Source organism: Anabas testudineus, chromosome 24 (genome assembly GCF_900324465.2).
Source record: "Anabas testudineus chromosome 24, fAnaTes1.2, whole genome shotgun sequence".
Taxonomy (NCBI): domain Eukaryota; kingdom Metazoa; phylum Chordata; class Actinopteri; order Anabantiformes; family Anabantidae; genus Anabas; species Anabas testudineus.
Genome location: NC_046632.1, coordinates 6,844,259 through 7,132,616, shown reverse-complemented (window position 1 = coordinate 7,132,616; position 288,358 = coordinate 6,844,259). Strand labels below are relative to the sequence as shown.

The 288,358-nt window shown below is 40.7% G+C and overlaps 6 protein-coding genes across 10 annotated transcripts; 4 read left to right on the top strand and 2 right to left on the bottom strand.

Moving 5' to 3' along the window:
• Positions 1–57,788: 57,788 nt before the first annotated feature.
• LOC113149481 (MAM domain-containing glycosylphosphatidylinositol anchor protein 2) lies at positions 57,789–199,821 on the top strand. Of its 5 annotated transcripts, none has more exons than XM_026341628.1 (19): positions 57,789–58,218; positions 59,998–61,078; positions 106,158–106,297; positions 113,181–113,355; positions 125,666–125,862; positions 128,847–128,979; positions 129,065–129,334; positions 139,618–139,709; positions 139,813–140,050; positions 149,627–149,920; positions 158,869–159,141; positions 166,466–166,614; positions 172,561–172,738; positions 180,747–180,767; positions 183,024–183,179; positions 185,429–185,590; positions 191,693–191,823; positions 192,352–192,448; positions 193,403–199,821. In XM_026341628.1, exons 2-19 carry the CDS (start codon positions 61,006–61,008, stop codon positions 193,489–193,491), a joined length of 2,868 nt encoding a protein of 955 aa, XP_026197413.1. In that variant the 5' UTR covers positions 57,789–58,218; positions 59,998–61,005; the 3' UTR covers positions 193,492–199,821. The 5 variants fall into 5 exon arrangements, with proteins under 5 accessions (XP_026197413.1, XP_026197411.1, XP_026197416.1 ...); XM_026341626.1 differs by having other exon boundaries at positions 128,844–128,979; XM_026341627.1 differs by lacking the exon at positions 57,789–58,218 and adding an exon at positions 58,536–58,724 and having other exon boundaries at positions 128,844–128,979.
• Positions 199,822–248,900: 49,079 nt separating this feature from the next.
• On the top strand, positions 248,901–250,788 carry fkbp3 (FKBP prolyl isomerase 3). Its single transcript, XM_026342169.1, has 7 exons — positions 248,901–249,015; positions 249,356–249,457; positions 249,562–249,663; positions 249,760–249,895; positions 250,022–250,089; positions 250,173–250,270; positions 250,417–250,788. The coding sequence occupies exons 1-7, from the start codon at positions 248,911–248,913 to the stop codon at positions 250,469–250,471; spliced, it is 666 nt and encodes a 221-aa protein (XP_026197954.1). The 5' UTR covers positions 248,901–248,910; the 3' UTR covers positions 250,472–250,788.
• Positions 250,789–250,996: 208 nt separating this feature from the next.
• Positions 250,997–252,869, bottom strand: faua (FAU ubiquitin like and ribosomal protein S30 fusion a). The gene is made up of 5 exons (XM_026342170.1): positions 252,776–252,869; positions 252,253–252,334; positions 251,970–252,114; positions 251,419–251,474; positions 250,997–251,222 (listed from the first exon to the last, which is right to left on the bottom strand). The coding sequence occupies exons 2-5, from the start codon at positions 252,325–252,327 to the stop codon at positions 251,097–251,099; spliced, it is 402 nt and encodes a 133-aa protein (XP_026197955.1). The 5' UTR covers positions 252,328–252,334; positions 252,776–252,869; the 3' UTR covers positions 250,997–251,096.
• Positions 252,870–253,279: 410 nt separating this feature from the next.
• On the bottom strand, positions 253,280–260,762 carry prpf39 (PRP39 pre-mRNA processing factor 39 homolog (yeast)). The gene is made up of 15 exons (XM_026342175.1): positions 260,617–260,762; positions 259,185–259,610; positions 258,541–258,728; positions 258,309–258,434; positions 257,540–257,658; positions 257,166–257,333; positions 256,875–257,055; positions 256,340–256,447; positions 256,078–256,242; positions 255,514–255,640; positions 255,084–255,352; positions 254,802–254,986; positions 254,609–254,692; positions 254,247–254,361; positions 253,280–253,934 (listed from the first exon to the last, which is right to left on the bottom strand). The coding sequence occupies exons 1-15, from the start codon at positions 260,627–260,629 to the stop codon at positions 253,845–253,847; spliced, it is 2,364 nt and encodes a 787-aa protein (XP_026197960.1). The 5' UTR covers positions 260,630–260,762; the 3' UTR covers positions 253,280–253,844.
• A 2,994-nt stretch (positions 260,763–263,756) lies between these two features.
• On the top strand, positions 263,757–265,732 carry arf6a (ADP-ribosylation factor 6a). Its single transcript, XM_026342176.1, has 2 exons — positions 263,757–263,919; positions 264,051–265,732. Exon 2 carries the CDS (start codon positions 264,783–264,785, stop codon positions 265,308–265,310), a length of 528 nt encoding a protein of 175 aa, XP_026197961.1. The 5' UTR covers positions 263,757–263,919; positions 264,051–264,782; the 3' UTR covers positions 265,311–265,732.
• A 9,999-nt stretch (positions 265,733–275,731) lies between these two features.
• LOC113149674 (E3 ubiquitin-protein ligase pellino homolog 2) lies at positions 275,732–285,776 on the top strand. Its single transcript, XM_026341897.1, has 7 exons — positions 275,732–276,064; positions 279,617–279,746; positions 280,058–280,159; positions 280,593–280,790; positions 281,279–281,464; positions 281,758–281,963; positions 282,151–285,776. Exons 1-7 carry the CDS (start codon positions 275,985–275,987, stop codon positions 282,533–282,535), a joined length of 1,287 nt encoding a protein of 428 aa, XP_026197682.1. The 5' UTR covers positions 275,732–275,984; the 3' UTR covers positions 282,536–285,776.
• Positions 285,777–288,358: the final 2,582 nt, after the last annotated feature.

Genomic DNA, 288,358 nt, shown 5'->3' with positions numbered 1-288,358 from the left:
CTCTTGATTTAGTTCATGCAAACAGAGGCATGCATGAAGCATTTTAGATTCTTCACTGAGTTATGGAAAAATCCAAAAAGATAGTTGCTTGACAGTTAAAAGAAATGTTTAGTTTTGCCTGTGTGTATGTGTTTTAGTAGGAACAAAATGCATCCTGGGTTATATTATGTCCTGATTTTACATGAATCTATTCTTTTTAAAATGACCAGAAGTGGGGAAAGTCCTGATACGTGATCATTAGGCAACCACAGACCATATTAATTATATTAGAGCTCTGAACTGGCGAGAATGTGGTGATCACGATACAGGGGGTTCCTGTTAATTAAAACACAGATGTCATGGTGAAACCAGCCTGCCTTTGACACCACCTCTCGAGGCGACTTAAACGAGTGCTTTGAATGGGCGATATAAAAGGGGGCTAGAAGTAAAAATGGGAAACTTTTCCTCTGTTCTATCTGCAGCCTGCACTGGATAAGTTGTAGGATTCATACTGAGCTTCTCACCTTCGCCCACATCACCAAGCCCTGCTGCTGCTGCTGCTGCTTCCTTTACAGAAGCACATCGATTGCTCTGATATCCCTCTGCACCCAGCGTTCAGCTGAAACTGTTTTTTTTTTTTTCATGGAAGATTAATAAGGGGCACAGCGGAGGGTCACTGGAAACAGCACATGAAAAGAAATATGGTTCAGAGAGAAGGCCATCTGTAGACGCTGTGCACCTTTTTAAAAGTGCGTGATGATTGCATCACATGGGGAGACAGTGAAGCTCAGTGTGGGCACATACATTAACACGTTGTTTTTTTCTTACTCTTGAAATACACAAATGTGCACTTGACTGTTTTTGTTTGGTGTAAGATGCTTTTTTCTTGCTCTCACTATGAAGCATGTTCTCTCATTCCCCAGGTAACTCTGGCAAGACGAGATTAATCCTGGACACAGCACTCTCAGTTCTTTCCATTGCCCCACACACCTCCCATTCCTCATGTCTGTTGGTGACCTTTCCTTCAGTGACTGCACAACAGTTATTTCACTAATAACTAGGCATCATTCAAGGCTGCACTCTCCACAAACAACACTGCCAACAGATTTTTTTCTGAATTGCTGGTGTGGTGTGGTTCAGGCAGTCTGCTGTACTGCCTTTGCCATTGTTTTTTTTTTTTTTTTTTTGCTGAAATACAAGAAAATGTTGAGATTTAAAGTCTGCAAGGTTGTTAGCAGGAAGTAACAGATGGATAAGGGCTGTCTCTTAAGTGGCTCCAGGAAATTAAAACTGTCTTTATTACCTCTCATTCTCATCCTCTTGCACCCATGCCCCATCCAGAGACAGACACACACAAAGACACACACGGCAGTTCACCATTACCATTACAATACAGCCAAGTGTGGCATCTCCAAAAGCTCCGAGAGAGGGAGAGAGAGAGAGAGAGAGGAAATGTCAGGATTATATGAAAGTGTGAGCCGTAATGAGATGATAATGGCGTCTCCCACGCCGATGAGTTGACAGAAGGATGAACAGGCTTCTGGGATGTTGCTGTCAATAACCTGCTGAAGCTGATAAAATGACATTATAGTCAATTAGCTCTCGAGCTTGCATGGATGCATCCTGTAGGGCAGCATTTGGTAAGACACTTGAACCCCCCCCCCCCCCCACCCGCAGATCATGATGACACTTGATGCTTTGCTGTCGTAAATGTGGCTTAACATGTTTTACATCCTGTAAACAAATTATTATGGTTCATTTAGAGGCACATTAATGCACAGGCTCTCCTGAATTACAAAGGGCCTCTGATTGAATGGGAATAAGAAAAGCACTTAAAATAACTTATTTAGAGTAATGGGGGGGGGGGGGTCATAAAACTTTTGTTTTACAGTTTATTGTCCTGTGACTACAAAGCAGCAGTCACTGGACAATAAACTGTGGTGGCTAGTGCTAATGTTAGCATGGTTCTTCAAGAACACTCCAACAGGCAGATGTTCTTATTGCATATTGCAGCAGCGAAGTGGACCAAATGCTAAATAGTGGAACTGGGGCTGACACACCTAGCCAAGCCCAGGGGCCCATAACAGGATTACTTTAGCCCTCTGTGTATTATGTAACACATTTTAAGGATTAGGGGAAAATGATGTTTCGATGATGGTTAAAAGATGAATGGCTGCAAGCTCTTTAATTGTCCCTGATGTACAACATATTCTTTCTGTCTGTCAAAAACCTAATAAGCAGCAAGACTGAAAATAACAGAGTGCATCGACGGCGTAGGGTGAAATATTTGATTATACCAGCTCAGTGAATATACAATATCTTGCCCTTCACTTGCGCTGCTTTGGTGCTAACTTTCTTTAATGAAACACTACAAGCGCCGCCCGCCTTACTTTAAATGAGCTCTCAAAGTGCTCATCACAAAAAAACGACAACAACAGAAAAAAGGAGTGGAGGACTAGAAAAAAAAGAAAAAAAAAAAAAAGAAAAAGATTTTTATACCCCAGCTGTAGAAGTGTGTTTTATCTCCGTAAACTCACCTCCACTCCTTTCCACTCCCCTTTTCCCTTTCAGTGCTCCTCTTGCTCCCTCCATGCTCTCAAATCACCATCTGGGAAAGCGTGATAAGCTCAGACACCAGCATTTGGGCGTCAAGTTGAAGAGCTGCCTTGAGACAGCCAGGAGGTTAACCCGACCAACGTGCAACCTTTTGAAGCATGGAGGTTAGGAAGTGGCACACGGTTCTTTCTCTACATGTTTGTTTCTGTCTGTCTGGTTTATGCGTCTCTTTGTCGGCGTATTTTAGTCTCCCACTTTTTATTCCTCCTCCATTTCCACTCAGGGAAACTGTATGACTGCACCCCATTCAAAGAGAAGTGAAGAGATTTAGGTTGGACATATTTGTTAAAAGGACTTAGGAGTATGTGTCATCCTGCAGGTGTGAGAGATTATCCTCCTTTTGACAGCTTATGTCCTCCAATCTAAGGCATTTTCCCTACTGAAGGCCATAATTAAACAAAGCTCATGTTTATTCATTTGCTCCTTAAACCCAGACATGATTAGCACAGGAGCTCACTTGTCACAAGTTGGAGTACATGTGTCCAAACTATTAGTCACAACCTTCTTTGCATGGAATGGATTTCGCTGTGTTTTGCTAAAGGTCTCTTAAAAAGCTGTGTGAGTGACGCGAATAAATACACTTTGCAAATGATACTTTGCAAGACCCCAGTGTGCTGTCACCAGCACTTGGGTGCATTTAATTTGGACGTGATTTCCTTCGTAAGGGTCTGGATTATGCTCTTGATTTAAGTTTGGCTGGAACGGCTAGGTGGTGCTGTCCATGGTCCTGACTAGCAAATACTTCCTTTAAAATCCCATTAAGTCTGGTGTCTCTTTCGTTTACTTGCCGATGTTTTGTCCTTTTTGGTCAGTCCCTTTCCCCCTCACACACACACACACACACACACACATGTACGCATATTCACACACGTAGAACACCTTTCAACTAATTAATGAAATTCTAGTTATTTCTAAATATAATCCAAAAGCCACCATGTGAATGTGGCATGTGGGAAAAAGTCAGGAGGAGGAATGGTCCTGGTGTGATTTTTTTTTTTTTTTTTTGTTCCACTGATCTTGGTTTTATCAGAAATGAAAGTAAAAACTAAGTTAAAGTATGTCTGTGTGAATTTTAGAGGAATAAATTACCTATTTTCAACTTTAAAATGAACTTTACTTTACTAATTAATACAACTACTTCAGCGACTTCATAGTAGTCAGTGCTTCAAACATACTGGGCTTTACGGAGTAAGATTTATTGTCCCATAATTATTTTTGAACACTGTTTTTACAATAGTTTTTTTTACTACTGTCTCAAACTGAGCAACCTGATCCTGCAACTAATCGTTATTTTCATTATCAATTAATCTGCATATATATATTTTTTCTTCATGATTTGTTCTAGAAAATGTCATAAAAATTAAAAATATATTCATAGTTTTAAAGTAGAAGAAGACGTCTTCAAATGTCCTTTTGTCTGAACAGTCAGAGTTAGATTTAACAGTGATATCAAATAGAAAAGGAACATGTCAGTGCTGAACGATCAATCTAATCGCGACGTCAGCCTGTGTGGTAAGGCCGCGCAAAAGGCTGTGATTTAGCTAAATAAATATGTGATATATGTAAATATGCGTATACATGTGTGAACATGACAACACCGTCTCTGTTTGTGGGTAGCTTGCTTGTTACCTACGCTCTTAATAAGAGACATCCAGTCAGCCCCTGTCTCTGCCTCTGCCCCTGTTTAGACAGCTTAGAAAGAATAACAACACATAAGGATAATTTCATGCTAATATGTCTGTATGTTTGTGTTGAGGAATGAGCATATTCTCATCAATCATTTCCTTTAAAAATTAAGCCAATAGACTCATGATGCCATTTGCTTATTATCTACTACTGTTTTTGCTAAAAGAAAACCCTGAAGTCCAGTAGGTCAAGCTTCTAATTTGAATGTTTTCAGCTTTTCAAATGCAGAATTGTAATAAACAAAACAAATCATACAGAACATATTAAAAGGTTTTTCAGCGATTACAATAATTGATAGTTGCAGCCGTAGTGAATTTTCTGTTGATTTAATATTTCATATGTAGAACATATTGTATCAAATGTCCTTTATTTATATTCACTTAAAACATCATGAATTAAACGGTCAACAATATTTTTAACATGAAACTTATAATAACATTTGTGTTCAAGATGTGTTTTCTTATGTCCTTCTTTCGTCTTCTTCTTTATTATTTCATGTCCTCGTGCTCCTTTTGCTGCCCTCTGGCGTTGTGCTACTAACTGCTCAGTAATGGCAGCTTTGAATGCGTCCTGCCTTTTCACATTGTTGCTGCTACACTATGCGTTTGCTGACTTATTTATGTGTAGCAGCACTCCCTCTCATTGAAAGTATTGTATAAATATTCATATCAAGTGGTCCATAAAATCATTGATTCGGGCTTCGGCCTTAAATGACAAGAATGAGAATGTTTGAGGCATCTTAATATCACAGATGGATCTTTTTACTCAACCCTTTCATGGATCTCTTTGAAACCTCTGCCTTTGTTGTGCCAGCTGCATCAATGCAGATATTAATAGACATTTCCTTTGAGGACTCTTTGAGCCTTTATATCTGCTCATCTATCTATACATCTATGTATCTATACGTCAGTATCAATAAATAGTAACTGTACACATTCTAACACCAGTTGATGTGTTTCAGTATCTTGGCAAATATCCTGAGCCAAAAAAGTAGTCAAATCCACATGAACTTTTTCATACCAGCACACCGCAGTGCGAATTCTGCCTTTGCTAGCTCCCATAAAATGGACTGTATTCCACAAGGCAAGACTGGGCATCCCAAAGGAAATCTAAAGAGATCTAGACAACCCTTCCTGGACTCTCACTTATTCATGTGGGGAAGGCTACACGCCAGCCCAGTAAGCCGAAGGCTATACGGTCTAATGCAATGCAGGGTGAGCGTGCTGAAAGGCTTGCAGGACAGATATCAGATAAGGTCAGGGGAAGAGGGATTTGCCATCCATTCCTAGGGATTTGATAAGTAGACCATTGCCAACATGTCCCCTGCAACACTGACACCTTGGGCTTAGTATAAAGATATCAAAAGTCCAGTGGGCAGTGGAAATGAGTTGACTGCTGTGGGTGATAATGTCCAGATTGGTGATTTGAAGATTGAACTTATGGCAGACACATGACTTCACTGATGGGTTTTTTTTTTTAGAAGATTTCATTCTGATACTGTTCAAATACTAAAAGGAACAAATTGCTCTTTGTGTACACACACTCACCCACTGGTCACTTTATTAGGTCCACGTGTACAAGCCAATGCAATCCCATAAAGATCTGCTATGAATTCATCTTTGTTACTGTGTCAACCACATGAAAAAAAGGAAGGATATTAAAAATGAAAATCAGAACAGTATGTTCTCACATTTTAAACCAAGTTTCATTTGGACTCTTAACAGGGACTCTGGCAGCTGTTTCTGAAGTCCTATAACCTCTGATGATAATTATAACCCCCATATCATGGAGAGGGGATTTATTCAAATTAGTCATGTCATTATCCCCAGGATCACTCCACTAAATATTACTTACTGGTGTCTACTCAGTGGCAAAATGTCCTACTCCGCACAGTCTGACCGTGTCACTGCAAACCCAAGAGAAAGTTAAGTTAAATATACACTAGGCAAGCAGGAGCAAAATGCATTAAGCACTTGGCAGACATATCGCCGCCATGTATTCAGGGTTTTGCGTGTTTTTGGAACGTGTCCACATTTGTGGAGAAAATGGGCGAAAAAGGTGAATTTGGTGGCTCTTATGCTGCAAGTCAAAGAGACTCGGCTGAGGAATAGTCATGTGTCACACTGGTGCAACGTGTAATGTCATATGTGTCATATCACAGTAGGAAGCACTACAACGCCCTTGCGTTATCTGACTGGCTGCAGTGTGAAACTGGGGTCAAAGTGTGAATAAAGAATAATGACCGTGGACAAAAGGAAGATGGATCACATTAATCTGAGCAGCAGAACTCCTCCACCCCGCAACCCCCAACACTTCTTTTACTCTGAATGCTGCACTCGTGTAGCTGACATCGCAGCCTTCCCGTTTGATGAGCAATTTGCGCGCTCTCGCTTGAGTTTGTATTGTGATGATCCATTCATTTCCTTGGTGTAATTATGTGTGTAAGGCTGCTCATTTGGAAAACATTGAACTCATCAATCTTTTTGCACCCATTTTCTAATTCGGTCCATTGAGAGAACCCTGGGGGACACCAAAACCACACTTAATTGTCCTCATTCCACACGGCGTCTAATTACACCCAGTGCTTTAGATCTCGTTAGAAAAAGTTCAAGATCCTCCTTGCCTTGTTTTTTTTTTTTTTTTTCCAGCAGGGCTGTTCTCAATGTGCAGGCTGAGGGAAACAGGGGTGAGAGAGAGAGAAATTCCCTCGTCACCTTGCCTTCTGGCAGCTGCGCCCTGGATAAACAAATATGCGTCGCTGCACATCACTCAGCTGGTTGGGAGCCGGGGCTTGATTAAAAAAAGCTGCCTTTACTGTATCTTCATGGACCCGCTCCTGTGAGTGCCCAGATAAATAAATTAATGAATAGCTCTTGTCGAACTAATGGAGGGATGGAGTGGTTGTCCTAACAGCTGCTGTACTGTACTGTATTGTGTTGGGTTCATGTGATTGAGCAGCAAACAGAGCACATTGAGCCGCAGTGTAAATCAACAGCGTCCTGATTAGCACTTAGGCAGATGCTTACAACCACAAACACAATTTGTCCTTACCTACACTCTGCTGCTCTTGTCTCCAGATTCAGTTAGTGCATTCCTGTACAGTACAGTCTGGGTGGGTGGTGACCTAGGCCAGCGTAGAAGTACTGATACTTTTTACTGTTTAAATCATCTTATGTATTATCATGTGAGGGAGAGGAATTCTGCATGTCACGATTTATGAGGTGAAAGAACACACTCTGAACCTATAATATAATTAATTTATAATGTCAACACAAAAATCCTGAGGCTTTGATAACAACTCATTTTTGTTCATATTTTATTTTACAGTACGAGCAGTACTCCAACCTGCACACTGTAAATTAAAATAGCTGCGGAGTAAACATTTGATGTTATGTAAATGCAGGTTATCAGATGTGGAGTTACTGCCAAATAATAAAACAGATACATAGTTAAAGCAACAAAATTAATAAATAACAATTACTCTAAAATAAGCAACTACTCAGTTTCTGATCATTGATTAGATGGGCTACTGTTTCAGATTACAATTCTGCATATTCATGCTGAATTCTGATCAGTCTTTCTGCAACAACACTTGCATTAACTTAACTGAGCTGAAGATGAAACATGACAAGAGTCTTCTGTGTGCTCACTCTTGTCACTCTATTGTTTGCTTGCTTTCGTCCCTGCTGTTTCTCCTCTTGTGCAGTGATTTTCTAACCGCCAGCCAGAGTGGCCACGCTCACAGACTGGGACATCCATCTATGAATCAATGGCTGAAAACCCACTTACAAGGGTCCAACTAGTGCCGGCGGTGTGGGATACACTGCAAAAACTAGCCTGACAGAGGACATTGGAGATGTTGACAGGTGGGAAACATAACATAAGCCTTTATGTAAGACATAATGCTCAGCAGGGAGTCCTTTAGTTGAGCCTTCAGTGATTTCAGGTTCAGTGTGCAGCACAGTTACAGATGATATGAAACAATCCCTCTGACAAGTGATCAACAGCTCGTATATTTTATTGTGACAATGAAAGGAGAACACACAATATGTGTTACAGTAGAGAAAAGTGCTAACAAAAGGCTGCATTCAGTAGATTTCAGGTTTTCTCTGGTTAAGGTTTAGAAAGTAACACTTGTGTTTTTCCTTTGAGAAGTCAAAGTGTCTGTGAGCTCCTCCTGTGTGTGCAAGTAAATCCTGCTTTATGGTTACAATGCATAAAAACTGAACTTAAAACAAAAGTAAGTTCATAAATAATATACATTTTTGAAATAGTTTTATCTGCTGTTGCCAGTGTGTGCGTTATCTCGCCACTTCTGTCACTGAGCTAAAGAGCTGAGGAGCTGTGATAGGCGGCACAAGCAGTGATGAGCTCCTGGATTTTAAGGTGAAACCAGAATAAATGAGGATTCACACATGGGATTGAGAATTCGCTACGTCATTTTTTCCCTCCTACCAGACCTTTAAAGACATTTATTTTAGGCCTTCGACACTGTGTTGTGTGCAATTCTAGAAACATTTCTTATTTAGTGATGATTAGATCGTTGATATACACAGTCTCAGTCTGTTGGAAATGTAAGACACACACGTACATCCGTCTGCTGCACATCAAGGTCAAACCCGATCTATGTTTACCTGAGCCAGATCACACAGCTGGACCACTGTGAAGCTAATGACCTTTGTGTAGCCCCCTCTAACCCCAAAACACACACACACACACACACACACACACTGTAAACTGTCACAATAACACACAGCAAATGCAAATGAATTATTCAGACAGCTGCACACTGCAAGGTAAACATCTTCTCAGTATTTTAATTGAATGGCATTTCTGACCTGTTCGCGTTGGCCTAGCAGCCAGAATAAATCCCCATGCAAACAAAAGTTCTTCTGTTACTATTCATGTTTTTAACACGATCATATTAAGAGATCAAAGCACAAGGAAAAACACTTCTACTTGTGCACTGTAACATGTGCACAAGTCACAAACCTGCTGAGTGCATGTAAACACTTGCTTTGAAGTTGCCTATAGTGGTTAAAAAAGAATTGTGAACTATGGCTTGATCGCCTAAAGCCTGAGCTGAACTGAATGTGAACTGTAGACAGCAGCATTACAGTATTTTCTGTCACCTCCATACTTGTCTTCTTTCAGTAGTTTTCTTTTTAAGCGGCTGCAGTCTCCAGAGAGGAGACTAAACAGTAAGGTGTGCCTGTGGGACAAGCTGCTCCACAACTGCATTGATTTGTACTAGTGCTTACCTGACTAGATCGCAGCATTGAGTTTCATGATTGATAATTGACATTTGAGCGTGTCATCAGCCCAAAGCCTCAATGAAGCTTCTTCTGGCAGCGACTGTCTACAAAATACAACATTTGAATATGAAACAAAATGAAAGCGAGGACGGTCTGCACGCGTCTTTCTGACTATTCTGCACAAAGAGTGCATTTATGAAATCAAAAACGTAATGCTTGTTTTGCTGTTTAACTTTCACTTCCAGGTTTGGTTGGTCTTTCTTTAAATTGGCAAACAGAATGATTCCCTAGACTTCTGAGTTCATTTTGCTGCTGACATCATGTGTCACATCATCACTGATGCCATCATGCAGCCCAAGCAATGAAATTACCTTCTTGCTAATGAGAGGTTTTCATCTTTTAGTGTCATCTGTTCTTTTGTTCTTTAGGTCTACTGTGAGCAGCAGATTGTGATCTCTCCTGCCCTGTACAACCAGATGGTAGCAAAGGCGGGATTATATTAAAAAAACAAGGTCTAGAGGGTTCAGTATTACAGCAACACATCATTTTCACTGAACAAAAATTGAATAGTACATAAATTGAAAACTACATTTTCTGGATTTCACAAGTCATGTGGTGAGTAAGTAGGCACAGAAAAGTCCTTAGAAAGCGTCTGCCACAAATCTCATCACCTTACTGGAGAGGCTGAAGTTATCACAGTGGGAAGAAAAGTTTTCAGTCCCTCTACAAAGCACGTCATCTGGACTTGTAGCAGTGGGCAGTGCGACAGCTGGCATAAGGTGTAAACACATCCGTTAGCCTTTGTTGTGCAGCCTTTTTTAGTCATAATTATAGAGAAATGCAGGAACCCGCTCTCTGAATTCACAAAACCAATTTAAAGAATTACCTTTGGTTACCACCTAATGCCATAATGGATAAGCAAATCACAGTGCTCGGTTGAAATGCCAGAGAATAGCTGGTGGAAAAGTAAAGGGTGCTAAACTCAAAGTTGAACAAATGAAGTTTCTAAGTGCCAAAACAGTGTCCGTGGTCTTTTTTTAAACGTACCACTTAATTTGGCTGCACAAGAGTGTCATCCATTAACAATCTGTGGACAGAAAGTGATTTCTGCAATTCTGTGTCCTTGAAGAGGAATGAAGTCCAAGTAATCTTCAGTTCTACTGAAAGCCTTTAGTGTCACAGCATAAACCCACAGATGTGACGCCACAAAATTGGTCTGCTATTACAGACTCTTTTTGATCTACCACCATTCTTATTGTTTTTTCTCCTTACTTTTGAAGTAGGAAATCACTTTTTTCGTTATTGTTGTTGGGACAAAACCGTCAGTAAGTTGCATTTGTGATTGCAGCAGTGACTGATGATAACCACGAGCGATTTTCATCTATTACTTTTGGCTGCAGGGCATAATGTGGTGAATAAAATGTGTAAGGACCTTGTAAGTTTGTTTTCCCTCATGTAATAAGTCCCGAAAGCAGGGACACATATCACGAGTAGCAGAAACCTACACAGTCTGACCTTGTATGGATTTTTAGTCTTTGCTGTCAGGAAGGCGCATACACCTTAAGACTGTATAAACACTGTGGGCAACTCACTGGATGACTGTCTGGCAATGACAACAAGTTCTGGCCAACACCAGAGTGTTTCTCTAATATGATGAACTTCTTCAGCAAATAATACCGCTTCAATACTTTTCAGTTACATTAGCTGGATGAATGCATGATGGTGAACCTTTTATTCCACCAACCTTTTAATTGAAAACCAGCTGGTGATTGGACGACGATGATCTGGAGCCGCATCACAACATCTGTTTTACGCTGAAGTACACTGAAAGCATTAACAGAGAACCAATGTAACACTGTCAACTGTTTATTTCTTTTAAGTTGCATCATCTTGATAGTGAAACTTTTGGACTTACTGACAAGGTGCCATGAACATCTTTCTTTATACACTACATATAATTATATTTAAATCCATGTTCAGACTTTATTGATATTATTCATAATAGGAAATTACAGATATTTAGGAGAACTGGTTTTTGTCCAGTGTTTAAAGAAAGTTATTCACGGCTCTTTGCTGCTGAGCCCAGCAGATCCATGATGCAGATGATGCAGAAACAGGCATTGTGGCGGATGACGTTTCAGTGGAAAGGACGTCTCAAAGCCCATCTCCTTGGTTCTTCTCTCCTTGCATTCACTTTGGTTTGGTGCATTACACTATCAGGTGTTAGTTTTTTCTCAGTTAGTGTGTTGGTTGTTTGGGTTTGCGGCAGGATGTTTTCACAGCAAGTCTGTCTTAGATCAAATGTCCAAACAGTGTGTGTATCTTTTTAAGCATACTTAAACTAATCATAACTCATAATGGAACTGTCACTTACTGTTTGTCCTTGCAGGGTTTGTTTTGGTTGATGATGTTTGGGTTGTTTCCTGAGCAGTGAACATTTTCCAGTGGCTTGATCAACAGTATAGGGGTATTGTTGTATTTGAGTCGTAAGCAAAACACCAAGTTTCTTTTATCATCCTAAAGAGGTTTCTTTGAAAATGTATTTGTGTTTGATCTACAAGAGGATCATTGAAAATGTTGTTAACTCTGTCATCGTTTATTTAAATTAGTAGAGAGGTGTAAGTTTCTTTGGTTGAAGTAAACTTTTACAGTAGTTATTGTACAACTATGCTATAGGAATATCAATGTCATGTAAATGATTTCCTCAAGGACAACACAGCTGTACTCAAACCCAGCGGCTACAGTAGCAGTGGCTTATTTCTCTGTAATATACATTAATATGCTGTTGTCGTATAAATTAGATTATTGTGTCATTTTTTTCATTTGATACACAATCACCATACTAATGGAACAGCGATTAAATACAGAAGTCCCTGTGCTGACAGTTTCCCTATTAATAAAATGTCAAAATCAGGTTATAATGCATATTAAAAGTCAGACGGCTGCATCCTGGCTCACTGGCTCAAAGCTCATCTCAGGTGGTAATTTGCGGCCTATTTTCCATATAAAAGAGTCTGATTCCAGTTAATTCAGCCAGCTGGAAAACCAGGACTGTCTAGCTCTCTGATATAGTAATTTGCCACTGTACCCTGTCATTTCTCAACTAGTTTTTACTTAGAAGTATATCTATTTCAGCATGACCTTACCACACACACACACACACACGCACACCTGTCGTCCTTCTTGTTTATACTGTGGGCACTTAACTTCCACTTTCCCTGCAGATGAAGGAAAGGGAAGCCAGTGGGGATCTAGCACGATAACGTATAAATATTTATGATCTGATTTAAAACTGTATCTCCATTCATCTCCAAATGCATCATACCTTCTCTATCTATCCAAAAGTAGGCCTATACATGTACCGCACTGTTCTGAGACACTGTCGGCACTGTACTGTATATAGCACTATAGAAAGCTCCATACCTTCTTGTTTTTCTCCAGTGACACAAATGCATATTAGCTTTGCTTGCCCCTCTATAGAGTAGTAGTCATAGAGTTCGCAGGGTTTCACAAAGGAAACATGGGCTTCAGCCTGTAGAGGAGTGTGCCTGGGGGCAGACAGTGTGTCTGCTCCGGGCCCGCCGCTCCAAAGGCGCCAAGTTCAGCCCAGTGTGTCTGACTGAGCATGCATTGTTGTTGTTTAAGTGAATGTGTCGAATAGAGTTTATTTGTGTCTTGATCCGGACAGGGACGAGCCCCGACTGCTGCCAAGAGGTTCTCATCTTACGCAGCAAACAGCACCAAAGGGAGGGGGAACTTTGGCTTGTTTGTTGCTGGTTCCACCCCCCTCGGAGCGTCGTCAGCCCTGTTAAGCTGCACTGAGCAGCTCTGGCAGCCAGTGTCCTGCTAACCAATCGGGTTTTGTCTGTTTCTCTCACTTTTTTCTGATTAGTTTAAGGAAAAAAGTAAAATAAAAAGTCCCGATCAGAATGTCTCTGAAATGAGTTTCAAATCAAGAAGTAACCCGAATCTGTTTACCTGTTTCTCTCTAACTGTGCATCATTTACTTGTGTTGTGGACCACCTTGTCTGCTTGTTTACTGTAGTAAACACGTCACACGTTGCTTTTACACTTGTTGTGTGTGGCTGGATGTGTCTTGACTGTGTAGGGAATTGGGCATCCAGCATAAATGTCAAACAGTTCATTAGCCTTCCTTGGTGTCCTGCCCCACTAGTTTAGTCTGCTTCATTTCTTTTTCCTTTATCTATCAAATTAATGGTAAAATCTATGGCACTGACGATGATTCTGTAATAATGTATTAGCGGTTGCCTAAATATCAACAGGTCGCAGTTAATGAGAAATCCACATGCCACAATAAGCACACCACACTGTCACTATGCATCTGTTTCCGTTTCTTCCCTCCAGCCTCTTTACGTTTTTCTCTATATAGTATATTTGCAAGCTCACACTAACTTTTTTTTAATATAATTCTACATTCATATCATTTCTTGTTCTCTGGTAATGTGAGACCGGCAATGCCTCTTTTCGCTCTCTCCCTCCTTAAAGTCTTTCAGTCCACCAGCATTAATTTAATGCTTCGTCTATCTAATATTGTAATCCTATAAAATGTTCTGCTATTGTAATTTTGCCATCACCTCCTCTGAGTCACGGAGCACAGACCCGTGAGTGAATTCCTACACACCCAAACTCCATCAGACTCTAGTCTCTCTTTTACTTTATACAGCTGCAAAGCCTGTGTCAGTGCATTTAGTTGTGGTGGTTAGGGTTAGGGTAAGTGGCTGGGGAGTGTGTGTGTGTGTGTGTGTGTGTGTGTGTGTGTGTGTGTGTGTGTGTGTGTGTGGTCCAGAGCGTCTCTGGGCTAAACACTGTTTTCTTCTTTAGAAGCAAAGAGCATGAAAAAAAGCAAATGTACCTGTCTCCATTCTTCAGTCTGACGTGTATATGTTGGTTTTGGGAGTAATTTAAAATATTAAGTTAAGTCAATGTTCCACAGTTAATATGTTTATTTGTCAACATATTACAATGCGACAATTCCTGCACTTACAAGGCAACATGACACTGTTGTATATTGTGGGATGATGTGATCTCTGGTTGTCTCAGTTACATGTGGACATTGAAACACTGGGAGGTGATATACTGTAATGGTAAAATGCGATCAGCAGTGCCATACATTGCAGATAAAATGTATTATTTTTATCATAGGCTGAGCCATTGCAATTTAGCTACAATGGCTGTGTGATAATTATTAGCTGCAAGTAATACTCAGTGGTAAATTAAGTAAATACTATAGATATAGCTGTTTTCACAAATGAAGTCCAGACAGATACTTTCAGGTGTTAAAACAACTTAAAAAAATGTTAATGTCCAGGAAACTGATCGTTTATTAGTATATATTTGTCTCTTCCACTATAGGCTCAGTGATCTGACATGTTCTGTGTAAATTAGAACTAATCGGCATAGATACCACTCTAAACAGAAAAAGACATGTTATTCCCTTATGACTCTGAGTGATTGGAGATAATTTCACTTGGAGCAATGACCCCAAGCATTTCTTCTGGGTTGTGTAGGAATTATTTGAAGAAGAAAGTAGCTGCTGGAATATTCTATGTGATGGCTTGGCCAGCTCAATCATCAGATCTGAACTCCATCGAGCTGGTGTGGGAGAAGCTGGACCAAAGGGTGTGGGAACACTGCCCAACCAGTGCAGCAGGCCTTTGGGGAGCGCTGCAGAAGGCCTGGGAGGAAGTCACGCATGAATATCCAGTAGAATGCCCCACATTTATCAGGAAGTTATTGCTGCAAAGGGTGTTTTATTGTATAAATTGCTTACTTTTCTTTTGTCGTCTCCTTAAAACCATTTTACTAAAATCAATAAAACTAAACATAGGAATACATCAGCGTGTGTTTCCAAACCTTTTCTTGCCAGTGTATATTGAGGGTTTCAGAGCATGTATGAAAGCACCTTATGAATAATTAGTGACTTGTTACATATAACACAGAGAAACGTATCCAATCAAGTAACTGCTGAATCAGTGATTAAATGAAGGCAGTTGTTGTTACACAGCTTCCCTTCATTGATGAACATAAAGCAGATCTTTTAACAGTACAAACAGGACAAATCAAACAGCCCATGACAGTCTAATACCAGTTAGAAAGTCTGAACAGAAGAGGAAATAGGAATTGACTGGACCAGCTAAGGTCAGTCTAAAATATTGATATTCATGTGATGGTCCAACAATCTAATGCCTCTCATTTGTACCTAGGGCACATCATAAGTGGCAGCCTTTACCCTGATGATCTGGCTTTTGACTTCAAAGGGTTTACATGAAGAAAGATTCTATTATTCTGCTTCAACAGAAATCACATTTCAATTCTCTGATGTGGTTCTTGAGAGAAGTTAAGTGCTGAATTTATACTTAGATACTGTACAGTAGTCATGTGTGAGCTCAAATATAAAATGTACGTGCACAGCAGATTGCAGAGTATGGAGTTGAGATGTGAAAGATCTGATCTGATGGAAGGACTGTATCTGAGTGTTATCTCTGACCAAGACTAAGATCTTGAACTTTCTTCACCCTGCTGTTTTCTCCAGGGGTTTGCTGGTTCATTAGAGCTGGGCTATCACATTTGTTAATACTCTTGACTTAGATGAAGATCAGATCATGTTTTATGACAAATTAATGCAGAAAACAATTAAATTCCAAAATATTCATATACTATTTCTTTCTACTATAGACGTTGTAAACCACAGAAGGATCAACATTTCAAAATGGCAACAATAACCAAATACAGAATCAGTGTTGTGCAGTAACACTGTTGATGCTCTTTCAGGAACAGGTTGTGTAATGTTGTGTAGTGCAGTCTGTTATCTAGTACATCAGCAGAATATCCTCACAGAAAGTTATGTAAGTTGTGAGAAGTGGCCTTAATTTGCATTCACTGGACAAACTAGTTTTAGACAGGGCTGGAAAGTAACATGGTGGGGCATGGCGAGCAACACCCAACAAGGAAGAGCACTGTCAACTTGAAATAACCCGAAATCCCAGATGTAGTATCATCTAAGAGGGCCAGCTGGACACACCAACAACTAGTGTGATTATTTGTGGATAGATAGTATTTAATGGTTTCATGTATTTTTGTCATTTCCCTGTTCTATATCATTTTACTTTTGTTTATATTGTATTTGTTTTATTCAGTATGTGTAGCCAGATCCTCAAAGTGATGATGTGATGTTTTGTTTTTTATTTTTTATTTTTTTTGTTTGCTCACTGTAAAATGCCACAGTACAAATCAGGTTAGTGCCACAGTCATTTCAGTTCAGTGACGACGCCTCTGACAAGATGCTGACATGTGCCTGAAAGCAGGCTTTTGTCAGCGCATATAGATGTTCCTACATCTGCAAAGCAAAATAATCCTTCATGCTGTAGATAAATGTTTGATGCCACACACACACAAACACACACACACACACACACACTTGGTCCACTTTAATAGGTACACCTGTACAAGCTAATGCAATCCAATGGAGCCATACATTTGTTTTGTGCCAGAGCTATGTACTGTATACTGACTATCAACACCTACACCCTGCCAGTCATCAGATACCTGCTGGTATAAAAGGTGGCCAAACGAAAAGGTACGATCACTGACATCAAGACAAGGAATACAGCACCCTAAGACTGTACACTTAATGAAGGGAAAAGGCAGAGGACTAGTGAGCGACAGAGCCACTATCCAAGATGAATCAACAAATCAGGAACAAGGTCCCAAGTGATGGTGTGTTAGTGAATATCTCAGGCAGCAGAAACCTGTGCAGGAACTATAGTTGAAGGACAAACCCCTGCACAGTATGTAACACCAGCAGATAGAAGAAGTGGCTGGTACTGAAAAAAAACCTAACAGTGTCTGGACAAAACTGGACTGAAAGATAGCACAGTGGCACTAATCATGAATGCACAGCAAAAGGGTCTAAGCCGGAGTCTACCACCCCAGGCAGGACTCCAGATGCAGGCTGTGCAAAGATGTCTCTCAGTCTATCCATCCATCTGTCCAGCTGACCATGCAGAAAATACCCAGTGTTTGTGATGGGATGACACCACATCACATCAGTTCACTGTACTTAATTATGACTGACTTTATTATTGTGTCTGACATGCATCACTATTAATATCAAATATTCAACACATAAAATTGTAATTCTAAACTATTTTTTGTAATTGTTTTTACATGGACATTCGTCCTGTGTGTAGTAGTTTTTAATTCTAAGTGAATTATTTAACAGTCATGTTCACTCACAAAGGCCAACCACGTACAGAACATCTTGTTCAAAGGAGTGTGCTGAATTATTAGTTTCAGATTACACAGACCTTGTGTGTTTTCAAAGTGAATAATTCCATAATCCTTCCAGTCATACGCAGTGGAGCCAAAATGATTGGGAGCTTATCATGTTAAACTATGTCTAGTTTTGCATATATTTTAATGAATAACACTGGTCATACTTTTACTTATTTTCAACAATTCTGTGTATGCAAGATCTCATTTAGCTCATTCTTCAGTGCTACAGGCCATTGTTGTCCATAAACTACTGAATAATTTATTGTTGCACTGAATGACATGTTGCTTCACTGAGGTGAACATTTTCTTTGCAGCAGTCACTAGTGCAGTGCAGAGTATAGTATGAATAGACAAATGTGCTTTTTGCAGTTTGAGTAAAGAATGAACCTTCAATGGTCACAAGTTTTCAATTAAGGCCTGGTAAAATGTATTTTATGTGCTTTTAAACAGCATGGTAGTGTCACAAGAATAGTTTCTGTCCTTAAAATGACACATTGAAACATTCACCTGATGTGCAGAGCAAAAAAGAGGATAAATTAAAAGCAACATGATATTCAGCATCCAACTTTAGTGCACCATATGTAGTCCATTTGTGAGCAATCGGGAATTTGGTTTGAAACTAATTGTGTTGATTAACGGTGGAGAACCAGTCAGTCACTCACTAAAACAGGCATTAGGAAACAAACTGCAGCGCTCAGGTCAAATGGACTTGATCTCTCTTTTTTTTTTAATTGACAACGAGTCATTTGACAAAACCAGAAAATAGCTAAAAAGAGAGGATGCAGAGCCATGTGCCATTAAATGTAGCCAGCCACTGTGTAAGAGCATGTAGCATACTGAGTGAATGTGCTTGTCTTCCAGGTGACAAGCAGCAGTGTGTCAGCATCTCATCCATATTTCACACCATGCTTCTAATTTTAGCCTACCTGGTATTCAACACCAAACCTTTGCTGGTATATATATATATAATATATACATATAGCATCAAAAACGCAACATAATAATAAATATGTAGTAATAGTCAGCAACATGGTGTTGAAAACAAGTAAATAATACATATACCTCCTTTCTGGTACTATAGCAGCAGCAGGTATGCCAGATGCACATTATGGATTACAAGAATAGCAAGCAACTCTTAAACTGACCAGCAGGTGTGTGTGTGTGTGTGTGTGTGATTTCATTTTAAACCATCAGATGATAGAGGATGCAATGATAAACCAGTTTCCTGCCTGAACTAGCTGAACGCTTTATGTTATTCGTTTTCAGTAGTCAACAACATTTTTTACATTACTAAAATATTGAACATGATTCCGATTCAAAATGCCCACATTCTTGCTCTGAGTGCTTCACACTGGAATAATACTATTGGCTGCACTTGTTTACTTTACAAGAATGCTCTTTTACTGTTTTTTCCCTACAGCTGGAAAGGTGTTGATATTCTTTCCAGGCAACAGTAAACCACCAAACACCTCCAAAACCTTTGAAAAATGTATAAGTGAATCATCATTCACATTGATTCTCAATTCTAGGCCCACACTACATACCTCCTTTCTGGTAAGTGCCCACATACATTGTATGTGTGCATAAAACAGTCAAAGACTAAATAATGCAGCAGGGCACATTCTCAGTGCTGCAGTCTATCTGCTTTTGTTCACTAAATCCACCATGTGTCTCAAACCATTTGTCATGAACGCCACTCTAATGTATGCACAAATACAGATGTGGACAAAATTGTCCACCTTGTGTTGAAGAAAGTAAAACCCACAATGGTCACTGAGTAAATTGAAACTGAGTGCAAGTGCAGAAGTGTCTTTGAGAGTGACAGAAATTGTTTGGCTGCAGGGATTGCCTCAAACGTTTGTGCAACAAAATATTAAGTTAGGGGTGCCATCATTTTTGTCCACATCTGTATTAGTCATAATGAAGCAACACACTGTTTCTAAATTTGGAGACTTGAGTGTTATTGATACTCAGACCATGTACAGTATGTATCATCATTTGCAGGAGCACGAACATTGAGCTGAGTTTTATGGTATAATAGAGTAACCTGCATGTTTGATTGAAGCTTCAGCTTGCTTTGCTTTCCACGGATGAAGTGTTCAAAAATTAAATTTGGCTGAATTTCAATTTTCAAATCAATCAGGCTTTTTTTTTTTTTATCAGAGCAAGCTGACTGGAAGCTATTGTGCAAGATTCATTAGTGGAATGAAGACGGAGCAATTCTGCCGCAGTCTTTTCAATAGAGTACATATTGGCTGTGGACATCCGAGAGCGTGTTGGTAAATTGTTTTGCAGATGAAATGGGCAGATGAAAGGTGACAGGAAGCAAAAGATCATATCACCAGCAAACATCATCCTCTTAGAGCACTATGGTATTGGTCTGCTATCTGATATGAACTCTCTCCTTCCACTTCACTGACTGTCCCCACAAGAGGAGGGCTCTCAGCTCCAACTCCAACCACTTTCCCATTATGCAGATGATTTCCCTGCAGAAAAGCTCCACGCCTGGTGCCCATCAATTCAGCGAGGCCTCCAGTTTGAATACATGTTTTTTTTCTCTCCTCTACCCCCCACTTCCTCTCTTCATACTTCTGAAAAGAAGGTCTATTTCTGATGCATAGCACTGGTCTTCATATTGCCGTGGTGGGGGAATAGAGAGAGAGCTCTTACCCAATCAATTTATACAACTCCTTTGAAGAGTACGCCTTTTTCCTTTGGTGAGGAGTGAAATTGTACAAATGTATGGGGAATACCAGCTGTAAAAAGTAAGTTGCTCTCATACAGCCATGGGTTGTTTAGAGTGACGACATTGCCATTCCAAATGCATACATCAGGCCAGGGCATATAAATAAACTTCCCCAACACGTTTGATTAACTTCTTAGAGGCCCTTGAGGTATGTGGCCTTAAAACCTCACCAACATTTAATCCTCTCTTCTGCAGAAAATTCCTGGAGTAAGGCCATCCAAAATATCTAATTCTCTGCATTGCCACTGGCGCAACTGCAAACTGAATACAGAGTGAGCCACATTATTTTTGAATGTTTACTCAATCTAAACTGAATATCTAAACTGACTATCCATTTTTGTTTTAATCAGATTTAACATATGTACCACCTCTTAGCTGAAACGAAGTCAATTCCAGCTTATAATAGATACAGATAATTGTTATGGTTGTATTTAAGATAGAGCTGGATATCAGTACTGGCCAAATGGTGATGACCTTCCATTCAGCTTTAAACCAAAAAATCCAGAATTCATTCATTTTGATTTGTTATATGGCCCGGTTACATAAATGGATGCATTCTGTGTTGCAGACAGCATTTCTAACAATTGATGCTGCAAAGTCAGTATTTTGAAACTGACTGTGTGTTTTGACTGTGCAGCTTTGTTACCACAATGGATTTGAAGTGCAATTAAAATGTGCTTACAGAGACTGTCTTTACCTTGTATGAATTGGAATAGACCATGTGGGAATTAAACATTTTCTTACATATTCCTGCCTCATCCTGTTGATTTGGTTTCTGTCTCCTTCCTGTTCTCACCTGTTCTCAAGCTCTGCTCTCGAGCCACTTCCTGCTGTGCCCATATTTTCACTTCCTTACCCTCCGCTCTCCTGCGCCCTAATTATGGATCAGTTTCACCTGTGTTCACCTTTCCTTTAAAAGCAGGCGGGAATCGTAACACAGACACTTATTTGTAGGGTAGATTTGTTATTAACATTTGAACTAGGTTGTTGTTAACTGATATAAAGTTTACAGAAAATGAAAATCAAACACATTAGCAGCAAAAATATTAGGTATGGAGCACAGACTGGTGCGGTTAGGAACACAAACACACATCAACCCTAAGTGACCAAAGAAAAAAAAAACTGGTGGGTGACAGGAGAATTATTTCTCTGGGAAATCCTGTTGACATCAGCTGGCAAGATCAACTTCCTGGAGGTAGGTGTGCTGTAACTGTTTCAAAGTCAATAATCTAGTAGTTGTAGTAATTATAATATGAATGATGAGAGTTTGGAAAAGGGAATTACTCATGAGCCAAACCATACCTCCCCATGTGTGGAGGTGGTGTTGGTGTTATGGTGTGGGTGTGTACTGTGTGGCTACCTAAGAAGCTAGATGCCTTACGTTTATTGATTATCTGACAAAAGCATCCAGATGAACTCTGAAGTACTTAGCGGTCTATTATGTGCACAGATTTCTCCATACATCCAAATTGTCCATGCATTTTACTTGCTGAAGGCAAAACGGAAAGCAAACTACTCCAGCTACAAGCAAAAACTGTAGACAGCTGCAGTAAAGGCTCCCTCTCAGATAGTCTGAGACATCTAGATTAAAAGTATTAAAACTGGACATTTTCGTTAAGTTTGTTTGTCCAATTACTTCCCAGTCCCCAGAATTAGGTACTGTTTTATAAAGATGTTTTTCAATTCCTTGAAGACTGAGTCACTATTCAATTACTTACGGGCCTGACTGTAAATTGCTTCAACATTTAAAAGGTGAGCAATCCTTGAATATAAAACTGTGTGCACATTTCCTGGTTGTACAACTGTGGTCCAAGCATTTATTTTTTCTTTAGCAAATAAAAAAAAAAACAAATAAAACATGATACATCTATAGGTTTTTACAACTAGGTTTGTAAGCAAGAATAATAAAAGGCCTGCAGCACTTACAAAGGCATTATCGTTCTTCATATTAACTGTACTGTAAATGCTGTAGCTACACATGGACTGTCATTAGTAGATACTAAGTAAAGGCATCCACTTTAACCAATGAGAACACACAGTAACACAGGTGCCACCAATACTCCTTTTCCTTTCAGTAGAAATAGATTCGGTTTCTTGTGGGTTAATTATGAATTTGAATTCAGAAGCAAGTCTGCTCACTCATTCAGCAGCTCTGTTTGTGTTGACAAAACATCAACCTCGTATCGGCAGATGAATGATTTTCTTGAAATGAAGCTGCACAGCAACATTCTGGGTGTGTCCACAGACCTGGATGGTCTACCTCAGTACTGAGCTGTCAGTTCTTCCCAGTACGACTCATGGAGGAGGTCTGTGTGTTTATCAATGAAGAATAGTCCACAAATGCTGCAGTAATGTCCAAGGGCTGTTCTCTGATTAGGTGAACTTCTGGTCATAATACCCACTGAGGGAGTTCACTGCTGTTGTACAAGCAGTAATTATAGTTCTAATTTACATTTAATTTAGTTTTAATCTACTTATTGTTATTATTTTGGAGCTATGTGCCTTTGTATTGTTTTCCACTTGTCTTTATAGTCAGTTTTGTGTCACCCCAGGTTCTATGAGTGGGCTAATGTGGGTCACATACATCCAAAAACTGTGGCATTTTCATGTAAATCAGGATTTACTAACATTAGAAAACAAAAAAGGTGACAAGACATGAAAACTGGTTAAGAATGCTCTGCGCTAATATTGGCTCAGTAATGATTTAGACAAAGTTGTGGCACTGCCATTATTAACTCCTTTGTACAAAAAGTCAGGTCTCCTTGAGTTTTATCTCTTCCAGTGAGGCTCACATTAAGATGATAGTTGGATTTGATCTTTTGACACTAGTGGAAATTGTATCAGGTTTATTCTTCACCTGTTTTCTGTGACTCTGTTTGTCATGTAATCCATTGGCATTTTAATAGGAGGTTATCATTTGTATCTGTTTTTATAAGGTATATGCTGTATCATCAGCAGTGGGTTTATGCATTAAACACTGCTGCAATTGGCACATGAACGCATCTTACATCATCTTATGTCAGTGTTTGTGTGACAGCACAGTAAATGCTGGGAACCATGCTGATGTCTGCTGTTCATTTTTATATTATGTATGTAAACGCGGGCCTGGATGACAACAAAACCACTCTTTTGTTGTACAGTAGTTATGACTTTGTTGGCTTCTGATAGTGGACACATGCTGTTTTAGTTATGAAAATGCAGTTTCAGCATTTAGCCATTATAATGCATAATATACTTACTTTAGGTGTGAGGGGTCAGTTAAAGATCGTCCAAATCAACACAGATGTTGGCATTTGTTGATTAGAACACTGTTCAGGTTGGCTATAAGTTACGTGCTGGGATGTACAGAATATACACAACATATTTCTCAAAAGTTGAAAATGCTTCAAACTGATAATTAAGCATGTGCACACATATTTCTATGAAGCTGTCTCACTGCGCACAATGACTGAAAACACCTGCGTGGGTGACCATGAGTGTGTAACTTTAAAGCTTTTGTAACATTTAGCTTATTCTGGGTGGGTGGAGATGCTAGAATCTCCCTGTGAGTTGTCATTTTATACTGATGATATGACAGCAAACTCTCATTTTAATGCCCCCTTTTGAACTTGTCACATCAGCTGGCATTTAATCAATGCAACTTGACAGCTCTTTTTTTCAACTCTCCAAGTCTCTCAACCATCAAAAAGTGGACTCAGTTTGACCACAGGTTAATTCATAATATTAACTATCTAGTAGCAGTTTTTTATAGAATTGCCCCCCTCCCCCCCTCTACATTTGTTGTAGGGCTTTTTGTTTTTTATTTGTTGAACATAAATCTCTCCCAAACTGCCACTGGCATCGATTGTGTTCACATTTCCTTCTTTATCTGAATGCCATCAACGCTTTTTATCCCATCGCAGACAAGGAGATTTTCTTTCCAGATTTCTGAAACAAACACATGACAGATGACGAGCAGGCATGACTCTTAATGAGCGAGTGGCCCGCGCTATTTCCTTGTGACTCAGCAGAGATTAGTGTGATTACAGTGTGACAGCTGTGTAATTACACAGGAAGCCCCCAACAAGAGAGTAGGTGACATGTTTGAACAGCTGCAAACAGTGACATTGTCCCTCTGTCACTTAACTGTGTATCATTCCCAGAGTGTGCACATGATTTGGCATTTATTTGTGTAGTGGCCAGCACAGACAGATAGGCAACGTCTTAACAAGGTCTTGCAAAGTTAGGTACAAAAAGCCTTCAAAAAACCTGAACAGCTGACATTTGTTCAGCTTACAAACCAGTGGCTAATTTTTACAACTGTATGAAACGACTTGTGGTCATTCTGCTTACTGCAAAATCTAAATCTGTCACAAGCTAGAGGGTTTGATATAGATTATAAATACAGCTGCACAAAACTCAAGCAAAGAAGTGATGAAATTTAAAGCAACACAAGCTGAAAGCAGACTGTTATCTTCAGCACTGCCAGTGAAGTAACACAGGTCCTCCCTCAATCGACCTCACTCCTGTAGTTATGAATATGATTATTTCTGTTTTTGGTTATTTTTGCGATTATTTTCACATGAAAGAAGGTGTCTAAATAAAAATGAATTGAAATGGAAAGTAGTCTTGACTGCAATATGATATATTAATGATTCACTGGATTTGTGATCGAGGATTGCTTCGGCTAAATTTCCCCAGTTTCTTGCCTTCATTCGTCTTCTGCATGTCAAGCAGAAGATTCTGCAAACAGCCCACCTCTGTGGGCACGGCGCTCAGATTTTTATTTAACACAGTCACATTATGAGGACATCCCTTTAGAATTACAGCCAATGTGGATTGTAACAAACAATAGCAATAAACAAGAAAATTAAAATATGTGACTTGTTTTCAGAGAAGAAAATGAAATGTGTGAACTTTATAGTCCTCTCCGTGAACGAATTTTCAGGATCACTGTTTCCCCACCGTCTAGAAATACAGACCTATTTCAGATACAGATTCTCAAAGTAGAAATTAGATTTTTTTCTTCTTAATCATACCTTAATATGGGTTAAAAATGATCTCATTTCCAGAGTCATAACAATTTAGGAAGAGTTGTTCAATTAATGTTTAGCTTCTTTAATTAAAGAGTTCTTCCTGAAGATGAAAATGATGTAGGCCAATACCTGCAACAGCTCGTAGGAAGCTACAGTGGGTGCATCTGGAGAAGCAGAACTCATTGTTAACTTTTTATCATAGTTGTTTAGTTGGTTACTACGTAATTTAGTCTGGTATTGACACTGAGCTGAAGTGGGGATTTTTTGTGGCACAGCGAGGTTTCTCCCTGCCTTTAACTGTTTGGCATTTTGGTGGCTCACAATGTGCTGAAGAGGAGTGGTGCAGCAGGGGGGCTGAATCACAGGTGGTAAAAAACAATTTTAATGTCAGTTATTTACAATGTTTTGCAGCTTGTGCAGCCAATCTGCCCGATCCAGCTCAACAGGTCAACATGCATGCTGTATCTGTACTTTGAATTATTTTCTTCACTTTAGTTGTTGGAACATACTGACGCAGAACCCTCCAATATCAAATGATTTCTATTTCTATTTAACTTGTTGGTATCTTTTTCAGCGCACGTTTCTTAGCAATTAGGCAAGAATTCCAGGAAGAGAGAGTCATGACTTATCATAATTTATCTCTTATCCACTTGCATGCTGAGCTGATCAACAGCCATGTGAAGGTGACAGTTATGTTTTCCATCTGCAGTTTTTAATATGAGGGACACACACTGTGCCAGATCTACATAATTTGGTTAAATCTGCAACAAGCTGTTGGTGCACAGACACAAACGTCTGTGCTCTCATGCACATCAAAATGGTCACTTACATCTACACAGCCCGCCAGTTTATGTATTCAAAGTCAACAGACGTGTTAGGGATGCTGGAAATATCCTTAATACACACTGGACTCTCTTTTCCATGACATCAATTTACTGGATTTCAGGAGGTTACACACCAACAACCACAGGCATCGTTACCTGACAGGTAGTCGAGATTTTCTAAGACCTGTCATTGTTCTGAAGCCTTCTCTCTTGTAAGGTTACAAGTTAAAATACCAAACAGTTTGAGCTTCGTTACAATGAAATACTGTGTAATTGATCAACAAAAACACTAAACTGATGTCAGTTTAGTTGAAGCCTTTTAGCACAGCACAGTATTTTGCGTGTATCCGTTCAGTGCTTATTTAACACCCATTCAAAATGAGTCCGCTGAAAATGATGAAGTCAGCACCTCTTACAATTTAACATAGCTTAGCTTATTGAGCTTGTTTGCTACAGCGGATACAATGTGCTATAAAAAAACCATCATTCTAGCCAGCAAACGTGGCATTTACTGGCTATAGAGTGTTTATTAGAAATGAGAATGAAAAATCAGGAGTAATCTGCTCAGCTGGCTGAGACCTTTTTAATAAAAATGAATACTTTATTGATCCCCTGGGGAAATTGAGGTTGGGTCTGTGTGTGCACAGGCTTCCTCAAAGACATGGAAAGTTACTGTATGATAATTATTGACTATTAGTGTGAATGTTGTCTGTCTTTATAGCTACATTTACATCAAATACTGAAGTGGCCAAAAATCAGATTTTTTGAAATTGGAATTGAAAGTAGCCAAAGTATCAGACTGCTGAACTGTCCAGGATTTACCCTGCCTCTCATCCAGGGACATCTGGAATTGGCACCCCCTCGACCGCTAACAGTATTAGTGGTATTATCACGGTTCCTGGCTCGTCCCCGTTCAGTTGGTTTCGTTTCTGTCTCCTTCCTGTTTTTCACCTGGTCGCACTCCTGTGGCTCAGCCACTTCCTGATGCCCATATTTGGACCACCTCACTCCCCACTGTCGTGCACCCTAATCATGGATCAGTTTCACCTGTATTCACCTTTAGAGCTCCTCTCAGCCTTTTTTGTTGCCTGATTGTTGCACATGGTTAGTTTTTGTACATTGATTGTCACGCTTGGGTAGTTTGTACATGGACTATTACACAGATTCACCACTTTGTTACACCCTGGACCTTGCCCTTAATTTACTGGACTTTGTTCCCCAGGTTGAGTCATTTGCCTTTTGCAGTGATTTTCAGTTGTTACTTTGCATTTCTGTTCTGTGAGTTAGTTTGTATTTTACCTGCGTCGGTGCAGTGTTTTTTTTGTTGTCACTTTGTTTTCCTGGTTTGCGTTGTCACTTTATTTGTTCGTACTCGTTTGTTACTTTGTTCGTCACCTTGTTTCAGGTCTTTTTAAGTTGTCACTTTGTCTCCACATCTAGTCTATATTCTTGTAGTGCGCACTTGTTTTCCCATCTAGTTAGTTCCCCGTGTTCTCTGTTTTGAGACCGGGTAGAAATAAAATTCTTTTTTTTCTTCGTTATACTCATGTCCCCGTTTGTTAGTTCGTCACAGAATCCCTTTTGTTTGTCATACCAGTATCACGTTTGTTAGTTTGTCACAGGTATAGAGGGAAAAAGCCAACACTATCATTGCAAACAGTTCACATGCAAACGCAGTGAAGGGTGTGGGGGAAATGTTCAATTAAAGCTTCTCTCTTGTCTTTCTGTTACTAATCTCCTTCAAGACATGTTACCACCAATCATCTCTCTGAACCACCAGGTTACTGGGGCATGTGGCCAGAGTCTCTTCATGTGGACATAGATCTATGGTTAACTATCACAACTAATCATCGTAATGTGTAAGAGTGGAGTCACAACGTTTTGGTTGAATTAAATGAGTGGAGGTGAATATAGGAGATATTTAGACAAAGGTACTAGTTTAGTTTTCACAGTATAAACAACCTTAAACATAGAGCTTTCTTTCTTTTTTATGTGGAACCATTTGGTTTCTCATAAACATGGTGACTCTCAGCCTTTCACTGGTATATTTCCCCTAGCGACTCTGTGTCCTCACAGGAGATGCCGGTCGGGACTTTGTGTTCCAATAAGTAATAGTATGCTATTTTTGCCGCCGTTTGTCCAAAGTTAACGTTTCTCTCACTTGTTTGAACCATCTGTCTTTATTTATCACACAAATTGAGACTGACTTCCCAGTCTGGATTTGGCACATTAAAGACTGTGATCACTTCATGGCCCACAATCTGTCTGGCAAAGTTGTGACAAGCGTGGTGTCTAATGTCTGCTGTCTGTTTGGTTGTGGCTTTCTGTGTATTTGTGTATATGATAAACGCTGGGACATTTCTTCTTATTGGCTTCTCTAATGGAGAAGCGTGGTCGGATATGAAAGTGTGTCAAGACAACAGCAGAGACAGATCCCTCTTCTCTGTTGCACACTGTCTTTGCCAATCCTCTTCTGCCACATCAATGCTAAGCTGTCTCCTGTGAACCCACTTGCACAGCACACAACCCCCGCTATCAGTTCTCTTTGGCAATCATTTCTTCTTTTGAGCAGGAGATGGGCAATTGCCATGATGGACCTGTTGTCATCTGGAGCAGACAAAAGTGTTTGCTAGCTGTGGGATTTTCTTAAAAAAGAAAAACCTGCTGTTGTCTTCACACGGTCTTGGGTCAAAGAAAGCAAACAGATTATCATTTCACAACTGTAAAAGGTATTGATGTAAAACAGATGCTGTCTTACCCTGCTGCCTCTTGTGCTGCTTTTGTTATGCAAACTTTGGAAGGAAATGTTCACTCTCGGTTTTCTAGGTGTGCAAGTCACAATCTGCAGTCATGTGTGTCGGTACCATGCCAATACAGGCGGCCGATCGCTTGTTTACTGATCAGAGTCCCTTTTACAGTTAAATTGTGTCTAAAATATCAATATCCAGACCAGAAAATGTAAAAAGCAGGTACAAAAGGAAACATATTTTCCACATAGATGGATAGAAAGATAAGGTCTCCTAAAGAATGCTGTATTTACTTAGGTGGTACTGTATGGGAGGCTGATATATGATGCAACTCTAGTTCAATTCAGTGTTTTTGCTGAGGCAATGGGTGGAACCAGAGCTGCGAGAGGTAGATGAGAAGTCATCACTAGTCACCAGAGCGGGGCAAAAAACTTGATAACACCAGTATGCCTTTCTAACAAGAAGCCTCAGATGAGTTTCAGAATCACACACAAAAAAAATTGTGTTTTTATGGCGGTTGTCCTCAAAGAATCTCAGACTATTCAACTACATTGAAAATGTGTTTTGATGTTTTCTGAAACTCGTAATTCCTTTTGTTCAGATTCACCGCACAACATCTTTGACTCTCAGCATGAAATATATATGTTTTGTGTGTGTTTGTAGGTGTTTGATGTCTACATTGTGAAGAAGTATGTGTGCTTTAGATCTTTTTTTTTTTTTTTTTTTTTTTAAGTGCCTGTTTGTGTCTGAGCACATTTATTCTAGATTTAATGCTCCAGAAATCAAAGGGCAATAGTGTGCTCAGTTACATAAACGTGTTATGTGCAGTTTTCCCAATGTGCTGCATGTAGCAGATGCTTAAATGTGTATTTGTGTAGCAAAAGTAGGTTTAATTGTATGGATGTTGTACACGTGTGTGTGTGTGTGTGTGTGTGTGTGTGTGTGCATAGATACAATATTTGCAGAGTGTCTGTGTGTGTCTGCCTGCTCCTGTGTGTGTGGTGCTGCAGAGAGCAGACCACTGTGCCGCCACAGTAGTAATGAGCTGCCTGGTGCCTCAGCATTTCTGATGAAGTCTTCCCTGTGATCACTTCTCTATCTAATCCCTGTCGGTCAGATTCCTAGCACCCTGCCTCCCATTAGTACAGCCGCTATCTAAAGCATGCCAAAGAACTCTTACATTAACTCTCTCCTGACTGGATTAATAAAAGCTCGTGTCCCAGTGTGGGGCTTTGCATGCATTTCCATGCTAACAAATCTCTTGTAAAACATGATGCACATTTTGCACTGCTTAATGAGGTCTACATACAATGCAGAGTGCAAGAATAGAGGTAAGAAGCTTAATGGCCTTTTTCCCCACAATGCATCAGTTCACGCTACTTCCGATTTCATGGGTGTGTAAGGTGAGATCTTCTAGCGATGCAGATTAACTTGTGCACTTTCCCGCTGCATTCTGTCTCATGGGGCCTTCACAAGGGCCCGTCCGTATGCCACTGGATCCTTGGATCTGTGTGTCCTTCTTGCCAGCTGAATTATTCATGGACCTGAGCCACAGCTTATATCTGTGGAAGCAGCAGCTTCCCTGCATTATGAGCCTGCTGTAATGTGACTTTATAGGGACCAAAGCTCGCTTTACCCAACCATTCCCACATTCTTTACTCTCTGCCTCAGAGTCTGTGGCGTCCCCGCCCCCGCTACCTCTCTGGTCCATTTTTCAATCTATTCCTCTATCCCTTCGCTCTCCCTCTCACTGTCTCTCTCTTCTATGTCCTGTCTGACTTTTGACTCTAATATTGCTCTCCACTTTTCCCTCCAAACCTGGCAACACAACTTTCACTCGTTCTTTCCTCCTCAATTTTCCCAATACATTCCTCTTTTCACCCTTTTGTCATGTCTTTCACTTTCTTGTCCCACAGCAGTGACTATTCACCCTGTACCTCAGAAATCCAGCACATTTGTCATTATTGCCATTAAATTGTACAGATCAGTGCAACGTGAGATCTGCAAGATGTGATGTGTCTCTGGGAGTTTTGTGTTTCTGTATTTGTTTTGTCATGTTCAAATGTACATGTTCAAATGCAAAATGAAGTTTGACACTTCCAAAGAGATTCTCCTGAGAGGAGCAGGACTGTTTAGATACTGGCTATCACTTCTTGGATGCTGAATTCTTTCCAGCTGTCCCAGTTATTGAGCAGTGTACTTGTCTTCAAAAAACTATAAAGAGCTTCAAAGACATTTTGTGTCTACTGTATTTGACAGTATTTGACAAAATACCACATGAAACACTGAAACTCTTTTTTGAAATTCCTGTCATCACATATGTTCCTGATTAATCTTAATCTCTAATATTAGTATACAGTATACACCAACTACTTTAGCTCTAGTATCACACAATGACTCATGCAGTTGTTGTGGTCCATTCTTGTGAAAGCAATATGTGAAGAACACTTTACAGAAATGTCTTCAAATTCGGTGAGATTTCTTTTCTTGTATTTTCTTTTTAACTTATAGTCCTCAGCTCCATCCAACATATCACTTAAAGCAACGTATTGATTAGCAAAGAAATTCTTTCTGCAGCCACAAAAGGATTTATACACCATATTTCAAATATTATTCCCCAAGTTCTGTAAATGGACTCAGAGGTGTAAGATAATGATTTGTGAAGACGTTTCTATTATCAACTAGTTTTATGACAGTTTACTTTCTGTCTGTATCTCTGGTACTTTTCTTGAATGAATGCCTTCTGAGATCATTTTAACACAATCTTTCACCAAAAGACCACTTGGCAGATTGTACCACTTGCTGCAGTGTTACAATCTGTTTGCATGACATTTTTTTATGTAATGTGTGAATGCTTGTGTGTTTGTTTTCTGAATTAGATATTTTTCTCATTAACGCAGCGCTTTTCAGTAGCTGACCATCTGATCTTGGATGTCAGAACCTCTTTGAAAACTGTACTTGCAACTGCATGGACTTACAACCATATTATAATGTTGACAACAAAATTAAGGCAATAAAACTTTTCACTGTGATGAATTACCAATCTCAAACTATGTTACAAAGCTCCAGTTTCTAGTGATAAACACACGCACAATACACAACTTATACTTAATGGGCTGACACATGTAAAGGTGTACATTTGACACTGATTGGCCCAGACAGGCATGTCATTATTCATGGGGAACAACATGTTAACCAGTGCTCTGGTATCTTTTTTTTTTTTTTTTTCTCTTTTTCAATTTCACAAGCCCACACTTTAGCTCCTGATTCAGGCCATTACCTTACCCCAAATGACATTTCAGCAACTGTCATTTTCTATATGTCATTTTCCATATTCATCTTTCATCAACATCAACAAAAGCACGCAGGCATGACCTCTGAAACACCCTGGATGTATGGCATAGTACGACTCAAAATGCAATGTGGCAGAAAAATCAAGTCATGCAAGGAATGTCCATTAAAGCATATTAGAAATAAAAATCCTCTGAAATCATCTGGTGGGTTTATTAAAACATGAAAGGAAATAAAAATACAAAATTTTATTTTATATCCCATTTTAAGTCTAGGATGATGTGTCATAATGTAGAAGTCTTTGTTTCAGTATTGGTGAGTTCCAGGCTTCCAGTGTAAGCAGTGTATGTCTACTCGCTGCTTGGTTTTAATGTGACTGTCATTGTTTTTGATTTCTGCATATTAGTTCCTTGGGGATTCACAAGTCACAGAAAATGTCTCCACTCCATTTCCCAAATTGTCACACACAAAGCGATGAGGTCCTTCAGAAATAATTAGTTTGTTACATCCTGTCACGGCCAGTAATGCAAATCAAGGTCCAACATGTTGTTATGAGATAATTTATTGATCCAGTCGGAGAAGATAACGCCCAATTTGCTAATGGAGGTTGATTGAACAGTACACCTCAGAGGAGAGAGAAAGCACAGAAGATACAGGATCTCTTCTCAGCCAGCTGGATGAATTTTTTTTTTCTGCCATGTTATCTGTACAGCTTGCTAATAGAAATTCTCTCTTCCCTCACATATTGGAAAGATATTCATCACGCTGCTTTCAGTAAGATGATGCAGTAATGCATTTTGGACAGACCAATTTCCCCGGAAGCTTAGCAAGAATAATATGTCCCACTGCTTTTTTTTTTTTTTTTTCTTCATTTTTTGATATAAGGTGTTGGAGTTTGCACTGTCTGCGCTAACTCCTTATGTTTTGAGGTCAAAATTCAAAGTGAGGGCAATGCTAATGTTGTTCTATACCAGTGCTACAAATGTTGAGGAGTCACTGTGTTTTCTAATAGTGGAGATACCTGCCAGAGCCAAGTTTTAATCCCAATCCCAGAGGTAGTTTCACCTCAATTTGAGGAATCTGCCAAAGTGTGACAAATACTGGATACTGATTAATTTTTCTGTCTGCTGACTTGAAAGTCGGAGACTACACTTTTTTAACGGAGATGCCTTAAGAAGCATTTTATTGCTTGTTAAACCAGTCAAGATCTGTGTTTTTGTCAGTGGTTATTTTTCTTTTTGAGAACTTAAAAGACACGTCTTCCTCAATGAAGACTACAGTATAATGGTCTGTGTTTGTTGTTTGTTGACTGGTTTTATTATATCAGTACAATACGCAATTAAGTCCAGTCCTGTCTTCACTCAGAAGGGACTGTTTCGTTACATTTGAATATATCCCCATTTTTTTACCTGATGGGAGTGATGCACATAACAAGCAACATAACCCATCAGCCATTATGGCAGTTGAAATATAAATACAGGTTTCAGTGAGAAAGATGATGGTGTGTTTGCATCAGGGTAAGATCAAGAGGCGATATCTTACAGGAGCAGCTAATTAGGCTTATTATAAAAACTGTGTGTATGACAGAGAAAAGTGGTAGTTTGTGCATACATGATAAGAAAGGTGAACCAGGAGGGAGTTGCCTATTCGCTTCTAGACTTTAGGATCATAGTGGGAAATGGGTAAAATATAGAAAGGTCAAAATCCACTCTACACTCCACACCAAATTTAGCTTAAATAAAAGGACTGGGCTGTATGTACTTGCAGAAATGTCACATGTTGTTTTATATTGTATTTTTACATATTTGGATTTTTGTTGCTTTAATGTTTTAGTTGATGTAAAGATGCATTTCAATATACTTTACTATGACTTTTAATGTTGATGACTTGTAACATAGTAAGAATGAGCTACTGTATATTCTGTTTCTACACTTCTGTACAGTAGCCAGCAGGTGGTTTGTCAAACGTAGTGATTATCATAGTAGAACAAGGCTAGCTGTTTCAAATCAGCTGCTGATCATAGCTTCATATTAAACAGTCATGTTTACACTGTAAATTCTAAGTGTATAACTTTACAAAAAGCATACGAATCTCTAATGAGGGGAAAGATGTATAGGCTTATTTGAAATGTCTAGCCTCACCAAACCTGAACTATGTCAGTTTAACACTGTTGTCCCATCTGGACCATCAGCTAAGAAAATGCTCATGTATGACACTGGCATTGAAATGGCGTGTCACTTAGTTTAGGAAACTTTGTTGAGACACAATGCAAGTGAATTTTTAATTATTACAGTATATGCAACTCATACCTCATTTTAACTGCATTACAAAGGGCTGGGTGACTGTGGTTCAATTAGTACAGCCGTTTCTCATCAACTGCAGGCTCAGTGGTTTGATTCTTATCTCATCCTGGCTACATGTGAAGGGGCATTTGAGCAAGCCACTGAACCTCAAGTTGCCCCTGCATGTGTGTCCCTTCCTCGTAAGCTGCTTTGAATAAAAGTATCTGACAAATGACTAAATGTAAATGTAACAAAACTCTTTCCTTTTAAGTCCCCCAGAGCTCTGGAGGCAGCTTCATCTGCTCATTCTTCAATTTTATTCTTCATCGCTGCTGAATCTAGAGTATTTAGAGAGGTTTGCAGTCTTGTCCCCGCTTTATCCTGACATCCTGACCCTCCTTACTACAGTTTACAAACCTCTCCTCATTGCCTTGTCTGCAAATGCCAGAGCTGCTTTGTGCCTTGGGGAATATGCAGAGATCAAATGGTCACCACTCAGTGTTGTGAACCACAGAAGAGGAAGAATGTCACCAGAGGTTTCCCCAGAGCATGCTGTGTGCCAGGATGAAGAGGCTTGCTGATCACTGACTGATAGAGGTCTCAAGGATAACATCTGTGTATTTTTCTGTGGATATTGGCTGTCCCGCTGACAGATAAAGTAGACTTTGGTGCTGCCGTGATTTCCCCATGCTGTTGTGGTTTCTGTAAACATAAGAAATCGTTCAAATTGTTGGTGTGAGATACAAGACCTTATATTAGCTTACTTGATATCCTTTGAAATTATGTCTGGCCTGTTAGGGAATAACATTTGACAAGAGCCTTAGCTGAGAACTACAGTAGTTTCTCATAGTTTAAAGTTTAAACACCAAATACATGTGAGAGTGGCTTTTACAGAGCCGCACAACTCCAAAACAGATAATGCAAGATGAGTCACCTTTTATTGTGGAGTGTGCATGCATCCAGGATGTAACTAAAAGCAGTTATTTGCATTTGATCATCATGAATGCACATGAGCCAAAGAAGAACAAAGAACAGCTACATGAATTTTGGAATCTATCCCCCGATGGGCCTGCGCCTGTATGAAACTGAAAATTGTATGCATGCATAATAACACTTACAGCACCACATTCGTGGGGATAAATATAACCTCTCACTTTCAAATAATTTGTGTTGCCATGGGAATTAACACTGTTTGCACACTTTACACACAGTAAGAATGGCTATACTAAATGCTTACACAAGATACTGTTGTTATTACATAAGAAACATAAACACTTTGCAAGGCAAGCTGGTTTTAGGTGTTGATATGCCATCGTCTCTTGAGTGCATCTGTACGTGGGCGGTGTGCAAACCAGTCCTGTGCAGGAGCTGATCGAATCTGCACTGTCAGCACTGATGGGACTTCCTGGACAGGCAGGGCTGCCTTCCTGATTGGCTGTCACTCAGCGTCAGTCACTCAGAGGCCAACTATCAGTCATACAGAATGCACACACACATAGAAAGAAATGAATTGGTCTTTGGAGAAGCCAAATTATTTGCAAGTAAATTGCAAAACTTTCATTCAGAGAGAATTACCCCTGAGAATGGATTGGAAACGGTTTTCTGAGCCCACAACTGTTCCGCAGCAGCAGTTTACTTGTTGAAATGTGAGAGGCTCATTAGGCCTAGGGTTCCCCGATGAGACAGTTTAATTACATGCCACTGGGACTTGTGCAAGTGGTAGAGCTGCCATTACAACTTTTATTAGCACTGAGAACCAGCAAAATGCAACGTAAGTTCTGTATATTGTCATTGTTTCCACAAGCTCGCAGTCGTCTGCACAACAAGGTTTACCACACAAGTAACACACATGTATCTTTGTGTTTTGTAAAGGAAAGGCTTTTACTTTGTTAAATTGAAACAATACATTACAATGCTGTGAACCACGCATCTGTAAAGCAGGGCAAACGGCTTCAATTCAACACTACAGGGCAGAGAGCAGGTGTGACTCCAGCTGAAGCTGTGAATTCTGCGTTGTGTGTGTACATACGTGGTTTTCTAATGGAGTTAATGCTATTGACAGAAACACCTGACAAGTATTTATAAGCTGATCTCGAGCACACAGCAGGCATCATGACAGGGAAGAGCAGCCACCCAGAGAGCACTGTGCTGCTTGTAACAGATTTACCTCTTACCTTGCTCTTGCCCATGCTTTGTGCAGTCCGTCTTCAGTTGAACCCTGAGCTGCCCCTCTTAGGGAAGAATCCCTGATGCTTCTCCCTGCAGACCACTTCTTGGAGAAAAATAATTCCAATTTCCTACCTCTGTGGAGCCTTTTGGTTTCTCAGTGGCCCAGCGGTCTCTTTAGCATGCAGATGTGATTAGCTAATGTCACCATGCAGCAGGGCTGATTCAGACGGTTCCTCTCTGCTGGAGTCGCTTAGACGTTGCAATCCCGGGAAAATCAAATTATAGAGCCATTAATTTGTCTAGGTAATCCAGCCTGTCAGCTGCTCTGGAGAAGTAATCTCCCAGGACTGCGTTCATCAAGTGTGTGATGCCAGCAGAAGTGAAGCATTATCTAATTAACAAGAGAGGACAGAGTGGCTAGGAATTACATCTGGCCTGATTCACCTGCCTTCACACTTAAACTGTGGTGACATGTATGCGATGCTCGACGAACAGTACCAGTCAAAAGTTTGGTCAAACCTTCTTGTTTTTTCTTTTTCTATTCATTTAAATAAGGTGATTGTGGAGAGAATGTTATCTTGGTCAGGTAGCCCTTACTTAGCCTAGGGATGTGTTTTGGGTCATTCATCAGTCTTATGTGAGCCTCTCTGTTTCTCCACTCTGCTCAAACAAAGCCCAATGCATGAGAATGGTACTTGAGTTCAGATCATGTTGTTCACCTGTTTCAGCTCCAATATACATGGGGGAGTCTTTCAAATTAAAGCAACCCAGCAGCTGGTCTCACAATAAAACCACCAAAATCAGCATCATTTTCCTCCGATGACTCAACAGCCAACGCTGCATTAGGTTTTTTTTTTTTTTTACACATACACCAGGGTGAATCCACTCCGCCTCCAACACTACCCCTCAAGGCATCTTAAACGAGGGTCGGCAATGCCCGTATCTTTCATATCGAATGGTGAGGCGGTATATTGGTGCTGAAGACCTGCCTTGAAAGGGGCTACAGTTCTTCAGTAGTGTTGAGCTGGCAAAGTAAAAAAGTGTTCTGTATATTCGAGACCTGCACGTACAGTATGTATTGCCAAGCGAGCAAATCCACACGGCCGCCTGTGTAACTTATTTGTATTGTGCCACAGAGAGCAGTAGGTTGCATTTTGTTGTTGTGCACATAAATAAACAAGGACTTTCTCTGAGAGGCTGAGCTGATGAATTTGTTTGAGAGAGATTTTTAACAATTCAATCCTAACTTAAACAGTAGAAAGCAAGAAAATTGCATTGTTTACAGGTTAAAGGACGTCTAATGAAGGCAGTTTCCTGTTATTTTGAGTACTTTTATTCAACCTTGTTGAAATTATAATCACATGACTCACCTGAGCAGCATGCAGTTGTCACTTCTGTCAGTAATAATATAACATGCCCCGTTAACTGCTGAGATCTAAGGACGCATCTGACTTGCTAAAATGGAGTTGGGACGAGAAATGAGCAGTCTGGAGATCAAATAAACCTCTGAAATAAACCCCAGGACATCTAAACCTAAAGAGCAAAGTCAAAATTTTAAACGACACCATAAACTCTCTATTTTAAACCAACTTAGTCTTCTAAAAAATGTGTTTCTGTACAGCTAATCTGCAATTACAAGTCAGACACATCTTTATTATTAACCCAGTCTCAGACAGGACTCTGGACTCAGTCCTGCTAATTATACTCCCTCCATCCACTCCAACCATCTTCTTGTGAGTCACTTTCCCTTGATAAATGTACTGCTTCAATGTAATTTTCAGGAGACAGGATTGATATCAACGTCAATCACGGTCACATCCATCAAGTTCTTGCTCGACTTAGTAAGTTTTCCTTTTGTGCATTTTTTCTTTTTACCAATATTTTGTAAATGTAACAAGTTTTCAGTAATTACCTTGTAGAGATGAACCGATCCAACTGTCTCACTGCCGATATGATCCTGTGCAAACTGTCTAAATCTAATACCAGTGTTTTGTGATCAGAATACAAAAGTCTGACTTATTGTGATCAGTGATTGCTGTGATACTAAAGAATGTAACTGCTTTTTGTGAACACATTGACACATTGCCGTTGATGAAGAAATTATAGATTGTGACTGACTGTGTACCTAGTCTGTCTAATAAGCTCAGTATTGGCCCCAACTTCAATTACTGTCACTCGTACAAGAAAGAGTAAGTGAAATAGTGGAATATCTTTTAACTTCATTGGTGTTTCAATACTTTTACACCACAGCAAACACGGGCTCTTGAACCAGCATAGCTTTAATTGTTCTGCTCATGCTCAATCTGCTCCCGCTGCCCTTTTATAGATGTTCATAGTTTGAACGTCACTGTTTCTTTACCCTCATGCACCCACTCTAAAGGTTAGTATCATTAAAGGATGATCAGATGTTGCCTTAAGCACATGATGCTGCAGGTCGTCTCTGTTTTTAATTCAAAAAGTCAACAATTACATGCTAACTCTTGAGCCATCCTTCATATCTTTGTCAATTTAATTAAGCTGATTCCAGCTGTATTTAGCCAAAAATAACATGGCCAAGGACAGATACACACTGACATTGAATGTTTGTCACTTAGAAGTTCCCTTGTTTCCCATGAAATGCAGTTATTTAGCTGTACTAGCCTTAAAAAGTCCAGTGACAACACACTGTGCCACTAGAACATAGGTTGCATTTTCCTTCTACAACAAGGACATTTCTAAGTGACCCCAAACTTTAAGATATGTTCTCAACTTAAGGAAGTAGTGCAAATGAACTGAGCTCCATGCTGTGGTCAAAGGGAAGCGGTCAGTGAAGTGATCCTGTGAAATGTGGAGAGAAGGCAAGAAGGGGATAATTAAAGCGTACATCAGCCCGTCTAAAGTATCTACGCCTCTCTCATTAGCAGACACGAATAGAGTTGAAAATTACTCAGAAAACACGATTGTGAAATATTAATTTTCTACTTGATTAGATTGGAAACTGATGAGAAACTTAAAGCCTAATTAGGCATTGATAATGTCAGCCTTTACAGTAGGATCACAGTAAGAACGAGAGAATGGAGGGTGAGGTACAGGAGCATGTCCTTCCTATGATCATTTTCATTTTGCCAGTGTTTTATAAAGCAACTAATGATGTTAGCAAATCACTCGGTGCTGAAAGACATTGGTTCTCACCCTGCTTTTTTTTTTGTTTTTGTTTTTTTTGTTTTTTTGCTATGCCAAAGCTTTTTGCCAAACATCATCTCACTTTAAAAAAAAAAAAAAAAAAAATCTCCTCCCCTTTGCCTATTTCATTGCAACTCACGTTCAGCGCTCAGGGGTATTACTCTGTAATCACATTAGCAGATCATTTGTGACAGTGCTTTCACAACATGGTCTCTGTTTACCTCCAAAAAGATCTTTTCTGTTTCAGTGATGTGCCAGGAGGAGTCTTGAAGCAGACGTTTCCCTCTTCCTTTCTTCTTCCTTTTTTTCACCAAAATAAAGACGCGGAAGATACAAATAGAGTGCACTTTTGTAATAGTAAATGTAATCATCGGCAGTGTTTGTTTGCATGCAGCCGAATGTGTCTGCGTATGTGAGAGTGAATAAATGATAACGAGACATCATTATCACCAATCCGCTTCCTTTTGTGTGAAACTTGGCCTCAATCCTGTGAGTTTTCCAGAATTTTTTTTTTTTTTTTTAAGGTACAAAAGAGAGCTGGCGGAGCAGAGTGTTTAATAAAAACAGCTCCTTGCACACAGAGGACGTAACCCAAACCTTTGCAAATGTCATCTTCCCTGTGACTAAGTTTACTGGTGCTATTTGTGTCACAACAAACAACCCCTGGGTGTGGATGATTGACAAGTTGTGAGTGATAATTTGTCACATTCTGTCATTACTCCTTTATGCCGACTCACTGTTTCTTCTGCAGCGCATAGCAACACTGTCAGCCACAACTGTGATGACACCTGACAGCGACACATGAGAGAAGACGGCATTCTTTTTTGTACGAGTGAAAAGGTTTCATTGTGTCTTGCACGCAGGGGAAAATGCATGTTTGTTTATCCTGTTGGGCCTATGTGACTTTAATTTGTTCTATCAACTTATTTCAGCATTTCTTTTTCTGTTTTAGATGTCTTCATTAAGGCAGAGTTTCATTTTAAAAGGCTGCTGTCATGTGTGCTTTTTGCCTAAAAGCACACTCTAGCTAAAGATGATACCCGCTATGTGATGCATGTGCAAAAACACCTCCGAAATGCATAAACAACAGACTGTGAAAGTGCACTGCATCGACCACAGCCGCCATCCCGGCAGCGGGCTCTGCGCGGAGCTGTTTAGCAAGTCGTGCCATTGATTGCTTTAAGTGAGTACCCTCCACAATCGGCATCCTATCACACAAGGGGGAAGCGGGGGAGTGCAAGAGGTGCAATTAGCTGCTCCCAGGAGCATCGAGGGAGTGACAGACAATCAACTTAGAGAGAGGGAGAGAAAGGAGCGAGGAGGAGAGGAGACAGAAATGCGAACAAGGGGATGAGATCAAGGAAGTGGTGTATATTTAAAAAAAAAAAAAAAAAAAAAAGAGGGAGAGGGGAAGTGAGGAAGAGGGAGAAGATGGTCATTACTCAAATGGGTTGTTATGCCCCATCTATCCATCCCATGCAGCCATTCCCACTCGCCCACGCCACAGGAGTTTTAATTGGCCCAGTACACAGTGTTTGCTCAAGCACTCGGCGAAGTTTAGAGAAGGGCTCTGTAGGGGAATGCGGTAAGCTCAGTCATGCTGGAAATATATAAGATGGAAAAGAGTGGGCAGAAGAGTGAGGTCTATTTGTGTGCAAGTGTGTGTGTGTGTGTGTGTGTGCACGCACGTGTGTGTATGTGTGCACATGTTTTCTGTGTATATTCGAACACACCTAAAACTCACATCGACGCTGAAGTTTTATATGCAGCCACGTGGATAATGAGCAGCTAGAGTTTTGGTGATTTCCTGTGAGGGGCACATAAAGGAGAATCAGCAATCTTCAGGACTCATTATATTGCTGCTGTCACTGCATTAAAAGTAGTGGTCACTAAACCTAAACTCTTGCTTAGAGAGAGATGAAGCCTTGGTTGGGGCGGAGGCTCGTGTGACTGGAACGTGTACGGCACAAAAATTAAAATTTCACCTGACTTCAGCTCGAATCCAAAGCTTCTGTGCTCATCGCAGGGATGTTATAGTCCCCGGCTTCAGGGTACATCTTTGCTTGTGGTTGTAACACTATTATACAAACATTTCTTTTAGTTCTACTTATAAAAGATGCTTTTAACTCCAACAAGGTTGCAGTCTCTTTCAAACTGTCCACTGTCACTGCGGAAGCCTGAACACGTACTGCACATTGCACAGTTACAGACCATACAGGATGCTAGAGATGGTTTCTACTAAGTGGATTTTGATCTTATGTGATCACTATTTTTAGTTTCAACAGGAGAGGAGACACAGTTATGTCACTTCCGTGTTCATTCTAAATGTTAAGACCAGAGTTTTTAGAACAAAAAAGTCAAACAACTTCTCAGAACAGATTTTTTTCTACATCAACTGACCCTGAATTCAACATTTTAAAATAATTGGAAATTTTTGTTTGCTGACTGAACAGACTCATTTAAGTTTTAATAAAAGTTAAATAATCTATGAACAGATGCAGCACAAATAACCAAACACACAGATGTGGCAATAATACCATACAGATATTGAATCTGTGCTTCCCAGCATTTAATTAACATTACTAAGTTAGAGCTCTTAACATTTTTCAATACCTCACTGACAAAACAGGACTTTCATTAAAATGCTAAATCTGCTTGGTGGAGGCAAATGTGTATTGAGTTCTTAGGGTTTTACATTTGAGAGTCATAAGGTTTGTGTTAAGATGAGTCACATTTAAAAAGACTAATTTAAAATGCAGTTCAATTTGAGTTTGTACTGTACTCACATGCACTGAACTACGACTACATAAGATCAAAATCTCTCATTTGGCCTTTAAAGATACAACGAATGTAAAACAAGCCTGCAACTGAAATGGACCCATGCTGGTTGATAAGTCTCAGAATCACGACTTACTGGCAAATAAATCTTTTTGACTAAGTTGGAGTTTCGTTTTAACTCTGCGTGTTCACTCCCTGGTGCATTAGAGGATCTGACCAGCACAACACGCTACATCACAGCAAACATGTTGACATCCAAGTCAAAAGTTGGAAAAAATCTGAAGCGTTTGACAATAGATGTTTGGTTCTGATATATAAATATTACTAAACATGGTAATATTTGGCAGGCTGAGCGCAACATCACATCCACACGACACGGCTCACTCCAGGTGATGTAATAGCTGACCTCAATGACTCACTGCTGGAAAACCGCTCGACATGAATATAGTATTCATCACTCGATCAAGTCTGCAGTATTCACTCACTGAAGAATTCACTCACTGTCCGTTGCCCATTTGTTATCACAGAGCAAACTAAATATTGGCCTTTGGATCTCATCTCCAGACAAAGAGAATTTAGCTGAATCGGTGCTGTATTTCTTGCACTGATGCTATTTTTTTCACCCAAGCATGAATAGCTGGAGATGAAATGCACGACATGTTGTAAAAATGAAACATATTTTAAAAAAACGGATAAAATTGTGGGCAATTCAAATCAATTCAAAACACTTTGTGCGCTCTGTATTTCTTCCACCTTCCATGTTGAGTGTCATCCAAGTGTCTTTGCAAAGATGTTCAATACAGAGAACTGGATTCTTACCTGTCTCTCAGCTATTGCTGCTTTAACTCGAGGGCTGGCTCTTCCTTTGATATCTCTCCTCTTTTTTCAGTCTTAACATGTGAGATATTTCTCATGAGATATTTGGGACACTGTGGTACAGGTACACGAATGTCTGGCCGTTAGTAGTGGGATACGCTTTATGTACGTAGCCTTTACTCATGTCAAAAACATTTTCTTTTTTCTTTTTTTTTAGACATTAGGACATTAAAGCGGGCACCACATGCTGTATTGATAGAGAAAAGTATATTCATTTCAGTTAAATAAGATGTTTGGGATTTATTGAAAATAGATGTGGATTGCCTTCAATTGTAGGAGGAATAAAAATGTTGATTATACATTTGAAAATGTAAACTTATACAAAAATACTTTGTATGGTAGGAAAAACCCTGCATTGTGCTCCAGATACCTGCAGTCTATTTATCAAACAGCTGTAGTTTGTATTCGGTATTCATAACTTTCAAAGTAAAGACTGCACTGCTGTATAGAAAATGTGTAGGCACATGTACTTTGAGGATATTTTCATGCACCTTTTAACTTAACTTTTTACTCTTATTGGCATTATATCATTAGTGATATAAATAACATTACATTATAATTCCTTCCTGAGTTCAGTGATCTTACAGAAATCCCAACACTGGACTGCACCTATGAGCGTTTCTACACTTGCACATTATGTCTGGAGGTCAGACTCACTTTAGGGGTGGACTGCACAATGATCTGCTGCCTTACTAAATTAGGAGCTGAATACATGCAGATTGTGGCTGCATATGTGTTCACACATTTGAGCTACACTGCTTTCTAAACCTGGCACCGAATGGATGAGTGGATTAGAGTAAAGGGCAAACCTTTAAATGACAAAATCTGACTGAACTCTAGAGTTTTCAGAAACCAGGGAAATAACCAACTCCCTGAAAAGGGGGAAAGAAAACTTGAGTTATCCCTGAAATTGGGAGCTATTCATCTTGAAGCCGTCAGTTCAACCCTATGTGACTGTGAGAATCCAAGTCAGTCATCCTGAGTTTGAAAACTCATCTGCTGCTGCACAGTACATTGCCTTTGAACGCTATGACACATTTGTCTGGCAATACATTTTCATTGTATGAGTGCAACTTAAATGGTCTATCCAGGTTTTTCAGTTGCTTCAAAAATACCATCAATTTCACTAATGTACCTTACAAGGGCAAAACGACATTGTGCTAAGAACAACTATGAAGTTAAATTATGTGAGTGGAATCTCACCTCCTGGACACGCTGAGCTTCAAAGTCTGAAATGAAACACTGTGATGGTTGTGACCCTGAGTGGGAGAATAGACGTTCAAGGTACTAATGTTAACAATAAAGAGAAATCAAAGCTGAACAGACATGGCTTTTACTAAGAAACTCTCCTACCAGTCCTACTACAGTAAGTGGTTCAGATGTACTGCAGAACCATGTGCGAAGACTCATGTTTCATGCTCCAACTGTTTCTCTGTCGCTTCCTCTCTTCTCCCTCACCTCTTCTATCACTTTCTCCCTTTCAGTCCCCTTTCTTTGCCTGTCTCTCCCTAAATCTGTTCTGCTCCAGCGGACTCTCTTCTTTAATCCTATCTGATGAGGACCCCAGTCGCTCCACCTCCCTCCACTACTGCATGGAGAAATGTATGCTAATGTGGCCCGACTGCAAATGGAAATTAGACTCCTCGCACTCTCGCAGCAGCCGGAGACAATGCAGCCGTGAAAGACGCAGCATTGTTCCACAACAAACCCCAAACAGGAAGATAAGAACTTGTCAAATTTGATCAGTGATGAATTATGCATCACTGGCCACTGTGTATAAGCATAGTGCTTTTTGATGAATCCTCTGTATCTCTTCATCTGTTTGAGCAATCACATGGTGCTGTCGGGAAGTCTGTCTGTAAGTCTTTATCTACATAAACGCGGTAAATGACAAAACCGAGTGCACCTCTGTGCAATATCACTACCATGTTAAATAATTAAAAATTTTACAATGTCTGATCGAGATTTTATTTTATTGTTTAAAGTTGAAATGTAATTAGCTGTAACCAAAAACAGCATTGAGCCAAACCAATGTAAAACACCTGTGGTTTCTGTTAAGTTAATTGCAGCAATGTTCGAAAATATTCTGTTACTACCAACATGCAGCACTAGTATTGTTGGTGATTGGCTTATTGATCACACTTTGACCCAACCACCTCCTTCTCTACCACCTTCCAACATGCTGTACACTGTAGCTTTTGGTTTCTGACCAGTAGCTCTTTGTATTTTTTACACTGTTTAGACTGAGGCAGCGGAAACAGGCCGTTAGTTATTCGCTTTACATCAGAAGCAAAGTTCAAAAACATAAAAGCTTCAATATAGTTGTGCTGTAACTCTGCAGACAACAGAGAGGAGCAGAGCTGCTCCCATGACACACCAGTCAAGAATAAGCGCAGTGCAGAAGACAACACAAAGTCACTGTAGTCTAAGTTTAATAATGTTGCATAGCTGCATCAAATAAGAAATTCTAATGGGCTTATTAAAATAATCAAAGTCTGTGTGATTAACTTGGAACTGCTGTACAGAATGATAGTACAGTAAGATCCCCTGAAGGATATGCTGCATTGTCAACCCACTGGATTTGGTTGGTTGCTGATGGCGGGGGACAGATGACCAGCAGTAGCCCTGCTTTTTTGCTACACCTGAGTTCTTCTTCTACAGCCACCTCCTGTATGCTGATGTAGACTAGTCCGACGCCAGGTACAGTGTCAGAGATTAATGATGCAAACAAGAGCTGGGCTCGCACGGCTATGAACAGATTGTTGCGGATGGCGTGCACTCCCTCACAGAGGAAAATATCACAGTGTTTTAAAGCAGAAAGTAGAGCAACAAAACCCCTCCTGCAGAGAAGAGTTGAAAAGATTCCCATCCTGTTTTTCCACATAATGTTTTATTCTTATTGTGCTTAAATAATATGTGCATTTTGCAGAGTGCATACTTATGTCTTTGTAATCTAGCTGTGAATAGATAAGATACAGTTTCTAAACTTACAGTATTTTTTGCATTCTGATCTTGAGAGTGGAAAAAAAAAATTGGATCCAGGTTGAATAAGGTGAACTTGTAAACAGCTCTTCTAGGGAAGCCTTAGATATAAATAGATAGAGCCCCTTATCATAGATACCTCTCCATCTGGATGAGTGATTGAGGAAAGAGCTGCTAACAGGATTATGTCTCGTGTGTTCACCTTTACCTTGCAGACAGAGGGGCGAGATCAATATGTGACTAATGTGATCAGGAAGGGCTATCACCTCCCGTCATCTGCTTTCAATGAAACCCCATTAACCATGTGACGGTGCAGCTCCAGCACAAGACCGCAATAGCTCTCCAGCACCAACACTGAGACAGCTGTATGTTCCTAAAATGAGATATGTCTGATCTCATCCCATGTCTCTCAACATGAAATTTTGAATCCGTACTTGGGTGGACAGGGAAATTAGCCATGTTGCGAACAGATTGAGGTTCCTGTCGGTAACAATTCAGCATGTGATGCTGGTGCATTTTCACGACTAGAGGTAGCATGAGCTGAGCATATCTCATTAGAATAGTGGAGAATGGATCTGCTGTGTCTATTGTGCTCAGTAATTCCTTGCTGATGTATTCTCCCCCATCTTGCTAATGTAACAGCTCAGATCCTGAACCCCCTTTACCTCTCCATTTTCTCCTTCTGTGGGAAAGAGTCTGATTTCCCCCAAGTTAATGAAATTGTCACAGCACCTTATGAAATCACCACCGTGTAAGCAATAACATCTGGCAAATAGATGGCGCATGTAATGTCCGCTGAGCCTCACTACACACAGCCCAGTTAGTGAGCAGAGAGACAGACTGGCAGTAAGAAGCAGACCGACAGACAGAAAACACGACAGACAGACAGACGGCCGGACAGATTGGCCAGTCAGGAGGATCAGTGCTTCAGCATGTGAACAAAAAGACTGAACATAAAAAGGAGTAAAAAGACTTAAGCCATAGCACGTTGTGTAATTAGCCGACGTTTGATGAAACGTAACCTTCGATCTCAAACGACAGATTTCAGATTTAATCGAAAGTAAAATGCGGTGTTGTCGTGTGGCCCCTGTACACAGAAAGGCCAACTTAAACCCTGTGATGAAATTCTCCCATCAAAGTTTCTTTGACTTTTTTTAATTATTGAAACTTTGTGTTTACCTGTGTGTGTGTGTGTGTGTGTGTGATAAAATAGAGAAAAGATGAAAAGGAACACCACGAGTTATTGAACACTTTTAGCCAGATGAGTCAGTTTGTAACTTTCATGGTTTGCCAGGAATTTCCATTTTCATATTCTCTTTGGTATGAATTAGAATAACTTTAGTGACTATGGTTTTCCTCTAACAGCATTACCATGCCAAAAATGTCATTTGTCTGACACTTACCTACAAAACTAATGATATTCACATCAGCCTCAGGTGTGTTTTGCGTTAATTAGCAGTTTTAGCATGCTAAGACACTAAACTTCAATATTGAACATGGTAAACATGTTGTCAAGCACCTTGTTGTTATGAGTGTGCCTGTAATGTTGCAGCAGTACTATGCCAGTAAATATGTGTGGAGTAAGTGGAGATGTTGTAAATATTTATATAATTAGGCTGCAATCTTTTTTTTAGGGTTTTTGGATGATAGGCTTAAGATCAGAATTAGAAAAACAAATGACAAAGTTGGCGCCGGAAACTTGCATTGCTAATTATTTGACCCGAGTGCTGATAAATTGTGATGGTTCGTCGGTGCTAGAGCAGCTTGAAAAAGGTTGCACAAAGTTGTACTTGTAGTTGTGAAACTTTGCCTACTGTAATTTACCTTGTATTTGAATCCGTGTGACTCCTGTGGTAAAGGGCCTTGAACCTGAGGTTTTGAGATTGGGAACTGGGAAACGAACTGTAATGCAATTACTGAAGATGAGTGTTTGTGTTATGATACAGATCTGTTGTATGTGTTCCCTGTTACCGCATCATGCTGAGCAGATTGGGGAGAACCCTGCTTCTCAGCAGCCCTGGCAGGCCTCTGACAGTTCGTGTTGGCTGCCCTCCCAACCTGCCCTTCCAATGGGACGCCAGCTGGCCCTCTGCTGCCGCCACCGCCGCCACCGCCACCGCCACTCCACCACAACCACCATCATCACCAGGGAGGCTGGCTGAGTGAAGACAGGCTGTGGATGGGGGGAGAGAGAGAAGATGGGAGCTGCCAGCTTGCACCAGCCTCACCCGCTCACTGAGATGTTAAATCTGTTGTCGGCCTCTCTGCCTCTCGTCGCTGGCTTTCCGATTTGTATGCAGATGGTGAGTGCAATTCATTGCAGACTTCTTCTGTACCCAGTCTCTCAACTAGGGGCATACTTACATCCCTGAGCATAACCAGCGCCACACTGTTTTGAGAATCACTAATGATAACAAGAGAACAACCAGTGAAATGTTAAAGGAGTAAAAAGCATTCAGGTGTCAATGTGGTCAGCTGCCTATAGTGAGAGTACTTCTGCTTTTTAATGAAGCCCTGCCTACACTTCCTTTAATCAGGCATAGAAGAAGGGAGGGAAACTGATGTGATTATCTATTTATTAAGCAGCCCTCCTTGCGTTTTTGTGATGTTCTTCGCCACCTGCATGTCCCATTAGAAGTGTGCGCTCAGCAGTGCTAAGGGCAGCACATTGAACTTGCGTCAAGCCGTACCAAGAGCCTCCCCCCTCCACATATCACAGTTCTGCTTTGCTGTGCTCTCCAGAGACATGCTCATCATGTCGATACACATATCCCAGGCACCTAACCCCTGACCCTTCTGACACACACACACACACACACACAAAAGAAAAATACATTCACACTCACACAAACACAAACAAGCTGCACAACACATTCATGTTATTGTATATGTCAGTATGAGCAAATAGAAAATAGGGGTGGCGGGGGATTACATGCTGCTCATATGCACCATAAAGCCATGATGCACTGCTATTGTTCATTCATTTTCGTGGCCCCCTACTTAGCTTTTAGAGTGTTGTTTTAGCTGGAGTATACATCATCCCATAAGTAATGAATGTCAAATTAAATCAAAGAATCAAAGAAATCAACTTTTGAATATTCTCACTTTATCTTAACACAGGCACTAAAACTGACAACTCCTCTACTGTAACAGCTTTTGCATTTCTATCCCCTTTCTCCAGCCATTGGTGTCTGTTCTCATTTCACATCTCTTAGCAACATACAAGGTTATGATGCTGGATGCCTAGCAATGAAATGACAGTCTGGAAATGTGATGAGTGATGATAAGTACATACTTAAAGAGAAAAGAAAGGCATGACTGAAGGTTTTTATCCCCTCTGATCCACCCACATTTTAGTTAATGTCCTTACAGCATCTATGTTATGCAGAACGTTTGCATACATGCTAGTGGCACACATCCAAATGAAGTGATGTGAAAAACAACGCTCGCTGTGTCTTCACAGGCAATTTGCATTAGCGTCTCAGAAAAGATTAAATCTAATTTGATAATGAGCTCTGCAGGAAGATGTACAATTTGAGTGCTCAGAAAGTCTACAGGGAAGTGAGAATTCACCTACTGCTCACATTCATCTGTGAGCCTTAATTATGATGAAAATGACGTCTCAGTTGCTTGGACACAGTGGTGAGAGCCACAGCCACAAAATACAGGGAAAACAAGCTGAATGTGCAAGAGTTTCTTGCTGAATTAAATGTTGCTATCTTTTTTTTTTGTTGTTGTTGTTGTTGTTGTTGTTGGCTGTGCCTAAGAGCCGATCACATTCAGGGAATTGCTTTGGGTTAAGTTTTGGATTTTCAGAGATGATACAGTGTAATGGTAAACCAGTTCTCTGCTAGTGTGGAGCTAAAAAAACATGATGAATATTTGAAATGTTGGAAGAGAGCGTCAGAGGCAGGTCATATAACTTCCCAAAAGCGCACTTAAACTGAAGGTTGAGCAAAATAGATTTTGAAAGACTAACAACGTCATTGTCAGGCGTTCAGACATGGTATGAAAAAGCATGAAAGGAAGAATATCCCTCATTGTTATTTACAGCACTAGTTTGAATGCACTTTAGCAGCTCTGTATATGGTATTAATGACTACATGTTATTATTATTCAACTGTGGTAAGTGACCCTGGTTAAAATTGATTTAACAAGACTTTGACCAGAAGCATCACTGTGCTTCTGACTCCTGCAATATTAATGTGACAGCGTGTGCAGTGAACAAAGGTTTGACTTCATAGTAAATGTCCACAGACAGCAAAGCTTTTCATGTTACAAAAAAAAAAAAAATCTCGCGAGTGGCAAATCCATCACCTGCCATAAAGTAAGCAGTAACTTACTTCTAAAATTTCATGACGCATTGCAAAGAACTCATTCCCCCAGGCTCTGTCTTCCTGGATATATTTTAGCTGCTGCTGTCATGCCATACCTGCAGCAATGTTTGACTGATGTGAAGTTCAGACAAGCTAAGTATAGTGTTAGTGTCTATCAGTTCTTATTGATCCCAAAATCAATCTCTCATTGTTCACATGGGTAGAAGGGAAAAATAGCAGTTTTTATAGCCTTTTACTTTGTATCGCAACATTTTAAAGATTAAAGCTGCACCTACTGTATGTGTTTGTTAACAATGGAGGGCTTTGCTTGTAGTGATGGTAAAGACTAATGCATTTCTAGGTAACAGATTTGGTTTAGAAATAAAAAGAATATCCTTCAGTTCCTTTTGAAAAGGAACAAGGATCAGCAATACCTCCAGCAAGCAGCAGAACCTGACATACTGAAAAGACAGAGTTGATGACCACATCCAATGAAGAAAACATCAAATGCAATCCATTGATCAGTTTATTGAGATGTACATACAGTATGTCAGCCACATAATGACACACAACACTGTCCAAGAATTTCACGCTCTTTCACATTTAAAAAAAAAAAAAAAGTGAATCTGAACTGGTCTTGGCCAGCTGGAGTCTGTTTGTGTGGAGTAGTCCTGTCTGCACTCAGTTCTCCTACCACAGTCCAGACACATTCAGGTTAGATGAAGTGGAAACTCTAAATTGCCTGTAGGTGTGAATGTGGTTCTGTCTGTATGTGTTAGCACTCTGATAGACTAGTGACCTGTTCAGAGTGGCCCCTGCCTTTTGTCAAATGCACTCTGGGATAGGCTGCTGCCCTCCATGACCCTGAACAGGTACAGGAGACGGAGGGATGAATGGAAGTATAGTAGCTTTATTTGAAATGGCAAAGCAGGGAAAAGAAGCATGGTACAATCCGGATAAAAGCACAAGAACAGGAGAATATGTCATTTGAAGACAGAAAAAAATATGCTGGTTGGTATTTGTATTGATGCTGAGTATTATTTGTGTACATGACTGACTATCGTCTGGTGAAAAGAATCTCAGCAGCATCAGTGTTCACTCATATTTTAAAAATGATTATTAGCCACAGTGAAGGCAACAGTGTGCAACCGTGTGTTTACTTGAAGCCAATGGCAAAACAAGACAATTTAAAGGACAAGCAGGTGAGCAGATGGCAGAGCCATTATTACCTCACATCTTACCACAGTGCAAAATAGAAAAGCCAATGGTTACGCAGCGGCTGTTTCGAGCTTTGTTTGACCACTCGATTACTTTTTAAAGTGGGCACATCAGAAGGCAATGTCGGGTAAAAATAAGGGACACAACATGATGTGATGCTGCCGTGGAAACATTGTTTATCAGCCACAGAGGATGAAAACATAAGTATGACTGAGCTCAAGACGCAAACACCTTTTTGATTTCCTCTGAAGAGACCACAAAACGCAATGCAAATGATTAAATTATTACAGATATATTCATTTATTTATTCACTCTGTGTCACAAACACTAACTGCATGTTGGTTTGCTTTTTTCTGCTCAATGTACTGTTGTAGGAAGTAATTAGAATTTAGCTTCCACGGAAGTGAATATCCAACTGTGTGTAAATCAAATCTTCCAGCTTATGAAGGAGAGGCAACAACAATTTTGAGAGCAATATGCAATATTCATCGTTCATAAATAATGAATTTGTTTGCTGGCAACTCAGCCCAAAGTGATTGTGGCCCTTTTTCATTTGGGTGTATATGTATTGCAAGCTCAGTTCTGCTGAATGGAGTGGCATTTGTATTTCATTCACACACTTTACCCATACTTCACTGCTTCCTGCTCTTGCCCCTAGCACTACTATGGTTTCAGAAAAAAGCCTCTGATTTACAGTGAGGCTTTCCCAGAGAATCTGGCACAGGATCTGCTGTGCATAAAGAAAATAATTATGCTGTAACCGTATTTTTCCTATGAAACACCCAATTATCTGCATCTGTTTGTAAACTCGCCCAGGTACAAACTGTCATTACTAATGGCCTTTCGAGTGGCAGAGGCTGGACTAGTGTGTAATTTATTTCTAATCCAAGGCCAGCTGAGATAGAAACCAGTAGCAGAAGTTTACTTTTGAATGAGGATTTCCTTTGTCACTCTTTTCCTCCAATTTTAAGTGGAGTTCGTAATGTAATTTACCGTCTGTCAAATGCAGTGTGTAGTGTAATGAATGTACCCAGAATGAGATCTGTTCTCAAGATTTATTTTCCTGCCCTGGTGCAGCCAAGGACACGAAAGCTAACATGGGCTTCACTTTACCTTCTTTACAGAGATAATTACATTCTCAGACACTGAGCCAAATAGTGCTGCATACTAAACCGGGAATCACATTTACTATGCAGTTGAACGGATTGAAATTGGGAAACTGATTGTACTTGCTTAGATCACGGTATTTGTGATAAGCACAGGAGTGGAAGTGCACAGCAGTGCATTACTACCACCATGAGAAAAACAAATCTGCTCAGGCTTTTTTTTTTGTTAAAGTCAAGGTGATCCTGGTCACTAACGTGATGTGTGTTTCTGTGATTGGATAATAGTGGGTGGCTCTTGGTGTATAGGTGGAATGATGTAATGCTTCAGACATCAAAATGAAGTATGACGTCTGTCTTGCACTTACAGCGTGTTTAAGATCTGCCTACAGATTTTCAATCATTAGTGGACTGCGAGGGCCGCCTCGTGAAGTATTCATGGTGGATTTGAGGTTTGCTTTGGGCCATCGTCCTGCTGTAGAAGCAGCATTGTGTGTGTGTGTGTGTGTGTGTGTGTGTGTCTTGACTGCTATGACACTTGCATTCAGAATTTGCAGATGGATTTATCGTAAGACATTTGTCATTTGTCATGGTAAAAAATACATTCTTGTCTTTTGTTTATTCATTCTGTTATCACATAATTACATGACAACTGCTTCTAAAGGCTGAAATGCTGCTGGAAGCTCCAGAGGACAAGACCTTGACTTAGTCTTTCTTTTAAACTAAAGTGGATGTTTAAGCACCCCTTGTCTTTGTACACATGCGCTTAATAGTTGTACCTGTGAATGATCACACTATATGTATGCATACTTAATAAACACTGTGGTCACATCAAAACAGCAAAATGTATTTGCATAGTGTGACCAATGCCACACAATAGAATGACCTAGAGGAGCTATTGTGGCTAGTGAGCTAGCAGTGTGTGCAGCCTCACTTACAAATAAATGGTGAGTAACCCTGGCCCCATAGGCTTTTGATAATGCTTTTAATCAAGTATCATATAATTACCATGTTATACAGGGGCAGTAGTTTAAAGATCAGAGAAGTATGCTTAGCAACAAGGGAAAAAGCACTGAACAAGAAAGGTGGCCTTTCAGCGAATCTACCCATAATAAGCAAAGGTTAAAAAATACTGGGTTGTCAATCATTTATTATTTGCTTTTAAACAAGACACAGACTTTCAGAAGAAGGCAAATAGATTTCAATAAACATTTCAAAACGTATTATCATAAAAAGAAATAGCTTCATTACCATTCACCAGAAGTGAGTCAATTCTGAGGAACACGTCACCTTCATGAAAATCGGCTGCAGTGTTTTGTCCAGTTTCAGACCATCAGGTTGTTTGATGTATCACTTTATGACCATCCAACAGGAAACAAATCTCAGCTGCCTGTGTATGATGTCAGGTACTGGGTCATTTATTTGGTAAAGAAGGTTCATACACCTTAATTCGCATGCCACGTTAACTCTGTGCTGTCTCACCAAAACAGCCATGACAGAATCAATGTGGTGAGTTGGAATGAATCACTTGGGAGCGCAGCTGATCAATAGGCCAATAGGAAGTTCTCCTGTGTTATAATGGATAGCTGCAGTATAGCTAAATTAAGGCAGACATAAAAGGTTTTCTTAATCACCACATAGACAGATGGACGCATTGATTTGTGGAGATTTGAATCCGATTGTATTGTTGAAGGGGTCATAGAAATTATGTCCTTGTGAATTACAAAAATGAAGCTAGTAAATCTGTCAACGTGTCCAGGGTACAAAGCTCAAATGGACACGTAACTTTATACCACTTCAGTGAATTCAGTGACAGTTCGCCCTCTGCGGAGACCAGTCCTGATATCGCACCCTGGACTGTCAACAAAGGGCCGCACTTTCTGGATTCTGACGGCAGCTTGATACCAGCTGCCATGAACCGCTGCACCTCATTGTGAAATCTACCTCTCTTCACCCCAGTTATGTGTGTAAATAGTGCCGACAGGCTTCCTGCTGCCGTGAATACTGAGCGTGTCGGTGCTGCTACCCAGGGAAAACGAGGGTGTCTGAGAGAACATTTGTAGAATAGAAACACACGTCATGCCTGTCAGAACTGCCTTTTGTTTTTATAGTCATGTTAAGGCCTGCCCCTCAGTATGAGATCCTACACTAGACCATGTTAAAAGACTGTGCTGAGGATGATTCTTTCCTCAACAGAAAACAACTAGCACTGAATTTAAACAGTCAGCTCTTTTTATATGGAAGGACATGCAAGAGCAATGTGAACAGTTGTGGTGTGGATCCTATTAACACGAAAGAGCCGGTTTGTTGCCTTCGTAGAGGATGAACAACGCGAGTGTGCGACACCTTATCAGAACTAAAGCTGGAATTCAAATGGAGATTGCGTTTAGCTCGTGCATCTCGTTAAACTGCGAGCAGGAAACGAGCAGTGAGTGTTCGTGTTTTCATGAATTTTCAAATTACCTCCAGCTAGTGATGGATAATCCACACGCAGAGTCTCACTGTAAACGAGTCATGACGGGGAGAAACCACATCGTCTGCCCACTTTTAAATTTCATCACTTCTAGAGTCTTTGTGCCAGCTTGGAGGTGACCTATTTTCTAAGTGAAACATTTGTCAACAGTGGCACATTCAAGGGATGCTTGTTTGTGTTCTGTGAGTGTGTATATATACAGTGTATATACAGTGTATATATATATATATATATATATATATATATATATATATATATATGTACTGCAGCTAAAATGCATTTGGCAGGAAGTTATACATGCAGTAATTGAGAGATGACCAAAAATTTGCTCATGTATTCTATACCCCCGAGGGTGCTTTTACCCTGGATGATGCAGATTTTGACAGTGTGCCTAATGAATCTTTAGATTGTTCTAAGATGGTAGTAAAAGGAACCATTAGAAGTCCTTTGAATCTAAATGCTTGAACATATGTCATTTCTGTCTCACAGTTCCCTGGGGGTACGTCGAACAATGTCTCTCTTTTTATCGGATGGAAGTTTAAAGTAATCATTTGTTTGAAATGCCACATTCACACAGTGACGCTGACAATTTAAACGAAGCAACAGCGACCGGACAACTGGCTTGAAAGGCTCTGGGCTACTGTAGTCTGTGGAACGGTTTCTGGCTGTTATATGAATTTTGAAGCAGTGAGACGGAAAAATACATGTTGTGCAATTGGAGATTTGCTCATGTGTGATGCCAACCAGAGCAGAATCTTGTCAGAGTACAAAAGCCATAACCCTCTAACGCTAATGTTCTTTCTCATGTAATCACAGATACACAAACACAGACACACTCCTGTCTGGCTGACCCTCGCCCTCTATCTAACAGTGACGTCATTTCGGTCTGGGTGGGCTTCAAACTGAATGCGAAGTTCACAGAGGCTTCCCCAAATGCCAGATTGTCTTGCTTCATTCAGTATCCAACACCTCATGCACTGTATGACTGAATAAATTTAGTGAAATGTCAAACAGCTCCAAACTACAATACGAGTGAGGCCATATTATATTTATGAAGCCCCTCCTGATGCTGCATGGAGACTCTGTACTCACAGTGGGCTTCATAATTGCATGCCTTCCAATGTCAGCGCACTGTAGTAGTATTAGACATCTTGGATATAAAAGGTTGCATTATATTCCACAAGGGAAGAAGACAGAGGGAGGGGAAAAAGCTGAGAGCAGACTTATTCACAGACAGATGGGGAGTTAAAGTCTAAGCTTCCTCTGTGGTCTCCCACTCCAGTCCATATTGGATGGGTGATGCAGAAGTATAGTAATAAAAAGAATGATTAGCAGCAAGCAGATGGGGGGTGAACAACAACATACACACCTCACCATATGACAAATCATGCTTGTCAGGACGTTCAGCCGGCTTATAATCCTGTCCTGGCTGTTTCAAGTCTTCACCTATACGTTTGGACTGGAGTTAGGTTCACGTTTGATCACATGAAAAGAAAATCAAATAAATCCTACCACTGCACCTACTTCAACCAGCACGTTGGATGAAGGAGATCTGAGTTGAAGTGAACTCTAAATACCCAATGACCTGCTGGAGATTTTTATATATCTGTGTCAATGAAAGAACCGCTTTGCTTACGCTTGCAAAAAGAGGTGCCAGCGTCCTCTCACAGGCAGGGAATTGGAAGATAGACCACAGCAGATAGTTAAACATCTTCAATTAATTATTGAGCTCGCCGTCTCACATACCTTGAGATAAAACAAAGCCACGACTGGTTGAAAATAAGATCTGCAATGCTTTAAATAATCACACTTACTATCTTCATTTCACTCTTGCATTCATGGGCACCAAACTCATGCCAGTATAAATAGATGGATTAATCATTTACTTTAGTTAATTTTTAACAACCTGTATCATATATTAACTTCACTACATTCATTTTATTCCACTTGTTGCACTGTGGGTTACATATTGACAGCTAACAGCGATGGTAATCTACAGCAGTAAGGCAGTGAAAGAATCGCTATGTTGTCTTTATTTCTTTTTATACAGTGAGCATGTGCAATCAAAGTTATAGTCTGGTCACAAACTGACTGCATGGTGATGGATTCATTTAACTGAGTCCTGTAGAGGGCACCAAACCACCCACTGGCGCCTCAGCAGTCACCTTCCCAGCTGATCCCTCAGCTGACTAAACAGATGAGACCCGCTTAAGACTGTCTCTGTGCTGGAAATAGTAACCCCTCAACAGAACAAAGTTACATTTTTTTTTTGTTTTACTTTCAGGAAAACATTTACTCTTTTTTACCTGGATCACCTGAGGATAAAGACAGAGTATTGAAGATGGGATGATGCTGTACTCTAAGCCTCCTATTTCAACTTGAGTGAAGACACCAGAAATCAATCAGTATGTATCACTGCTAACATTTGTGTGTGCTTTTTTTTAAGTCACAGTACATTAGTCTAGTTAAAAATGTTATTTTTTTATATTATATTAATTGAAATGAATGACTGTGGAGCTGATTCATAGCCACGCTGTTACAGTTCCTCCCTCTGCCCCTGTTTTTTGGTTTGGTTTTGTTTGTTCTGTGTCTCACCCTCCTGCCACACACCACATATGGACTTCCTCCTCTTCCCCCACTCTCCACACTCTGGACTAATTGCCTCATTCAATTGACCTGTGCATCCCTCTGTTTCAAAAGCACCCCTCAGTCCTCAGTTCATTGCTGGTTTGTCGCTCATTCATGACACATCTTTCACGTTCGTTCATGCTACTCCCTGTTCAAGGAATCCACGCCACTGCTTCGTTAGTTTGTTGGTTTGTCAGTTAGTCATTCAGTCATTTTGGATAACCCTGGACTCTGTTTGTTTCAACCTGGACTGCACTTCGTTCGTTTGACCCTGGTTTCTTTTGTGAGTTTGTTTGTGAGTTTCCTGCCTGTTTGCAGTGTGTGTTTTGTTGTTACTTTGTCCTGTTAGCTTTGTTTGTTTGTTCCCGTCTGGCCTGCCTTCTGCAGTGAATTAAGTTTGTTACTTTGTTCATCTATTTTTGTCAGTTTTGTCCATGTTAATGCATAGGTTTTAAGTTGTTACTTTGTATGTCAGGTTGTGGTTTTGTTTGTGTTTACTAACCGTGTTTTCGGGTCTCTTTCATTTGATACTTTGTCTGTTAGTTTGTGTTAGTTCCCTGTGTCCCCTGCCTTTTGTTAAATAAACCTTATTTTTGTTCCCACCTGTTTGTTCGTCGCCGTCCGTCAGTCCAGATCGTAACACACGCGTCTGCACTGAATATTTAATCAGGCATCACACTGTGGCTCCTGACATTCATCCCCCCATTTATCTCTAAAGTTTACCGTGTGCTTCTCCATTGTGGATGACATACCATTTAAAATCATTTTATAGAAATTGTGTTGCTAGGAAACAACATTTGGATACTGCCAGCTATTACCAACAGGAAGTATAGTAAAGCGAATCCATTTGGTCTATAATAACATACTTTATTGATCCCCTTTGGCAAATTGTTGTTGGACAGCTGCACATAGATAATGGCCCTACGATGGGGTTTCAGTGTCTTGTCCAAGGACACCTCGACACGTGGCCAGGAGGAACTGGGAGTCAAACCAATAACACTGAGGTTCATAGATGCTGATGCTCTGCTCTACCAACCAAGCTGCTCCACATCACCAAATGACTATTAGTCAGTATTGTGCGAGTGAAACCTGCGGTCACTAAATATGACAACACTGAATATAATGAAATGGAGCCTCTGAAGGTGCCATCAGGACCCCTGAGGGCCTAGTGGCATCTTATTTGGGAACGGCTTCATTGAACCTTTTCAAAACTTCAAAAAGTTTGGTATTTTACCAAAATATACGTGGGCAGGTGTGTGTCGATGTATGAAACACACTGCTGCAGATGCTGCAACCTTAGTGTTTCCATCAAAAAAAAAAAAAAAAAAAGGACTGGCTTATGTAGCAGATGGATGCTACATGACTGACAACATCTCTTGCTCCCTGTTTAATAAAGAAGGCATGGTGAAACATGAGGGGAGGCAGTAGAGACTGTGTGTTTAGTGTTGATTGTGAAGGTCTGTCGAAGCTAGATCTCTTGAATTCCAATATAGTCTCATCCCTCTCCCCCCCACTCTCTCTCTCTCTCTCTCTCTCTCTCTCTCTCTCTCTCTCAGCATCCAGCAGCTGCACCTCTCATGCCTTTCCTGACGCTGAGCGAAGCCTCCCATACAGATGAGCGCTGGAAGCCACGCACCTCTTGACGTAGCCACAGACCAGTTGCGGTGCCACTCGGTCTCCGTAGCACGTATTGCGCAGCGTGACTGATGCTCATCTGGCTCCACGGCGGGCACATCCGGCTCCCACTGTCGCATGAATTCATTAGAAAAGTGGTCTGATAACAGCGAGACAACGACAGGCATCACGGAGGAGCTGTAGAGAGACGGTGAACCGCTCCTCGCCGAACCGGACCCTCCCCTTGTCATTGCCACCGGGAGAGATGAGTGGAGCGCGCGGCGTCTGGCTGCAGTCGTGATATGACTGTGTGAGCGCACGGGAACAGCAGCCGAGAAGGTGAAAGCGGTGACAATTGGACTGTGAGTGCTTTTGCAAAGCGAGGGGGGGGGGGGGGATGATGGCTTCGTCTGACAGCATGCAGTCAGCGTAGCAGCAGCAGCATCCGCGGAGAGTGCCGCGACCACAGCTGGAACACAGGAGCTATGTCCGTGGGTACCGAGCCTCCGTCCGCCTGTAGACGACAGCCTGCGTGTTCCCCTTCGGTTTCTAAAGTCCAGGGACAAACAGTTTCACAGGAGCGCGCCTACCTGCAGTCGATGAGAGGCTGCTGTTCGGTCTAAGGCCGGGCTCTCTGCAGCCCACTCCCCGCGCCTGCCCGACTCCCCGCATCCAACGCCGCGAGCACTCCGCATCTTGACTTACGAGGCAGTGGACATCACAACCATCACTACCTGTGTGTGTGCGTGCGTGTGCGTGTGCGTGCCTGTGTGAGTGTGTGTGTGTGTGTGTGTGTTTGCCTGCTGCGCCCATAAATACCTTTAGAGCGACCACTGAGACTAAATTAATCGACGCGTGGATCAGTGCTGTGTCTATGCACCTCAGTTACACCACCCCGGAAAGGACTTCTTGCCATTGAGGGCTGGATATGCAGAGCTTAACGTGAAAGGATGGATCTAATTATCAGTGTTGTGGGGCTTCTGGCTCTGATCGTGGAGGGCATCCGTTGCCAAGGAGTGTACGGTGAGTGTGTGCGATGTGCTTGTGCTCAAACCAAATTTGATGATGACCTTAACACTGAAAAACGCTCAGAAATCACCACAAGGTCTCCTAATATAAAAACCAAAACAAAATGCGGCATCAACTCATGTAAGGGTGACGACTCAGGTATGAATGTCATGTCTGAGTGAGAGGCTCCAAATGTTCTCAGCAACCCAGAGGTTATACAGCAAATGGCTTGTGTAGCCAATCATGCACAGACCCCTTTTTCCATCCAACCCATCGCCCAGGATAGTCAGCGAGCAGGCTAAATTTAGGCACAGTCATAGATTATTTCACAGGAATATGCTGGATTTGACTTAAAGCCTGTAGCTTCTGTAAACTGGTCACCTGCATACATGTCATTCTTCCACTGAAAAGCTCGACGTGGCACTTGTTCTACATCAGGCCATATTTGGGAACGTCATTAGAAGGACAGTAATCTGTTGAGCAGCAGCAAATTATTATGCAAATGATTTTCATTTGTGGCGGATCCATCAGCCCAGCTCTTCCTTGTGCCTGCATGCCTCGAATATGTCAGTCCCTCCCTCTCATAAGACACACTCACACATCTCTGTCTCTTACCGTGTCTGCTCCTGCAACCAGTGGCACAGATAATGCCTCACATGACTCGTCATTCTCGCAGGAGCAGGAGCAGCAACAGCAACATCAGCACGGCGAGGAAATAATGATTCATGTGCACTAACATTGGGACGGGGAAGAAACCTTGAGGTGCACAGCCCTGACCTGTCAGCGGTGACAGTGGCTCTTACCAAAGCGGAGGTCTTGCAGGGAGAATGTGAGGTCAAGTAGAAACGTTGGATGCTGTGTTTCAGAAACTGTTGCCAAGCACTAAAAAGATCTTCGTTGCCACAGTGTGCGTGTGCATGTGCGTGTGCCTGCGTGCGCAGGGATGATGTAGAAATGAAAGGCTACTGTGAGCATGACAGAAACAGTCATGGTGCTGCACCTGCCCAATGATGCTCTGGGATTTTATCTATCCTTTTGCTTTGGAGGGAGACGGTGAAGATAATAAATCACAGCACGTCAAGGTAGCTGTAGCGTTGCTGCTCAAACAGTATGTGCACGATTATTCAGATTACTGCATTTCTCCAGCTCGAACACCTGTTGCAGATATTTCACACTAACATATCTACCAATGCGTAGCCTATACTTCTAGTTTTTACGTCATCGTCAGTCCCCTAGGCACTCATTAGGCAGTGCAAGATTTTTACGTAGGTGTTGTTGTTTGGCGTGAGTGAATTCCTTCTGTTACGCGTTAAGCCCGAGGCCATAGCCTCCCATCAAACATTGATGTCTCAAGAAATCACTGCCTTTGCTTGACTCGAGATCCACATCTACTAAATCAGCCTCTACAAGAATATCTTACAGTCAGTGGAGACGGGCATGACGCTAACAATCAGAACTCATCCCGTAAATGCCAGATCAAAGCTGCGGATTCTTGGTGTGAGCAAGCTGTCCATGCTATAGAGCGGTGCGTGTAGATGAAGCTCATTAGAAAGGATGATATCCCATAATGCTCTGTGTGGTATCGTCAAAGTGGTGTGTTTGGACTGCTAGGCTTATAGCAGCAGCAGAAGAAGAAGAGACACAATCATGGAACAGATGGAATTGTTTGAGCATTGTGTTTGTATGTATGCTTGGACAGGATGTGTGCCTTAGTAAGGATTTATATCAGTCCCGCTTTCTAGATATAGAATATAGATCTATAGGCCCTCAAACTTGTTTATTGCATTCTGGCAAGGTCCTGCATATAACTCATATTTACAATTTATATTTTGCAAAGCGTACATCACAACATCTTGGGACGTGGCCTGAAAGAAAATGTATTGGCAAGATTCATCATTTATTATTGCTACTTGCAAAACATTAGCATGCGTGTTGTGTCGCCTCCCACCGTATTCACTGAAGGTTTTGACACATGAAGGAGGGTCAGTGAAGTAGAGTATTGTGCAGCCGAGGTGAAAAGCTGTGGGTATGTGACTGAATAAAATGAAGGTTGCAAGAGCGTAACACATGATGCTGCCTGTAATGGTGGTAGAGTTTTACATTCGATTTTATTAAGGGCAAGCCCTAAAAGCTTTGCATTAGTAATGTGTTTGAAAGTGGAGCATAATATAGTGCTGGATGGTTTTATTTTTTCCTCAGTGAAATGCATTTCAACGATTACCATTCACGCCACCAGATCCCATCATCTTTTTTATGATCGCCTTTAAAACTTCACGTCATCATTTCCTTCAGATTTCCAAATGAACCCAACATTGGATGAATGGGACGGTTTGAGAAAATGAGACTTTCCATGCTAATTTTTGTCCCAGAGCGTCGGCATACGTCATTGCTGCCGACAAAATGGTGGAATCATGATGTAGTAATGAAGAAATTGCATAGTAGTGCGTTAAGTAGTATTGCCAGAGTCATTAAAGAGGATTGATGGAGGCTAGTTATGCCTCCATGACTCCAGGCCACAGAGGGGAAAAAGAGAGGGAGACACCTCTAAAGTACAACATCTGCTCTGCTCTTTCTCTGTGCAGGGTTCCTTATCTTTACTTCTTTTTTTTTTTTTTTTTTTCCTACTCTCCTCCGAGTGTGTGTCTCTCTTTCTTCCAGCACACACCCCTTCTCCAGGAGATTGCTATATTATCTCAATCTCTGCTCATCTCTGTGTTACTCTCCAGAGCCCCAATAGGCCAGTAGTTGCTCCTCTTTCATAGCTAGTGGAACTCTTCCAAGACGTATCAAATCATCATACAAACCTTCTAACCGTTCGCTAATTTCATTTATATGTAATATCGCTGTCAACCAAAATGTAGTCAATGCAAATATCAAACGGCTACAATGGAACATGACTTTTATATTAGCACGGAAATGATTTTCGGCTTGTTGCTTTATCTGGAGATGTACCGCCTTCAGTATGTTCTCTTTGCATCAAAGTCATTCGGCGACAACCTCCATGGGATGTGCAGATGTTCCTGATCTCGTTTTGTGTTATGCTACTGAAGAGAAAAAGTTCCTACTGCTTTTTCTCCCTCCCCACTTCTCTCTCTTTCTCTCTCTCTCTCTCTCTCTCTCTCTCTCTCCCACTCTAGCTCCCTCTCGTTTGCATTGAAGTCCAAGCAATTGCTGGGGTTTCTTTTCATGAGCCCCGGTTCAGACGCTTTGGCTTCTAAGCTATGCAAATGCATTCTGCCAGTGAAACTAAAGGCGGCTTTGTTGGTTCTCAGAGGCCTCCTCCACAGAGTCCTTCATCATTCCCTTGGATCGGGACCCTCACATTTCCCACCGTAATGAGACCACAGATAACTCTATCTCTTCTCCTCCCTCCTACTCTCAGTCTCTATCTCCGAGCTTGTCCCTGTGCTCTGCCTGTCTCTCCCTCTCCATCTCTGAGGTAAAAGCCAATAGATGTCCAAAGTATATACCCTTCAATCATAAGCAAATGAGCATATACAGCTAGGTAAGGCACAGAAGAAGTGATTTATTGCAATGGAATTGTGTGCATTGCACATTGGGGAATGCTACGTACCCTTGGGTGGGGCTTTATTTAGAACCAACTTAATCATACCGAATGTCAGTTCTCTTTGGACCCACTCCTCTGAGACTGTCACTAAACATACACTGCAGAGACAGTGTTTGAGCTTTAAGACTGAAGTGCCTCCTGCTGTGCTCAGTATTCGCTGGATAATGTTTGACAGTTTTACTTTTAACACTCCAATACCATGTGATCATGGTGAAACAACTTTTTTTTAGTGTGGTAAATTTAGGAAACCAGTTCATCTAATCTCTAAGTTCAACCATATCTTATGGTTAAGGGACTTGTGAGAGGAAGATTTAAAAAAACATGGGTAACGTTGGAAATGCTGGTGTTTCAGTCTCTACTGGTGCATTTCCCATAATGCAATTTAATAACATGATTTAATTTGACGTCTTCCAAACCCCACATGCTCAGTTTGTAATGCCGGCTTTCTGTCACACATTAGTCTCTGATGATACAGGTAAATCTGGATAATCCTGATAACCCCAGTGATCATCAGGGTTATTTTGACAGACTTTATAAGTTGGAACAGTTGTCATTTTTGCTTGAAATTGCAATAGTTGCTAACATCCTAATTACTGGAACTCTACTCCTCCACAGAAAGTCACAGAAGGCACAAAAAAAGTGATTTCACAATCTGAGCAACACACTAGTACTTTAACTTGGCTTAACTTGTTAAAATCGTTGAAGTGCTCCTTTAATTACATCTATGTCACTTGCTGCTTCGCTGTGAAGCCAAGAGGTCACGTTACCTGTATGTTTATGTGAGTTGTGACTGAGTGGTTAAGGGATGCTCTTCACTAAAAAGGGATTTGTCCTCTCTCTGCCCCCCTTAGCTTCAGGGTGACAATAACAGTATAACAACACCTGTGCAGAAAAAATGTATTCCATTCTCTCCTTTCTTTGCATTGTTAAAAGCAAAGAACTTTGCACATCAATGATGAATGGGATAAAAATGTATGATAATGTTTTTAGGTCTGAAACTAAAATAAAACACATACAATGTAGCTTTACACACATCATGGGCAACTGTAATGCTTTCCCACCCCTACTGTGAGGATTTGGATGAGTTTAGGAACACCATTTACCTCAGGATCATTCAACGCCAAATCCCCACTGTGGACCAAAGAAGCTTATTGTAACCTGGCTGGCTGCTTCAACTGTTAAGCCCACATCCCCAAACCCTGAGCTACTTGTGCTGCTATGTACAGTGCTGAGGACAGAAAGCTGTTGCTAATGATCTTGTAGGCATTCATTCATTAAGTACTGCAGTGGTGCATGACTAGACCAGCCTTGTATCCGGGTTTATTTAGACTCAAAAGTAATTCTGTACTTTTAATGAAGTCTAGCATGGCCTCTGACCTGCAGAGAAGGCTGATATTTTTCCCTTGTCTCCTGATATTCTAATACAACGGCCATTTATCATCTGGATCATTAAAAAACAAGATTTAAATCTTAAATGCCAACCTTGGTCCTGCTAATATTACTTTGTAGAGCAACACAGCTTTTATCTGCAGTGATTTCATTTCTTGTAATAGTGTTAATTTCCTCATGTTGACAGATACACGGTTCGACTCCAGTAAATTAAAGCTACAATATCTAGCTTTAAGAAGCCAAACTGGTCAATAGCACTGCTGCAGCTATTACTCGTGGCACATGTAGATCCCTATGATAAGGATTCCCCTTGGCATTGCATTGTGCCTCCTTTACACTCCCCCTTTGCTTCTGTTGCAGTTTTCATGAGGAAATCTTTTATCTTGAAGGGGCTTTTATCAAGTCGCTAGATATTACTTGTATGCAGTAACTTGGTTACACATTAGATAACTGCTGCAATGCTGAGGTTAAGTAGTGACGGGTCTTAAGAAATAACCATTCTTCTCTTATTTCAGTGAAGGAATTAAGGTTGTGATTGTGTTGTTGACAGGCCAAGCTAGACCAGGAGCTGTAGTCATGTTACTGTTGTTTGTTCATAGTATGCCTTCATAATTTGCAATGGCATTAGTCATTAACAGTAGTGTTTTAGTGTTTTTCCTGAGGATGATAAAATGTTTGATTGTCCGTAACAAATGTTTTCTGTTGGCCTGACCATGTGGCTGCAACATCATTGGTTCATGTCACACTGCCTCTATTTATAGTTTTCATGTGACATCTATATACTGTAGGACCTCCCACCTGGAGGGAAAAGCATGGTTTCGCTCTTACTGTTGTTCCAAATACAGGCATCATCAGCCGCTGCAGTTGGTTTACAGCGGCTACGCAAAGTGTGGCACAAATGTCTTCGAACCGTGCTATAAAAATGCACTGGCCAGTCTCTCCTTCTCCTTCGCCTGTTGAATTTGTAAGAATTCTACATCTGTGTCATCTCTACTGCACTAGAACACTGACTAAAGTGACCCTGAAAGTATCTATGGGTCAAGGTTAGGTGCCTAACCAATGTTAGCCAATTAGCACTCACCTTGGATAATTATTTCTTGTCCTTAACTTTTCAAACGGCAGCATTATTGAGTCATACACATCAAAACTATATATACTGTAGCTGTCTGTACTTCTAGAAATGTAAAAAGTACAGCTCTGGCAGGTCTCCAGAAAGTCATGTGACTGAAAACTATAAATATTGAATACATAAAATATTGTAAAATATGTCAGCACTGACAGCTGCTTGTGAAAGACTCAAGACACAAAATGAAAAATTCAACATCAACCGAACATGTATTTACATTTACATCAGCTGAACATGTATCCTTACTCTGGACCCTCATCTTTAGATTTTGGAACTGACAAAATTTATTTTCTTAAACACATTTTTTTTTCATTCTATCAAACTTGACAGACTATCAAATCATAAAGCCTCTGCACGCAGATAGTCCACCCACGCAGGTGTTTACTTACAGTTTTCCCCATTGTCTATCATGAATGAGCGTGATTGACATCTCTTCACCCTTTAATTAATGACTTTAAGATTATAGAATTCCCTTCAGTGCAAATGGCAAGAAGAATGCCAACAGGAGTAATTGTTGAAATGTGTGGGTGTGCAGAGGCTTGAATTTACTAGTAAATAACTGATACATATAGAAGTTAATTACTATAAAGGAGTTAAAAAATACTGAATAGTATTGTTTGAGTACAAACACGTATACATACTGTTGGAAAGTTTTAAAGGAATTTCCATGTTTTCCATGAAAAACATACACGCTTTCAGCTGTGCTAACATAATTACAAAAGGCTTTTCTAATGAACAATTAGCCATTTAAATTGATAAACTTGCATTAGCAAACACAACGTGCCATTGCAACACACGACTAATATTTGATGATAATGGGCCTCGGTACGCCTTTGTGGGTATTTCATTAAGAAAACATGTCCAGCTATGATTGTGATTTACAACATCAACAATCTGCACTGTATTTCTGCTCTGGTTGATATTAATTATATAATATAAAATCTGAAAGTGCATTTCTAAGCGACCTTAAACTTTTGAATGATGTTGGTACATTTCTGTCCCACAGTTGCAGAGAGCCTCAGTCAGAGCCACTGTAGCTGATGTCTCTCGCCAGCTTCACCTGGATGTGGCTTTGGCTGTGCAGTTGGTTGTCTAGTTGTCTAGCATTGTTTTGTTGTAACATGCTGTTAAATTTAAAAACTAAAATGTTGTCATAGTTTGCCTAATGGTGCTGCTCTAGTACACCACTGGTTCAATTCATGCATGTGCAGTATACTGTAAGTGGTATGTAGACTTCAGCGTGATCCCCTCATGTGGGCCAGACTCCGCAGTTTCTAACCATCAAATCACAGCTAAGTCATATTTTCATTAACATCTCCTCATGCTATACTTGTGTTTGCTGATATGCCGTTTACTGAATGTTTTTGGTTTATCTCTCTCCCCTGATTCTTTATTTTTCCCAAGGACATTCAAGCCCTCATTATACTGTCATGGCTATTAGATGCATTATACTTTGGCTTGCTCGTAAATACTGTACTGTATGTGAATGGATAAATGCCAGATGCAGAGAGCGAGGCATTCAGGTTTGCATGCTCAATACTGATAAGAGCAGACTAAACCAAACCCTTTTAGCCAGGCTTATAATTTGTGTAAGAAACAAGTAGGCTATATTTATGCATTTAAAGGGGCTTATCGAATGTAGCATGTTGCTAAGTTTCTTTACCTGCTCCACATATGGTTTAAGAATTTATTGTATAAATAGATATCCCTGTGTGAAATAATTGCACAAACTATTATTTATTTACATTGAGTTAGTGTTATAATATACTGTTTATAACATATCATATATATATATTAAATAATATAATCCTTATAAAGAGTTACAGATATTTCTTAATGAACAGGATTAGCTGATAAGACAGATCCTTTTTAGTGCCTGTGGTGTGTTTCCATATCTCAAGTTCATCATTTCCATGACTGGCATCAATTCAAATCACAGAGAATTATACATGCTCCAAATCTAGCTTCAAAGTGACGCAAATGATGAAAGGGGCACATTGAATATGAATGTCTCTTCCTGTATTTCCTTACACATTTTAATCAGTTGAATTGTCTTTGTTAAGCCAAACTGGCAGGACCAACATTTACATGCATAAAGTGCAAATCATTCATTAATCCCAATACGTAGGTAGGGCACCTCTTAGCAGCATTGTGGAGAAAATTTAGCAAAAAGCAAGCTAGGAGAGAATTGGTACGTTGTGGCACCCACAAGAGGCTAATGCCAACCTTCACCTATGTCACTTCAGCCCACACAGGCATCCTAAGTGCTGCTACTGTGAAGTGATGTCTGTTGTCATGGTGACAGTTTGTGAGCCTGGCATTGCACATCCTCCGACTTCCCTGTTGCCTCCCTCGCTTGCTCCTTCCCTCCCTCGCTTGCTGCCTACCCACTCGCTCATTCTCTCCTTCCCCTCACATGCCAGGAAATCAATCGCTGAAACAAATGTGAAGTGATTGCAGAAACGAAAGCTCCTCGCAGCAGCCTTACAATTGTGCACGAGTGCAGATGAGATTGCTGAGATGGGAGGGGTGGGGAGGTGGGCAGCGTGCGTAGAAGGTTTGGGGGAGAGGCTGAATGCGTCTCTTCAAAAATCACCACCATTTCGTTTCTGTGAGGCAACTTCAGGAAGGGGCCTACTTATCTCTTTAGAGAATAATGCTTAAGCTCCTCTGACGAGCAGGAACAGTGGCGAAGTAAATGTGTTGACAATGACACCTTTAGTAGTCTCCGCCTTCAAAACCAAGGCCAAATAGGCACACAGAAGGGGAATCGCACAGTTAGACACCCCTGCATACAACTGGCATCATACCAGTACTTCCACACCAAATATCGTCGCTGTATTATTCTTTCATTTCCCTACTGGCAAAAGGAGAGCGAGCCCGTGGAGTTTGCTGTGGCTCTGCAGTGGCACTGTGAAATTTTAACACAGATGAACAGGCAGTTTGTGTGGGAGCATGTGTACCCATTTTCGGCGTGTGTGCCTTTTCACGTATCTAGGGCAACACTTTGCTGAGATGTTAATTTCGCTATGTGAATTATCACCGCATCAGCCCATCTGAGCAAGACTCATCATGGATGCCGAACGTGCCTCACAGTGATGCAGTCATTACGTGTGTTTTTACACTAGCTTTTACACTTACTAAACCGCCTACCTTCTTAAACAGGATATCCAACCGTCTGCTGAGCTCTTTTTTGTATTATTTGCCTTTCTGTGTAAACCTTATTCTTCTAACTGAAAATTCACAATGTAATAGCTAATCTCTTTAGTGTCATGCTCTCTTCATCTCGCCGCCAGACGCAGTATATCCCAGAGGCTGTTACACCCATGGGGATAACCTCAAGCCGTGTACTGTCAGTTAATGGTTTCCTGTGGCAAAGCAAGCTGAGTTATCTGGAGTAGTCAAAGCACATCTCCACTGAGATTTCACTCAGTGCAGAAAGAAGTCTCAGAGCGAGATTTAATGCAGATGTTGGAGTTCTTGCCCACTTCGTATTTTCTGCCTTTTTGTCATTATTCAGGCTGCTGCAGCAAAAGCTTTGCAGTTCATAATCATTTTACCTGAAGATTTCTTTGCACAATGTCAATGTGTAGAATACCACTAGCCATACATTAGCTGCCGAGAACAACGCATCAGCAACGGTCCGGAATCTGCGATAAACAGTTTAACTCTTCTGTTTTGTCCCGAGTCTCGTCACAGTCTGGTGCATCCACCAAGAAATTCACGCTTTGACATTCAGTGATTAGCAATCCAATTTGGCTCATGACCCAGACTGTACATGTCTGCACAGCGTGAGGTGTACTTCCTTTTTGAGAGCTTCTCACTCACCACGAACAGCAGAAGAATCAGCCCACGCTTTTTGCCTTCAGTGAAATTCTCACTTGAGCTTTGAGTTCATTGTTCCCTGGCCTCAACAAAGTTTCGCATCAACACTAGCGCAGATTTCTTCTGCTTTGAAGGAATTACCTTTTGTTTGTCGTGTGCAGATGCTTTTTAGTTGATAGGCACGAGCTTTACCAAAATAAGAATTTGAACACACCTGTAGCACAAATGTTGTATTATAACATTTTATTACATGCAGCATAAGTTCTGGTTGGAAATCTGATGCTTTTTGCTAAAACAATAGGAATAAAGTCAAACAACAAACAAAAAAACTCACATGTCTGTACATGTGCACACAGAGAAACACACACTTGGCAGTCCAGTCATTTTAACTCATCTTTCATGTCAGTTAGATGTGTTTCATCTGACGAAGCCTGAAGGGGGCCTCCGCAAATGCCACGTTCACAGCTCTGACCCCCTGCCCCTTTTTCATCATTTCTCCTTCTCCGCATTCCCTTACATTTTATTCTCCTGTGCCCTTCCATTGCCTTTTCTCTTGCATGCAGTATTATTGCACCTTTTGTTTCAGGGTGTGCATCAAATGCATCATCCCTGAGCAGTTAAGACATCTTAATAATAAGGAATGGATTGGGTAGACCTCTCCAGTGACCCTTCATCGGTGTGATTACTATGAGAAAGTTCCTAAAGTATATGGTGGAGCAGAGTTTATGTCCGCCTGCTGTTGGGCTGTAATCAGAGGTCTCTGTGCTACTCAGAAAGCTTTCACTGAATTGCAACTTTTTCTTTAGTTAGCACCGTTTGATTCTTCACGTTCAACTGGATATAAGGTTGATGATGTGAAATTGCGGCTCAATAGTTGATCAATCGCTGTTTGTTTAGCGCCGATCCTTAGGATCTCAAATAGAGCATGGTGTTTACATGCTGACTGCATATATATGGTACTTTATTTTAAGGCAGCTTTGTGAGTTAGATCAAAAATATGTATAAAATATCTGCAAAAGTATTTTTGAGGATGAGAAGTTTTGACCAAAATTCATTCAAATAACCACCTCTAGGGTTTAATTTCTCATATTGTAGGTGTATTTACCAAATGTAGAGTAATTTCCTCTTTAATAGCACAGGGGATTTAAAACAACACTGATTTCAGAGATTTATCAGCTGCAATAAAATAGAAGAAGTGCTCCAGGCGGTTTCATGACGCTTTAAAAAAAATGACGAATCTTGTATAATTAAAAATGTACCACAAAATCGATTTCATAGTAACATCTGGTGAAGTATGATTTCCCATTGGCCTTCGGGTCCCCCGTTTTAAGGAAAGAGGAAATATTAAAGTTATTAACCTGTGTAGGTAGAAGTAGAAAAAAAAGTCATGAATGCATTAATTCCAGGTTGTAGTGTTTTAAATTAAAATTTGGTTTGGTGGTTCGACGTGTTTGGTCTGCTGATGTGGGGCCATGCAGTTATTAAAGTTTGTGGGTGGGGGTATTAAACAGCTAGACATCCCCGCATTTTCCACAGAACAGAGAACTTCTAAACAGCTTTGAAATGCACCAATAAACCTCAACATTTTAGTGGCTCCGCAGGCCCTCTTGGCTCATCAGAGGAACTCATGCAAATCCAGTAATGGCTTATCTGAATGCATTAATAATGCTCTCCAAAGAGGTGGAAACTTAGCGGTGCCTCCATATTGCTGTCCATATTTATATCATAAGCCACATATAAACACATTCTGATAATATTCATGAATTCCGCAGCAACTGATCCAGCAGAAGCACAATAGCGAAATTTGGCGGCGCCCTCTCTGCGGTGAGAGCCTCCTGCAGTGGGTGTTTTTAACATGTTGGCGTGTGGGTGGGTGCAGGCGTGCACGCCTGCGAATGTGTGCATCTGTCTGTGTGTTTGTGTGTGTGTGTGTGTGCATTCCCTGTGGATTTCTGTGATGCTACCGAGGTAATTGGATGTGTGACGCCCACCAAAAATCCCCTTTAGCCCTGGGCAAGCGCTCTTTCAATCCCAGCATGCCTCTGTGGAAAGCACAACCCAAAAGAAGGCTTATTCTTTCAACTGGCAAACATCAAATGGTTCCCTGTTCTCTCCATCACAGCCTCCGTCTCTCTGCTGCGCCGTAGCATCAGAGGAAAGCCCATTAACATGTAATGACATGACCGTACACATGCGTGACAGACATAGAGAAACATACAGCTGAGGATACACACCCTGCTCACCGCAGTTTTCCCATTGAACTGTTGATTCTGCAGTGAAAATTGTTTTCAGAGGATCGGGGGAAGTGATTGTTCTCTCGTGGAGCTGATACAGCTCTGTGGCAGGTGCTGCAAAGTATCACGAGAGTGTTAAATTATTCCTGATGGATAAAGATGCACCTAAACCCTGGCATTATGTTTGCTGCTTTTTTTTGTAACAATATTAACAAGGTGACACGTATATGATCAGTATCATGTCTCTATTTCTTATGACAATAATTTAAATTTGTATTAATTCATTTAGATTTATATCGCTAAGCATTACCTGGTAAAAACATCAGCTCTGTTTTTTGCCGTTTCTGCCCTCATGAAGACCTGGTAAGGTCTAAACTTGTCAGCATTTTAACTAATATATCTAACCAAATAAACAAACCTAACTCATTGCTCTGCCAGAAGAATGTTTTCTTTTCCTCAATTCCTTAATTCTTAATTTGAGGCCCTGTACAACCTACGTTGTACAACATTTAATGCTCATTAGGGCTCTGCTGTGCAGCTGGTCAGTAGTGGTTGCACATTGCAACCAACTAACCGGCATCAGGTCTTACACATATGCTGTACAGTATACAATGCTGTGCAAAAGACTTAACCACCATTAGATTTTTTTTCACTTATTTGGATTTGTTAGACTTATTTCTCAGTTTTTACATTTTACCAATTAGAAACAATAAGTGTTTTCTTGCTTTACTTCCACAAAGACCATTGCTGATCAACCTGTAGAGGAATTTCAACTTTAAGCATCTGGCAGCTTCATCTGGATGCAGTCTTCCACTTCTTCTTCTACTTCTTCTGGTCTCTCAAAGAAGAAACTCTGAGAAACTTACGAGAGCATCTGTCTTTTATGACTGATCACTTTGAGATAACATAAAATAGAGAAAGCCAGAAAATTGTCATATTTTTCAAGCTTTATTGAGCAGATGCTGAATATTTTTGTACTTTCTTCTGCTTTGTAGCAGCTTGTATTGCTAATCCCCTGTGCAGAGCATACGCTGCGTGTAATGCATCTTTAGCTCACCAATGCTACTTTTTTAACTACAAGCCTTGTTAATAATGCATAACAAAGACAGGGTCAGAATAAGGATTCTTATGCTCAAGAGGATGCCTTGTTTAGGAGATTTGATCTTAACTGCGGGTGAGTATTAGTCTTCACAGCAAAACACCTCTCTGCATGCAGCCTGAATACCCACGCGCGCACGCACGTGCACAAACACAACACCAGGACGGACCATGTCTTGTTAAAAGTATCATGGTCTCTCCAGCTGCCAGTGTCTGACATGTCTATGTGTCAGTGTTGTGTTTGTGCATGTGTTTCTGTGCGTGTAAATGTGTGTCTGCAGGCATTTGTATGCGTTAGACGCCGCAGGCTCTCTTATTCCAGTGGTCTGACCTCCCGCTGAATCACACTCTGCAATGGGTGCGGGCAGAAAGAGAGGGAGGAGGATAAGGATCTTCCCTTGCTTTCCTTCGCCCTCTATTCTATCTACTTTGATTCCTCTCTGGATATTTATGTGACCTTGTTTTTGAAGTTGCGTAATACGTTGCTGGCGGTTTGGGTGGAGGGCAAGGAGTGTGTATGCAGCGAGAGTAGTGGCAGGACACTGATCTAAACAGTGATGACAGCTGAGGCTTTCTCCCTCTCACCTCCCCCTCGCTGCTGGGCGGAGGTGAGAGTTTGGCGACAGAAAAGACACCTTAAAGACAGCAGGGGATTTCATCATTGCCACAAACATGGTTTACAGGGAGGGATGCGAGTGAATAAAAGAGCACTCTGTGAACCGTGCAGTTCATTCACACATAGAACGGATCCCACTTGTACGGGTTCGCTTTCTGTTCCTGTAGGTTTTACTCCTCTGCTCCCTCTCTCTCTCTCTCTGACTCACACACAAAGAGTCACGCAGGGGGAAACAAGAGGGAGACGGCCTCTGACTCATTTATTTCACCATTAAGTGCCTTGTTGTATATGTTATGAGGTTATTTTTTGCAGCGGAAGTGAAATTCGGCCATGATGATAACGTCATTAAAACACAGGGAGGAGAACAGCTGTGGAAACTGCTCACAACTCTGTCTGCTGGCATAATGTGCTCACACTCATTAAGTTGTATATAAAGTTACATGATCACACATAGGTACTTCTGCTGCAGCACCTCAAGCTAAAAGAGATGTGTTTCTGACAGGAAAGCTATTAGGAGTGATTGTAGTTTGGATCTTCTTCCACTACATAACTTACTTACTGTGCGATGTGGAAACTTGAAGTGTACATTTCACAAACACTGAGAATGGACAGCTTGTGCTAAGAAGTCTAACTTGTGAAAAGAAAAAAGATTTGCATATTCATGGGTTCAGATTTTTTTCAATCCAGGAGAAGGAACATATATAATTTTAAGAAACTTTGATGAGATAAATTCACTTTTAGACACAAATGTCTGAAGAGATCATTTGAGAATTCTCGTATTTTACATCACATGGTGATGGTGATGATGTTTTGCTTCATTTACACATGAAAACGTTTTTATATTCTCATTTGCAGTTGCTGGATGGCTAATCACAACTATATTTAGAGTTTTTACTACCTTTGAATGAAAGACAAATTAAGCAAGTCTTAAATTGAATGGTTGCGGCCCTGTACTATTACTACTAATTCATACTGTATGGTATTTTTCAAAAACAAGTTACAAATTACCGCACTCTCATTTGATCTTGGATCTGTTTAGTAATGCACAGAGAACCAGCCTCTTTTGCCTTCTGACCATTGCATTTAGCTCCTCATTGATTTATTCCACACATGTAAACAAAATGGTGTGAGTGGGTGAATATTCAGGGGGACTAGATCAAGTAGGAAGTAGCTGACGGTGCATATAGCACAGCATCTATTCTAATATCTGTGTTTACTTGAAGTCAAAGAAGTGTTTGAAATGATTCATGCAGAACTCATGTGCATTTTCTCTGGTTACTCTGGCTTCCTCCTACAGTCCAAAGACATGGAATTAGGTTACCTGCTGACTCGAAATTTCCCATTGACGTGAATGTGAGTGTGTTTGGTTGTCTGTCTCTGTATGTAAGCGCTGGTATAGTCTGGTCCAAGGTGTACGCTGCCTCTTGCCCAATGACAGCTGGAACTGGCTCCAGGACCAGGACGGATGGATAAATGGCTGGATGGATGGTAGCCAATGTAATTATGCTTAAATTGGGCTTCTTGTGGCATTTGGAAGCAACTGATTCTTGGATAGGTATTAGATAACAGACTTACATTGAATTACAGTGGACGATTTATGTGTTTACCCATATACAATACAGACCAAGAAACCAAATACAACTGTGCCTTATTCATGCCAGGCCGTAATGATGTAACTGTACGCCCTTGATACATATTGGCTTAACTATAGCTCTGTCTGTGACAAAAACTGACTCACAGAAGTCTCCACAGTTGCCTCTGAAGAAGAGAGAGAAAAAAAAAAGGTGGTGTGTCAAAAAAGATTAATCACTGAACTTGTGTAACATTCTGCTTTTGCTGATCCTTTATTGTACTGTAGTGACACCTCTGGCTGACGAAGGGCATGAGACACTGGATCTACCACACACCCCATTAGCCAGCCGGCTCTCATTGAGGGTTAAGATAAATCAGATTTACTACAGTATATTCTCTTTTTCAGGCCTCATTGAATATATGTAGATTACTGCCTCTGCTCATTGTAATAGCACAGTTTTGTGGGAGGCTGCGTGTAAGTCTTTGTCTAATATTTGCAAAGCTTTCTTCAGATTTTCTCAGCTTGTTTTTGGCCTTGTAATCCAGACTGCCAAATTGCAATGCAGACGCTTTTGCCAGAAATCCTTAACATATAATAGTCTCTATTTTGTTTGTCGCATTAGTTTTAAGTGCTGCTCTCCTCAGATATGGGGTGCCCCCCAGATATATTGGCACCCTCAATAAAAGCTCCAAATGTTTTAAAAAGATAAAGAAGAAAATTAATGGACCGCGTTCTCAACTCGAAAAAATAAATGGCTAGTTAGTAATCACTGGTATTCAGAAAAACACAAAAGGCAGTGGTTGTACAGATTGTACTGCAGAGCTTTTTTAAACGTATTGAAGTCAAACCAACACCCGTCAAGATCAAGAGACCAAACCTTTGTGTACTGTCATGTATGTAAGTGTTTTTAAAAGAAAGCTTTGGCCCAGATTTGCATTCATTTGCAACTCTATGCCAAGCCATATTTTATATTTGATGCTGACTTTGCTTTCTTCTGACTACTGGATGGCCTATTAGTGTTTTTCTTAATGCATAGACATCATCAGCTGATGTTACCCTTTTGTTAAGAGCACTATAGCATCATGTTTGGTAACATTTGGCCGCAGTATGCTGGGAATGTTTTATTGGTATACAGGGAATATTTTGGTGGATATATTTACGTAATGAATGGGTCTTTTATGGTGGATTTCCCCTTGGACAGAGGTTAATTGGTTCTTTGTCTCCAACAAGACGACATTTAAAGTTGTAACATATCAACTTTGATTTTACATGCAATTAAAGATCATGTAGCATTATATATTACAACTGAAGCGCTCTGGCTGAGTTGAACCCCGCTTTTTGTAAGCTGTGCAGTCATTGAAAAATGAGCATCAGCTCTTGCTTTGACAGTGCTCTCCATGGTGTCCCATAAACAAGTCCAGGATCCAACAATGCTCTCCTCATTTGTTGGTTTCACCGCAGGGCTCCGGCTCTTTAAAGAGAATGAAATCTTTCTTTGAGATAAAGGGCACATGTAGCTCACTTAAGAGCACCCTGCCTTGTTCTGTTGCTTGTTTGCTCGCTCGTGGTGCAAGAATTGGGACAGAAGGAAAAGAAAAAAAAAAGAGCACAGCAGGATGGTAATTTTTAATGAGGGATTTTTTTAGCAGCCGTGCATGATTCTCAGCAATGATAAGACAGAAAGGTAAAAAGTCAACTGTACCCTCGGTAACACTGCATGGCCGCACAATTTACATACGTATAGTGAAGAAAAGAGAATTTCCATTTCTCTGTTTATCTTGCTCAGTGGTGTTCAGAATCTGGGGCTTATTTCCTCCTCCTGGTGGGCTCTACTTCCTCTGTCATTTCCTCATTCTTTTTTTTTTTTTTTCATTATTATCCTGAAGCCAAGGTGCACAATGTAAGCAATGGCTTCTCTGACTGGTATTCTTCGGAAAAGTATTAGCAAGCGCAGAGAAGAGAGAGGAGGGAGAAGATTAAATTATCCCCTTTGAAGGTGCGCTGCCTCTTTCATGAGACAGAGGCCATTATTAATATGCAGTGACACATGCATACATCCAAAATGATCCTGGACGCTTCGTCATGGATCATAAAATTCCCCAAGGTGCCTTTCGCTCATCGCATACTGAGAGCCGCCACTACAGCTCTTATGAATCATTGTGGTTTCATCAGGATACATGGAAGGAGGGCAGAAGAGACAGAAAAGAGAGAAAATGGCTCTTGTGTTTTATTAGATTGCCCAGACAAAATCATATTAGTTTTGAGCAGTTTGACTCCATGGCAGGCTGCTGTGGCGCTCAGTCCACGGGTGACAGGAAGGCCAATGAACAGATTGTAGGGTTTGCATGGCTTGCAAGAAGGTTAAACGGGTCATGCAAGCTGATGTCAGTCTGGGGCATGGTGATCTCATCTTTTGATTTGTTACTGGTGTTTAAAGTTGAACTGTTGTCTAAAGCGCTCTTTAGAATGGGCTCTATACGCTACAGTATATTGCTTTACACATAAAGCATCAGATAAGCATTTGGCAACATACCATGCCATACCAATAGGGGTTAGCATCTCACAATGTCACAGCAAGATAATATGCATCTTTAAAGGACCTGGATCGTCTTTATAATGCAGTAATGCAATATTCACTTTATTTGTCTCATATTTAAGTCTGTTGATTAATGTAAACCCATATGATGCTCATCATACACCTGGATGCAGGTGCCACCAACATCAGCTAGCAGTTCTACATATATAAATGCAGCAAAAGGATATCAAATATCAAATGTGTAATTGGAATTTCTACCTTTTTATTCTTTCTCTGCTTCCCCCTGGTTGATGGCCTAAATGAGCTGTCATCCATGATTGATTTTCACATTTAAGGTATGCCTAATTTGAAAAGGCGCAGACTATTAGAGAATCTCTGTCATGCCTGCGGCATGGAGCGGGTCTTAAAGTACCTCACATGTCATCATTTGGCTTGGGTGACTCAAGCTGAACATACCATGTACATACAGTACTTATAGGCACACATTTAGTTCTGTGCATGAAGGCGGTAATGCAGGCAATAAAAGCATTTATGATCTGCAAACTACTGTGACTCTTGGAAACGTTTAAGATTACAGCTATGAATAGTTCACAGTAGCAAGGCAGAGTTTAAGTACGTGGTTGCACTTTATGCACTTGCATGTCGCAGCGTATTTCTATGAATAATGGCTCACTGCAGAAATGAAACGATGTTAAACCTGCCGATGAAGTCATTGGACGTCTCTCATTATGAAGAAGAGTTATAATTTCTCTGTTTTAGCGTTTAGTTTAGTAAACACTAAATATGCATGAGCATTAAATAAAATGCAATTTATTTCACAATTTATTTTAGCTATTTATCCAGGAACTATTCTAAGTTATCCATTTGGTTACCTAGTTGGACATTCACTTACAAAAATGTTGGGGTAGTTTCTGGTGGATCAGTTTGCTTGTGAACTGGCAGCAAGCTCCTGTCACAATGATTACTGTCTCTCATGGGAAGCTTATTGGTGGATGTAGTGTTTTGCTTCAGATGCACTAGTCCAGTGTGACTTTCAGAGCGCTAATCCTGAATTAGTCAATGTAATGCAAAGCTGGTTAGAGCTAATTATGTTTTTATTTCTTCATAAATTACTAGAGTCTTGGCAAATATGGTTGGGTGATAATCATCCGCACTAGTGGTTGGTTCATGCAAATCTGGAGTGAAAGCCATGTTTCATCATGACATATTCTGTGTCCACGTGCTATCCAAAAACAGTAAACCATTTTAAAGATGTATCACTACAACTGTCCAGCTGCTGTAGATTCTCAGCCAGTGAAACAACAGTGAAAAACATCAGACCACCCCTTTGACCCTTTAGGCTTCACGACTGGGCATCGACTTACTCCCTATGTGTTTTCTGGATGGATGATCGGGGAAAAGGCAGTTATCGCTCTTACAGTGTGAAATGAAGTGTCTGCACGAATGAGATTCTGTACGGACAGACTATGAGTGCACTTGCATGGGCGTCTACGACATGTATTTAGAACAACAGGACAACATGATATAATGAAACACACACACGCACACACAATGCAAATTGATTTATGCAAATTAACAGTTCTTGATTGCAAGTCAGCAGAAGCTCCTTGTAAAGTGTTTCAAGAGTGTTTTCTTTAATAGGTTAAAGTAGGTCTAACCCACACCTATAATCTTGTTTCATTGATTGGACTCCACAATTGTAAACTCCCAACAAATTTATACATAAATGCAGATCATTCCAAATCATTCATTTATTTTCTCTCATCACTGTATGTGTGAGTACAATGCTCTTAGTGAATGACCTTTAACCCGAGGAGATGTGAAATATTCATATCTTTCCTGCTCTGGGCTACTTGCTTCCTGAAGCACTGTGCCTGTCATGCCCTCCAGGTCGTGCATTATGAATGCAGGAGTGGAGGTCACAGACAACGAATCACAATCGGCTTGCCAGTAGGGACCCCGAGGGTCTGCTTTAATGATAATGCAGTGATAGTTCGAGGCCACAAGACAAAAGTCCTGTTTATTAAAGGCGGGCGGTCTAGGGTAGTGCAGCGATTAGTGGGCGAAGGAATGTGAAACTTTTTCAAACCACATCTGGCTGAAAAAAGAAATTCATTTTAAGATAACTCTGATCTGCATTGTACATGTTTTGCAAGATACAGTAAATGACATCCTCTGATAAATAGAGGGATTTAATTTGGCGCACAAGTAATTCAGCATCACTTCCTTGGTCGTATTTCATTGATTTAGAGGGTCCATAAGGACTTTGGCAGAAATAAAATGTAATTGGTGAAGGATATGAATCATTTCAAGGGTGTGATCTTATGTCCCTGCGAGGCCTGCCGTCATTTGTAATATGAAACGTTGCAGACTTGCCAGGTGCATTTACACTCACCTAATTTTTCATCTGTAATATTCTGTTGTGTCTTTCTGCCTCTCCTCTTGATATTTACTGTAGATAAGTAAAAATAACAATAAAGTATTTGGATCATAGCTGGCTTCGAGAGAGACAAAGAAGAAAGAGAATGTAAGCTCTGTTTTAGCATGGGAAGGCCAAGGGAAAGCTAATTCAGACTGCTAAATCATATAATGTAACTATAAATGTCCGATCTTGGATAACAAATCTGATTTCTTTCAATTAATTATTAATGACATTGTATTCAGCCAGCATTAACCACATCTGCTGCAATCCATCTTTGGCTCCAATCACCAGCGAACACCTTACACTTTCTGTCACAGCTGCTGGAAATAAAACAGCTGGATGACTGATTACTGCGCTCGCTCTCTTTCTCTTCCTTTTGTTCCTTGGACTGATCCGGCTTTTGCAGCTCTGCTTTGTGTTTGGCGGCTCCTCAGTGGAAGAACTGGGGGTCCCGGCCTGTGAGGAGACATTATAGGTTTGCTCGGCTCTGACAGGTATCTATAGATGCCATTGACTTTAAATTAAAGCGAAGTGTGAGATGATCAATCATAAGAGTGCACTTCGGACACAGCTGCAATGTGATGCATGGGCTTCCCTCTCTGGGCTTCACAGCAGTGTGCTGTGATGAGAGCTAAATTACCCCCTGCGACCTGCACTCCTTCTCCTCTCCCTGCTGTCCTCCCTTTCTATACACTGCCAAACCCTCCCATTTTACACTCCATGGAGCAACACAGTGTTCTGTTTTTTCTACCATCGTACTACACCCTCACACAGCCACTTCCCAAATGTTGGAGGTGCACTACATATAGGTAAGTTTATTACTCTGCACAGTTTACTGTACGTCCAGCCACCACATGGGCATGTTACAGTTTCCTTCATGTTTAGATTGAGAAGCCTGTCAGGCGTGTGTGACACAGGCCGTATTCAAGCCCTGGATACAGTTGCTATGCTTTTGCATGCAGCTTTTAGTCCAGTAGAGTGCAGGTTACGAAGCTCTCTTTGATGGTTTTGATCGTTTAACACATCACATCAGACCTGTTTAGCATGACTGCGAGCTGGTTTTAACAGTTAGTACAACACACTGAACCATTTAACATACAGTAGCAAGAGTTAGGGGGAGACTGTATTTAAAACTTGAAATGAAATGGTTTCAACATAAACCATGGTAAAATTTCCAGCTAGTATCACCATTTCACATTTCAATTATTGTTAAAACCATGGTTGATTACCGCTGTCTGCACACTCTTTCTGCTTAAAATACTAAAATATGGACTACACACCTGCTCTCCTTTGTCACCTTTTTTATGTGCATGTATGTAATGGCTGCAGACTCTGCATGCTAACTTTTATTGTCTTATTATATGTTCTTACATTTCTGTTTCACCTCTATGTACGACACATACATGCGTCCTGGAAACGTTACATTATTTTCAAGTGGTAATCTTTTGTGTGTTCAAGGACATCTGTGACTTAATAGTCTTTCATTTCTTTCAGTCAAGGAGCTGTCAAATTGTTCTTCTCACTGCATTGATTCTCTCTTATTGTCTGTCTTTAATTTACAACATGTTCTAGTTGTGAATGCGAGACACGCTTATTCTAACTTTGAGGAATTTGTAACTCTGTGTCATTACAAATTGATTATTAATCAATTATTTTACTAGACTGGATTCGTTTATGCGGCACTAAATTGTTATTCACAGATATGATCACATCTATTTTACCAGTTTTACACTGATTAAGTATATTTGGCTGATTATACTTATGTTTTTTAGCTAATATTTGAATGTGTTTACTTCCATTGCTTTTCTTATTCAGTATATTGCAAACACTACACTGACTGATGAACACTGACTGATCTCTTAGCTAAGACTAAAGAAGCTATGTGGGTGTGTTCAGTGTTTAATAATGATTATTAGTCAAGGTTAAGGTATTAGTTTATCTTCATAACAAAGAAACAAACCTACAAACAACACAGTCTTTCTACCTCTCATCCTTTCTCTCCCTGTTGCTTTATTTTTCCTGCTTCCCCTCCCTTGAAATTTTTATAGACAAAGTAACATTGCTCAATTTCATGGTCTAATGAGCCACTCATTGCATAAGGCATTATACTGGCACACAACATGTCAAGTTAGTTATAGGATGGAGAAAAAAAAAACCTTCATTTCAATTAATTTGTTATACTAACTGGTGTGGAAGACTGCTCACTCCAAACAACTACCTGAGAAAAATCAACCCTGAAGCTACTCAAAAAATATAATGATATTTATTCCGCAAACTGGGACTGAAACATATGCTCAAGAGAGTCAGATCTAAGGGCTCTGAACCAGTTTTATCGCTATGACACTGGAAGAAATTTGAGGAGTGGAAGCAATAGAGGACAATATGGGAACATCTGCTTGGTTTTAGCAAATCCTTACCTGATGAGGCTCATCTTGGGTCATCGTCACATGCGCACATGTAAGAAAAAAACCTAAATGATGAAGGGATTCATAATTATAACTGGTGAACTGAAGAAAGGCTAATTATGGTTGTAACACCAGCAAAATATTTACTATTTTTCAGAGCATGCCACACTGGAAAATGATGAACTGTATCCTTATGTCTTAAGACTATCTATAGATGCCATGGCCTCCATTAACTCCATATTTAGAATAAACTTTCTAAACCCTGATGGTAAACATTGCTGAAAGAACTGCACAGTCCTTTGTTCCTTTCTTCTCCAGTTTATGTCAGACGCGGTGAACCGAGAGCACGAGGGCGTACCCACAACACTGCACGCTGTTGTCATTTCCTTTGCCGGAGCGGAGAGGTTTCTTATTTTGGATTTATTTGTGGTTTGTGCGCAACTAGGTGCCTTTGTGGCAACTGCTGGAAAACGACCCATTTGGAGTTTCAAATTCATTTTTTTTTCTCTTTTCAGAAGCAGAAAGTTTTTACCGTTGCTATTCAAGTACAATGAGGAAGAGATGGGACAGGAGGCCACTACTTAGGTTATATTTTTAAGTGGAGGGACAAAGCAATTCACGTTTGCCTTGAAAGGCTGGAGTCATTTGTGCAATATGAACTGAAAAGGAACGTGCTGTTCGCATAAAAAGAACAAACGTTATTTCTACTGTCTGTGAAAATGCAGCTTCAATTTACCCTAGTACCCAGCAACATTGAATGAACGATCGCAAACAAACCCACAAAACGTTCCTACAAAGGCCTCCCTCTGGACTGCACACTTTTTGACCTTTCTGCTGATTTAGCATGTCTTAGTGGACAGTGTGCTTTGCTCCAACAGTGACAGTGACATACATCGCCTGAGTGGACGTTGATGTGCTCTCTCTCCAACCCATTCATTCAACAAGAAGAAATTACATTTTTCCAATTGTCTGTGGTAAGATGATGGAAGCACACTGGGGGCACGAGGATCAGCACAGAGTAGAGTCCACAAACACGTCATCAAAGTGAATTTCAGAGAAACCAGAGATGTTTGACCTTTGAGCTTTGTTTTTTGGTGCTTTAGCTGCTTCAGCTTAATCCTGGCTGTTTATTCATCATATGTGTTAAGTTTCACATTATCCTGGAAGCACATTGCTGCTGCATTAATTACAGCTTTAATTGGGTGATATACAAGTATACTAAGTTAAAAATATCTTAAATGTGCAACACATCTCTGCAGGGACAATATGTCCTCCCAGGAACATTATGTTGTAAACAAAGAAAAAGGAAACATTTAGATTAAAAAGGAACATAATTTCCCCTCTTTAGCTGTATCTGGGAGCACTATCATTCTAAAAGCGCATTTGTTGTTGGAGTAAACGTCCTACCTTTGGGGATCACTCTCTAACGCTGATGGGGATTGCTTCATCACTTTGTCATCTCGTCATTGTCCATTTGATTCAACTTTTCATCTCTGCTAGCGATGCAACTGTGCTATGATTGAACCAAAGTTTGATTGCCAATGACGATCCAATTTATCAGCTTAAAAGTAATTTGGGAGCCATCATCAAAACCTTAATTAAGCACATTCACACACAAAAAAAAAAAAAGTAGAATTAAATGAAAATATAGAAACAGCTGTTGGACAATTACAAGCCACCTGGGTTTATAGCTAAGTTCACCAAGGACAAAAAGAGTGAAGTACAGTGAACAGCCTAATGCCACGATAATTAGCTGGAAACAGTAGACCAGACAGACCAGAATAGATTAATGGCCCTGGAAGACTTTGTGGGGATCAGAAGCTGTCATCCACACCGCTGCTTGTGGAAGTCAGACTCACACAACCTGTGTAATTGCCATACATGTATAGCCTAATTGCTACATTTCAGGGTGGCAATTATACATTTCTATAGCAGTAATTACGCAATCCCACCTTTGGTGTGGACGCTCAAATTCACTGGTGCACTGCTCACGTATAGAAAAAGCTCCCAGCCACTAAATAGAAAGCACCGCCTGAGCGCTGCTTAGCATTTGTGCACAAGCACGCTGCATTTTTTTTCTTCTTGTGGTAAATGTCACATTTTTGTGATGTACAGCGGCACGACTGGAACGCACGCTGCGTGCTCTGCTGAGGTAATTTAACTGTAATCAGAGCGTCTTCATTGTGTATATTCTGTGTGGACTGTATGGATGTGTTCATGCAGGGCTTATTGGCTCAAGTCCTCAAATTAAATGGCATTAAGCGGTATAGCAGAATGTGGATGATTGCCTTGAGTTGGCAGCATGATGTTGTTCTTCACAGCAGCATTATGTGTGGATTATTCATGGGCCCAGTTTGCTTCTTGTCTATTATTTCTTATCAACAGACAAATATAGTGGTCAAGAGAATCTCAAGAAAATCCAGTCCCATCCTGTTTGTATATGTGAGGTATCATTCTAGTACTTTATCATAGAAAAAACATGTCACAGGACTGTTTGGAAACAATCACCATGAAATTGAAATGATAAGAACCCAAGATAACTAGTCCATATTCTATTTAGTAGACCTGTAGGGTATTTGATATTAATATGAATAATTAATACAAAAAACTGCAGATAAAATTGTGTTTAATCAGATTATCTAAATTATTTCAGTTTTGCTGCTCGTTGTGTTGCTAGTTTATCTGACTTTCAGTGTTTTTAAACAACAAATGAATCCGCCGGCCTTGTAACTGTGGCTTGATGCATTGTTAAGTCAAACTGTCGCCTGCTCCACTCACATTTGTTGCAGTTGGAGAATTTATATCTGCATCTTTATCCTGCTGTGATGCATGCGGCTCAGCTCGGAGGTGAAATGATCTGCAGGATGAGAGATCAGTAACTCCCTGTGAATAAACCTGCCAGTCTCTCAGGCCACAGAGTATTGGGCCCCTGTGTCTCGCTCTCCCTCTGTCTCTGGTCAACTCACTCGCTTCAGTCCCTGCTTTGATCCCTGTTTCTCTGTCGCCTTGCACTGATTACTGTCGTAGTCACTCCTCTCTGCTCTACAGTCTCATTGTTCCCTTCTCTATTTGTCTCATCTTATCTCCCCCATCCTTTTTCCTCCCTTAACCATTTCTCTCTCGTTCTCATTCTCCACGCCTTCTCTCTCCCCCCTCACTTTATCTTAACCCCTCTATCTCCTCCTTGGCCTCGTTCTCATCAGACTCACACAGAGAGTGATGAACAAACACCATCCCTCACATCTCCAATGAGTACCTTGTTATCATCTTGTCCCCACAGCGGCTTTCTGTCTGGCTCCGTCTCAGCTTGGATTCCGTCACTAATGGGACCACATCATTTTCGACAGCTGCAATTCCTCAGAGCTGACAAACAGAGATGCGGTGCAGCTCTGCGAACACAGCTCAGAGGGATTGTAGACTAATGCTTCAGTCTGATTTACACATTTACAAAGGCCTTTTAAAACACCATTTCTCTTTGACACAGATATGCTCGCATAGAGAAGCCACATGACCTGTGATACACAACATATGTTTATAGAGCCCAGTCACCCACTCTATCTATCGTTTCGCCTCGTCTCACTGTCTCCTGAAATGTCCTTTTTTATTTAAAGTAATACCAGCCACAATCTCGGTTTCAGGGAGCAGAGCGTGTGAAATATTTATGAGATTTGAGAATGCAGTGACAACAGACAGTAACTTGTCAGCATGCTATTCTAAGTTCAGACATTTTAGAAGTTCATATATGGCTCCTGAGTCTCCTCAGATCTGCAGAAGAGAAGCTACATGAAACTTCATGAAAAGCTTCAGCAATAGCACATGTTAGGAGTTGGCGCACCTTCGATCTCTCAGCCAGCTAATCGTTTCTGCTGGGTCCTGCAGGGCAACAACAAAGACTCCCAGAATGTGTATGCCAATCTGTTCTTTCTTTTGATTGCGTCCTTAACTAAATTTACTTGTTTTTGCAAGCGCCGCTTTCATCTCTCTCAAAAGGGGCACTTAACAGCTGACATGCTCGTGACCCAGCGCTGGCTTTGAAAGCAGCCGCACAGCGCAGATTGTAAAATCAAATGGTCCCACACAAACAACTGTCTCTGCTGCTTTTTTTTTTTTTTTTTTTTTTTTTTCTCAATTGCTTTTTTGTTATTAGGCTATTTAATTATGTTCAAGAGGAAGCTACTGTGTGTGTTTTAGTTAGCTTATTACCCATTCTGTTCACAAGCCTGTAGTCAAGCAGTACTCACATGCACATACATAAAACATTTAGGGGCACTGGTGACTATAAATAATAAGCTATAAGGGCACTGTTATTCATTTTTTAAAGAAATAAATTAAAAAGTATTCAAAGAATTAGTAATGCATCTCTGTACTGTACAAGCATAAATGCACAAGGAACAGGGGCAAACTATCTCAGTGAATTTTTAAACATCGCTTGGCCTCAGACAAAGGACCAGGATTTTTCACTCATGCATCCTTTTACAAAAGATCTACAGTGGCTGTAAAGGATAACAGCATCATGTACACTGAGCTGTGTGCTCCACTGCTCTTATCAGCTCAGCACTTTATCGATACTGTTATCAATTTATTCTATTAGTTGGATTCACATTTATTTAGAGTTTAAATATGATAATTAGTTATAATCAGTTATTGTCAGACTACTTTTATTGCACAGTAATAGCTGCAACAACACACTTGCTATATACACTTAACTGTGCATTTATCCTCCATCGCTGTCTCTCTTGCTGCTGATGGGATTTGCTGCAGGCCTGGTAGGTGAGGGCCTGGTTTGGGAGTGTGTGGAGCTGCTGTCTCAGAGGTCAAGTTTTCAAGAACTCTCTCAGTTTTACCATATGTGGCAAATTAGCCTACATGCTGTCAGCTGTTATTTTAGCACATGATAGTGGAAACCAAACAAATAAATGACAATAGCACCTTTATGCTTTTTCCTTGTTTAACTGATGTTTTAATGAATGACCCTATGTCATGTTCAAACACTGACAAAGACAGGTGAGACAGAGAAGATCCAAATGAGAACATCATTATTCATTTTTCATTCATATTTTATTCTGATCTATGGGAAATAGACCATGTATAAGGGTGACAACTTGAGCACCATTTGTTGTATTTTGTTGTTGTTTACACTGACATTTGGGCACAATTAAAAGTATAAAAAAAATAAAAGATATAAGCAGTTCCTGTTTGCAGAATAGCTATGATGGTATAGACAGCTGTCTTCGAAACTAAAGAACTACATTCTCAGGATTCTCCAGCTGCGGAGTTATAGAGTCTTTCTTCTATGTTTTCATCAAAGGTCAAAAGCCTAACCCGTTAACAGAAACCCTTAAAACTGCCTCCAAGGTTGCACTGGTCATGGTTGTAGCAGCACTCAGCGAGAATGTTTTAATTTCCTACTGGTGAGTATTAGGCGGCTTGCGCAGTGAACTGAGGAGAGCTGTGTGTTGAAGCTTATCGTGTTTGAAGAGAGTCAGGTACACTGAGCTGTGTTAATAACGTGGTGGTAAGAGCAGCTCAGTCAGTCAGCGGTTATGACCTACCGGCGTACTGCCAGTGATAACACAGATCAGACGGCAAGCATTAGTGCTTGGCTTGTTTTTTTTTTTTAAAACACGCATCCTACATGAGCCGCTTTTGGTCAATGTACAGTACACGCTAAAAAACTGTACAGTCAAAGAGCATCTATAAGAGCTTTTCAGACGATTCCTTAACACCGTCATCCAGTAACAGTCAGTGATACTAAATGCTGGGTAATGTGCAGTAGTGTAGGCTTGAATTTATGTTTTATAAAGCTTCACTAGCTCTAAAACTAAGCAGGGCACACTTGTGAATAATGAAAAGAAGGATACAGTATTCAAGGTGCTTCAGTTTACATCAGCCTCACAGTTCAGAGAGATTACTCTCATTAGACTCCGGCTTCAGTCACTGTTCAGTGATTTTTACTCATAGTATGTTGTGGTGGTGACATGTTTGCGCTCGTGCTCATTGGTAACTAGATTTGCAGAAATTCTTTAATTTAGCGCTGGCCAGCAGTTTCCCGGCACTTCTTGGCGCATATACAGAGCTGGAGCATTAAATATTTCAATAAACAAGTAGATTTTAAATATTTCAACAGCAGAGCAATTGATATGAACTGAAACTACTCTATGAAACATTAACGGTGCTGCATCCGTTCTCAGAGAACTGCTTGTGTCATGATATCTTTAGCCGCATTGAAGCCACGAGAACACAGGAGAAATACTTGTAATGGTGTCATGAATGTTGGTGCATCCATACGTTGTGGGGTGGGGAGGGAAATAAGCTTAATTTCCCTCAGTCCTCTCTCCCCGGCATTCTCCTCCCGTATCTCACCCCGAAACTCCCCTGTTACTCCTTTGCTCACCCAGCTCTGCTCCATCTCACTGGGGTGGATGCAGAAGAATAACACTGCGTAGGATTTCAAAGGGTGGAAAAAAAAAAATCACTTCCAACAGTGTGGGTTGTGGCTAAGGGGGGGAGAAGCTAATTCTGCAGGGTTGGGGAGTGAGAGGAGAAGGGTTTATCTTGCATCCCTACACATCTATTTCTTTCCACAGAGACGCAGCGCTGCAAAGTTTGGCTTGATGATAAAACACTGTACTCTTCACTAGTGTACAAATCCCAAACTTAATTACTATAAGCAGAAATGGAAATGAACTCAATTATGAAGATATTGCTGAATGTTTGCCCTCCAGTTGTTTTTGAATGTAATTAAATTATTATTTTTTTGTCTTTGCCAATATTTTCCAACCGTTTTCCTATTCCAAGTAATATGGAGGAGTAAGAGATAATACAGTAACATTACATTAAATAGTAGCAGAGTTACTTGTAGCGCCTATTAGCTGCACATTTTAATGGAAGACGACTGCAGGATGCCTTTTCTTACTGTATCCTTCCAGCCTTGTACAGGCCTTCTTTCTGTAGTCTGCAAACTAGATTTTAAGAACATCAATATCAGACGCTCCCCTTCAATAGCAGCTGAGGGGTCAAAGGTGGGAGCTATGATTTCCAATCCTTAATTTCCAAATCCAGTTCTACAGGTTTGGACAAATAGCCATTCATAATCTTGTTTCCAGAATAAAATTACATTAAGTGTCACATTTCTGTACTATCGTAACTTCCATAGTCACTTCCAGGAGATTTTCGTGGTTGGTGCAAAACCTACCAATGTTAATATCATTTTATTACAGTGTAAGTTCACCAGACTGAGTTTACAAACACATATGAAAACGTGGGGTTAAAGAACACCACGTGTGACCTACTGTACCTGTAGTCCCGAGAGTATTACGGTGAGATTATTACTGTTTTACATGTTTTTTAAACTAGTCGAGGTGTGTTTGTGATAGAATCCCAGCATGTGCAGCAGCTGGTACTGGATGATGCTGTGGCTCAACATTAAAAATAGATATTTTTAGCATTATAGAAATATTTGATAGCTTGACAGTGAAGACGTAGACAGGAAATATAGGGAGAGAGGATGTGACATAAAGGTCTCCAGCCAGCCTTGAAACAGGGATGTTGCACTTACTGTGAATGGTATTCACAATAACCACCTGGCTGCCATTGCACTACTCCAATACAAGCCATTTAGGAGGAACAGCTGATTGCAGAGACAGTGAGAGACAGACGGGTAATTAATATGCAACATGCAACTTGACATTTAATTAATAAATTAGTGTACATGACATTTTTAGCACCTGTGTGTACATGCATATATACTGTAATTAGCTTTGTGACAATGTTGTGGGAGCAGAGTTTTTTTTTTTTTCCTATAATATAATCCATCCTTGCCAGCGTGTAGCATTGGATGGGTGAGCCTGCAGCAAGACAGCTCATAAACAACAGGTGGAGACTCTTTTATTTAAACTCAGTGTGTTGACCTGAGAAGAAATCCTGATTCACCAGGTGTATAGATGGATAGGTTCAAGTGCAGTGAAATAATAGTAACAAACATGATGTTGTGTCGCAGTTTCTGTTTTCCAGAAATGCAGCTCCCTGACACCCACAAATGTGATAGAATATCCTAGAAATGTGTTATTTCTTGTTGGGACAACACAAAGAGTAGGTCATCTTTGTTTGAAAGCTCCCAACCCCTGCTAAAGAACAAATATCTCCCCATAGTAAACAAGAGAAAGAAGAAATCTCTGTTTTATTACAGCCACTGTTTTGTTTACTGTGAGAAACATTCCCTTTACCTTGTAATATTGTGAGTCCATACTTACCATAGTTCATTGTCAGAATAGTTGGTGGTAATATTGTCTGTTACAGATTCATTGAGGAAAAGCAGATGTATGTCATACTGTTTTGTCAATGACACAGTGTAATGCATGATGATGGGCACCAATGTCAGGTCACTTACCAATACAGTATATACCAAAAAATAAAACAACTTCCTATATTCAAATTTTCAACTGGCTTCCTGTAATTCTAGTTTCGGGAGCACGTGTGTATAAAATGTATTAAAACTTCTTTCTCCCTTGAGAGAAAAGCAGGGATAGCATCCGGAGAAGTTCTGGAGGAGCAGGTTGAGCAGCTAACCCAAGTTTACAACATCCATAGTAAGAACAACAACATTCATAGAGATGTACTCCCAAAACGGTAACTAAGAAGGTACAGTGTGAGTCTTACAGAAGTCCACAAGAAGCATCAGATAAGGGAAGTAACTAAGTTTTGAGAGCCATTATTGCCTGATGGTGATCGAGGAACTGATGCTGAAGCCCAGTCAGTCAGGTTTATATGCAGTTTCTCAAGGTGTGTCCGTGTACAGAGATTAATGATGGGGGTTAAGTGTGCCCCGTCTTGGTATCACAGCTGATGGGAGTGTCCTGCCCACCCCGGCCCACGGTCTCCACACAGAAATAATCTCATTCTCAGGGGATTACAGTGGCCACAGGCTGCTGTCTGCTTTTTTAGCGTCAGATTTCAGATGGCCTTTTTAACCAGCAGGGGCCCGCCTATGAGATCTGAGCCTGTCCCAAAGTTTTATTCCAAAAACAACAGATATACCATTTGAAACAAACAATGCCATGTTTCCATTTCATATTTACAGGCACTGGGCTGAAGTAGCTTTTAAATCCTGTTCTAGATCAGAGCGTGAAGTTGAGTAATGAATAAACAACTCATCATAATCAAATAATCAATGGAATCATTAACAATTCAATACCAAAATATTATGTTAGCGCCAACCTTTCAAAAATGAGGATTAGCTTTTTTTCTTCAAAACCTACCACAGTGCAAGAAAGGAAGGGGAATATGGAAATAATATGCAAGGAAATATTTTATTTTGAAGTCAAATTAAGGCTGATGACTTGCTGTAACTTGTTTAATGCTTATTTTTCTATTGGCATCAGAACAAACTGCACATACTACCAGTGAATCTCTTAACAAACCTCATTTTAAATTGGACCCTTTAGAGTTACAAACTTTTTAGATTACTCTGTGTTTGCAGCTATTATTTTGTGGCTCCATCTAAAATGTGGTCATATTATTTAGTGGCAGGTTGTTAAGTCCTGTATTTATTAGTGAAGGTGTGCTGCTAAAACAGTGATGATCTTTGGTATTAAAGGCTGTGTCCCGGCCACTAGGCACAACAACAGACCTCCAAAAGCCCGAAAACTCACAAGTGCATCATTTCAGGATATGAGAATTCAGATTTATTGGAGGCCTCCCTAATAAATCATTAGCTTCCAGTGGATTGTTTACAGGAGAAGAGGGGTGCTGTGTAGCTTCACAGAGCCATAAAGTGTTTTAGGATCTGATCTCACATGTCAAGGCTGACAGCTTCGAACACAGATCCCTTCACGGCAATCTTTATGTGATATGGTCGTCTGCTGTACATCACAGTAATGTGTCATTTATTGTCAGGGAACAAAAATTGCACTCTGTTTGAGTGTGTGTGTGTGTTGGTGCTTTATATGAACTCTTGTTACTACAATCAAATGTTTTCACTGTACATTTTGCATATGCATGGGTGTATGTATTTGGGATATGTACGTGTGTGTGTGTGTGTGTGTGTCTGTGTTTGCATATGTGCTGGCTGTATGTCTGTGCCTGTCCAATTCGGGTGATCCGCGTGGGTGCACAGGTAATCCAATTTGTGTTTTAGAGTCACAGCACAGCACGAGTAATGCTCAATGATGTATGACCCATCCATTCAGTTGAGCTTTATTCCTAATGCCTCTCCAACTGCAGGGGGAAGTACATCGTATTCAATTGGATGTCACTCCAGGACTACACACACACACACACACACACACACACACACACACGCACGCACAAACACACGCACACCACAGATTTTTCATTCCTCTCCAAACATCTGCACTTTGTTGAGTGGAGGAGAGACTTTAGAAAACTATCAGCTGTCACAGTGAATGTGTTCATTGCTTGCTCTTTGTCCTCTTGACATATATAAATATAAATATATAAAATATCTCTCAAGTCATTTTTGATGCAGAAACTGTGTATAACCTTCTCAAATGTGTGCTGGTTATGACATTTTCATCAGAAAATAACCCAAGGATAAATTGCTGATTAAAATAATCCTTAGTTGCCGCTCTACGGAAATAGGTTAAATATATTTCACGTATCAGTGTTACTTTAACAGCATTAGTAGCTGGATTTGGTTGGTGGGAGGAAGTGGAGCAGATGGGAAATTTTGGCACAGTGTTCCTGAACACCACCAACAGCAGTGATGGCATACCCTATTAGCCCTCCACTGCGCTAGAGTACATCTCTGTCTTTTTCTCTGACACTACGTGGGCAGCCAAGGACAACAGTCAATGAGCAATATCAATTTACGTAATGGACTATTAAACAATGTGCTTAACATTTCAAATCACTGCACTGGTGTTCAGTGGGAGTGTGTGCCAGGAAGTCCATTGCTGCCATGATAACCGCCTTGTGAAATGAAACATTAGCCTGCTCTGCTGCCTCTTACTCACTCTACTGTAACTCCTTCTCCTCCTACAGTTGGTTGCCTGACCTGACACAGATGCCCTACTTATTCCACCTCCCTTTTGTTCTGCATATGACTGCATGTCAAAATAACAATATAATAACAGTTTAGCAGACTGCATTGATGTCGAGCATCCCCCATGATGCTGTATTTTGACATGCAGCGCTTTGAATAAATCCGATATTTCTACTGGTACTTCCTCACCGTCTGACGAATTTCTCATCAGTTTGAATGTCTGTGGGCAACACTTTTTAGTTTTATTGCAGTAGTTATGCACAGTAGTGGATTTGTTTTCTTTTCCTCAGACAAAATCTTCGTAAAAGTAATTCTCAGCCTGTCTCCTGCTGTCTCTGTTTTCTCTCTGCTTCTCTACGCTGGAGTCAATCTGAGATGGTAAACATCTTGTTCAAACTAATTGACATTCAGACAAAAAGGAACAAATATATTAAATATGAACAGCGTCTTAATTGGCGTGAATTAACCGGCTTGTAAGAGCCGTGCGAATGGTAAATTAAATCAAGTGTATTGTTGCAGTAATGCAATTGATTAGGCCTCGATCCAGTTGCACAGACCATTCAGGGAATAATTGTGTTTGATGGATGAAGTGTCAAGGGCTTTATGAGGTAAATTTGAAAATGATACTATGAAAGGTCTTCATGGTGAGAGAAGTGGGCGTAAGGGTATAAAGTGACGTTATGTTTTGACAAAGCAGAAATGTATCACTGTCCGTTGCAGGTCACGTGTGAAACATATGTTGGAACCAGTTGTACATAAACTGTCTAAAATGTTGATTCTATCTGTTGAAACTTTACTTATAATTGAGTTGTGGACTCAACTTACTCTGCATTCACAGATTTCTCATATTTCCTACATCCCACACATTACAGTGTTTTCTGGTGCCAACTGACCAAATATAATAAAGCGGTTGCAGTATGTGCCTTGCTCAAGGGTATGTCATAACTGATTTTGAGGGAGGGAAGAGTGTGACCCATTCATTCACCCATCCATGATTCTCCATCCCGTCTAGAACTGATGATGTTAGAGAAGCCCAGTTCCCTTCCTTCGAGCTATAGCCGCTGATATAACGCTATTCTGTTACCGAATCTGTGTAAATATTATGCAGTTTTGAAGTTTTATGAAACTAAAAATATCAGCAGTGAAAACATACAATGATATTATTTAATATTCATACTAAAAATTATACATTACATTTATATCAGTATCCTACAGCTGAAGTCTGCAGACTGATGTATGCATATATGTATATATGTATATGTACATATATGTATATATAGTGCAGTATACATACATATATATACCACACTGTAGGTTGCATATTATACATTAGTTTATATATTACACTGTAAATTAATATATAACATGTCTTCTTTATCTGTTTCCTTCTTCCCTTATGCCTTTTTTTAATGCCCTAGTCTGTGCTTATAATCTAGCTAACTAAGGTTTTTCCTCCACATGTAGAAAATCCCCTAATGAGGCTTTAGGCGTTGCTATTTTTCATCTTCATCATTTTGCTGAGCTGTATTTAACATCACATGGAACAAGCTGCTATGTGCTGAGTTAACAAGTCTCACTTAGAAAACTTCAAATTCATTATATCTCAAAAACAAACAAAAAAAAAAAAAACAGAAAAAACCCCGCTCTGATCCAAATTAATTAACAAGGGTGTAGCAGTTTGTGTTTGGTGATATTACAGCAGTATCAGGTCTGTGCCGCTGACATTGGAAGACCTGTGGCCCTCGTTTCCAGAAGCACAGCTCAGTGAGAGATCTCTAAAACCCATTTCCTGCTTGGCTTTGAATAATGAGGTGTTGGAGCCTGCTGGCAGGGCTTAGCTGCACACCTCCCCTTTGGAAAAGTTATGGATAGTATACAGTCACACACTCAGTCACTCACAGGCATACACACACACACACACACACACACATCCACACTCAAAGACATGGACATATGCCCCCTGGAGGTGTTATGGATAGCTGCATATTGCAAAGCCAGCCAGCAGGCAGCACTGTCAGCCAGCCTGTGCTGTGGGCATTGATAGGACAATCAGTTCACTCTGTACTCACCACAGCCAATCACCAGACAGCTTCTTGGCTTACAGCACCCAATCTTCAGAGGGTTGCCAGATACTCTGTCCTCAGTGAGCTGTTGCTGGCTTGCCACTAGCCAACCATAAAGAAAGCTGCTGCCTTGCATCAGCCAGTCGTGTGAGTTTTGGCCAGAGTTAGGCCTATCGACAGAGAACTGCTGCATGGCTACAGCCAATCTGGGCTTTATCCTTCCCTACAGATGTCCGATTAGTGTTGTTTAGGGAAATCAAACTGCCACAACAGGCCCACTTTGCCAATGTGGCACCATGAATGGAGAGACTGGTAGAATGGAATAGGAGAAAACTGAACCACAAAGGCTAACTTAACTGCAACACATGTGATACTCTGGCTGTCATTCTGTGATACTGTCAGTCAGTAGTGAGCTTGATGATCTTTCTTAATAATAGCAGAGCCTAGAGTAGCAGGTTTTTTAAACTGCCGAGGTATCCTGCATTTAATAGCATGCACTCGTAAAGGCCGGGACGTTTATTCCTCATAAACTCCTCCTGGCTTACACGAGCCAAGGACATGTTCAATGAACTCTGGTCATGTTCAGTTTAATAGCCCTATAATGCATGCCTCGCTTTAACTTGACATAGGCATTAGATCAGATGATAGTGCAGAGGTTTTATTCCTGCTCGAGCTTTCAGTTTCCACAGAAACCTTTTAGTGATGTGAGTGTATGTATGTGCATGTTTGTGTAGAGTTGTTCACAAAGACCATTCAGCACTTGTTAAGCATTGAGGTTTTCAATTAACCAGATAAGGTTATCTTAAGGATAAGGCTGCAGTTTTTTATTTTCAAAACTTGGACACAGAGACTAAGAAAAATCCTAATCATGATAAAATAAGCTCCATAAAGAATATTTAGCCATCTGCGTTTATGTTTTCTAATGTTCTTACTTGTGGTCTTTGAAAACACGTTTGTAATTAAATTCAGTATATTAGTTCTTGCAGAAGCCTGATAAAGTTATAAGCTATGGTTACAGAAAGATGTTGACATTATTCTAATTGTGACAACATCCTACTGTATTATGGCGGAAAAGGTTTATGATTAAGGCTTCTATTTTGAAATGTCGAAGTAGCAAAAACATGTGTAATTAAAAACAATAATGACTCCACATAATTTAATGGAGCAACTTCTAGAGCCTTGGTGTTACACATGCTGACTCAATGACTTGCTGGGAAACTTGGTACCAAGCCGTTGTTAATGATATTAGTTGCACCTTTGCTTTTCATGCTATGACAAGTCAAAATGTCAGCCGTGTAAATGCTCTGTAACTCCAGCTCAATGCAAAAAGGTCAAAAGAGTGTAAAATATCTTCTCCCTTTCACTGCAGTGCTATTGGTTGAACTGAGTAATAGTCATTAAAACTGTGGTTATTTCTTTAGAAAGTCTGTTCAACATACTGTTCATACTGTTGTTACCTTGCAATGCTTTGTTTTACACGTGTGAACATGTGAAGCAGTTATATATATGAATAATAAACAGGCAAATAAATACAGTTTGTCATCAACATGCTCAAACAGGTTTTAATAAACATATTCCAAGTTCATGTCTGCAGGCTGCTCAAAGAGCAGAATGGTTCTAGGCAGAACAAAATGTGCTACATTAGCTAAGTTCTCCCTGTTTGGTTTGTCTGCTTGCATTTTGTGTGGGTAGCAGGCATAGCTGTGTTTTTGCAGTGAGCACCCTCTGTATGGCTGAAGTAACAATGGCTGAATGTTTCAGCACCATGGACAGAGACATCACCATCACAGCACCTTCTTCAAGCCGAACAGTGCAGAGGATAAACCTCAAATGTTTGATTTGGAGTGAAAACCAAGTAACTTCTAATGGGTTTTAAGTAACACATCAGATGAAATCAGGCTCGTTTTGTGTCACTTCCTCAAGATGACTTGACATAAAGCCTGCATGAACATAATAGATGCAGCTGTATGCAGTCAGGCTCCATAACCCCTGCTGTGGAGTGCCGTAATGTGGTAGCAAAGATGAATATGTCCTCTGAATCTCCCCACCTTCACCCTCCACAGTCATCGCTCCTTCCTCTCTTTCTATCTCAGCAGGGCTGTGGCACGTTCATGCTGGCCTAAGCTTAGATTAACGAGGTGTGTGTGTTTGTGTGTGTGTGCGTGTGTGCACGCGCATGGCTATCACTATATTTGTATGAACAAATATAGTGATAGTGGAAAAAATATGTGAACCCTTAGAATTAATAATAGGTTGTTTTACCTACTGCACACTCATGAACACAGATGCCAATGATGCGTTCAAATCTTTGACTGGGTTTCTTCTTTACCTCATTGATGAGTGTTCGTTTTGCTCTTGGGGTCATTTTGACTGGCCTCCCACTTCTTGGCAGAGTAGCCACGGTCCCAAAGTGTCTCCATTTGTAGATTGTTTGTCTAACAGTAGACTGGTGAATTTCTAAAGTCTTTGACATCACTTTGTAACCCTTTGCAGCTTTTTGTAAATCATATATTCTCTGAAAGCTCCTTTAGGTGAGGCCCACATAAAATTATATTTGTGAATACTCTTGACTTAGATAAATATCAAATCACATTTATGCCAAAATAATGTGGAAAATCATAGTCCAACATACTTTTTCTTCCCACTGTACATGTTTGTGTGTTTATTTGTGCTGTGTTTGTGCTCTGTGCTGTTTTAATGAGCTATGCCAACTTAGATACCCATATCATAATAGTAAGCTACAGTTTGTCCCCTAATGCCAAAAAAATGATGCCCTGGCATTTTGATTTTAATAATCATGTTGTTTTCTTTCTGGTGAGATGGACAAACATGTCGTGTTTTCTGTGACGCCGCAGCCCCCCATATGAGCATCTGTGCTTTTCCACCCTGCAGTACACTCTGTGTGATAGATGATCTGTGCTGATAGTGTGAAGCCAGATCTATACAGAGTCTCATTTACAATAACAGTGTAGGCCTAGAAGTATATATGAGTGCGTTACAGTGTGTAATCAATATGCTCTGGCAGCCCCTGATGTAATAATATGCATGTGCTGCCGGCAAACCATTTTAAGGCCTTACACACATGGTTGACCCCATGTATGAGCTGCTTCTCAATTATATTGTAGAAATGGTTGGGTGTGGTGTAAGCTTACACTTTCTAAAGGGTAAGGAGGGAGAAGGGGACGCACGAAAAATAATAGAATTTGTTGTGTGATACTTTGGCAATGGACTGTTTTTACCATTTAAATTTAGACTAGAAATCCAACTAATTTCAATTGGTATTACTAGTGGCAATGTTCTGCATCAGCTAAAAGCAACTGACGTCATTTTAGTTTTACAAAAACGAATACACAGCCACTTACTTATATCTTTGGAAGGAATCCACACGAAATTATCACTTCTACATTTAACACCCTCAGCTCTCCTGAGGCAGACGTTTCGTTTTGCTGTTTTGGTACAGTCTCACACCCTGACATCCACCTGTTCTGCAGCAGCACCAGACTCCCTGTAAATGCTTAGGGTGCTCCATGTATACTGGATGCGTAAACAGGCAACTTCTTGTTGCCCTCAGGCAGACGAGAAAATCAGTTATTGCACAAGTAAAACATAATCAGAGAGGGTTTGCTGTATATTCAATTTTGAAATAAGAAATAACACAACAGTTCTTTTACAGACAAGCTTTTAAACTGATAAACAGACCTTTACTCACTTTAATAGTCTAAAAGGTTTTGCTACTTGCCTATTTTGTCCAGTATGAACAGTAGCTCGTAGTGATTACTGAAAATCTTTGGTCTTTCAGTGATGTGTGTATTTAACTGTGTTAAGTAACATTATGTTTTCAACAGACCAATGGCCTTATTACTTATTTCTGTAGTATCACGTGATGCAGTTTTAACATACAGCTTAAACTTTTCCCTCTACAGTCTCAACTAGAAATGTATTTGCATTGGTTCTCTCTATCTGACTGGCCCATTCTGAAAAGGTGGTTACAGAGCCAGAAAACTAGCAGGATATATGGTTACTGGTCCACAGGGGTCGGTCTGAGGACATTAAACCCACAGCGACAAGTTTTTTTTTCACATTCATTTGTTTGTCAAATTTAGACCCTTGCCAAGAACCCCCTCTGCCACTCAGGCACTCCAGAACTGTGGTGACAAGGCTGCTTTTAGCCAAATCCAATTTAATCTCCATTGGCGGTAGTGGATAAAGCTGTCTCCATCTCTCCCAGCTGAGGCCAAGGAAGGCTAGGCACTCCACTGGGAGCTGCTCATTCAACACACAAGGACATGATGCACACTCAAACACAACTTAGCACGCACACACACATGCGCACACATACAGACTAGATGAACACTAAACTAACAGGCTAACATGCACAACTGTATGTTCAGAGGCGCTCTCTTCTCCTACCTTTTCTCTCCCTGTTGTGTCTTTCTGCAGAGGGGAAAATGATGTCACTGTCATGGAAATGAGATGTGAAAAAACAGAGAGACACATCTGAGACTCCTGACTTTCGCCTAAAGTGCTACTTCCTTTAAAAAAAAAAATGCTTATAGCTATCAGGAGGCTGTGTGTACATGAGCGTGTGTTTGAGTGTGTCACTGTGTGTAGACGTGCGGGGGAGTGAGAGCCAGAGACGCACATTTATGGAGATTTAATGCCTTAACCCACAGGTTCAACAGCTGTTTAATCACAAATGCTTGTAAAGCAAATAAACAAGTTATTTCATAACACTTCTGCATTAGTTGGACTGTAAGGATCCAGTCAATATTAAGCATTGATTTTTTTTTCCCTGCACAGTTTGGCATTTCTCACATCATCAGTGTGAGTGGCAGATGTGCTTCTTATGCCAATGCCAATTTGCCAACCAAACAAGATCAGAAAAAAAGATTCTAATTAACATCCAAATGTGACTCCAGCTAAAGAGTTTTCTTTTTTTTTTTCAGTTCATTGCTCCCAGATGACCTCTGCTCTGCTGCTTAACATACACTACATGGCCACTCAGTCATTTAACATCTTGTAATTTTGCTCTAGAGGGATGTAACCTTGTAATGACAGTATTAGAAGAAGGTAGCAAAGCCGATCATTGCTGTTTTGACCTTAAACATGCACGCGCAAGTTTTTGCCAGAAGTTTAAAGCACGTTGAAGGTATTGTCTGATAAAACAAACACAAGTTTTAGAGGACTGCTCAGGGGTTGAAATCTGTATTTACTTCGTCAAGACTTCATCAGGTGGTGGTAATGTACCTGCAAAAAGCGATGCACTACAAAGTAGTGAAAAAGACCAGTGATGTAAATGATGCATTATTTATTTATTTTCATTTCTTTTATTTATATGTTGTTTATTTATTTATTTAATGCCTCAAGGACAGACGTTTTGATGGGAACATCTCAATGGAAACGTAACTATTGTTGATTGTTAAAACCTTAAGCATCTTTTAAGACTCTTTTTATCTAGCAGAGCATTTTGCACATTGTTTTTCTACTTTCACTGATACATAGCATCTGAATACGTATTCAACCACACAGGTTTGAAATCCATGATAGAGTAGTGCAGAGTATGCAAAGTAAAACATGGTACAAATGTAGCAACGCTACAAATGTAGCTGTGTAGTGTCTAGAAATAGAACACAATTGTTACAATTATATCTATATACAACACAATTTCAAAAGGGTTTTCTCAAAATCAATTAGCGTTATAAATGTTTTAACTTGAAGTAGCAACAATACCAGGAGATTGATGCAGAGGACTGACAACTGCTAATAATAGGCCTCTAACAAAAAACAATTAATTTTAATTGTTTGTGAATAATTGCCTGAAAATGTGTTTGTTTTTGTTTTTTTAAAACAAATTAAACAAAAAAATTCCAAACATTTGAACAATAGTGTGTGTGTATATATATATATGTATATATATGAAATTAAATCAAATCACTGACAGAAATAAAGATCTATAAAGAGATCTGATCATGCAGGGCACAAAATAAGAGCTTAAATGTCATTTCTACCACACCATCACATTTGTGGTGGATGTATAAGACGGATAAGTCCACATAATGAACTTGGCTGGCTTTAGTTAAGATGTCAGGGGCTAAAGCCAGTTAGCTGTCATGTATTCAAAGTCTATCACCCGTATCCCTTCTACCAGGACATCTTTTATCTCAAACCTGTCAGCGCACTGACATCTCACTTTACGCAACCCAAACCCTAAATCCCACAGTATTAATGTCCCATTTCCCATTCCTCTTGTCTTTCCTGAACATACTATGGGTAGTTACTGTGTGAGGAGTGTCAAGCAGTCTAATGAAAACTAAACACTTAGGAAATGATGTAGTAACGACAGCGATTTCAGTTCATGCTTTGGGCCAAATGATCTGAGCTGGTCTTGCTGTAGCTACATGAGGATATGTGTGACTGCCAGAACATTACTGTGCTCATTATGTATGCTTAAAAGAGGGTTATTTGCTTTTGTCACTACTTAATGTTGTCTCGGTAAAAAGCAAGTGTGTTTTTGTGCGTGTGTCTGTGTGTGTGTGTGTGTGTGTGTGTGAGTGTGTAGAAGTTGCAGTAGCAGCTACAGCAGTTGAAGATCATTAATTACGAGTGTTTCCCTATTTTCCTCCAGGACTGATAGCATGCTGCAGAGATACTGGCTCATTGGAGTAAATGGCATTAGCACTTTGTTCGGCTAGTGCCCTGGGGTCTTGTTTCCAAGTCTTTTTTGTTTTAAGTGGCAGCCTTGCGTGAAGCTCCCTTACACTGAGTCTATTCCTCTAGCTCTTATCCCCCCCCCCCTATGGAATTCAGCACCACATTCACCGCCATTCATCCCCAAACGTAGAGAAGGAGACAAGGAAGCACCAGGACTTTATGAGTCGCCAGGCAGATTGGACATCGCTGTTCATCAATCCGCATTGCACTTCGACAGGCAGCAAGAGCGCAATGGGGCATTGAGCTAACAAGCTGAATGACAAACAGCACGGTTGGTTACTGGGAGGGACAAGTGGTTAGTGCCTGGCTAAAGATACACTCTGGCGGAGACTCCCAGTGCAGCGTTGGGGAGGAGTGTCGCCACGCTCATTAGCATCCCAGCCTGGGTAGAGGTAGAGCTGAGCGTGCTGCCGGGGCTGAGTCTGCCGAGACAGGCCCACACAGGAAGCTCCTCCAGCATGAAAGGCGCTCTACACTCCTTGTGATTTCTGCCTGTCTCCCCACCCCCCCACACCCCACCCCCCACCCCTCGATTTGTACACCTCCTCCTAATCATATCTCGTATCCGCTCTCCAAATCATCTCATCCCAAACCTCTTCACTAATCATGTAAGTTGGAGAGGAGCAAATGCTTAACAGATGCTGGTATTGTCAGGGGTCGGTTACATGTAACTGCGCTTTCACAGCTCAGTGCAACTCCGCAGCTTAGGCAGTTTACGTAAGATGACTTCCTCCTCCTTTCAATTTAGCCCCCTCCACTTCTGTTTTTGAAACTGGTGGCGTGTGCACATGCTCAGATGTCCTTTCTGTCTGCCCAAGTAGATAGAAACACTCCTGTAGTGATTAGCCACAAGGAGTTTTGAGCGTATCTCCGTTGAACCTGCAGTGTAGTGTGCATTTGCTGCAAAATTGTTAATTAGATTTTCCCATATCACAGTTTTGGGTGTTTTACATCCCTAATGGGATCACATTTGTTGTGCTGAAAGGGCACGATGAGTGATAATATCCACCAGTTTAAATCTGAACACCCACTCGTCATTCAGTCTAACAACAGCTGGAAATAATTTAGGTTAATAATAAAATTTAGCAAAATTAGGTTTACTAAATTAAATTAAGTATATTTGGGATGTTTACTTATGAAATGATGTTTTCGTGTCAGTGTTTTTTTATTTTCTCTGTTTGTGAAATGACTTGTCCCTTCTGGGATGTAATTACAGTAAGTAGTAAAGTCTTTCTGATATTCTTACACTGCAAGGAGGGGATGATGATAAGGAGCAGTACTGTACTGAAAGTAATTACTTGTCTTCTGGCCTGCATTAATTATTTACAGTTGGTCATCTACTTTAGACTGCATTTGAATTGTTGCTGTGTGCACTGGCTAACTTGGTGAAGACATAAACTGGGTGCCAGGTTCAAAGTAGAGTGATATTGATTGGTAATTGCTTCTGCTACAAACACTGCACCAGATCCACTTTCCTCCATTTTTCAGTGAGGCTTAGCGCAGCATCGTGTTACATTCTTCCTCAGCCCGAGGGGGCATCAGGGAAGGTCTGCAAGTATTGTAGAGTGTCACTAGAGGTCAAAATGAAAATGAAAAATCAAAACAATGCTTGGCCTCTTGACACCTCTCTTGATAGTAATTCTTCGGTGCTACCATCAGTCAACTTATAAGTAATTTGCTTTGGGTGAATTAAAGGCACGGGTTGCGTTTTCTTGAGCACATGAATCACACAATTTTGATTTACATTTTATACAGTATGCAGTGAAAAAAAAACAACAATTATAATATAGACCCATTTTACTACTGTGTTTACAAACATAATAGTTTACCAGGACCATAATTTAATTTAGAAGTGCAAAAGACCATACTTAATGTGTTAATGTGTGTGCAGTATCGAGTCCATTTGTTTTGTTTTGATGTTTGTTGGGTGTTTTTGCTATATTAGTGCTGGCATCAATAGTTTAATACTATGAAAGAATGTTGTTTCTAAGTTAGAAAAACACTGAACACATTGATTAATTCTTGTCTAATATCTTGTACATACCAAATGCTTTTAACTGAAACACACATATATATTGTGGCAAGAAAAAGTGAGGTGTGAAGCATCTAAGTCAAGAGTGTTAACAATTATAATGTGCAGAAAATAATATCTGCATTCTGATCTTTCATGTCTTTATTGAGAACAACCATAAAACCTTGAAGTGCCAGTGGTTATTATTTTAGGAACATTATATTTGTTAATACTCTTGACTTGAAGATCAGATCACAGACCATGTATTTTACTTACCCCTTTATTTGCCATACACATGGTTAGCTCACTATAAAAAATAGATTAAAAAATATTTTTAAACAGTCCTTGACAGCACAAACTGTATTGGTCTAATATAAGGTGGCCACAAAGTCTGCGGGGGGCTTGTTTGTAAGTGAGACAACCTCTTAATCAATACACCATCTGTTGTGGTAAACTACTCATTCCTCTAGAAATGATCAGAATGCTAACACACTTTGTGCTATTTTTCTCCGCAGCACCTCCGACTGTCCGCATTATACACTCAGGACATGCCTGTAATGTTGAGGAGGAACGGCACACGGAGAGGGTGTACACAATCAGAGAGGGAGAGACTCTGGAGCTCACCTGTCTAGTGACGGGGCATCCTCGACCACAGGTAAGGAACTCATTACTTATTTGTCCGCCCTTGACTGACGGCATGAAAAAATAATAGCTAAGCAAAGTGTATAACGAGACACGGTGCAGATTTTGCAGCATGTCTTTCATTTGCCATGCTCTCTTTTAGAGCTCTATCATGTGGGCACAGCACACCCCTACACTCAACCAGCTTAAAAGTTGAATCTTTTAATTATTGCTTGCATTGTGCGCACCTGCATGTTGATAATGGACGCTTCCAAGACTAATGAGGATGTGGGAACAAAACAGCTGCAAACATCTGCCAAAACAAAATGTAATGAGTGAGAAACAGGCCACAGTGGCAAATATAGACAAGACTCAGGGTCGTGTCAATACACGTGGTTCTTCTGCATCGGCATCATTTTACTCCAACTCTTTTATTTACTGTGTTAATGTGAACTAGTTTCAAACCTTAGAAATAAGTATGTAGAAAAAGAAATTAAACAACAGAAACAAAACCCATTTACTCGTTTAGACAAGTACCAATACCAAAGTGATCTATGCAAGTAAATGTCAGCTCTGCCACAAATTACCTTACCTTCACATTTTGTTCTGGTATTAATCTGGGCAGGATTTGCACACGCTAACCTTTTGAACAGTTATTGGATATTGTTTCAGATTTGCTTCATAACACAAATTACACAGAATTCAGCACTATCTGCGGCCAGGACTGAGCTCATTTACATTCGTTAATATAATTCCCCCTTTCATCGATAGACAGGACCATTAGTTTGTACACTTCCCCTCTGGTTGCCAAAGCAAAAGAGCATATTGATTTTTTTGTTTCAATTGAAAAGGTGAGGCCTCTTAAATTAGCGCGAGGTTCATGCGCACCGTTCATCTCCTTCCGTCGTCGGGGGGGATGGCGTTGCACTCATCATCTCTGTCTTTCCTCTTAATTAGAATTTCTGAAAAACAGAGTGGAGCAAGGGGAGGGACAGGGAGAGACGAGAGTGGGAGATCAAAAGCCCCGCACGACTGTGGCAGGATCTCCTTTGAAACAGAGTCATTATGAGACTCACGCAGATCCCCTGGCACAGGGGGTCTCGGCTGTGTCTCTCCAGACTCCAGATGTGTCAGCTTTGTCCCCCTCTGGTAGTGGCATGGTACCGAAGGGCAGCACACACTCAAACTGAGTGGTTTCAAAAGCTGCATAGGTTATCTGGGGTGGCACCCTGGGGCTGGTTTTGTGATGTTTGTGGGAAAACACGAGGGTTTGTGACCAGACTTGCAAGTTAATACGGCAATAATAGCTCATCTTCTCATTGGAATTAAATATTAATCCTCAGAACATGTTCCGAGTCTTTCTTTACCCGGCAGTTCCACATTTTAATTGAGCTGAGCTTCATCTTTCACCAGCACATGTGAGGGAAAAGTAATCAGTACTTGCAAAGGTTGTAGTGCACTTTCATTATGTCCCGTTTTGATTAAAGATGTGGACATAATCATAATCATCACGTTTTATCTATTTGTGAAATATGAGCAGTTGTCTATACTCACATCTTACAGGCACTGCTGCTATCTGTATATATGCAGTACAGCCCAATGGAGGTTATTGGGTTAAAAAATGTCACTTTCCATCAAAATAGGCCACACAGAAACATATACCTGGAGCTTAACCCCATATGAGGCCAAGATAGTCCAGTTGACTCATTTTTACTGTCTTGAACAACACCCGTAGCAGCAGGAACTGAAACCTTTACCATTCACCATCTGGATGGCAGTATCACAGGAGGGCAAGTCGCTGTGCTTGATCACTGTAAATGGCTTCAATTAGTTCTGCATTAGCAAATCACCAAATAGCTTTTTTCATCCTCACTGTCCAGACTTTTATTTCTTTTTCCCTGAGTTTGAGATACTGCAACCCCCCCCTTGTAATACATACACTGAAGGGCGTAGTCCCAAGGATAACGTCAGCACCACAAAGGACCAACTGCAGTGGAAATGGGGCCTCGGTTGGCAATTTTGCCACGGCTTAATTCTTTACGTCTATCAATATGCACCCTCCTCAAATTACATAGACGCCCCTCAGGCCTTCTTAGTGATGGAGTCTCTGGATTGTATCCAACCAGGCAGCAGCTTCCTCACAACGGGCCACTCTGTCAGCGCCGTGCACATCCATCCACCCACCAGCCTTGGAGGATATAATGAAATCGTACATGCATTCAACCACACACACAAACACACACACGCACTCGTTGCAGTGGCAACACTTGTCTGCCTTCCCATTTAATTGTCAAATAAATATATGTTACTGTCAGTCACCGGTACACCGTATAATATGTGCTTTTTCGCTGCCGCCTTGTGGGTTTGGCATTTCAAGGTGTTACTAGAGGCCATACAGGAAGACTGGATCTGGCAGACCCGCGGGACAATCAAGTCAAATTCTCATAGATGTGTAGAGCAAAGGTCACTAAAAGGATTTGTGGAACTTGGCTTTCTGAGGAGAAGGATTAGACATAGTTTTTGCTAGTGCAACAACTAAGATTTCCCTCACTGTGTTCTCTCTATGTCTTACTTGAATGTGTTAGAAATGTTGTCTTATCCTCCTGCATCAAACTACTATATAAACTTGCTTATATTTTTAAAAAAAAATGCAATTAGGTTGGTCAATGAAAGCAAACATTGAAAATATTTTCTTTTTTACTTTTGTCAGATCAATAAAAGATCAAGTGATTTGACAAATCACATATTTAAATTTTTATTGCATTTTACATTTCTGGAAATTGGATTTGTAATAGAAAATTATTGCATGTGTACTTTAAACAACTATTAGCTTCAGTCCTGTATCCAAGAAATATAAAGAATCATAAACTCTTTCCTTTTGTCTGTATCGCTGTCTCACTCCCTCTTTGTCTCTGTGTCTGAACACCACATATATACAGCTTCATCTGTTCTTACTTTCATGGTCACTGTTCTCCAGTGTCATTCATTGTGTTTGATGCTATGAACATACTTCAAAGAGTCCCTGATGATGAAGCCATCTGCCCCCATCTCCCGTGCCCTGGCCTCCATCCATTATGTCCACACTGCTTTGTTTGAGTACCAGGCTCCAATAGCCAGCAACACCACATTGCAAACACCTTTTTTTTTTTTTTTTTCTTTCAGTTATTGGCCGGCCAGATTCAACTCACAGCACCATGGGTCAGCGAGTACAAATAAACTGACCTCGGGCCTTGGGACCTTTCGCTTTATACAAACCAATTGGAGTATGTGATCTGTTTTGGATGCTCCCATGACAGTTAGCCCACAGTGCTGGTGTCTTTAGCAGATGGTGCTTTTTTGAAAAATGATTTAACCTTCTATTTTTTTTTTTTCTACTTTTGCTAGTGCAGTATCAGGAGAGGCACCATCTCCCAGAGTTTCCCCTTCATCCACACCTTGTCTAATACACACGCTTTCATTTAGACAGAGTTGTCTTAAAATGAATTCAAACATTCTGTGCATGGATCAACTACAGCAAGTCAAAGAGATGCAGATTGGTGTGTTTTTATTATTTGATTCTGACTTCTGCTTTTAATTTCAGTATCAAATCACCGCGGCTTGTTTCGTGTGATCATCCAGTTTTTACGAGGTTCAGCGCTTTCTAGTAAAAACCTGTAGAGCCTGTGCACTCGCTGTTTGTGATTTGGACCCCCGGTTGATTCTTCTGATCACTTGATTGTCATGCTCAGCCACACTTGGCTGCACCACTGAGCGGCACAGACCACCACTAGTGCCTAAAAGAAAAGATGGCAAGCAATTAGAAACCAGTCTGTATTTAGAGAGAGGGAAACGTCACAGCAGGCATTATGGGAGATTCACAGAAGACGCGTGCTCCGGCATATGATTCCTGCACAACAACAGACACTGGGCGCATTTTAATTAGGTCTTGCCGTGACATCTCAGCATGTGTGGTCTCAAACACTGCTGTGATTTTCAGTAGGATACTAATCTAGACAAGTTTCTACAATCCGTGTAAGCAAATGTTGATCTTTCTATTGGGATATCTAATTTTATTTTTGTGTTTACTTTTTGGTGGTGGTGAGTATTTGATGCTTTTTTGTCAGAACTGAACGTACATAATGTGAATGCGTAACTATGTGAGGTGAAAGATGAAAACCAGACACCATTTACATTTCATGGTAATAATATATGCACACAACTGTAAGGCACGGGCAGTAATAATGAATTTCTGCCATAAAACAGCAGCTGGATGGTTCATCTTAGGCAGTTTGACTTATTCCCCAGTGTATACTTGCAGACACCTTATAAGTTTCAGCTGAGGAATAAGAAAGCAGCAGCAAAAATAGCCAAAAACCTCAGCCAGGCTGTCAGTGGGCGAGGAGGGGCAATTATCATATTGCTCAAATCCGCCAGCTCCTCTCAGATCAAGAGTATTTGCATTGCACTAAGGAGAGTGAAGAGGGTCAAATTGTTCTCACCAGGCATACTTCAGGACTCCCCCTGTGGGTGCTGGTGCTCAGATGTAAAAAAAAAAAAAAAAGTCCAAGTAGTGGAGGAATGAAAATAGCTCCAGGGCACAGGGAAAGTTGAAAGCTCACCAATACTGTGGTGTTATGCCCTCGTGAAACAAACAGGAGCAGTTTCCTTTTGAAAACATGAAGAGTTATTTGAATATCCACTTCTTAGTGTCACTCTAACAATACACGTATTGATATTGTACTTTCCTAAAACTCAAAGCTCTTTGCACAAAAGGCAGAGGAAATAACTGGGGGTATAAGCCGGGAGAATATTGAATTCTGCTGAGGTCGCCATAAGCCAGCTTGCTTTGTATTTGCATGAGGGGATCCAGAGTACTGCAGAAGAGTGACACAGAATTCAAAAACTTTGCTCCATCTAATTTATGCTCATAACTTATTTAACTTTAGGGCTTGTTTTGCTGAACACATGATGTCCCTAACTGTTATAATAGGGCCCCAGATTTCCCAGCACTGGGGCTTTAGCATCAATTGCTGAGTTTAGGCTTTTTCATGGAGTGCTTTCTTTTAGCGTTTCTTGATGCGTTTGAAACAGGGCAACTGAAGCCTTTTTCGGTGCAGTGTATTCATTTAGAAGCATTTTTTTTATGCTAATATATCCACTTAACGGCAGCACCGTCTGGCTGCAGACTTTGTCTTTTTCAGGGAAAGAGTGTGGTGAAAATGAGAAACATAGAGCACACACGGCCTTTGAGTTTTAGGATAAGCTAATTTCTTTTTGCTGCTGTGAACAGTAAGACCCCAAGCCAGACAGAAAATCTGAAACACCTCTGATAAACTTCAACTTTTGCTGCCTATGAATTCCTCTCCTTGTCACCCCCCAGCCCCGGAGCTCTGCAAAAAGCCACTGGAAAACTGCGCCATTATCAGGTTTTGGGCCACCCACCCTTTCTTTTCCTTGCTCCCTTCTGTTTGCAAACTTCAAGCTGTTGTTACCTCAGGCTGGAGTCATCATGGTTAAAGCCCCACAGCTAGAGCAGCACAGCAGCAATCTCCCAAGATGGCACCCAATCCCCATCCCTGCATACTGTAATATCCCTTTTCTATCTGATGGTATCTCTGTAAAATGGGATGTTATCAGTATCCAAGATGATGCTATCACCATACAGTGAGAAGATATTAGTTTCTAATTCATAGCCTCCCCCAGCTAGACAGAGATATGCGAGACTCTGCAGGCAAAGCCAGTCGATCTGGCTTACTTAGGATGAAGGATTGAATTGAGCTTTATGCTCCATGGTTATGCCGGCGTGGCCCCCCAGGTCAGAGTTGTCACAATACCTGCTCTTGCTGTATGCATTAATGAGGACAGGAGAGGGAGATGATGGAGAGTCAATTACAACCTCATGTGGGGGAGTAACACTATTTCACCTTTCATTACACCTCAATGCCATGGGCTAACTAGGTCTCATCAGTTACTGCAAGGCACTCATGCTGAGAAGGCCACGCTCAGGTCAGTCTTGTGTGGAACAGAGGAAGTCAGAAGATTTTTAGCTGTCACATCCTCCTCTACATGGTGACATTTTAGACAAGAACATTACGACCATTAAGATTAAAACAAAGTGTTCCTCATCAGTAAATGTGCGTCGTAGAAAACAAGATTACATTTTTAAAAATGAAGAAAGTTAGAGCCTTTTAGTCAGTGTTTCAAAGTGTTTCTTTGCACGGTGCAGTAGAATCTCAGCAGGTTGCCTTACAACCCCGGGGTCACAAATCCCTTTGCAAAATCACAAATTGTTGTTTTTACACGTAGGGTTTTTTTAAGGATTACACAAACAAGATATAACGATTTAATTAGGGAGCTTTAGAGGTGCTGGTAGGCAGATCTTTACCCCCTTAGGACACGGTAAATGTTTTCAGTCTTTATGTTAAGCCAAACTATTCAGCTGCGGGCTGTCATCTCATTATCATTCAGATATTAGACTGGTATTGTTATTTTAATTTAACTCTCAACAAAAAGGCAGATAACTCAGCTCTTTCATCATATTTACCCAGTAAGCTTACTTCCCCATGATTACGTAAGTTGCCCATGGTTTCTTTATCTAACATAAACTGCTACACCTTCACATCACATGTAAATTCAGTGGATCCAAGGGCATAATTCCTATATTTTCTAGTAGAGTTTGTGCATTAGCTTTAGCGATAACTCCCTCCATATGTTTGACCAGGTACCTAATAACACTTGTGCTGCTCATGTCTATGCCATTGTATTGAAAGATTGCTTTTTATTTGAGAATGTTTGGCATCACCTTGGTTTATTTTAGAAATCTACTTCCCAAATAAAGCTGTATTTGTTGCCTCAGTCCACCCCCTGCATACTTGAACAAGATCAGCACATGAAATCAGACGTTGAAATAACTGCTTATCTCTGCCCTTTATTTCTAGATTAGATGGACCAAGACAGCCGGCAGTGTGTCGGATCGCTTCCAGGACTCCAGTGTGTTCAATGAAACGTTGCACATTGCGAAGATCCTGAGGACCCAGGGAGGTCGCTACTACTGCAAGGCTGAAAACGGCCTTGGCTCGCCTGCCATCAAATCCATCAGGGTGGACGTCTACTGTAAGTGTGACACACGGGTAAAATTTGGACACGGCTGTGCTTTAAATGCAAACATTTAGCAAACATTATTGACATTGACAAGGTACGATAGTCCTTGGAGGTGATTTTGAATTCCTCACCTTTGTTATTAGTTGTTTCCTGCAGTTGTTTCCAAAGAAATCCTAGCAAATAAATGATGACAATGATAGCTTGCCAAGAGGTGTTCGTATCTGTGTCTGTTTGTCAAAAGTTATAACCACTTAAAATTGGATCAATTGCCCACTATTCTCCCACAAGAAATATAAATATAACTCTGCAATATTATTTTATTTTTGGCCCAAATGTTTTACATTTGATAAATGCAGTCGTAAAAATGTGGTTATTCAGTGCAGTGCCAGTGCCAGTGCTGTCCTAAGAATGCTAATTAAACTGAAATGATTTTATTATCCTCACAGCACCATCGACTGCAAGAGCAATCTCTCTATTTTCAAAGTATCTGTGCAGCAAATGAGGAACATTCATTAGTATTCATCCAAGAAAATGGTGATTTAGTGTTATTGTTTTTATTGACTTGGCATCGACTGTCCTAATTCACCTTGTGAATGGTCAAGGAGTGGTGAGGCGGTCTTCGTCACAGTTGGACCTTCAGACCCCTTGCATACCAAACCATGTGTGCAGACACTGTCAAATGTGGATTTCATCTCAGAGTAATAGTTGTATCATAATCAGCTGCAGCTTTTATTTTTTCCTAATATTAATATTCTAACTTCAAGAAAATATCCCAAGCTACATTTAAACCCATGTTTTGTGCATTTCAAAGCTCTCTAAGCTACTGCTTTTGCTTCACTCTTGGCTCCCTCACGAGCGCTAAATCCCTGCTTTTCTTTATTTGCCAAGCTGTAAAGTAAAAAATGCTACATCTTTGAAAATTTATGACCCCCTACCCTTAAATTTTTGCCAAACATCCAATGTTCAGTCACAAAGGAATGAAAGAGGTAGTAGAGCAGAACAGTTTTGCGCTAAATAAGATGCCCTTTCCAGTCCACAACACCTTCTCAGTAAAACATATTTTCATTTGATGTACTTTTGAGTGTTAGAACTGGCCCCTCTCCACTCGTCCTCTCCTGTCTTTCCCGACTCGGTATTATTCTTGGCCCTCGGTGTGTGAGCCTCATCCTTGTACCTGTTTATTTGGACTGACACCGGCAGTGGTTGTGGAATTGAAACTTGTTTAGAAAGCTTGTGGAAGGCCTTAGTGGAGCAGCAGAGCAGGGGCTGAACGCGTCTCAGCAGCTGACAGTCAGAGCCTCCTTCCCTCTGTGCACCATATCACCTTGGCTGCACTAAGGAGCTCGAGAAGCAGACGTGGAAATGAAGCCAAGTAAAACACCAGAGACAGAACCTGAGGATAATCAGAGAGCGTGGTTCCTCAGTGAGCTTCATCGTCTGACATTTTGAGGTCAGAGTTGCTGTCAGAGTCGGTTTAATGTGTAACTTCTAATTACAGTTGAGCACAGACTTACACATCTATTTACACTGCACAGAAATAAAGTGACAACAATATGTGGTTATTAGTAATTAAATACAGTATTTAACAATTATATTAAGAAAAACTGTAATGTAATCTATCAACATGTAACTTTTAGTTAGTTTCCCCTGTGAAATTGCATCAACAAAACTGAATGTAGAAAAAAATAACAAATCTAGATTAGCAGAGTTTTGTTACACGGTATCATTTGAAATGGTTATCCTGATGCTGTCCTTGCATCTGGCCTCGTACCACAGTGTGTGTGTACTTCATTAACTAGCATTGTGTTACGTTGCACATTCAGCAAAATCACATCATTCCTCCAGAGCAATGTTAAGACTGTCCCCTGAGGGTGAATTTAATTGATGGGCCTCTGCAGTACATGCTATTTTTAGTGGTTTGCAACTACAGTTTTAATTAGTGTTAAAATTGGTGTTTTGGAACTGGACCTCCCAACAACAGCACCTTGATTTATGTTTGCTGACTCCTTCTGGTCTTTTTGTCTGTACTTCTGTATTATTATGCACAATGTCTTAGCATGTTTTACATGAAAAGGCTTAAAACCTCGCTTAGTTTTCTCTTATCAGTCAGTTTCTGCTTCTGCTTTTATAAATGAAAAGTTTTTTTAAATAAACACTAGAGATGGTATTCATAAGATATGCATCTTTGTTATATCAAAGTGTGTTTTCTAAAAATGAAACACTCTGACATAAAGGCAGCCTTCACCTCACTCAGTTTTAAGGGAGAAAATGAAGTGGGTAAATGTAGGTAGATAAACATATAAACAGACACGTAGAGAGAGTCAAAGTTTTCTGTAGCGTTGTCTCTGAGCAGCAGATGAAAACAGGAAGAGATAATTAATGGTAATAACTGACCTATGTTGCCCACAGGAGCTGATATTAGCTATAAAGCCAGCTCAAAGATAACATATTTACAAAGCTCAGAAGTCCATCTAAGCACATTTTATACCTGCTGACACCTCAGTTGTGTTTGTCCGCAGTTAGGTCTGTGGGGAAGGTCCTCTGTAAAGTTAATAAAGAACCTTTCCCAACTCCTGCACTGATCGATTTTAAGCTTAAGCTGCTTGCTTCTTTTTCCTACAGGGGAGTCTTTTCAGTGTTTTCATTTAATTTTAGCAGCATTAATTTTGCTGCAGCATCTAATGTTTCATTGAGTGACTGATCAAGAAAGGCTTAAGGCCTCTGCAGGGGTGGCTTATTGCAGGCTCAGAGAGTTCATTGACCATTGGAGCAGAATATATTGGAAAGAGATTAAGAAGGAGACGAACAAGGGACACTGTCCGCCAAAGTTACTAACTTGAAAACAAACTGTTGGGGAGCTTTGGGTGTAAGAAAGAAAATCTACTTTTAAAGTGCCAAATGTTCAGGGTTCAGGTTTCATTGTCTTGTTCAAGGATCCAACATGTAGTTCTTAAAAAGAAATCGGGAGCCAGACACTAGTCCTGGGCTTTGTGGCCGACTGCTTTGCCATCTGATCCACGATCATCCCCAACATAACAAAAGCCATGCTAATAATGTGATTGTGTTAACTAGTGCTCAGACAATAACTTCATTACAAGTAATTAAATTATCGAGTAAGTAACGCAGCATGCAGAAACAAATATTTACAGTTTTAACCTTCACAAGTGTGAGAATTTATGTTATTTGAGACAAAACAGACCATTTTACTACATCACCTTGGTCTCTGGGAAACTGGCACAGGCATTAAACTTTCAATTCATTAAAATCGTTTGATTGGAAAAGTAGTTGACACATTAATCAATGGTAAAACATAATAGCCAGCTGCACTTCACTTCTTACTGATAATCAGTCCAATACAATACAGTTCAAGTCAATTACTGGTACCCAAACATACAGGCTGTCAAATTAACTCTGTGAGAATGAAACAGAACGATTTCAGCTGATGGAAAAATGGAAAACAAATTGGTTTGCCTTAAACCTGCTCAGTCCAGGTCAGCATTTACCGTGCAGGTTGTGATAAAGGAGCACTTTCAAACTCATTTTGAAATTGTAGGAACAAATTGCAAATACAGGGCCACATAGAAAAGAAAAGATAAAAAAAACACAGCCAGGTTTTTGTAGATTTAGTTAGTGATGTGCTACCATGAATGAGTTACAGTCGTAAGAAAAAGCAGCTTATACTGTCCGTGCTAATGTTGGCTAGACAGGCAGTCAGTTCTGTCAGTGGTTGTGAAAAATATCAGGTGGTGCATATTGTGAGAAAAGACACACTGTACTTTAAATGTCACTTTACCACACAGCTTTCACGCACATCTTCACTGTTATATTTCTACGTGTCTTCAAAAGAAGGATTAGAATAAGACAATAGTCTGCTTTCTCTGTGTTATCTGTGGAGAAACTTACACAGCCCTAACTCCACACTGCTGCTGCACCAGACAGAGCATTTTAATGAGGATACTGTGTGTTTGTGTGTGTGTTTGTCTGCACATGGACTGAAGTCTAAGCTTGAATCGGTTTTTTTTTTTTTGGCAATAGCAGCATTCTAGATTTGAGACGTGTGAATGTGTGTGTCTTTGTGTGCTCATGCGTGCGAGAGGAAACAAAAATAGAGGCTGCCCATTGGGTTTAAGCACATGCTTATGCATGAACACACTCTCCACCAGTGAGGTCCTAACTCAAACACACATGTCACAGGCTTAACTTGTCTTGGCATATGCCTCCTCAGCAGTGCGGCTCTGTGCAGCAGTGTGCAGCGCGAGGCCAACATGGGGAAGTGTGTCTGCTTTATGTTTGCTTTCCATTGATGGAGTTCATAAAGGAGCTCAGAGTCCAAACAGCAGCTGATGGGGTTTGTTTAGCGACCGTACTTGCTTTGCCTTATTCGGTCAGTATAAGTAGCCCTTCCTATCTCATTAGGTGTCCAATTCGTGCCGCCCTGCTGCAAGGTGCCTGAGTAAATGTGTGTGCAGTGCGAGAGAAGGCAGAGGGTTCTGGAGAAAACACCGACTCGCACAAGCAGCAGATCGTGGTGATAAAAGCTGAGTCTTATGAAGTTTCTATTAACTTCAGATATCCTTTCATTACTTGTATTTGCACTCTGTGCTTGTATTTCTATACCCCGGAGAAAGTGACTAGGGTAATATATTTGGGTATATGTGCAGGGCAGTGTGTGGGATGGTGATCTCAAGGGAGCCAATCCATTAGTGAGTTCAGTTGGGGGAAGCAGGTGCTAGAGGCAGGTTCACTAGGTTGAGTTATGACTTAGACTGAGAAGATGTAATTATTAACTGGTGGACTTTCTTTTGGTCTCATAAGGCTTTTATTTTGACAGTTTTTTTTTTTTTTTTAGAATATTGCTCGCAGGTGCAAGCCAAGCAACAGCCTGTTACTGATGCTCTCCCGCTTGTTATGCTTTTCCCTTAATTTACCGCTTTTTGTTGTTGTTGTTGTTGTTTGTTTGTTTTTTTCTGTAGTCAAGTGTCTGGTTTAGGGAATTAAGTTCCACCCTCTCAAATCAAGAGTGTGTTGTTGCTGCGTTTGCATCGGTGCAACACTACTTTCCTTCCCCTCTGTGAGCAGTATGCAGCAGCACCATGGTGCTGGCCTGTTTACACTTAGCTGTCCGAACCAGTGAGTGTGTCACTTGTCACAGAACCATGCATGAGAGTCACATGTTTGAAAGGCCTAGTGTGTCTAGTTACTGTTGCTAAGCTATGATTAAGCAGCCGTTATTTGGGACTGTTGAAGTCACCCAACGTGCGTAACTCGCGTCACATTTTCACTTCGGGACGATGTTAACAAAATGGCAGAAGAATGCAGTCTGGTATTTCAGTATGATGTGATATCCTATAATAGGAGGTGATGTATTTTGCAATCTTCTGAAAAGATCTCGTAATGTATGTAGACAAAGATATATGTACAGCGCCTCTAAAGTGCTTTTGGATGTAAATGACCTGGTGTGATGAATGGTGTGATACAGGAGCTGTGAGTTATCTGAGCCTTGTTTGAATCGGGACAGAATGAATCAGCACATTATGTGTACATTATGTAAATGTTTGCTGGTGTGGTTAATGGAGGTAAAGCCAGTTCACGACTGCCCATTACTCTTTCAAGGACTTACTTTGAGGGAGGGGCTCTTAATCAGGGTGCTGGAGTCAACGTCATCTCTCACCTCTGTTTTTATCACCAAGAGGAGCGTGAAACATTTTAGAGTGGGTTTGTGTTGTATATGCTAATGTGATTATCTCCTGCAGAATTTCAGTCTTATCTCCTTTTGGATTTTTATTATTTTCCCTATGGATGAGGAAAGGCCACAGATAACGTGCTGACAGCTAGTAACTTATCTTTTCGCCAGTATTTTTGGATGTGGACAACCATATCCTCATTAAAAGATCCAAATATACTGTATAAAATAATGAAAATATTGATCTCGGGTTCTACTCATCTGCGAAACTCTGAATTCTTGGGCAAAATAAACATTTATTGCCTGTGAATAAAATGATGCTTAAAGAAGTCTCGTGGGGATAGACGTCCTGAAATGTTCTAAGGCAAAATAATCATTTGAAGAATATTGTTTAAACAAATATCATGCACAGCTTTAGTGTGTCTGTGTGTGTGTGTGTAAGTGTGTCTTGGCAAAGAAGACCAACAAGACAAGAAGTGGAGTGGTTGTTTACTGATGTTATTAAATTTATTTATTTATTTGCTTGATTAAGGATGATTTTGGAGCACTGGAGACACACAACTATAAAAAAGTCATTACTACTTAATGACTTCATAATTTGATGTAATGGACAGACTATAAATACGTGATATAACCAATGCTTACATTTAATCTTCACTCCTGCTGATACAGTATGAGGTCATGGTTGGCAAGTCAATATTTGGCAGGATGTTTAAGTGCACATTCAAAGAAATACAGTGTGTGCTTGTAGATCAGACATTACGTCAGTGCTGAAATAAGCATCAGCCAACTGGATGCTTGCCTGCCATAAAGACTACAACAACAACAACAGGTGGAGGTCAAGGTGTGTATTGACACATTTACCCCTACCAGCATATTCCTCTCCAGTCACAGCAATACACTTTATTAATTTTAGATGCCACTAATACTATTATTATTGGGTCTAGAATTAAAACATAGGCTATTTGGCGTCAGCAGAGATGTGTATATATATATGTGTGTGTATATATATATATATAAATCTTATAATCATCATTCGGAAAAGGTCTTTCATCCTCGGATAGTCTTTCTTAAGGCCAAACAAAGGAGAATGTCATTAGGCTGAAACCAGAAAAGAGCTCCATCATGTCACCGGTGCTTTGCCTCCAGCTTTAATGGCGGGTTTCTAGGTGGTTGTGTTGTTTAGATCGGTGGTCTGTGGCCTGCTTGTTTTCTAGGGAGATGAATTAGAGAGGCGATGGGTTGAGGCAGAAGCTGCTGTCTAAGGGAGAGGATGAAGAGGAGCTTCATTACAACTCGCCCTCTCACACACAAACCTACACACAGACACACACACAGCAGAACTGGGCCTCATTATTTCCTCATCTCCATCACCAGGAGGAAGTGAGAGGTTGCAGGCTCTTCTGTGAGGCTGCTGACGTCTGCCCCTCTCTCCCATTTATCACACACAGTTGTCTGTGTGTACACGCTCATTCGCACATTGGCCTTCGACACACACCTACACGCATGCAGTATTCCTCCGAAGACAGCATAATTGGAAAAGCAGTGTTACTGAAGATGGAGCTGCAGCAGTTTTACTGTAAGCGGGCTGCAGCTTCAGGAGTGCAGGAACAGGCTGATGGGAACCATCATCCACTCTGTGAGATTAAGCATTATGTTTCCTGTGTTTTGACTTAAAAGAAAAAAGAGCAATGAAAATGAAAATGATATTGAAGCTCTGTAAGTTGGTTTATAGAATAAATCTAATGCTGTGTGCGTAATGCAGCACAAATTAAGTACCTTTTTACTGTAGAACCATTATGCATATTATCTCTTTTTTTTACTTACTGTACTAGCAGTGTGTAGTTCAAATGGACAAGCCCACTTTACTATACAGTACATTAAAGGATCCTTTTTGTCAAACTAAAAAGAACATTGTCCTGTATTTCTCTCTATTGCCAACCTGCTATTTACAGTGTGGCATGCTGTATTGTTCACTATCACTCCATTGACTGCTTTCTATTGCTTCTTTAATTGGAAGTAATTACACATAATCTGGCCTGATGTCTGTGGCCTTGGTTACCACTACATTAATGCTCTGTGCATATCTTATGATGGCCCGAGAGCGAGAAAGTGTGTGTGTGTGTGTGTGTGTGTGTGTGTGTGGGTAAAAGGGCTGAGGAAGTCAAGTAAAGGAGATTTTATAGAGACAGAGAGAGAGCAAAGCAGCTTTCTTCCCGCTCCCCCAGTAGAAGTTTAACTTAACTCAGGGATGTGGAAATGCCTAATGAATAATTCAGCACTTGTTACACAGTACTACAGAAGCATGCCGAGCAGCAGCTATGGCAGGGGTGGGATGTTGCCCTTTACAAACCTTAACCCAACTTGTCCACCGTCCACTCCACACCCCACTGTGTGTTCCTGGCAGAGACAGAAGAGTAGCCTTTACAAACCCCCTGTCTCAAAGGTCTGCGCCTGTACAGTGTATTAAAACCCCCGGCAACTGACCCACTGATTAAACTTCAATTTCAAGCTTCAAATATTAAAGCTGTATGAGTAGTTCTGTAATGAATTGTACCCAAGACACATACGGACACAAAAAGCCACCTAACCCAATATTCCTGCAATGTTTTATTAGAAAAGAGATTATGGCACAACCACTCTGATATTCATTATTAATGCAACCAGAACATTATCCTTTTATTTATGTGGCGAAATGCATTTAGTTGCCCAATTTTCAGGTGTGTCTGGTCCCTGTTTGTATGAATGTGTTTCAGTGAATACCACAGTCACATTAACACACTAACTGCAGTGGCCCCATTCTGGATTGTCCCTCCTTTTATTCCCCCTAACAGCACCGAGTTGCATCTCACATCTCAGAGAATGATTTTCAGTTTCCTGCGATATCTCTGTTACGCAGGTGCCATCGTCAGAGTGGACTGCAGAAATAGATGCACCGTACCCTCACCCACCCTCCAAACACATCCATCCTCCACCACAATCACACTTTAGTGTGAAGCAACAGCTGACACTGAATGGATGCAGCTAGCAGCAGCAGCTAGTTATTGTGGAGTGTAGCCATGAGATAGAGGTCACTGTTGCCAAGGGGTTGTGAGATAGAGGGAGAAGAAATGTTCTGACAGTAAATTACATGCCGGATTCACATATTGCATGAGAGGCCTCAGTGTGAGATGGATATTATACATCACCAATCTGGCTTATTAACCTTTTGACCCACATAAATGAAATGCATTATAGCCTGCCATTCAGCAAACTGAAATCATACACCATCTATATCATGTTTTATTTGTGCTGTCTTATTTGATGTAGTGTGTTTACACGTGGTATACTGATGCTACATAATGCTTGTAATATTAAGTCTTTTTCCAGAACATTAATCCCATGCAATATGCATCAGCATAGAAATCTCACACAGTGAATTCAATTGGCATTGTCTATTATCTCAGGTTTATTTTAGGCTTTATATAAAAACAGCTACCAATGATACTATTTTTACCCACAAGCTGCACTATTAGCATGACCAGTCCCCTCTGATGGACTTTATTAGATGTCAGTCTTAATGTCTAAATACCTACATACTCTTCTCTTTTACCTGTTTTATGTCACATTTTCTTTTTGACGTTTCCTCTTGTGTCTCTCACTGTCCCTTGGAACAAAATAAAAGCAAATCTTTGACATGATAGGGCTGTTTTGACTCGTGAAAGACTTTAAACAAATGTCATTCAGGTCAGCTGCTCCCGCTGGTAATCAAGCTGGAACAGTGATTAGGTGAAATTAATCGCAGGCCTCTGTCGCTCATGGCTCACAGCCTGGGAGCCTGATGAGGTGCTCTCTTTTCAGGTGATGAGGTAGATCAGGCGGAGAGAGTGAAAGACATCAAAGCCGGGTAAAAAAAAAGAAAAACTTGCATTAGATTAACACCCGAGAGACACCCCCAAAAAAGGGGCGTGTAGATCTGGAAAAGGTGTCTGCGTGGGTGGCTTGGTATAAAGTGGAATGAAATAATGTGTGTGAGTTTTCAAGCAGGTGTCTACTTTTTTTTTTGAGGGGAGGGGTGGGAGACATGAAAAGAAGAGAGTACGGTTTGATGTGATAATGAAGCAGCTTCTTTAGTCGTCATCTACGCTTTCATCCAAACCACTCGCTCGTGCCTATTTGTCCAACAAATGTTTTTGTAGGCCTATAAAGAAGAAATCAGCTTTTTGCTATTCAAAAGGGAATACCAAGATGGTCAGGTTTTATTTGAGGGTTTTTTTTTTTCTCACTTGAGAGAAAAAGAAGATTGGTGATAAACTGAATGTTATACCTTCTGCCAGTCTTGGGAGACCTCCTTCCTCTGACTCACACGCGCGATGCATCTATCATTTCCACATCCGTATGTCTTGCCGCCCCGCCTGCTGTGTCTTAATATCAGAGAAACCCAGAGCTTTGAGACTTGTCATGCTTGGTGGGAGTGAGCAGGAGTGATGCTAAGGTTAGTTCGCTGGAGCGTTTAGCTGTACATGGGCAGATTTACCGGCCTGTGAACCCATAAACCTGCAATTACAAACCCTAACAACTCTGGCGCAGGCGGCCTGTACACCGTGGTTTTCCTCAGGGCTCTGGGATTTAAGCTTCACAATCAGTCAAGCGTGACTTCGGAAGCTAATTGCACAAGAGTGACACACACACACACACACACACACACACACACATCCTTATGGGAGAAACACTGATGGTGGAGGTGGAATTTTGTTTAAAATTCATCAAATTTTAATCCAGTGCGTACATTTCCATATTTCCATATTTATCTCTATGTGCTCCAAGCATCCACTTCCTCTGTGCATATCATTTTGGCCCTATTAATAGCTCAAACTGCTCCTTACCTAATACACAAACATACAGAAACACACGCTCTCACTCTTGTCACTACAAGTTAAATGAAAAAAAAAAGCCTCCTCCTATCAGGTCTGGCACTTAAAGGCATGACTATCCCTAGGTAGATAGGGTTGTCAATGAATAACTCCATGTCTGTGGCACCTGGCAGTAAATTGTCTGTTTAAGGCGTGAAACAGATGAGGAGGAAGCTGGGTAGCGTTGGCGATAAGATGTAGGATTCATACTATGCTCTTCCTCTCTGTAATGAATTGGTGTATTTACTTAGTGCAATCTGCTCCTGTAAAATGGCCCTGCAATTGCTCTGTCTTCTCTGCAGCGTTGTCACCCCCTGCCCTGTCTTTCCCCACCTCCCCAAAGGTAATTGCTCTTACCTGAGACACTGTAATGGATCCTGGATGAAGTATTGACCGCTGCTAGATTTTGATTAAGAGGCTGTAGGGCAGAACATGTCTTTAATGAAACTGAAGAATCAGCATTCTCTGGCTTGTGCGTCAAGGCTGGATGCGGTGCACTGTGGCCCACAGGCACCTTGATTAGGACCTGATCCTCAGCAAATCTAGGAGTGGGACACAGCCACTGAATTAAAACTGATGAATTCATCCATTAATAATACCTCAGGCGTTTGTAGTTTTTCTCTGGAGGCTTATAATTGTTATGGATTTGGGTATTCATTTACTGTAAGCTGTATGCACTCTCTTTCTCTCTCTCTCTCTCTCTCTCCCTCTCGCTCGCATATTCACACAGAAGCTCTCTCAATCACTCAATCATCCACCTAGTTGCTCAATCTCTGATACACTAAGTCACTCATTAATAAACTCAATCACTTTCTGCTTCATATGCAAAAGGTCAGCCTTTATCAGTTTGAATTTTAGCATGCGGGATAACTTGCATTAGCTTCTCTTATCCTCTGCTTTAAATTGCCTTTTTGCTCGTGTTAAAAACTGATTGCATCTCGGACGGAGATGAAAGGGAAACAGCCAGCTACCCACGTTCTTTGAGCGTGCAAATGCACATAATCTAAAAGGCGAGTATTAGCATGCTAAAAGACACCACAGCTATGATGAACACCATTTGCCAAGGCTTAATGCGATAGCCGGGTAAGATGATTACCTCTGAATCCATTTAATCAACCACAAGCGCTTTCAGAAATAACCAACTGTCTAGCATTGGGGTAAAACTTCCCTCAGATCTGTTGGGAAATGGGTAGAGTAACAGATGTGTCAAATCACAGAGGGCTGAAATGGGTGCAGAGGTCAGCCAAACATATTTCTTTGAAGTGACGGACATCAAACATCATTTTGTGCACAGTATTTGTCGCCCTGACTCATGTTTGAAGCTCACAATGGAGTGGGACTTGGAGCACACAGTAGCTTTCTCATTGACTGGGAAGTCAATGTGCCCTTGGGCTGCATCCTATTGACTTAAGTAGTTCAAGTAGCCAGCCTCTCACCTCCTTTCAGACATCGACCCGTGCATGCCGATAACTGGCTTTTCTAGTGCAACAAGAATTCTAACCCCTTCGGTTGGACCCCTAACCACAAGGAGCTCATATCCAGGGGGACTGTTTTTGTGTTTACTCATATTATAAATATTTTATAGCAGATTTTTTTTTTTTTTTTACTGCACTATTTTCACCCCACAGTTGGACAAGAACACATTTATGTGTGGAATATGGTCGGTGTAACGCACTCATTCAGGAACTCACCGACACTTTCGTGTTAATGGACAGTTTCATCTTCTCTGTTTGTGCTCAATCCACAGACCTTGATGACCCAGTGGTGACAGTGCACCAGAGCATAGGAGAAGCTAAGGAGCAGTTCTACTATGAGAGGACTGTGTTTCTGCGCTGCGTGGCCAATTCCAACCCACCTGTCCGCTACAGCTGGCATCGTGGGCGAGAGGTCCTGACGCAGGGCTCCGATAAGGGCGTGGAGATTTACGAGCCGTTTTTCACACAGGTAAGGCAGGGACGATGTGGATAAAAAATATGAAACACAATAGTCGATGCAAAGGTCATGCCAAGGTATTAAGTAATAACCAACAGAACAATAAACTGATGCAAAATTGGGATTGCAATTAAACATGTTCAGAATTTTAACTTTTATGAAACTCTTAATGCCTCTGGCAGGAAAGTATTTCTTATGGAACAACAGATTACACAGTCCTTAAATTTCTGAGATTGCAGCAAGCATCATTATTGGCATATTTTATTATTATTAGCAGGAATCAAAATTTTGATTCATTGTCATACAGTATATTCATACTGGAGGGCTACAAATATGTAAAATATGACCTTTACCAACTTCTTTTAACAGTGAGTAAGAAGTGCAATAACATGCTGTCATCACACACACACACACACACACTCTTTTTTGCTATTTTCACAGCAGAGATGAGTAAGCCACAGGAGCTAAATAATGAGTCAACACTTACAAAGGTGACATGTTACAATGTGAAGTGCTGTAATAATAGTGCAGCTATTTTATTTGCCTTTATGTGTTGGGAATAACAGTTAGTGTTACTGTGTTTTTTTGTTTAATAAGCCTACCACAGACCCTGACCACTACACTGTGTTGAGCTATGAGATGGTAAAAGTGGGATTAATTAACCAGTATGAAGAACATAAAGGACGTATTAGGTTTTTTATTTGCAACCAGTTCATTCAACTGAGCATGCTTTTTCTATACAATTTGAAAATTGAGGTTCTTCTAAAAAGGATCCTGTGCGATAAAAACAAAAAAGAAAAAGGAACCAACTGTCACTGTGATTATTCTGTCATTAGAAAAGGAAGGGATTTTGTAGGACTGGGTGGCAGTGAGAACAGAAATCTATAAGAAAGAGAAAAAGAGAGTAGGAGAAAAGAGGCTTAAGAAATAGAGAGGGAAGACAAGAGGAAGTGAAACTGATGTTTGGTCAAATGGAGAAAGATGGCTGGGAGCTAATGGAGTGGGTGAACGGAGCTGGAGAAGCTGCACAACTGGGCCTCATCAGACACTCCTTCCTCCTCCATCCCGCTCCTCGTACCTCTTAGCTCCGTCCCTCTGTCCTTCATCCTGCCCTCTATTGAAGCTTTAATCGGGTCTGAAATTATTAGCGCAGCCCAAACCCAGAGATTAGCTTTGTGTGAGTTCAACCCCAAATAAATCCCAACTAAACTCCTAGTCATTTGCTAATATAAAAGGGTAATACTATTATTTTCAACAATCTATGTAAAGTGGCCTAAAATATCCACATAATTTATAGAACTTTATAGCTGACCCAGATTAACCCTGTAGGGTCATTTCAAGTCCATTAGAGCCTCAGTCAGTCCCCCGTATGTGTGTAAGACTTTATATGTTCCCTCTTCATTATTCTTCCTTTCAGCTTTATTCCAGTTTGCCCTGCACCTTTTTCAGCTTACAAAATGTTTTTATATTCCCACTGATGCCGTAGAAATGCAAAGGTGGCATTTCAACCTCTGTATGGAGGAGTGGTTCATAATTAAGTGAAGCCCACTGCTACACTCTTACTGTACTGTAGAAATCCTGTCCTTTTTGCCGTCTGTTACTTTCTCCTCCGCCCCCCGCTTCATAATTTTCAGCCTCAGAATAGCACAATTATCAAAGGTACACTGGTGCCATTTCTCAGCTCTCGTCACATTCTCACTTCTGTAAAATAGCTGATACATTTTCAGATGTTTATGATAGGGTGTAATGTTTTCTTGTCTGGTGATGTTCTATTTTCCCATGTTGTCTAGATCATGAACAGATAAACATTTAAAGCCCAGTTAGCAACATAACGCTTAACCACACATCACTTTCATGTTAATTAGAACATTTTTCTATAGCCCCTTTTCCAGCTTCCTCACTCTCTTCTTCTTTTTTTTTTTTTTGGTCCCCAAGTAGCTCATACATTTTCTTTCTGCTAGCATGAAAATTGCTGTTATTATCATCTTCACCACCATGTATTTTTAAGCCCATCCAGCTGGTTTTGATTCTGGTTTTACAAAGGTGAGCATTTAATCCCTTAAATGAAAATATTTTCAGCGACGGTGCATTAATCTAAAATTTCTTTGCCCTTTACTGGCAGCCGTAAGTCCCATGCCCAAAGCTCTTGTGTACCTCAGTGTTCAATCTTTCTATCAATACGGCCATCAATCCCCTCTGTCCAATTCGGTTTAATGTGTTTGTCCTTTCCATTCCTTACTCTGCCCCTTGCATTTTCCAAATAGATTTTCCTTCCAGTCTGCCCCTCCTGCTGTGAGTAAAGCTTGCACTCCATGGACCTCATCTTCTGATATTCGCTCCAAAGCAAAGGAGGTGACAGAGAAAGAAAGCAAGTGTGGAGTGTGAGGCCCATGGCTAATCTAATGCAATTAAGTTATCCATGAGCCTCATTGGATATGAAAGGTTTTGGGAGATGTGAGTGATTGCCAAGTTGTGTGGCTTACTCGTGTCTTAATCTCTGGCCGCCACCCACTCTTCCAACCCAACATCCGCACACTGGAATCAGCCAGATCAAAAATCCACAACCTCATCATAGCCTTATAAGTGGAGCTCATGGCTCTGCTGGGATCAAACACACAGTAAGCTAGCTGCTCCTGTGTGGGGATCCCCTGCTGAGCTCATCTATATCTGTGGCTGAATGGCGAAAATACAGCTTGGCCATTGATCAGAGGATAATCCACATGCTGATATAGTATTAAGCAAGCTGACACATTCATTTTCTTGTAAAATACCAGCATCATTTTATATAGTGGTTTAACAGTAATGTTCTTGACCCCTGTTGCTGTTTCTTTCCACTTTTAGCTGCCTTAAAAATATGTTTACATATTCATGTCTTTGACCTTTATTTGGAGCTGTTGGCCTTTGTCATCCACCAGTTTTGTGCATTTCTTTCACTTGATTATGTTGATATTTTTGCACACATTTGCATACCAGTGTTGGTTTGGTCTGAGCTGCAGGGGGAAACAAAGATTTTGAAGCTGAAGAACCTGCGTCCTCAGGACTATGCCAACTACAGCTGCATCGCCTCCGTCAGAAACGTGTGTGGGATCCCTGATCGCAGCGTTATCTTCAGACTCACCAACAAGACCGGTACAATAAAAAAGTATAACCGAATTCCCAGTTTTTAAAAAAATGCATGTTGATTACAATCTGAGTCAATCAATCTGCTCCACAGCCTCCCCATCCATCAAACTGCTGGTGGAGGATCCCATCGTGGTGAATCCTGGCCAGACTGTGTCCCTGGTGTGCATCACCACAGGTGGGGAGCCTCCTCCTGTCCTCACCTGGGTCAGCACAAATGACAGCCTGCCTCAGAGGAGCGTGGTGAAGGGGGGCACGCTCACGCTGCCAGCCATCACCTCAGATGAGGCAGGGGTGTACAGCTGCGTGGCCAGCAACAATGTGGGAAACCCAGCCAAGAAGTCCACTACCATTGTGGTGCGAGGTGAGAAGGCATGACTGCATAAACGGAGTTATGGGGCAAAAAAATATTCAATATTAAATAGATAAAGAAAGAAGACATTTAATGATAAACATACTATTAGTAATCTTAATCACCTATTCAGGTGATTACAAATTGGCATTGGAATCAGAGCTTTGCAGGCTTTGGGGCACACAAATAAAAGTTTTTCACTGAAGTTTCAGTTCAGAGATCATGTCACAGCTCCATCATCAGGTCGCTTCTGAGCTAAACCTGTTCGGTTGTGTTTATTTATGCAGCTATATACCCCCTGGAATGAAAATAATTATTATAATTATATTAAAATAATAAAATAATCTACAAATCATTTCTGATGGCACCTGGTAGAAAGAAGCCATTTGCTGAATGTCCATATAGTTGAGGACTCTCTTCAGAAAGACAAGCAAATAAGTCAGGTTTAACAGTAGTTGTGGGATCATAATAAAAGTCACCACTCTTCTTAACGTTCACTGATGTCTCACATTTAGATCATTGTCTGTGGTATGTAGAATAATTTCAGCAACATAAATATATGTCATTCCTCAAACAAAATGGTTGCCATTGATTAGTTATGCAGCCCAACTGCAACCAAGTGGCTCCTGTTAAAGGATAATAGAGCTTGGCAGTTAATTGACTTCACCCTCTTCATTCTAAGTTAGCTCTAAAAATGTATAGACTGTAAATTGGTGCTGTGTACATTGGATTTATCCTAACATTCATGCATGTTTAGGTTCAAAAGACAGACAATTGTGCAATCTATAATATGCTAAGCCTAAGAGATGTGTAAAAACAGGGTAATCAGACAGAGGAGCTAGGTAAATTTACAGCTTGCAAGAAATTCTGTATTGGCTAAATCAGATCAATAAGTCATCGGCAACTTTGTGGGAATTAGGAGTGTAAACAAGACAAACTAAAAGAAACTATCCAGTCAGTAAATTACACAATAAATCAACATGTGACAAAACAAATTAAGGATAAATAAATACAGAAAAGTCCCTTCAGTCACTACAGCTGTGGAGTCATTAGAAGTAGACAGTCGCTGAAGAAGCGGGGACTTAAATGACTTGTAATGAGAAAAGCAACTCTTTCCTGAGTCTGACAAACCATCACTGCGTGCAAATCTTGGATCAGCGTACTTAAATGACATCTCAATTTAGCTTGGACATTGGCAGACATTAATTATCAAAGTAAAGCAAAATCAGTATTTGATGAGAAAGACTTGTTAGTCCAGTAAAACATCACTGATGTCAAAGTGAATTTGGACTAAGCAGCACAGATGCTATAAAAGATATAAAAGCTAAAAGCATTACTGTTTGTATTTTATTTATGTGACAGGCTGATAGACTATGAAAAACAGTCTGTTGGAAAGAAGGAGGGGACATCACTAATTGACAGGAGATGAGTTCAGCATGTTATCACACATCTCAGGATCACTCTCCTGAGTCTGACGAGCCGTCACTGATGCAAATGCAATTTGGTGATCTACACGCACCAGATGATGGGGGTGTGCAGAAATAAGTCCAAATTCTTTGACAGGGATTCTAGTAAACAGTTTAAATATGTTTATGTGTAATTTGATTTTAGTTGCATTGCAAACAAGGTAATTTTAACAAATATTAACAAGTCCTCCACCACATTCACACTGGTGTGGAATAACAGCTTGTAGTGCACAGTGTGTCACAATCAATAATGCACAGGTACAGTGGCAAAAAAAGTATATGAACCTTTTGGAATTTCATGGTTTTCACATAAAATGTGATCTGATCTTTATCTAAGTCACAGGAACAAAATGTGATCTTTCTTGTCTTCATTGATAACAATCAGAAAAACCTCATAGTGCTAGTCGTATGGTGGAAGTATGTGAACCTTTTGACTTAATGTCCTCAAACAAGTTAATTGAAGTTACTTTGAGTGACAAAAAACACTTAAACCTTCTGAGTTTGCTTCACACAAGAAGAATACGCTTATGTGAGCCATGCCTTGCCAAGGGGAGGTCAACATACAGTACTATTCCTTGCCACCGTAATCATATTCTGCTCTGATTTCCCTCTGACAGAATGGTTCTGGTTTTAAAACCAAACCACGTCCATGTGATGTCCCCTTTATTGGAATAATTTCTCCATTGTTGGCTCATTTGTAGCACTTTCTCAAACCGATTCCTGTTACTGAGTGTGTCACGCTGCATGGAAACAAGCTTGCACCAGTTGTTTTCCATATCAGAGGCAGCTTACTGATTTTCAGCTGTCTATATGAATAGCATGAGACGTCCCCTATATTCAAGTATCTCTGCTCTATCTTAAACCAGGATGATATCTAGATTTAAGATTACATCTAATTTAACAATGTTTGATGCAACTAAATTACAATCCCACCAGTTGGGCTTTAAGATAAGCCTTTGTACTTTGTTTGAGGTTTTTATTTTTATGTTTGGCTCGATTTTTAATGACAAAACCTACACGCATGATAATTGGTTATTTATTTAAATAGTTTTTGACAAAAAAGGCTACAGTTTTTACTGTCGTATGCACTGTATCTGATCAAAATCAACGAAGCAGAAATGCTACATTTGTTAGTGACGTGTGTGACGTGTGTAGGTGTGTATGTGTGGCCACGAATTCAGTGAAATGTTGCTCGTAACGCTAAGTGTGAGCGTTTTCTTTTGTTTGTTTTTTCTCAACACAAAGTCATCAGTTTCTGCTGCAATGAGTTAATCTTGCATGTTTTGCGAGGTCACCCTGTGGCCTCATTGTTGCCTATCTTGGCTTGTTCACCCTCCTGTCTAGTCCTTGAGAAGCCCTTCGGAACTGCTGTTGCCAAAGGGGGCTATGTGTGTGTGTGAAAACGCACATCTCTCCCCAGCAGATGGTTGCTTCTCTGGCCATACTGTCCATCCAGGGCTTGGCCATTTCCACAGTCAGCCAGCCTAGCAGGCCGCTGGCATCACATCACCCTGATGACAGGATCCTTTTTACAAACTGAGGGTCCACAACACATCTTCAAATGCAGGTCAATACCGTCCTCTCCCTGGCCACTTTCACTTTCAGCCTATTTAGTCTCAAAAGAGACACCAGCTTGTCACATCTCTACTGTGGCAAAGCGGAGATCCTCTGCGCTGGTTGTTTCTTTTCTCTTCTGTTGTATATCATATACAACTAGACAGCTATCGGACAGAGACTTGCTGAATTGAGACAGAACTGTACATGGTGTTGTCGAAATGGGCAGCTGGTCTGCCATTTTATTTTTGTGTCTCCCTGCACACACACACACACACACACACACGCAGCACACAGCCTTGTTTTCCGTCTTATCGCTAAGCAATGTGTTTTTTCTCTGTGTGATGTAGAGAAATGAGCATTGTTGTAGCTATCAAAGATTCCGAATCAAACACAGCTGCATTGTTGGATCTTCTCTACAATTCCTCCAGGAGCCACCTGACAAATTTAGGTATGAGGCTTTTAAACCCAAAACATTCATTATTTTGACTTGCTAATATAGAAACGAATAATTCCACACACACCCACCGTGGTTCGCAGATTCACGCATAAACACAAAGTCAAACGCACACTAGCTACGATCCACACTTTTGTAACTCTGATTGGAAGCTTGCTGTTATTTGTGGAGAAGCAGAAATGCCATCTTTTTCAGAGTGAGCTTCCCGCTGTTTATATTTAGACTGGAGAAAACAATCATGACATGCCTTGTAAAAACCTGGCTGTCAGCATGTGAATCAACATGTGAATGACCCTTATCAAATTTGCTTTGGAATAAATTCTGGTCGAAAGCTGAATATATTTCCATTCATGAATGCCAGATTTAATGGCTGGCTGGCCAGAGCTGGCACAGGCATGCCAGTCTCTTGGGCTGCGTCCCTAAGGACTGTGCCTGTGTGTGTTTGTATGTGCCTGTACATGTGCTTGTGTCGATTATGTTAGTGCATTCAGCTCCTGTGTGTGTGTGTGTGTGTGTGTGCGTGCGAATTAAAGCCGGAGATCAGCCTGAAGGTTTAGAGCGCCATTTAGGGCTCTATTTTTTCCCACCAAAGAACAGACGTGCGAGTGTCCATGATACCGCAAAGCTGCTGATGCACGGGGAATGCGGCGGTGCTAATGTGAAGATGCACAATAGCGATAATGGGGAAATGAACGGTGTCTTGGATGAACGTGTGCACGCGAGCGCGTGTGAGTGCCTTGTGTTTTGAACCGTGCTAATGTCTGTTGTCCTTTTTATGTTTAACCTTGAGCGGAGCAGATGAGGCAGAGGAGAGTGGCAGTTAGAGAGACATCCATCTGGCTCTGAGAGATGAGATCAGCTTCACACACTGATATTCCCTGCAAGAATGAATGCGGCGCACAGTGTGATGCCTACCGAGAGACGGACAGACAGGGCTGACTAAAAAATGAGATGGACTGATGGGTAGACAAGAGCATAACGACTCGCAGAGAGAGAGAGAGAGAGAGTGGAGTGAGACACATCTTTCTTCTCTACCAGACAAAGACAGAAAGAATGCACTGGAGAGAATGAGACACGTTCAAACATTTTTCTTTTCTTGGTGCTCCGTGTGTGTGCATATAAGAAACGCCATTGACATTATGTGCGTATATACGTGTATATCATAGTCAGTATGTCAGGCCAGTGTGTACGTTTGTCCTGTAAAGAAGCTCCCCTGTGGTGGTATTATAATCCATCCGTGTGACACAAGCTCTCAGTAGAAGAGGGACTGAACCAGGTCTTTTCTCTTTCTGTGATTATCTGTGCTTTTCATGTACAGGCCACCCATTATTCCCACAGGCTATTAAAGCTATGGAGAATCATACAGGCTTGCGGTAGGCAGAAGCATTTTGCTTTTAGGCTAAAAAAGAAAGGGGGTGGGTGGAAAGCAGGAACACTGTAGCATGTACGGTAATGATCTGAAAGAATGCCTCGAATGTCCACTGTATCATTGTTGAACTGCAGGCAATCTTTCATATAATGCAAATGTGAGCACAAGCAGAGCCTTGTGCATTTGTCCTCTTTATATTACCATGAAAAAAGTAGCTTCTGTGAGTGGCCCTATGCCTTGGCATGTTTCTACGGTCAAGTCAATAATGCATGCAGAATTTCTTTGTGCGTATGTTGACTTGTGATTTGTTCCTCAGTGTTTTCGATACTGGCAATGCTTTAAAATTGCAATTATAATGAGCCTAGGTTTACTACGCTGGTCCTTGAGATGTGTGCTTAAGGCAGTTTTTCCTCTCTGTTGTCACCTCAAGTGGGGGCTGCTGGGTTTTCTACATATTTCTCTATACAGTTAGATATTGTAAGGTCTTAACCCTTAAACAACAATAACCACAAATTTAAGGTCTTAAACCTTAAACAATATAAAGTACCTTGAGATGACTTGTGATTTGGCCCTATACAAATAAAATTTAATTAAATTCGAAAATAAAGCCTTTAAAATTTAACAAACAATGTACGCAGTAATTGTCATTACAAATAGTATGATGTCAACCTTTTGTCCTTTTTTTTGTGTTATTCTTGATTTTAAAGTCCAAATAGAGTGAATATGTCAGCATGGCAAACCAGTATCCCAACATGTAAATGAAAGTACATGTATGACCTTGGAAATCGCTTGGTATTGTCACAAAAGCACACTATTTGCAGAACATTTAAAGATATTAAGATATTCCTGAGCATGTAGTTTTGTGAGGAGTGAAAAAGGAGAAAGGTATTTTCAGGCTAATCAGTGGGGAAAAATTTTAATAGATTTTATTATGATTTGAAATCTAAATAAAATGAATTGTGGCTGAAATGAATTGAAGGGAAATACATTATCAAATCACAGGGAGGGGGATAAAACCCCTACTCATTTGCAATGGAGATGGATTTTGTGCTCTCATGTCAACAGATCCATCCCCATGACAACTGGGCAAACTCAGTCCACTAATAAAGACTGCATTACAGTGCTCAGTAAGCTCTGGAAAAAAATGTAGTAAGTGAACTTTAAGTTGATGTCGTACAATAGTACCCTTGTAAGATACAGATGATGTTGCTGAAATGATGTAACAATAGTAAGAGACAAAGTTTACAGCCGGAGGAAATGGGAAAGTTCTGTCGCCAACCCACATTTAAGATTCATGCGACTTTTGCCATGAATTGGTTCCTGCAAATGTGGAAAGAAGAGTGACAGCACTGTCGCCTGATAAAGTCTTCCCAACTCTGCACTTCTCCCCTCACACTCTCACCACACTACCTTTTTTATAATACCTCCAATTTTATTATTATTCCCCGTGGATAACGGAACAGGCACCATTTTAGTCACTGCAGCTGTCCAGCAGAATTTACTACAGCCAGAAGAAGCAATGCCCACTTATCTCTCTTATACACAAATGTAGTCAATTTACAGGAATGCATACTTGCTATTCAGTATTTATGGTCAGATAAAATGACAGGGCAGGACGTTTGAGTGTGGAGGAGGCAGGGGAACCATTTGAGAGATGTCTGAGTGCACATACGCAGCGCTGGCGATTTTGATTTGCACTGCAGCTCTTCACAAAAAAGGAGTGAAGGCTGAGTCACTATAAGTAGAAGTGTGGCAGAAGAAGGAAACAGTAAAGTGACCGAGATTAAATCAAACATCTCTACTATTACTGTGACGTAATGGTAAAGGTCTGTTGCTGTGGAATATAAGTGATTTTCAAACCTTAAATGTACTTTTACGCCGTACTGAGTTATTTTTTAACACAGTCTTGCAGTAAGTCTGAGATTTCTTTCCCCAGATGTTCTGAAAATTACTTCGCAGTAGCCAAAGTCTTTTTCACAACATAAAACACAAAGCAAGAAACATGAGGTGGTTGCAGATCGGACATGTTTTTTTAATGGAAAATAAAGTTTTCTCTCTTTGATAACCCTTTTGATAAGTGATCAGTACAGTCTGATAATATGCTAAGTTTTCTTGGTGGTATTATCATAGATATTAAAAAGTGGTGCAGGAGCACACAGGTCAGCATGAATATAATTTGTTCTTTGCTTTATAGCACTCCTGAATTTGGTCATCATAATTATACAGGTAGAGTTGCAAACATATTATTTTTAGTGATTAAAAGTTCATTGTAGCAACACACAGTTTTTAAAAAGCTGTGGTGGATGATTTTGTACCATTTGTGTTGAGAGACAACTTAACCTGAGAAAAAACGTACTGTGAAGCAGAGACCAGTGACTACGTCCTATAGCACTCACTTAAGTGCATTTGTCTTTTTTCACTCAGGTATTAACCCAGTTAGTTAGTTATTAGTTGCATTTAAGGATTATCAAGTGATGAATTGTAAAAAAAGGATACAACTTCTTCTAGGCAGAGCACACACTGGTTTCTGTTTGAGAGACAATTAACACAGATATAAGACTGAAGTAGAGCTCCTTATCGCGGCAGCCATTCACATCAAGAAGTGAAATATGAGCCATGTACACTCGGTGGTGGACCTTGATTAGGGGCCACGGGGCACTCTGAAGTTTGATTCATGACATGCTGTGGTCAGTGAAGTGTATCTACACAGCACCAGAAAATTGTGGTCCAATTTTGTAGAGGGAGACATTTCGTTTAGCAGCTCAACTTTGTGCTTTCTGCTGATAACATTTGTGTGTTGTTACTTAAAATTCAAGTTAGTGTTTACTTCTGCAGTAAATTTAGTGACCTCTATAGTAAGTGCTCTTGACTCGTGCTTACCTTTTTTCAGCAGTGCAATTTAGAAGTCAGCTGAGATTTATCTGCTCTAGTGGTGAGTGCATAGCTGTTACGCAGCTGTTAGGATGGTGATTTCTTATGGCAGGAATGTGGTAGATGGTAGATGTGCTATACAGTACAGTACAGTGCATGCATTCAAACCTGGAAAGTTCAGAGTGACAGCAATGAGATTCCTGTAACTTCAATTTAGCATAATAAAATGCTAAAACTAATGCATCTACAGTAATGGGACATTTAACTAAATACAATTTGCTGCTTACTTTCAAACCAGAACGAGAGCAACCTTTTTTTTGGTCTATGTTCACCTCACTTGAGACTCTACACCACAGTAATTAAGTAGTTGCTGGAAGCTGGCGTATTTTTCTGAAAGTAGGCCAACATATACACTATATACTGTCCATAGTAGCTGCTCTGAGCCATTGCTGCCAAACACTGTGTAATAGGGGATTTTGTGAGGCAGCCACACACTAATTACAAACGAATCTGTACCTGTTGTCAAGGAAGGGACATAATTGCTGTGTAGATCTGTTTATTCAGCCTTAGAAATACAAACATTTTTTTCCCAGAGCACTGACAATTATTTGTTTGGCCCATCTGCTCTCCCTCTGTGGCCATTCACATCATTTACCACAGACAGAAATAACACAATCAAGTGAAGAGACTGACCCACGCTCAGTCATCTGACAGACAGCTTCATGAACAACGTAAAATCTGGCCTTACAGTAGAGACGGGTCCTTGATTGTTAAATGCCCTTTTTAAGATGGGAAAAGAACATAGACGCAGAGGAATGGGAAAAAGAACAGAACAGTTAATCCCAATGTTTATGCACTGTCACCTGTGACAGCACAGTGACTCACACAGATGTGTGTGTGGTGTGTGTGTGTGTGTGGATGAGATAATACTTTCTTAAAATGCAGCTACCAATGCTGCTGAGGATGTTTCTGAGACACAAAAACCTTTTCGAACCGTCAACAATCAAGATATTTTCACTGCCTGCCACTTACAGAAATACTCAGCGTCCAGCGTGGGCCTAGTATTGTCTCATTAGCCTTATGTTGGCTTTAGGGAAATTGAATATTGGTGTTTCTGAAGTAGATGCACTCTACTCCTCCATGCAGGTCACAGATATATGCTACAGTACGCATCATAGTATGCTAATTACCACAGTTTCCATCCCAGTAATTATACACAGCATGATTGATAGGAAGTGCCTTAGAGAATAGGAATATATAGGATACACAAATGATTACAAATGCACAGTGGTGTTCGGTGAGAATTTGGAGATGGTTGACATGATTGCAGTACTGTATTTGCATCTGACACGCATCAGAAATAAGTATCTTTGCCTGCCGACGCTGATGTTTAGTGCAGGGCGAAAGATCGTGTCAAGGAGGCGTGTGTCACTCGTCTCTCCCCTCATCGCGAAGCTCGGCAGGCATCACAATGCTTTGCACATTCAATTTCCTGTGTTTAAATCTGACACGCAGGTTTTGTTTTCGTTTTCCCTTTACCAAACTGAATATGATAATGTCTCTTGGGAATTGCTAGATGAAAAGATTTTCATGGTGCCGTCAGCTTTTTTTTTTTTTTTTTTGCTCAGGAGATGAATTGAACTGTAGGCACAGGGTTTGGAACCAATACAGCATGCATTATAATGAAATCATCTTCTTTTTCCATTCAGAGAAGCTCTGCTTTGAAAATGGAGTTTGCAAACCAAATTGGATTAGAAATGGTGGATATTTTGTAGGTATCTCTCCAATTTCACAGTGTGTGTTTGCGTCAGTTTGTTTGATTGTTTGTGTGTGAGCGTGTGTGTGTGTGTGTGTGTGTGTGTGGGAACCTGCTTGAATGCTGCTGGGTTCTTCAGTCCTTACCTTTCAATATTAATGTTGGTTCAATGCTTTAGTCTTTAAAGCAAACACATGATTCTGCTTCATCTGTTAAGTTCTCTGTTTGAACCTTCCGCTACATCAAAAGCCAAACTTTCATATGTTGCTTCATAAGAACAGTTGCAGCTGTCATACGACTCTTGCAACTCTAGTTCAAACCATGTTTATTATTCCACGGCCTAGGCGCTGAAGTGACACATCAAGATGAAAAATCAGATTTTGCTTAGATCAGTTATTTCAGGTATTCGTGACACGGTACAGTCTTTTTGTGTGTTTGAGCTGTGTGTGAAGTGTGCAATGACTCACTAGGTAACACAATCGAATGTACAGTACATTCACTGGAGATGCAAAATAACAATTTAAAGCATGGTCATTAAATCGAGTATAAGCTGCAAAGAATCTATTTAATGATCCATATTTGTCCTGTCTTTGGGATTATACCTTAGAGATCACATGTGTATATATATATATATATATATATATATATATATATATATATATATATATATATATATATATATATATATATATATATTACAAGAATAACCTGCAGTTAATATCTCAGCATTTGTTATAGAAGCATGTCATAGACTTGCAGAATGAACAAGTGCAATATACAAATGTCATTTTAGGACTAATCTAATAAATTTTCTCGTTACAGCTTTGAAAAAGGGGCGATTCTGGATCACTCCTGACCCATACCACAATGATGACAACATCCAGATCGGCCGTGAAGTCAAAATATCCTGTCAGGTACAGTTACAGGACAGCATCTGGCAGAGTGTACACACACATTACAGCATAATAAGTGTTACTCAGCAATGCAACACAAACAGCAGCGTGCTAAATGTCTTAGGTGGAGGCAACACCTCCAGAGGAGCTGACGTTCAGCTGGTTAAAGAACGGGCGAGCCCTGCGAAGCTCAGAGCGCATGGTCATCACCCAGACAGACCCTGACATCTCCCCCGGGACCACCAACCTGGACATCATAGACCTCAAGTTCACGGACTTCGGCACGTATACCTGTGTCGCCGCGCTGAAGGGAGGAGGAATCCCTGAGATCAGCATTGACGTCAACATCTCTTCCACAACAGGTGAGCCTCACACCCCGTAATGTCAACGACCCCCCCTTCTCCCCCAGCCGCAGATCCAGTTTATGATAGATTTGAAACTTTTTAAAGGACAATTCTTTGCACTCTCAGATTTAAAATGCTGGTTCTTAGTTATGTTGCTTTTTTCCCAGTATTTCTGCAGTGAAGTTGGTATAAAACAGAATTTTCCATTCAAAAGATCCATTCATCCAAATTCTAAAACTAGTTTCTAGTGGTTCCACTTAGGATTAATTGAGTTTTGTCTGTGTTGTTAACAGCCTCAAATGTGTTTTTTTTATTTTTACAGTTTATATTTTTGTACTATTTATTGATATTACTTCTATTATATTACTCACACTAACCGTAACAATTTTAGTTAGAGCACGTTTTCTTATCTGGTTTGTGTAGCACATACAAAACTCCATTCGGTGTCACTCAGCTCGGCTGGCAGCAAAAGCCTCCAAACCAAAAAAAAAAAAGCCAAATTAAATGTTGTGTGAGTTTTTCTGTGTGAGATTTGTGTGAATCAAAACATCAGGCTGTGAAGCCAAACTGACTCCATCAACTAATCAAAGACGACATTCATCGACCTTCCATCTAATCGGCTGCTTCAGCCAGTAACGTTTGCATACATGAACGCAGCATGTTAATAACACATCATACCAGTGCATCTTGTTACTGAGCTGCATCATTATAGTTTCTGGCATGGCATATTGAGTAGTCACATAGAAACAGTGTTACCGTGGTTGGTCATGCTGTTTTGTAAATACTCTTCTATTGTGCGTCAGTTGTTTCAGAAGATAGAAAGACCAATAATCAAAACCTAACATTTGCTGTCAAACATCTAGTACAGAGTATTGTTTTAGATTGTTTTAGATTTTATCATCAGTCAACCCTCCGCCTGTCATTTTTATAAGAAAAAGCTTCAAACAACATCGCAGGAAACAAAGGAGGGAAGACTGCTACTTACAACACTTAGCACAGGTTTGTGCAGGCTCTCCGACAATGCTGAAATGCTGTGGTTAGGGAGACAAAGTGATAACACATGTAATGGGACAGGAATGGGGGTCTTTATCTGTATTCTCCAGTGTGAGGTCAATCGATGAGCAGTAAACGTGTGGTAATGCTCCAGTGTCACCCTGCATTACTTCATCGCCCATCGACTCCACTGAGGGATGTGACCCAATCAACTCTGCACCTTGTAGGCACCACAGTTGGGAGTTTCCTGTTTGCCTCTCATTTATCCCAGATTTCCAGATTTTCCATGTGGGGGATTCCCATGGGTTGGTGTTGCTGCTGCCGTAGGAGAAATGTTTCTTGCCTTGAATTTACTGGCATGTGTTCTCAGCTGATAAGTGACTTTTGGGGTTTTGTGATGTTTTGCTATTTGTGATTGCAAGCTTTCTTTCCCCTTTTACACACACACATGCACACCCATCAAGACGCACAGTCACGCACTCTTACCTCGTCTCACGTTGCGGTTTTTCTATTGCACAAACACCTCGCTGCCACTCACAGCGTCAACATGAAAGCAGTGTGTCGACCTTGGGTGCATAATTATGGTTAGATAATCCTTTGATAATCCCTGCGCTATAAAACTGTGGGATCAATCACACCTGCCAAGATTGTTTCCTCATTATCTTCTAAGTAGTGCAGTCTGTTCTTTTGGAGTACCTGGCCGATGCCAATGCATTAACACAGGCAAGTGTAAAAAAATACTGATTTCTGACTTAGGAGATAACGGAGGATATGACTGTTCTATTGTGTTTTATTGTGATCATATGAAATGAAAGGTTTCCTTTCGGCTTAGATGTGATTGCTTCTTAAGCTTTCATTGTTCCGGTCAGATGTGTGGGTATGAAATACTATGAAAGTGTTGCGTTGTCATAGAGCTGTTCCTGTCACAGAGATATTAAACTGAATTTTGCTTCTGCCAGTTACAATTCCTGCTGCACTACCTGGATGTGACTCGGCTGTTTTCCTGTAGAGCGCCTGTTATGTGTGGCGTTTTCTTTCAGTCAGATTGATGCCGTGAATCAGAGGAACATCTTCGCTGAGCAGAGCCGCATAGCGCCTGTATACTAAAGCGACTCGCGCCTCTGCCTTGCCATTTGCCTGCAGCCTGTTTCGGGGTGCATAAGCCGTGTTTTTGTTCCTCTGCCTGCTCTTTTGAAGGGAGAAAGCCCGATCTGCAATTAGAAGTCTTAATAAAAGCGTTTAGAGGAGATTGAGCTGCAGGTCTGCCAGGGTTTTGTGCTGGAAAGCGATTGAGCCTAAAGCATCTCTAGTCTGAACACTATGGCGTTGTCTGGTTCTTCTAGCATTGGCGCCAGGTCCAGATTCTAAACCAGGGCTTAACACATCATAGTAAAAAATAATTTGTGATGTCCCATTCTGGAAACTTTTGATGAACACAAGTTTCATGATTTCTCCCATTAGTAAAACAGCACTATTATTATATTTACTGTCATGATACACTCTATTAAATAACACTAGATACTATTAAATAACAACTTGGTTTCACATTGGGGCTACCAGAAATTGCAAGGCTAATGCTTATTTATGAGTGTGGTCTGGAATCGAGGACACAGACCTTCCCTTTGGATACTGCCAGGATTAAGAACCACAAGACACATGAACAGCTGTGAAAAGAGTTATGAGCTTTAGTGTAAAACATAATACATCTCATAAACTTCTAACAGGAGCTAGCCCATTAATCCTCTCATTAGCCCGTGTGTTAAATGTGTGTTTAGTTGCTGTGTCTTGCTAGATTATTGGATGATATAATTATTGCCATTCTACGGCTGTGACTCTCAAATGTTGTTTGTCTTCAGATTGGAACGACCACTGGGGCATCTTAGAGATAAAATGTTAATAGCATGTGAGGTTATTACAGACGAATTCATGATATTTAAAGATTAACAAAGCTGATACCCACATTCTCCATATTATAATTACTATAAACAATGGTTTCTTTAATGCTGGTTCAGAAAAATATTTAAAAATCCTTAAAAGTCCTTTAAGCAGGCGTGGTGAATAGTCTCAGTTGATGCAGTTTAGCATCAGTACACAACTGTAGCTCATCCTCAGCCTGATCAATGATTACAAAGTATGTATTAGGATTGAAAGTCACCTCTCTCTTCGTGCGAGGGGAGATAAATCCCTCCATGATGACTCCCGCAATTGGCATCCCGCTCACACCTGAAACTCTGGCACCACCCAGGGTTTCTGTCAATCTCAAGGATCGCCGCAGTTAATGAATTAAGCAATCAATTAAGTGCTCAGTTGATACAAAATTAGCTAGTTAAGGAAACACAATATACAATGTTCTGTTGATAAAATAAATTTGATTCGTTTAGACCTTGCGGCGGGCCTGCTTATTTCTGTCTGTTCTCCTTTTTGACCGTCCTGTTCTCTGCGTGACGCTGATTCATTATGAGATGCCATCATCCGAGTGACTGTGCAACATGTGACTCTAATAGGGACAGCATGACCACTGGCTGTTGTGTTGATGTGCTTGTTTCAGCAGCAAATTCACTGACCCAGATAAAGAGAAATCTGGTCTACATCCTGATTCACCTACAGGGTTCAAAAGTTCAACTACTGTTTGGTCACTGTGAGTGGAAACAAGACCTATATAGTTTGTTTGCTAGATGTGGATTTAGGGGGTATCAACACTAATTATTTTATTTTGACAGTAGATCTACTCTAGCTGGTTCAACAACTGTCACCGAAAAAAAAACATTCAAGCAATATGTCTTACTCTAACTCTGTGTGTGTGTGTGTGTGTGTGTGTGTGTGTGTGTGTGTGTGTGTGTGTGTGTGTGTGTGTGTTTGAAGTACATGACTTGCTCAAGCTGGTTAGTTTGATGGTGACATACATCATCACATCAGGCTGATAGACTGACTCTAAGGCTACATGCCCCAGGCAGATGTTGACATTGTTATTGGTTGATAATAATGAATATATGTAGAAACGATCGAAGGAGTCAAGCAGAATCGCTCTTTGCAATTCTGTGTGTTTAGCTGTGATTTGTGGTGTAACATTCCCCAGATTCTGAAAGGTCATCACTCTTACAACACTGCTTAGATATACAGAGAAATCCTAGGATTTACAGACCTGCCACAGATGGTTATGGTTGAAAAATTGTGACTACACTATGTAGGGTAGGGGTTTAGTGACTTGTCTGTTTGGTACCAGATGTGTCTGTGTTGTGAAATTAAATCATAGAGGAAATGTGACATGGCTTTAAAAATTGCCTCTACACTAAAATGATGGTGCAGCCCCTGTATATGAAATTATTATATACAGGAAATGTGATAGGAAGTCTTTGAACCCACACTATATCTGTGGAAGCAAAGCTAAAGGCTAAAGGGAAATACAGTATCTGTGACCACCGCAAGATGCACAAATCTGTTATGAACTGAAAACAAAGTTTAAATAATAACATCTGGGAGCAGTGGATCCCAGCATTCAATTTAAAGAAACGGGCCCAGTGACGTGTGAACTGGGATGAAGGGGCTTAGCAGCTGTCCCACAGCTGCGATGCTGTCCTGAGAAATCTGCCATATGACAACAGTAGATGGCATGGTCATGCCACTTCTAGAGTCATAGGCATATAACCACCTGGCAGCATATGTCAGCACAACACCTGTGATGTTTATGAGCAAAGCTGTAGATGATAAAACTGTCAATGGGGAATTACATTCTCCACTCTGTAAACACAAACATATAAAATGGCAAGAAAGAAGTATGTGCACCTCTGTTTTGTTTTCTCTTTGTCATAAAATGTGATCTAATCTCCACTTAAGTCAAGAGTTTTAACAAATATAATGTGCCTAAAGTAATAACAGATGACAACTTCTGATCTTTCATATCTTTATTAACCATAAAAACCTCACAGTGCAAGTGGAAAAAGTATGTGAACCCCTTTTAATAATGACCTCCAAAAGGCTAATTGGAGTCAGGTGTTAGCATAAGTTAAGAAAATTAGTTTGGAGATGTGTACTAAAGCTACTTTGACTGACAAACACCACTCTAACCTTTTGAGTTTGCTCTATACACAAACAATACGATTATGTGAGCCATGCCTCGACAAAAAGAGCTTTCAGATGATTTACTATCAACAATTGCTGATTTACAAAAAAGCTGGAAAGGGTTAAAAGGTGATGTCAAAGATTTTAGAAATCCAGGCTACTCTGCCAAGAAGTGGGTGAACAGTCAAAATGACCCTGAGAGCACAACAAACACTCATTAATGAGGTACAGAAACAATCCCGAGGAATTCACTGGAACTGGCAACCAGTAATTAATTCTAAGGGTTCACATACTTTTTCCACTACTTTTATGGTTGTTCTCAATAAAGACATGAAAGATCAGAATTTTTTGTGTTATTATTTTAGTCACATTATATTTGTTAATACTCTTGACTTAGATAAAGATCAGATCACATTTTATGACAGATTAATGCAGAAAACCAAGAAAATCCGCTGATGTACGGATGTACATATACAGGGTGAAATCAAAGGGTAGTAGGCAGAAGTGTATTGGTATTTGCAATTGTTAGTTTGCTGTGACCAGTGTTTACTTTGTGCTAAGTCTATAAAATATGTTAATAAGACTAGATAACTCAGCACATTATGTCCAGTGTACCTGCATAAAGCCTCAGCTGCATTGCCTGAAGTCATGCTTTATGGAGGTGGCCATCTGGGAAATCACCTCCCTGTCCAGCTGGGAAACTCTGAATAAGAAACAGTCTCCCTCCCTCATTAAATACTGTCGATGCCCCTTGAGCAATGTACATAAACTGAGGTCCTTCCAGGGGAGTTGTTCGCTGCTAAGCATCAGAAAAAGTGGTGATAGTAGAGGTGTATATTTGTGCTTTTATACACTGGGCAGTGGGCATTCCTTTTATTCTCTCTAGGTTGGTAAATACAAAAACAGAAGGACAACATTACAGAGAGCAATGTGTCCTCAAGTCAAGCTGCAACCCATGAGAGCCCTGGTATTGAAAGGCTGCTGCTCTACAATCTCATGCACATGAATTCTGGAGAGATTTGTGTGATTGATCACGAGGTAACATATTCTATCTCAGGGGAACAGCGTAATGGCTCAAAAACACACTCACAGTGATATAAACAGTCACTGCGGTATATCATTGCACTAAGCCAAATTTAACACATCTGTAGACATTCATTACACTTCAGCAACTTCATGTCTCCCACACGCACTTAAACACACACAGTGGACCTATGGGACTCGTCTTGCTGTCCCCAGAGGTCCAGGACTCAGAGGAGCAGAGGGTCACATTGTGACCAACTCAATGACCTCAAGCTGTTGAAACACACACTTACATATACAGGCGCACAGTCTGCAGGGTTTGCAGGAGTGGAGAATGCAATGTTGCTATGGTGATAGGGAGTGAAGACACAGCGCCTTCCTGAAAAGGGGGCAGTGGGAATGTTATTTTCAAAGATATCTGTAAATAAATGCAAAGTGCCAGATATTTCCCCGTTTTGCAGTCACTCACATTGCTCTGTGTCGGCTGTGGCACTGATGGATCCTGCTGAAAGGCTCCTGCTGAAAGGCTCCAGCAATGAGTCGCTACACTTGGAGGATCATTCCAGCTGAGGCCCTAAAGATGTGCAGGACTACTGAGGCAAAAAAAAACAAGGTCCAGTCCTAAATTGAACTCAGAAATACACACACATTGTTTTCAGTCAGCAGCAACAACAACAAGAAGTATCCCATTGAGGAACTGAGGCAGGATCACAGCATGTTGTCACCCATAGGCAAGGAGAGAAACACTCAGCTACAGTACACACACTTGCACACAGAGACATAAAGCCACGTAAGTGCACACTACACAAGCATACGCACACAGTGGGCATGCCCTGCAGGCATCACTGGCATTTGGATGGCTTTGGCACAATGAGAGCACAGTGAAGACCAGTAGCAGGCTCTCTGCCACACTGAGTATCTCAGTGGTCAGTCTCACACACAGAGAAAGTAAAGAGAGAGCAGGAGGAAGAATGAGATACAGAGTGAAGTGGAGAGAGATGGAAAAATGTCTTTGTGCATGTATGCCTGTTTGCATTTCCATGATGGTGTGGAGAGAGACAATGGCAGCTGATAGCCAGTATTTGTGCTGCCAAACCCAATAGGCAGACAACTGTAATTGCCTGCCTAATCTGGACTGTGGAGAGGCCAGGTGTAATGATGGCAACTCAGTGAATGCACCTCTTCTGCACTCGCTAATGGATGCTTGCTGCTCTCCTCCTATCCCGCTGCTGTCACTTCCCCATTTCACTGTTTGGACCCAAGGAAATGCTGGGAAAAGTGGAGATACGTACAATATGCTGAGGAAAGAAATCTGTCCGTTCTTGACACCTGGCGCGTTCTGTCGGGACATTGTGTGAATACCAATCTGCAACTGTGTGAGAATGACATGAACGCCTGCTGTCATTGTCTCAGTGGAGATAATTTTTGCTGCTCTTTTAGCGCCAAGCCGCATTGCCAAGACTCAACTGTCAATGACCGGTCTTCATTAACTCATGCTAATGACACCAACATGTTTATGGATTATAAACTTGAAAAGCTCCAGATAAATGTTGAACTAGCTGATGGGGAGCCAACTGCGAGGCTACCAGTGGCTGCAAAAGCAACTAGCATTTACATGTTGTAATAAAGTTTTTGCATATACAGTATAATTGGTTAAAAGCTGCTACTATCAATATTTATTTAGTATCAATGGATCTGCTTGTACGTAAACATAAAGAGTTTGATGTTTCTTGAAGTTCATAGGAGTTGTTGGAGAGAAGACTTGACTGGAATTAAAAGAAGAATAATGAAAGAGGACTCGAACTGTGTGCTAATCAGTTTGCAATATGAACTTAAAAGGGGATATGTAAGTGTGTTTACAGCTTCCTTCTGCGTCTTCCAGAAATGTGGTATTGAAGGATCAATGTTGTTGTCATATTTAAAAAAGATGGTATCGTTTCATAATGTCATAATTTAAAGGCATTCATTTTCTTTAGGATCAACAGCTTAATTTGCTGCGAGTTATTAATTTCATTTTTAAATTGACTACCTAATCTAGCAAAACACTAAGATCAGAGATGCATCTTGGGCTTTTCCTGGATTATAGGAGTTCACATGCAGTTTTACAAACTGCAGTTTTAACATTTTGAGAGGGTTTGTACCTTCGAAATTTAAGGACAAAAGTAATACCTAACACTGGCTGCGCTGACGTCGCAATTGTCACCTCTCACCCGGGCGGAAATGGGGTCATAGGAAATATAGCAGGACGCTGTTTCATTTTTAGGAGATTGCTAGTGATTTCATCACTGTAAAACTTCAGTGTAGCTCGACTTCATTCCAGCTGTAACATTGTTTGGGCAAAATGACAGTTATTCAGAAATCATCAGGGAAACATGACACCGTCTTGATCACTGGTGAGAAGATATTCTCTTCCTGACTCACCCTTGCTGCCGACTATTTTTGGATTCACTAGTACAAAATAGTCTTGGAGTCGGCTGATGGCGTGAACTTGCACAGAAATACATGAACACAGAAATGCACACACACACAGAGCACACTAGGAGCTGGTGCAATTTGCCAGGTTTACTAATTAAACAAATTTACTTGGCCAGCAGGCTTGATGAGGAACCAGGCTGCATGATCCAACCTGCTAGTTCTTCTGCTTTCCAAACTCACATACACACACGCACACACACACAGGTACACTCAAAGAAACCTGCATCTGGCACTTCCTTTATTATTCATTGTTCACTTTCCGCCAGTCTAAAATGTCCATTAAACAAAGGCAAAATATTTATTGTACATATTTTGTTACACCGCCAGCAGTACCGCTAAATCACCTTTGGGAGGGTTCTGTTGTAAATGCTGGGAATTATATGATGCTGTGGATGAGACTGTGTAGCTGCATGTGGAGGAGGGCAGGGAAGTGAAAAGCTGCGGTGAGTCATGGCCATGATGCAAGTGGTGGTGATGATGAGAGGACTTATTCATGTTGAAAGAATGGTGTTGAGCATCATCTAGAAAAATTGCACTGTGATGGGAATGGGATAATAAATCGTATGAGGAAAATGTGATGAACATGGCTATGATAATGATATCGCAACGGCAATGACGATGGTGTATAGATCATTTAACTTGGAGGAGCATAGTTCTTGTGTCTCAACCTGTTTTGTTGAAACATACAATTACTTATGATTTTCTTTGATTGCTGTGGTCACATATTTTGCTTTTCAACTCTTCATTGCATTGCTCATTGTTTGCCATTGCTTGATAATATTTAACTTCCTCACTGCTGCTTTCCATGACGGTTTTACTAAAGCTGTTTGCTAATGCTGCTGCTAAAATTCGCTTGGTCCTTCCATACAAAGCTGTGTGTATGGCTGAGAATCAGCTTCATTGACCATTGTGAATTGGATGCTCATTCGCTTCTCCCATACCTGCCACGCCACTTCTCCCCTCCATTCGACCATTTCCTCTTACCCCGTCTGCTGACTTTCTAGAGCCCCATATCAGTCCCTCCTCTGTTTTTCTCTTTCTTAGTTCCCCCCAGCTTGACAGTCCCCCGGGGCAAGTCCCCCCTGGTGGCCCGTGAGGGTGACACAGTGGAGCTGGAGTGCCTTGTTTCAGGGAAGCCCAAACCCATCATCCTGTGGTCACGAGCAGATAAGGAGGCACCCATGCCGGACGGCAACATGCAGATGGAGAGCTACGATGGTGTGCTGCGTATTATTAATGTGTCCAGAGAGATGACGGGCTCATACCGCTGTCAGACCAGCCAGTATAATGGGTTCAACGTAAAGCCTCGGGAGGCCGTGGTGGAGCTGATTGTACAATGTGAGTAGAGTAATTTTTTTTTTTTTTTTGTCTAATTACATGTGTCTGTATTTGTTTGTTTATGCATGCTGTGCTACAGCTTGTAGCAGTGGCACAATGTGTGTATTTGTGTACGGTACAGTGCATCAGTTCTTACTGTGATGTATTTCCTTTGTATAGAGTGTAATTAATCTTTATGTTCTAGTTCACTGTCACCAAAATTGAACATCCTCTTACTGTATTTCTTTCTTTACACACCCATCCAATTTCCTTCGGGATGTAAAATTAGTCTAACCCCTAGGTGCCCTAAGTCAGGTCTGAGAGGAAACAGCTGTAACTCCACCTCTTACACTAAGGGGAGGACTATGTCTGCTGAGCGTGAACTGAGCAGAACTAATATTAACAGAGGAACAAAGCTCTAGATACCGATGTCCACATTTGTTAGGGTTCATTGTAAGGGTGTGTGCGTGTGTGTGTGTGTGTGTGTGTGTGTGTGTGTGTGCACGCACACTCAGATTAGACAAGACCCGTAGACTGTGTGCCACATCCCCAGGCCTCAGAACCCCCTGCCACGGCTGCTCATTGAGAAACCCTTTCCTTTCCTTTAAGATGTGACATTCAAAGATGGCTTAACAGCTAATTAGCGATCGCTAATTTATTCCCACTAGTATTCATTTTGTATTCATTTATGGAGATTTGAATGGAATATTTCAAACGAACGTCAGAGATTCAAAGCGGGGCGTCACACATTCCAGGGTTTGGGATGTTTCTCTCCACTGAAAAAAGGAACGGAAGATGGATAGGAAGGAAATTAAACCAATCCATGTAGGGTGCTTACCATTCTCTGCCAAGTGATTACAGGAAATCGAAAAACTGAGACTTATAACCACACTTCTATTGTTTTCCTCGTGGCCTACTTAGTTAATTCGCACATTCTATCTCAATTTTCCCAAATCCAGAAAGAACCTGTGCAGTAGCAGCCATAAACTACTGTGAAATGGCAATTATCATGCCATGTGTCCTCAGCATTAGACTTGCCAAAATATAAGACTTCAGAAAATATTCAACACCCATTAAAGTGTGACTAATAAAACTGAATTATGGCTGCAACTCAAATAGGGTTTTGATTCAAGACGAACTTTCCACACCCACTACCAATATTTTGACTGAGGAGAAACAAGAGCAGCCCTCATTCTGTTCTCACTGACAAGGATTAGTGCATAATTCTGCCCTCATTTTTTAAGGAGTTTCATTGTACTGTTTGCTATTGCATTCACGTTTCAGCGTAGCAGCAACTTAACACTGTGCTGTGTTAAGAGAATTAATGAAGTTCTGATGTGCTTTGAAGCAGGCTGTGTTGAAGTTTTGGCTGAATTGATTATGATTATGCACTGATGACAGCCCATATCAAAGGTTACTGGCTTTTCTATGCACCAATGCTGACACTGAAAAGTAAACAAAGGATTTAGCCTATAAGATGCCCTTCATTAATTAGCAACACTCTGAGTGTGTGTCTCGTGAAAAGAGATCGTACTGGAAAGAAACAAATTGTTGAATGCAGAATTAAAATAACAACATTGCTGTTTATGGCCCCTTTAAAGCAAAGTTAAAATGCTGCTCTACATTCACATAGTACCAATCACGTTGAACATGCCCTTATGACCTACTTTTAATCAACAATTATATTGAATTATCCAATGCATGTATTTCAAATATTAACACACATGTTCACAGCCTCCATTGTGTAAAACAGTTGGAGAATGAACGATGCTGCTTTACCCACTGGGCCCCCTCAGCAGAGAGCAGTTTACTGCCACAAACAACTATAGGTCACAGTGATACTGTCGTTGTTGGAGAGTAGCAGGGGGACTAGTGGATTCCGTGTATCATTTGTCAGGGCAGCACAATTAAAGCAAGGAAAAAGCACATAAACACTTATTGTCCAGACATCTTTTGCTAAACAGCTGCAATTGCAGCAGCATTAATGAAAATATCTCTTTTTTTTAACTGTGTTTTGTCCTAAATGTGCAACATTACATTCATAAGAGCCTCATCTGAAAATCAGCGACAAAAAAGGCTGTTGAGTGAAACACTCCCCAAACTCATTTTAGACTTTTAAACATTATAGCAAATGAATCCCTCATGTCCACCTGATGCATGAACAACAGCAAAGGCCCAGAAAATACTTGAGAGTTAGCATTACCGCATTGTGGTTGTTATGTAAGCCTCCCTCAAACAGTCAAGTTGCAGTTTACATGCATGTCTGTCCAGACTCATATTCTAAGCTCATCCACTAGTCTAAGAGAAATCTGAAGAAACTACTTCACTAGAATGGCATGGACCAACTGGGATGGGCGTAACGTGTCAGTGACCTTCACCTTTGACCTTTAATTATCCTTACAGTATGTCTACATGGACATTTGTACCAATTTTGAAGAAATTCAAATAAGGCATTCCTTTAATATTTTGTTCACAAACAAGGGACCACTGTGAGGTCAGGAAACTTTATTTTCAGGAAATTGGGAAAGAGCTGGTGGCGTGGGTAAAAGAGCACGGAAGGACAGGCACCATGATGGCTTCTTCAAAGTTGTCCTCTGTCAGAAAACAATGTCAAGGATGAAACAAAGAAGAAAAACAAGAGCAGATGTTTTTTTTAAAACAGTTTCATTGCACAGTTTATGGAATCAGCAACTGTCCTATAAAGACCCATCTCAGAGGTAGAGAGGAGGAATAGGACCTTCAGACTATAAATTCAAGTGAACTTAACTAGCTATTGAGGTACAATGAATACTAACTATCTAAGGCCAAGAATTTAAAGTTCATTATGTATTTTATTCCTGCTTAAATATGATATATCTATCCATTCTCTTAACAGCTTTTCCTGTTAAGGGTCGCAGGGGTGCAGGGTACGGCCCGGGCAGGTCATCAGTCTATCACAGGGCTGACATATAGAGACAGACATTCACTCACATTCACACCTATGGGCAACTTAGAGTCGCCAATTAATTTAGCTGCATGTCTTTGGACTGTGGGAGGAGGCAGCGTATACAGAGAAAACCCACTCAGGAACAGGGAGAACGTGGAAACTCCCAGACCAGCCGGCGCATTCAAACTCAGGTCCTTTCCATGTGTGAGGTGACAGTGCTTAACCACCACCACCACCGCTGCGCTGCCCAAGAGCATGATGCAGTGAAATCTGGAAAGAAAAGCTAGAATGAAGAGTGGAGGTCAGTCTCACAGGCACTTTGAAGGTTTTCTCTGAAGTCACTTCTGCTGCTTTACCCACTGCCTCAGTGGACAGTGGAGTCACTATTGTTAGCGACACAGAGGATGAAGATGTCCCTCAGGACATAAGGGAAGCCTCCAGCCCAAAGAGAAATGCCAATAAATCTATTCCCTTCCTCACATAGATCTGCCTTGACATGTGGTTACATCATAGGATGACACACTAGGTACAAGACTAATAATTCTGTCTCTAGCTTTCACCACAGTGTATTATGAGACTGCATTTTTCTGTTTATTAGAAATATTTTAACAAAGCACCTCTCTCTCCCTCCGTCTATAGTTCTTGATGCCTTATGTTTTTATCTGTGTGCCATCTTCAAAGCAGACCACATAACCAAGAGACTTATTAGGGCTTTGGCATTGATGAATCAGTTCTCACCAGCCAGACAGCTCTGCTCATCAAGCTTTTGTTTCTTGTTCATAGTCCACACTTGAGTTGTTAAATTCCTTTAGCACAGTTTGACCATATTGGAGAAAGAAGTACACCGTGTGCACACATGAGCAAACGGTGTTCACTCTCATACGTCTGCCAAATACTTAGACCTTTGTTCATATTTCCCCTCAATAATTTATGTTATTAACACAATCTGGCCCTTGCTTTTGTCATTTGCTCCCTACACCTGTCGGTAAGCCCCTGCCTTTTATTTTATTGGCCTGTCTCATGTGTGTAAGCACAAGCCAGTCCCTCTGAGATGCTTTTCTCGTCTGCATTTCCAGGTCCCAGCATGAGCCATCCGCCTTTGGTGGTGAGCCATGTGCAAAGCCGCGTTTAGTAACTTGATCAAGGGACCGAGGTACAGTCCTCTGAAGCAAAGAGCATTAAAGGCGTGAAAGAACGACTCTGGCAAGTTAACAGCTTTGATATGTAAAAACCTGCATCTGTTGGCTGACAGAGGCAACGCCAGGAGGAGAGGTAGAGGAAATGGAAGACGTCTGCCTTTAGAGTCGCCGCTCTAATAGAATTGCACACGCCAAATCCCAAGCTGTGACACTCTAATGTTCTTAGTCAGACTGACTTGGCATGGTCCATGGGCTTGAGAGAAGGGAGTGAAGAAACAGAGGAAAATAGAAGAAGGAAGGAGGTAGAAAGTGGTCTTCTGTCCTAGATACCACTGTCTGTCAGAGTGAGAGTTATCAAGCTCCACTTCAGCCCAGATGCACAGGAATCTTTTATCCATGCCTCCCTTCTGTTCCTCCTCACATCGTCCATGACACCTGACTGATGCAACTGTGCGATTGCCCCCCTGAGAAAGTACCTTAGCATCTGATATACGTTAAATAGACAAACCAGAATAAAAGGCTAAAAGTAATGAGCAGAATTACATGATTATTGTTTTTAATTAATTTTCCTCTCTGCATCTAGAAGGCCTGCAATGCTGGCCCCCGAGGCCCACTCTAATGTGAATTATATTAGAGCGATCCACATTAGCCTAACGCCAGTGAATTAATCTTTTACATTGCAGCTGGGCTCACACACTGCATTTGGGGATGAAATTTTAATGACCTTTTTTTTTTTTTTATGGAACAATATTGAATTGATCAGCCGCATCATATCCACACCAGAAAAGGTCAGCAAATGTGTAGGTTGTAAACAGAAACCTGCACACAGCTTAGACAGAATAATTCATAACTTGGTCAATGACGGAGCTAAACCTATTAGTGCATCACAGCCCACTCTTCGCGCTGAAGAGACACCATTGATTATCATTAATTGTGTATTTACATTCATAAATTATCCCTAAGTTTTAATAACAATATGGTAATGCACATGGGGCTTTAACTCATTGTTTTAGTGCAACGGCCGTAGCATGAGGGAGGGAGGGTGTGTTGAAATGGAGCAGTGTTATTCTACATTATTCATCACAGGGACTCATAAATCAGTTGACTATAAAGGTTATCATTTCATAGTCTTCATGTTATTTCCTCTATCAAGGCTTTATATTGAAGGATATAATGCAATGAAGGTACAAGAGGTTGTTTTGTTTTTTTTCTTCATCATCCTACTGTATAATCATCTAATGACGCTCCAGATGTATCTGGTGACTCATTTGGATCATTTAAATATAAGAGAATCAAACAGCAATAACGTCAGCTAAGCTGCTGCTGACAAGTTTTTGCATCTGTGTTGACTATACTGTACAAGCAACATGCATGTGCCTATGCCTTTATTTACAGACATGGTAAATTGGTATCCTGCCACCTGATCGAAACAGTGCTCCATTACTCCTGCTAGGTGTGAAATAGATTGAACAAAATCATTGGTAAACCTCAGAAGTGTTGATCGGTAAGTGGCTTTTGGATTGCCAATACATACAAAAGAAGAAAAGTAAGAAATCAGGGTCAGTGTAGTTTGATAAAATACACATTCCCTTTGGACAAATGAAACTAAATGAGAATGAACTATCCCATATGATTAGTATCTGTGTTGGAAAAGCATTTGTGTGGGTTGTTTGCATTTGTAGTTTGTAGAGTTCAGACAGCTCGTGCTCCAGCATCATAAGTCTTGGATGTTTGAGTTTCCCAACAAAGCATTTGTTATTCATTATACCAGCTGACTATTCATGTCAACTTCTTTTAATTAATTTTTCACTGAATCTCATCTGTTTATATGTGCAGAACAGTGCGTTGTGCATCTCAGGAATCACAGAAGAAAAAAGCTTTCAAAGCAAAGAACATTACTTTGAACATCACTGTGAAACGTGGATGATGCTCGGTTATGGTTTGGGCTGCTTTACTGCATCTGTACAGGAAATCAGAAGATTATCAGGTCATTCTGGAGAGATCGCTCGCTCAGTTTTGACTTGTTCCAGTGAAGTTAGTGTTTATTACATGTTTAGAAATGCCTCTAGCTCTATTTGTAGTTTAACCTGTTCACTGGCTTGCAAACTCAAAGCTTCCTCCCTGTTTACCTATTATCATGATAAATTCCTACAGTCCAATGAATCACATCAGGTTTTCCCCTGTACAGCGTTAAGCTACCCACAGCACAGGACTTGCGTGTTCTTCTCTTGAAGACCTGTATTCTGACTGAATCTGAAATCTGCTGGAAACGAGTCAGGGACTTCCAGAAATACACACACACAGACACTGAACAGCCATGTCTTTGTTCATGTCCTCCTCTCTGCAGATGGCTTTCTATGTGGACAGTGGGGAAAAGGCCTCTGTGCTCCTAAATGTTTTTCTCTACATTACTGTCAAACTATCCACAGGTGACTGATGATGAATTACATCTCAGCCACTGCTCAGGGTTTTCCCTCAGCCTTTGACTTACAGCAACTCCAAGCTTTCAGCCGCCCTCACTGCTACACTAACCACGGTGAGCACTGCTCAGGGAAAATCACACTGGACCTTTTTTTGCGACTTTCCCCTCATGTTTGCTGGGCAGCTGTTTCAGGAGCTGCACGGGGGGAGATGAGGCATGTGCCCTTGTTTAAAGGATATTTTGGTTATATACTGTAGGAGATTTTTTTCCTCGTTGCAGACCCCAAACCCTGTCTTTATTTGTCTTTCTGTGTAAATGGAAATGCACTTATTTCAATTTGGTCTTGTGCCACTCAGGGAAACTGCAGAGATAGGCTGTGATTTACCACCACACAAAAACCTACAATTTTAATGTGATAAGTAGAGATTCAGACCCTTCTTTAGGAGTGAGAGATAAACCATTGGGTTTGGATAAAAGCCCAGACAAGGCTCACTTGAAGGAGGAACTGATTGCTGTTTCATTTAGGGGAGATGAAAGCCACTTTACTCTCCACCTTGTGAACAGCATCAGGTGAAGTAGGCAAACTTTTTTTTTTTTCTATTTCCTTTCAGTCCAAGCCTCTTGTAAAATTTGTGTTTACCTTTTCTGTCGTCCACTGTGTTTTGATTTATTATTTTTCACGATTCAAAAAGTCATTATCCAAACAAATGGTGTATCATTAATCACAGTAGCTGCTGTGTGAATTCTAGGGTTTTGTTTGTTGTGTGATAATTAGCATAAAGGGCAAGAAAGCAAAATCCCACGTTGGTCTGTTACATATTGGAATATATTATTTAGCATACAGTATGATGTTAACAGCCCCCATTTCCCTGCACACTTCTGTGGCCTGTAGGACCTGTCGTGCTTTTCTGCCGGAGCTCAGGTTAACGCAGTTACAGTCATATCACAGCCAGCACATTCAACATTTAAACCTTGATTCCTCAAAACGATTTAGCTTGGAAGATTTTAGCATCTTTTTAAAGAAAGTGTCTGATTAAGGTTGGAGATAATGTCATTAATATTGTTATCAAATTATGTGCTATAAATTTTAATAAACTGTTCATTTAATTGCATATCCTATCAAGTCATGAGGGCTCAGTAATTAGATTATATTACCATGTGTGAATAATGTGGAAGATTATGTTGCAGATTTCAGTTTCAATCAGGTAATCAGTGATCTGTAACCGATTACATTTAGAAAAGTAACATCCCCAGCCCTGGCTTTAGCTACCCGCCTCACATTGACTCTGCTAGGAATTATGCAAATGCAAATTTCAGGCAATTAAGAGGCTCTGTGTCATTCTGTCTCTTCTCCTCAGCATTCACTGTTGTTTTTTAAGCCCCGCTGCGACTTTTGTCAAGCATCTGTATGAGCATGTCAAGAGCAAAGATGCTTAAGATGGGGAAATTATTCATAACAGTTTCAATGCTTGCATGCACAAGCACATTTTAGCTTCACAAAAACCCACAGACACAGTTTTGTCGGCACGCACATAATCTAGCAAACATTTATCATATGTTAGGTGGGGTTTTTTTTTTGTTTGTTTGTTTTTTTATCACGTTTGTGTCTGAGGTGCAGTGACATCATATTCAGCTGCTGAGAAGAGGGGCTGAATGATTCTCCACCAGGTTCTCTGTATGGCAAGAGGTGAAGCCTGTCAGATACTCAAATAAGTTATTAATTTTCCATTTTGAAAGCTTGAGGTGCACTTCATCATCCCATTACCAATTTTCTGTGAAGCGTGACTGATTATGTTCAGAACATTGTTCGAGTTTTTCTGCAAAATTGATCCTCCTGCACCTACTTTCACTCTCCCCCACAATTGTTTTCACTTGTCATTCTCTTTTATCGCTGAGGTGTATTGATTCTCCAAAGCTAATTGTTTAAACTTTCTTTCAATATGCTCAAATCTCAGCTTTTTCTCAGTGCTCGCTGTTCCCGTGCAGTATGTTAGACGTTTGAATGTCCTCGAGAATGTTTTCTGTCCCTTTCCATGTCTGTGTCGGTTGTCGTTCAAAAAAGCTGCTGTTTTCTCTGCAGTTCTTCTTTTCTCTTTGACAAACTTCGGGTACATCGCTCAGAGACATTTATGTTGTGTTTTCACATTTTCCTAACATGTCCTTGTTTAGCTTTTCAGATGTAGTTAATAATTCACCTCATACCTAGATTTTCTACACTTGTTCTGACAGTCTTTTCTGTCTTCTTGATATGTCTAAATACCTTTGGAGGTCAGACAAAACCTAGCCTCACCACGACGGCCTTCGCCTGAATAGTGTTTTTCTTGCTCCAACATCAATGCTCCCTCCTCCCACTCATCCTCTTTTCTTTTCTTGCTATCCAAGGTTTTTTTGTCATAGTCTTTCATATTTCCACTGTGTTAACGTCATTGACATACTTTTCTTTCCTTATAAAATGCCCTTTGAACTTCTCTATCCCCCGCAGACCCTCCAACAGTGGAGCCTGTTTACACGGAGAAACGTCAGGGCTTGGGGAGGCCTGTGGTGATGACCTGCAAGGTGCTGCGAGCCCACCCCTCCCGCGTGCTGCGCTTCGAGTGGCTTCTGTCGAACAGGTTGCTCCATGCCGGAGCCTTCGACGCTCAGAAGGACGAGACAGAGTACACCATCCGCAGTCTGAATCGAGACGGCTGGGGGGAGTACACCTGCAATGTCATCAATGAAGCGGGAGCAGGCAAATGCACTTTCCAGGTTACAGGTAATTTGTTCTTTATTTATTAATAAATAATTTACTGTTGGCTATACTGCCCTTGATGCTATACGTATTATATCATGCAAAAAATGTGAGGCTAAAATTGCCTGTTCCAAAAAAATATAATATATAAAAGCCGTATTTTAACATATACTGTATTTGGACAGAGGCACGTTTGACTGGACACATTTACTCAACTTCAATAAAGCGCAAGAGAGAGTGACTGATGTTAGTCTAAGCTTTGAAAACAACTATGACCAGCTTCCACTCAGTAGAAAAATACTACACAGTGGATCTGTTATTGACGAGGAAGCTTTCTTATGTAAGGTTAAATCCAACAAAATAACATAGTATGAAACACATATCAGCCTTGACATAGAGCTGGGCTTCGTTACTACTATAGGTTGGAAAGCTTGTTTTCATAGTGTTTGGTTTGGATAATGTCTTATACAAAGACTATCTCTCTTACTGCAGCCCCATGCACAGTGCTACTACATAGCAAATTTAATTCCCATGCACTCAAGTAGTATAAAATGGACTCTCTGTTTATTTCATTTCTCTCGAGGCGCCACATGATGGCAGACATTTTGCTTTCATTCTTTTGGGACACATCTGCATGTCGACAATATGTTCCTCAAGACTCTCTCCACTTGGTAATTAGAGTGTTTTGGACAGTTGAAATTGGCTCTTCAAATATATAACAGCCCTTGTCACACAGTGTTTTAGGGGCGCGGATGCTCCTGTTTGCGATAGGCAATATATTTAAAGAAGACTGAAAGAGAAGAACTTCATAGTCAAACTGATGGCACACATCAATCACATTGGCCTTTTTTGCATCTCATGTACTAAACCTATCCTTTTGTATAATACACATACACACACCCTGGTCCTGAAGTGTCCATCTCCTAGTTGGTTGTAATGACAGGACCGAATTAGTTTGGCTGCTCTGAGTGACCGCAGGAACTCCAAGGTCTCGCCAAGGTTTCAATCTCCCAGACTGCACAGTACAGACAGAATCTGCAGGGTCACAGAAGCAGTATTAGTCTCTTTGATCCTCTGCGTTGGTCTCCCATTTGACGCTGTCCTTTTCGATCTACCTGTTGCTGTCCTTTAATCATACCTTTTCTGCACTCAGCGTTTCCGTCTCTTTTGTTTCTCTCTTTGTCTTTTTTTTCCACTCCTCATTCTTCATTTCTCTCCTTTTAAGCTTTCCATTGTCCTCCCATTTTCCAGCTCGCCTGAAGAGAGAGGATGGACAGTACCCCAGTGTGTGTCATAAATCAGTCTTCCCTGGTGAAACAGGTGGAGCATAGAGACAGAAGCAGATAGTCCCCTCCAGCCATTTGTTTTTCTCAGCAGGGCTGGGATTTTGCCTGCTATGACTCACACTCCATCCCTCCCTCCCTCCTTCGTTTTACCTCCATTCCCCTTCTTTCCCTTTCATCCTCCGTCCCTCTTCCCCTCTCTCTCCCACCATCTCTCCACTCCTCCTGCTCAATGCTCCAGATTCTCACCATCTGGACTCAGTGGTTGCCAAAGGTATGGAGGCTCTTTTAGTAACCTCCTGAGTGCAGGAGCATGGTGCAGAAAATCCACTTTTCTGCTGTGCCCCATCCCCAGAACTCCAGCTCTTACTCTTTTAAGAAATTGTTTTATTGTTATTTCATCCTGATACTCGATAGCACAGCAATATGAGAAATACAATATTCTGTAGTGTGGTTGAAATAAATAATCTACTGGAGAGAAAGTAGATATCAGCTCCGTTCTAAGACATGTAAGCCCACTTCAAGATGAAGCTCATGAAATATTTGTTATGGCTCATAGACTTGGTATCTTGGTTTTGCTCAATTTACAGAGTGAAGGCAGGTAGACACCTTAGTGGATATTCCCTTGCTATCTCCCAACATTCTTCTTGGGCTGCAGTGATGTGCAGTAAACATCTCAGTCAGAATTTCTGGCCTGAAGCCAGAGTGACTTGATTAATCATCCTGTCTAAATACCATGCAAAACATACAGACACATAGGGCAGACACGTACCAAAATCAGAGGACTAGGATAAATGCTGTTACCTCAGTATATAGTTCCAGGGGAGAGTGTGTGTGCATGTGCATGCGTGCTCATGTGCCAAGCCAATGGGACATCTGTGGAAACAGTTAGTTGGCTGTAATGGCCAAGTTGGCCAAATTGTGCCAGGGGAGAGACCGCTCAGAGGGATGTAATATGTACCACTGAGCCTTGGTTCAGGCTCTCTGTCACAGGAATCCTGATCTTAATCAAGGTGAATGGAGATTTAGAATTAGGGGGAAAAATATTTTACTGTTTGTGTCTTCAGGCTGCTTTTCTTCTGTGATCCAGCCAAGTGATTTATGTGCAAGTCTGCATTTACCGTGCATCCTGTCCTCAGGCTACAAATGTGTACTGATGAAACAGTGATAGGGTGAAACACAGTTCACAGAACACATGCACATGAAATTTAAGGGGAAATCTGGATAGTAACCCAGTCTTGCAGAATGTATTGGGAGACTCGAGCAGTAAGAAAAGTTCACCCAGAAAACCATCTAAATGGAAAATCTGATAAAAAACCTCAAGGAGAGGAACAGAGGGGTAGTTTATCCAGACAGCAATATAACCAATAGGTGTAGAGAAACAGTCAATCTGATATTGTACATTTAAATTTTCTTTCAACATTTATGCTCTTTCCCTCGACCTCCCCTTTTGCCCCTCCATGAGGTTGCTGTGGTTTGAATGAAATGGTTTGTATAGGATGGAGTGACATAGGTTAAAAGAGATAGCCAAGGTGCTCAGAAGATGTCTCAGTGACCCCAGACTTTTCCTTTTTCTAGCAGCCCTATATTAGTAGTTTTGATATAATGCCACTGTACCTCACTCCAGTTACTTTGGATAAAAGCGTGTGCCAAATGATTAACTGTAAAATTTAAATGTGATGTCGTCATAAGGTCAGAATTTGAATTTGTGCAGTGCTAAAGACATTTTATCAACTTTCATTTTATTTTATGTACATTTGTACTTTTGCTGTACAGAACTAGAGGGAACTACACGTTCATAGCAACTTTTTAACACACAAGCCTGATTATATGACCAGGGTTTTTTAGAAAACTGACTCTAGAGCCACAAACGGTCCTTATATAACTGTTTTCACAGTCAGAGTGCCCCTTTAAGGCAGATTAATTTACATTTGTCTGATCCAAAATTTGTAATAAAACAACTTTTTTCGTAGAGCTTCTCCCTACTCGTCTTTCTCCTAAATAATGCAGACTGCAGTTTTGCTGGAATTGAGAAATTCACAAAGAACGAGCAAACAGTATTTCTCATTCCTTGCTTAATCTGTCTTCCTGGAAGTCTGATATGAATTAGAAGAAAAGAACAACGCGGTTCTTCTGAACGCGTGTGCAAATATTCATTGTCTGCATTTTGTGAATTTGTTCATAAAATTAATTTGCATTTAACATAATAGTGTGTCTGCATGGTTCCAGCTTCCCTTGTTGTTGTAGCCATTGTTACTAATGATGCAGAAATCACATCGTGGAGCGTGGTGCCCAAAGTTAGCTGCAATCAGATATCTGCTTCTTTAAGGAAATTACATTTCTTTTAGAATGACTCGACACAATGACACTGCTCAGTGTTTGTTTGTTTGTTTTTTTAATTCATATTTTTTGAGTAATGTTTTCATTTATTCTTTGTATCTTTATTTGGCTCTTCTCAATAATCCTCTCAGGATTTAATGAGCAGGTGTCTGGTGTTTTGCATAATATTTTTGTCTTTATCTTTCAGAAAAAAATGTCTTACTGACTAAGCTGCAGTCCATCTTATCAACCTTGGTCTTAAATGGATATTTGGGCCCTAGTTTTGAGATCCAGACACGGTTTTATGTAACTAGGCCATTTGTCTTTATAGTGTGCCCAGTTCACCTGTGTTCAACCTTACCCCTCTATTAAATGGAGAAAGATGTTGAATCCTTTCTGTAGCCCAAAGACACATACTGACATTGATGGATCCTGTAGGTAGTAATGACTGACATTACATGGTGAGAGTAGAAAGGCAGCATATGAATAATGTTTTGTTAAAAGTCTGTCAGGCCTGAAGGACAGGCACAATGTGTTCTACTATATTTCTGTCCTTTTCTCCTTTTTTTTTTTTTTTATTTTCTGACCTATTTTTTTGTGGTGCTGCGTTTTCAAATCAGCACAATGTCACAAGATTAGTCAGAGCAGCCTTTCATTTGTGTTAACGAAAAGGCCATAGTGGGTCAAGACAAACAAAGTTCAGTCCTAAATAATATGATCAACAATTAGGAATATTTTTGTCAGAAGAATTAGTCAAAGAGGAAGAATTAGGTGAATAGTAATGCTGGAAGTTGCTCATTATTACTATTTCCCTTAAAGAAAAAAAGCTCATTTTCCAAACCAGAAGAACACATGTGTAGGCAATTACCACAGAGTCTTCTAATGTCTCTAATGCCTTTTCCCTGCAGTCAGTTAGCTATTTGTGCATTGGTCCTGGGTTTATCTCAGCCAGCTGTGCTTCCATACATAAGCGTCACTTCTGCCACAAAAGTCCACCTGACATTAGGCTGGAAAACATATAGCAATGCTTGGCATATGGCGTGACAAAGTGTTTTCCTGAAGAAGAAAATATGTTTGTAAACCCTTATAAAATGAAAGGGAAGTCTGCAAACAAGGTCAGCTTCTCGCCTGAAGGGGTTTTAACTGAGCTGTTATGAATCATTGCATTGGTTCTGCTGTTATAAACAGGATTTTAAAAAAATCAATTAAGCTTTCTGTACTTTGTTTGATGTCTCCCACCCAGGGTTATCTGTTTCAAGCAGTGTAAGTGGGTTAGGTAATATGCTTTACCCCACATAACGTGTTATTAGAAGTGAGGGCCGTTTTGCTTTATCATATTGTATGTGAGGCCACAATTCACCAGTGGATTTCTGACACTGTCTGTAAGAGATGTGTTTTAAACTTAACTTTTTTCAAAATTTGTCATACAGCTGATGTTAATAAATTGACATAAAAGGTAGAATATGCACTTGTATGAATGCAGCCATCAGAGTCTATGTGGGAATCTTTAAAGTCAGGTACAATCATCAGAGCCGGTTTAATTAACCTTTCTAGCTTTTGCTCTACGACAAATTGCATCCTCTTCTTTTCATTATCAGCCTTACTGTACAGAATAAACTGCATGAACAAAACCGACACCCCATGTCTGGCTGGCTTACGTAACGTTTGCTGTACAGTACGCTGTAAACACAGCTGGCTCTATACAGCGAAACAGTGCCAAGTGAAGTGCAAGACAGTAATTATCCTGGCTTTTTTTTTTTTTTTTTTTTAGGGGGGATTGGAAGAATATGTTTTTTTTAGCGTTTTCATCTCAGCGAGGCTGTTTCTGTTCCTGGATCTTTTATCAGTTATGAAACAGGTTTAGCTTGCAGTAGACTGCTTGTGACCTTTTGAGATGCATTTTTACCTCAACATAAAAAGGCGAAACATTTCAAATTAAATAACTATTAATTATTAACAGTATTCTGTTGGTTCTGCTTGTTTTGTTTTCTTTGAATGGTTTTATCTTTCTGATGATTGAGCTTTCCTTCCCCTCAGGTGAGAATATTGTATTTTAAAATGCTTTATACATGTAAATGCTAAGTGAAATGCAGTTGGCGGCTCAAATCATTAATCTGATTCATTGTCTAAACTTAGACTTAAATGATTTTGACTTACTATCATGCACAATGATGCTTAGAATTTATCAATTCATTCAAGAGCAGAATAAAACAGCTTATTCTGCTTTTTCTCCTCCTGAAAGGAAACCTCCCTGTTTTGATTGGTTTCAAAAAAAGGTGGGACTCATTTACCTGTATTGTATTTCAATAAGTATAGAGCTTTACAACACAGATAAATAAGCTATGTCAAGGTTTGGTTACACATGCACTGTTTATTTGTCCAGTAGGATCAATCCAGTATTGGATCTGTTCTTCTTATGGATTTTTTTGGGGCTGCACAGTGGTTCAGTCCTGTTCCACGTCAACTGCAAACAGCAGTGTAGAAAACAGAAAATTGAATCTACCGTGTTCAGCTTGTGAACAGATTTACAAACTCCCTCAGTTTATGTGCCCCCCTTGAGTGTCACATTTACTAAAAAGCCAAAGGAAACTAAACGGTTCAAGGAGTTCACCAGGAAGGAGACTCTTATGTCACTGATAATTAATCAGTGACATAAACTAACTTGACAGGTTTATCCAGTTGCCTGACATACTTCAACTACTTGCTGCATCTCTTTGTGGGTACATCAAATCCCAGTGCTGCTTTTGTTTGAGCTCTATTGTCTTTTCCATGGCTATTAACAACCATCTGCCTTGGGTATTGTCATCCTTCGATAAACAAGCCCAAATAACAGAGATACAAACCCAACAGCGTGTCATTGAGGTGAATTACTATTCTTTGCCAGCAAGGTCATCCTGTAAGCTTGTTTCTACATCTTTAATAAAATACAATGTTCTGCCTGCTCCTTCTTCAGCTGTCTTCTTCAGAAATGAGCTTGTAGCCTGTGACTGGAAAGCTGAAAACTTGAAAGAGTTATACAGCTCAAGCCACAATTCTGTAGAAAACAAATCCTCAGAGATTTCAACAAAGCAAAACGTGTTATTGAAAAGAAAAGGTTTGTGAAGATCTCTGTGTTAGTCCGGATACAACTGGGTGAAATCATTTTTACTGAGGAGGCTGCCATGTTGAGTGTAAGGACGTCTTGCAGACAGATAAGTTCTGTGATTGCTCAGGATGGGCGCATGGCATACAGTTTCATTTATGAGACGTGCTACAACCTGGTACATGCTTTGATTCAACGTCGTGGATGTTTTCCATGTCATTGAACGTAAAGTGAGACTCTAATCATACTTGAGGGAGAAGTGGGTCTCCAATAACAAGGAACATCGTAAAGACTGGGAATAAACACAACAAACACGACGTAGTCAACATAAGAGGCAGAATATATTTTCTGTGATTATTATTTGTTATTATGAAAACAGAACTCAGAAACCTAATACCAGAGACACAGTTACAAACTGGGATTGTTGAGTTTGAATGACCTACTAATCTACTGAAAGGGTCTAATGAAAGATGCTGCTGTGTTGATGTGTAGACATCTGCTTGATTTTGAATTTCCTTTTTGTTTGTCTCTTGTGAGTGTTTCATGTTTTATGGGACACCCTAAAGTTCAACTATTTGTCTGGTAGACTTTCTGTTTATCTGAAAAGAACAATGATCATGCATCATCATCAGTGTGTTCTCTCTCTCTTTCTCTCCCTCTCCAGGAAAGGCCTACCCTCCTGAGTTCTACTATGATACTTACAACCCTCTGTGGCAGAACAGACCCAGAGTCTATGGCTTTAAGCTGCAGTGGACCCAGATGAACCCCAATGCTGTGGACCGCATTGTCGCCTACAGACTCGGCATCAGACAGGTACGATGACTAAGAGCTATCTGTGTCACTCTGTTTTAACTCTTAAACCCTTTAAACTACAGATTAATCCTCAAAATGCTGGTCACAGTGAAGAGTTTCAGCCCGGTGAGCAACAAGGAGGTAAAAACTCATGTTACAGCCAAAACATGAGCTTTTAAAGCCTAAAACTTTGGCTCCTGGTACAATAATTGTTGAGTCACTGCAATGGGTCAGTCTCTTTTCAACACTTCACAGATGAATTAGTTGTTTTTCTGCCACAGGGCAGTAAAAACCTTTCTTATTGCCAATCTAAGCATGGGATAGAAGGCTTTGCACAGTTCACTCTTGCTTGTTGTAATCCATTTGACAGTGTCAAATCTTACGCTTCGATTCGTTGTCTGTGTTATTCTGCAGTTTTTGAGGATGTGAATGAGCCTCTGTGGGCCAGGCAGAATCACTAAGAACCTGTCAGGGGCAGCTGGTTGAGCGAGTTCTGTGGTTCTCTTGAATTGCCTCTGTTTTTTGCTCTCCATCCGAAGCTCAGTCAGAAGAGTGGATGGGAACCCTGCAGAGAGAATGAGCAAGCATAGCTCCTTTTTTTTTTTCTCTGCTTCTCAAGTAAACTCCACAGATGACAGGCAGGCAGTATTGATGGATGGCATGGTTACGTTTTCTCTCTTTGGCAATCAATGTGTACCTTCCCCTCTTTTTCTCTCACCTCAGGGCACATTTGGTCTTGATAGTTTTTCATTTACAGCAGCAGGTGTGGACATAAAGTTTGCAACAGTGAACTAACTTCATTAACACCACAGGTTTTTCAGGTTAATGTCGCCTTCGTGTTGCAGCACTGAGCTGCCATTCAGAAAAAAGGGGGATCAAAAAACGTAACACATGTTGCAATGTTGTGCTCAGAATTAGCAGGCATAGCCTGACAGTTGTGTTTGCAATGAATAATATAATTTCATGTTTGTTTCACACTACACCCTCAAGGAATTGAGGCTTGAAAGCACATTTCAAACCAGCTATGTTTATGTAGTGCAATGATTTTTCTGTCAACTATCTCAGTTGGTCTGCTTGGTAATAAATGATGTTGCGCTCGCAGGGCCCATGTTTGCACTTGCTTTTACTATTTTAAGCTGGTCCCACACACAGTTTCTTTTTCTTATTTTTATTTTTGAAGCAACTAGAATATTTACGTCTGCGCGAGAGCAGACCCACAGTACCTCACAAATCACATTAACATTTCAGGCTTTTCTGCATTTGTTTATTAAAAAGAGATCATCACTACCCCTGCAAAGAATTAGTGTTTGGGTAAATTAATTTCTTTCCACCTTCTTTGCCACCTTCTTCCTCTGAGGCATAACAACCAATCCTCCATTGTCTTGGATGAAAGCAATTCTTTGCTGCGGGGAAATTTACTTCTTGGCAACATTCGCTATATGGTATAAACTTTGTGATTGATTGAATTTAAGCTTTCAGTATTGATTTAGAATTATAATAAGATTTTTTTTTATGAGAAATAGTTGGAACTGAAAAGAAGCAAAAGAGTCAAGGCAGCGAGCAAGAGTACATTTGAGGACAACAGAAAAATGAGTAGGAGTAGAGGCTCCTTTTGTAGATAAATAAATAAATGCATAGATACCCCGGGACTGACTGTGAGAGAATGGTGCAGTAAAGAAAGCTCCAGCACATGGACTACATCTCTTTGGTCTATTTATAGATCCAGCAGAAGCTCGCCTGCCATTCCTTGAGAATTATTATCATTTTCTTTCCGTACTTTTGAATTAATGCTCTGTAATGGATTGCTCCATGTTATCGTCCAGTGCCCTCGGCCTGGCTGGAGGGTAAATGGGTGTGGAGCTCTAGCGGAAAAGCGTGCATGGTGAAGAATCACAAAACACAAATCACTGCACCTGTCAAGGACGCAATGGAAAGGTGTGACATCTGCCCTTGTTTTGATACTGTAGCCTGCTTTTTCGGAAGCGTTGTCCAGAGGCTTGATTGCCTGTCTCCAACCCCTCAAAGACAACTTTTTCAAAACTCATCTCGCCATCTTGGAGCTGTTTCTTCCTGCCTATCCTTCTTCTGCTCTAACTGCTTCCCTTTCTTCTTTTTCCTCTGAGCTGTCAGATCATGCAAGCACATCAACAGGAGCCATACTAATTACACGCAGGCTATCTACAGTAGATCAGCGCGCGTCTAACATTACACCATCACTTTGATTATTCCCGTGTTTCCTTTGGCTCTTGCTATTGCTTTGATCAATTCTGCTGTTTTTAAAGTTGCCATAATAACCCCATGAACCGCCGCCGCAATCAAATGAAATTAAATCAATATGGCACTTTGCCACTGTGGGGAAAATGTGGAGAATGAAAGGTAATGGGATGTAAACAGAAACCTTAATTGAGCACAGACGCAGGGATTCAGTGAACATTAATGGGAATCAAAACAAAGGTGCAAAATCCATAAGCCAATGTGTATGATTCAAAGCTTTTGAAAAGTTAAATGTTTTTTTCTCAGTCAACATTTGATGTTTGATTTGATCTGCACATTTAAGCACAATCCTTGTTGATGTGGGGAAAAAAATGGAACTATTTGCTTTAATTTGTTCATTTAGAGTTTGAGGCGGCGTTTGCCAGGAATAGTGTTTAAGGGCTCCATCTGTCTGGAGCTTTGGGACACGCACACAGAGAGACAGAGCAGCACAGAGCAATCCCCAATTAAATGTTTTTAAATCTGACACAGGTTTCCAAAACTAATTTACAGCTACACACATATTTATATTGATACTGTTATTTATACTCACACTATTAGATAACTCCCTGAACATAAGAAAAGAAAACAATGTGGTGTGGGAATTGGGAATTTAATGAGGTAATATACAACCCTCCAAGGCTTTCCCATTCGAAAGTGAATTGACAGAGTGTTCACATTACAATGTGTCATTGGATCCATTCAAAATGAAGCATTTCTGAGCCCCCAGTGCTTTCTGTTACAAGTTATGATAGTTTATTAAATTTGTAAAGTAATTAGACTCAAATAAAATTACATTAGCCACTAAATGGTCTAGCACAGTAACAAATAAATGATTCACATTATATTCAGGTACTAAATTGGTTTTATATATAAACTGAGGTAATGGTCAGTCACAGACACATGCATCGTGATTAATGAACAAGAATTTGATTTAAATACTAAAAATATAGAACACGAGGGTTTTTGTGGTGCAGTGCAGTGAAACTGACTGACCAAGTGAAAAACAGCATAAACATTGTAGATCTACATTTCAAAAAGGAGAGATCAGAAGAGTGTATATAAAAATGTGTTGCATGAACTCAAGGAGATGCTTGGTGGATAGACCCCAGTTAGAAGAGCAGCTTTGCAACTCGTAGGTCAGCGAGGAGAGGAAATAGGAAGAAACTCCCGGGGTCTAAACACCGGTGATGGTGGCAGAGTCAGGGATAAGGTGGAACTGCTGGGTGCTTGGAGTGCCCTTCAGGAAAAGGCTGTGATGGGGTGGAGGAGGGTTGAGTGAGCCTAGGTCGTAGTTCTAAAAGGCAGAACGACAGAAACAGGTAGCTATGTAAAGTATGAACCCTGTGAGCTGGTTGGCTTGAGAAAGCGGGAAGAATTTGGTATTGGTTAGAGGTGGTAATGACAAATCTTCCTTATTGAACTTTCACCAAAGCTTCATAAATATAACGTTTAAAGTATATATAGAGCAGCCAAACCACTGACGACTGAGTCAATGACAGCTAAATGAGATTCTCGGTCTAGCTGATGACATAGTATGATGGGTTTAGGTCAAGCCACACAAGCATTAATCTAAATGTGAGGTTGTAGTTTTGGACAGTGAAGCCAAAGGATCAAAGATCAAAAGACAGCAAATTTATAATAATAAAAACACCAGAGAATGCATGTTGATGTGATTTGATGAGGCTGACTGTCTGAAAGACATAACCCTGGTTAGGAATGTTGTGGATGTGGCTCCAACACTCTTTCACAAATTGTATATTATATGAAGAACAGAAACAGGTTTGCATAGTCACTTACCCGTCATTAAAACACATTAATTCAGTCAGTTGCTTTGTAATATATTCCACATTGACACTCCTGCCAAACAGCTTGTGTGCACAGACTGATGGCTTAGCATCAGCTGGTTTTGGTCACATATGCACTAGCACCACCACTAATGTGCTAATGTTTAATATGTGTTTTGTCACGAGTATAAATAACAGTATATAAATAACACAGGAATCTTTTAACTGTCTGTCAGTGTAGACACTGTAAACCCCTCACAAACAATCTGCAGACATTACCCAACTTGCCAAATATGAACAGGCTGTGTCATTTTTAATACATCTCGGTGTCTAGTTGGAAACGGCAGATGTACTTTTTTTGCTATTTGTACAGAGAAGCTGCTCTCACTCTCTTTTCACTCTTAAAAATAGCAAATGTGCTGAAAATGATACATCCTTTTTTAGAGCGCGCACACACACATGCTGTTACAGGCCAACACTGTGTAATTTATAGCAATTAACTGCCATGCCTTTTGTACTTTAGAGAAAAGCTAAAAAATTTTAAAAGGATAGGTGAGGACAAATACACCATCTGCAATTACCAGTGACAGACACAACACTCTATTTACCTGCAAACTAATAGTATTGAAAAGTTGCACCCCGTAATTGTGGATCATCCAGGCTCTAAGTAATTACTTAATTGGTATTGTTCTCACACACACTCTGCTTCACTGCTATCACACCTTCATTCATTGTGTCTCTGTTTGCTGGTAACACACTTTCTCCTTCCCTTTGACTGAGGAGGGCATGTATAGTTAGTAATTGCGATGCAGGAGCTGTAACTTATCTTCACGCAAATGTTCACCTTAAACGGATTCTCAAGAACAAAATGTAGCCTACGTCTCTATGCCACTAGCGAAATGCACCAACAAACCCTCATTTTGTTGCTTTGATTTTCAGTGGGGCTGCGTCGTACTGTATCCCGAGACAATAAAAGCATGAACTAATTTGTGTTTTGTGTTAACCACCTAAAGACAGGACCGCTCAAGTGATCTGCACTGTGCAATGATGAGATATAAAATTTAGAGTTCTTGTATAAAGAAATGGAAAAACAATGTAGAACATGATTAAATAAAAACTTTAAAAGAACGAGGCAATTGCGTGCAGAGCACTAAGGTGTGCAGTGTGCCTGCTCAGTGCAGACTGAGGTGTATCTTTTATAGAGAAAATGAATCTCAGCAAAGACAAGAATATCTCTGCCTCCTGCTCATAACAACTTTCAGAATTCAGAGGATGTGGGTTTCTTTGAAAGTAAATGACTAATGGGCAGCTAGCTGTCAACAGCTTACAGAGAAAAAAGGTGTTATTGTTGCGCAACATTTCTCGTTGGTAGATCATACAAATATCTGTAGACAAGGTTAATTGGCAGATTAGAGGGAGCATCCTCTGATGGTGAAGGGAAACATATTTGCTGTGGTCAGACTGCATGTTCCCAGGAGCCACCTCTTCAAAAGAACGTCCTTGATACTGTACACGCTCCCCTCCTGTGGTGATGCAAATGATGTTGTGTCTTGTACTATATGTTGACTCTGGATCTGTCTGATATTCTACACTGTTCTTGGTAATTGGTATTTCCGTTCCATTGAACTGAATGATGGCCACTTAGTGACCTGTAGATGATTATTAGGACAAAGACTTATTTCTAATTTGAAGTATAAAGGTAGGAGTACAGTCCATTTTAAGACCTCTTATGTCAAAAACAGTTAATGAGAACACACAGTTGTGGGTTATAACACCAAAACAATAAGCTGAAAGCTGGTATAAAGTTGTAGCTCTGAAGGGAACTGCAGACAAACGTTTGTGTGTTTATGTGTGTAGTTACAGGATCAGGACTTCTGAGTGATTGTTTTAATAATGTGGATCTCTTGTGGTTCCTCTTCATATTTAGATGGGGCTGCAGCGCTGGTGGGAACAGGAGATCCCAGTGGACGGACCAATCAACAAAGGAGAGCTCATGACACACAACCTGACTGAGCTGATAAAGCCTGAATCCTACGAAGTGCGCCTCACCCCCATCACGCGTTTTGGAGAGGGTGACTCCACCATCCGGATTGTCACCTACAGTGGTGAGTGCTGCATAATGTATGTCTGTTTGAAGTACAGTGACCAGCCTACTCTTCCATTTTAATGTTTTTATGTTTGATAGAGGGAAAAACCAATAGGATAGGCTCTGGAGACGTGCATTCACTTTAACTTTAATATTCTGCATAAACATGTGGTTGCACAGGTGGAAGAATTATAGCTACAGCTGGTAATGCTATCCTTAAGGTAACTAAAACAATACTACAGTAAATGACCTCCATTTCAAGGCGGCGGTGCTGCATTGTGACACATGTTCATCAGAACTGATAGAAATCATAACTTCTCTTTGGTATCAGAAATTATTACAATGATGACCATGATGATGTATTATGTATGATATGTATGAGGCAGCATCAGTACAAAGTGAACTCATTAAAATAATTTGAATTGGATCTAACACATCTAGTCATTAGGAGACAGCTTGAAATGAGCTTGCCTTGCTTCTTTGCCAGTTTGAGGCTAACAAATGCTGATCGGCTGATTAATCATCACTTCCTCGTGACCTTTATTGCTTGAGTCAGGTCTATCCTGGACTGGGGCAAAGGCTGACTTGTTTCTGTGCTTGAGAGATCATCCTGACATCAAAGCATTAGATGACTCAAACGTGTAGTTCGGGTAACAAGACCAAACAGAACTGGTCAAAGATGAGTCATACTTTGCTTCACTCTGATTCTCTCAGAACTATCTGGGTTTCCTGTTAAATTCCTTGACATCGTCTTATTTGGCAGAAAATGTGAAATGTCTCAGTAGATAGATTTTTTTTTTTGTCTTTTAAATTCTATATTAGATATTTTTATCTACTGGCCTAGCCTCATATGATCCCCTTAAACAAAACAAAACCTCACTGTGACCGCTGACCAGATATGAAAGTGGAAATTTGGTTGATGCAGATTTTGAATTGGGGCTACCGAAAAAGCAGCCAGCAGGACATCATGAGGCTAATGTGTACAATATGGCACATTGAGGTAATCAATGGGGCAACATCCTGGCTGAAATACAACAGCTACCGTCGTATCCACTGTTGCCCTAGCAGTGCCAGTGAACAGCTGCGCAGGTACTTGAGATTTTTCCGAGACATTTGCAGAAACAAACCGGCCGACTGTTTTCTGTCTATCACTGACTGCTGAGCTCCTCCTGAGTGGTGCTGCTGCAGTTGTGAATAATTTAGTTTCACTGCAGCTCCAAAGAGAATTTAGAAAGTGAGGAAGAGAGAGAGACAGATCAACTTTCTCTGCCGTTATTTTGGGTTTAGTTGGTGATACCGTGTGATCCCTGCTAAAGCTTGAATTCAATTCAGCTGAATTGAATCAATCGAAGTGAAGTAAAGAGAACTGAGGCTAATTACGATAGAGACGAGCACAGAAGGAGAGACGGTGGCAGCCAAGTTGGGACTGAGAAGAAAAGGAAGACACAGCCACAGAAGAACAGAAAAAAAAAAGGAAAGAAAAGAGCCAGTGCTGATGTGCGAATGGCCTGTCCAGTGAGAGCCCGGGCTAATTATCACTCTAGGGCTGCTCTGTTCTTCCACACACAGCATAGGGTTGCTGTAGCAGGCTAAAATGTAGGTCTGAGCAGAATTCACTCTGCTCAGAGAGCGTGTCCCTTAAGACGGCTTGGTTGACGTATAAAATGCAGTCTAGGACCATCTCTATTATCACCTCACTTTCACTCTCACTGGGGAACAGGGACCTGTGGGATGTTTGTGTACAAGTTATAGCTTGGTGGTTTACATGTTTGTGCCGAACTGAAATAAATGTCTGTGTGATTTGTACTGTTGATGATGCTGCTATATCTGGGTCTTATCCCATGTCTGGATATATGATGTAGAATAATGTGATCTGTTATTTTTGTACCTGGACCAGCAACATTTAATTATATTGAACACTTTCATTTCTAACAGACAGTTTTCTGAGTCAGAGACTTACTTACATCAAGGAAGTGGCCATTAATAGCAAATGGTAATCCGGTTATATTTGCTGGGAAAAGCTCTACTGCTCGAAGCATGTCTCAGAGAATCCTAGCAGCAGGGAGACTTCTGCTGGGAGACCTGCTGTGACCCAACGTTAATAAACACACGTGAACATTAAATCTTACGTAAGTCAGCAGTACAGACAGCTCAGCACATGAGGAGGTTGAAGAGGTGGAGGATCCTGCAGCATGAATACATGCGAGTGAATACATTTGCTGGCGTCACCTTAGTAGTGAAGCGTCATGTCATAATTTTAGATCTTGCTAGTCAGCTGGAAGCCAAATGCCTAGCGATTGAGTAACTGCTTGTGAAAGATGAATAAGGCAGCTGATGGAAAGGCTAACCTAAGTCTGTCTGGAACAACGCAAAGCTTGGTTCATTTTGAGGATGGGATGCAGCTTCTGGAGTCAGAGACCCTGATGTGAGAGTGTGCGGTTAAAGATCCCATAATGCGTTGATCAAAGGAAATTATGAGCTACACAAAGGTTATGTGAGGAGCGTGAATTCACATTCGACCCCGTGTTCACCAGTGGTGCATATGGTGCTTGTTGCCTCTCACTACAGTATGTAGTGTGTCCAGCCTCCCTGCTTTCTACCCGAAGCTTTGTGTGTGTTGATGGGAACAAACAAACTAAAGAAATATTACATGTTATTACAAATATTACATTTGAGAGGGTAAACAGTGTTGTTTACTTTGCCTTTTTAATAGAAGGAACTCTGAAATCTGAAGTTTCTCTTATCATTGCCCAATATGCCAAGTGATCATTTCCATGTACATAAATGGTAGCAGCTTTTCTGAGCCGGCAAGAAAGCACAAAAGCAGTTATAGTGTCCCCAGCTGTAAAATGAAGGATGGTTGTGTCACCAAGCTCCAAAGACACTCTTTTAAATTTTGCTGCAGTGACAAACTCAGCATCTGTTTGGTGTTCCTCATAACTCTCTCTCTCTCTCTCTCTCTCTCTCTCTCTCTTCTTTGGTTTCCTCCAAGACAGAGGATTTAGTGTTTAAGCCTCCTGTCAACCCTCACAGCCGCACAGTAAAAGTACTGCTGTTTCTTAATATTCCATTTTTATGCAGCTCATAGTGACAGCAAGATGCCGTTCCTAAAGTGAGAACCCACTAAATCTTACATCAAATACATTCCCATGCTCCTGATGATTTCTGTTGCCTGTTATAGCTGAGATGTCAGGGTGTTATTATTCGGCAAGGTGGTGGTTCAGTGTAATCCCCGTCTGAGCTTTTGTTCAGTCATGGTCTCATAGTCCCTGGATTCAGTGAAATGCAGCTTTTGATAGTATTAGATTTTATTATTTTTGTAAGTTTTTAAAATTGTTATGTTAAAAAGTTTTTTGAAACGAGTGTCTGTGGTATAAAATTGAGTGATACACTTATACTATATGTGAAAATTGATGCCACTTCTAAATATGAGGCTATAGGCCAGCACACAGTTGGTAGGTGCATTTAATTATGCACAGCCAGAATAAACCTAGCTGTTCACCCCTCTTTCCAATCTTTATATTAAGCTAATCTAACCAGCTACTGGCTCCAGCTGCGTATTTCAAAAACAGTATCAATCTTCTCGTTAACTTCTAGCCAGTCAGGTAATTAAGTATATATGCCAAAATATTGAACTTACAGGTCAATTTTTAAGGCAGAGTCTGCAGAAGCATACTCTGTGTGGTTTTATCACAGTAATTTTCTACACACGCTGAGGAGCAGTATCTTCATTAATAGGCCGGGCACCTTTATGCGGAAGTTCCTTCCGTGTTTTTTTAGCAGCACAGTCAGCAGCAACATTACTTTTTGCTTTGAGGCATGCTCATTGCTGCTGCACACGGTCTTGATGTAAATACATCAGCGCATTACAGCATCATTAATATCACGTTCTGACAAATCTTCACCACATTAAAGATGATAGCGATATTACGATGAGTGATACAACGTGGCACTCTATTCATGCATTAGCAGCGACTTCTGTTGGCCTAGTTGCATTTCTCTCCCTGGGCAACTTTTTTCCCACGTTTTTTTTTTTTTGTGTGTGTGCGTGTGTGTGTGTGTGTGTGTGTGCGCGTGTGTGTGTGTGTGTGTACACACACTTTCTCTGCTAAACATTTAAACCACAGCAATTTCTCATTCATGTGGAAGTCCATTAAGGATTCACTTGCTGGAATCACTGTGGCACGCTGATGCAAGAAGAGGATAACGCATAGGAAATAATTTGTACATTGCTGGCTGGCTGTGTGCATGTTTGGGTGTGTCTTGTTTCGATCGCGAATGAAGGTCACAGTGGTGTGATATTTCATGTTGTTTCATGATGTTTCATGATGTGTCATTTTTGTTAGGAGGGCATGTGGGGAAGAATGCTGAATTACCTTGACCCACGCTGTTATTATTCCAACTGATGCGGGTATAGCTGTGAAGCCATCACAAGGCTCTCTCAGTATGTCATGGCACCCACCCAGACCCCCTAAACATGATGAATGGGAATCTAGGACACAACAGCATGCCGCTGCTGTCTGGGAGGACACTTGGCTACAGCCAAGGAATTGTCTGCTGCTTTGTAATACAGCCGCAGGCCAGTGGGCAGGAAATCTTGCCAAGATGAAGTCAGTGTTAGTATTTTGAACGGCCTCTATGAACCACTGTCCTTGAGCTTACTTTGTGTTTCAATCAAAATTAGGCAAATTCATTGGAAAGCACTCATGCATCAAGCAGCAGTTTGTTTTGACCTCTTAGTTGAAAAAGTAGAAACCAGGGGATGGATTCACACAGCTTCCCAAACCTAAAAGTTGCGCTCCTAGTGAAGTAGGAAGAATCTCCCCTTAAGATAAGACCAAATCCTTGTAAAGATAAGTATAATTCACAAAGCACCAATTCCACAAAGAGGTGGAAGAACCATTCTCCAGACACAGTGAGTTAATGGTCAGCGGAGATCATGTAGGGATAATGTTTGGGTCAATCTCATTAAAGATGTGCTCACATCACCCACTCAGCACAGTAATACAATAACAGCAAAAATTAAAACACGATCATGATACCAAACAATGCACCACCGATGACTTGTGTCTGTTGCAACCTTCAGTAGATTGACCACAGAAACTATTAAAGCACTTTTACAGCTCCATGTTGTTTATTTCACACAAACATCCATTATGTTGGAATAATTGTTGGACACACAACTGCATCTTCGCACCAATAGAAAGTGAAGAACATTTCTTAGAACAGAACATCTTTAATTTTAAGAGACAGCATCAAAATTCAATGTGTGTTCAGTGCAGACTACATGTTAACCAACTCCACTACTGCAGTAGATTGGCCGCCAATCAATATGACTAACAATACGTTCTATAAAAATATTCATCACATAAACTGAATCGATACTCTAACCATGTCTTAACTTATGAGTAAGGCTTTCGCTGTCTCGTGTATGATCACCATCTTCAAGAGCTTTCATTTCAGTATTGCGATGAGTGTACTGTGCATGAAAGTGAAGTCAGTCATCATAGTAATCAGCAACCACTAAAACTGCTGAAAACATGAACCTACTTGACCTCATAGCACAAATCGCAAACTCCAAGTAACCATTTTATTCGGGCCACTACAAAATATGTTTAGATCAACCACACAGCTTTTAAAACCATGCATCATCCCTAGTAGCAGGGTAAACCACGCCTCCTTTTCTCTTCCTTGCTCTAATTGGAGACTTCACTGTGTGATTGTTGGGACTGTTTGCCGTTTGATCTATCAAAATTAAGTGTGTTATTTCAAGGGAGAGCATAGTGCTGCAGAATTAAGAAAGAAATGTTTTTTAAAGAAGTATGCTTGAGGGCTCCTATGCTGTAACTGCAGTCCATTTTCTGAGAGCATTTGAGGTCTGCTCATACTTCTAGGACATGCAAAAGTAGATAAAGAAACAGCAATATTATTTTATGAAAAGAGGTTGTGCTTTTATGAAAAATAGATCTTAGTCTTTTTATTTTTATTTATTTTTTGTTTGTTTTTCAATATCAAACAAGAAACCATTAAAATTGGCAGTTAAATTATCTATTATTGTGTTTTGAGTGTGCACAGCAGTAGTAAAGTAGCCTCTGGGTCTGCTGTGTGCTCAGCTTGATTTCCTCAGTGGGGGTAGAGACGTTGCATGAACAGACATATTCATTTGGACTGAGGCACAGTGAGTCAGCCTGGGGAAGCTGCAGGTGAAAAAAACTGACAGTGAAACATATTTTCATAACCATGGTCTTGGAAGAAAGGGGCAGGGGGCAGGAAAAATTGGAGAGAGGATGCTCAGCAAATGGGAGGTAGAGAGGAAAAGAGCCAGCGAACAGGAAGGGGGACTCTATTCTGAAAGAACAGAGTTTCGTCGGGAAACTGTGCATCCGTTTCACAGGCCCGGGGGCTGGAAGTTGTTATTTAAATGACTTCTCCCTCTCTGCAGACTCCTTTGTTGCCACCGCGTGCAGTCCAGTGTAGATTCAGAAGGAAGCCCTGAATGTTGGGATGTCGGTATCCTCACAATCTGTACCATAAAAGATTATTAAAGCTTTATAAAATAAGGGTGTACAGTCTGTTCTTTCCACACTTGTGCCCTTCCCTCACAGTGAGGCTTCAGCTGCAGCGTTGCAGTTCACTGAATGTTTTATTCAATTGGAAATACAATAGCTTGCTCTCTATCGCTTTCTCTCTCCGTCGCTGTGTTTGTTTCTCCCCTCTCCACACTGCAAGTGAACAAGTGGACGTACATTTTCATTTCCATGAACCGTACAGCAATAAAGAGAAATCACTACTTGAGTTTGTGCTTTAAAAAAGAGCAATTCTACCATCTGCACAGTACTTTCCCGCTGTTCAGTACATGTTTTCCTTTGTAGGAATGATTTGTTATTACTCACTTTAATTGGTTGGATTAAAATCAATTTCCCCCATGAACAGCAAGGTTTCATAAATCACCCAGCAACATAGTTTTGTAGTAAAGCTGATGTACCGCATCTATTCAGCCGGTCAGCAATCGATCATGAAAATGCCCATGAATCTTCTTGACAGGTTAAATGGTATTTACTCTGCAAAAAGTGAAGTGCAGACTAACTGGCTCGTTGCAACTCTGTGTGATACCCTTGACCTTTCTGTGTTTGCTGCAGCAGTAACCTCTTAAATTATCAATGAGGGAAGCATTGGACCGCATTTAGCTGGACAGAATGCATAAGAAGCCGTGTTATTCAGCGAAGTCAGCTCATCGGGGGTTTGATCTTAAAGTTTTTACGAAAACATAAAAAGAATCGAGGATGTTACGGAAACGTGATTAGCAGACACACTCGTGATTATTACTCACTTTTTATTAATTTATTGGACTCTAAATGGAAGTATGAAATAGGCTTAGTGCTCTAAATGGAAGTCACCTTGGACGAGAACATTAGCACTGCCTGTAAATGGCAATAATGATAAGCAGTTGCACTGTAAGCTTATTAACGTGGTCATGCTGGTCCTCCTAATCCCTCTGTCTGACTGCTGTCACCTTTTTCACTTCAAATACCAGGCATCTCTTTAGTAATCACTGTCATGTGTTTGCCGGCCGACTGCTTTTTACTATGTACACTGTAAAGGCTATGGTGCTTGACAAAGATGGAGTGTACACACCTAAATATGCTTCAAGTGTTTTAATATCAGAGGAGAATATTTTTAAACCTCCCATGGGGTTCTTTCATTATGCTCTATGATAGTAGCACACGGAGCAAAAAATTCTGCTACAGTGTATGTGTGAACTTTTATTAGCCCTGCACCTAAACAGTAGAAGACAGCTGGACAAAAGGTTAATAGCTACAGCTACTGTGTACATGCTTGTGTAGTTTGCTGTGGAACATGTAGTACAGCACGCGAAAGAGCCAAACTGTGTTTTACAGTGTGACAGTTTGAGTGCTTGTACAGCTGCGTGTGCACATTTCCTTTTAATAAGTCTTTTATGCAATGGCAGGAAGAGATATTTAAGATATTCTGTACTAACACCTCTTTCTGAACTTTTTCTTTCGCAGCTCCCATCAACCCTCACCTGAGTAAGTAACGGGCGCCTCACTTTCGCATGTCTCGTCAGAGAGCGAGAGAGCTCCTTCTCTTGTAACACAGTCTGTGAGAACAGTGGGGAGACTCAAAGTGACTGTACGTCCCGTAGAGATCTGACTCTCAACATGTCACACAGCACTGGAAGATCTTTCTAAGTAGAACTAAATGGAGGGTGATAAATGAGACTTCCTCTAGAAATTCTGGGTAAACCTGCATCAGGCTATTTGACATGTTCGGAGCTTCAAATCTCTGCAGGACACTGAGCATCTTTGAGACTGGGATGTATGTTTGCACACTGTTGGCCTGTCACTACTTATGTACTGTATGTGTCTGTGCTGTGTGTTTTTATATTTTTCAATGCTTAGTCTCATTTATGATTCATTTTACTACTGGAACTTTACAAATTCCCATTATTCATGCTGTGAGAATCCTCACATAATCATTGTTTGCTGTACTGCAGTGTGCCGTTGTGCATTGTGCTTTATTTATTTATATAGATATAGTCTATATATTTGTAGGTGTTCACACAAACATTGCCAACATAATAACAAACATCCTAATCACCAACATCATTATCCAAATCCCCGAAGGAAAGTATCTTACCTGCACGCCTCCTCTTCCGCCCTCCTTCCTCTGCCCATCCTCCAAATCCTCCTATCTCTCCCAAGCACAGGATGAGAAAACATTTAGTTTAGCTCACAGCGGATGGGGGCGTCAGTGTCTGGCGCCAGGAGCTAGACCTCCATTTAAATCTGCATGCCTATGAAGGGAAGAGTCAAGAGTGCCTGCAACCTGGCCCCTTTCCTCCATTCTCTCACTCCACCACGTCTCTCCTCCCATACTCTCACCTTCTATCTCATTCCTCTCTCGGCCTCACAGCATCACTACCCTTTTTCTCTTCCCTTAGTCCATCCACCCACACTCCACCTCTGTCTATGTTCCCTCTATTACCTGAGTAAAAGCTGCAGATTCTGCTCCTCTCAAGGTCGCCACTCCAAAGTGCTCCCAGCTACGTTTTAATAAATCAATGAATATTTATCAGAACACATGCCTGCATCCTGAATTGAAATGCTCTTATTTGCTCTATCTTTGAGGCCCCTGCTCAGCAGCGCCATGTCCTCTGGCTAGATGTTTTGCTTTGTTTGTTACATGGATTAAATGGAGGTTTTGACACTGTTGATCTTGTCACTACCCGTTCATTAAACTGAGTGGGTTTCGTTCCCATGCGTGCAATTTCCAACTATTTATCAGTCTCTTCATTGTTAGACGATCGCCTACATGTGACCTATCATAACCTTTTTCTTGAAGGGTGACGAAACCTACTCTTTCATTCCCTCTCTGCACACTCCACTAGTTTAAAATCTGCAGTCAAAGGGGCATAGACAGCAACTGTGGAGAAGGGAGGATGAAGAAGGTGAAGAGAGAGAGACAGAGAGAGAGAGAGGGGAGTGCCCAGTAGCTCCACCTGCACACCCACTACAGGGAAGATAGAGAGTGATAGAGGAGGAGGGAGGTGGTTTCAATTTTTAAAACTGATTACACAGAGTCCTACCAGTGAGACAGGAAACACCCAAGGACAATAACCTCATTTTTTATTTCAATCATGAAAAAGGAGAGTTATTCAAAATTACTATAACTAATTCAGCAGATTTCTACATTTAGTCATTTAGCAGATGCTTTTACCCAAAGAGACTTACAAGGTGCAAGGCAAAGGCAGGGAGGTCCTGCCTAAGGACTCCTACTGGAGGTAGGCCACAGCCCCCCCGATATTACCACTACCACTACTGAGATTTGTTTTTAGTTTAATATTATTTTCGGAGATTGTGTGTTTGTGCGACTGGGTGTTTATTGAATGCTATCCATCACGCTTTAGTAGTGGGCTGACAGGGTAGCCTCTAATAACCTGTTTTGATGCTCACGCACACACACACTGCTGCTGGGTGTATCCAGGGTGCAGCTCTCTGCAGAGACTTCCTTTCTGAACTGAACTAAAGCAAACACACTCAGCGCCTACAGTCAGCGAGGGGTCGCATCTTCATTTAGAAATTTCCTTCACCAGATTGTACGTTGTAATTAGGACTTGGCTGTTATACAGTACATCCCCCTGTGACACACACACACTGCAGGAAATATTCAGGAGATGTCACACAGCTCGCATTCTGTACTTTACCTTCTAAGCAGTGTATAATTTCTCACTCCTTTGTAATGATGTGAATGTAAGAGCCTGGTTCTGCTCTGTCACTCACCAGGAGAGTTTCACTGCAGCTTTGAGGAGGAGCCCATCTGCATGTTCACCCAGGACAAGAATGATGATTTTGACTGGACACGACACAGTGCTGCTACCCGTGACACCAAGTATACACCAAACACTGGGCCTAGTGGCGACCGCAGTGGGTCCAAGCAGGGTAAGTATTTCTAAAAGTCTATTAAACCCCTCCCTTGGACGTTTTTTTTTTTGTTTTTTTGTTTTTTTTTTTTCAGTCATAGGGTAGCTGTAGTAAAAGCAACACAGAGCATCTGCAGAGTTTGGGGATGGTGTCATTTTTTTAGGCTTTTTATAAACAAGAATACAGAATAAGAGCAAAAGTGTAAGGCACAGGTTAAACTGTGCGTTTATCTCCTCAAACGTGTCCAAGAACAGGCACAAAATGACCACAAAGAGACCATTAATGACCAAGAAGGGACACGTGAGGTTTAAAGACAAAGTCGACCGCAAAGAGATTAAAAAGACCGAGAACGGACACAAAATGACCACAAAGAGACAAAAAGTGACCTCAAACACGTGAACAAGTGAAATCTGTCCATGCCTTAAACTTTCAAGGCTAAATAGTTGTGATTGCTGCTGCACTGTACTAATATTTTATGTTTCACACTATGTTCCACAGTGTAGTTTATTTATTTTAAATACATACATACATAAATAAATAAAAAGATCTACCTCCATTACCACTGTAAACCACATGTCATGTGTCATGCTAGAACAGAGGTTTTGACATGGACGGCAACATCGGCTTAGCGAAGGTTACTCAGCTACATTTCTCAGCAGGGGGTTAACCTACTGTATATGTTTTTATATATTTTTTACTGTCTGTGTGGCTTTGGAAACATTGCACCTGATCATAGGATTGGAAAAACCTGGTTGAACACACATGTTTAACAATCAGCAGCCTTGATCATTTCTTTTCAAGGTAATCGTGTTACTGAGTGTTGTTTCCATGGGTACCCAAACCAATCTGCATAGTATTTAGTATTCAATATGTTACTTATTTTTGCAGGTATTTCATATTCAAGAACTTGATAAATAACAAAGTACCAAAATTGAATTTGCAAGAATCCATCTGAGGATTTTCTATGAATCCTCTAATGAAAGTTATCTGTGATGGAATTTAAGGCCTGTTACGGTGCCGTGGAGGAGGCTGCAGCAGCAGCAGCTGCAGCAGCTGAAGCAGTAAATAATGCATTGGCTTTAATCACCTAATGGTTTCAAAATGTCCAGCATTTCATTACCAGACCCATTCCTCTTTGCCTGTAATTATCTGATAGGAGATTCAACGGAGGGAGATATTCCATTTGATTTTGGCTAGAGGGGCTGCTCAGTAGCTATCTTCTCTGTGCCTGTGGCAAAGCAGAGACTGGCTTCAGATTATGTGACTCACAGACAATCAGAGCACCGTTTGACTGTTTGCCATTACCACGGCTGTCTGCGACTGTCACATCGAGGGACCACACACACATAACCCCATTGTTACTGTACCGATTTGCCCCTGGTTATTGCTGCTAGTAAAAAGAGGACTGTCCTCCTCGCTGCTTATCTCAGATATGGAAGGTTTCATTCATATCATACTATCAGAGTGACTGAGCATCACCACAGTTGCATTGCCAATGTTTACAGTGACAAATAATATGTTGGTGTCTTGGTAAACAGACAGAAATTAGTTGAGGGAATCTAAATATGGTCTGAGAAAAGTGACTTTATTTTTTATGGTAGATATCTTAGAAAGGGCCTCAGTGGGGCCCTTTAACTTTGTCTTTAAGTACTGTAGGTTCTAACAATATGAAGGTGTATTCACGTACAGCATACTCTACACCCTGTATAGCTTGTTAATATATAGTATTTACAGCACTTCATGTTGTCGACACATTGTTTAGTGCAACTTGGGTTTTATTATATTAGTTTTAACCATTTGTCCTAAAGCTAATGTTGCTAATTGCAACATCTGGGAATGTGGTGACCTGAAAAGAAAAATAATCAATAAGAAGTCAAGCAATCAGGCAAACAACTGACTTTTTTTTTTTTTTTTTTTTGAAAGAGAAACAAAGGCAAATGGAAAAACTATTATCTAAAGTGTTTAACCTCTGTGCACTGTTTCAATGTACAGTGATGGATAATTACCCATTCATGGTGCACTCACCTTCAGTTTTAACTCTGAATAAAGTGGTTTAGTTAATCTAGCAGACTGTTGCCTTGTTTAAAACCAGTACAATGATCTGACCACTCGTGTTCCTTCTTTTGATGAGTACAATATTAACTGGACTGACATAAATGAGCAGATAAACGTGATTTCTCCTTTTATTGTTGCTTTTCCAGTAAACATACATTCAAACTTTAAGTAAGGCAAAGAAAGCTGAAATCTATATGTCCCTGTTCTTCAAGGATTCTACATGTACATTGAGACATCGAGGCCACGGAAGGAAGGAGACCAGGCTCGGCTTGTGAGCCCGTTTTTCAACGTAGCACCTAAAAACCCCTACGGGATCACCAACCCCCCTGCCTACTGCTTTGGCTTCTTCTACCACATGTATGGAAAACACATAGGTAAGATACATTCCTCCCATGCTTCTTTGTATAGCAGACATCTGTGTTGCTCTTTCAATTAATCTGTGGTTAAGATCATCTTCTTTGCTCAACAGTTCATGGAAATACACAAAGAACAGAATAATTAGTCTCACTCTTTAAAGAATCTGTCACCGTTCTCTGCTTTGGTTGTTTAAGCAATAGCGTCTTCAAATAAAACTTACATTTCTCTGGCAATTCTCTGTTAAGTGAAGTAGACGTATTCTCCACTAAAGAGTGTCAATGAGGGAACCCCCACACAGCAAATTTTATTTACCAAAAAAAAAGTCCACCATCAAGCATCTGTGGGACATCACAGTGACTTTGAAACAAATTGAGAGGTGAGATTCTTGAAATTGCTGTCCGCTACCTACGGCTTTCACAGCGGGGTGTTTCTCTTTTTCTTTGTTGTCTTTTTGTGAGAGAAGAAACACGCTAAGGGAAAAGGAAATAAGCAGCGATGCTTTTTCCTGTAAGCAACAGAATTTGAGTCTTTCCAGAGAGTTTGTCCCTGTGGTGGATGTAGTGGGGAGTTTTGTGCTTTCATGCAAAAAATTTGCTGGTGCAGTTGTTAGATGTTCCGAGGAAAAGATATCTCATTTTTGCAACAACCCTCTTCAAAGGTGTGTGTACAAATCCCCGGCATTAGCTCTCACATTCCTTTCTGAATGTAGATAACAACCTTGTATGGCCTATTTGAAGATGGCAGAGCAACCGAAGGCGCGCTCTGTGGCTTACATCTGACTCTCGGGCTTCCTTCAACAGGGAACCAATCAGCCCACCACAAGCACTCCGGCTCTGAGTTTGTGTTGTTTTGTGTGTTTGCGTGTGGTGAGCAAGATTGGATCTCTAGCACAAAAACTCCAGGTTCATACCATGGTGAAGGCATCTAGTGGGGATTTCTCTGTCTCAGCTTCATCCTAAATCATTAACTGCTGCACAGGTTCACGAGGTCGGGTGAAGGGGTTGCAGGTCATCTTGGTATCATGACAGCAGGTGGTGAGTGGATGACACTCAAAGCACTGTAGAAACCATTCAGCTTTACACCTAAAAAGCAATATATTTCTATAGAAATATATTTCTATATTTGTGGTCTTCTGCAATTTTCTTGACCTGTTTTCAAGATCACACATAATGTAGTAATAACGTAATCTGTGAGAGATAGGAGTTTTAAAGAACCCAATTATAATACCAGACACGAGTAATGCAAAGGGAAGGAAATTATTATAAAACGAGTTATATAAGAAAAACAGGAAACAGACTAGGAAACAAAGTGACAACAAAAAATGACAGCAAACGCAGCTGGACACAAGATAAAAGTACAATGGAAAATACAAGAACAAAGGCAGGGTAAAAACTGGGAAAGTAGCAACACAAAATCACTACCGAAAGGGCAGGCGGAAAACTCAAAAGGCAGCGAGACAAGAAGGCAAAAACAGAAGATTCGGTGCCAAAATACAAAGCGACAAAAGAACACAGGAGACGCAGCAAGGCTCAAAGTACAACTCAAAACTAGAGGGCAAAAAAGACAAGAAAAAAAGTAGCAACAAAAGGCACAGCCAAATGGGCAGGAGAACACTTACAAGGGGCGAAGATACTAAGTCCGTAATCCAAGGTCAGAGAGGCTGGGAGCAAGGCTGGGATCTTATGAAGGGAGGGTGGAGCGCAGGTGAACCAGGTCTGGTGATTAGAGTGCGTGAGCTGAACCCTAACCCTAACCCTAATGAGTGGGAGATGGACAGAGGGCAGGAAAATCTAGGGCAGGGCCAGGCAGGGATCATGACACAAGCTCTCTAATAACGCTCCCATGACTCTGGAAGCATTTAAGGCGACACAAAGCTTTAACAACTCTGGTCTGTTCTGGCATTGAAGCATCACTTTCCAGATGTTAATGGACACAGCTTAAGCCACTTGAGGGCTTCTCAAAACACTTCAGCACCAGTCTCTATATCCCAGCACCAAAGTGTCTTAATTCCCTGTGTCATTGTTTGTTGCCTGCTGAATCATATTTTGAACCTGTTATTACTGTGTATGTCATTGCCAGAGTCACCAAATGTCTCAAATTGTTACCTACCACTGGCACTAGTCTCTTAGTAAACATACCGTAGGTGTCTTATGTTATGGACCAACACCTTTAACATTTGTAACTTCAAAAAAGCCAGTGGCTCGACAATTTTGGCAGTGTTAGAAATGTTTGGCATACATATATGATCATGACTACAGCCGCTGTGATTCGTTAACATGCAAAGCGCGTGTGGACATTAGTGTGGATAATTGGTGCAGCAGCCTTGAAGCACAGTTTGCATGGCATTTCAGGCTGACACGCACAGCGATGGGCATACATTGGTGTAAAAAGTGTTCAAATCCTGCATGTAGGGCTTTAAAATAAATAGAAATATGTGATGTGCAATATTTACAATTGAGATTTAGAAAAACTTTCCTACTTTTTTTTTTAAACATACACACATAACCTGCTTCATTAGTCTATGATCAATGTTCAACACCACCAATTGTGTGATTCTTTCAGTATCCAAAGTTTGTGACATCCGTTTTTCCAACTGAGCCTCTGCTGTCCACTATTGACAAGAGCGTGTGTGCAAAACATGAAACAAAAACTAAAGAGATGTGTCATATGAAATCATACCAGAATTTGGGTGAACTGACCTTTTAGGTTTAACACTAATTGTACAGCAGGACTCCATAAGGGCCTGAAATTTACCCTGGTTACTTTTTTAGCTGTTCTCTGTAGAAAGGCAGAGTGAAATGTCCATGGACCAAACATCTGGAGAGGTTGAAGCAAGGGAGGTGGAGGGAATATAAGGCTAGAGGTGTTGGAGGGCGACTCAGTGGGGAGATGAGAGCTCCTCCGGCTCCCTGCCGAGGTTGAGTAGGCCGTGACATTTCCAATTTGCTCAAATTGATCGCCAGCCAGACCCTCTCTTCCCTGCCCTCCCTGTCTGTGGTGAAGCCCAAGCCCAGACTGTAGCGTGTTATGATGAATGGGCTAAATGTCAAGGACTTGAAACCCAGCTCAGATCCTCCATAGCTACGCTCCATTTAGTATTCTGCCTCTGAGGTTGTGAGAGAATTTCACCCCTGAGCTCGGGAATGCTGGTTTGTGATATTTTCTACCCAGAGAAGTGACTGCTTATGACAAATGTTCAAAATAATATACGTTACGCGTACACATTGTGTATTTTCTCCTTTGAACTTTGTAGTTTTAAATAGTTGGAGACGTTGTCGTATTTAGAGCTGTGAGTCACAAAGCCACGACACATGGCACCGGCTCGTCTTGAAATGCTGGGAGTTTGATGCTCTTTGGGACTGTGCTGTTGAGCTGAGTCACAGTCAAGCTGTGGCACGGCAGTGCTGACGGCCAGAATCAGTCGATAAGGAGTCTCGCCTACACACTGATGAGAACAGTGGCACAGGCTCAAAGAAACTCCTCCGTAGTTAGCTAGCGGGGGATACCTGCGACAGGGTCACACTTAATTACTGAAGCGCACATCAAAGTTTGCCTTCGGTGCCCGTGTCGCATTTGTTTATAGGATTAAGTCTCTAGTGAAGCACACCAAGCAAGTCAGATTCAAGCCTGACCTTCTGAGGAGCAACAGAGTCATCCTTTTATTAGCAAGGAGGGTGGTATTGCAACTCAAACCCCTTCTTTCTCGCCCTCAGTACATAATTGAACATTTCCAGGAGCTATTTCGCACTTTTCACGAGACTCAACTGCTCTTCTTGGATCTTTTTACATTTCACAAGTGTCTGCCACAGGTATTCCTTTGAAAGAGAAATGGTATTCCAAAGAACATACAGAAGATGCTTTTGCTCAGGATCTGATGACACTGACACAACCGGCTACATCGCAGTGAAATGAGATGAAACCGCAGGTCATGTTCTGTACGAGAGCTCATCTCTCACTGAAGATTGTGCGCTTGGTGGGGAAAGGGTATACACTGTTGATGAGAGAATATGAGCAGGAACATACAGTATGGTACAGCTTCCCCTCGTTTCCTCACAGAGATGTTTTTTGAAGTGGGATGGACAGTAATGAGGCACCTCGCTGAGGCAAAGATGCATCAAAAGCAAGGTTGCAGTAGGAGCTGCTACTGTTTCCGCTCTCCGGGTGTGTGAGTGCTAAAGTGCAGCTTTCACTTGACTTCAGAGACAGCAGAGATTTGTTATGGTGTCACTGGTAACCAGATTCGGGTCTTCAGATGCTGCTCCTCCCCCACTATAGCCCCCCACTGAAGGACTGCTCTCTTTCTCACACACACACACACACACACTGTTGCCGGAAGCACAGAAAAAACAAAACAAATGGTGTGTTTGGCGAGGAGGGTAAAGTGGTTGCACTCTGTGTCATCATCTGACAGTTTTTTGTCAAAGCCCAGGGCCAGACGAGAGGTCTCACTGAGGGGAGTCTTCAGTTCAGACCAGGTACATTCAGCCTCAATAAAAGCTAGTATTTGCGTTATTGTAGGGATTATTCTGTATTGTGAATTCAGTTGAAACGGAGAAGTCATATTACATTTTCAAAACAATGACATCCTGTAGTTTCAATGCAGCTTTAGTGGAAATCCGGCTTAGATGAAAAAGGAAAGTGGCAGAAGTCAGAAAAAGTTTAAAACAAATCATACCTGGTAAAGAAAAGAAAAACTATTGACAGTCACAAAAAATTCTAACCACACGTTATCCTTTAGTGTTAATTAATTTAGATTATTATGAGCTAGAGAATAATTTATCATCACTTACAGAACCCCATCTTAATAAATGTATCAATTCATATGACCTGAGTTTAACCTCTGCTACTCTCACTCTGTTCCGAATAGAGAGGAATACATAAATTTGAAATGCAGGGAGATGGAGGTGAATATTAAGCTTAAAAGTCAAGACTGAAATCACTTAAAAGTGGGAGACAGAGAGTCCCTGCTACTGTATGTGGGTGGCTGTGTGGTGTCTTATATTATTGTAGGTCATTGTATGCTCATAAATTAGATACACCAGTTAGATCAGCAGATTCCAGCCTTTTTTACATAAATGATGTTGGTAATTTTTGTTTTCTGTCTTTATTAGTTCATTACGTGTCTTTCAGAAACACTAATAAGTCTTGACATGAGTTACAAAAGACAGCACTCCAGAGAGAGAGTGGGCGCACCACAGCTCTGTGGTGTAAATGTGTCCATCACTCCCAGATTTCACTGTCAAGCAGTCAAAGTTTGACCTACTGATATAGACCTCAGTTAGAGAAACTACACTACATACATACATACATTTGCATAAATCCCATCAAAACTGCAATACGATAATGATCATTTAGAAACTGTGGAGTTCAGTCAATGAGGTAAGATTGGAGGTGTGGGTTAGAGCTACTCTGACAAACATTTTTAATTTGTTTTTCACAAGACACATGTGCGGGTGTGGTGGTCGTGTCTTACTTATGATCACTAATTGTAAAGCTGGAAAGGGGTTACAAAGTTTAGCCGTCCACCCAAGCAAATAATCACTATATTTATATATATACTTTAATTACTGTATACGTTTACCATATAAAGTGTGTTTTGTAGAAGCATATTAACAGTACAACTATCAGACATGTATAATTACACATAATAATACATGTATATGTATATTCAAAGTTAAAATATTCCAATGTATACTGATGATACAGTTTTACAGCCACTTTCCCTGGAAGTGAGCACCCAGCTCATTTAACATCAGATCTCATCCACTTCTTTCCACGTGCTGTACAAAAGTGACATTCAGGCTGTGGTCATATATTTTCTCCAGTTCCCCATTTTTCTTTCAGTGTCAGATCGTGTGCTCAAACAGGCTTCACGCACTGCTGCTTGCTGAAAGGTGGTGATGGCAGACTGCTTACCTTGAGTACTGATGACCTACTTTAGTTAAACAGAAGTGTATTGTTGTTGGGGGCGCATCAGGGAGGGAACATGCAGGAGAGAGATTGCAGTTTAAAGTAATTACCATCAAAGTAGCTTATATAATACAATATTTGTATTATTTCATTATATTTGTGCACGTGTGCTGACCTGTATGCGTGAATGTCTCTCTCTTTTCATGCAGGAACACTGAATGCCTTCCTAAAGCAGAAGGGCCAGACGACCTCCGAGGGTCCTGTGTGGTCACTAAGTGGTAACCAAGGTAACCACTGGAAGCAGGCCAAAGTCAGCATACATCCAACGTCGTCCTTCCAGGTAATAACAAAAAACTTTAATCCAGTACACAGCAGCACTGCCCCTGTTGCCCTCTATTTTCTTCTCTGTTTGTGTTTGTATGGCGCGGCATTAGTTTCCACGAGGGCTGCATATTGATCACTTCACAAGCCTTGAATTGAAGTAGGAGAGAATCCACAGACATTGTTTGCTATTGAGAAAGCAATATCACTCATGCTTGGCCATCAGGAAGCCCAATCTCTGTGAGGAGTGAATGCACACCTGCAATATTCTTCATCATTTTTATGGCTGCAGTTGTGGAAAGTAATTATAGTTTCAGCTTCACCTCTGTGTCTGTTTCTGTTCCAACTCTCACTTGTGTGCGTTCTAACACCACCATCACTCCTAATTTTACATTTGGTGACATTAAAAACTGAAACAAACACTTGCCAGCAGCTGTTATGTTTTATGAGGACAATATCACAAAATTACACTGTGTACTCACTTACTAGGGCAGAACTTCTCCGTCAGGGCTGAGTATATACACAAACTTGATTTCTTTCTCTCTAGGTGGTACTGGAAGGTATCCGTGGACCAGGCATCGAGGGAGACATTGCCATCGATGACGTCACACTGGAGGAAGGGGAGTGTCGAGACCCGCCGCCCAGTGAGTAGCACCACATTTCCTCTTCCTGTTCTGTCCCTCCAACTCCATCCAACTCTACCCTCCTGGACTTGGTTCAGATTTTCAAGAGGGGATCTCATCTCAGACAGTTGCCAACACTGAACCACTGTCTCATGTAGGGGGGGGAAAATAGTTGCCATAGCAACAGTGTTGTAATCACATGAGTGATAGCTACGCTGGCTGAGTAAAACACTGTAATTGTACTGCAGGAACAAACAGAGGAGGTAAAAACAGAAAACAGGACGCGGAAAATGGCCTGCAATTGACGAGGTGATGTTGGCAGACAGACAAATGCTGTTCCTTTAATTTAATTCTTCTTATTTATGGTTGGAGGAGCAATATTTCTGGAGTCTTCTCAAATTTAGACATCCCTTTAACATACCATAAATGAATCAGGGTCATCTTTTTCCATTTGTCATGTCATTAGTGGAAGAAAACAAGCGGGCACCTTAAAGACAGAGTCAGTGCTATCGGTCTGCAAGATGTAATCTTTTTATTACTGCAAGATTATTATTCAGCTTATTTTTCATTTGGATCCATTATGATTCAAAGAGACAACATTAATTCATCTGGAGTTACAGGAGTGGCCGACTAGGCTGAGGACAGAGTAATGTGATGAATTATGCAATTCAATCTCACATGATGAATCTTACATGACTTTATGTGATGTAAGAGGGGAAAAAATGAGAAATATCTAATGAGGGCTGATCGGAGTTGACTTCAGACTGATGATGTTACTCGAGAAGAATGGTTGAGAATAGCTGCCTTAGGATCTGATCACACAGGTTACTCAAGAATAGTTCAACATTTCAGGATATATTGCTTGGCTATCAGGCTGTAGTGTTCTGTCTTGAGGCATTTCTGTGTTTTGTTCTTTAACTTGCAGCATTTTAAAACTAACTTTACCCTTCTCATCTGTTTCTTTTACCTATTTAGATCTCAGCGCCAAGGCTGCATCCACATCCTCCCATATATGGCTGTTATGCATCACCTTGGTGATGACCCTCCTAGAAGGTCAGAGGTGACCCTCCTCTCCTCCGTCATGTCAGAGGCAAATATTCAGACCCACCGTCTGTGAGCTGTACCCTCGACATCCAATCACCAAAGATTCATGTATCCTGATAGCAGCAGGGGTCCTCTGACGAACCGCAGCGAGACCGACGTTAATGACAGAGAGAAAAAATAGCGATTAAAAAAAGTTACACAAAAAGTAATAAAGAAGATGCGCGACTTTTTTTAAAGAGACCTCTTTTACAGAAAACACTTCTCGGTAAAGGACTCGGGACGTCTTTACGAGCACAAAGACAGGTGGGCGATGAATAAGCCTGGACTTTGGCAAAAGAGTTCACAAGCGTCGAGGGAGGACAGTTTGTAAAGCACAAGAACAATTTTCTGAAGTTCTGAAAAAAATCTTTGGAAGGCGGTGGAATATAGACACTGCTGACTTTTTGAAGATGAAATAACATTTCCCTGCTTACCAATACATGGAATCAGACCTTTCTCTGTGTAACTTTATCTTCATTTTCTTGCATCAGATGCCAATCACTGACACTTGTTTTTCACTCTAGCCCAGCCTCACATCACACCTTGGCATTTTCTTTATCTGCTTGGTGCTGCACTGTAGAAAAAAAAGACTCTGGCAACATTTAGTTCTGTCTGCTTATTCCCCTGTAGCTGCCTATGTATCTTTTAACACTGTGCTCACGAGTCCAAGTGGCCGACCGACAGTATGGTGGCATAACAATAAACGCAGAGGAACCAACGAAGGTGCAGACAGCCGGACTGGAGGGCAGAAAGAAGTTCAAGCTGAAATGACAGGGAGAGGTGGACAGAGAGCAGAGAGAAAGGGTGTCGAAGAGGGGAAGAGAGTAGAGGAAGTTCTGATTAGCGAGTTCTGATTCGAATATTCAATCAGTGGTCCGTCTGTGGAACAGAAGCCACTTTACTTTCTGCCATGAAACAAAGTGCCTTCAGATTACAAACCGAACCGTGAGCCTAGGTGTTAAGCAACATCAGACACATCTCTGTTCATGTTTCCTCTGATGGGCTATTTTCTACATGTTTCTTTTGCCCCACAAGTGCTGAAGGAAGGGCATGTGTGTGTGTGTGTGTGTGTGTGTGTGTGTGTGTGTGTGTGTGTGTGTGTGTGTGTGTGTGTGTGTGCGCGTATGTGTGTGTGCGTGGGTGTGTTCAGAGGACGTATGGGGTTTTGCTACACCCGGATTTAACTCCAGATAATTGACAGTTGACTGTGTGTGCGTGTGTCTGGGAGAAAACGTGTGCTCATGTTTGTGTGTGTGAGAGACCGTCGTGTGTGTGCACACACCTATGCCTATGCCTACGCATAGTTCAGTGTGAGGGCAGCCGTCCAGACCCTGAGCACAGGTTTGGAAACAATTTGGATAAAAGCAGCAGCAACAGTGAAAGTGAGGCTCTGGATCTTTTTGGTTTTTGTTTTTTTGTTTTTTTGCAGAGAGACAGTTTAAGATCACACAGGAGGATAAAGACACTTCGGCGAATGAATACCCCTTTCTCTCTTTCCATAATTCTCCTTCCCTGTGGGCGAGCATTTTTTTAACAAAAGAAACGAACAACTGCTGAATAAAACATTGCGTTGTACAGGGAGGAGAGTAGGAACTTTGGGACTGCAGGCTCACCCCTATCCTCCACCATTTATATGGAACAATATGAGAATAAAAGATAATAATGACCATAATAATAGTCATGATATTTTATTACTCTAGCGAGAATGTTTCTCTGCTTTTACACAAACTGTGAAGATTGACTGTGGAAGATCTACCTGAGACCATAACCTTAACCAGCGGGGTTTTTAAAAAATGTATTGTAAAAAGGCGAAAATAAGAAAATGAAAAATTCCGTTCATTGTTGGTTATGACAAATGTTTTGAGGACTTGTGTCTTGTTTCTTATTTTTTTCTGTTGAAAATGACTTAACTTCCTTTCTCTTCTTGTGTCTCCCTTTGCATTGCTGAAGTATCAAAGCTGATGGAAGCATAAGAAGTAAATCAATTTGGTAACTGTATAACTTGTAAATGTTAAAGAAGCTCTATTCAAAGGTTTATGATAAATGTTTTATGTTGGAGTACAGGAAGCACAACATACAGTTTAAAGTCTCGACACAGAAAATCCATTTTATACTTCTCTGCGTATACATGACCTACTCCCACGAATTCAGGCTTTATGACACCCTGAAACAAGTCCACGTTTAACCGCTAATTTGATTTTCTACTTATATTATTCATATTTATAGTGCAACCGCATTGCTAAAGAAAGCAAAAGGAAGCCGGTCGAGAGGATAAATGAAATTATCGTGAACGCTCAGTAAAGGTTGGTGGCGTTGTGGTTGTTCAGCGCATGTAGCCTCTTCAGTGGAAGCCTGGGTTAGTCTCAGTGGGTCGTGTACATGTGTGAGCATAAAGCTGTGTACAATAGGTGTGATAAGAAACTGATAACATGTAAAGAAGATAAACACGCTCAGCAAAACAGAGCAGAATGATGAGCATTTCAGGGCATCTTTACAATATCATTACGATGTTGTTACAGTGTCTGCTGTCTCTTCTTGTTCTTTCCTTAGCCAACTTCTGTCGCTTTGTTTTGTTTTTGTTTTTTTTATGTCCATCAGGCCCAGATCACAATGAATGTAAATGGAGTTCTGGGGAGAGTCGTTTTCTTACAGTCTTACTAGATGTAATATTTTACTAAAACATATGTTTGTGTGTGTGTGTGTGTGCGTGATGAAACCTTTTAGGTTTTCATAGTTTCATTTGGACACATCAAGAACATGACGTTTGTCTGAGAGTTTGACACAGTTTCCGAAAATATAAACTCAGATATAATATCCATTATCTAGTTGCTATATCCTCCTGTGGTATAGTCAATAACAAACAGTGCCAAAGTGCCCCCCGTGTAGTGATCACAGTTACTAATTATAGATATGAGTTTATTAAGATATTTTGGTAACTGTTCCTTTTACAGCCACCAGGTCAAATCACGATGAGGATGGAGAATCTGCATATGATACCAGCTACAGCTCTTACTATATAAATTATTCCAAATTACACCTTGTTTTAATGGATACCAGCTAATTGGACGTAAGTGAACAATATGCAACCAGCAGCACTTTTAAAGTTAAAAGAAATTTAAATAAAACCACTATTTTGTGGCTTTACACTGGTGTTTGCCTATAGGCTGAACGTGCTTAGTGAATTTAAAAGTTAATTTACCCTTCTGATACAAAGGCGATCAATAATTTTCTTAAAGTAATCTCTTCTGCATTCCCTCCTGTTAATTTGTTTAGCATATATACTAGAAATATATCAGTATTAGCATTTCAAAAACTAATGGAGACCTAATTGCTATCCTAGTTTTATGGTATATATTAAAGAAACCTGGGTACATTCATACATACCTGTGATATTTATATGTGGACAAATCATATCTAATATTTCCAGAACTGTAACTGATATTGGACAAGAGGAAGAAATCATTGTTTCCATGGTATTACCAATTTCCATTTCTGTGCAATTTACACACCTTATGAGCCTGTTTATACGAGGGATGTGAGCACGGGGAGTAGCTCACACACTCGGCTCCGCTCCATTTATTGATAAAGGTCCTCTAAGCTGCTTCAAAGTACAATTGGAGGGGATTAACAGTTTTTGAATATGTAAACAGTGCTAGGCGACAGTTTGCTTTCTTGCAGTGTTTACTGACTTTATTTTTCTGATGACAGCCTCCTGTTTTCCTGGAAGGTGTGAAGTGTCCATAAACTAACAAGGGGAAATTGATATGAGGCACTCGTAGCTTACGACTAGATTGGATGCTGGAGCTGAAAATGTCCATGTGCTAAGTGTTTTGTTTTTACATCACTCTGCCCGTGCTTAAGACATTTTGTGCGTGTTATTTTTCCTATCAGCACATACAGTACCATTATTTAAGCAGCCGCGTCAGTTTCAAGCTTGTGTGAGGGTTTGCATCATTTCCATTAGATGGTTGCAAAAAATTAAATAGCTTTTGTTCTTTTTTACCTTTTTAGGAAAGTACTGTATGTACAAAACTGAAAATAACAACATTTAGAAGAAAGAACAATTTTGAATGTAGTGTGTTTGAGACAACTGTCCTCCAATAAAAAATACATTTCTGGAAAAGCATCGCATTAGTGCAGGCAGAACACTGACGTCATGTTTGCATTAACTGACTGGCATCATTTTTAGTTCATGCTTTGCAATCACTGCTATAATCAGCCGACTAGTAATATTCAATGGTATCTATGCTGCTGTGTGTGCCATCATAACCAGCTCCTCAATCATTTTCACCTCCTACATATAGCCAATATTTTTAGCATGGTACTACATTAGTATTGGTAATGCCCAATAGCAATCAACCTATAATGGACACGATAAATGAGGTGTTTGTCCTATTTCCTTTGTAACACTGGTGGAAACAAACAACACAACTCAATCTTTAAATCTTTATTGCATTGGAAAGACATCAACAGCTTGTTTAGAGGGAGGAGGGAAGCAGTGTGCAGTAAAGGCAGCACAGACAGAAATGATGTTTTCCTTTTGGAAAGCAGTTTCACCATCATTACTAAAAAGCACGACTCTACTTTTGTGTAACATACCTAATCGCTACATATTACTATTAGTCTCACTGAGAAGTGAAAGAGTACCAAGGAAACGAACACAAACTTGATTTCCATACTGTTTCCATACTTTCATGCATTAGTGAATACATGAGTGTGCATGAATGTACCCAGTGTTTACATTCACACCATTAAAATGGAGGTCCTGTGGCATTTGAATGGTGTGGTCTGTCAGTGTTTGTGCAGATATACCATAACTGTTACAACATGCGAAGCTGTGCATCCATACAGGTTCCTTGAGAAATTGGCAAAGCTATGACTTAATATTCAATACTCTTTTCTAAAAGTAGAGAATCCTGTAATTACACTGCCAAACAAGCACTTTCCAACTGTAATTTTGCTGCTTTAAACATCTTTAAAGAAATTCAGCAGTACTTTCCACATTCTTACATCTGTAATTGCATGGTAATGTGTTATTTTTACCCTAAACGCCCATCAGACACAAGACCAATTCCACCTGGTGGTTTTAACGTTGTGGGGAGAAATGTACTGCTGGCCACTTGACACTCAGCACATCGCAGCTTGCTGCGTTTGGGACAGAGTGCCCCGTGCTGACTCCTGTCATTAACACCACAAGGTGTATGTGACTGCTTAATACCTGCATTCCTTTCAAGGGACTCTAAAAGGAACAGTCCCAACATTTCTTTCTGAGTGGAAATGTTCTCATTTTCTGTTCAACCTAAGAAGGGCTTTGTCACATTGTGCCGTTCAACGTGCTATATTAGCTCCCTGAAAAACCATTTCATTCCTTTAGCACAATATAATTGCAGCTGGTGGCCCTAATTATCACTCTACCCACCGTGCTCTCTTGGTATTGATTCAGCAAAGAGAATTGGTGCCAAGAGGGTGGAAAAGCATTGTGTTTAGGTATGACCAGCAATGACAGAATTGGCAGTCGCACTAATTTTGGCAGTGGAAAAAGTGTTCATATGAAGGACTCAAACAGGAACCAAATGTCTGTCATATGAAACCTGAAACATTATCGCTGTGTTGAGTTTTTTTGCACAACTGCCATCTTAATGCAGTGAATTTCTTTCTGTTGCACACAGCGGCTAGGTAGTAGGGAGTGACTTCTCGACAGGAGGCTGACTGCAGTCACACTAAATAACTGGGGAGGTAGACACATTTCAGAGATCTCATTTTACTCTGTCAGGGAAGAGGCAGTATGTCACTATTTGATGGCGTGGCTGCTCAGTGTGACAACTTTACCAGTGGGAAAACTGCCACCTCTTGGTACCCACTCTGTCTGGTGCTGGAGTGAATGTCGCTTATTCTCGATGGCTTTCCTCTTCTCTATGTCCTTTCTTTCTTTTACACCTGCTCTGATCAGGAATCACTCACCAGACAGGAGGAACATGAATGCCCGCACAGCCTCTGTTCGAACGTGTCCAGTTATTTACCATCAGTGCACCTGACTGTGTGCAGGATGACAAAATCGAGACATTAGCCAATGTGGAGAAATTGCCCCAAAGGCCCCTGGAAATGATTATATTTGATGCTATCATACCAAGGTTGAGAAAGCTGTGTTTCAGTGATGTTATTTATCTTGTTCTGTGCCGACACCCTGTAATGATGACCTGTCACTCTTCTCTGTTTTGTGCTCTATATTTATATATGATCAGGCTTCTTTTTCACTGTATTTCTTTGGATTTATCACCCATTTTTGTGCCATATCTGCAACTAATGAAAAAATAAAGAACAGAAATATTTTATTCACTGTGTCAAATACATTTTCCATTGAGTGACACTAGAACATAGCATTGTAGAATACAATACAATGCCCCATATTATAGCCTACTGCTGGAACACAAATCCTCGTGTTCCTGTGGCGTGCCTGTACTTGACACCCGTGTCCCCATAGTTTTTCAAAGGGAAAGCAAAGTTATTCCCATAGCGACCACCTGCCCCCCCCATTCAAAGGACTGGAAACAAAAGCTTTTGTGTGGTGAAAATTGTTCTTTTGACAGTACTCCCTAGTTTGTGGTTCTTCTAAGGGGCTAGACGTCTTGCTTTCCACTCAGAGTTGAGAGCATGTGAGTGATTGTAGTGAGAAAAGGACATCTGAGGGAAAGACAGAGGAATAACAATAGGGTGTGGAGGGACTTGAAAGTCATCCAAAGGTTAGCCAGCAGGGGCTTCCTGACTGAGAAAAGCTTACAGAGTCAGAACCAGAGCAGAAGTTACTGTACACAGTCTGAAATTACTTTTCTGTTTATTTACAAAAAAAAACTAAGCATTGAGTTGTTATATATAATATATATGATGTGCTAAAAATACTGCAATCCCTACAAACTGCACTGTAAAAGAAGCAGCATGTCGCAGACTCATAGACAACGACGTGTCGCGTGGAGTTTATTAATGTTAATGTTTGTACATGTACCTCCCTGTTTTGTTCTTTCGTTCTCATGCACATAGATGACTCAATGCACATTTTGCAGCCAATGGTTTCGCTGTGTTCTGCAGATCAGCAGGTTGCGGTAGCAAGACAAGAAATACGCTAAGGCTCCAACAAAGACAGAAGGCTAGTAGGCATGAAAATAAACCATGCATGGTTCTAACATACTTTTTTTTTTTCACACAGCATTTTTAGTAACACTGTCATTGGCCCTTATGTTGAGAGTGAGAACTCTTCATTTTAAGACCATATGTTTAGATTTTGCAACATTAAATATGCTAAATGACCTACTAACGGCTCATTTTTTGCTTTTGCCACTGTACGTGCAAATAACTCTCACTCAATTAGGAGATCTTATGTCATAATTACTAGAACAGGATCTCTAATTTTGAGATACGAATTCATAATTAAAAGTTATAGTGGGTGCATTTTGTTACCATACTTTTCCAATATATTGCAGGACACGAACAAATGTAAAATCAGTTTTCAGGTGGCATGTAACTCCCTGTAGAACCCCAAAATGTGTGTTTTTGTTTGTGAACAAATGACCCAATGAAGAAAATGCATGACTATGTATGAAAAACACAGACTAGCTGTTGTCTTTAAACTCAGCTAATCACCTTCTGGCTGTTAACACAATAACGTGAGACTCACACCAAGCAAAAGCATGAATATTTAAGTATTTCCCAAAATAAGTTTTGCTTAATTACACATTACTCACACTTAAATACACATTTTAAAAAAATATTGAGAGGCCAGATGTAATTTGCTGTTCATTTCAATACTGATGCGGTGATGTCACTGCAGTAATGCATGTCAGGATGATGTGTTTACACTGTTCTGGCTTCTTGCACACAGTGAGACATAATGTGAGGGCTAATAGGCTCTCTCCACCATATACTGTATGGTCAGGTTTCCTCGAGGCCACGCTGTGTAAATTCTTTTTCTGGGACTGTAAGAATCTGCCAGTTGTGGGGTTTTTTCTATCCTATATGCTGGAAAAAGAGAGAAGGTGTTTTGTTGTTGCGATGCAGATGTCGTCATCAGTCTCCCTTTTGCCTCGGGGCTTTCCTAAGGCTATCCAAAGATTTATAGAATGCTTAGGCTCTGTGTGTTTATGTAGGATGTGTACAGTATTAATGCATAAGTGAGAGCACAAGTGTGTATACAGCCTCTGCACATTGAGTTGTTTCAACAATATTTTGTAGCGTCAATGTGTCTTTCCCCCACGGTGCTCTCTCAGTGGAAATTTGTAGCTCTATGATGGGCAATAAGAAATACATGATGATGGTCCTTTAGATTCTGCTTTGCTTTGCTCTGCGTGGTAAGATAAGTGATTTTGTAAACCTCTTTACTGATATCCGAGTGGTGATCTTTGTTTGCTGTGTGCACATTTGTGGGGAAAAAAAAAATAACAACACCACATTACAGAGTGTGTTCCATTACACAGACAATTACTGTGAAGGGAACGGCTGGTGGTAAGTGGAGCACATTCATTTAAAAGGGTGTTGAGTACACAATCCAAATGTTGCTCCTGCAAACAAGGTGCTAAAAGAAATTTTACAGTGCTTTAAAGGCGCTCTAAAGTTTGCTCGTGACCTTTATGATCTTGTTTTATCCCGCGTGCCCTCTGCGAAGCGTGACAAACCTCCTTTTTGTCCGGATAATAAGTTACTCCCATAAAAAATTCAGATTGTTTCTGCGGCTGATAACCCCTGGTAGCATTTGGCCTTTAAAATCCCAAGCACTTTCAATTACCCTGCTGCATGTCCCATTCGTCCACTCCCTTATCATCTCCCTCCTCTGTTTCAGCCTGCCAGAGGTTGCCCTGTAGATCTGCATTAGAATGCGCACCTGGTATCTCAACCACTGAACAATGCCATTTTACATTACATTCTATTCCCTTTTCTCCTTGCCATGCAGCGCAACAGCACTTTGTTTACAGGGCCACCACTGCTTTCTGGATGGATGGGAAAATGTCATGGAATGCTAATGGTCTGCTAATGTTCCTCTGACAGGGCTCCCCATGTCAGTCAAACAATATCTATTCAGCCAGCTTCGTCAAAGTCATGAGACAAAGACAAAGCTGGCGCAGAATGGGAGAGAACATGAGATGACCACGTCTGTTGCCGGTGCAGTGGTGACACGCTGTCAATAAAAAGTCGACTGCTTGTGCGAATGAAGTACTGTACCTCAACATTTTCTTCATTAGCAGAACTAAAAGAGCCACACCCCTGGGGTTTTACTTTATTTAGTACCCGGGACACTCAGAGCATCTTAGTCTAACTTGATAAGTCTAAAATATTGTTTTTAAATAAGGTTCCAAAGATTTCAGACAACAGATTAGTCTAAAAACAACAAATCCAAAGACTCCACGAGGCATCGCTTTGTTGTTCACCTGCATCTTGAATACAAAGATATCATCATCTACAACAACGCAGCGATTCTTCCATTATGAGCTGTGAGTTGAGTCAACTCGTTGCTCTAAGACATCTCCTCGTCCTTTCATGGATGTTGCATAAATTAATCCCTCTCATGTTGCTGCCATCTGAGCCGTGTTGCCTGATGCAAAACTTCAGGCTGAATAATTTATCTCTCTGCCCTTCGGAAGCCAACGCTCGCACCGGGTGCCACCACGCATAACTGGGAATTCTCATCACAGACCTCAGCCTGCTGGCATCCGCTTAGACATCTGTGGCGCATGATAAGAGCCCACGTCACGGGAGGAACACATCAGATCTGCTTTGAGTTGCGGACAGTGTAGAGAGAGACAAAGAGAAGCCAAACACTAGCCATCTTTTCCACATCTGCTGCACTATTACTGTGCTTTTGCTTCCACTCAAAGGAAGCTACTTTTTTCTATACAGTACTACAGTATCAAGCTCTCCATTGCTAACACAGGACAGATCTGGATCACACTCACACACTGTAGTGCCTCATTGTTTTAGTTTCATTCTTCCAGGTGATTAAATAATACATTTTTCTTCTGAAATCAATTAGGTCGACAGTGCATCGCGTCTTCTGTATATTTATGTTGTAATACTGTCTCATACATAAAATGAATTAACTCCCAGGGTGGTTTTACATGTACAGAAGTTCCCTCTTGGGTACAGCCTGACCTCCTTCTGCAGAACTGAAAGTTCCTCAGAGTTTGTGAACACTTTTTATCCGATGAGACAAAGAGAAATCTATTAACTCGTGTTCATTTTTATGTTGCTGATAATGGCAAGTCCATTTAAATAAGACGTCTAATTCTGGTTCTCTGAGTAAATATTTCTTTCAACACTAGTAGAGTAGAGAACACACAATTTATAGTTTCCTTGCTGAGGGATTTAGTATAGACTTTGTATGGCATAAGAAATAAGACAATGCCATTCTTTAGTTTCTCACATCACGTCCATCACACTATTTTTTTCTGGATCATTTCTCAAAGAGCTAATTGACAAAGCGATTTCATAAGCTTTGTTTACTGGTAGGGTATGAGTATAATGCTTATGAGCTAGCTTAGATAATGATTAGTGCTCCTGTGCATATCAAGTAGGTGATTTATTTACTCAGTATGAATTGTGTGTTTATCCAAGCAGCATCTCAGATTGTGAGCATGCAGGCTTTTCATTATTGTTAAAGTTGCTGACACAGATCAAAAAGGCGTATTTCTGCTCCTATATGTCTTCCATGTCAGCGTGAAAATAACTGAACCTCGAACATGCCAGATTCCCTCAACTCTCCTGCACTGAAGTTTTCCATCTCAGTCGGTGAGTTAACATTGTGAGTAAGGTTGCAGGCAAGGTTGTCCATCATGTGAACAAGCCCCACCCAGGTTCTTATCCGCCCACGAGATGAGCTGTTTGCTCATCTTTGTGGGCTCATCTTGTGATGAAGTACAGAGCGTGGAGGACAGTCATCAGGTCTGTTTTGCATCACCCCACAAAAGACAGAAGGGGCGTGATGACACAGGTGACATTTGGATCATCTATCAATGCTGATGTCTTTCTCATAGAATAAGTAAGGTCGCATTAGCACAAACGACCTTTCCTCATCACCACGTCCTGATTGCACAGTGGCACAGGAATCCACTCCCCCTGCCCCCTCATCACACTGCTCTTATGAGAGTGAACACCGTTAAATATGAAATGAAGAATTATAATTTAGAACGACTTCAAATGCGCTGCTGGAAATGTCACACCAATCGGCCACAAATGTAATTGGGGAAAAAAAAATTAATGAAAATTGGGGATTCTTTTCCTTTAATTGAACTCTGTTTGAGTGGCTAAGCATTACTCGTGAAGGTACTGTAATAAAACGTGTGTGCTGTACCATCTGCACCTATGCAATCAAGCTTCATCACTGTAATGTGTCCATGCAAGGTTTCATTCTGCAGAGCTTTAGCATTAGCAGCTAAATACAGGTACTGACACTATGGGAGCGGTTAGTGCACGGGTCGGTAAAGCACGGCTCCTGAGCAGCATGCAGATCTTCATTGCTTTCTGGCTTTCTCAAAAACTTTGGATATAAATAACTTAAACCAAACATGTCGCTAATGTTTGAACTAAATCAGATGGGGGATCCTGAAACTGTAAAACATGAAAACCTTCCAGCAAAGGCCAAAACCTATCCAGATTGGAGGATCTCGACTGGCTGTAGAATTTTCTCTTCATTTGCTTTCAGACTCTGTTTCACGCTCAGCCAACAAATGTAGATTGTAGCTCACTTTCTTTGACATTAGCAAGTCGCTGTGGGGGTCACGTCATAGAAGAATCGCTATGCTTCTCCCAGTGCGGTGTGCAATTTTTACCGCACAGCAGCAACATATTTTATTACAATATGTGCTATGCATTATGCATGTACTACCTATAGTGAATATAGTGGCATAGTATGTTACTGTATTAATAATATTGACAAATACATTTTGAACAATAAGCTGTGGTACCTGCAAGTAAAGTGTTCAAATAGTGTCTGCGGCTCAGTACACTTCATGACTTTAAGCAACCTCTTTCACATTACTCATAGCAAATTGAGATCTAATCAAAAATATTTATTGGAGCAGTTATTGAAAATAGCACTTTTTTCAAGAAAGTAAATTGTTCTGCTGATTATTAACCTAAAAAAGTAATCTAGTATGTAATACAGTATATTTTCTAAAAATATTATACACACTGGAAAATGCTTCAGTACATGTACATGTGCAGTGTATAAAGTAATTCCACTGGTGTCAAACAAACTAAGTCTAAAACGCATAAGAGCAGGAGTTGGGCAATTTGCAACTTGCAATATTCATATCCTCTTTTCATCTGCTCTCACCACTTGTGTTTCTGATGTCACACAAGTGTCCTTTGAAGGACAGGGCACAAGCAGAGAGCTTCTCTCAGCATGAAGGCAACAAGTTAGATTAAGCAATTATCTCCTTCAGTTATTACTTCTGCCAAATCAGAGTGCAACAGATACTGTAGACACACACAGGCCTAAAATAAAAAATCCTCCATCTATCTCCGAGTAAGTTTCGAGTGTGCACATATTTCACTGGGAGGCTGAGCCCTTGTCTCTATGTGAGTTGACTGGAAATCATTTGAAAAATGTACCGTTGGCAAGAATTTGACAAGTTCTGCTGATCCCTGGTTTTGCTTAACAGGTTGTGCTTCTTCGATTCCTTGACAAAATCTGCCCCACAGCATGGTAAACTAGTTTTTATCCTTGACAAAAGGCTGACAACTTGGGGATTTTTCAATTGGTTTTATTTTGTTTGTTTCTGTCACGGTTACTGTGAAACTGCACTCGTATCCTAACTCTATGGCATGTGTTTCATGTGACACAATATTCAGGCTATCAAACTGGTCAAATGGATTAGTAATCTGTCTTTCCAAAGCATGGATTGTGTCACATATTGTAGCGGCATGGCAGTCATTTTGTTTTGTTTTGGCCAGAAAGTCCTGACTTAGTTTGCTGCAGCTGCAGCAGTTTCATGCTGTCATGTCTTGTGGGGAACAAAGCAGCCATCCTGTGCCAGCTTTTCTCTCAGAGGACTAAACCGTCTGCAGGGTGAAGAAAAACAACCTTAGAATATCCCACAATTCAAGGCAGTGCTCAAAACTTTGTCTGGTACATCAGATTTCTTCAGTGTACAGTACTTGACAGTAGGTAAGTTGGCACAGAATATCGACACTCTTGGGATCTTTTTTTAGCGACAACAGCCGTGTGACTCTGTGACAACATCTTTGGTACACAGCTTTGTATATTCATGGTCTACAGACAGTGAATCCTACTGACTGTCATGATTTCCTGACTTCACCATGAGGTGGACATGTAATGTTGTAGGTGAAATGCCTTGACAGGTACTGAAGAATGAACTGTAACAACTTCAATGATAATCTAGCATCATAACAAAGGTCACTTTTTAAATTTGTGTAGGTCTTTGATTTATGATGAAATGACAACTCAACTGTATGTTGTATTTAACGATTATTATGATAATTATTAATTGTATGTATTTCTTAGTTTTTTACAGAAACAAAATAAACAAAAACAATGATCTCTTTGCTGGTGCTCTTCCAAATGATCCTTCTTCTGACTATAGAAGGATCAATTTTCTCTCCAGATGAAGCTGCCAGATGCTGAACCCAGGACCTTGCTGGTCTTTTTGCTATATTTTTCTAGGTGTACACTACTCTATGTGTTTTCTTAAGACTAAGAAATACATGTGTTCATAATAGCGTTTCCAAAACAACAAATCTATTGGTGGCCTAAGACCTTTCCACCATACTGTATCGTGCTTAGAAATGTTTCGCTGATATGATTTGATTTTGGAGTGCGGTGCCTGAGCTGACTGTGGCGAGCCAGTTGTATGGCTGGCTAGTATTTTAATCATGTCTCATAATTTCAGGTTACTATGGGAAAGATTTTTAGAAGTATCTGTCATAATTTAAAGTAAATAGAAATAAATAATGAAATTATAATAAAGTCATATTTTTGTCTTTTTTTCCCAGCATTAATTTTTAACCTAGCCAGCTGTTTTTTATAAATGCCATTCAAACATCGCTCCACGTGCTGCCACAGAGTGCACAGGATGTGAGCATGTTAGCATTAGCTCAATTACAGCTGTGCCTAAGAACAGTAGACACTTGATTTTGACACATCACATATTATTCCTTCATCGGTTACTTTTGCAAGTTTTTAGTCCCCTTTAACTTTGTGTTTACTGCAAACTTTGCTGTTATTCATTTTCCTAATATTGACAGTCTGTGGAATGCAGTCAAGTGTGAAATTTTAATTATGTGCTGAGATCCATCTCCAGGTCCCTGGGGTAAGAGGTGGAGATGTAGATCTGGTTCAGTGAGGTTTTCACTGCCTCTGTGCCTACTGATCAGAAGAGAACTGTAAATAGTGGGGCATGTGGACAGACATGGCAACCCTTTGCCCTGCTGCCTACAGCAAACACTGCCTCATTTGTTGAAAGATAGCCTTTCTCTTCTGCTTCTTCCACTGACAGTGCTTAGATAAAGTTATATTATTGAAAATCATGGTTCGCTAAGAGAGAAACCAGGGACCATTTAAAACCAAGAATGGAAGAAGAACGACACGGGGTGAATAAAGTGAGTGGGCGGAAAGCAGTGTACCATAGCTGGCTCTCTCACTTAAGAACAAACTATTTCTCCTCTGAAGGAATTAATCCTCGTATTGTACTGAAAATTCCTCCTGAATGAGCTGCACTAAACCAAATTCAGGGCAAGTAGTCTGGTGTGAGAGATTTGTGTCGACATTAGTGCGTGCTCGAGAATTTACAAAGACACCAAAAAGCACTTGAAATTCCATTTTGCTTTCAGGAACTTAGGATGGATTTGTATTTCTGTGCTGCAGAGGGGCTGAGCAATCAGACAAGAGCAATGAAGCAGCCTGAGTCTAACAAAGGGTAACGATGATACTCTGGCTGCACAGCTCTCTCTCTCTCTCTCTCTCCTAGCTCTGGTGTAAACAGAGGGAGCTATTTTTGGTGCTCCTTGGGTGCAGGTGTCCAATTATATTTCACACTCTTGTGAAGGTGCACTGAATGGCTGCTGGGTTTGGAGTGGCCCTAGCTTACGTTACTGCCCCTCAGTGGAGCATGTGGCCCTGGGAAAAATAAGGAAAGCCATGAAATGGTCACAAAAGGACAGAACAATGTGTCAAAGTAAAACTAGCATTGTTTGTGTTTGTGTTTGTTTGTTTGTTTGTTTGTTTGTTTGCTTTCAGTCCTTCTGCCTCTCTTCACACAAGAAAAAGAGAATTCACTCTCTACCTTGCTTGTCTTGCACAAATGCCGCAGGATTGACAGGTAATAAACTCAGCAACTTTGGCATTAGGCAGCAAGCTCGTCTCCATCAGCCAGTGACCTTTAACCTCGGAGGCCAACCTCAACACACTTTGTTTGGATTGTGAACCCCTGAGTCTTCCTACAGACCCAAAAGACTATTGGTGAGACACGTGGCTGTCTTGTGGACAACAGGGGAAGTATTCCTGAGTGCCGCAGGGCCAGGGCACAAGAGGTTGGGGATAATAGGTGAAGGCCAGGTCAGCTCTGCAGTGTGAGGTGAATATTTCAGCAATTGATAAAAGCTCACATAGAGTCCAAGGTTTGTTCCTTGGCTATTTGTTTACAGCCTGTACACATTTAGTGGTGCTAGTTTTCATTTTTGTCTTGCTGAGAAAGATGATGTTGGTGGGTGGAGGGGAGATGTAAGAGCTTTTTATTTATTTATTTTTTTTGTAGGTGCTTAAACGTGTTCTACATTCTGCAGGAAGAGTATTCTTAAAATCAATAGGCACATCTGCTGGAGTATATGCCTCCTCTTGTTTCAGAGATGTTGTTGCATGCTTTGCTGCAGAACACATCAGCCCAGAAAGGAAGATGTAAACTTTGTTTTGCTTTGTTTCTTCTCGGAGTTGAATCGAGGGATGTCCTGAGGAGCCCGATATAATGTGAAGTAGCCGGTCGTTGAGATAAACTGTCACATGCAGAGAAATGCTGGAGTATATCACTAAAATAAATGCTTCTCCAACCCCGTAACGGTGACAGGCCCAATTCCAACAATGCTCTAAGGCTTCAGCAAAGGTGACAGGACTGGCAATCAAATACACCCCATCACTTGGAATGAATTTCACCCAGATTCTCCTTTTTTTCTGTAAACCTAGAGTGAAGCTTTAATCCAACATGAAGAAAAACAAGTTGTGCAAAGCATAGATTCTTATGTTATTTAAAGAGAAACAATTTAGCTCCTAGAATTTAAATGGAGAATTTAAGTACCAGATAGTTGCTTGTGCAGCTAGTAGAAGTACAAAATTGCCACAGACCTGAATAATAAATGCTCTGAATACATTTCTAGTTTAACCACTTGCTGTTTACCACATTAAAAGCCCACCACACTTTCCAGCTAAGATTTCACTTGGAGTACCTAATAAATCCATGGTAGAGATGGATCCAGCATGAAATACAGCTGATTGTAAAGATTTTACACTCCGTAGATGATAGTCTAGAGGGTCAGGGTAGCAAAAAGATGTGATTCTACAATTAGACAACACAGATATATTGAAATAAATGCAAGAGTGCCACAATGTCATTATTTTGGGCACATTATATTTGTTATTACTCTTGACTTAGATGAAGTTCAGATCACATTTTATTGTTAGGATCCCTGCCTTGTCTCGCCCCTGTTAGTTTATTGTTCTGTTGCTGCTCTCTCAGTCTGTCTCCCTCTCATTATCACTTCATTAGTTTCACCTGCGTTCCTCCTCTGTTCACTTACCTTTAATCGACGGTTCAGTTTCACCTGTTCACCAGCCTCCTTTTATAAGTCCTCGTCTCACTACACCAGTTGGCAGTTTGTTGTTTGTCCTCTCCCAGTTAGTAGCTGCTCTCTTTTATTTTACGTGTGTGTGTGTGTGTGTGTGTGTGTGTGTGTGTGTGTGTGTGTGTGTGTGTGTGTATAGGGAAAGCTGCAACCAGAAGCATATTCTATCTAAACTCAGAGTTCAGGCACAAATCTCAATCATCATGCACAACACCCACATCCATGCAAGCAAAAAAAAAGAAAAGGTAATATTCTAGTCTATAAAAGCTAATTTACTTTAACCTACTGCCTGCTTTCGGATGATTATGCAGAATGGAGTGATCACTGATCAAAAGTTGATATTTACTGCTGTAATAAGCCTCACACATGCATAATAGTACTCAGGCTCCAGCTGCAGCATTAAGTGAAGAGTGGATAGAAGACAGCAGATGTCAGCAGCTACAAATGACAGCTTTAATTGTATGGTACACACTATAATAGTCTAAAGACAGTATGGCCAGTAATCATTAGGTATAATTTTTCACTTCACTTATTAGTGAACTGAGAAATTCAAGAGCATACTGTATGTTCATATAAATATCTTTTTTTTTTTTTCTTTGCTAGATATAGACCACTTAACAGATTATCTGAATACCTCTTCCACCAATAATCATACACAATATTTCTATCTCTTGGTCAGAGACAACATCAGGATAAAAATATTATATAAAAATAATAGTAACAAATAATTGTCTGTCTTTCTTGTGTTACTGGATTGGAAGCCTGTCTCTTTTGCACTATCTGGATTTTGGCTAAGACAGTATTTCTGTCAGTGTTTCTACATAAAAATCTGCCAAGCGGAGCTTTAGAAAGAGACTTTATTGGAGATTTTCAGTTAATGTACAGTTAGTCAGTAAAACCAGACAGCTGTAAAAATAGGACTTTTGTGTGATAGCCCTGCTTTCATTGACCATCCAGCAGTTGATAGAAATGGGAGGTTTTAAAATAGGACGTTTAAAGTAATTCTTTCACCCACTGACAGCGTATCTTGGCTCTTATTTCTTCTCTGTCAATCAGTGTCTCAATGCCGTGCCCTGAAGCTGGCGGCAGAATTGGTTCGTCTCTCCTCTAAACTTATTTGCCTTAGGGCCAACTTTTCCTGTCCTTTCACTATATTTTCCTCTTTCATTAACCTAATCACTCACAGCCTGATTTCCCAACGCCTTTCCCCTTCGCTAGTCCTCTGGCCCATCCCAGAGGGCTACCGTTCTGAAGGTGAGTCAGCCGATTAGCGCCCAGCTGATGTACTGTCCCCTTCCAGATATGACCTCCATTGTGTCCCGCCGGAGCAGCCCACCATGCAGCAGGACGGTCGGTCAAAGTGAGGCTGGATGGGGCTTTTGAGGTGGATGGATTGATGCAGCACACAGAGAACATACCAAAAATAAGTAAAGCTATTAAGCAAACGGCACATAATTAAATAAATAATAATTAAAAACGAAATAATAGATTTTGAGACAATGTTAATGATAAATATGCAAAGATTGTTTCTCAGATGTTAATAAATCTAGATATTGATCACTTACTTAACAAATGAGCACTCAAATTTTGCACTTGCTACATCTGTTACCTACAACTCAGTTACTGACTCATATCACACTTAATTGACATCTCTCTCCCGCAGCTTTGTCACACATGCTATGGTGGGAAGATGGACACCTTACACTGTCTCATTTCTTCCAGCAGACAGTTGGACGTGTTAGAGTAGGAAAAGCACAGGTATTATTAATAACATTTAAAGTGTGTCTGTACCACATGTCTCACTAAGTCATATCAGGAAAGTGAACCAGCTTGCACATTACAGCACCCTGAAACTGGCACAGCCAACCAGCAGTCACCCATCATTAATTTTATTATCTGCACCTGTGCTTTTCTGCTGTCACGTGACATCATATGTAGCAGTGGGAAAAAAAGGCCTGTTTGGGAGCTCAAGGACCTCACATAACTGATCCAAACCTAAGCAGGTCTAATCAACCAGGGTAATTGAAAACATACCGAGCCATCCAGAGACTTTTTTCACAGCAGGCGTTTTTGTCCTGTTACAGAAGGAAATTTACAGGTTACACAGTAACAGCTATGTTTCCAGTTAGGTTGAGCCTGTTCCAGGATCCTGAAACTGGTTCACAGTTAAGGTTTACTGGGCCACTCCAGGGGAACTGAGCCAAGCAACATTTGTTCCGCTTGTATCAGGAATAAACTACATTCACTTGATAGTAGGGACTGTGAACTCCCTGAGGCACCACTGGTGCCAGCTACAGCCGTTTTTAGCTGTGGTTGGCAGCACCACACTGAGTTATTTATCTACATCTTTATCTACACAGCCTCATGGGACATGCATGTAACGGACACGCATTGTCCAAAGATAACGTTCTTTTATCTCCTTCCTGTTTTTGGCTTGTTGTGTGGTCAACTTCTCCCTGAGGCATGAAGGGCAGTTATCCATAAAAACAAAGCTACCTATGCCCTGTTACTACCCACAATGCAGCGCAGAGCCGTGAACTCACTGAGCAGCTCAGCAGGCTCAACTACAATCCATCACAGAAAAAAATCAAACCGGCTCAGACTTATTGAATTCAGAACATTCAGGCAACTCATCTTATTTGCACAATGATTCTGTAACATTACATCCGTTCACTGCCATTACAATTCTTTATGGACTGTTTTTTTTTTTTTTTTTTGAGCATGTGATTGGAGCGAGTTTAAAGTTTGAGATGGTTTTCAGCTGTATTATTTTAAATTATTCATAACAGACTTCATCAGGGAATTGCTTTCTCTCCATTACATTATTGGTTTATGCAAAGCAGGGAGCAATTGGCTGCTGATATGTGTGTGTGTGTGTGTGTGTGTGTGTGCAGTGTGTGAGGGTGTGCATGCATGCTGTTAAGTGGCAAAGGCTTTTCATGTCTGTGGCTTCTAGTGTATTTGCTGGAGTGAGTGTATTATTTGAGACAAAGGGAAGCCTTGACCTGTAATACTGAAATGAAGAAAAGCAGTGTCTCATGAGTTGGAGAGAACCTTTTCACCAATATAGTCGTCTGCTGGGATCCATTTTGATTTCAGCTGTGATTTCTTTCTGCAGCTTTGTTGTGAAGTGTTGTCACAGAACACATCGTGACACATTTTGTCGTTTGTTTACTGTTCATTTGCTCAGGTAGTGGTCGCAGCACCCCCCGGTTTGAAATTAGCTGTTGCTGCTTTTTAGCATCCACCGGATCACACGTTAAATCAATACATGTTAGAAGAGAATCTTGTAAAAGATGTGAAGGTCGCACGGTGTTTTGTTCATGAGTGTAATGTTTGAATTGTCATTCTTGCACGGCGAGTTAAACCACAGAATATAAATGTAAGCACGCTTGTAAGCGTTTTGTGAGGCAAAACCTGTCACACACACTCTCAATTAGGAAAAGCGACCGCGTCAGACAGGCTATACTGATTGGGATTGCCTGCCCTGTAAGCAGATGCTTTGCCGTGACTTACTGTTTGAGACAAGAGAGGACATTTGTCAATAAATTGTAAGTGGTTATATCTCAGTGGCTGTCAGCTGATCAGAGATCAATGCACCTCTGTCTCTCGGGAGTGAAATAAAAACAAAGGAAACTGACTGAGTCGAGTATCAATATCGTCTGTTTCTTGGACGACATCCATTTAGGTGACTCAAAAGGATTTATTTTAATGTGCAACATCATGCAGGACTGTATGCATTAGTGATTAGTACTCATATCAATGCGTGGACATCACCTCAGGCAGGCAATCATTGTGGTAGGACTGCTTTTGAACTGAAGAGCATGATGTAATAGTACACACTAGAGCTTGTTAATGCGTCTTAATGCTTCTATGCAGCAATTATTTGAAACTAACTAACTTACTGTAACCACATGCAGTATTCATATAATTGCACCACAATTAAACCCTTTTAACCCGGGGATCTTTCTGCTTGGTGTTCATGCCCTCTATACGTGTGTATATATATATATATATATATATATATATACAGACTTTTGGCCGAGTCGTGGTCTTGAGTAGGCATTTCATCTATAGTTAATTTCATTAAAAACGAGCTACTCAGAAATGCTATGAATAGACAAATGAGAGGTACAATGCATGTACAGCTTTTATAAATAAGTGATATGGTGTGTTTGCCTGCACAGTATCACTTTATGTAGATAGTTATCTGAGAACTACATCTAGAGCCTTTTTGTCTTTATGGTTGATTACATTTTGGGGAACATGCTTCATAAGCACGATTCAAGAAATATGGTATACAAGTGTCCTAACTAGGGTCCTAATTGAATTATGAATCTAGATTAAGAGCTTACACAATCAGAGAATGGTGTTTACAGTACATGGGCTCTGTCTTATGTGATTATTGACTTAATCACATTGTAATCTCATTTCTGTTGTACATGTAAATGCAGGCTGTGTGAGTGAAGTCTGTTCGGAGTCTCTATCTTGGTGTTTCAGGATCTTTAGTTCTGCTTTCTCTATACTGTCAGTTTTTTTGTTCCTCTCTGCACTTTGCTGCTGATTTATGTTGTTCGGAGTTCAAACACAACAAAAAAGGTATTTTTAGGCATTAAAGGTATTAAAGGATTTGCTCATTTGCATTTGCACATAGAGTCTTTGTAATTACATACATATCTCAGCTGATAATCACATGGGTTGCACTTAATGTAACACACTCGATGCAGTGCACTACCACGTCATAGACTTGAGTGAACAGTCAAGGCAGCACCAGCACTAGTCAAACAAGACGTTTGTCCTTCTTACTGTGTCTCGCACATCACTGTAAAAAGTGTGTATAACAAATAAGGTGATCTAAGGAAAGTATTGAGGGGGTTTGGTAAATATGGGGAGTGGAGGGTGGGCGGTGGCTGACATACTGTACCTCCTCCTTCATCACTCTGTCTTATCACTGTGACAATCAGGAGAGTTGGAGGAAAGGCAAGAGGGAGCCGCGGGATGTGGGGGCATGGTGGCAGTGCGGGGGGAGAGTCTCCCAAAAGTCAGATAAGAAAGCCCAGACAATCCCTCCGCTCATCTCACTTGTTTTTAATATCAAGAGGGAATATATCATAAGCTGTGCTGTCTCGGCTACACCAGAGATGCTCTTTGAGTTATCAGGATCTATTAGGAGGCATCTGTGTTCATTTGGGAGCTGGGAGGAGTTGACAGCAAAGAGCAAGGGAGGAGGGTAGGAAAGGAGGAGGAGTGAGCACTTGTTCAGTCTGACGCCATTGTTTCACACTGATAACTGTGTGTTTTTCTATGAGGTTCCTGTACAGTATGCACATTCATATGTTGCACCAGCGAGTAGTGAGGGAGATCTAGAAAGAGAATTGGACGGGTGTTATGAAACAAAACCGAGAGAATGCGCTTTGATATTCATGTCTCTGTGGGTCTGGTGGTGATATAACACATGTTCTAAATTTTTCATACCAGATGAAACGCAATATGTAGGCTACATACCACAGTACTGAACCAGTTACTAAGAAAAACAGTAATGCTAGGCCCTGTGCTTGAAATGAAGCCTACTTGTTTCCATGGTAAAAATACAGCATTTTCACTTCTCCTCAGTGTTACCTAAGCCTTTCTGTTTGCTTGGCTTTATTGTTACAAGTTTTTATTTCTGCAGGGTCCCTTAGATTGAGAGACATTTGAAAGCATTGATTTCAGCTGTACCTGGTCGCAAATAATACTGGTTCACAGCGTAGTAAACCTGCCAGTAGCAGGAATTATCTTACAATGTTTGAACTCAGCACCTGGAAAGAGGAGAAGTGTGTTTGTGTGTGTGTGTGTGTGTGTGTGTGTGTTTTTCACATTGAACACAAGACTGTCGGTGTGTGTTGTGCTCATTGTTGAGTTTGATGCTATCACTATTTTCTTCTTCTTCTTACTTTAACTCAAACCATGATCTTTTCAAAACAAAACCACATGTTTGATACACCTGCCATTAATTTTATCCTATCAGGGATATCCAAGAAAACAACAGTTGCTAAAGGGTTAGAACAAATCTTTAGGTTGGATGACTCTTTTTTACAAGTTGCTGCAGATATAGATACAAATCATGACATGCAAACTCATTATGAATGTGTCTTTCACAATTTAAATGTAGCCTAATGATGTTTCACTCAATAGTGTGGCTCCATTTTTCCTTTTTTCTTTTTCAATATGACTGATTTCACTCTTTAATGGATAATTCTCCATTTCTCTTACTCTAAACAGAGCCAGTGAAAAGACTGAAATCAGTCATGTGTTAGTCCAACCTGTGTGGTCATATTGAAGAAATAAATCTTTAAAAATAAGAATATATGTCTTCATTTGGCTTTTGGCGCTGGCCTGTGCAGAACCATGACCTCAACCCAATCCAGCACCTTTTGAAATGAATTGAAACGTCAAGTGCCAGCCAGGCTTTATCGCCCAACATCAGTGCTCTTACTAATACTAATACAAATCCCTGCAGCCAGGTTCCAGAAAGCCTCCCCTGAAGAGAAGGGGTGTTAGACCAGATCATTAATGGATAATGGATAATCAAACATCAATCCACTGTATTTTATCACAGTAACTCTCAGTTATGACATTTTCTTTCAAGTGGTGATTGGTTTGGGACAAACTGTTGTTTTCAGGCAAAAGGAACAAGTAAAGTGAATTTCCAGCGTGCGGCTTATAAGACACCTATCTGTACATCACATCACCTCCAGCCCGCTGTCATGACACAATGTTCTCTTGCTTGAAAAGCTCAATAAAGTTCAGGAAATCGATTTTCCTTTGCAAATGTGGTACAGGTCAGGTGCAGAAGGTGTGGACAGCAGTGTCCAAACCTTTGCGTCTGTCTGTCAGTGGCGTTTTTAGACATGTCTCTTTCTCTAGAAGCAAAAAAGATTATTTGGAGCTTTATGGTGAATGTTGATTTCTATATCATACTAGGTCTTTATTTAGACATTTTTATTGATTGCAGTGCAACACAAAATCTTTAATGTTGGCACTGTATTGTGCCTGTGGTTGTGTTTTGTCCCAGCTTACCTAGTTCTGGTTTCTCATGATTTCTCTGCCCTGCTGTGAAATTGTTGTTTCCTGTGTTGCCTCTCTTCATTTATTGGCTAATCTCTTTTCATTGTTACTCTTGCTTTCATTTCATTTTGCCACCATGTCTCGCTGCCACTCTGCACTTATTTTAAAATTTATGTTGTTGTTCATCACTGTCTCTTGTCTAAGTGTTTTTCTTTGCCTGGACATCAGTTTTTATCTCCTCCCCTTCCCGCTCAAGAGAAAAATTAATTCACTCCAAGGTTATGATTGTAAATAAGTATTTGTTCTTCATCGACCTACATGCATTAATAAAGTTTGTGAATCTCTATGTTGAATTCATCTTGTCATTGTCCTTGGGATTTAAAACTGGCTCCCATCCTCCATCCAGATGCAGCAACAACAATGCAAAAGCTCAGTGCAAAACATTCTGGTTGATGGTTTATTTGTGTTAATGTATTGTTTAGTGCCCAAGAGATGTGTTCCATAAGAAGCAGGCCATATGTTTTCAAATGGAGGTTTGGTTTGTTTTTCCCCAAATTCACAGATGAAGATATACATCCCCGGAGACTCCGAGCATGTTTGCTTGTGTGTTTATGAGGCGCCATGTGACAGAAAAAGTCAGAGAGTTGGGGGGACTGAGTGAGAGTGTGTGGCAGAGATTCACCACAGCTGCAGCGCTTACCCTGGCCGGCACAGGGGAGGGTCACACAGAGCAGAACAGAGCGTGTGCCAATTTGCCACAGCTGTGGCCCTCTGCACAGCAAACTGGGCTTCTCCCTGGGAACAAGCTACTGTGTGCTCCAGGCCCATATGGGACATGGCATATCTATGTCAACCATGCATGACCACATCTTGTGTCTTGGACTGAGTACACAAGTAGATTCCTCGCATGCACATCAGCGATCTAATGTGACAGTGATGATGATAACGGCTCACCTCATCTGTTGACCTGCAACCTCTGAAGTTAGTTTGCATTTGAAGACCAATAGCAGCAAAGTGTTTCAGTACTTCAGGGTATGAGACAGACTGCTACTGGGCACAGTTTTTGGAAAACATTCTTCAAACACTAGCATTTGGAAGGTCCAGTTAATGTTGAATCAATATTTTAGCCAAAAACTACATCACAAAGACAAGCTAGATACAATACCATTTCCAAATCAAAGAATATCCCTTGGAGTACAGTTAAAACCATCATCAATAGTGGAAGGAATATGGCAAAGGCATAAATCTGTCTGGAGCAGGCTGTGCTGAAAAACTGAGCAACTGTGCAAGAAGGACACTAGTGAGGATGGCCACCAAGACTGAAGGAGGAAACAGAGCACTGGGAAGATTTTTTATAAAGAAAGCCAAGTGAAACCACCCATGATTCAATATTGCAAAACAATTAATGGTGAAAGAAATTCCAAGGGAGGTGATTTTGTTTTTCTTTTATATTGACCTTTTTCTTTAAATCTTAAAGGCTGAAAAAGAAGTAGAAGTACAAATCTTTGATGTTGAGAGAATACACAAAAACGGGATAATAACATTCACTTCTATTGAAGTCCCATCTGAGTTGTTTTGCACTTAATTTCAGGTTTCCAGTAAAGACAAGTGCACTCTCCGTCTCTCAGTTTCGGTTTCAAGGTAAAATCAGGCATCGCTTCGTGTGTTGTACCTACTCGACAGCCACTTTCTTCACACATGCATGCATTAGTCATATCTCTCCATGATTACAACTGGTAATGAGGGTGCGGTCAGACATCACCTAGCTATAATTTAGAGTGAGAGATGTCGACTTGGGGATTCAAGTGCAGGAAGGAGGAAATTGTGTCATCTCTGGAGAATGAGCATCCCACTAAATTTCCTGTGCAAGCAAGAAAGAGAGCGCTAGAGAGAAAGAGGGCATGAAATATATGGAGACAGAGAGAGAGAAGGAGTAAATTTGCTCTGACATTTTAGAGTTAACACAGGAGGGTGTCAGAACAATTCTGCCTGGTTGTGACTTTATGGGAAATGACCTCCGTTACTGTCCGTGTGCTAAATATACTGTATACAAGTACAGTTTGCGGATTCAGGGACAACCACAGCACTACTGTACTTCACAGCATGTTTGAATGCATGTGTTTTTCATGACTATGAAAGTGACTTTCCCCATGGCTGCTTGTGTGTGAAAATCACACATGACACAATTAGAGTTCAGCAAAAATGTCTACAGCCTCCTCAACATGTGGAGCGGCTGCTGTGGTGGCACCTCATGAACCAAATAATTAATTTTTCTTTTACATGGTGAAACTAAGCTCCTGCTGCCAGGAACTTCTGGAGATAGGTAGCGCAAGAAGCTGACACTATATTGAAATGTGGCTACACAGCCAACCAGCTAGACTTGCCACTGAACTGACAGGAAATCATGGATGACCAGTGAAACCTGTGGCAGTGACAGTGTCTGCTGCACTGTTATAGTTCTTGATTGTGAAGATCATCCTTTTTGTTAGTAGCCTTTGTTTTTACAGATATACAGTATATGTTGAACCTTCTGTATGATGACTATGCCTATTTTGATGGTTAATGTGACACTTAACATCCTCTTTTAAATATAAAGCGTAACATTTCTGCTTTCAAACCACCCAAAAAAACGATTGTAAACCTGGTCCTGAATGTATTTTTATGCTGCTCAACAGGGACATGAACTTGACTGTGGAAACATATGCAAACAGTTTTATCCTTGTCATGTAATCTTTGAATAGCAGCTGGGTACACAATAAGATCCTGACTTGTGGATATGAACACCTTCAGCTTGTCATTCTGACACAGCCAATGGTCTCTTTATCCCGTCTGCTGGCTACCATGTGTACAGAGCCTCCTCGTGTCTCTAGGCCTAACTTGCTCCCTGAAGTCATTATCCGAATGATTAAGGGCTAGACCGTGGCCATATGTGTTTAACCCCTGAGAGAGTAAAATGGTGGGTGCAATGGCAGGAATGACAAGGTTAGGTTGAGACATGGTCGATATGGCAGCACTGCTGAAGTGACAGCTGGATTGAACCTTCACGTGGCCATAAATATGTTACTTTCCACTTGGGTCACATACTCATATGTTGCAATCATGGACAGCGCTCATGGTGTTGCGTTGAAGGTTGCTTGGGTATCCAAGATTTGATGGTTTATTCAGTAGTTCCAACAGGTAGTAGTTGTTGAAAAAATTTAAACAGAGCTATTGTGGAATGGCCAACCACCCCACACTGTCATTTAGAAGCCGAAACCTTCTTCAGTAATTTACTTTTAGCATCTGCAGATGTGTTTGTATGTATCCACATGAGAGCAAAGTCTTTGACACATCCTAGCAAATCTTCTCAAACTAAATGAGATATCGTCTGTCCAATGAGTCACTTGATTTGCTGCTAATGAGCTCTTAAAAGTCAACAAATTTAGCAGGAATCCCTAAGTAAAACTAAACAGCATGCTAATAATCCCACCTGACTCAAACGGGTGGAAACAGCCAATGAGTATTGACAAGCGTACCAAACCGCTCCACTAAATTATTGTGAAAAGTAAATGCACCCCATCTTTTGTAAAAACAAGCAAACAAAAAAAGAAACGTAACACCGGTTTCTTTTACAGCACATCACATTTACTTTAGTATGAAGTAAACCAACCATTATTTATAACTCAGATCAGTATTATTGGTCTCTTTTATTTGAGGGCAGACTTGCAAGGCTTGTTGACTGGTCCTTGATAGCAACCACAGGAGAGTCCCTTGATCAAAACTACATCATCACACAATAATAACTTTATTATCGAAAATAAATGTGACCAAGTGATCTCTGAGTCTCTGTGAACACAGTGTCATAGTGTACTCAAACATAAGGAAACAATGGCTGCTTGGATAAAATCTAAAAAATCGATGGCGTGATTCAGAGAATACGCAGCAGAAATGTAAACAACTGGACAAAAAGTGTGATTAATGTGTAAACTCCCCAGAGTGGTAATTTAAAGTTCATCAGTTCCAGCTGAAGATATTGATGTATGCATTTCTGTCATACCACGTCTGCATGTGGAAACACACACACACACACACACACACACACACTCATATTCTGTACTGCACATGCACACATTTTTATCCACACTCAGATATACATGTCATCCAAGCTAATTCACTTCCTATGCCTGCCATTGTTTCACACCACAATTAGCTACGCTTTGTTTGTGCTAAATGCATTTTCCTGACATTTTCAATTAGGAAAAATTGCAGCACAAACATAACTAATTAGGGGACAAAGATGAAGAGCACCTAGCTCTATCACAGCAACCTAATTGGTGTAATTTACTCTGGTTTGTATTGCGTTGCTTCAGGGTGATACAGGTAACAAATAGATTAATTGTATGATTAGCCCATCTGGTTTCATTCATCTGAGGCTGATTCTTTGTTATTTGTTTCCTAACCCAAAATGTGACATATATTGCTTCAGGCTGTAACTTCCTGTGCTATCTTTATCTTTAATGCATTTCTTGAAGAGTCAGGTTTCCTGATACCAAAAATGTTCTCATTTATTGCATGTATTCCCCAAGTCATACCTCCAGCCATCTGTCTACCCTGATTTTGCAATCACTCATTACTCATTTTATAGATGGATGACATAAATATTCACGTGAGACATGTATGTGTACATCTGAATATTCATGACTCGGCCGACTATACAGTCCTCCTCATCTTGTGGGCAGCAAACTTCTCCCACAACCTTAATGAATTATTGGCACTCCGTATTGTTTGGGCTTCACCTCCTCCCGCTTGTTACCACAGGCCATCCTCTGTAGCTCGGAGTTTAGGAATGGCCAATTTAGATCCAAGCAGCAGAGACATCTTCTGACCACGATTTCACCCAGCTCAGATGCACCGTGTGCCAGAGGAGGAGTGCGTGGGAGAGAGTCTGCATTTGTGCGCTCTGGTTATTTCACAGACATGTGGAGGAAGAAGAAATGAAAAACATAAGGCAACAGTGAGAGACAAACACAAATGCCAGGAGTATGAATAAATGGCAGCACAAATGAAAACATGCCAGAGTTAAAGGTGGGCCTTTGTGCATATGTTTTTGTGCATGCAAATAAGAGGGAAAAGAGAGAGTGATCGGGTGAATGCAAGTGGAAAAATGGAAGTGGAAAAATCCACATTCATACTGTGTGAGAGAGTAGCATTACTAATGGATTTTCCTCATTGAGACCCAGCCACTAATGAGGAAGCAGGTAGAGAGAGGGCAAGCGGCGGGTCGCAGGAGTGGGTCAGAGGGAGGGATGATTGCTATGCAGGTTGCAGGTAAGAGGGCCAGGATCACCACACTGGAATTGATGGTGTAGAGGCAATCTAATGAGCTGTGCTCTGTTCATAACTTTGCTTAAATCCATGACAGCAGTGTACCCTGCTAATGGTCATTTTATTTTAGTAAGGATCACTTTGCTTGCATGAGGACCAAGGCAGAGCAAGAGAGGGAAGTAGGACTAAAGCTGTATAGTTGTAAAGGGTTTAATGACAGCCCCACCATACAGAATAGGATTTATTATATGTAGGTTTGGTTCCACATCACATTTTATCTGTGGATAATGTGACCACAGTGTCAATGTCCACACTGCAAATGTGTTATAGATATTATTTTACTTTGTCCACAGCTTTGTAGCTACGCCATGACCCCATGACACAGGATGCAGATATCAATCAAAAGCTACTGTAAGCTACTGTGATTGTTATTAAATCAAATTCAGGCATTTCTGCTAAGTTCATCTTTGTTTTCTTTTCCAAATAAGTCTGGCTAACCTGAAGTTGTTTGATTGTTTCTTTCCCTATGAGACTCCTTTTCAGCGATTCTGCCAAATCTTAGCAATTAACTTTGTGACTATGTTATCATATGTGATAGAAGTGATAACTATAACTATGAAAATGAGACCCACTTTTTTCAGAAGCAGTAATTTCCCTTTGAGGAAATCTATGCCCTGAATAAGTTGCTCCATTGCTGACAGCATGAAAACCCAGCCCAGATTGAGCAGTAGGAGCAGGTTTCTAACAGCAGGCAGAGAGCAGCATGTAGCCTGGAGACCTTGTTAGCCTCTCCCCTCTGATCAATGAAGAATGACAATGCCAGGGGCTAGGCACAGTCCCATGGGTGCTGCAGTCAGCCGTCGCATGCCAAAAGCACTACCCACCCAAAACGGATACCATGTCAAAGACCAACAGAAACAACGAGTGCTGCTCAGACCTTCATGTTAAATCTTTAAGATGTCATGTTTTATGTCTTGCTGATTCTCGCTGGGGCATCGCGTGTAAGTGCACTTCTGCGAATCTATAGGCCTCAGAGATAAGATGTCGGGATGAGTTGTCAAATAAACTGAAGGGTACACCTCTCATCATTTAAAGATGGAGATAAAAATCATTGTGCGCTCTTCTTGTTTTGAGGTAACACAGGAAGTGTAATGTACAGTGTGCACAATCACTCTGCAGCCCTTCATTTATATCGTATGAAGTTGATATATTAACATTCACATTTTCGGCACCACCAAATGTCTAGGTTTAACTGTCATCCCTCAGAGACATACAGTAAGATGGTTTTCTATGCTAGCTTGCCCTCTAGCTGCAGTGTCAGGAAAATGTGAACAGGTAAAGTAATTAATAGCATTTCATGTTTTACTAAAGTCATGTAGTAAGGAAAACAAATCTAATGACTTTCAAGTGTTTTTTTTTCTGTTTGATGGGATGTAGAATAGGATTCGTAAGGTGATGAGCCAGGAGATGTTATTTCTAGAATCAGGCTCGCTTTTCATTTCAAATTGAGATTTATTTTAATGCCCTCATTTTTATGACTCTGAGGTTGTGGGTCAAGTACTAGAAACTGATTTAGAGGAAGAACAGCTGCTTGATCCACAGGCAACTTCGTGAAATGAAAGAAGAAATCATTCACCTGGAGCAAAGTGGATTTTTTTTTTTTCCTTCCATAAAGTTGCCAATGCTGCAGAAAAAGCAGATATATTTATGGAACAAACGGGATTATTTGTGTTTACACAAAACGCTCAGATAGAATGAAACTTCAAACCTAACAATGTGTAAACTAATCATGAGTTCCAGTAAAAGCAAAAGCGGAAATGATTACCTGAGCTGTGCTGAGCCTGTGAGCATTCACACAAAACCCCTCATGCATTACCCGTGTTGTATTTCACAGCCATAAAATGACCAGTGATGAAGGCACGAGAGGATGTTGCGCACTTTGCATGTTTAAACTAATGAACTTTGCCAATTTTGCTATTAGATAAGAATTTAAGTGCTTTGGACAAGAGCAGGACATTTGGGTCATTGCAGCATCAAGCCTTCGTCATAACGACAAGCTGGGCTGTAACAGTCTAAGAGACACAGGTTAATTAGTGGGATTCCTTGCCACTGTTGCCCTGCACCGGTGACTAATTTAATGGCTTTATTACTGCGACTTTCTGCCTAATTAAATTGCTCTAATCTTATTTGCAAAGTATTGTGAGGTGTAAGTTCAAGGTGCTCCCGTGAGATTTGTCACCGCGGTAAGACACGCAAACTCTACACAAGCTACACACACACACACGATCGTGTAGTAAATGTCTATACAAACATAATTAAAGTGCCTGATAAGATCTGAGATGTGTTACGTGTGAAAACAGGGTCACAATAGCACATTTGGTGAACGCCAGAAAATCACCACAGAAGCCCTCACTCACACTTAACATACACGGAGAGTGAATACTTGTCAAACACAGGACTCAGATGCTTTGGAGACTACAATCAAGTGCTTCGCCTGACAAATGCTCAACTATACAGAATAAAATTAAAACCAACTAGTGACATTGTTTATCCCTCTGGCAACAGGCAGAGCTCCTCAGTCGCTGAGAGACTTGCTCAGTTGTATGACTCCTCCTGCAAGTGCTGACAGAAGCCCCTGTCAGACAGACCATCACTCACTGTAATGGTGTCACCAGCTGAACAGCGCTGCTGGTTGGAGCACTCAGCAAGCACTGCTGCATTACATGCCCAAGAGATCTGAATGCACACGGGAAACAAGCATCACAGGAACAGGCTGTCATATAAACTTGTTTTCACTCAACACGGTCAATTAGCATATCTGCCATAGGATGCTCAGCTGTTTTCAGCATTCGAATTCAACAGAGAAGGTTGAGTGAGCATTTACAGCAACATATTAGTTCAGTTCCAGACCTTTATTCAGCTTTAGAATACATATAGGATTTTTGCAGCGTAGTCACAGTCTCCCTGTTCTCCAGTGCTTTTGTAAGTAGCTTTAAAGCAGATTGGTACCAGTTATTTAAGTGTCATTTTTCCAGAGTCTCCCCGACAGCCCTCGAGCAACTCGGAAACACATCAGAGTTTAAGCAATAGTTTAACATTTAATTACGCTCTAAATGTTAAATGAGAAATATGCTTATTTTGTGTTCTTGCCAAGAGTTAGATGAGAAGGTTAACAACGGTTTCATGGGTGTGTGTTTGGAAAATGATTAGCCTAGCTTAGCATAAAGAATGAAAGCCATCTGGCCCCTTCCTGAAGTGAATCAAATAATTTAGCAAATTAATATAGTATATTTCTATTGTTTAAACCAAACACAAGCAAGACTTTTAAGAGGACAGCTTGTGGGTTTCCCAAAACATTGACTTTTTAATAAGTTGATCCATTTTAATTTAATTAATTTAATAAATTGTCAAATCTAACCAAGGAACACATTCACATCTTGTTGAGTGTTAAATGACAATGTTAATAAATCTCATATATCCAACTTTTGGCTTTGTGTCGAGGTCACAGCTCCAAACTGGATGTGTTAATATCTGATCACAGCATGTTTCGATGACTCTGATCTTTAGGTTTTTGTGATTTCAGCGTGGTCATTTCTAGGTCTCCTGGTCAAATCTCTACACTGCTGCCTGCCACATCGAATCCTACACATTGTGATTCTGACATTACTGACATGACTTTATATATTGTACCCTTTATTTTAGGCTTTATCTTAATTTTCAAGTTCTGTAACCTTCAGTCACAGTTTATTTTTTTCTTTCCTTCAATGCAGATGGCTTTACCACAGAGGTAAATTTGTTTGACTGTGGACCAATGTCAGTTTGGCATCAGATGTGGTGTCAGCTGGACAATGATGAAATAGCCAGTGACTTGTCAGGGCTAGCATTCATTGTTGTTATGGAGGTAATTTATTGTTCGGATGTATTGAAGCTTTGCCATGCCCTTCTGAGGACATTGCCATTCACGCTGATAGGATTGGCAACAAACTCTGACAGGTCTCATTGCTGACAGACACCGAGTGAAACACTTGAGACAGCCTCAACCTCCACAAGTCACCGGGATCCTATTTACTTTGAGGCTCTTTTCATTTGAACAAATAACATGTACATAGCTCGTCAAGCACAGAGCCAGACGACAGACACACTGGATGCTGAACACATCCACACAAACAAGTTAATGTGACCCTCCTGAAACTTATTTCCCTCTGTAAATAAAAAGATGCAAAGTTGCTTTTATCTTATGCTGTATATGACCTGTACACCTGTACACTTTCAAATAATTATTACATTCTTCTTCATAACCAATACGAGATTGAATACACTTCCTGGTTTTGTTGGTACAGTTTTGCTTGGTCTGGAATGACTCATGGTGGCTAATGTTAGTTTGCTAGATACTGTAGAGTGTCTTAGTTTGCATCCATTATTTTTCCTTTGACACTGTATAATCCTACTTTAATTTCATGTAATACAGTCAAAAGTAAAGTAATGTCTTATTCAAAACTTTGAATAAAAAAAAAAAAAACAGTGCACATTAACACTTGTTAGAGAATACCAACAATCTGTGATTTGAGACTTAAATTAAGCCAAGAGCTATTTTGGATACAGTGGCACAAGTCTCCATCATCAGTTTATTGCATTCTCATCCACAGCCTATCATTTGTTCCCTCCTGGGGATCAATAAAGTTAATCTTACTTTAACACTCAACCTCCTCTTGCACCACAAGCTCACGCCACTGCCACACACACTCATGTCCACTGACTATGCACACATCGGTACTATGGAGAGAGAAAGGCATGCACATAAACACACAAGCACATCCCCACAGCCAAACATATGTCCTCATCCTGCTAAACAAACATGCACACGCTCACACACACACACACACACACTGCAGCCTTTTAAAGAGAGAAGAGAAGTCTCTTAAGTTCCAGCACATTGCATTTGCGATGAGACCAGCGGGCAATCATCACCCATCTCCGCCAGTGAAATGAGCCCAAAATTGTGAAGAAAAGAAGGCCGTTTTGACAGGCGGGGTACAAATACAAGGCGATAGAATCTCAATGAGGCCTGAAAGAGAGAATGCATAAATAGATTAGATTGAAGGGACTGGCGCCACACAGAAAGCAAATCTAATTATGAGGCGGCTGTGTCTCCTGATTTTCGAATAGGGGAAGCTCATCTCTACTCAGCGGAACCTGCTGGATCCACTCGGACAACAGAAGCTATTGATGGAGAAAGAGAGAGGGGGAGAGAGAGAGAAAGAGAGAGCGAGATGTATATTTCATCTTTGAGCAGGGAAAATGTCATGGTGAGCAACCCAGACAATGGAGCCAGTGTCATTTTGAAACAGAAATAGGCAGCCAGCTGTAATAAATATGGTAGATATTTAGGCTACTGTGACACCTGTTATGTTCCTGACAAAGTCTGGACAGAGAAACAACACGGCCAGTTAGGATTCCTCTGACACTGCTATCTGATGTTGGTAAAACAAAAGGTCACGAGTCCCATTTTACTGTTTTAATCCACTCGATTTAGAGTGCGACTTCACCTCTCAGTGATGAGATTTCCACAGGGCCAGAATCTGCTGCTAAGTGGGTTAATGGAGCACTTACGGTCTTCATGCTTTTGCTTAAACAAAGTTATCTAGATGGACTCCATTTTCTTAATTTGGCCAAATATAGTCTGATTGTGATGTTTCAAATCCAAATGAAGAGTCACCTCACTGCGGGGAGCATAAAATATGTGCCAACTTACTTTAGGATTCTGTAGAACAATTAAAGTTCATTTTCCAGTAATTATTCAGAATCAAATTGAACACAGAGCTGTTCCTCCAAGGAAAGTATAATGCACGTATGTAATTGAAATATCCAGATCAGCAATGGCTCAAACTATTAAATATGCATAAGTGGAGCAGTGTCCCTATCAGTCAGGAATAGTGCATTGTACTGTCGACAGCCACAGCTGCTCCACATGAGCTTTAGTCAGAGCTTCTTTAGGCTAAAATGAAAATGTCGTTTAGATATTGTCCATCGTAGTTCTTTCCGAAATGCACATGCTAATGCAATGAGGAGATACAAAACACTCTGATGCTGCTGGATGTGCAGTGAGTAATTCTAGTGGTCATTACTATTATCTGTATTAATTGTTATTCATATTGCATCCATCAGTGAATCCATTTATATCCAGCAGGGAGTGGAATGAGTCAAATACAAAGGGAGGTATTTTCGAGCCCGACTGTTTTCGTACAGTAGATATGCTTATGCAGCTGGATAAAAACCCAGTGCTAACAACTCAATTAAAGGCCAAATTGAATTAAAATACAGGTGAACTCAATTTGTTTGGAAGAACATTGTTCAACGTGCTTATTAACTTGTGCCTATCCTCGCAAGCTGGAAACCAGGATCTCCCGGCGTGGTGTTGCATGACCCCCCTGCGGTGACAAACTTCCCCCGAGCGATTTGAATAATGAAGAAGAAACATACACACACAACAAAAGAAACAAACACAGCACAGCTAGTGCACTTATATTAACTCCTGCTCGGTACTTCAAGGATATTATATATAATTCACTCAGAAGCAGAAGAGGGTAAAATGAAAAATTGATTTGCAGGATGTACTGTAGTGGAGAGATTTTTTTTTTCTGCTCCCAAACACACAGCTGCCATTTTTGTTTCAGTGATGGGAAACTTGAAGAAGGAACACTGAGATGGGATTTTAATTAGACAGCGCGCAGCCACAACGGCTGTCTCCTCAAAGAAATAGTATTAATTTAGTCGTCACATAAACACGTGTTGGTTTTTCATGGTCAGCTCCAGACACCCATCACAGAATTATTACCCCAACAGTTATCTTCTCCATGTGCTCTCACCACAACGCTACATATTTATTATCTCATCCCACATCACGTCATTCAAAATGTCTCTGTGACCTCTGACTTCTTTGCTCCCTCCACACCCATCCCCTGGATGAAACATTTGGGCCGTGCACTTGACTATGACCTCCAACACGCCTTCTGCCCATGGTCTTGCAAACGCTGTCTGCGGTGATGGAGTGGCTAGCTGGGAGGTGTAGTCCGGTCACCCAGGGTGCAGCTGTCCGCCGGGTGGGTGAATGATAGGTAGCCCAGAGGTCTGCCGGGCAGCAGGTGGAGTCAGTGACTCTGTTGCTCGGTCAGTGCTGCTGCTCTGACCTTCAAACTAGCACTATCACTCAAATATGCTTCCAAACATTGCATTCATAAATACTTTTCCTGTCGTCATTATTGTTTCAAGGCCAGAGTGTAGTCAAGAGGTTAATGCCGAAACAGTTAAGGATGACGAATAATGGATAAAAGAAATAAGTCTTTTTGTCCAAGTTTTTCACATATTCCTGTTAGTTGGTCCCTTCTGGGCTATTGTGCACCATTATGGTATCTCATGAGCTGTGAAATCCAAATTCACATCAGGCCCCCGTGCTTTATTGGATTCAATAAACTCTGCTGAAACTCCATCAGCTATCCCACTGATATTGACAAGGACTCTTGACAGTCTAAACGTATATTCATCATAGAATCCATCAATACTAGCTTCACTGTGCTGCTTTTGTTTACAGAAATAGCCTGCATGTTTCTGTCTCACAATAAGACCCCACATGATGGTTGTTTGACTTACTATGCTTTAAACCATATTTTACCTCGACACTGGTAGCTGTAAACACATAGACTTCGCACATACTGAGTCCAAAGCTTTCACAGCACTGTTTGTCTGCATTCTTTTTTATCATGATTTTAAAGATGATTTTCATGAATGAAAATGCTCCAGTGTGCATCCTGCAATTGGATGAGAATTTCAGGGTGGGGAAAGTGATTAAGCAGAGCTCTCTCCCTGCTCATCTCCACAATTAATTATGATAAGCCCTCAAGCAAGGCACTTAAACCTGTTTATGTTTAGGTTTAAGACTCCAGTTATCCTATTATCCTGGCTGATGTTAATATGTGCAGTGTAGCTGTATGAATCTGAAGCCCGGCATTGCAGCAAAAGAGCATGCATGGTCAGCAAACCGTCCTCGGACAAATAAAAAAGGCAATGTTATCCTGGATCAAGGATAAGCCAAGCTGCGTGTCCCCCCTCCTCCACAGCCTGATGTTGAAATCTAACACCAGCTCGCCAAATAAGCCTTGAGCCTGTGTGCTATTTCCCTGAGCCGTAGACCTTGACCCTGCGCGCCACAGGCCCAAACGCACTCGCTCTGCCCTGGTATCGTGGCTGCTGCCGTGGAGGCCCAAGCAGATAAGACATGATGAATGCAGATTGTTTGTGGTGTGACAGATACATTCGTTTACAGTTGGATGGTGTCTTCACGAGGGGCAACACCGTGCAACCCTTAGTCTAGAAGAGACTGAATGAGGGAAAGAACAAACAAAGAAAGGATACAAAGAGGACAAGAAAAGCACGAGAAAATATAGTGTAAAATGAAACTTGTAAAGTGTCCAGAGTGAGTGAGACATGGAGGGTTAGTGTTCGGAAATAATGCTCATACTAGAGGACACTGTGACACAGAGAAACCAGACTTGCAGTCTGATATCAGAATGGCTGTGAGAAGAGAAGAGTCCATTTTTCCCTTTAGGCAGGTAGTAAGGAGAAAGAAATTGAAATGAGACAAGTGAGAAAGGACAAAACACAGAGTGAGCAGAAAACAAAGGAGAGATAGCGATACAAAGATGCATCCAGCACATTCCCGTGTTTCTAATCTAGTGGCTTTTATCGCTGGGCTGTGGGATTTATGCTTCTCCCTGACACCCAGACATAGCCCCGTCTGATATTCTCCATGGCAACTGAATGTGATGACTAATTTTAGGGTTGCGGTTTGGATAACACTTCAGTTATTAAATACCCGTCCGACAGCTTCCGTGCTGTGCCTTCTCTGAACAGAAGGGTTGTTCAGCATACTCAGCCTAGAGTTGACATAATTCTTCTTCTACTGTATGTTTACACTGTGCACACATCTATTTATTTTTACTCATTTATAATCATCCCTGGTATTCAAATACGACATCATTAATGCCGCACTAATCAATATTTCTTGTACTAAAATAAATCAAACCCACAGAGAAATCAATCACATCTCTGGTTCCCCTCAGCTCTGCACAGTGTTTTCTTTTGGATTTTTAATTTGGTTTCTTACCAAAGGCTTCTTCCAGCAGCCTAGATTAAGGATCACTGTGACCTGGGTACACCCATCTCAGTTACACTCGCATTCCTTCAAATCAGCAGTGAAACTAGAAAAGACATGAGCATAGTTTCTGGTGTCTACGGGCTAATGTGGCCAGTTATGGTCGTGGAAAATACAATAACAGGAGGAACAGAGACTGGGAGTGGCTGGCAGTTTTGCTTAAATGTGTCTTTAATTGCTCACCATGTGTAGTCTCAATAGCAAGTCATGTTATTGAATGTCAATGAATGTGCTCTATAGATTTGTATAATTAGCGTGTACATTAAACTGTCTCTAATTTAGTATTGGGAGTTACTTGGTCCAATGCAGATTAGCTACACACTCTTGTAGCTTTATGGAAGGTTAATTATTCATGCACCGTTGGTTTGATGGAGGAACAGTTATGCAGCCTGTGTGTTTAAGTTAGTGAAAAGTGAACATAAAATAGCAATAGAGTGTCTTCTGTTGACCGGGCGAGAAGAGGGGGAGTTGTTTGTAAAAACAGTTTTGTAAGAAGCTACTACCCAACAAGAAGGAAGTCCAGTGTCCATGACTCAACTTCCAGTGTTGTGTTTTTTCTACTGTTTCTACTATTGGCTACTACTTTATGAACAACATGATACTTTAATCCATTGCAGTTGACTTTTGAAGGTTTAGGCAGGTGTGGAGGCTGAATCAGAAACTTGGAGCACTTGTGATGGCTACTAACACATTGTTAAAAATGAGAACAGGTTTTCAAAGTGAACTCTAGACCTGATCAAAGCTGTACTGTAAATTATTTCAAAGCGGTTCAGTATTAGGTGATATTATTAATGTTTGGGTGTCTTTGATCTTGGGCTCAACGTGACAAAAAGTAGCAATTTACTTAATAAAGTCCCCCTGAAATCTAATTTATTTATGTTCAACCGTCAGATATTATGTTATGGCCTAATTTTGATCAAATTTAGTTCATTCTTACATGTTGTAACTACAGATCATCATAAATTGGTTACTCATATTAGAGTTCAATCTTTTAATCATAAAGTACATTATTAATTCAAATGCATTGTCATAAAATTTTTGCATCACACCAGTTCCTTTATGAAATAATAATGCAGTACTGACCTGTACAAGCGTGTGTGAGTTCTCTGTGAACAAGCAGCAGAATTACAGTTCAATTCCTCCTTCACATTAGTTAGTAATACTTGAAGTTTGGTAGACAAGCATCAACTGTGCCTCAATGACCGTTGGCTGACACAGTGTTCAGGGTTCATTCAGACACCGGTGATGTGCAGTTGTTTCTGGTACGAGATTGCCAACTCACATCTAGTGAAACAAAGCACAACAGACCCAGCTGTGACACAACCGTAAAGAACGTAAGATGAGTTGTGAGAGTCCCTAATGCGTGTTAATGATTTATTGTTTTTGTGACTGAGTGATTACATGATCAAACAGACTGGTGGTGCTGGCTGAGCCACTGCTGACCTCAGACACGCATACAGTATCGACTTACACATACAGAAATTAGCATTTTCCATTAGACATCAGATCTGTCTCATCTAGTTATGGAAATAAAGTCGATCTATCACCGTGTATATGTGAAGTAAATTTTGCCTCTGCTTCTATTTTTCCTTCTATCTCTCTCTCTCTCTATATATATATATATATATATATAAACATATCTGTGGTTCTTTTTGTTGCAGCCTTTACAACCATATTACAAAAAGTTTAGGACACAGAGCATGTAAAATAATTCAGTTGTGAATTGGGGGAACTGTAACCTTGCAATGCTTACCTGTCCCTCTCTATGTAGTTAGTATTTTTGCAAAACCTGTGATTTTTTGCAATATATTTGTCTTGAATATTGTGATTAAATGTATTAGATGACTCACGCTGCTGTCCCACTGTAATTTGCATCTTTTCTTAGAGGTCCCTGCACTGTATCTTCATCAAGAAATATGGCTGATAGCAGCATCATTAGTTAAAAAATATCTTGTCATTTGTGTCTACATTTAAAATATTTTTTTCCTGCTTGAGCTTTTTCAAGGCCTCATGAATAATGAGTTAAATCTCACTGCTGTGCAGATTGGGTATTGGACATTTTATCATATAGCAGCGTTTTAATGCCAAGCTTACAGTGAAACACCTTTGACTAATGCGGACTCACTGTACACTGTGGATAAGAAATGACTGCTAAATTGACACTTTCCGTTGCCCATATGTGGACTATTATCACAACCCACAATTATTGATGATTTACCATATCATCAATATTTAACTTTCCTTTTGCCGTCCAATGAAAAAAGAATGATTACATTGGGCTGCAATTTGTAAAATATTCAGAGAACAGATCTCATTGACAGGCTCCGTCCATGATGACTTGAGTAAACGTTCCAGAGCAGTGGCGTCTTTTTCTCCCACTACCAGGAGGGTAGTTATTCCCACTGACTCCAGATCCACAGGAGAATCAGACATTATGAAGGACAATTGGCAACTTGTAAAAATTTAATCAGGGCTATGAATTAATCAATAAAACGGGGAGGATAAATGAAGCAGGCGCATGCACCTAAATGATGGCAGGGGAGGCCCCATGGCCCGCTGCTACACTTACTACCTGAATAAATCATTTCCTGTGAAGGCCTGAAGTGTCCTACGGAGCAAGTGCTCCCAGACTCACAATCTTTTCCCTCCCGGTCTTTGCTGTGTGGATTTCAAGGCCACGACAGAGAGCAGGGAGCTGAGTCTGTAAATTCATCTTACCAAAATAGACCCACTTAGAATATTTATCACACAGAGAAACAGTTAATTTCTTATGGGAGCCAATTTGGGGAATGCCTTGCATGTCAATGTCATGCAATTAAGCCTTATAACCCAGCGTTTTGATTGCTATGTACTGTAGCATGTTGGGACTTTGTTTGGGTGTTTGTTAGCCATAATTGTCTCAACTTTCAGGGGAAGCAAATTTCATATTTTTCTTTCTACAGACACTTCAACACTTACACAGTGTCTTGACTATAATTACAGGTTCTACCTCAGTTTAATACACTGGCATGGAACCACAGGAGGTTATTGGGTTTTAACATTTGGCTTTCGGAGTAATATTGTTAGTTTTGAGACCAGCCAATGTAGTAAGAGCAAATATCATCACACATATTATCACACAATGTAGTTTTGATAGCAAACCTTACATTTTTGTATAGCCTGTAGAAGCTGCACAGCTGGTCACTCAGAAAACATGTCAGCTTTTGCAAATAAACCTATGAACCATTTCCTGCATTCAAGGTTGACTGGCTCCCTGATGTGCTGCACGCTAAGGTCCCACATGACAACACTTGAAAAAAGAATCATCCTGATATTCGTTTGTAGTATGCATTGACACATATTTGGGTTTACTTTTCTAGCCAAGTGAACATGAAATCGGAAATTTGAAGGCGCCTGGCATGGTAATTGGTAACTCGAGCCCTAGCAAGGATAGATCTGCAGGAACTAAGTCCACACCAAATTGAAAATGCATGCTTGTGGAAAAAGTGTGAAAGGGAAAAACACAGAGAGAAGTATTATATTTTAGGTATACATCTAAGACCAGTGTGTTAGATAGGGAATACAAAATGTAGCTGTAGAGGATGAAAGAAGATGAAAAGGACCAAAAACAGGTGAGACAAGACAGGTAAAAAGAAAAAAAGGAGCTATCACAGGGTAGAGAGTCAAGTAACAAGAGAATGAGAGATTTAAAACTGGAAAAGCCAACCTCTGCTAGCAGTTGGCACTGGATGCACTGCACACTTAGAGCTAGGTATGAGTCTAGGTAACCAGTTATAGCAGCATGGAGTCTCCTGGGCACTATTGTCTTCTATCTAATCCTCAGCACTCAGTAGAGCACAGCAATCGCTCCTCTCCACACCCTGCCACAGATCTCCACCCGCGATTACACCCTAAATCAAATGAGTCTGGGACTGAGAGATGGAGGGGGCGGGGGGATGTTAAAACAGGGAGGGGGGGCGAGAGGTGGAGAGGAGACAGGGATGGTTGGGCAGATGTGCATACAGATTTATCATGCCAACTCTGGATGTGAGTAGTCTGGCAGTGAAAGATAGAAAGTAGAGAGTGAAGCACATTGAGTGATTTAGAATTCATCTAAAGCCTGTTGGTTTAGAAAGGGCAGTCATGCAGAGAAATGACTTGAGCATTTTTGCAGAGATTGGGTGTGAACAATAGGGCATGTACAAAAGATACATCCCTTGGAGCCGAAGCAACAATTTTTAACTTTTTTTTTTTTTATGCAAATGGCGTGCTGAGATCTACATTTCAGCCGCACAAAAGAGAAACTAGCATGATACCGTAGGAAGACAGATGAAAAGGAGATTTTAGAAATTGAACCAATAAATCATAGATCACATATGATGGTGGATTAATGGTGGAAAGGGTAACTGCAACAACAGAACAGAAGGAGCTGGAGGGAAAAAGTCATAAACCATTTATCATCTTACAGATTTCTAAAACGGAAATGTAGTTGTTTTAGCTGCAAACAAGTTTAAACAAGAGTATGAAAATGGATGTAGCTAAACCTGTGATGTCATTTTTTTATTTCACAGATTCTAGCATAGCTCCACAGTTTGGTCAGTCCAGTTTTTCATTTTCCAAATTTAATCTCAGCCTCAACAAACGTTTGAAAGTCAACAATTAACAATAAAACTAATTATGACTAACTTTCCAGTTTCCCTCAGCTCTGTGAAGGATTGTGGTGTCTTCTATCTCATTGTTTGGGTTTTACATCCCACAATTTCACTGTTTGGGTATAGTTGGAAACAGAACAGCATTAAAAGAAGTGATATTACATTTATCAGCTGTGAACGATACCTAATATTGTTGTTTCTGAGACACTGGTTAAGTGATTGATAGGGAGAACTTCTCAGCTGACTAGAGAAACAATAAATCCTTTGGGAGGAGCTTGTACTGGGAGAAATCATTAAAGAAGCAGACAGGTAAAGCCTAAACTGAGTCGACCCTCACCAGCACTGTCAATGTGAAAAATAAGAAAGTAGGTTTTTGTATTTTAAACAGCCCAAAGACAGAAATTTGGGAAATGACATCAACTACTAATATTAAAGAACACGTTGTCAAATTACCCCTCCTACATCTCTGGTGGCCGTTTCTTTTGACTTTACCAGGTTACATGTTGCCCTCGTCAACACAGGAGGATGTTGAGGATGAATTTTCATCCAGGTCCGTCACTCTTGCAGAGATTCAACCTAAAAGTAGTTCTGAAAATCACTCTAATTACATAATTACAGTAAGTGCGTATACTGTGTGTAGGCTTCAGAAATTATTCAGACCCCCCTTCCTAATTTTCATACTTGAATTTTACTGTGATAAAATGGTTGTTTTTGCCCATCAATTTACCCTCAATAACCCCTAATTGTAAAATAAAAAACATGTTATTCAAAAACCACTGAAACACAGAAAACTTCTCATTCAGACCCTTGATTCTGTATTTTGATGAAACGAGATGGAACAATGAGCAAATGTAGTACGTTTGAATTTTTTTTTCTTTGTGCAATTATGCAGTGGCAATTTGTCATAAAATGTGATCTGATCTTCAAGTATGTGAACCCTTTGAATAATGACCTCATAAAAGCTAATTGGAGTCAGGTGTTAGCATAAGTTAAGAAAATTTGTTTTGAAGTGTGAACTAGAGTTACTTTGACTGACAAAACAACAAGAAGAATGTGCTTATTTGAGCCATGCCTCTCCAAAAAGAGCTTTCAGAGGATCTATGATTAATAATTGTTCATTTACATAAAGCTGTTAAGGGTTACAAAGTCGTTTCAAAGACTTTAGAAATTCACCAGTCTACAGTTAGACAAACAATCTACAAATGGAGACACTTTGGGACTGTGGCTACTCTGCCAAGAAGTCAGTTAAGCCAACTAAGCCAGTTAAAATGACCCCAAGAGCACAATGAACACTTATTGATGAAGTAAAGAAACAACCTGAGAGACAGCCAAAGATTTGTAGGCATCATTGGAACTGGCTAAAATCTGTGTTCATGAGTCTACAGTAGCTAAAATGTTAAACAAGCAGGGCGTCTTTGGTAGGACACCACGAAGAAGACGCTGCTTACTTAAAAGAATACTGCTGAACGTCTGAAGTTTGCCAAAGAGCACACTGACACTGGACAGCAGTATTGGCAAAAACTTTTGTGGACTGATGAAACTATATTGAAATATTTGGAAATAACACACAGCAATACATCTGGAGGAAGGTGGAGGAAACATCATGAATTGGGTCTGCTTTGCTGCATCAGGGCATGGCCAGCTTGCAGTGACTGAGGGGAAGATGAATTACTAAGTGTGTCAAAAAGTTCTTAAGCATAATGTCTCTACCTCAGCTGAAACTCTGCAGCAGCCAAGTGGCCAAGTCAGAGCCCAGACCTCAACCCAACAGAGATGCTATGGAATGACTTGAAGAGAGCCACACAGGAGACGTCCATAGAATATGACAGAGCTAAAAGAGTTCTGCAGGACAAATGGGCTAAAATTCTTCCTGAATGATGTGCAGGTCTGATCCACAGCTACAGGAAGAGCCTGGTTGAGGTTATTGCTGCCAAGAAACTGTCAACCAGTTATTAATTCCAAGGGTTCACATACACTATGAGGTTTTTATGGATGTTCTCAATAAAGACACGAAAGATCAGAATTTTTTTGTGTGTCATTATTTTAGGTACATTATACTATACTATACTCTCGACTTAGATTAAGATCAGGTCACATTTTATGACAAATGAACGCAGAAATGAATACAAAGACTTTTTGTTGCCACTGTATTTCTGAAGAAATTTGCTTTTGAAGAGTTCCTTGACACAGCTACATACTATACATATTAGTATCAGCATGGAAAATGGATGTGTGAATTAGGTAGGTTTTTAAACAGAAACTAAATGTTTTTTATAGGTTCATGTTAGTCAGGTGCTGGTGTGAACACTAAAATTGTTTTTGATTCCTCTGTCATTCCTACTGGTCATCTGTTAATATACAGTTGATTGCCCACGCCTTTTCATTAGTACAGATGGGGAGTAAATCCACAGTCCTTTTTTCTGTGATAAAATGCATAGAAATGTGTGTGTCTAAAGCCAATATGAGGCTTCAGCAGTCTGAGTTAATCAAATCAAGTGGGTATCTTCTGAAGTTTAGTATGAAATTCCCTTTTTGTGTTTCCCTGGGCAGTGTTTCCCTGTTGGGTTCCAGTAGAAGGATGGTAACAAAAGAGGGAATTTTGTACTAAAAAGGCAGCAACTTTGGAAGACATCCACTTAATATGACTAATTCAGCAGGCTGAGGACTTATATTGTCTTCAGATAAACTTTTTATCATCTTTGCTCAGAGGGAGGATTGTGGATTTTGTCTCCACCCGCCTCCAGTGGAAGCATACTGGGGAGAGATCTCTTAATGGCCTGTATTAGCAGGAGGAATGATCATAGCAGGCAAAAAAAATTGTTTCAGTGTTGTTCAGTGTTCACATGACTCATGACTGATGAGGCAGACTTGAACATTCATGAGCTGTGCTATATATAACTTTATTTTACTTTCACAGTTTGCATGAAAGCAGTAAAGCACATAGGCAAAATGCTCCATGCTTAGGGAATTTGACTCACTATTTAGACGTTGAACAGGACAGCCTTTAAAAAGCTGAGAAGTGTAAACGCTTCAGCGTGAATGACTTAAAGCGGAAATGAAGGCGACAACAGGGTGACTAACCCATTGCACTTAAAAGGCGACACAGAAAACAGAGAGCCTTTCTCTGTTTTCCTCCAGAGAGGGGAAAAGAGGGCACAAGGTGAGTTATTCTGTGTGAGAGAGACAGAATGAAGAGATGGGTAGTGAGGGGAGATAAGGTTCATTAGAAGAGGTACACAAGCACAAAGCGTAATCTCCATTTTAACCTTACCTTTAGAGGAAGGCCACAGTTGCCGCTGTGATAAAGAACTAGTGCAGCCCTAAGCTATGCACAGAATACTGATTAATCCTTTACCATTGTTATCAGGAGACGTCAGCTAATGCCATGATGGTGAATCACATTCAGCTGCAGTGACTGAGGATAGTTTTTTCTCTCTATCTCCGCCGTTTTCTTTTGCCTGCTCTTGTCCATCCGCTGGATCTATCCATCTCTCTCTTCATGAGAGGAGAATAGGTGCTTGGGGGCCTTGATGGCGTGAGGGGGCGTTAGTGTTTTGATAAGTATTCCTATCAATCTTATAAATCTCATTTTAATGACCCAGTGTGCCTGGGCTATGGACATTTGTCACAGAATCCTAATATGAGGGGAAAAGAACTAAATATAGTAGATTTTCTGGATTCACACTGACGTATTCAGAGAGAAGAGACAGTAGCTTGCTTGTGCAATACAAACTATAACAATGGCAACTCTGTGTATTTGCGTTATCTATTTCCCATGCAACTTGCCAAATATACAGTACAGTAATGCATCCGGAGTGAGAGGAGGTCAAAGAGCGAAAGGAAAAGTAAAAGACCAAGAAAGAAAAACCACAGAAAGGGAGGGATCCTGTGGAGGATCTTTCAGCCTGAGTTCTTACCGTCCTTTTCCTGTTTCCTCCTCCTCCCTCCTGTCTCGCTTGATGAATTGGCCCATCAGTTAGAAATAATTAGGATGAGCTGTAGTCTTGTCTTGCTGAACGCAGTATCACCAGGGAGCCAGAAAGCAGGGTCAAGATTTCACCCACTACTTCATGGAAACTGCACGTGTATAGTATGTTATTTTCACCCGCCTCAGCTCGATCAAACACAGCACAGAGACAATGCACGCAAGCTGGAACTGCTTGCCTATGTGCAAATGACCATATCCTGGCCTGCACCCGATGGCATCATCACATTTACGTACATCTTTGCGTTCTCTACATGGTTTTATTTTCATTCATTATTATGTAGAGAATCATTTACTCTTCAGCAAATGTGCTTGTCCTCTGGAGGACACCACTCCATTCTGTATTGGTGATTAAATCCGTTTTCACACTACTCAAGTGTTTACTGTTTATTAAAATCCAGTCTCATTATGATAAATGGTTAAGTTAGACGCATCAGACCAGTGTGACTTATAGATGAGATGTTTGAGGGTTGAATCAACACAGTGACTGTGCTGTTGCTTTCTAAACAAATGAGTAATATCTGTATCTGTATCTGAGGCACCAGTTGCTGCAGGTTTAATGTAAAAGTGGTGTTTGACTGCAGAAAATATGCTTTATTTTTAGAAACACTGGGACTGGCAACATGTGGACCACCAAGGAAGAGTTTTTCAAAGGGCATTTAGTTGATAATATATTATAGCAGTTGTAATAGCATATAGCTTTGGCAGGAAAGGTTGTGTTATATAGTTCATAGGATCTGCTGATGTTCTAAACCGTATGGTGGTTGCATCATGGTGTCATGTCAAGGTGGAAAATCTGAATTTTCAACCTCAATCGAAAATATTAAAGAACAACCTATGACATGGGACCCAATTAATTATATTTTATCTGTGCCACAACAGAGGATTCTAAACAGACCTAGCAAATCTCCACCTGTATGGGTTGTTATTTTCACCCTGGGATGCCTCGACCTGCCTACTGTAGCTGTCGTCTGTAGCTTCTCTCCGTGTCCTTTACACTGATGAGTCCTGAGCCCCAGTGGGCCATCTCACCCTTCCAGCTAATGGCTTTTTTGTCAGAACAGAGTCTGACCTTCTGCTAATACCAGCGAACAATGCTATAATATCATCGTCATCACCAACGCCATCGCAGTGTTCTACTTTCCTTTTGACATGTGGAAGGTATGGGAAGGTATGAATAATATTTGTGTGAGGGTTTGTTTCAATCATATATCATTTCTATGCATTTTGTATTGGTATTTATGAGTACTTTTTTCTATTTGAAAAGATGGAAAGTTTGGACTGTCTTTCTCAAGTGTCTCTGATAGACTCTGAACTCGTGGTCACTGCCTCAACAACCTGCAGAAAATTCACAAAACCTCAGACAGGGGCAGGCACTGCAGTTCATTCCCCACGTAGATTCATTATTCAAACGTGACCTTTCTTCCTCCTCCTCTTTAAAAGTGGCACCTTCATGAATTTTGTCAAATAGACAGATTGGTTGGCACCTTCAAAAAATGCAAGGTGGCAGAGGGGCCACAGACAATTTTTGACACTGGCACTTTCCATTTCTGCATTATTGAGATGGGTGGGATTCAGAGAGCAAAGGAGAAGTGCAAGGAGGTGAGGGCCAGTGGTGTGTGAATTATTGGTTTTGTAGTTACTGCACCTTTTTGACCATAACAGAGACATGAGACTGAGCGAGAGGCAGACACAAAAGCAAAAGCGAGAGTGGAAGGTGAATTTGTTTGTGTGTGTGTGTGTGTGTGTGTGTGTGTCAGCGTCTGGGTTGAGCCTTTCATGTTCATTGCATGGGGCCCTGTCCATGTCAGGCTTCACATACTGATCAAACTCTGCTCCTGAGTGGTTCAGCTGGCTGCAGCGGACATGATAAAAGCTGCACTTTCCTGACTGTTGTGCTTTAACGTGGTATGGTTTGTGCCAGGTGCATACCCTGGACATGCACAGGACTTAACATGTAACACTCAAATGCTCTCTTTCCTCCAGTTCATCTCATCTTTCCCTTGAATGCATTTAATGAAGTTTAATGAAGTGATAAAGGGCCATTCCAGAGCTGCTGATGGAGTATAGTTTTATTTGCATATAGCACAATGGGATCTTGACACACAACTGTCACAGAAAGAAAGATTCTCCCATAGAAATAATCTCCAGGAGATGTTTCATAAATACTATAAATAAGAAACATGCTCTGTTTCGATAAGCCTTCTTCTTCCCTACAGTCATGATGTTTTTTTACATGCTAGACACAGTGACACCTGCTTCATCCCTGCGATGGAACTGGGCGGAGGGAGATGGAATTTCATCTACTGAACGTAAACCCTTTTTCAATTACACAAAAAAACCCCGCAACTTGTGTGTTTGCACTCCTGCGGGTGTATGCCCGTGCGTGTTTGTGTTCTTGTAAAAGTATGGGATTGCTCTAAAATGCAATCCAATGTTTGAACAAATGGGGGAAAAATTGCTACATCCCAACACATCCTGCTCAGTGAAATTGCTCGGTGTTTTACTTGACGTCCTGATAAGGCAAGGTATGCCATCCATTTTTATAATAGAGAAAAAAACATTTTAGCTTGAATGTTATCTGAAGGTTTGAATGTTTTATGAGTGCAACAGGAGGTAAGTGGCAGAGCACGTTAGCTATCTTGACATGGGTTTAATGGAGGCTGATCACTTTTTTTTAACACTATAGATGAAACAGCCTGTCTTTATCAACATTACATATATAACTAGCCACAAAACTGTACAGTTTAAATAGAATAAGACCCTAAAATGGCAGATTCTCAACAGATGAAACAATGTTCAGTCATTCTCTGTTTCCTGAAATAAAAAATACTGGGTTTCCATCATCCTGTGCTTCTATCAGATTCATGTCTAATTATGCAGAGAAACAGCTCACAATCCAAACCATACAGTGCTGATATAGTCTATGCGTTTAAATGTCACTTAGCTGAAAACCTTTCTGCAATCGGCATTGCTCTCGCTATCAGCACCCATCGACTTGTCCATCCTGAGCTTTGCTGTTTTGAAATTGAATCAGCTGGTACCGATGGGGGAAACGTGTATGTATCTCATCTCAAGGTTGATAAACACAAACCAAAAGCTCTGTTTGGTGACGGATCCTCTGGAGCAGGGTCAAAGGGTGGGAAGGTGATGTGTGTCTGGGTGTTTAGCCAGTAGAGATCAGAGACAATAGCCAGCCAGGTATTTATGAACGTGTGACCATGTGTGGATAGGGTATATGTGCAGTGTATCTACAGTCCCCTCCAAAGGATTGTAATGGCATATATATATATAAATATATATATATATAATTAATTCTCTAGGACAAAGAGTAATAAAGTAAATGAAACCTAATATGTAGCTGTTTGCAGTACCTGCATCAAGCCTGTGACTCCCTGACACCGCCACATTGTTGATTTGGTCTTTTAATAAGCTTTCCAGGTCTTGAATAGATGTTAATCTTCGGCCCATCTGCTCTTAAAACATTGTCTCAGAACTGTTAGGGCCCGTTTCTGTACTTTTTTGCTGATTTGCTGATTCTTGATGTTAACGACGGGTTTGCATCTGGTGATGTTGTCATTGTATTTCTGCATATCAAAACCTCTGCGAATGGAGGTTTGTGATGCGTTCACCGCTGCTCTATGGAGTTTGTTGGTTTTGTCTCACTGTTTTTTCTGGATTTTTCTTCTTCTGCTCTCATAATGCTTCTGTCATTAGTTGTTACTGTTGTTGTTTCCCTTGGCCGACCAGTTTCTTATTTAGGACCGTCCAAATTGCTGTATTGGCTGTGCCCAATGTTTGTGCAGTGCCTTTGATTGTTTTTACCTTTTCCCAGATTTAGAACAACTTGCTTTTCCCGCACAAATACGTGTCATGGTTTTCATGTTGAAATGTCTGTTTTAAAGGATAATATGTTTTTTATTTTATTTTTTCTAAAACCAGAAGTCTCAGGGACACACCTGTGTAATAACAAACATCTGTCAGTCAAATGGGCCACTTATGACACACACTGCTCACCTAAAATTTGGGTCATCTGATACAAAATTGTTGTTTAAGTGTAAATAACGTCACATAACAGCTGTATAATTCTGTATTTTATATTTAAAATTTGCACCGAGGGTGCAGGCAGGAATCTTGTAGTTTAAATGCAAAAGACAGTCTGAGAGTAATGCGAGGCAACAGTTTGGGGAGCATGTGGCTCACAAGTCTGTCCCTTTAAGCCTTGTGAGATATCATACTGGGACCTGATCCAATTGAAACTTCAAATCCATCTTTTCTCTTTGGTTTCTAATTAGCGGTTAACAGATGATGCATCCCGGAGACAGAAGGCAGAGAACACGTAGTGGTGTACAGCAAAGCCTCCGGTGGCTGATATCAACCCCTTATGCCACCCAGTTCTTGTAATTTTGAGATTTTTCAGGTGAGTGAATTTCCTTTGCACGCCTCGGATCAGGGTCAGGCTGATCTCAGTTCAACTCTTAATAAGCCCTATTTCACAGCATGCAGCCAAGAGATTAGATCTGACAGGGCAAGCGTGGACTAGTACTGAGACTACAGATCTGCAAGCTAAGCGCTGGACTGGAAATGTGCCAAAGTTTGGTGCAGATTGTTGGATAGTAAACTCCTGATACCAGGGGCATGACTGTGAGAAATTCCATGTCCCCTGTTGACCAACCCACCTGCTGTACTGCACCTTAATCCAACCTTAACTTGTACTGGAAAGGTATTCCAACTTTCTCACCACCAGATGTTAGTGGAGTTTACATCTGCGGATCTCTCACAGAGCGTGCTGGAAGTGCTGCGCCTGCATCTTACAACCCGTGAACTCTTAGTTTGAACTGCACAGCATATGCATCACATTCCATATGTAGGCTAAAGACGTACTCTCATAGTCCAGAGCGCAGGCAGGTGACTTGACATATGGCTTTGAGGGAGCCTAATAGGCTCAGGGCAGAAAACACATTATCCACAGTGGACCAAGACCACTGAGGGATGATTTCCATTATGAAAGCCTTTAATTCCGCTGATATGAGTAGGAGGGGGGAGTGGGAATTTGGAAAAAAAAAAAAGCTTCAGGACTGGCTGGCTGCTTGGCTCGTGTCAAGGCGGATGATATCTTCAAGGCTCGTCTACGCCTGACTGGCACTGAAGGAGAAATGTGATTGTGTTTTGTTCCATGAACACAGTTGTGTAAGTGAATACATTATTCAAATGACTGACCATCTGACCTAACTGACTTTTCTCCGTCTATCCCTCCCTGTTGCTCCTTTTCTGTCAAATTTGTTGAACTTGTCTTCTGGGTGACACTCAAGGCCTACAAATTAATACATTTCAAACGCAACGCTTAATGAAAAAGAATGGCACAAACATTGGCTCGTCTACGCTGGTTTCACTGGTAAACAACATTAGGAGCTTGTTGATTTAATCTATGCTAGGTCCAGCCAAACACACACACATCACTCAATATGTAAAAGAAAACTGGAAAATGAATGGTAACGCTCTGACAATGAATATTTGTTTTCATGCTACTCAACCATAATAACAGATAAATACTGAGTGTTTTGACCATAAACACTAAATTTACACCATCCACCCAGACAATGAATTGTTGACTCTGTCCTAGAGAAGCATCGCAAACCTTTTTCCCTTCACAATGCACCTGTAATTTATTTACATGGTTTATTGTTGTGCTCTTCATTGGGATGAATCGTGGCCATTTCCCTCCTGTCAAGCCTTATTGTGAGTGTCATATATTGAAAATATCCATCTTTTGTGAATGTGGACTAGAACCTGCTTTAGCCACATTAACTATGTGTACATAGTACCCCCTAGAGGCTGGAGACTTTAACTGCAGTCTGACTGAATCCAGCAACAATAATAGATGGATATATTGAAGAAGAGATGTGTGTGTAAGGACAGAAGAAACGTTGATCAAAACTATTTGACTGAGTGTGTGTACTACTAAGAATGTAGCTCTGCAAACATGAGTTGAGGATTATATTGTTTGCCATCTCTGTACAGAGAGGTACATCCTAGAGAATGTGTATTGTTTGTTTGCATTACCTGTAGATGTGAAGAGCTCTCAGGAGCTGCATCAAATTAGATCCCCCCCTCGATTGATATGGGAGCTCATTTAAGCTCCTCGGCTTTGCATTTCTAAGACATACTTCATCTCAACACCGTACACTAGCAATGATCCTCAATTGACTTTGATTTTCTCCTGATACTTCCTGGGATGCGAGTTCCACCCAAACACTCATAAACAGTGAGAGAGGCACTCATCCCTTCAAAATGCAAAAGTAAACATAATGCTGTTGGCGTGTGAATCAAGGAAAGAGACAAAGGGGGAAAGAAGAAGGAGATTTTAAGTAGCCTCCCTGGCCCAGTGATAACTAAAAGCTGGTTGAACAATACAAAATATATATTAGGGACATGTATGTCAAAAGTTGTGACTCTCTTTCCTTCACAGGCGATTGAGGAGATGAAAAGAGGCATGGGAAATTTCCTCTAAAGAGATAATTAGCCTTCTCCTCTTCCTCGTGAGCCTCTCACCCAGTGTCACTGTTGTTGCCTAGTAACCAACCAGGGTGAAAAACTCTGCGTGACCCTGTTTTACTGCTAGGTGTAGTGGTAGCATATTGTCGTCATCATCACCATCGTCTCGCTGCTTTTCAAGGTTTTAGAGGCAAGGTCGGCTTACGCTACACCTCTTCTCACTGCTGGTTCGTGGAGCCAAGATTTTCAGTCAAACAGCAGGATGCTAAGAGAGCGGCTGGATGATGCAATAAAAATGAGACTGGCATTGTAACTCTGAGTGGAGCAGGAGGCTGCAGACTGGTAAGACACATCAGCCCCTTGCTATGGTAACCACATATATGCAAGTCTTCAACATGAATAAAGCACGACGCCTCATTGGAAAATATAATGAGCCATACAGTAAGAGCAGCAGCAGGGAGGTGTACTTATTGTTTCCCATTAATTAATGGTAAAAAGGAAGTTGCATGTTCAAATTCTGTGAGTGAGTCACCACCGACTGTACGGATGTTACATTTAAAGAGACATTTATGCACAGTAGCAGCTTCTTTGCTGCTTCATTTCAAACTAAAGAGGTGGGGATCGTTAAGAAAACTGGAGGGGGGCACAAAACTACGGATTCAATTGAAAACATTTTAAGCTGATGTTCCTAGCACCAAACTAATGGACCATACACAACATTTGAGCAGCTGCATTATTCAGTCATTGCCAGGTGTGGAGGTAGTCTACAGTATGTATCACATTAACACCTGCAACACCTAGGCCAGCACAGCTTCCCCAGGTTTCATTGTAAAATGTTGAGAGTTATAATGCAACACATAATGTTTTTATATACAGTCCCTGATGAATAATCTGATACTAGCTGAAGAAAATCTCAGTCCAGAAGGTGGTGCAAATGTAGAATAAAATGTTAGCATGGTTAAACGAGACTGTAGATTTAAAAAGGTAAATAGCTGTTTTAGTACTCACAGACAGAAAACAAGAAACTGCATTCATCACGCGTGTAAAGTAGGTAGGCTAAAGTTTTAAATTATTTTTACATAACTAATGTGTAGGCTATACACTTGATTATACACATTGGTGTGATGTGTTTAATGTGTGAGGAAATATAAAGGATGTATGTGACTGGACTTTTCCATTTTTCCAATTGCTCTATTTTATGTAAACCAGCACACAGATGAAAACAAGGAAGTGAAATGTAAACATGCCAAAGGGGGGTTAAAAACCAGAGTCGACTGTTTTAAATATTGCTTAGTAATAAAAAGAATATTTGCACTGAGAAAACATTTACTGTAACAAGCTTCCTGTCACTGTTTACAGTATATATATTACAATCAATATATTTTATACAGAGAAAAGAATATACATTAATAGAGGATCAATGGATTCTTTGTCAGATTATTAGACCTACATGACAAGAAGTAAGAAAGGGCAGAAATGTTTTTAATAACTGTAATAACTTCAAAAAATCGGGTTATTTTGGCAAATATAGATTTATCCACTAGGTGGGAACATACACTCTCCATTGAGTGTGTACAACTCATTGTTGTACTACATAGTGTCTTGGTAATTGTAACATTAGGTGCACATTCAGAGAGGGATTGTGATTTGTGCACATTTTACTCATTAAACATTTGATTTATTCAGCACTGACCCTGTCCGCTGATGAATAGCTTTTCAGTGACGTTTATTTTTCTACAAAAAAGAAAAATAAACGTCCTAAAAGTACAGAATATGACCAGGCTATTCTTGAGATACATTATAAACACACTAAAAATGATTCATAGTTATAAAAGACAAATGTCTAAGCGTTTAATATGCGCCACTGGGGTCAAAGTTCATCAGTTCGCCTCTCAAAATGGCGGCTGAACCAACACGGGAGTGGAGCGACGAGCAGCTCAAAAGTGATGATTTGCCCAAAAAAGACATAATAAAGTTCCTCCAGGATAATGCAGCCCACTCGGTATGTTTATCGCTTTAGCGTCGCCGTGGTTGTAGTTTGAATATATGCGGATTAAAGTGTCAGAGCTCACTCTGGACTGCAGCATGCTGCATTGTTAGCAAAGCGGTGCCACACTGGGAAAGCTGTTAGGCTGTAGCATTTAGAAATGCAGAGTGTCCAACTGTACAGAGGAAAGAGTGCAGCACGATTTACAGCCACAGCTCGTTACACCACCTTTACAAAAGCTGAAACAACTACAATAGCTGCTTAATATAATTTTCATATCTACCATACAGACACATGATGTAGTTGATGTGAGCAGGCTATAACTTTCTTCCTCCAATTGTGTTTTCTCCTCTAGTTCCTCAATGAACACAAGTTGCTGGGAAACATAAAAAACGTTGCAAAAACAGCAAAGAAAGAACAACTGATGATTGCCTACAATGAGCTGTTTGAGAGCAAAGTAAGTGACACTGCATCACTGCAGATGGTGGATATGAACACTGGAGACTCACTCGTTCGAACGATTAAGTGTTACTGTGTGTGTTGTGTGTTGGTGATGTGCAGAGGTTTAAAGGTTCAGACCCAGTGGAAGAAGCGACTCAGCAAGTTAAAGCAGTGAAAATCGAGGAGAAGGCCAAAGAAGTCAAAGCAGAGGTTGTGGATGAGGTAATGGCCCAGGATGTTGAATTGATACGCTTTCATTTCTGCTTTGCACAGATATATGCACATATGTGTGTGGTTGTTTTTTTCTTTTTCTTTTAGGGTCCACCTAAGTACACAAAGTCAGTGCTAAAGAAAGGTGACAAGACAAACTTCCCAAAGAAAGGTGAAACAGTGAGCTGCTGGTACACTGGCACGCTGGAGGATGGGACTGTGTTTGACACCAATATTCCCGCAGGTATGACAGACCTCCATTTAAATTGTGTTGTGTACATTATATATGAATTTGTGGTGACAAACACAGATTCTAAGATGATGTCCTGTCCTCAGTGTTTAGTCCATCACTGTTCTTTCCTGTCCACAGCGGCTAGAAAGAAGAAGCAGGCCAAACCACTGAGCTTCAAAGTTGGCATGGGCAAAGTCATCAGAGGAGTGAGTGATTTTTTTTGTTGTTGTTGTTTGTTCTGTTTGCATCACCTTTGCTGCATGTCATCATTAAACCTTTACTTTCACAGTGGGATGAGGCCCTTCTAACAATGAGCAAGGGTGAAATGGCTCGACTAGAAATAGAACCAGAGTGGGCCTATGGAAAGAAGGGTCTCCCTGAGTCCAAGTATCCTTCTCTTTAGCCAATTATGCCTCAATTTGTGCATGTTGTGTAAATATATTTATTTTTAAATATATTATTTTTTTGTAATCATGTTGGTAGGAATTTATTTTGTATTGACTTCATCTTCTCCTTAACTCAAGCACTACCAGAATTCCCCCCAATGCAAAGCTGATTTTTGAGGTTGAGCTGGTGTCTGTGGATTAACTCACAAAAAACTCTTTGGCCAGCATGCATTATATTACACAGACAGATGACACATTTGAAAATGTTGCTGTAAATATTGAAGTTAAAACGCCATTTGAATTGTGCTAAGCCCAGTTCCAGTGTTCTCTGCTTTTTCAATGTCACCTACAGCAAGCATAAATAAACTTAATACTGGTTGTTAAACTAGTTTACATTGTGGCCAGAATGGGCTTGTCAATAATGTACATACAAGACACCCAAAATTTAAATCAGTCTTTCTTCTGTTCTTTTGCATGTACAATGTAAATTAATAAATCAGTTTCAGACTCTGACGATCACTTCCTTTTTCATAACTGTGCACGTACTTATTGATGTTTATGTTGTGGTTTAATTATTAAACAGCCTGGTACCATGGTCCTGCAAATTGAAAATTGTGATTAAAAAAAATAAGTTTGTTAGTTTTAATCAGCCTTTATTTAAAATTAAAGAGTTAATACTCTGGTTTGATAAGAAAAGTGCTATAGGATAGATCACACATACCACTCGTACTGCCCAAGCCAAATTTTTTATTCTGTACAGGATAACATTTAACTTGGTGAAAACTGATGAGTGAGGGTCGTGTTTCTCCTCTGGGATATTGAACCACTTAGGAGTTGGCGTTGGGTCCCTTCTTCTTTCCAAAGGTGGGCACAACGTTCACAAAGCGTCTGTTGTACTGAATGCGACGCTTGGCACGGCCAGTCTTCTTTTTCTTCTTCTCCTGCTTATCAACCTGGGCAATGTAATCAGAAACAGACATCGTCTAAAATTGCAGTCTACTGTGTATATTAAGAGATCTGTCTCAAATACTAATTCATTCCAAACAATATAAAAAACATATTTGTATACAACTCAATTATATTCCAAGGTCAGTAAATGTATGGGTCTGTTTAGAAAACCTCACAGGCAGACAGCATCATAGTTTTTACCTTGGGTGTCTGTCCCCTCACTTTTCCAGCACGGGCCAGAGATCCGTGAACCTTACCTGTTTAAGGGAGGAAAAGCAAACAAAGACAGAGACATTATTAGTACACTTCTCACAAAAACTTAAGGTGTTTCTTTTCCATGAATACATCCCAAGCATAAAAATATTTGTGTGGCGCCAACTGTCTTTCGGAACTTGAGTTAGTATTTAAGTGTTCAATGTAAATGTCATCGCTTGTGCTACAGAGGAAGTAGTTTGATTACCAATTATAAATAAAGCAAATAGTATACTCCATGAAAAGAAAAAACATTACCAAGAGGAAGCAGTGGCTTATGACTTACCACCAATTACCATAATGCATGCAGGCCAGGTTCATTACAAAAACATTTCAAATTGAGGAACTGCACATACAGTACCTCTAAATCCCAATGTTACTGACCATATTCAGCAAACCATAACACATTAACAATGCATGCCTGGAAATGCCAGTTTTGTTTGTTTAAAAAAACAAATAAAAACCATTTAGCAGAGTTTTGTGTTGGTCTGGATACTGACCTCCCAGCAGCCTGCCAGCTACCTCCAAGGTGCAGTGCTCAGACACACCGCAGGATGCCAGAGAAGCATCATTCTCCAGTGGGCACCCAGCAAGCAGCAGAACCTGATCCTCAACCAGGAGACCCTCCAGAGCCTGGACATGGGCCTGGGAATCAAAGCATAGACTTAATTTCCACTTTATTTTCCCCTACTTTTGGTAGAATATAAACAGAAATCATTAGAAATAAATCTTAAGTGCTTTACTAACTGACTCATGTTTTTCCTCAACATGAAGACACTTTACCTTGATCTGTCCCACTGTCTCCTCGCCGGTCACCTCAAGGGTGTGAGTGTTCTGGGCACGCAGAAAGAGCTGCATCTTGATGCTGAGAGAAAAAGAAAGATCCGACTTTAGTAATACGGAAATCACCCTGTGACAATACATTTATCTGTGACACTGAACAGTCACCAAACCCGCCATGTTTTCTGCATGTCTGAGATTATAAAAGTCTTTTTAAGCTCGTACAATTACTCCCAGAAAGTAAACGCTGTCAACAAACTAACAAGTTGAAAACTTCCGAGAGCAACGTGTCTGGAGTTCGAACTCTCCTGGATGGCTCGGTATCTAGCTAATGCTATGCTAGCTTAACTAGCCGCATGGAGCACGCGTTTTATGGAGTCGCTTAAAAAACGTGAAATACCCAGTAACTGTTCAAAAATCAATTGCGACGTGTGATAACAAATGATGTTGGTTCTATAATCGCCTGCCAGAGCCGGGTAGGTTTTCACAAAATTAGGATTTTTCACTAAAAATGCACAGGCCTTACCTCGTTTGATGCTAGTCGTTCAACGCTAGACATGAAAAGGGCTGTTGAAAGGCCGACACTGCGCATGTGCGGATTTACGTAGCAATCAGGCCACACCCACAGGACTAGGATGGCTGACGGGTAGCGACAGTAAAAACTTCTACAACAGTACAAGCACACTCAAATTCAATGGCATCAAGCATTAAGTGACTTCAAATGACCATTTCACCAATTTTATATTTTCTCCTTTAACCTGGTTTCCATATGTTTCAGTTTATTTGGATGTTTTACTAGTTTAAACCTATTAAACACTTACAGTATCTCAACAGTAATTACTATGTGTTTAGTTTTTTCACATGCAGGTGGAATTTAAATATCTACCTTCCAGAGGTCCACCTTATGCATGTTCCTGGAGTACGCACTTTAAAAAGACACACAAATTAAATATACAATTTTATTTCAATACTGTATTAAGTATCTAAATACATTATGGTATGCTTTAAGATAAGTAAATCACGGAGACACTTCAGGATATCAATCTCTTTATTATGAAATCAAGTTCGAAATAAAAAACGAGGAAATCTTCATTTCTCTTTATGGAAACACCCATGACATATTAAAAATCTTTCAGTTTGGAGAGGAGAAACAACTCAGTGTTACATCAATAAATGCCTCCTTACAAGTTTAAATCTTAGACACTAAGAAAGAGACCAAACTAAGTCATCCTATCTAAAAATGAAAAAGCCTTCACACAGGAAAAAAAATCAATTTGCGTTCAAATAACATGCAATAAAGAACCCAAAAAGCAGCCAGTGTTGGAGATTATTGTAGCAATTTATGTTTTTAAATAAATGATCAGCATGACTGCCATGGAGGGAGAAGTGTACTGTATTCCAACCAGCAGCTACAAAGTGTAATTTAACTGATGAGCACACTTTAAACCAGAAAGAAGGAACAAATCAGCTTCTGTAGTATGTGGTTGGATTGAAGTGTCCATGACACCGTGTTCGGCAGCCCTGTTTAAAAATGTAGGCAGGTCAGAAAGGATGATTTCCTCTGAGTCTCCATCGTCATGTCAGGATTTTGCTCCTTATGTGGGAGGAGGGGGATAGTACTGGTTATATTGGGCATATTGGTTGTATTGTCCCCAGGAATTCTGCCCCCAGCCGCCGTATTGTTGCTAAAAAAGGAGAGGGAAAAAAAAAAAAAGTTGTATCAGGCTTGACCATAACATGAGCATCTCTGATTAATTAAGTTCTTCTGTGAAGATACATGTAATAAAATGTGTCTACAAAGAAGGCGTAGCAGGAGCAGCACGCTAGAAGAGCAACAACAGCAGCTTTGGTTCCAAGTGTAGCATCACAGTACAATACAAAGTTCGTCCGTCCACATCTTGGAAGTGCTCAGAGCCCAATACATAGTCTTTTGTGCCCATAAACAGGAAGAATAGACTAAAAAAAAAAAATTTAAACATGCAGCGACTTTGACTTACCTGGTACCAATTGTAGTTGTATGCAGAGTTGCCTGCTTGCATGTCTGTCATTGCGTTTGCTGCAGCTGAGGAACTGTCGTCCACACGCTGTCTCTTGGTATCAGGTTCTTGAGAGCTGAAGGCAAATAGGTTCAAGTTAGGAAAACCCTTTTTAAATTAGTTTATAAGCAAATAAAGTTTGTGTCATCTCTGGGTTTAGTAAAAAGGTGTCTATTACACATTTCCTATTCACATTGATAAAATTAATAACTAAAGGTCACTTTAGTTGAACTGCTACAAATTTTAATCCTTGACTGGCAGGTTACTTGAAAAATGTGTGAAAGGTATGTGTTAATGTGACCCAAACCCATCCCATTATCCACCTGTCATATCCGTTCTCGGCTTTCCTCTTTGCGGGTTCACTTTCCTTCTGTAGTTTCTGTTGTTCCTCATATGCAGCCACAAGGCTAAGAAATGCAATAGAAAAAAATGACTCAATGTCACACGTGGCGGAAGACAATTTTTTTTAATCCAAAAGTACCTACAAAAACAATTAGATAAAATAAAATCACTTACACATTTATGTCGCTGCCAAAGTCCTCAAGGAACTCCACCTTTCGCTGGGAGAAAAGAAGGCGGGATTCAAGGGGCAGTGGGCTGTTCAATGCTCGGTCGAAACAAGCCAAGATCTCTGCCTCATTCTGTGTCACATCTCCACTGTATTCCAGCTCGAGCAGGTTTAGATACAGTTTTGGACTCGTCTATGAAGTCACAAAAATATTAGTGTATAATAATTCTGGGAAGTGGATTATCTATGAATCATATTTCAGATTTATAAGCTTAATGTTAAATTCTCACCTGGTCTTTTTCAATAGCATCCAGCAGAACCTTCCTGGCCTTGCTCAGACTTCTCTGCACCTTCATCAGCTGCCTTGCCAGCTTCACAGCATAGAAAGATGTCTCAGTCGCATTCTTCGCAGATTCCATGGCCTCCCTCAGCAACGCCTCTGCTTCATCCAAGTTACCATGGCGACGCTCCATGCTGACCCTCCGAAGACGCACCATGGCCAGACCTGGGACTGCCGCCTCCAGGGACTTCAGGATGCCACGAGCTTCCTCAACGTTGCCTGGCCAAAGAAAAGCAGAATGCTATTAACATGGCCTAAATCAAATAGAATGCATTTTGGTGTTTTTTATGATGCCAACATAAATATTAACATTTAGTTTCTCATTAGTTCCCTGGTCAGTTTGACTGTTCACTTTACATGTCTGAATGAAGGCCACTCACCTTGCTGCTCTTCAAATGCTGCCCACAGTAGGTGGATGGATGGTTTCTTGGGCAGATGGATGGTACATGCTTTCTTGTAGACATGTCTCACACCGTCTGTGCTGTAGCCGTCTAGATATTTTGCATACTTCAGAGTGAAAAAGAGAAAGCAAGTTGGAAGGAATGCAGGAGAGGACAAAGATAAAGAACAGAAGGAAAGAGAAAAGAAACAGAGACAGCACATTTTAAACCCAAGTTTTCAGTTGATAGAAGCAGTGAATTTCTTCATTGACAAGATCGTTTTTAGAAATTTTCTGTGTAAACCCATCAGCACCTTCATGGAACCAATTAGATAAGTTTCTGTAAGGTAGTGGGAGACGAAGAAGATGCAACGTAGTAGTTGGCAAATGCTGCAGTCAAATCTTGTGTGGCAAGCTGGCCATCTCCTAATACAACAGATACAGTCACATATCAACGTTACACGCAAAGAGAGTGCAGGACGTTTTACTGTGTCGATGATATCATCGTTGATGGGGAAGTGCAGGGAAGTAGCAGGAGTGCGGGAGAGGTCAACGGCCACATTACCTTAATCCAAAACTCTTCGTAGAGAGCACAAGCGATGAGGCACCGTTCAAAAAGAACAACCACGCGCTCCGGAGTGCCATTTTCAATCTCAAAGTCCAGATACTCCTTCCAGTTGTTCAGCTGGGTCTTCTCCAAGGCTTTGACATGGAAGTATGGTCTCTTAATCTAAAACAATTTGAAACCATTGTTATTTTACAGTGCCAAATTGCAGGAGGAAGAAATGGCTTAATTGGCATTACCAAGGATACAAAAATAGACATACCCCTTCCTCAAAGGCCCAGCGCTTGCTGACTTCATGTTCATTATGGTTGAACACTTCCTGCCTAACCTCGATCACCTTGTGGCGCATGTTCTCAATCTCTGTCACTCTCTGCATATGAACACACAAAAAAAAATACATGGTTAACACCTTTAGGTAAGCTTCACAATATCACATTCTCCACTTCATGTAAAAACTGCTAGTCCTGCAGCCAAGGATTTACATCACCATTAGCTTGGCAGAGACAAGAAGCCTGTAGAGGGGGGAGGTATGTATGCACCCTGCATATCAGCCTCTGGGTGCAGGGGTCAATGGGCCTCAGGTGATCCTTATAGTTTTAGGGCGAGTCCCTGACTGGACGCCAACTTGAATCCCACCTGGTATTCATTGGCTTGGCTGCCAACATAAAGACACCTCTTCAAACCTGAACAAATCTTTCTTTCCATTTCATCATGGAGAACAGGCAAGTTCCTGCTAAACCCTGTAAACATTAATCATGTAAAATTTGCTCCCTGCAGGAGGGCACTTGAATTTATACCTTAGCAGGATCCGCAAGATCCTCGGTACCAGGTGGTAACTCCTCCTGAACAGCTGGTGTCTCTCCATCATCACCAACCATTACAGCTAGGCTAGCTTTTGAGAGCTCAAGCCTCAGTTGAACAAACTCGTCCTCCGACAAGAAGTGTTTGGGGTGGTTGCTCTGTACATGATCTTTGAACCTAGGCAGATACAAAGACATTTCACTGTAACTACAGTTACAAATGTAAATTAACAACTAAACATTTTAATAGTCAGTTCAAGAATGCCTTGATTCTGTTTTATCCAATACCTCTGGAAGTGCTGGGAATATAGCTGAGTTGGGATGCCCAAGATGCGGTCATAGATGGCAGTGACATTTGCCAACTTCTGCTGCTCTGTCTCCCAGTTAATGAAGGACTCCCACAAACGGTCTGAGCGAAAGTCTGTGCCTGCCGCAAGTACTGCATGTTCGTAGGTACTAATTGTCAAAAATAAAAGAGTTTGTTAATCTTATGCAACCATCTTTTCCTCATAGTAACACAGATACTACAGATAATACAGGATAAATTTAAACATTTACACACTAAATAGGACAATGAGATTTTGACTGAAATCCAAAGAGTCACATTACACAATGAAGGCAAAGAAAGAAAAAAAACCCTATAAACTCAGTCTTTCACTTACGCTCGGATGCGTCCTTCAGTCTCTGGGTCACTAGGGTCTGAGTTGTCTTTAATGTAGGTCAGGTAGTGCAGCCACAGGTCAACACTCAGAGGAATAGCCTGCAAACCTCTTCTGTACACCTTGGGAGAGACCAAACAACTCTTTTACTACATTCATAAAAAGTAGTGTCTTAGGAATTATACATTAAACTGCAACAGCATTGCTATTTATATTTTTATATAAAATCTCTGAAAGTGGCCACCTTCATGTCTGCCTTGTCTGTGCATACACGTGTGCATAGAATTAGACTTTTCTTGACCACCTTAATCAGTTCTCAGAAATAAATGTGACATTCTTTTTATGCTATCTGTTACACTGAACAATGCTACTGGTGGCTTGAAAGGTAGTAACTAACTTATCTCATTTTCCCAGAAGTGGGCATTTGTTTTCAGGATAGTGGGGTTAGCTTTGGCTGCAGTACTTATAGCCAGCCATGGATCAATAGGATTATTTGCACTTATCAAAGTTGAAGTTCTTTCAGATTTACTGGACATTTGTGGAAAATCTTCTGTTAAAGCCAAACTGGTAAGAACAAAAGGTTTGGAACATTGCACAAGTTTTCCCAATTTTAAATTTGTGAAGGCATATTAGTTTAGGACCACAACAGTGTTCACCCAAATCTGAATACCTGCCATTTACAAAATGAACATGAACCATCTACATGATCACAAAGAAAACAGTAAACACACACACACATATATAATAAACTGAACAAAACAAAAGACATTACCTCTTCTGCAACGTGTATATTGTCGTGTTTTTTCTCAATGTCAGCATACTTCTTCCAGTAACCATAGCAGTAGGGATAATGCAGAAAGAATACATCAAATGCTTTTCTCACAGCTGCAAGGACATTCTGAAATGAGAAGGTAAAAGTCAACTGATTAATGTCACTTTCTTTTATACAATTTTAGAAATCATCAGACTGAACATATCTAATTAATCTACATGGCTTCTATTACCTCTTGCTCCACATACTGTAGCAGGTAGACCCAGCCATTGAAATCTTCTGGGTTTTCCTCACAGGCTTTAAAAAGTTTTTCAAACTCGCTGGGCAGTTCTGGCTCCATAGGAACAGTTGGGTCTTGAGTGGCTTCTTTAGACGGTTCTTCAAGCTCCATGCCATCCTCTGCCATCTGTGGTGTCTCGTCTGAATATATAAAAATGAACTTACATCATTAAAAGCTAGCAAGGTTTCGGTCCCAAGTTTGATTAATTACTAATATACATCCAAAAGTGGAATTAGACTTTTCTTAATAATTTCTGACAAATATCAAATACTGTTACAGTAAAAATACACAGTATAACATCTGGTAGTACCAATTTTTACAGGTAATTTTTCTTTATTGACAATAAGATTGTGTGCTTGTGCAAAATAAAAGCAAATCTAGTTGTATAAGCTGTATCAGTCAAAAAACTACAGTACTACATGGACATGCTAGAGATCACAGGTTACCTATGTGGCTAGTCATCGATATCCATCCACTAAAATGTTCAATTTATATTGCAATATCTTAATTAATTACTGTGATCTAAGAAGTCCATTTTGCTTCAATCTTCTTGATGAGGTGCAAAAAAACTACTACACACCACCTACTGTGATTACCTTGATTCACATCCTGTACAGGTGCTTCTGGTTCTACACTTTTTTCCTGGCTGAGCTGTTCAGGCTCCTCAGGCTGTTCTAAGGGCTGTGGTGGTGGTGGTGGTGGTGATGGAGGCGGCGGCTGCTCTTCTTGGAAGACCTGAGCATTGGCAAGCTGAAACTGCTCCACGGCCTTCTCCACAGATCCCAGCTCTGTGGAATTAATTTGCTGGTCTGGTGGTTGTTGTTGTGCCGGAGCATCCTGGGATGCATCAGACTCCTCAGGCAAGATGTTTGCAAGTGGCTCTGGAGCTACCTGGTCCATTGACCACTCAGCAGCTTGTCCTAGAACGGGAAGGTAAGGAATAAAGGCTTCTCCATTGCTCTCCATGGCAGCGGACTCAGTATCCAGCATTCCAGTAATGGTATTGTCTGAGGGGTGCTGGCCTGTGGAAAAGCAAGTCAGGTTATCAAGTGTAAAGTTAAAAAATGACTTATACTCCAGTTACAACAGCATCGGCACATTTTGAAGGCAAAGAAATTTTCGAAAACTCGTCTGGTAGCAAGTCCGACTTTTTGCTAAATAAACACCAACTTATTTCAGAAGTTATTAGATCATCACTTAATTACCACTGATGGTTCTTAAAATTCGAATATTTCATAATTGCGGCCTATTTCAGTTGCAAAAGCTCAAAGTTCAGTTTACAAACGGTACTATTAAGCTAGCCTTTAAACCAAAACTGCCAACTCCGTAGTATGCATACGTCCACAGAGAGACTTCCTTGTTCCAATATTAAAACCGGTTCCAGGTTTAGCTTAGTTTGTTAGCTAACTTAATTAGCTATAAATACTGTATCCACGTGACCGCTTACTTAGTTAAGTAACACTACGCCTGTCTTTACTCGTTAACTCCGAGCAAAGGTCGATTACGTGGTCTAAACGATTAAGCTAATGTTAGCTTTGGCCTTGTTTGGCGCATGAGACCATGTTGCACCGAGGAGGCTGTTTGCATAGTCAAAGTTCAATCTGAAGTTGGGCCTCGACCTTGACTATTTCCTGGTAAGTCATTTACCACTGAAATGGCCAGAGCTTAGCGTTAGCTTGACATTGGCGCTCAGAATAAGGTTGAACGCTTAACCGTTTTCATTTAGTAGAAATTTTAATTTCCGACTTATCAAGGTTATATATTGTGATTAAGAAATATTTAATCTACTGTGATTGACTATTTTATAACTTCACTTTATGGTAACATGAACTCCAACGTGCTAAATGTAGCCTCCGATTCCAGTAAATAGTCGGCACCATGATTCCCCACGTTAGCCAGCCGGCTAACGCGGATTCAAGCTAGCGAAACCGCCATTAGCTAGCGTTAGCTAACTGGATGTCGAATTTTCACATTTCTCACCGCGCTACACATATTTTGCGAATACGGATCTGTTTTTAAAAGTCTTACCACTATCTTCCATGAACACCGAGCCAACCTTGTAAACTCGTGTGCAGCTTCCGAAGTCACTTTATCTACCCGACAACAGCCAGACGCGCTTCGCCGACCATTCTTATCAACTTGGAGGAAGTAATGAGACAGAGTGTGCGCATGCGCAGCACAAAGACCAGCTCTAAATAAATATGCAATGGAAATGTGAATTAAATATTTAGAACTTAGAAATTACACTAAACTGAAATTAAAAAGGTAATGTACAAGTTTTTATTCATGTTAAGAAAGATGTTTATAGTTTTACATTAAATTCGATTTAGCTGACACTGTTGAATAATTGTTGTAATTTAGCAGTATTTGAGATATATACTTTTGCATTGTAGCCAATAGGCCTAGATAAACATTTAAAGTGCACAAGTTATCTATTTTGATATAATTTTGCTATTCCAGTTTTCCCAACAGAGTTTACTGACAGGGTATCATCGGCTCTACATGTAAATGGTGTCTATAGGAAGTATTCACGCCCTTGAATGTTTCATCCTTTTATTGACATTATAAATCCATTATGGGTCAATAAAAGTTGGCGACTTTGACAAAAGAAATTCAGAAAAATACCTCATTAATGTCAAAGTGAAAACAGGTTTCTACACAGTAATGTCCTTTAAATAAAAATATGTTAGGTGAAATCAGTGTTTGTATTGATATTCAGCCCCTTTAAAATAACTGACCTAATCCAACAGAGGTCCAGATATATGGTGCTAGTAGTCCCATAATTAGTGAAATAGTGATCACCTGAGTGCAGTCAATGTGTCTCAAGTGATTGCAGTATAAAGACACTTGTGTCTGGAAGGTCCAGTCACTGGTTAATCAGTATTCCTGGCTACTATTACACCATGAAGACAAAAGAACACTCCCAGCAACTCAGAGAACAGGTCATTGAAAAGTATAAGTCAGGGGACGGATACGAAAAAATCTCCCAAGGCACTGAACATCTCCCAGAGTTCAGTGAAATCCATCATCAAGAAATGGAAGGAATATGGCACATGTCTAAATCTGCCTAGAACAGGCCGTCCACACAAACTGAGTGACCCCACCTTAAGGCGGTGAATATCAATGCAAACACTGATTTCACTTTACATATTTTAATTTAATTGGCATTACTTTGTAGAAACCTGTTTTCACTTTGATCTTAATGAGGTCACCAAATTTTATTGACTATGATTGATTTATAATGTGAATAAAAGAATGCAACATCCAAGGGGGTGAATACTTCTTGTAGGCACTGTATATGGCAAAATACACAAGAAGAAGAAATAGAGGAAGACGAAAAACAAGAATAATAATAACAATAATAATTATTTAAAGGATCCTTATTCAATAAATGCTCTTTATGTTATGCTGCCAATAATGATACAGCTGACATATGATAATGAGAGGGGCTCTGCTGTTATTCTAATTTTTTATTTATTATTTTTTGTTGATACTGTGGTCCTGTAGGCCTGTCTTCATTATTCTGCATCAGCATGGCATCACATGGGTTATTCTGTAGCCTGTTGGACTTACACATTTACTCCCACTGAAATGACTATTTCATGAAGTCTCCAAAATCTCATAATAGACCCTCCTGCTCCTACATGATATACTTTGGGTCTTGGGTAATCATAGTGTAGGTTAGATCGTGTTAATAAGCAGGTGTCGCAGCTCTCGACAGTGACACACTGTTGTTCCCCCGCCCCGCTCACAACCTCCACGTCACACACTGATCACAGCGCTTTGAATGAATGACGAGACATGTTGGAAAGACCCGCCTGAAACCCCCTCATGTGGTCCAAAGACCTGCTCAATCTTCACATCCTTTTCATGTGTACACGCTTCTGGGGCAGAGCCGATACTGGGACACGATTTAAAGCATAGTGAAAGCTCAAATGGCGTCAACAGCAGCTAGAGGACACAGAGGGAGGGTGTATTTTAAGAATCAGTCTGCAGATCAGTTTTTCGCAGCACGCATGCGAAATGGCGTATAGTGCATTCAGGTACCGTCGGAATTGTTAGTGTTTCCCTAAAAAGCCCATCCTAGTTTAGATAGGCACTAGACTTCAGGTGTAATTTTTATACTTCATCATAATAAATTCATAAATTATAATATAAAATGATATATTGATTTAAACATTTACGTTGGAACAATCTATTATTGCAGAAGTAAAAAACTAAATTTCCTAATTTCCAGTTATGTTGTTTTCAGTCATGATTTACAATTGAATTATAGTCCATCTGTTATGTTTTAGTAGTGTGTAGGTTCAGACAAGTTAGTATTCCTGCTTTCATTTATTCCTAGTCCATCATTCATAGTTAAATGCAGATGGTGAAAGTAGAAACTGTAAGTACATTTTGTCAACAATTGTCAAATAATTGTATGCATAACTTTTGTTTTCTACAGTTTAATATATATACTGCGTTCTCTGTGATTCACATGCATTTTGTGAATGTATCTAGCAACGCTGTGACCACTATTGTGGGCCTGAAACTAATTGTAAAATTAAATGTGAGTGAATACAATTCCAAAATTAATTTTGAAAAATTAACTTATCATTTAGAAGCAGGGCTTTCTTTTAATATAGATATATAGATATCGTTATTTTACATGGCCTATGTATTGTGTATTTATTCTATTATGTCTGTGAATTAAACACTGTTGAGGTATGCCCTACATGTGTATTTTTTTTACCAAAGGGTTCAAACCAATGTGAAGAGCAAAAATATACATTATAATTTAACAAATGAGAATAATGTAGCATGAGTTGATTAAAGAGTAGGCAAACAAGTCTTAATATTTCTTGTTTGAAAGTCACAGAGTTAAAAGGTGCCACAAAATGGCAATAATTGAAAATGAACATGTGAGCTCAAAAAGAGACACATAATTATTTGCAAAGTATCTGCAAAATGACTCCTAAAAGACAAACAGACATAATTAAAGAAAACATACTCAAAAGAATATACAAGGAGAACATATTTGGGATAGGGGGGTGCAGTTATCAAAACACAGCAGGTCGGCATACGGCTCGCTTTCATGTGGGTGTTTTGCGACATCAGATGTCGGAGCTCGTGCGGAGCCCCTGAACGCAGCCCTTGTGTGTGAGGGAGCCGTGTAGAGGAAGTGGCGGCTGATCTGGGTCCGCACCTTTTCCGGTAACACAGCTCCGCCACCGCTGTGACTGAACGGCTGGAGAGAGAGAGAGAGGGAGAGGGAGGACGAGAGACAGAGAGCGGCAAGAGCGGGGAGAAACGGCCCGGGGACTGGGGGATGATTGACCGCAGACGCAGGTATTTATCCCGCTCTCCGTGTTGGTGCGGTTTAGTTTTGCTTTCGTGTCCGCGGACAGAAGGTTTTTCGGAACCAAAGTTGTCCTCTGTACTAACACCCCTCCCTTCTCTGGACCGCTCTTGTGTCACAGGGGGAAGAGAAGAAAGTCGGATGAATCAATGACCTTTTGAGAGGCTCTTCCTCTGGATGTCCCGTCGCAGAAACGCAGCGGAGAGGTCGCATTGAGGCGCCTTGTGATCGGAAAAACACCGTGCGGTGAAATTGATCGACTGGAATTGGCTAAGGGCAAGTGTGGACAGCCGGTAGCCAAGGAGGAAGTGGGAACCCCGGGCTCGAACAGGGCCTGATTGATATAGTAAGCTTTTTTTTTGTTTTGTTTAAAAGAAATAAATAAACAAACACGGAAGCTCTGCTCCAGCTCAACTGAGAGCAACAGGATTTTGAAGGAGAAATCAAACTTGAAATGTGGCTTTTGAAGGAAGTCTGCGCTCCACGGCTAGTTTGAAACAAGGGGATGTAATTTTGTCTTCTTACATCGGAGGGCAGTGGATCATGAAAATATATCCCCACCCAATTCTGCGAGGGCTCCGTGCACATTGCTCCCATTGAATGATCCAAGCCACCGGCTCAGGTCAGATCCTCACGGCCCAGCTAATTGTACTGTTTTGTTATCTGACAACTTGAAAGTCACTGCTTCTTTTTTATTTTTATTTTAATTTTTTTGCATACTGACACTTGTGTCAGCCCACCGCTGCCATCACGTGGAGGGCTCAGGCTCTATCTGTAACTTCTCAGTTTCATTAGAGGGGAAAAAAAGTGTCATCTCTTTCTCGTAAGAAAGTATTTATGCACATCAAACACGATGGGGAAAATGCTGTCAAAGATCTTTGGCAACAAAGAGATGAGAATATTGATGCTTGGACTTGATGCAGCTGGTAAAACAACCATCCTGTACAAGCTGAAGCTGGGACAGTCAGTCACCACCATCCCCACGGTCGGGTTCAACGTGGAGACTGTCACCTATAAGAATGTGAAGTTCAACGTGTGGGACGTGGGGGGACAGGACAAGATCAGGCCACTTTGGAGACATTACTACACAGGCACCCAGGGCCTCATATTCGTGGTGGACTGTGCCGACAGGGACAGGATCGACGAGGCAAGGCAGGAGCTCCACCGCATCATCAATGACCGGGAGATGAGGGACGCCATCATCCTGATCTTCGCCAACAAACAAGACCTCCCGGATTCCATGAAACCCCACGAGATCCAGGAGAAGCTAGGCCTGACCCGGATCAGAGATAGGAATTGGTACGTTCAGCCCTCGTGTGCGACAACAGGGGATGGACTATATGAGGGCCTGACCTGGCTTACCTCAAATTACAAATCTTAATGTTTCTCCCTCACACCAGCCTGGACACTTGGAGGCAAAGAAAAAAAGTAGCTGAGAATGAAAACATTAGTTAAAAAAATGCAATCGGAAGCAATTAATACCACAACCTCTCTGCTAAGTATATATTAAAGAGAGTAGCAATTATATTTTGTTTTATTTTTCTTTTGGATGTTGATAAATTCACAATATTCCCAGATTTCATTTAAACAACCTTATGCCTGATTTCCTTATTTCTTTTTTTCTTTCTTGTAGTTTGCTTTGGTTCACACTCTGTATAATCAGTACTGTTTAAATATAAAATACACTTTTCAGCTTTTACTGCAAATTCCTTTGTTTTTCTTCTTTTCTAGAATTTCTTTTTAGGGACTTTGGGACATACACACTTGTAGTTTTGCCCCAGCTCAGCTCTCTTTCAGTATTCTCATGACCCAGCTATATATCCAAAGGATGGGAGAAGTCCAGAAACCATTGCCTAGAATCAGCGTATCACTTTCATGGCTCAAACTGCCTTTGTAACTTGTTAGAATGTGTATTATGGTTATGTTAGGACCTCCAAAAAAAAAAAGTCTTCATAATTGATTGTACTGGGATGAATGAGGAATGTGTCAGTTCTTATTTCCAATGCAGTGATTACATCCATAATGTCTGCTTTTTGGTTGAAAGACACTATGTGGACCATGGATACTCGCACACTGTGATATGGATATATATTTTTGTTGTTTCAAGGTATGAATCTGTTACCAACAATACTATGGTTGTTATTTTTGCCTCTTTTATTTCTCCCAGAGCTTCCATTACTGTTGAGTATATGTAGTTTCACTCACCTTGGCTGGGGTCACACGTGCCCTCTAAAAAGGTATTCTCAACCATTGGATATGCACTTTGGGAAGGGGGACTTTCAGATTAGCTGGCTGTGCACATTTTGATTTTCTGTGACTGACTTTTGGACCCCAGCAAGTGTTTACGAAATCCCCAACCCCCCACCATCTGAAGTATGGGTGCTACAGTGACTGCAGCTCTCCTCCTCTTCTTCTTTTTCTCAGTTTTTTTAATCCATCGTCACTTGTCTGTACAGTTAAGGTCCTACAAACACAGACCTGCTTTCTGTTAATGGCTCATAGATACTGCTCTGCTTCTCATTTTTGTTCCCTTTTCTTTCTCGTTTTTTTTTTTTTTTTGGCTATGCTGATGAAATAAAAAAAAAAATATATCCAGATCAGAACGGAAGTGACGCCTTTTCAATGAGCAGCTGCGACCGTTAGAAGGGTAACAAAAGTAGTACTTCACTTGTGCAAAAAAAAGTTGAGTTCAGAGAAGAGGAAGTGAGAGTTCAGGGCGTTATGATGGTTGAAAGGAGGACTAGCTAGAAAGAGCTGTGAAGTGAAGTGAGCCTCGACCTGTTTCCTTTCTGCACTTGCATGTGTGAGTCACTGGCTGTAAATAAATGATGAGTTCTCTCATTTCAGAGTAGTGATTGTCAGGTAAACCGTGCTTTGCCGAACGTCTTTTAAGTATCATTTTGTCCATCAGGGCGCTGACACCACAGGCTTTGGATATTTTCCAAAGCGAGTTTAAAGAAGTAATGTGAGAACACTTTGAATCATGGAAAGTTAAAACTCAACACACTTTAGCATTTTAGGATAATGCCGGCCTCTAAACACTATCCTATTAGCTGGGACTGTTACATTAGTCTGTTTAAACAAAGATGTGTAGCTTCACAAGCAGGAAATGACACATCTCTCACGAACCAAGATTTCTAATGTCATCACATTTAACTTTCTGATAAAATCTTTCATTCTGGTGAATCTGTTCATAAGCAGAGTGGTTGTGGGGTTGCTGGGAAATAGACGAGGCCGGCGTCTTACTACATGCTTGTGTAACCAATGAGGTTAGTGACAGTCTCACGAAAAGGTCTCAGCCAGTCTGGCATTTTGCTCTGACAATGCACGTTACCCTCAGGCACAGATCTGAGATCAGGCCACTTTTTTCATTTCAAGCTGTTATTTGTTTTTAAAAAATCATTTTTCTGCCTGTTTTATTGAATAACAGGGTTTCACATGTTCCCAAGCTATAGGAAAACGTAGAACAGCTGCGTGTGGAAGGTCACATATCGAAAGAGGAGGGTGTGAATTGTGGTTTGTGACATCACTTTGAGAAGGAAAGAAGAAAATAGTTGTCATGGAAATGGGTGGTTTAGGAGTGACTTTGTCTGCTGTTGAGTAGTCACAGCAAGTTCTGACTGCTCCACAGGTTATATCTTAAAGATAAACACACACAGGTGGAAGTCAAACTCCAATGCGGGGGTTTGCCTCTGTCAGGAGTTGTGTAATAATTATCCTCCAATTTCCTGACAAGCTTACATTTTAAAGGCTTCACCTAATATGTTACCATAACGGTGTCCAGGAGAGTCACAGTCCGGGAATTCCTGTGCAGGAATGCTTGCTTTCTATCTGGATTTTCGGTGTTTGCTCATGTGGTGTTTGTTCTGTGGCTGTTCATTTGAAGTTTGACCTGTTGCTGCACTGAAAGCAGAAGCAGTAGAACGCATGTGATGTGTCCTGCGTGAAGGACGGGGACAGGCAGTTACACTGAGATAGACACACAAATGCTGCAGCCTGTTATCTCTCCTGAAACAGTTGCTGCTCTCCAGTATATAGATTTTTTGGAACTAAAAGCACCAATTACAGGGATTTACCGCACTTTCCGAGTGCGCCATTGTAGTGAAACCACTTTATTTGAACAGTTGAGGGCAGTGCCTCTGCAGTGTCAAGTACAATCTTGTTTGCTTATGATTTTCCACTGTGGATGGTGTAATTCTTGACTAAAATCTACGCACACTTGTTTTTTCTCAAGCGCAATCACAGGGAGAGAATAGGGTGAGCGGTTTGAATCAGCCTCTGATGTTACGTCAGCGCTGGGACAGTAAATCATGCTGCACATGTCACAGTCCTTTTGTACAGCTGTCACTGCACTCAGCAGCACATGCACTGCACACACTAGCTGGTGTCAAACGCTGTCAGGCTCACCTGTGGCCCTCAGTTTAAGGACACAATTTAAGAGTTTGTGTTGTCAGCCTTACTCAACCAGGCAGAGCAAAACTATATATATATAGTTTTTGTTCCGCTGTGAGTATCTGCAGAGACAACTTTCATACAATCACACAAGATGTTGTAGTGATTGCTCAATCCTACACACTTACAATGAAACCTCATTGACACACCGGCATTTGTTTCAGTTCCTCCTCGTGATCAACAGTCAGATCAGGACCTCGGATGTGATTCACTAGAAATGTGTTTCCTCTGACCAGTCTCCCAGTGAAAGCTACAGCGGAAGTGTTGGACTGAAATGAAAGCCAGAGCAGACCTGTTACGTTCTCTTTTGCGTTCAGTCTGAGCTGCCATTGTATGGGTGGGGACCAGACTATTGTATGCCTTTGAAGGGGGTGGTTTCAAACAATACTTCAAAAAAAAAAATAAAAAAAAAGAGAGGCTCATTGGCAGTTCCTCTGTCACTTGTTTACACAGGCGTTCCTCTTTGATTTCAATCACACTTCAGTGCTTCATTCAGCAAACCAGGAAACCATCAAATGCAGACAATGAACATTCTGACATAAAGGAGAGAGTAATTTATGAACTCACCAAGTAACCTGACTGAAAAACTCAAAACTGGTGCCTTCTAGGAAAATCGACATCCTAAATGCAATTAAAAGCACAGCTTGATAAAAAGGGTCCACACATGTACTAGTGAGCTAAATAATTTTTCATTATTGCTGTTCTGACACTTCAGGCAGTCTGCATCTGTCCCCGGTTGTTTCCAAAGAGCCGGGGACTTTAGAGATGGTATGCTCAATTTACTTAGAGAGTCAAAGCCCTCAATCAAATTTCACCCTCAGGCTTTTTCTCTTCAAATACGTTTATAAATGTTAGTCTGATCACCCAGTATATCTGTACAGCATCTGGAGAACGTAATCTAAATAGATTCAGACATTTTGACAGCATTTAGAAAATATAATTACAGTGTGTGGACCACCTACTATGAAGCTTAGCTTCAATATTAACTTCAGTCTTCTTTTACAGTTGTGACAGTTGTTTTGGCATCTTATTTGCTTTTGTATTTGTTATTTAATTACTCAAGGTTAATGGAATAATTTATTCTCTGTTAAATGAGGCGATTGTTTCCGCACTTGTGTGTTTGTATGGTAGCTGGTTAGCTAAGAGCAAAGACTGGAAACAAAAACAGAAGTGTACAGTATATGACATTTAACTGTTTTATGGAGGTTATATAAGGAACAATCTTTTTTGACTGGAAGCGGCGACTTCCTGTACTCTAAAATAAGCTATGTACCCTATTTCTAGTGAAATTATTCAGTATCATTTTGGGTAATGCTGCCTCAGTGATTTCTCTGATGACACGTGTTGATCAAATGTTAATTCAGAAGAAATGTAGCATTACATAGTCCGTAGCAGATCTTCTGTGCGTAATGAATCAAGTAGCAGCTCAAAACCTACAAGCCTCATTGTCAGTCCATGGAATTCATTTAATCTTTCCAGCCATTTGTTTTGCTGCCACAACCCTTCCTTTACATTCTGGAGCTTCCCATACCTCGTGGGGTTTCCTAACCCAGGACATTGCATCCTTGGGTTGCCATGGGCGACAGGACTGAAACATGCATGTCCCAGTTCTTAAACACACCCCTCTGAGTGCTTTATTAATCAGTCCACTTCATCATGTAGACGATTCGCCCTTGGAAATGTTTTGTTTTCATTGTAGCATCTTTCTCAAAACCACTGTCCTTTAATTCAGTAATTATCCACAGTTGTCATCACAGGCATTTCCTGTTCAACAACAACCACTATTGACACACACAAAGGGACTTTAGGGCCGGCTGGATGGGCTGGAGCTACAGCTCAGACAGTTTCAGTGTCTCGGTTGTCATGGGACCTGTATAAACAGTGTCGTAAAAGCGGCCTGCAGAGTGACATTCAGCTCTGAGGCAGTTGTAAGCTCTTCAGAATCTGTTGCATATTTCCCTCCACCTCGGACAATGTGCTAATAATTATAGGGAGCCCAGGGCCTGTGTTTGCATTTGATGCAGAAGTAGTGGGGGAAGGGGGTGTGCAGCAGCAATGATTCAGGCACACAGATGTAATTAATGGAGGCTGTGCAATGAAAGTAGTGCTTTCAGTGAACAGGTGGAGAGGCATTGCATAAAGATACTGTCAACTAAAGGGCTTATACACAGATTTTCACTTTGCTTGTATGGGAGTTCTTGTTTGCATTCAATCTACCCTTTTACTTTTATTGGTGCAATTGTGTTTAATAATTTTTGTGCACCTCTCTGTAGATGGACTTTTGATCCTGAATTAAATAAATTAAAGAGAAAATGTCCATGGCATTGGTTCAGCAGATAAGAAGTATCTGACAAAAAGAAAAAGGAAGATAATTTACACGTTTTTCAGACATGTTCTATTAATAAAGACCTATTGGTATGTGGTGGTTGGATGTTGAGTTGTTCTTTTTCATGTGACATGTGACAGGAAATGACATATGCTGCAACCTTCCTGTGTGACACTTGGCACGCCACAGCAGCAGATGGACATATTCAGATAATGTGATAAAGTGAAATAATATACAAAACAAAACAATCAAACAAGAAAACTAGTAGGATGCAGTAGTATAGATATGTAAGACAGATGTCTGTCTGTCTAGACTTAGAACAGAACAGTTAAGACAGGAAGTAAACAGTGTGTAACAAATACCTGGACTGCTTTTCTGCAGTGAAACTCGAGAATAGTACAGAGTTAGGCTGAGAACAGTGTAATAAACTGCATTTATTGTCCTACTCTCATTTCATTTGTCAGTTAATTCCCTGCTGCTCGTTTTGAAAGACGATAAAGCAATCAACAATAAAGTCACTAGGCCGCAGCACATTGTTTGAAAGAACTGATAATAAACCTTGTTGAACCCAGGTTAAAGGTTGGCACTCAGAGATGGTCTAATTATTAATAGGTCTGCTGTGGAGTACTTAGCTGCACAGAGAGTCGCTCACTCTAAATGTCACTCTTTTTCACTCTCTCTCTCTCTCTCTCTCACTCTGTCCTGTGCCTGTTCTTCTCACTTTACCAAACAGAGAAACAGAGACACTAATACGACTTTCATCCCTAAATAACACACAACACTAAATCCTAAAATAAACCACCACACACAGACTCCCCACTTGCTCTTATTAATGACCCGTCTGAAGAGCCATCTGCTTTTGTGTAAAGCACTCTGCATAGCTCACACCGGCAGCTGCGCATGTAGCCCACGTGCTCGGGTCATGTACATGTATGGCAGGTTGCTGGCAGGTGCTCCATGGAGCTCGTTGATTTTGTGCCCACCTCAGCTCACTAGTCGGTATTTATTGTAAGTTGATCTGCGTTTGTCCTCTTTAAAGGCCTCATGATGTATAGGGTCAAGCAGTACATGCTGTCGGCCTTTTTGTATTGAATTTGTTTCAGTTCTTTTTGTAGCTGGTGATGGTGCATAATCAATAATCAGTCAACCTGGAATACTGGAAAAAAGCACTGCCTAACCAGCTCGCTACAAAGGTTATTCTTGTCACATGTGCAACAAGTTTTTTCAGTCAATCTCTGCTTCTTTTAGGTCGTCAAATGACTTCCTTATCTCCTGCTTTTTACATGAGCGCTCACTTAATCGTTTTGTACCGTGATCAAACTCCTCCATCTACATCATTACTTCTACATGTGCCCAGCAGCCTGTTAGGTACAGTACATACAATCAATTGTCACCTTATGAAATTCAAAGCTGCTTGTGTATGCAATTAGTCTCGCCTGTAGGGAGCCAAAATCACTAACAGAGCCTGTTGTGTCTGAGTGCTCATAGAGAATGGGAATATGCTGAGCCATCTGCACTATCATGTCTGCTCTATATGGGCGACGGCTTCCTTATCAAGTACAGGGTGTCTCATGCAGTCAGACACTCAGCAGGCATGTGTGCACTCATGCATCACAGCTAGGGCACTGTCTTTTTGTTACAAGCACAAGCTCACAGTAACATTGCATGCAGATCATATCACGGTCCTGCTCTTTGTATCACACTGGTTTAATAACCGTTGTTGCTCTGCTTGGTATGCATTATATCCAAAAGTCTTAGGATCAGCTCCAACTGTCCATTTACATACAAACAGGAGATGGGAGTGCTAAATGGCAGAAATACCTTTTCTTTGTTTGCTCTTGTCTCTATAGCAACATTGAAAAGAGTCAGCAAGTGGTCTAAATTGACTGTCTTGACTCCCATCTCTTACTTTTAAATCTGCCATCAAATATCTTTTCAAATCAGCATCAACTAAATACAGACCAACGTTCAGGGTATAAATCATAGAGGCATACCAAAAGTCACATTCATCATGAGCTCTGTTTGATGGTGTTTACTGGTATGTCAGACAGGCTTCAGCATGGGCCAAAATGCCAACGCGCTAGTGGTACTGTCCATGTATGTTTACATATAACTGGTGCGTGTTTTTAAAAGATGTTGTGTTAATGATGCAATTTATGCTTGTGTCAACAATTCCTCTGCTGGTACAGTATGTGCTGGCAATTTTGTTGTCATTACACATATATTTATCGTTTGTGTGGCTATGTCAGGAGACCGTCTGGTTTTAGGAACAAACAAGAGTTGTGTTACTCCATATTTGGTTCATATTTGTGTATCCTGTACTGTATGCTGCAACATTAATCCCAAAATGATCAGTGGACACCCTTTCTACTATGTTTTGTTTGACTTGAAATGCAGCCTGCCAAAAGGATAATGATAGCAGAGGTAATGGATTCCACATGTGCACAATTAGGCATACAATCTGATCTGTGATTTGCTTACCAAATATGGTTTCTAGATAACTTGTGTGTTGCAACGCTGCACAGTGTGGCACAGACATTACAAATTCCTTTCCAATTCGGCTACTTAGATCGTTTTTATTCATGCCAGTGACATAAATGTCAAAGCAATCTGCCATAAATAGAGATTTTACATACTGCTTAATCCCAGAGTTAAACTGCTGTTCACAGTCTGCGCTTGTTTATTTTGTGAACTTTGACTTTAACAGTTCAGCAGGCACGTGCAATGCCGCAGTAGCAACTGCTAGACATGCAAGGCAGCAGCCACTGCACACTGTGATCAACTCATGAGACTTTATTAGGCGGATGAAGCAATCTTAGAACTAAGTGGCTGTCAATCAAAACTGTCAGGTGCAATTTTTATTTTATTGAATACATCACTTTCTCGAGGTGGTCTAGATGATAGACCGAATGATGCTAAGAAAGGACAGTGTTTCTATAAACAGCTTCCTCTGTTTGTCTGTTTGTGGGAGTGGTGCGATGTTGTATGAGTGAGAAAACACTTCATTAACAGAGGAGTCCTGTTAGGGCTTTCTATAGATAATAAATCATCTGTTCTGCTACAGTATCTTTTGGCAGGTTGATGAATCCCCCCGTAGCTGAAACTGTGCTATGACCTCAGTGACACACTAAAAGAGAAATTCTCCTCCAGCGACTAATGAAGCACCACATAACCACTGACTATTTTACATCAATAACAGCTGATTACCCGATATGGAGTGTCTATTTATTCATTCAGAGCATTTTTTTACATTTCTGGTTAGAGGAAACTGGATCCTTGCTCTGCAGATTGATTATTATGGTAATAAACTGTGTAAATTAACAGTAGGGGTTCATTTTAGAAGATGGAGGCCAAACAGATTCCTTACTTTATTGTAGAAATTCAGCCAAACTAAGACAGGGGGGCAGACAGATATAAAGAGCACAGAAAATAGAAATGGGAGAGATGGCAGGAGAGGGAGATAGAAAGAGAGACACAGAATGAGGAGGGTGTGACCTTAATCCCAGAGTGGGAAAGAAATAACCTGTATCTCTGAAACATCCACACACAGAGACACACATCTGGTCCATCCAGTTTATTTTATAAGAAGTATGCTGTAACTTTTACCGATACAAACAGTAAAACCTGTGTACTGCTTTATGAGTTGAGTCAGCCAGTTGGTTGATTAGTTTCTAAGTGACTGCAGTGCACTAACAAGGGAGTGGTTCTTTGGTCTGGATTATTGTGAAGCTCATTCATGACTCACCAACCATTGCAGTGTCATCAATAGCTCCTGCAGTTGCAGCAATTCAATGAGTGAATGAGGACAAGACCATTTCCATTTTGATTGAAATCATATCATGTATAACAGATGTAAATTTGCACACGGAAATGTTATAATGACACAGACTTATCCGATAACAAGGGCAAACATCACCGCATACTGCACTTTCATGCAGAATATTGCACGACACCTCTAAACCTGAGCACAAGCCACTACATGTTACACCACCCCGCCTGAATAATGTGTACTTTACTGTTCCAGGGGAAGGTGAAGCCAGCAATGTCACTGTGGAAACAGCTGTGGTTCCGTCCAAAAAGGCCTGCTGCAGAGGTTTTTTTTATTAAATAACAATAAATAAACAACCAGCATGTTGGAGGAAAGTGTGACAAGCAGGCTGCAGTTTGTAACAACACAGCTGGCCCATGCATTCATGTTGCTGTAAACGCACGCCATAAATACTTCTGCAACACAAACACACATGGCGGAATAGAGTGGGTGTGAAGAGACCCACACACATGCCGATGTTAAGACGTACTAATCAGTTTAGATAGTTACACTTGACTACACAGACAGGAGTTGTAATTTCCAGCTGATGCGCACCGCCCTCATGTGGCCACAGCATATATGAGTTAGCACATGTTACACTTTTTCTGTGTGTGTGTGTGTGTGTGTGTGTGTGTGTGAGAGAGAGAGAGAGAGAGAGAGAGAGAGAGAGAGATGTACCCGGCCTTTATCTGTCTCCCAACTCCCACATGAAATGCAGACTAGAGAAAAAAGGTGCCTCGTCTGGGGCGCGATGGTGACCCACATCCTGGTTACACCACACACCCCGACGCATCTCATTACGTCAGACTCTATAATCGCCCACGAGATCAGACCCACGGCGACTTCTAAACATGACATCAGAGGCCGTGGGCTATTTCTTTAAGTTGTTCCTCTTCGTGCCCGCGGACGTGGGCACTTCCTCTGGTCCCTTAAATGCCTCATTTTATTCTCACAGTGAGAGTCGGCGTTTCATCGCGGCTCCATCCATGTCTTATTCCATAGGTAGGTTGGGACTTGGGTGCATTTGTATATGTTGCGAAAAATACATGTTTGGCCACTTAATTGCTATTACAATATCTAAGCTTGTGTAAAGCACCAAAGGACACGCCTTAATCTCTATAGAGGCTATTTTCTGTAACTATTTTGAGGTATGTTTCGAGCGACCACCCCTACAGCAGATGGTAAGACCCACTCCCTGCCGTTAGCCGTTGTTGTATTCAATGCTACTGAACAGATTTGACGCGATACAAACTAGCTACGCTGGCATTAAAGCCACGAAAAGATGCTAATTCACGGGATTAAAGCAATAAAACAAACAGCAAGAAGTCTAGAAAAACTTCTAACTGTGCACAAACTTTAATAGACCACAACTAGAGCCACTTCCACACAGTTGCGAGTGTGTTAGCATTGTTTTATCTCTCCACTACTGCCACCGGACGCGTTTTTTCTTTCTGGAGCAGTCCAGTCTGATGAATTCACCGAAAAACGACGGAGATGATGATGTGCCCGTTAAAGACCCGGTGAAATACGGCGAATTGGTCATTTTGGGGTAAGTCTCTCAAAACCTGCAGCGATAGAGGAGGAAAAATAATAATGTGTGGGATGGAGAAACGCTCCAGCGGCGTGTTAACGTTAAACATGTAGCAGCAGCGTCGGCACAATGAAGCGGCGAGACGACGAGTGAGTTCAGCCTTAACCCACTTTTATCAAACATGTGCGATCGTAGGAAAACACATTTTTAGCTCATGTTTCATTTTTATTCTTCACTGCCGTCGTATATCGCCAGTGTGTGACTGTGTAGTAACTTAAGTTCATGGAGGCAATCACAGCAGGTCCCCTGTTGAAACTGTGCCACCGTGCTGCTGCTTCGGATGCAAACATGGTTGATGTGAGTGGAGAAGGTGCAACATCTGCTAGAGTCGTACTACATACGGCTACTACGGTGGTAGTCGCTTTTTCATCAATGGCTGTAGTGGGGGTAAGCATCGCTGGATTGCTCAGACTGAAAATCCCAATGATGTCATACTGTGCTGGATCTGCTAAAAGTAGGACTGGGGGTGATATCGCTGTCTGAATAATACATGCATCTTGCTAATATTATTCCGTCACAAAGCCTCCATCGCGTGTTATTACTAAGTAATAGCACGTCGCAGCCAGATGACCATCAAAGCCAAGGAAGGAGGAGGAGGTGGAGGAGGAGGAGGAGGAGGAGGAGGAGAAAAGCCCTTCTACATCACCAGCAGCACACACACACACACACACACACACACACACACTAGGCAGGATGTGCTGACAGCCACCAGCTTCCACAGCATTTCCACCCCTACAGCTCCACACTGTGCAGGGTCTGCAGGGACCACAAATGCCACAGCACACACTCATGCACAGTCATATCCCGGCTTATACAGGCCTCCCTCTTGCCCTGCAGAGCTTCCTGTGTATGCCAAAGATAACTGACCTAATGGCCTATCTCTTCCCCTCCAGCTGAACATGGAGCGAGGAGGCTGTAGCCCGCGTGTATCAGAATGCTGATGAGTCGCCCTCGTCGGGGTCTGACTCTTTGAACAGAGCAGTCCTTTACATCCTCAGAGCGGAATAAGGAAATGACACTTTAATGTCTATGTTGAGGTTTTTGGCCTTGCGCAGCTGAATTACACACAAGCACAATCTGCGGTGTGCAACATGATGCTTAACATACCTCTTTGAGGTAGAAAAAGCATTTATATTAGCTCACTTTAAAACTATAATGATTGACATGTGGTTTGATCTTGGTGGGTTTGACGCAGAGCTGAGTGATATCAAAACAGATATTGCTGTTGTTCTGTTATGTGACACAGTTTACAGTCTTAAAAATGTAAGACTTTTCTTGTCTCAATGCACTACTGGACGATACAGTGTTAATCATTACATATGCTATGATCTGATTCAGTCCCATGACTAGTCCTCATCAGTCTCCACACATACAGCAGATAACTTCAGCAAAAGAGATTTAGTGTCAGAACCCGCCGTTCTTCTATTTCTTCTCCTGTCAGATATCCCATTTTCCTGTCCGGTTTTGTGCAAGTGTTGTTTGAATTGCTTTGCATCTGTCAGCCTTGATGATCACATGTCTCGTGTGGTCGATGTCTGCTTCACTGTGGGCCATGTGATCTTTGCAGTGGCTGCCTGCCATCACTCATTACCTTAGTTAGTCTGGACACCGTGTACTGTGCTGGTCCTGTCCAGTGCCCCGGCTCAACTCACTTATGCTTCATAACTCCTGCAATTCAAGCATGCTCTTGTACGGTTTATTCTCTTCCACGCCTTTTTATCTCACCCGTAACCCCTCTTGACACTGTCCCTGTCGCATTCTTCAGTCTTACACCCTGTCCATTCTTTCCTAGCCTCCCACTGCTTTGCTGAGTGTTGACTTTTTTAGACGCAAGCCTCCTTAGTGCCATGCCCTCAGCGAAAATAAACCCTGTGTCGGGGGGCAGAAGGAGTGAATATTTCATATTGTGCTTTATGATGCGCACATATGCAAGATGCAAGCCAGGACCGCCCAACAAATCATACCTGGCTTTTCCCCATAACCCTCTGCTTTGCATTGTCTCTTTGTGCCTTTTCTCTTCACCTTCTCTTCTTGCCCATTGCTCCATTTAATTTCTTTAGCTTTAGTTTTCCATCTCTAATATGATACTTTCTGACTGCTTTTCGGTCTCTGTTTCTGTCAAGGCTCTTCTTCTCGCTAAGCTGATTTTCTCTCTGGTGCCCTCTTATCTTTGGCCCCATTTCATATTGTCTACCTTTTAACCAGACTCATGTGTCTTCTTTTCCTGACCCAGTCCTTCTCTTGTCATACAAGGTTTAGTTTGAAGTGACAGGCAGGGCAGGTGAGTCATTTTCTGTGGTTGGATTGCACATTTAAAAAACACCACAAGAATATGTGGCCGGTTTAAAGGTTTTTCCAGGTAGAATACCCAATTCTGTTACCAAATCCTGGTAACAACCTGTCCCATAGAAGATAGTTCTGGTCCTGAAATTCATGGAAGTTTATCTCATTAATGCATACAAATGTAACCAGAAGGAAAGTCAGTCACAGCAGAGCTACAATGTCTAGCCCACACTGCAAGATCAGTGATCAGAACAGCTAAACTAGATGCCCCCTGATCTGATCTAAGTTTAAAGGCCAGTAAAGGCAGAGTTGAGTTGTTGTCCCTCTTGTGTGAATTCTCTGAATAGTGGGAAATAATGACCATACCCTGCTGATTCGTCAAAATCCTAAAACCAGCGTACTGCCTTCTGTCTGAACTCCAACCGTGAAAATGATGTTGGACACGGCTTCAAATAAATTGAGGACAAAGTCAAAATTTTCTGCAGCACCAACTAAAGGAGTTAACGTGATGTCACATTCATTTTCGTTAAAACTAACATCTTCTTTTCCAGAAAGTTTGATATTTAATTGTGAAACACTATTCACTAATTTATTATTTACCACCTTAATAAGAAGAATCTAAATGTCTCAAATGTTCAATGTGGTATGGAGAATCTCAACTAGAAAACAAAACTGTCCACTTAGTGGTTCTGTGCAAAGGTGACGGCGATAGGATTCTCTCCTGACAGAAATTATAAAGAGGTTAGGTGGCCAGTGAGCTCCTCTTCAGTGAGCATGAGTCTCAAGTGCAAGCCGAGCGAGTGAGTGTGATCAAGTGCTAGTTGTCCTTTTCATTGAGATTTAGCAGTTTAACATGAATCATAAGTGCCCTGAGTGTGCTACTTCAATAGAATCTGCTATGATATAGCAGCAAAGACACAAAAAACAATCAATCTAGCTTGCGCTCTAATTTCAGGAATTACAGCAGACATCTTGGCAGCATCTGCAGCATTTTATTTATAGCTTTGGTTTTCCCACAGATTTTAAATGCAGTAAGCAAACAACATAAGAGTGTTCTCCCCACCATTAGGCTTTCTCATTGAAGTACGATGAACTGGAGCGAACATGTGTGAAATCGTTTACACGAGTCTCTGAGAGGAATTCTAGTCGCATTAGTTGAACGTGATGCCAATTCCATGTCCTTTTTTTTTTTTTCATATGTGGTTATTTTTGTTTGTTTTTCTGCAGGTACAATGGCTCTCTTCCAAGCGGAGACCGTGGGCGCAGAAAGAGCCGCTTTGCTCTGTACCGAAGGGCCAAGGCCAACGGTGTCAAACCCAGCACTGTTCACATCCTCAACACACCCCAGGACAGCAAGGTTCGTGTTTGGGTGTGTGTGTGTGTACTGTGTTTTATAAGCATATAACAGTTTCCTTCCTGAGACTGCCTGTTGTCTTTTATATACGGGCCAGAAGAAAGGAGAAGTAAAATAAAAATCCATTTTATCACCAACTCAGTGTCACCACTGTCGTGTGCAGTGTTGCAATATTTTATTTGACAGCTATAATTGTCATTGCAGTTAGTTGCTTTCTGAGTACCAACATGTTTTAGTTAAGTGTAAGAAAATGAAAGACTGTTCGAGAAGATGAGTGCATCAGCTCATCTTGCTTGTTGCTGCTGTTGTTGCAGGCTGTTCACAGCAGGGGGCAGCACAGCATCTCCTTCACTCTGTCCCGTAACCAAACTGTGGTGGTGGAGTACTGCCATGACAACAACACAGATATGTTCCAGGTAACACACTGAGGAAATCAACACAACTGCATTGCATCATGTATTCTCTGATTCAATAAGATTTGTGATCATGAACAGGTTTATCCCAAAATACGCTCTTATGTAATCTCTTCAAAGCAAAATCTGCTGTCGGTAGATTATTTTGGCTCTGAACTGTGAACGTTAAGTATTAAGTAAAAAGCTTTGTGTGAAAAATCTCCAAGAAAGTCTATTTTTAAAGTTTTTATTTTTACAATGTTCTGCTCTTAAAATAGTATCATAGATTTATTTTATTCATAGCAAATCATAAAGTTTCTTTAACCATATCGTCACTGATATAAAAAGCCCTAGTCGTGTAGGAATCAAAACAGTGCAACTATACCATATAAAACCGAATAGTATCCAGAAATGTCAGGGAACTACAGTAAACCTAGACCTGTGTTGTCCCCTGCAGATTGGACGCTCCACAGAAAGTCCCATTGACTTTGTGGTGACAGACACCTCTGGAGGGGGAAAGGAGGGGGAGGATCCCTCCATTGCCCCCAGCACCATCTCGCGGTTTGCCTGCAGAGTGGTGTGTGAACGCAACCCACCTTACACAGCGCGCATTTACGCCGCAGGTTTTGACTCCTCCAAAAATATTTTCCTAGGGGTGAGTAGACTAAAGTATATTTTTGGAATGAAACAGTCAGGGTGTACTCAAGGTGAAAACCGCCAGCTTTAATTTAAGGGTTTGGAAGTATTGAAAAAAATGTTTAGAAATGACATCATTTTTATTTATAGAGCCTCACATTTAGGGGCTTTTGTTCTGTCATCCATCCACCAGTTGTTTTTAGTGCTCATCCTGGTCTTTTTGTGTGCCTGGACTCTGGAAGTTTTAAAGCAGACTGTGTTATTTTATCAAAATCTTTTTAGCACATAAATTTGGGGATATGTGAATACACTCGGATCGCCCAACAGTTTAACTAAACCTTTAAATTAAAGCAGGCAGCATACGCATTAAGCGCACCTTGATGGTTTAACACCAAAAGCACTGTGGTGGCATACAGAGCCAGATGATGAAACCTTTATCTGTTCAACTATATTAGGACCTAAATGTTCAATATGTCAAGCTTTAGCTTTATGTGTATCCTGTCACAGGAGAAAGCAACCAAATGGAAAAACCCTGATGGCCATATGGATGGTCTGACCACCAATGGGGTGCTGGTGATGCACCCTGAAGGGTTCCCAGAGGACCCCAAGCAGGGACTGTGGAGAGAAATCTCAGTCTGTGGTGATGTCTATGCGCTGCGGGAGACGCGCTCTGGACCAAGCCGTGGCAAACTGGTAAGTAACTGCTGATATGGTTAACATGTCTGCAGATGGATAGTGTAGTGGTAAGCCCTCCATGCGGGAGACCGGGGCTTCGAATGTGGACTATGGCCTACTTATAGTAGGGGTCCTTAGGCAAGACCTCCTAATGCTTACCCTGTCTTTTCCTTTACCTTGTAAGATGCTTTGGATGAAAGCGTCTGCCAAATGACTAAATGTAAATGTCCATGTTGTATTTTCGGGGTGGTGATGGGTTTACCTTTGGTTTGATTCTAAGCAAGTCTCCCTCTGTGTGTCAACTGTAACAGGCAGAAGGTGAAAGCAGTGCACTACGTGATGGCTCCCTGGTCGACCTGTGCGGTGCCACCCTGTTATGGCGCACAGGTGAGGGTCTCATGCGTGCCCCCACCCTACGTCACCTGGAGGCTCTTCGCCAGGAGCTTAATGCATCCCGGCCCCAGTGTCCCGTAGGCCTCAGCACACTGGCTTTCCCTAGCCTGCCACGCAGCCACAGGTAGAGACAACAGTGACTTAACGTTGGTCACATGGTGTTCGTCTGTTTATTGTCTCACATGTCTCTGCAAGAATACAGGTAAAAAATAAAATACTGATTTTAAAATAAAGTCAGTCCCTCACCTGTGTTTACAAAAAGGTAAAAAATAATTACCCTCTAAATTACCCCTGTTGACATTTTTCTTCAGCCTTGAAGAACGTCAGCCTTGGGTCTACCTCACCTGCGGTCATGTCCATGGACGCCATGACTGGGGCCAGAGATCTGAGGGAGAGCTGGAGCCAGTAGAGGGTGAGGGCTCCACAACCCGCCGAGAATGTCCCCTGTGCAGGAGCGTGGGTCCCTACGTGCCCCTGTGGCTGGGCTGTGAGCCTGCCGTGTACGTGGACGCCGGATCTCCTACTCATGCTTTTGTGCCATGCGGCCACGTCTGCTCAGAGAGGACAGCCAGGTACTGGGCAGAGACCCCACTGCCCCACGGTACTCACGCCTTCAGACCCATCTGCCCTTTCTGCTCCACTGCTCTCAGCTCTCCTGGCTGGACTCGACTGATCTTCCAGGGCCCCATTGACTAGAAGCTACAACACAGCAACCACTATCACAGTAACAGCAGAATACCTGAGCTCCATTCAAGTTGCAAACGTTGATCAGTATAGAAAGGTATTTAGTGTATGTTGCTTAACGTAAATTTCAGGTTATTAAAGCATGTATATTCTATACTCACATTTTGGGTGTAGAACAAACACTGCCCAACATTGTTACTGAATGCAGCTCAGGGCTGAGGATTTCTTCCCCTTGTTTATCCTTCAATGCTTGTTGATTGGTATAATGTCAGAGGGTCAGGAGATTCAGGCATGATAGATTGATCAGTGGTTCCCAGAGTCAACATTGTACTGTATATACACAGAGGCTTAGATGCTGCTCTTTGACATATCACAGACACGTCTTTGTATTCCATTATCACATTCTTCCAGTAATTACATACTTTGTCACGTGACCCATCCACACTCATACTAACACTTGTCTGTTTCAGAGACTATGTGGGAAATTAGGAGTGGCTTTTTAAAATTTGCATTCTGATCTTCCTGATTTCATTCCTGAGTGACCACCTGATTCATAACTGTAGTGTCAGCAGGCTGTATTAACTACTTACAGGGAATGTGGTTAAAAGGTGACTTGTGATTCCATGCAACATTTCACATTCCTTGTGATTAATGAAGTGACAAGTGTTAACCGCTGTTCAAATCAGGGTGTTTTGAGTATATGCAGTTTTCATCTGTTCAGTTCCCATATCCTTTTCATGCAAAATCTATGCAGAGAGATCACATAAATGAGGCCCCTTGTGTATTATTAGATTGGGATGAAACCCAGCAGACTCTCTGATTAGCACTAAAGCAGAGGATACACGTTATACATAAGGCCAGGTCTTATCATGATTATCAAGCAGATGGGGGATAAACAAGGGCAAGAAATAAAACTGGGAAAAATCCACTTCACAACTCTCTAAAGCAATAATAGCACTCCCATAAATAAGCTAGATGTTGTGCTATGTTTAGCCAATTGTTAGCTCAGTGGTCACTTTAAACATGGCTGAAATGGTTTCCAGGTTAAGGGCTCAACCAGAGGCGTATTCAATATATATATATATATATTTTTTTTTTTCTTTCCCTAAATTAGATCTTAGACCAGTGATCTAAGTATGTGTGATGTAACCAAAGCACTAGAATTTAAAGATGAACAAGTGAATCAGTGATTAAATATCCAACATGCATTTACATAGTGATTTCAGAGAAAGATGCTGAGAAATCGACATGTTTAGGCTGCAGAGAAAGCCAACAGTCGTCACAAAAGCATTAACTTGAACACACTTCTGGTTACCGAATTATGTTAACAGGGTCAGTGTTAGTATGATGGTGTGTCAAAAAGATTTGACGTTGCTTGACCTCAAGCGATCACCGTTTTTTGTTTGTTTCAAAGAAGACTATTTTGTTAGGAAATGGGGAGGGATTTATTTGGGGGGGAAGTGGGAGGAATTCTTTTAGATGTTCAGTGTCTAAAAAAAAAACAAAACTATTTTTCTAACTAATAATTGGTTTTAGTTAACTGTTGTTACTCAGTGTAAGCAAGTTCTGTATGTTTCTGAATATTATCATGTGGTAGATGTAGGAGAGCTTGTGAGTGAGAAAACATTGCCAACACTGTGTCCAACAAACACACTTAACACACTGCTACCGTAACAAAACATTGCCCAGACAATGAATGTAGCCAAATACTCGGGCTATATTTAGCCTTCCCTGGTGCTCATATTGAATGGTCTATATTGTGATACTATTTTTGTAACTAAATATTATGGTGTAGCTTGGTGAACTAGCTTGAAAAGTCTGATAATTTCAATAATAGCCTCAAGTATGGAAGCTGTATAATTGACTATACACACTCACACGGAAATTGTGTCTAGCTTGCATGTGCTGAACGTACACATACAGTATTTACACTACACAACAACACTTACTCAAGAAATTTGCACGGTGGATTGCGAACTTGCTAATCATGCTGGGAGCGTTTGCCACAGACCAAAATGTCTTCCGAGTCCTCAGCTGCAGCTTTTCTGTTTTTTTCTTGTTGTTGTTTTTTTTTGTTGTTGTTGATGTTGGAAGACCTCTCCAAAAGAAAAAGAAAAAACAAACAAAAAGAATCCTCATACTTGATAGAGGCGTGATGTTTGTGAATGAGACTTATCAAGTTCCACTTTGTACTGCTATGCTAAAATTTCCCACCACCAAATGAACCCACTGCAGAAAGATGTCCACCTCACTTATTTACATTTAATATTTAGACTTTTTTACAGAGCGTTTAAAGCTAATGAAAGCACTGCTGTTTTCAGAAAGCTGTATTATCCATTTGAAGTCTAAATACTAGATTGAACTCCTACAGCGTGGTGGGTCGTTGATGTAGTGCTGATAATTACTGTAGCTCAGGATTAGTGAATTCAGATTCACAGCTGGCAAGAAGAGACGCCTGGTAGGAGACACGTCCAGGCTAATGTCTTTTTGACTGCAAAACATGTAGAAAAGCAGAACAGCTATGAGAAGAGTTATCGGATGTATACAGAAGGCGTGCTTACAGTAGGGTAGACCACCACAGGTCAAGGATCAGTCAGATACGGGTCTTACTAAAACAGGAACAGGCACAAACAGGCTATGAAAACATCTCGTTCAGCTGCCCTTTGCTAAGCATGCCCAGTCCAGCGAATCATGCTTTTGAGGATAATATGTACAGCAGTTAATGTAACACCATTGGCATGTGGATGGAGGAAGCGTTGCAGCACCCTCATTGGCTTCTAGTTTAACTAGTTTAGGACCCGACATATTTATTTCAGTTGGCTTTTTTTTTGTTCCTTACCCTTTGCTTTCGTTTTTATTTAAACCCTCTTTGGGTTATAGTTGTTCTGATGCAAATTTCTCTTCTTTTGTTTTTAGACTTTCATTACATCTATTTTAGTGTCATCAGGTTGTTTAACAGCACCAATAACATCATTAGCTCTTCCTTAACTGTTATTTGTTCTTTCTTATTACATGTATCAGAAACTTCTTTCCAGATGGCAAAACCTCAATCTCCTCAACGTATGAACTCGCCTTGTTATAGGTGAGCGAGTAGCTGACATATATTAAACAGCGTTAAAACCTCACAATTGATATAGGCATTCCTTTAAAAAAACATGTTATGTACAGCTTTTTCTATTATTTTATATCATATTCTTCTGTAATTGTCCGGTGCACAGACAATCGCTATACACATGTCAATAAACCAGTTAAAAATGAGAACTTTGTCTGTTTTCTGTCTCTTTTGTCACTTGAAAATGCTACAGATCATGAAATGTAGAAGAAGGCTGGGTGCTGGTTCGTACAGCAGAGGGTGCTCTCTACCAGCTGACAGCAGGCTGCACACTCCACGCTGAGGGTTGCTCTTAGTTGCATCACCTCTTTAAAATAATCAACTGCTTTAATGAGCAGTTTTGGCAGATTTGTTTATCACCACGCAAATGAGATAAGAAGCCAAAACTGTTTGCAAAATTACTGAACGCCTAATTTTAAAATAGCAATTTAAAAGACTTAAGTTTGTTCTTTATAGAATTCAGGATCTCTGGTGACACGCTGCTGACAACCTGCTGAGAGGGGTGTCTGCAGGAGTTTGTTCGAAAATTATTTCACCCTTGATCCATTGAGTGGAAGCTTTTTTTTTTTTCTTTCGAAGATTATAAAGCCTATTTCATGGGTTTCTCAGTGTCATGCTACATTTAATCTCTTTCAGAGCAAACGAAGGAGGACACCAAAAACCTGCTGAAACTCCATAGAACAGACTGTTTAAGTAAAGTAAGTTTTGATGTGTGTGTCTGTTCCTAAAGAGAGGTAATATTCCACTATAGTACACACTGTGCACAACGCACAGAAGAGGAAGCAACTTTAGTTAACAGGAGCCCAGCAGCTGTCTTTCCCTGAGGCTTCTCTGCAGTTTTATCCAGTGAGTGTGTGTGTGTGTGTGTGTGTGTGTGTGTGTCAGGGGATGTAGCATAGATGTTGGAAGCAGGGTTTTGCAATACAGTTGAACTCTCAGTGGAGGGATTTGTAGGTTTTGATCCCAGCTAATTAATGGGAAACCCTCAATGGGAGTAATGGGAACTTTGAAGGGGACTCTCCTCTTCTGTGTGTGTGTGTGTGTGTGTGTGTGTGCGTGCATGTGTATGTGTGTGAAATTTGAACTCTCTGCAGACTGACTGTGGAGGTAGCAGGGGGCATTTATTCTATTGTTCCATCATTCCACCCATTAACTACAAACACTGGGAAACTTTAATTAAGCTGGGGCCACTGGTGATTAATTAACTTGAAGACTTCTTTTTGTCTTCCCTTCTTCTCGTTTCACTAAGTCACAGACCCATAGAACGTGTTCATTTAGCCACATAGTTTACAAATCCAATTAAAGCCAATATGAAGGTATTCTCTAGTATGCAGTAGGACTGTATGCTCTACTGGCAGTGAATGGCAGCACACGTAAGCTGAGTAAAACGTATTAAACAGGGGTTGTAATAAGTCAGATTATTTTAAGGAGTTGATTATGCTGTGTTATCCTGTTAGGGAGGTGATGCTGTGGCGGTGGGTTGGTAATCCAGACTGTCTCGTGTCTCACAGAGTGGTGTCCTGCTCTGCTGTCGTCTCATGTTACTGTACTAGTAAGAGAAGGCCCAGCCTGTGACTGGATGGGGATAAGACAGAGGAGGGGATCTGTTTCGACACCTGCCACGTCCAACTCACATAAGTCTTCATGAATATATCTCACTATACTGTGGAAGCCATGTGCATCCTGCTGAGGAGGCTGCTTCACCTTTATACTTTTTATTCACTAATCCTTATTAAGTTTATATAGGTGACATCATTTCAGTAATTTACCGCTAACGTTGTATACAATAAGTATTTTTTAAATAAAACTGCACAATGCCAGAGCCAGGATAACGGTGAGAGGGTCAGTCAAGCTGCAACCACTCAACACCTTCACTCAGTGACCCTTAGAGGTCAGTACACCGCAACCAGCACAACAAGATACATAATCATGCTGCCAATGCAAAGGTGCTGCAGCAGAGATGTTTCCAAGGAGCAAATACAGAAAACCCAACCAAATATAGACCTGAATCACGCCATTAGCAAGACGCAATCAGGAAACTCATTCTCCGTATCAGTCTTTATGTCAGCTGCTTCTTAGTGCAGCCATGATCTACACCTAAGTTACCATGGTGACTGAAACTGCTTCTGAAGTTGACCTGTGCTGGAAAACAAGCTGACATGTATGATATATGTTGAATATTTAGTTCCCCTGAACCCTTTCTGTTGTTGCCCCTGCTCTTTCCAGTGTGATCATCAGTGGTGTCCCTCTGCTGCTAAATGAATGTAGGCCAAACGCTCCTCCGTTCCCACATCTTCCCAAAGTTCCATCTTTTACTGCCTGACGTTTCTCTCGCTGCTCATTCTCAGCGTGACCAATAACAGCCCCGAGGAGACATCGTCATAATTCCCTTTAAATGACAACTAATGAAGATGGTATTTCCTCTCATTACTGTCAGTGGTGCTCGGTTGATGCAAGCGCATGTCACTCGTGCTTTGCTTTCTTCTAACCACTCATGGTGGGAAAACTGCGTGTTCTTCTCCCTCCTCAACACTTTGAACAGTCAGGCACGACTGCTCTCTTCTTCGCCTGTATCAAACCCTCGCTCAATTAGCATCACATGATAGGTGCGAGACGTTTTGAAAACATTTCTCATTACACCTTATCACCGGGGCACAGAGGGGGGCAACATGAGGCAAATTAGAGGGGTGAATGAGAGATGGGGAGCAAAAGACGGAGGGAGG

Excerpts from the sequence above, each read along its gene's own strand:
- LOC113149481 (XM_026341626.1), top strand. The coding sequence starts at position 61,006 with ATGGATCTAATTATCAGTGTTGTGGGGCTTCTGGCTCTGATCGTGGAG. Across the intron at positions 185,591-191,692 it reads CATGTATGGAAAACACATAG|GAACACTGAATGCCTTCCTA; the intron begins GTAAGATACATT and ends CTTTTCATGCAG. Across the intron at positions 192,449-193,402 it reads GTGTCGAGACCCGCCGCCCA|ATCTCAGCGCCAAGGCTGCA; the intron begins GTGAGTAGCACC and ends TTACCTATTTAG.
- fkbp3 (XM_026342169.1), top strand. The coding sequence starts at position 248,911 with ATGGCGGCTGAACCAACACGGGAGTGGAGCGACGAGCAGCTCAAAAGT. Across the intron at positions 249,016-249,355 it reads AGGATAATGCAGCCCACTCG|TTCCTCAATGAACACAAGTT; the intron begins GTATGTTTATCG and ends TTTCTCCTCTAG. Across the intron at positions 249,896-250,021 it reads TGACACCAATATTCCCGCAG|CGGCTAGAAAGAAGAAGCAG; the intron begins GTATGACAGACC and ends TCCTGTCCACAG.
- faua (XM_026342170.1), bottom strand. The coding sequence starts at position 252,327 with ATGCAGCTCTTTCTGCGTGCCCAGAACACTCACACCCTTGAGGTGACC. Across the intron at positions 252,115-252,252 it reads AGACAGTGGGACAGATCAAG|GCCCATGTCCAGGCTCTGGA; the intron begins GTAAAGTGTCTT and ends TTTGATTCCCAG. Across the intron at positions 251,475-251,969 it reads AGCTGGCAGGCTGCTGGGAG|GTAAGGTTCACGGATCTCTG; the intron begins GTCAGTATCCAG and ends TCCCTTAAACAG.
- prpf39 (XM_026342175.1), bottom strand. Across the intron at positions 254,693-254,801 it reads TTTGGCAGCGACATAAATGT|CCTTGTGGCTGCATATGAGG; the intron begins GTAAGTGATTTT and ends TGCATTTCTTAG. Across the intron at positions 253,935-254,246 it reads ACAACTACAATTGGTACCAG|CAACAATACGGCGGCTGGGG; the intron begins GTAAGTCAAAGT and ends CTCCTTTTTTAG.
- arf6a (XM_026342176.1), top strand. The coding sequence starts at position 264,783 with ATGGGGAAAATGCTGTCAAAGATCTTTGGCAACAAAGAGATGAGAATA.
- LOC113149674 (XM_026341897.1), top strand. The coding sequence starts at position 275,985 with ATGAATTCACCGAAAAACGACGGAGATGATGATGTGCCCGTTAAAGAC. Across the intron at positions 279,747-280,057 it reads ACACACCCCAGGACAGCAAG|GCTGTTCACAGCAGGGGGCA; the intron begins GTTCGTGTTTGG and ends CTGTTGTTGCAG. Across the intron at positions 281,465-281,757 it reads GACCAAGCCGTGGCAAACTG|GCAGAAGGTGAAAGCAGTGC; the intron begins GTAAGTAACTGC and ends CAACTGTAACAG.